General features: G+C 34.9%; 13 protein-coding genes and 1 long non-coding RNA gene across 16 annotated transcripts; 5 read left to right on the top strand and 9 right to left on the bottom strand.

The window, feature by feature from the left end:
* Positions 1–38,970: 38,970 nt before the first annotated feature.
* Positions 38,971–49,375, bottom strand: LOC106143274 (uncharacterized). The gene is made up of 4 exons (XM_060954706.1): positions 48,890–49,375; positions 48,478–48,745; positions 45,463–48,099; positions 38,971–39,080 (listed from the first exon to the last, which is right to left on the bottom strand). The coding sequence occupies exons 1-4, from the start codon at positions 49,373–49,375 to the stop codon at positions 38,971–38,973; spliced, it is 3,501 nt and encodes a 1,166-aa protein (XP_060810689.1).
* A 9,793-nt stretch (positions 49,376–59,168) lies between these two features.
* LOC106129356 (ZZ-type zinc finger-containing protein 3) lies at positions 59,169–60,669 on the bottom strand. The gene is made up of 2 exons (XM_013327890.2): positions 60,566–60,669; positions 59,169–60,226 (listed from the first exon to the last, which is right to left on the bottom strand). The coding sequence occupies exon 2, from the start codon at positions 60,216–60,218 to the stop codon at positions 59,235–59,237; it is 984 nt and encodes a 327-aa protein (XP_013183344.1). The 5' UTR covers positions 60,219–60,226; positions 60,566–60,669; the 3' UTR covers positions 59,169–59,234.
* A 14,633-nt stretch (positions 60,670–75,302) lies between these two features.
* LOC106129439 (GTPase-activating Rap/Ran-GAP domain-like protein 3) lies at positions 75,303–143,720 on the top strand. Its single transcript, XM_013327998.2, has 24 exons — positions 75,303–75,892; positions 106,495–106,564; positions 115,204–115,296; positions 117,100–117,181; positions 126,574–126,680; positions 127,134–127,265; positions 128,694–128,820; positions 129,112–129,210; positions 129,905–130,008; positions 132,447–132,552; positions 133,064–133,206; positions 133,874–133,996; positions 135,368–135,527; positions 135,871–136,011; positions 136,421–136,687; positions 136,965–137,074; positions 137,156–137,269; positions 138,092–138,203; positions 138,347–138,436; positions 138,679–138,800; positions 139,243–139,391; positions 139,876–140,015; positions 140,145–140,271; positions 140,640–143,720. Exons 1-24 carry the CDS (start codon positions 75,717–75,719, stop codon positions 140,719–140,721), a joined length of 2,976 nt encoding a protein of 991 aa, XP_013183452.2. The 5' UTR covers positions 75,303–75,716; the 3' UTR covers positions 140,722–143,720.
* LOC106129438 (uncharacterized) lies at positions 143,714–147,281 on the bottom strand. The gene is made up of 5 exons (XM_013327997.2): positions 145,613–147,281; positions 145,434–145,494; positions 144,865–144,989; positions 144,280–144,503; positions 143,714–143,900 (listed from the first exon to the last, which is right to left on the bottom strand). The coding sequence occupies exons 1-5, from the start codon at positions 147,103–147,105 to the stop codon at positions 143,812–143,814; spliced, it is 1,992 nt and encodes a 663-aa protein (XP_013183451.2). The 5' UTR covers positions 147,106–147,281; the 3' UTR covers positions 143,714–143,811.
* A 211-nt stretch (positions 147,282–147,492) lies between these two features.
* On the top strand, positions 147,493–148,671 carry LOC106129344 (large ribosomal subunit protein uL30m). Its single transcript, XM_013327877.2, has 3 exons — positions 147,493–147,714; positions 147,938–148,067; positions 148,317–148,671. The coding sequence occupies exons 1-3, from the start codon at positions 147,602–147,604 to the stop codon at positions 148,611–148,613; spliced, it is 540 nt and encodes a 179-aa protein (XP_013183331.2). The 5' UTR covers positions 147,493–147,601; the 3' UTR covers positions 148,614–148,671.
* Positions 148,672–149,104: 433 nt separating this feature from the next.
* Positions 149,105–149,962, bottom strand: LOC106129343 (uncharacterized). Its single transcript, XM_013327876.2, has one exon. The coding sequence runs from the start codon at positions 149,800–149,802 to the stop codon at positions 149,149–149,151; it is 654 nt and encodes a 217-aa protein (XP_013183330.1). The 5' UTR covers positions 149,803–149,962; the 3' UTR covers positions 149,105–149,148.
* A 2,159-nt stretch (positions 149,963–152,121) lies between these two features.
* Positions 152,122–159,069, bottom strand: LOC106129464 (cyclic AMP-dependent transcription factor ATF-6 alpha). Its single transcript, XM_013328033.2, has 13 exons — positions 158,892–159,069; positions 157,857–158,046; positions 157,439–157,563; positions 157,037–157,125; positions 156,599–156,677; positions 155,701–155,972; positions 155,312–155,511; positions 154,622–154,772; positions 154,216–154,313; positions 153,877–153,971; positions 153,471–153,665; positions 152,910–153,278; positions 152,122–152,820 (listed from the first exon to the last, which is right to left on the bottom strand). Exons 1-13 carry the CDS (start codon positions 158,932–158,934, stop codon positions 152,432–152,434), a joined length of 2,295 nt encoding a protein of 764 aa, XP_013183487.2. The 5' UTR covers positions 158,935–159,069; the 3' UTR covers positions 152,122–152,431.
* Positions 159,070–162,585: 3,516 nt separating this feature from the next.
* On the top strand, positions 162,586–164,374 carry LOC106137112 (putative nuclease HARBI1). The gene is made up of 4 exons (XM_060954571.1): positions 162,586–163,167; positions 163,562–163,694; positions 163,860–163,995; positions 164,238–164,374. The coding sequence occupies exons 1-4, from the start codon at positions 163,025–163,027 to the stop codon at positions 164,363–164,365; spliced, it is 540 nt and encodes a 179-aa protein (XP_060810554.1). The 5' UTR covers positions 162,586–163,024; the 3' UTR covers positions 164,366–164,374.
* Positions 164,354–167,302, bottom strand: LOC132904367 (uncharacterized). Of its 2 annotated transcripts, none has more exons than XM_060954572.1 (5): positions 166,629–167,302; positions 166,185–166,367; positions 165,998–166,087; positions 165,280–165,602; positions 164,354–164,674 (listed from the first exon to the last, which is right to left on the bottom strand). In XM_060954572.1, exons 2-5 carry the CDS (start codon positions 166,218–166,220, stop codon positions 164,629–164,631), a joined length of 495 nt encoding a protein of 164 aa, XP_060810555.1. In that variant the 5' UTR covers positions 166,221–166,367; positions 166,629–167,302; the 3' UTR covers positions 164,354–164,628. The 2 variants fall into 2 exon arrangements, with proteins under 2 accessions (XP_060810555.1, XP_060810556.1); XM_060954573.1 differs by having other exon boundaries at positions 166,661–167,302.
* A 314-nt stretch (positions 167,303–167,616) lies between these two features.
* On the top strand, positions 167,617–210,629 carry LOC106129369 (probable E3 ubiquitin-protein ligase HERC2). Its single transcript, XM_013327905.2, has 89 exons — positions 167,617–168,067; positions 168,252–168,426; positions 168,879–169,023; positions 169,347–169,511; positions 169,685–169,942; positions 170,186–170,341; positions 170,579–170,707; positions 170,789–170,909; positions 171,046–171,214; positions 171,621–171,831; positions 171,911–172,056; positions 172,274–172,433; positions 172,725–172,822; positions 172,905–173,060; positions 173,430–173,535; positions 173,621–173,726; positions 173,977–174,208; positions 174,714–174,858; positions 174,982–175,064; positions 175,193–175,266; positions 175,347–175,489; positions 176,261–176,457; positions 177,047–177,263; positions 177,559–177,796; positions 177,959–178,129; positions 178,209–178,427; positions 178,750–178,912; positions 179,221–179,339; positions 179,481–179,653; positions 179,816–180,402; positions 180,614–180,738; positions 180,813–181,180; positions 181,405–181,568; positions 181,676–181,815; positions 182,057–182,240; positions 182,628–182,882; positions 183,102–183,220; positions 183,376–183,562; positions 184,048–184,199; positions 185,448–185,541; positions 185,791–185,942; positions 186,336–186,477; positions 186,928–187,053; positions 187,231–187,392; positions 187,505–187,606; positions 187,688–187,789; positions 188,054–188,286; positions 188,416–188,484; positions 188,568–188,739; positions 188,914–189,009; positions 189,342–189,496; positions 189,701–189,928; positions 190,374–190,493; positions 190,589–190,690; positions 190,902–191,057; positions 191,297–191,458; positions 191,820–192,050; positions 192,327–192,450; positions 192,961–193,079; positions 193,358–193,513; positions 193,905–194,139; positions 194,527–194,666; positions 195,003–195,155; positions 196,395–196,514; positions 196,760–196,895; positions 197,305–197,457; positions 197,761–197,928; positions 198,245–198,342; positions 198,457–198,613; positions 199,066–199,256; positions 199,407–199,696; positions 199,948–200,168; positions 200,602–200,696; positions 200,896–201,002; positions 201,090–201,267; positions 201,587–201,710; positions 202,002–202,131; positions 202,236–202,342; positions 202,681–202,808; positions 203,251–203,400; positions 203,568–203,690; positions 203,804–204,014; positions 204,690–204,884; positions 205,348–205,520; positions 205,779–205,909; positions 206,474–206,637; positions 206,966–207,120; positions 207,260–207,372; positions 207,520–210,629. The coding sequence occupies exons 1-89, from the start codon at positions 167,831–167,833 to the stop codon at positions 207,692–207,694; spliced, it is 14,517 nt and encodes a 4,838-aa protein (XP_013183359.2). The 5' UTR covers positions 167,617–167,830; the 3' UTR covers positions 207,695–210,629.
* An 811-nt stretch (positions 210,630–211,440) lies between these two features.
* On the bottom strand, positions 211,441–212,507 carry LOC106129370 (ATP synthase membrane subunit K, mitochondrial). The gene is made up of 3 exons (XM_013327906.2): positions 212,349–212,507; positions 212,138–212,222; positions 211,441–211,620 (listed from the first exon to the last, which is right to left on the bottom strand). The coding sequence occupies exons 2-3, from the start codon at positions 212,219–212,221 to the stop codon at positions 211,549–211,551; spliced, it is 156 nt and encodes a 51-aa protein (XP_013183360.1). The 5' UTR covers position 212,222; positions 212,349–212,507; the 3' UTR covers positions 211,441–211,548.
* A 2,693-nt stretch (positions 212,508–215,200) lies between these two features.
* Positions 215,201–222,842, bottom strand: LOC106129449 (leucine-rich repeat-containing protein 40). 2 transcript variants are annotated; one of them, XM_013328012.2, is made up of 4 exons: positions 222,306–222,842; positions 217,120–217,263; positions 216,627–216,794; positions 215,201–216,220 (listed from the first exon to the last, which is right to left on the bottom strand). In XM_013328012.2, exons 1-4 carry the CDS (start codon positions 222,469–222,471, stop codon positions 216,054–216,056), a joined length of 645 nt encoding a protein of 214 aa, XP_013183466.1. In that variant the 5' UTR covers positions 222,472–222,842; the 3' UTR covers positions 215,201–216,053. The 2 variants fall into 2 exon arrangements, with proteins under 2 accessions (XP_013183466.1, XP_013183467.1); XM_013328013.2 differs by lacking the exon at positions 222,306–222,842 and adding an exon at positions 217,703–218,196.
* LOC132904350 (uncharacterized) lies at positions 218,452–227,145 on the top strand. Its single transcript, XR_009657559.1, has 3 exons — positions 218,452–218,590; positions 218,690–218,817; positions 227,007–227,145. It is a non-coding gene; the product is annotated as an uncharacterized LOC132904350 (long non-coding RNA).
* Positions 225,720–238,302, bottom strand: LOC106129351 (PDZ domain-containing protein 8). Its single transcript, XM_060954402.1, has 14 exons — positions 238,150–238,302; positions 234,789–234,971; positions 234,347–234,539; positions 233,795–234,005; positions 233,325–233,490; positions 232,862–233,062; positions 232,307–232,534; positions 231,566–232,200; positions 231,141–231,363; positions 230,746–230,854; positions 228,998–229,114; positions 227,019–227,142; positions 226,297–226,489; positions 225,720–225,899 (listed from the first exon to the last, which is right to left on the bottom strand). The coding sequence occupies exons 1-14, from the start codon at positions 238,300–238,302 to the stop codon at positions 225,747–225,749; spliced, it is 2,889 nt and encodes a 962-aa protein (XP_060810385.1). The 3' UTR covers positions 225,720–225,746.
* Positions 238,303–239,661: the final 1,359 nt, after the last annotated feature.

The following is a 239,661-nucleotide window of genomic DNA, read 5'->3' as shown; positions in this document are numbered from 1 at the left end:
GTAATTTACCTATATTTTTTTAAGAAGCATACATTCATATTTCGTCAAGAGATTCGAAGGGAATTGGTGAGATAACGAAATAAATTTGTAATTTTCTTCGATAACGGAATAAGTTGGCAATCTTCTTTGTTATTAAAATTGTCTGGATTTCTGTTTTGGCTAAATAATGCTTTGTTTTAATAATATTGTGACTTGTTAGAAGTTACTATATTTTAGAGTGTTAGTAAATTAATTAAAACATCATGCCTCATGGGTATAATTCGTAGTAGCGACCTCGGTGTAGTAGGAATTATTCCATATTCGTAGTAGACAATTCCACAAAATTAATTTGAAATTAGAAAGATAAATACTAAAAGTTTGGCATGTGTCATAGATTTAAAAATATTTTTAATGCTGAGGGCACAAAATTCCTTTTTATTTGATTATATAATTCTCGTGACTTAATTCCACCAGCTTCAACAGGGAAATATTAATTATAAACCGTCTTTAAGGGCGCTATTTTATTTGGTAAAATGATATACATAGGCATATCCTGTATGTGATTATTTCATATAATATGTGTACATGTTTTTATTCACATAATATATGACATAATCCTAATATCTAAGGTAATATGAAAAAAGTAAGAGGTTGTAGACGTTGTAAAATTTTTGATAAGTGTTTTTCAGAAGTGTCAAACCATATGCTTCTTGAGCTTTTCCTGAAATACATTAGACTTTCAGGTACAAATCCCACTAAGGAACAAAAAATTCAAGATTTTATATTTGAAGTTGTGTGGGCGGAGCTGCGGGCGTAATAGCTCGTATTTCATTTAAGTACAGTAATTTCAAAAGTATCTTTAAAATAAAACATTCTTCAATCCAATGTTTCTCCAAAATTATATCCGGGAAACGTAAATATTTTAGTAATTTAACTCACTTGTTAGCTTGATTGCGTGGAGCTTAGAAGCAGGCCTGGCGTAATGACTGCGGATATTTCCTACGTAATCACAGCTTTGCTCAGATTAAGATCTTTGAAATAGCAATAAGATTGCTACTATTCACATCAAATTGTAGTTATTAAAATCAATGGATCAATGGCACTTGCTTTTTTAAAGATTATTTTACCTTTAACAATACATTAAGCATTTTATACAGTTTCCCTCATTTTAGTCGTCATGCAAAGTGCTAAATGTAGTTATGCGTATACATATTCCCAGTTGCATCCTTAATCGTTCAAAATTTTAATTGCAAGTTGATATCATTTCGTTTGCCCTAATTTTCTACAGCACGTAATCATTGTACTTGAATGACCAAAACACACTGAATTAAATTTGAATTTTGATTTTTTTTTAATTTTCATTTATAACTGCACAAAAGTTGCTAAACAGGTTATTTATGAGGTAAAACTAAACTAAACAGGTATGATAAATTCGTGTAAAGCTTCGTCAATCGGTGCAAAGCAGACCAACTTCAAATATTTAGCACAACTACGACTGAGTAGTGTTACATTACTCATAAGCTAAAACTTTTACCAGCTTTTGGAATGCACTCTGTGCTCATGTAGATTGAGTTTATTAGTTATGATTAAATGCATAAAAGATGCTTACACTTAATACCTTTAATAATTTTCAAGCTATCTCATTATCGTTAGAAATATTAGATCAGTTGGACTTGCACTTCGTGTGCCATGTAAGATAGAAAATAACAAAGAAGAGGTTCCTCATTAATAGTGACTAAATAATGATATTTATAAAACTGATTGCAGTAAGACAATATCGATGAACCGTTTTCATACCATATGGTCGAAGTGCCGGCACACATTCGCCACCGATCGTTAGCCTCAAAGGAAGAGCACTTTTAGACGATAATTGGTTCTAACTCGGCTTTGCCTAATTTACATGTAAATTGAATGCGGTCAATATTAGGTTATTTGATTCAGCAGACCGAAAATCAGAAGATAACATTGGGATTGATGATTTTTACACCCTATGCTCTAATCAAGGCCAACTCATATTTATTTTTACAAGCATATTTACTTTTTTTTACTTATCTAAATAAGAAATATATAACCAAAATATATATTTAAAGTAACGAATTTTTTAACAGTATATCAAGACGGAGCCTGTCATTCAAAATATAGGTTAATTACCGTTAGTGACAGAAATCGGAATAATAAATGACTATCCTATATCTGTGGTGACAGCGCAGCACATGTGGTGTTATATTTACTTCAGAATAAAACAATCTTTAAGCAATTTAAAATAAGAATGCTTTGGATGGACGCTATCTGGTAACAATTATTTAAAAAACTCCAATGTTATGGCCATTGACAAAGGCGTAAACAAAACCTTACGCCCCGGGTGTAGTATCTGGAGGCTATTCATGAACTTAGTAAGGCACATATCTTCTCTCTTTATCTAAAGAAAGAAATAGTTGAAAAGTTTTATAAAGAAACAGATCTTGTTGTATTATGCCATTTATTATAATGCTAAGGTGTGCTCGGTTTTATTGCTATAATGGATAAGTGCTGTCCAGTATAAGTGCACTGTAATCAACGTAATTCTTATTCTTGTTGGTGACTTCTAAAATATCAAAGAGCCATCTACACGGTATTTATCTTATGTATTTTTTATGACATCCTTTAAAGCCAGAATTTATAACAGCGAAATTATAAAATAAAATTTTGTACAAGGGTCACAGTCAATGAAAGTGTTTTTATATGTACAAACTTATTGGTGAAAAAGACAACTGATTTTCAAATACTTAGTTACAAATCAACAGAAAATAGTAAAATGATTACTTAATGGTATGTATATATTTTTTTTCATTATCTATTATTTGGTATTGATTGATATATCTTTATTTGGTATAAATATATTGGTTAGGTAAGGTTATAAATATTAATGGTGATTAAAATAGCAAAGATTTAAAAAATATGAAAGTGATATATATTATCTACACCCATACCTATACACATATGATAAACATGCGATTTTTGGTACCTACCTATGCTTGAAAGGGAACAATATTGAGGCGAGGGTGCCGAAAATGAAAGGGACCAGGATGAGAGCAAACATCACATCGCTTTTGTACCCACTGACCCAAATTACCCCACTTTAAATGCAAATCATCCATAACGATCGTTTTTAGATTAAGCTTAAATTTATTTTACTTACCTCTCTATTTACAGTACATTACATGCGGTATAATGCAAAACAGCGCATTTTAATCACAGTTTATTCTATCCGTAAATGTGTAGGATTAAAGGTCGAAAATATCATTACATCCGTACATAAAATCACATAAAATAGCCTCTTTCTCGAATTGATAGGCAGTCACTATATCTTTCCAATTGCTACTTTCCCTGTTTATTCCTTCCGCTTCATCCGTATTTATAAATTCTCTTCATGAAATTCAGCGATTTTGGGGACACTTGATTTGATTTCGCCAGGACGTCCCTGATTTCATGAAGGTGGTTAGATGGTTTGACCACGTGAAAATTATGAAATTCTCCTTACTCACACTATTTCTAAGTTCAACTGTTACATACACTGGTTGAACAACAAGTCTGTCAAAATATTTGCTAGTATCATAAATCACAATTGAGAAATATCAAGGAATAGATATTTTCCGAAGTCCCAAAAGACCTTCGCTAGACATTGATTAAGGATTTGTCACTCACAAAGAGCTAATCCATCAACTGAGCAATCAAAACAAGAATAAAGATCTACATATACGATGTAAGTCTTTTTATTTTACGAGGTAAACAGGGCTACAAGATTTGAGTGCCACGTTCAGCTGGCTAAGGTAGGCCTCACATAAAAAAAAATTCGAAATAGAAAAATAGATGTCTTTTAAGAAACTGCAATACCTGTGTGATATCGGTTGATTTAAAATTTAGTTGATTAAACGAAGGCCATTTTTTTTAATAATAATACATACATACATACATATGGTCACGTCTATATCCTATACCTAAAAGAAGAATCCCAAGTTTATAAGCCTATCCCTTAGTCGCCTTTTACGACATCCATGGGAAAGAGATGGAGTAGTCCTATTCTTTTTTGTATTGGTGCCGGGAACCACACGGCACTATTTACTATTTAATAATAATGAAGTGATGAATTAAATTAAATTTTTAAATCATTTTGCCTAAGCTTGTCGCTTTGGTATTCCGAGAACTTTCTTCAAGAATTCTAGCAATTATTGTATTTGAAGCTTATTTTCCTAAAATTATTTATCCATTCTTATAATTTAAATGAAAATATTATATTTCTTTTGCGAGATGTTTGACGGTATCGGTTACCAAGCTACCAATTTTGAGAGACACTTCGCATTTTTATAAGTTATCCTTTATTTAAATATATATCCAACCATTCTCCATTTTCTTTATTGACAAGTACTTAATTAAATACTCATAATCTTTGTCTAGAATGTTCCTGATTTCATCAAGGTACCTATGTATGTTCGTCTAGGCCTTCGCGACTAATGGAACTCTTATATTGAATTGCTGAATTTTTATCTAGTTTTTTAGCTTTACTAAGAAATCTGCTTACTGCCGCCAAGCTGAAGTATTCACACATGTGTATTTAAAATGTTAACCTGCTCCGTATTAAGATGAAGCTAAGAAATACCCAGTTCTTAATTTATCTTAAAGAGTTTCACATAGTACAGCTTTAAGAAATGCGGGTTCGCTAAGCTACGCTGCGGTCGTTCAAGATAAAGCTGCTAAGTTTTTTACAGGCGACTAACAAGAATTTATAGCACGCTGGTATTATGAATTTACTACGTTACTTTGTTAAGATAATAAATTTATTCGGTCTATTTTTTTTTACAGAAAATTAACTTTTGCTTTTAGATTTTTTGTATTGGATGGGTAACTTTTTAAGTAAGTAGGTATCTATTAAAAATTAACTTTGCGTTAGTATCCCATAACACAAGTCTCGTTCTCTCGTTAAATTGAAATACACAAACCTTTAATTCTACTTCTGTTTAGAAGGTCGTGTAAATATAGATCACACAGTAATTTAACTGACAAGAAAATAAACATTTTGATTGACACGGCACTATTTCAACTACCTCCCGGTGTGAATAACTACTGAATAATATTGATCGCATACCTGTCGGGCTATTCATAAATTATGGTATAGTTTGTTTTATCAGGACTCTTCATTGGAACTATATTGGAACTGATGACATAGAGAGGTAAAGGTAAGACATTTGCTTTATCAAAGTTTATGAATTCCCTTTTTAAACAGTATATTCTTCAGTTTTGCAAAGCGATATCGCAAGAAATTACTACTTTTGCTACGGCGCTAGACCTCAATTTAAATACAGTATTAGAAAGCTTTTGTCTGTTTGGAAAACAAATACCTATCTACAATAAAAACTTGTTATGCGGAGAATTCAATTTGAAGAAATTGCTTGAATGTTTAAATTAAAAATATTGGTGTTTTATCCAGCTTACCTACATAATTTACCTTCGTTGGGTACCTGTTCCTAAAATTAAAAGGCAACCCTTTTTTAGAGTGGAAAAGACGAGCAAAAACAACATTAACGTAAAACGTCCTAAAAAATAAAACGAAATGGTTCAGTCTGTAATTGTTTTAGTCAAATAACGAGTTCAAGCAAATAACTAATATTATTTGACCAATCTAAATAAAAAATATATAGAGACCTATGAAACGATGTTGTTTACATTAATTCAGATGGGTGTATATATTTACTTACCTACAATTTTATGAATTCGATTGATCCACGAATCCACGAGGTGTCGTTCAGACACCTAAACAATCTTTGGGTAATGTAGACGTAGGCAAATATTTGATCCATTTGAATATCAATTCAAAGATTCGATTAATTTTGATTATTTTTCACTGAAAAACTTATAAGTATATAAATACTGACCATTAGGTATATCTCTTTCTCTAATAATTGCGTGTTCAAGTTACACCCTCAACCGCCAATGCTTTGAGTACTTAGTAATATAGTATCAGTCCTTAATCTTTGAAAGGTTTTCGGTAGTGTAGGATATTTCCTAAATAGCTGCTGATATATAAGTAGATATAAATGATAGATGTTGGTCAAATTAAAATAAACGGTATTATTGATATTTAATTTAGGCTAAAAATGAATATTAGTCAGAAAAAAATAGACAAGGTGGGCGGCGATGTTATGGTATTGAATCATGAAAGTAAAAAGTTTGATTTTCCGTAAGTAGTTATACAAAAAAGTGCCTTGTGGTTCCCTACACCATTAAAAAAATAGGAGCACTCCATCTCTCATCTCGTTCCCATGTATGTCGTAAAAGGCGACTGAGATAGGCTTCTAAACTTAGGATTCTTCTTTTAGGCGATGGGCTAGCAATTTGTTACTATTTGAACACTATGAGTTTTACTGCAAATGTCGGGATTTTCGTTTTTCTGTAATAAGAATTTTTATTAACTTAGTTACTCGGTATCGGGTTGCGCATACATTGTTTTACTTCCTCATATTAGTACGTACAATGTTTGTTGTAGGACTTGTTTGTTTGTATGGCCCCATGTGGATTGTTTCCACTATACAATATACATTCTACATACTTCTCCACCGAGGCACGAGTTATGTCTTAAAGCAATAGTATTTTAAGTAAGAAATTCCCCCTCCTATTGGCATAAAAGCTGTTGTAATAGTTTGTTACTAATAATAGGTAGAAATATCAGTGTGGACTTGTCCACCTATAATTTGATTATGTTTATAACCCATATTAGTCGCAGATCGATAACGATAAGATATGACGAGTAGCTTTGGGGTTATCAAACGAGCATTTTTATGCAGCTTTTGTTTTTATGATAAGGAACAACAGTTTTTGAACATATGGCACGAGTGAACAAAGTAAATAGCTCCGTATTGTTCATAGTATTAAAAATCTATCAGTCAGAAAAACAATAGAAAAACAGAAGAGCATATAGAAAACATAATAAACTCTCACTGTCGAGCGAGAATTTTACACGCTTAAAAACGTTTTGTCCATATTTAGAACACAGTTTAAATTTTTACTTTTTTTCAAAAGCATCGAATTTAAAATGGCATACAAAAAGAGCGTGTAAAGAGATAGAAGGTAATATGTGGGCCGAAGTTTTTCGATCATAAATCACTTTCGTTATTGCACATACAAAAACATTAACAAGCAAATGTAGAAAAGTTGGGATTTCTTCCATTCAACCAATTAATATTGAGAAGTACTATTTGGTATTGTATTTGTTTGGAAATATCTTACTCTCTTTGTTAGACCCGTATGGGGTACTAATGACAGCAAACACGCAATTAATCACAAGTTTCTCAGGAGCTGTGAAAATAACACGAACATGGTAGTAATCGATAATCTAACCAATATTTCAAAGATACACTACAGTTGGCTGTAGATGTACTTACATATTAGTTTAATTTATTTAGGAACTAGGTGTATTACGCGGCTCCGCCCGCGTGTAGATCGTTATTCGCGTAATTTGTGGATGCTAAAATCCAGACAAAATTTTTATATCAAGTAAATCAGCGCCATCTATTGAGATTGTACGTTACTAAATTATACCCCCACATCTAATACTTTATATTAGACTAGAGGCCGCCCGCGACTTCGTCCGCATGGAAACCCTATCAATCCCGCGGGAACTCTGGGATAAAAAGTAGCCTATGTGTTATTCTGGGTCTTCAGCTACCTACATACCAAATTTCATGGTAATCGGTTCAGTAGTTTTTGCGTGAAAGAGTAACAAACATCCATACAAACTTTCGCCTTTATAATAGTAGTAGGATATTTAAATTCAATAGAAACTGCAGTGTGATTTTATCTCTTGAGCTTTGAAGCAGAGCAGTTTCATCTTCCTCCTTAACCGATTTTGACGAAACAGAGTTTTGACCATTTAATAATTATACTGTGCAATCCGCGCTTAAATCTTTGAGTAGTTTGGAAGTTATAATTAAAACGTACCAGACAAAAAGAAAAAAATTGAAAGAAAAAGTATTTTTTTTTTGGTTTTTTTCACTTCTTTAATCGCCGCCTATAAGTGTTTGAAAAAATATTTAATGTACAGCCACTAGATTTTTACTGACTATTTTATTAAAAGAAATTAATTATACACACTCATTTTCAATTATCTTTTAAAATAAAGTAGATTTTTACTGACCTTATTATGTGTATTGATCTGTTGTTTTTGAATCTTAATTTATTAATGAAAGGGTAAGTGATGGAGATAAAAGAAATGCCTTGTTAAAGTTCGTGAAAAAGGAGACTGATAGCTCGCTAGCCTTCACTAAGGTCAGTATTTTCAAGACTATGGACTTTAACACTTACCTAAAGAGTGTAAGGACGTGAGAGAAAAGTATGTAGAAATCTGAACAATCTACTTAAATATGGAACGACATTTTCTTATCTGTATATATGTGTTGAATGCATTTGATAAATGGTTGAGTGACAATCATGCGGGTGGCGAAATCGATATAAACGCCATTAGCCCTCACTTCTATTGCAGACTACGTTTGTACAAATGAGTGCTAAAATATAATTATCATTACGCATATTTTTCAGTGAGATAGGCAGATATATTCGTAAGTTATAAGGAAAGTAGTTTAAGTAAATAAAATATAGGCCTGTAATTTATAGGGTCCATTCACGAACGTTGATAAGACATACATATGTCTTATCTCCCCTCTTTCTCTGTGGTTAATCGCAAAGATCGCATGAGAGGAAAGTTAAGTCATATGAGTTGTCAACGTTCGTAAATAAGGGGATTGATCAACTTGGAAACACGCAGACTTCAAAATTCTATAGAATACTAGCTGTCCCGGCAAACGTTGTTTTGCCATATAAAGTAATTCCTAGTTAAAAAAATTTTAAGGGTGGACAACCCTTAACACTTAGGGGTATGAAAAATAGATGTTAGCCGATTCTCAGACCTACTGAATATGCATGTAAAATTTGGTTAAAATCGGTAAAGCCGTTTTGGAGGAGTACGGAGACAAACATTGTGACACGAGAATTTTATATATATAAAGATATTATTGCAGATAATTGCAACAAATACATTAAAATTTTCGTAATTTTTTTGGCATGATGCATTTTGGAAGTTAGCGTTTTTGGACATAGCTCTTCATTTCGTATCTTTTTTATTTTGTTTGACATTTTATTTTGTTTAAAAAATTAAATAAAAAAATATTTCACATCACATACATATATAAATATAAAGTTGCACACACATATACAATATCATGTCTGTTGTTATATCATAATAGAAGAATTAGAAATATATTTTCTAATAATCGACAATACGCGTGGAAAGAAAAACAGCTGATGCACAATGATTTTTCTTTCTTGAACTAGCCTGCAAAATATTACATTATTACACATAAAAAAGAAAATCATTCCATTAATTAAATAACTCGTGGCATAATTCTGCAACCGTCTTGTCACCCTTTATTACTCGTACTATAATAACAAAACTGTTCTTACTCCGATGCATTTTAATTTCCCGAGAGGAATGAGGCAAGTTCCGTTTTTCTTTTGTTTTGTCATTACCACCGCGACCACAGAAATGATAAAACGGCGACCGAGAGCTGTTTCATATTATTGTGAAAAACTGTTTTACAACTAGGTACAACATTTAAGCCGTTGAATATCTAAATTAAAAACTCTTTGTACATGCCTGCATGAATGTTAGTCGCGTCGAGATAAAAGCTGCAAAAGGTTTTACTGGATTCTTAAAAGCTTTACTTACTGATAATATTATCCCGTGGTTTCAATTTCGTAATTTGAATTATTTTATGGATGGTTTTCCTGGTGAATAGACGTGTTATTTATTTTGAAATTGTACTTGGTGTGTTTTACAGTTTAACATAATAATCCATATTGGATTATGGTGACATATCCAACTGGATATGTCCTGTACAATCAGGCAACTGCCTGATTGTACAGGTTTCGGTGACCTAAACCGTTCGACCATCGACGCTCTTAATATACATCGAATGAAGCATTTTCTTATAAAGCGTTTAACTGTACCTACCGGACGCCAGCGTCCGGCCCGCCGCTGGTTGTATGCTCGTCGGACGTGTTGTCTTGTAATCTTTTTTTTTTACATACTATTGCACCAGAGTGAAGAATAGCTACTTACTAGTGCAGGTCTGTTTAGACAGTAGGGATGATGTGACGTGTTATAAAAACTTTTGTTTTTTGTTTGTAACCATGTAAAAATTTATAATTTATGATGAATGAGCAAGGCATTGTCTGTCTCTACTCTACGTTTAACTCTACGTACCGGACGCTGGTATCCGGCGCGTCAAACACCGGACACGGGAAACATCCCGCCGCGGGTTGTATGCTCACCGGACGTGTTGTCACGTAATATTTTATGAACATGGGGATTCTGTGTTCGTTTGAAACATCCCTTTAAATTATATGTTTTGCATCCTAGTATTTCTGGTCGACTTTTAACACAAAACAAATGACAAGATATTTTTTTTTGACGTCTTACGCTTGGCTGCCTACCAGATTAATGGAATTAACTTTCTCCGAAAGTTACTTGTTAATCAGCCAGTAAGTATCCCTTTTTACATCATCTATGTTCGAAAAAGTGGATATTTATTCCAAGTTCAAAGGAATTTACTCACTTGAAAACTGACATCCGGTGCGTAGAGTACCGGACACTGAAACGGCCGTGGGTTTGCGTGCAAATGCTCCGGACGTGACGTCACGTCAAAACATGTGAAAGTCATCAGAGAATAAACATGTGAAGCCTTTTTGACCCACTTCCTTGAGCTTTCTTATTCGTTCATGTTTATAGGACTTTCTTCACTCTAGGTTATATTACAAAATTAACGAAGAAGTTGTGCTCTATTCCGGGAATGCTAGCTGCTTGAGGTTGGAAGCTTCCATGCTGGTCTGATAACTAAAAAAACATAGTGTGTGCCAGCTGCTTCTCTTCCCGTGCAGATTGTAAAACTCAATCAAGGCTGATTAACTTGGCATTAACCACTTAGGCGATGGGCAAGCAACGTGTCGCTATCTAAATTTCAATACAGCTGAACAAGGCCTTTCAGTCTTCCGAGACTGATATATGTAGGTATATATGCATATTTTGTGACTTAAAGCTGAAAGAGAAAGACAAATTTTGTAATTATTTCTTAGTAAAAATTATTAATTTCAGGATCTACTTATTCCACTTCTATCAAAGGACAACTGAAACTATTATTTAACAACTTTAACTATTTCCTTGAAGTTTGAAGTAGGTACTCTAAAAGAAAATCTTAATTATACATCGTGGCTAATGATACTTAGTTTTTTTTATCAATCCAATCTTTCGAATGCAGCGAATCTAAGTTTTTTGCAATGATTAAATAAGTTTATGTATGCACAAATATATCAATTTGCAGCAATCAATAACAGCGGGAAACGGGCAATGATTGCGACGACAGAGACGTTAGAGGTGCTTTATTCACTGACTAAAGAGTCAAATAACAGCTCAAGCCTGAGTGGAAGTTGTCGGCTATCCATTGTGTCCACGAGTCAAGTTTTCCGTCCATTGTCCGCCATTGTACCGCGGTCAATGGAGAATTTTATGAACGCTTATATAAACCTAGGAACCGCTATGATTTAAATTATTAACATTTTTTACCAGGGACTTCCGCTCTTTATTTCAGTTTCAGCCAAAAATCGTGTTATTTTTTAAATAAACAACACAATTTTGTTTTTTCGGCTAAGATTTGGAATAGCTAGAAAATTTACCCAACGCGGACGTTTGGTAACGGAATATAAGGCGTCTCAGTCAGTTACAAGTGTCTTGTAAACTCAATAGCGCCCTTTGTGCCACATGGATAATTGTTGTGCGTAATTCAGTTTACGTCAATTTTAAAAAGCAGAACTATCAAAAATGCCGTTTGGTTCACAACACCAATAAAAAAAGAATAGAACCACTCCGTCTCATTCTTATATATATCTTAAAAGGCGACTAAGGAATAGGCTTATAAACTTGGGATTCTTCTTTTAGACGATGGGCAAGCAAACTGTCATTTTTTTCAGTCTTTCCAATACTGTTGGCTCTGCCTACCTCGCAAGGTATATAGATGTGATTATATGTATTTAACGATTAAAAAAAAAGGTTTTCATATGGTCCTATAGCAAAACATATGTAGTAAGAATCAGTCGCATTTCTTCCAAAAAATATTATAAAACTTAATTGAGGGAAACCCTTGGAATTATTCAGGCGTGGGAATATAGCAACATCTGACTACATCTGAATGTCATATTCATCATTGGAAGAGTCAGCTGAACTTGGCCTTTGTATCTACAAACGACTATTGGCTCTACCTCTTCTACCCTTTTAGAGGTAAAACATGATACGAGTGTGTAAAGGTATGCTTTTAAGTAGGTGGTCGCATATAAGTAATCACATAATAATCCTTCATTCAATCAACCTTTTTCTTATTTTGTTTCAGTGTATATGGGCAAAATTTGTGTATCTACTTTTATATTATGTGTAATGCTTTGTATTACAACTTTAATTTAATACCTGGTAGCCCCTGTTTCCGAGGAAGATGAGCGTATGCGCGCTGAATAAATGAAGCGCGTAAATGAACGCGACCGTTTCAGCGAACGGGACGATCTGCTTAAAAATTAATTTGGCTAAAATGTTTTCAATGCCGGATCTGAATGCGTAATGTGCTTTGTTGCTGTTGTTGTTTACACAGAGATATAGTCTTTCCCACATTGTTGGTCCAGCGACCTGCATGTTGGCTCTATCGCTTTGAGGTTACAGCTTCGATTCCTAACTACCTAACCTTTTTTGGTTTTTGAACAAACCAAAATCCACCAAAAACTACTTTGATCCCATTTGAAACAGTTAACAAAAATCACTGACCGTCTGGTCGGTCAAGGCACTTCTCTTTAGATTTCATGAACGCTGACATTGTCATCACAATCCTGGCGGATTTCCGTCCCGGTTGCATAATTCCTTGGGGTCAAGCCTGTAAAACAATAATGTGCTAATAGGGAGTCTCAGTGGAATGATTCTTAAATAAATAAAAAATAGATAAAATTCATAGTATATCGATATTAATTCACATTAAAACATTTTATTGTGTTAGTATACAGTAAGTACACTTTACTCTCAAATTTTAACGGTACACATACATTCAATAACATTATCAGTGTCTGCCATACATGTATATGTATATGCCGTCAAAAGATTTGACAATGTTAACTCTCGCACTAGAATAGGACCATTTCACAATAATCTCCAGTCTGATACTACTCAAACAGACTTTGATCTAGTTAATTAACCCAGAACTTTGTAGAAATCCAAGTTACGTGCACTTTGCTTTTGACTATGAGCTTTGTATTTGAGAGCACGCGAATTAAGGTTTTAGTTTACGCCCGTCAGTTTCTTGCCAAATGTGTCTCGTTGTTTATCTCGTGTATTTCTCCGTATTTTGTAAGACTAGCAATTTTATTGGCGTGGAATGTAGGTACGTATATTGAGTATTTTATGTTCTAATATGTTGATTTGAACATAAAATACTCAATTATGATTAAAAATTCATCAGTTTTCAGCAATTTTGTCGCAAAAATAGTATCAAATTTCGTTTCTTATTTCAAAAGTGCTTATTATAAACATACCTTGTGATAGACAAAATTCTAGAAATAGTTATAGTATTAAGTCTTATAAGTCCTACAAATCCCAACTAATTATTTGTTTGTTACCTCTTCACATGTTATCTTCTGAATTAATCTTCTTGAAATATACACGTATATATAATTAAGAGTCTGGAGGAGGACATAGAGTTCCTTGCATCCCGGTCAAAACTATAGTTCCCACGGGATTTGTGAAAAACCTGTATTTTTTTACAGGTGGCGTTCGTCGCTTTTTGTAGGTGGTGCTAATTGCGTTGCTTTCTTATATACATATAGTATATGGCGCTAAATTCACGTAGGTGAAGCTAGTATAAGTAAAGATGTGAAAATGTGGGAGTGCTTATACACGTTGACATGTTATGTAAGCTATTCAAAGTAGGTAAGAACATACTCGTATAGGATTTAAGAGGATATATTTCCTTTGATAATAATTTGCACTGAAATGTTGATGTAATAATATTAACATGTAATAATATATCCAACCTACGCCTCCGAGAACTTATACCGTTCTTTTATTTTTTTTGTTGGAATTTATACACCGTACATAGTTTACAAGATTTTATCCGCAACTTTGCCCGCGTGAATCCATCTACAAAAAATCGACTACATAAGCACCATCTCATGATTTTATGCAAATCACACCGGAACTATAGTTTTTACCGGGATGAAAGGTACCCTATGTCCTTCTCCGTCCTCCACACTATATTTATGGAAAATTTCATGCAGATCGGTAACTGTGAAGTTTTCAATAAAAAACAAACAAACAAACCCACTTTTACATTTATAATATTACTGTGTATGGAAACCCGATCAGTTACAATAAAGGAAATATAAGTTCCAAACAGTTGTTTCGGCACATTCTATCAAACAGGCCAAACTTGTTGCTCGCCGTATCATCAAATATGTACCAGGAAACTGGCTCAAGTAAACTAGAGGTTAAGTCAATCCATTAATCTACTGAATTCATTGAATGTTGTTCAGAATAAATAATACATACTATATTTATTTCATAATTTTGTACCTCTCCAGGGTTATATTTCCCTGTTAGTTGAGTCACGCAGGTCAGACAAAAGTTATTATGTGTAACTGACCAACTTACTTAATATAATATCTTTCACTGTGGGCCGCCTACCCACTACTTCCCACTTTAGAAACTAACATTTTAAATCTTCTTTAGCATGTACTGCAAAACGATTTATTTAAGTATAACATATTCAATGTTTAAGAAAACTTGAAACATACAATTAACATCCAAGTTATCTGAATGATGCAATATTAAAAGAAGGACCATATGACATACAAAATTAATGAATGAATATTTATTTAAAAACCAGGTACATAGTGTACGATACATACATATAAAAACCTTTACATGGTTTTGAATAGGGAATACGTACTGAATACTAAATTAAATGATGACATTTGTTGCTCGTATTGTGCTGATTAAACAGCAGCTTAACAATCCAAAATTACAATCCCGAAAAAGTAAATCAAGTAAATTAATTTCTAATTTTGTAGATTAGACAAAGAGTCTGTTTAATTTGGAGGGAATCCCAATTGACTTCTAAATATAATTGGACACAGGTCTTGAAAATCAAAAGAATTAATGAATTAAGTTTGGAAATGATTCGTATGTAATATCAATTTAATTAAACTGTTTTAATTTTTAATTTAATATAAGCTTGTTATAACTAAATGTTGATCTTTAAGGTACAATCAATGTTTTAATATGGATGTTTTAGTAACCTTAGCAGTTAATATTCTGCAGCTTGTTATTGTAAGTGATGTTTTAATAATTTGACTAGCTTACGCCCACGCCTCGGCACGCAAAAAGCATCCTATATCCTTCTGCGTACACCACACTGTATGCATGCAAAATTTCATGGAGATCAGTTAAGTGGTTTTAACGTGAAACACACAAATACATTACAATATTAGTACGGATTTTTTTGTCATGTGTTTCGCAGACTGTTCAGAATATTCTAATATATAAGTTTATGTTACATTAATAAAGTAGTCTACCCTTATTCGAAGAAATTTTGTTTACGAGAATTCTAATCGTAGCCTTGCTACGAATAATGTTACGGCTCGTAGCATTCCCTCCTACGAATACTGCTACGACTCGTAGCACTTATTGATCTTGTGTCACATTGGTGAGTACTTATTTTATTATATACTAGCGATACAATAATACAATACAATAAGAGATTTAGATTTTATGTTGTTAATTCAATTTAAATAATTAATTCCTTTAAACATTTGTTTACCTTATTTACCTTTAACATGGATAAATAAAGTCCTGAGGAAGAACGGAATTAAAGTATCTATAGCTATTACTTGACCTTTCTTCGATAAATAACTGTGAATGCCTGTGAAGTCTCGGTTATTCAAACATTATATATTTCACGCACTATAATCTAAAACTAAACATACAAACTCTCCAAGCAACTATGGCGTAATGGCGACATTAAAGTTTCAAGAGGAATGCACGGAGTAGTTTGTAAACACGACAGTTGCCAACTTCAAGATGCATTTATTGCTCGTGAATTTGCCTGAACTGGTCTCAGATTCGACTTCAGTTTTCAACAAGTTTTATTCTAAGTTTGAAATGCTTGCCAACGATTTTGTTTAAAATATTAGGGGCGGTTACATTAAAATATATATAAAGTTGTTTTATGAATTATCAAAATATTTTAAATTTTAACTACATTGTGCATTTAAGTAAAAATGATCCTTTCTATCCTATACCGACTAAATAAATATAAGAATATCTTTGAAAATTATTTCGTAGTTTAGGGTCTTTTTCTTATAACATTTAACCATTTTAAATCAGTAGACTCAAAAATTTAGTTTGTTCAATACTTACATATGTAACCCATAATTTTAGAATATGTGCAATTGAATAACTAATGGAATTCGGATCAGCGATAACCTTTCCCTATACTTTGTTTTTATGCTATCAGATTAGCATGCATGGTTCAAATCTATACTTATAATAAATCTGTAGAGAGGTCAATTCTGTACATGGAATATTTTTTCAAAATAACTATCAGGGGGTGATTAGTGATCGATACTGATGCCAAAAATGCAATCAGTAAAATTTTTGTCTGTCTGTCTGTCTGTCTGTCTGTATGTTCTTTATAGAAACAAAAACTACTTGACAGATTTTAACGAAACTTGGTGCAGTTATACTTCATACTCCTGAGCAGGTTATAGTATACTTTTCATTACGCTACAATCAATAGGAGCAGAGCAGTGAAAGGAAATGTTGGGAGAACGGGAGAAATTACTTGATTTTTTAAGCTTCCGTCGCGTGTGCAGCCTTAGTGGTTAAAGAAACAGCAAAACCAGGTACAACGGAAACATTCTACATAAAATTATTAAAAAAATATCCCAAGACAGCATAAGTCTATCTTTTATGGTTGACTCACAATAACACGTGTAATTCCTAATAGCTTAGCAGTTCGGAGATTTCTGCTTATATTTCTTTACTCTGATGTTTATAATACCAATAACACTCACACTCATTCGTAATTCTTATAAATTAATGTAAAGAAAACTTATAGGTATTCTTTATGTAATGTATGCAATTTAAATTTTGCCGCGTTAATTAGTTGAGGTCGCTGGCAGCTTAAACGTCAAGGAGATGTCAAGTGTGATTATTGAGGTTAGAAATATTTTGTGTAGGTAGTGTAACAGATATTTTATTGTAAGAATCTTGCCTGTGAAATTATTAAAATAGACCCGAAATAAGGGCTTTAAATGTTGTTTCTTTTGTTCACAGGTGAGTAAATGTTTAGTTTATAAGCTTATGTCATTATCAAAGTGTTAAAAAACTTTTGTAAATAAATAAATCTTTTGTTCACAGAAACGCAATTACGTCTTTATTTCTAAATAAACAGGCATATTGATAATTCATTATAAAACAACATTTTTGCACATATTTTGAGAGAATTATGGATAAATTAAGATTTGATTTTGCTGTGAAGACAGCATCTGATGGAAAAACAAACATTTTATGTTTAACCTCAATTGCCACGCCTAGCGGGCAGGTCTATGAAATACCATCCGATTATCAATCAATTACTCAACATCAAGCAATTACAAGTACTCCAAACTATGCCAAAATAAAAAAAACATTACAAAGAAGACACCAAGTAAGGAAAATCTGGATAACTTTGACAGATAAGATTTCAGAAGTGTATTTGGATAAAGAACAAAATTTGCAATTTAATGATATGTATCTAGAAGAAATAATAGAAACTAAAAGTGATCCAGAGACTATGTCTAGTTCTAGCAGCTCTAACTACACTTTGGAAAAATTGTTAGAAAAATTACTTGAAGAAAAAGAGAAAAAATCAGAAATTCAAAATCTAGGCAAGGTTGCTAAAGATTTTATGATACAAAAATTCACAACTAAAACCACAAATGCTTACCAGTGGATTAAAGATTTTAATAAGGAATGTGAACGTTTCAAAATTAACGAAGACAGAAAAAAAATAGAAATTTTGAAAAATTTTATGGAATCTTCGAGTCTACATTGGTATGATTGTATGTTAATAAAACACACGGTGGAATCAGAGTGGAACCAATGGGAGAAATCATTTTGTGAGACATTTACAAATAAAGGTTGGTCACCCATAAGATATGCTCTTGCCTTTAAATATCAAGCAGGTTCGTTACTTGAATATGCCCTAAAGAAAGAAAAATTATTATTAGAAGTTAGGAAGGAAATAGATACTGGAATTCTTATTGATCTTATAGCATTCGGCTTGCCAAATTTTGTTGCTGATAAAATTGACAGAGAAGCTTTGCAAGAAACAGAAGATCTATATAATGAAATAGGAAAATTGGAACACCTTGTCATAAAAAATAAGTATGAAAAAAAAGTATTTACAAATTCCGACAATAAACAAAAAAAAATAGAAGAAAAACAGCCATGCCAAATTTGTATCAATGAAAAAAAAGGGAAACGTTATCATCCAGAGGAGAATTGTTGGTTTAAAGATAGAACTCGGAAATCAATAGTGAAATCAGTAAATAACTCTGAAATAGAAACAGATTTAAATAACAAAGATCCAAAAAACTAGAGGTACCGCCATTAATAAAAATAAATTTGCTATTGAATGATGCCATAGAAATAACTGGAATTTATGATTCGGGTTCAAATGTATCGTTGATAAACGCAAAATTGTTAAACTTAAAGAATAAAGAAAAATCTACAACGAATACACAAATAGTAAATTTAAAGACTATTAATGGTGAGAAAAAAACAAAAGGTATTGTGACATTAAAAATTAAAATATATGATATAGAACAAAACATGGATATTTTCGTCATAGACAAAGAAAACTTTAATTATGATTTTTTAATTGGATTAGATTGTATTAAAAAATTCAGACTTATCCAAAATGAAGACCTAAAGATCATACAAAAAGCTAATCAAAAAGAAGATGTCAATACAAAAAGCAATAGAAATGTCAACATTCCTGATGCACTAGGAGACAAAACTGAGCCAAGTTTATTAAGTCCTAAAACGGAGAAAGTGAAACAAGAAATAAATTTCAATGAACACATTGAAACTGATAAATTTAAAAAGATTGCTAATCATCTAGATAAGCAGCAACAATTAGAGATTGACAAGCTCATAGAAAAATTTAAAACTGTATTTGCCAAGGATAAATATGATATTGGCACCGTACGAGATTATGAAGCACATATTGACCTCATAATGGATAAATACTGCTGCAAACGACCATATAGATGCACAGTTGAAGATAGAAGAGAAATAGAAGAACAAATATCGAAACTATTAAAAAAAAATTTGATTGAGGAATCATATAGCCCGTTTGCCGCCCCAGTAACTCTGGCTTACAAAAAAGAAGATGAACGTAAAACAAGACTATGTATAGATTTCAGAGAATTAAACAAAATAATCGTCCCACAATCACAGCCATTCCCATTAATTGAGGATTTAATGATAAAAACAGTGAACTCTAAATATTTCTCAACATTTGACATTAATTCAGCATTTTGGTCTATTCCTTTGAAAATACAAGATAGATATAAAACTGCCTTTGTTACTCAGGAAGGACATTTCCAGTGGACATGCTTACCATTTGGATTAAAAACGGCTCCAGCCATTTTTCAGAGAATAATGAGTAACATAATAAGAAAAAATAAGCTTTCTAATTTTGCAGTAAACTTTATAGACGATATACTCATTTTTTCGAAAACCTTTGAAGAACATATATCACATATTACAAAATTTCTGGAGGCAATAGAAATGGAGGGGCTTAGATTAAAATTTACCAAGTGTATATTTGCAAACAATTATGCCAAGTATTTAGGCCATATAATAGAAAACAATACAGTGAGACCTCTAAAGGATTATTTAGCAGCAGTAAAAGACTTTCCAATACCAGAAACAAGGAAAAATATACGGCAATTTCTAGGAAAGGTAAATTTTCACCATAAGTTTATACCACACAGTGCAATCATCCTGGAACCATTACATAACTTATTAAGGAAAGATGTGAAATTCATATGGAGCGAAGAATGTCAAAAATCTTTTAATGAAATAAAAACATTACTATGCTCCGAACCAATTTTGAAAATTTATGATCCAGGATTACCAATAAACATTTACACGGACGCAAGTATAAAAGGAATAGGAGCAGTGTTAAAACAGACTGATAAAAATGGAAACAATAAGCCAGTTGCTTATTTCTCAAAAAAATTATCAGAAGCACAAAAAAAGAAAAAGGCAATATACCTAGAATGCCTGTCAATAAAAGAAGCTGTAAAATATTGGCAGCACTGGCTCATGGGAAAGGAGTTCACGGTGTATTCCGATCATAAACCCCTAGAAAACATGAATATTAGATCAAGAACTGATGAGGAACTCGGTGACCTAACATATTATTTATCTCAATACAATTTTAAAATTAAATATAATCCTGGAAAAACAAATCAAGAGGCAGACTGCTTAAGCAGAAATCCTGTTCTAGATGAAACTGAAAATACTGATGATGCATTGAAAGTGGTAAACTTAATAACTATAGAACAGATAAAAAGTGATCAAAACGCAAATGAAGAAATACAAAAAAGGATAAACAAATTAATACTGAAAGATGAAATATACTATAAAAAAAATAAAGGAAGAGACAAAATTATATTATCAGAAGAACTAAGCAAAACACTGATAAAAAATGTACACATTACTTATTGCCACCTAGGAAGCACACAAATGATAAATAAATTAACCCCATTCTACTCAGCAAAGAATATAATCACAAAGATAAAACAAACTTGCGAAGAATGTGAAATATGTATAAAAAACAAAACAAGGAGAAAGCCAAAATATGGTCTAATGTCACATTTAGGACCAGCAAGATATCCATTTGAAATTGTATCAATTGATACAATTGGCGGTTTTGGAGGATCACGGTCGACAAAAAAGTATCTACATCTTTTAGTTGACCATTTCACTAGGTATGCTTATATTTTAACGTCAAAGAACCAAAGCTCTAACAATTTTATTAAACTTATTCGGGAAGTGACACAAAGTCATAAAATTGATATGATATTATCAGACCAATATCCCGGCATAAACTCCAAAGAATTTAAAGAATTTCTGAAAGATAATAATATAAGAATAATTTTTACTGCTGTGGATACTCCTTTTTCTAATGGTCTTAATGAAAGGCTAAACCAAACTTTGGTTAATAAGATACGATGCAAAATAAATGAAAGAGGAAAGAAAATTGCATGGACAACTATCGCACAGAATTGTGTAAAAAAATATAATGAGACTGAACATACTGTTACCAAATTTGCACCTAAATACCTACTAGAAGGAGAAGATGTAAACATTCTACCACCAGAATTAAAAACAAAATGTTCAAATGAAGACCTAAGAAGTGATAGAAAATTGGCATATAAAAATACCATAAAATCTCATGATTATAATAAGAAAAAATATGACTTGCTTAGGAGGGAACATGATTTTAAAGAGGGAGATAGAGTTTATGTGGAGAATGGTAATCGTTTAAATAGGAAGAAAACTGATGAATTACGAATTGGACCCTACGAGATTTTGAGAAAAATATCTAATACAATTTATGAAGTAGATGCTGGTCACAAAAAGGAAGAATCAAATTTGTTCCATGTTACAAAACTCACTCCATTGCCAGTTGATACACAAACAACTACATACTTGTAATTGTTTTTCTCCGGGAGGGGAAATGTAAAGAAAACTTATAGGTATTCTTTATGTAATGTATGCAATTTAAATTTTGCCGCGTTAATTAGTTGAGGTCGCTGGCAGCTTAAACGTCAAGGAGATGTCAAGTGTGATTATTGAGGTTAGAAATATTTTGTGTAGGTAGTGTAACAGATATTTTATTGTAAGAATCTTGCCTGTGAAATTATTAAAATAGACCCGAAATAAGGGCTTTAAATGTTGTTTCTTTTGTTCACAGGTGAGTAAATGTTTAGTTTATAAGCTTATGTCATTATCAAAGTGTTAAAAAACTTTTGTAAATAAATAAATCTTTTGTTCACAGAAACGCAATTACGTCTTTATTTCTAAATAAACAGGCATATTGATAATTCATTATATTAATATTACTTTTCAATAAAAAAAGAATCATCGAAATCGGTATAGAAACACCAAACTTACACGTGAAATAAAATACCCTAACAAGCCATCGCGCGTAACTACTGAATCATGATATAAGGATTATTTTTGCGTAACGGTTGCCGCCCTCGACGCGGCTAGCGGCGGCAGGGTATAAAAGAGGCAGAAGGCGAGCGCAAGCTTCATGACCAAGGCAGCCAGGGGGAGACTTCACGCAGTTCTCTCCTCCAGCCTCGCCCTGAGGACGAAGCTCGGGATCTACCAAACGTACGTCAGATCCCGCATTCTGCTCTGAGACCAACAGGAGAAGACTCAGAGCCCAAGAGAACCAAAGTCTCAGAGCAGTCGTCGGAGCCCCGCGCTACGTGAGGAACTCGACGATTCTCAGGGACCTGAAGTGGGAGAACCTAGATATTCGAGAGGGCGGACGCGTCATCACACAGCCACCTGCGTGGCATCGCGCCGCTTCGCGCCCGCCCTCCGGGTCGTCGGGTGAAACCCTCCCCTCGCTGCCTTGCGGCAGACGTCGTCGACCAGTGACGACGCCGCCGCCGATGGGAACTCCCAGTGTATGAAGACGTGAAGACCCAGGCCGTCACGGCCGCCCCATCGACCTGCCTACAGTCGTAGGCAACGATGATGCCATTTAAGAGGGCCAAAAGCCCTGACCAATCTACTCCTTTTTCTTTTGTAAGTTGTAGGTTCATATTTCTGGTTATAATTCTATTAAAATATTATTTTTAGTTTAAATAGGCACTTAGATTTATCTATACTAATATTATAAAACTGAAGAGTTTGTTTGAATGTGCTAATCTTAAGAACTACTGGTTCGATTTGAAAGATTTATTTTTGTGTTGAATAGACCATTTATCGAGGAAGGCTTTAGGCTATATAACGTCTAGGTGCAACTATTAGGAGCGAAGAAATAATGGAAAATGTGAAAAAAATCGGGGAAGGAGCATCCTTGAGGGCTTCAATGATGCCCAAAATAACTATTCCACGCGGACGAAGTCGCAGGCACAGCTAGTATTCAATAAATATATCAATACCCACATACATTAGCAAGTAAAGTATCAATATCTCTTTGTGGCACAATATTCAAAGAGAAATTGTTCATTTAATGTGTTTATATTCCTCCAACTGCGCTCGCCTTTGACAATGAAAGTGTTTTTCCAGAGCGCTGGAGATTGCAATATTATGTTTAAGTGATGAGGAAAGTAATAAAATAAAATAAAAGCACTTCATAAAGTGTTTTTCATTTCATTAAATACATTAATTAGTATTAGGATTGGTAAATTTGTGCAATATGTTATCTTTTTGTATTCCCAATAAAATATGATTTAATCTAAATTAATATTATTCGTATTAACTTAAAAACTTTAAAATAAAAGAACTCCATATATTTGGATGGAAGCAGGCTACAGAACCAGAACAGGCTCCAGAACTAATGGATGTCGTCAAAAGCGACTAAGGAGTTAGCTTATAAACTTTGGATTCCTCTTGTGATGAGCGATGGGCTAGTAACCTGTCACTATTTAAATCTCAATTCCATCAAAAGGCCATACAGCTAAATGTGGCCTTTAGTCTTTTTAAGACTGTTGGCCCTGTCTATCTCGCAGGTCATAAAGACGTGACTATATGTGAAAAAGATTGCGCGCACTGAAAAAAAATGTTTTGATCCCTAATAAATATCTTATTTACAACAGAGTAATTTTTGTTGAAATCTTTGTACCTAACGAAATAATGAGCGAACTTACGATATAATTCTACGTTGACACGGGTTCCGCGACAGTGTAACATAAATCAGTTTTATTGTGTGTTAAAATATTTACGTGATACGAGCCGCTGGATGGCATTCGTTAGGATTTCTATGATCAAAATTTTTCCAGCGCTAAAATCGCAATGCTGCTAACACGCAATATACAATTTCTCTGTTAAACAGAACCTCAATTTCAAATATGGTCTTCGAGCCATGCGATCATTAGTTTTGTCTATCTCGTAAGGGACGAAAGTGATATGTGTGTATAAATTTATTATTCACGAGGGGTGTCCACAAATAATTTACTTTACCTTAATTCGGGCGTTTGTTAGAAAATTTGCATGACATTATGGATTGTACATATTTTTGTCAATCCTTTTTCCAGTTACCAGTCAGTAAACAAGTAACACTTCACGATGATTATGATTTGATAGTGATCTATCAATGCGATTGAGGTTAGCTTCTTTCAACAGTAATAGGATCTCTTGAGTCTTTCGCTTCATCAGTATTTATAAATTTCAGATTATTGTTTTAACACAGAATCTATTTTTTTTTATTTTGTGGATTATATTCAACTAGCTTCTAGTTTGTCAAAAGTTTGTAGCATATTATTTCTGTGTTTATTTAATGTTCCAAATCGGTACTGTACGTATTCGTACATATATATATATATATGTACATACGTACGTGCAAATTACGTACGTAAAAAGTACGTATTATAATACACACGTACATATATATTATTATATATATATATATATATCTTCAAAGATTATATATATATATATATATATATAATCTTTGAAGACCTAAGAAGTTTTTGTATTGCAAATTTTGTTGTTTGTTTTTCTTGTATAAATAACTTGCAAATTGGACTTGCATTCAGTTTCGTAAATTAGCAGGTGCTCTTGTAAACCGTGGTTCAGCGGGATGTTGTGTTGGCTTTGTTCCAGCCCGTTAGTGCTATCTGAACGATTCGTTTTAACTTACATTTTGCCCAAAACTAGGGTTACTACATAATCGATACATGTTTCAGCTAAAATCAGTAAGCATGAAGGAAAATTTAAACAATCATGTTGTTTCTGATAGCTGAATAGATTAGAACTATACAATTTCTTTGTGTGGATATTAAAAGGGATAAATCGCCCAAAATATTTTACAGTTTGCAGGTTTGTATCACTTTTATGCTAATTTAACGGATACTTGCTGCAGTTAGTAATGGATGAAATACATAATGTTAAGAGACAGGGTCTTGAAAAGACTGAAAGGCCACGATAAGTTGTAGGGCTTAATAATGGAATTGAGATTCAAATAGTGACAGGTTGCTAGCCCATAGCCTACAAGAAGAATCCCAAGCTTAATTTCGTACAAGTCACAAGCTAATAATTTGTTTTTCATTTCTTTGTCATGAGGAAAATTTAGGCCACCAATATCTTATCGCAAATGACGGTTCTTTATAGTCGATTACATGTGCTTACTTGCAAATTTCTTTCTCTATAGACTATACCATCCCTATTCAGCAACAAAGCAGGCCCGTTCGTTTAGAAAAAAGGTACGTGACTGGGGTTTTACTTTTTCAGTTAAATCAATAGCAACTAACGTTTTAAGCTCCTGGAAGTACGCGAGAATGATTTATAGTTTCAAGTTTATACCGGTTCTAGCTTAGAAAAGGTTATTCGTATACGAAGTGGAATTTTTATATAAGTAATTAATTTCTTCATGTGCTATGAACAATTTAATCCTGAAAATATAAGCAGAAATCGATCGAGCCTCCGACTAATTAATTAATTTTAGGATTTTTTTAACGTACTCAATCTTTCATTTCACTTAAGTTCTCGATACATAATATATTTTTGAGAGCGTCTGTGGGCGAATCAGTTAGGTGCGCGGTTAAAATGCTTAACGCGTAAAAGGCACATATGGTGGTCTCCAGAATGGTGAGGATGCAACCGAGACTAAAGCCAGGAGGAAGAAGAACATAATATATTTTTACCAAATTATCATCTTCATTTAATAACTTCCTCTCGAAACAAATAACTAATGGAGCCACATAGCCAAAGTGGCAAAACCATTTTGGAGAGAAACCGCACAGCATTGTAATAGGTAGAGTGCTATTATGTGGTCGGATTAGGCTAAAGAAGATACTGCTGTGTGGTTGCGACAAATGGAGGTTAGATGTGCATTTATAAACAAAACTGATTTACGGATTATCATGATTGGATTATTTTAATGTTTAAAGGTAAATAACAAGTACCCAGATAAGCATTCATAGGTTACTAATATTTTAAAAATATAAGGATACAAATCCACATAAACCAATTTTAATGAAGTAGCATATACATTTATAGATATAAATTTAATCTTTAATATCAAATACCAACACTGTGGCGTCTCATATTTTTGTCCGCGAACGAAAAGTTCGATAGCTAAATCGAATCTTGAATTGGAAATATTTCTTTTTCATATTTTGTGGATTCTCATAAGGTAAACATACATTTGTTGGAATTTTTAAAACTTTTGTTCGTGAAAATTCAAACTTTATAAACTTAACTATCATTGCAATTTGAATCAATAACTAATTCATTCATGATTCATTTCGCAAAGTTATCACCCGTTTTTGATGCAAGTCACGTACATTTGTTTACGTTTTAATTTTGATATTTATTCAATAGAAGCATCTACGGAGCACATTGAAAAAAAGCTCCGTTTTGATGGATCTGGTTGGTAAAAAGCAGACAGGTTAGCACTTTTCAAACTAAATATTTAAGAAAGTGGTCAAGTAAAACATACTATATTTAAAATCACTGTAAATATGTATATATATAATTGGAATAGTAAAGGAATCTAAAGAAAGGATTCTCTTTAAGATGCTACTTAGCTTTGTTGACAAATCAATATTATAGATAAAACATAACTGTCTCACTTTTGAACGTAAAATTAATTTATAAATTTGTGTATTTACATGGTAGGCTTTCACTTCATACCTAAAAAAGGATAAATAGCTCCCAAAGCAGACATAACGCCGATATGGTCCTCGCATCGTTGTCACTACGTTCCCCTTGCCTATATGACAAGGGTCCTACTGTTGTCACTTTCGAAAAAGGATTGTATATACAGGAACAGGCTTGATAAATATGTATAGATGAAGGTATGGGAAAGTGAAAGCATTTTTTTGAGCTGGTTACATAAATTGTATCAGGTATGAAATATTTATATAAATATGCTCCTACCTGCGGCATACTGACAGCTGTAGAAGAATGCCTTTTGCTTTGAAATTTTGTTGGCCTAGTTTCTTTGAGAATGTTTGAATGAATACTGCAGCGTGTGTGTGCAGTATACTCATTGTCTTGTGGCGTTTGTCGTGTGTACCCACTTCTTTTATTATTTCTAGTTTAGTCAGCAGGAGTTTTCACGAAAATTGATAAGGCATATCTTATATTTCCTGTCTTGGTTAACCCTAAGGTAAACCAAACAGATAGAAAGAGAATAGATAAAACGCGCTTTTACACACAGAGCCGCTTGATATATCTGGTTCAAAACTGAATGTTTCTAACTCTTGAAAAAAATTTGATTTTTATAACTACTTACCTACTATGTGAAAGTAGGCAAAGAGAAAGTCGCAATCGCAATCAAGAAGTAACAAAGTGTTGATTGAGGATTTCCCTGTGCGCGTCTGGGCTTGAGGATTTAAAAGGAAATACTTTCCTTTATAAAGATATGAATTTACCCAAAGCTCTTTGCAAATATTGTTTGTTTAGCATTCAATTAAACATTTGGTAAAATTAAATTCAACCTTCTTTTTTTTCTTTCAGATAATACCAACTATAAATACTAACATTTAATGTACTTAGTTGTTAGTCATTGAATATTAATATACACAATGTCTCTCTCTATCTATCGCACAAACATGTTTATATATTCCGCCATGATTCGCCTTTCAGCACAACGCCTTGGCGTATAAATATCATAACAAAGTGATAAAATGGAAATATCGTATTTGCCACAACAGCATCTGTAACACTACGTACGTGAGCAGTCAACAGTTCTCGAAAATTCCAATGGGTGTTACGTGGCTGAAATAACAATTATTTGAATCTTCCACATGGTAGCGCAAGTAAGTCCGCAAGATTTAGAAAATTAATGCAATTGGATTGCTGTAAAAGGTCTTTCTACTAAAAATAAAAGAAAATCCGCATGTAGATAAATATAGACTCTCTCCCGGACTATACAATTACGGACTGACTATACAGCAAATTCACATGTATGTAAAATATCGCAGCAAAAGGCAACCTCATAACTAAAAGCGATGGTCATAGACAAACCAAAAAAAGACAAAAATAATAGCGAGGGTCCTTCCTAAGGAGTTTGGAGGACCCAGCAATCAACAGTTATAAGTACACTTGAGAATTTATAAGCTTTCAATCATGAATCAACTATAAGCTAAGTATTTCAAATATCTTGAACAATCTTAATCTTCTCAAAGGATGAACAACAATCTTAATCTTCTCAATGGAAGCTTTATAGATAAATATGATATGCAATGTAATGGACAGGGTATAATCTGGAACTTCCTATCTTGTCAAGAAGTTTTATCAAGATAAGTGTAGGGTTACTTAGTAAGAGAACCGTTTAGCTAAGAGATTTTAGATATACATACACGAGTAGATTGAAATTATATAATTCAGGTGCTAAAGTTAAATTATTGTTTACACGTAATATAACTAAACGTAATGTTGTTAAAATAAACAAGCAAGAAAAACTTATCTTTACTCTTTTTTAACAATATTATTAATTCAGTTAACGCTTTTAATAATTTTTTGTAAGGGTTTTTTCAAATGAATGTAATATATAATAATAATGTTAAAAAAGTAAGTAAACTCGAATACTTTGCCCTTATAATTTGATTAAAAACTGTATTTGTTCATTTGAGCGACTTAATTACTATATCGCATGATTGGTACTTATGTAACCAGTATATTTTTGGTTTTTAATTTACATTCGATGAGCTTACTTCCTTTACATTAAATTTAATACCTAAAGTTTTTATAGAATTAACTATAATGAAACACTGGCTTTGTGGTACTTCTGCCTATAGCCCGTGACTTTCGACGTATTACGACCTTTTTCCTCTTAGTGCTTATTTAAACATAACTACATTTTCTACGGCCTCTACCTAGTTCTCGGTTTTATAAAGATTCAAAATGGAGAATTCATATGAATGAATATGTAATATTTTTGGAAGATACTTAGTGTATTTTACATTGACATTTACATAATACTTAGTCGTTACTATACTTTTATGTTGAAATATATATAATATCATATGTAAGAAAACTTTTATTGAAACTATTTTTCAAAACCAATTGGAATACTGCAGATTGCGCAATAGAAATACTGTTGCACGTAGTTCGTACTGAACAAGCAGGCGTTCGAAAGTTTATTGTGTTAGTTGCTACTTTTGTTGGTTTAAAACTACTGCCAGTTCTTCCACTTACTGTTACAGAAACAATTAAAGTACGATTGTACTTAAAACGTACTTGTCGTTTTTCTGTTTCATTTATAATTTTCAATGAAAAGGTTATGCATGTGAAGGACGATAACAAATATCACGTTTATTATGGACATGAAATTATTATTCAACATGATATCGCATTATCATATTTTGATGAAATCACTATAACAGTTTTAAGAAAACGTTAATGAAAAATTAAAAGTTATAAAAATGAGTCAAGTACATATAGGTCATAAGGATAAAAATTACTTAGAGCATTAATCCTTTCAGCAAAGGCTTGATCCCAAACGAAATGAGATACGGGTTAGAAAAGAAGATAACTCTATTATCATGCAATTAAGACGAGGATAAAGGGTTTCAGAGTACAATGGAAAGATTATAATAATCTTAGCCAGTGGTTATGACATATAAAACTGCATATACTGAAATTTTAAGTGTTAAACGAAAAAATTGGTAAAATGACGTAGGGTCTTGGGAGCCAAAGAGTACAAAGCCGTAGAGTCAAAGCCTTGGAGAAATCTCTCTTTGCATCTTCTACGACACTGTTTCTGACACTCCTCAGTCCGGTTTTTAATGATTAGATTAGAATTAGAAATGTTACGCTTTCACTTTAAATCTTTTGATTTATTCATAACTAGCTTTCCGCCCACGGCTTCGCCCACGTGTAATTCGGTTATATATAGCGTTTTTTAATGATCTCGACAGGGCTTTTTCTTCCACAGGCTGAAATCTTGTTACAACTGGAATTAAATATAGCCTGTGTTACTCAGGGATGATGTAGCTTTCTAATGGTGAATGTTTGAAATCGATTCAGTAGTTTCGGAGTTTATCGATTACATGTGTAAACAAATATAGTCTGATAGTCATCATCCCATGTGAATGAGCTGATGATGGAAGGTACAACTCCTCAACGGTTAGGAGTTGAAAGAAAATTCTTACGAAGTTATACGTACATGTGAGGCTATTAGGTTGACCTGATAATAAAAAGTAAATCTCATTAACGTTAAGAATTAAGGTGAAAATGGATGCGGACAAATTTCGTCTCTTCACTTGTTTCCTTTTAGCTGTTTGTAGTGTTAACACAAAATAGGGATTTAAAGGCGTGATGTTATTAATGTTATGCATGTATGTACATAATTATGTATGTTATTATGTATGTTGAAGAGACGACTGAAAGTTGTCATACAAAGTCTTTTTTTTTAAGGATGGGAAATCATCAAATGACCTCTCCCGCTCTGGGTGGAACGGAAGGGAGTGTCAGACTTTTACTGACTAAAACCCACCTCGTTCCTTCAGTTGCCCTTTGCGTTCCGGGGCCACGGTATCTCGTTAGAACTTTCCCGCAGCCCCGGCTCAGTTTATCCCGTTTCCCCCCCTTGGGGGTTGACATTTCAAAAATCACTTCTTAGTGCTCACTTATGTTACTAAAGGAACCTCTGTTCAAAATCTCAGACTCCTATACCGAGCGGTTTCGGCTGTGCGTTAATAAATCAGTCACCCAATCGCACCCCCTAAATCACGATTGGAGGGTAGTTTGAAAAAACTTATAATGTCAAACATATTTACTTGCCTATGTACGTGTTCGTGCCAAGTTTCAAGTTTATAAACCCAAGGAATAAGATTTTTTATAGAAACGTTTTTACCCCTTTTCCCCCCCTTGGGGGTTGAATTTCCAAAAATCCTTTCTTAGTGCTCCCCTACATATCCCAAGGAACCTACATTCCAAATTTCAGCTGTCTACGACCAGTAGTTTCGACTGTGCGTTGTCTGTCAGTCAGTCACTCAGTAACGGAAGAGTTTTATATATATAGATAATCTGAATTCATCTAAATCTGTGCAGTAATTTATACATCAGAATAACATATTGGCTACAATTTAAACATGCGTGCATTCGAAGGCGGACCTTAATACTGTTTATAAGAATGATCACAACATAAATAAGAAATAACGGGCACTCAGCAATCCATGTTTGTAACAATAACACTGATATTCTGTTGTTTTCCTTCACAATTTATATAATGAATAGAACAATGTTTTTCTGCTCAGTAAAGCCGAGTTATTATTTTATGAAGCCGGTAAAATGCGAAGTAGATCACAATAGAACGGTACTGTTGGTAGAAAAAATTTATAAGCTATTCTTGAACATAGTTACAAAAATATAGTATTTTGATCCAATACAATTAAATAAGTCATCCTGAGCCACATTCTAAGCAATAAGTAAAAGAGTAATTTTCAATGGTTCTTGTTCAATTAAAATTTATTATGTCTCAGTACCCTACGGAGACAATATAGTAGTTATAAATTATGCTCAGGGGTGATACTGAATACTAATAATACTGAAATGGATTAGTTCTAGTTTCCATTTACTGTGAAAGTTATTGCCCTATAAATTTATTCATACAATATTTATCCATTAAATGTTCATCCATAATATTATGAAGGAAATCGCGCTATGAATAAGATTAAAATTTCGCAGGTAAAAGGTTAACTGAGTCGAAAAAAAAATAAAAAACGACAGGTATTCTAGTATCTGTTTTTTAAACTAAAAACTACTTCTTGAGCAATCTTACTACTTAAATATCATATAATAAATTATTTCAATTTGAAAGAAATGCGACCATGATATATAAAAAATTCTAGGTATAAATTATATAGGTACATACCTTTTCTCTGTTTTCAATTCAAAGCAGTTCGTAATCTATTTTACGGAACCCAGCTTATACACTTTGTTATTTTTCGAGATAGCTATCCGATATCTTTACCAGTCTTTCGGTTACAGGAGGATAAAATTATGTAAACATTTTATAAGTCAAATATATTAAAAACAAGAGTAAGGTAAATATGCTCGCATATGTATCTACGAATATGATACGTTACAAATTAAAATACTGAATTAAAAATAACGAGATGTGCGACCGTTTCAAACACTTTTTCTCTTTGTTATTAGCGTCATTTGGATAAAACCAGCATTTGATTTTTATATAATAAAAAAGAGAATGAAGTATATTTCATAATCTGTGGTTTATGAGAAACAACGGATACGACATCTTTTGTATTTACTACCAGACCAGTATAAAAGCTTTTAATGTGATCTTTACATTTTATTAAATTAAAAGTTTCATACTCCATATAAGCTTACATGTTCTAGAAATAATTTACCACAACACTACAACTTTGGTTAAAATCCATTGAACCAGTATAACTAGATTAAACTACAAACATCGGATCCACAAACTCTCGCTAGTCTAATTGCTTCACATTAATTAATTATGTGAACTCCTCAAATTCAGCTAACTTGTTTCAAATCATCACTAACTGTAGGCTAATGGGAAAAAGCTACATTTGCCATACTTCTTCTCTTTTCTCTCACTCTCTTTAACAGCCTGTTAATTTCCTGTTGTAGAGTGGAATCGGTAAGGTGCCCGGTTAAAATGCGTGACGCGTAGAACGGCACAGGTTCGAATCCCACCTCGGCCATGTACCAACGACTATTTTCGAAGTTATGTACATTAGTTTTAATACGATGATCTTACGATGAGAGTTCCAAATATATAATGTTTTATAGAGAAAAAAAGAGTAAAGAGTAGCAACTTAATCACAAATATCATAGTCCTTACCTCAGTGGGAGAATCGTGATGATATTTATATATGTTTGTATGTATGTATCAGATTATTGTCGCAAGGTTCCTCGCACTTTAGAATGACCATGTGTATGTATGTATATGTATATATGTATGTGTCAGATTCCATAAACTTCTTTGTCCGATTGCTTTACATAAATTGCTTTGTACGTTCTAAATTCTGCTTATTTAAAATAAAATTACCGCTTACCAACGAGCCATTTGGGAAATAGTATCATACATCTAACAGCTTCGAGAGCTATCGAGCTTGAAAGCCGAAAACTCAATTAGTGGTAAAATTGGGAGCACGTTTTGCTCACGGTTCGAAAGTGCCATATTACACTGGGCGTCAATTCTATAGTGGAACTGGTAATTTTTTTACATCAAATACTTGATACCTTACTAATAATGTATAACTACTATTTTTGTCTTAAATATTAATCTTATTTAATTCAGATTGGGATACATGGGTAAAGAACAATCTTATTAATATATCTTCATCGGTAATGATGGGTATTATAAAGATATTACTTATTTGGCTGTAATTTTAATCACATGTAATGAATGAACTCAGAAACTACTACACCGATTTCAATGAAATTTGGCATAGAAACAAAAATACGGATTTTTAGATTAAAATATGTTACATGTTTTCCTGGAAAAAACTACAGGTTCAAAGACAGGCAAGAACTAGTATAAAAGATTTGTCAATTACTAAACAAGACAGCAGGGGTATTGTTTATTTTTCATTTCAGACTTCTAACGCAGCTTACATCAGAGAGGTACTTTTAGCTCAAATGGCTGCCAAATCTCAGACAAATAAAAGAAATAAATACAAAACTTTTAATATACGCACTCAGAATTATAAAAAATGCATTGAAACACACAAAATAAAAATACAGATTCGGAATCCCTATGAAAGATTGACTTTTGAACACCAATAAATAACAGGTCAAGGATTAGGTTGCGTTCGTATAGGTACGTGTAAATCGTCACGCTGAGAGGCGCACAAAGCAAAGGGCGCCGGTCCGTCCCAGCCCGGATGCCGGATGGGAAGTGTTTAGTATACAACCACGACAATCTAGTGTAGTGAAAGGAAGAAAAAAGAAAGAACACTTTATTTTATATTTACCTTTAGTACATACATTCATATGGTCGCGTCTATATCCCTTGCGGGTTAGACAGAGCCAACAGTCTTGAATAGACTGAATGGCCACGTTCAGCTATTTGGCTTAATGATAGAATTGAGATTCAAATGACAGGTTGCTAGCCCATTGCCTAAAGAAGAATCCCAAGTTTGTAAGCCTATCCTTAGTCGCCTTTTACGACATCCATGGGAAAGAGATGGAGTGGACCTATTCTTTTTTTTCAATGGTGCCAGGAACCACACGGCACTTTTCTGGTCTCATAAATATACTTCTATACATTCACATATCACGTCTCTGCCTCTTTGTAGTGATAGAAACAATAGTCACGAGATGAGATTGTAAATTTGCACTGGGTGGATAGCTTAGTGATGATATTGAGATAATAACAGGTTACTTGCCCATCACCTGAAATTCCAGCACGGAAACAAATTGTGAAGTCCCTTTACGATTTGCAGCACTAATAGTAACAGTAGGTCAAGGATTATGTTACGCTCGTGTCAAAGCTTACAAGCCGCCGCCGGTAGTCCGTCTCATAAAGGGAAGTGTTTAGTGTAGGACCACGACAATTTACTAAAGTGGTCTTCTCCTCATGAATGTGTATGCATAAATAAACTTCCTCATTGAACAGTTATAATTTGGAAATATTTTTCTTACCTAAAACTTTTTTAATTTTCCAATTAGTGGAGATTCTCTTACACCCCGGATGTCGTAATTCGGTTTCCAGTTACATTGAAAAAATCGCCTTTACTAGTTCAATGATTTATAGAATTAACTTTGGACGAAATAATATCTGCACATCGGTGCAAGTAGTAATTGTAAATGAAGTAGCAGTAAAAATAGTGAACATTAATAGCTTCGCTAAAATAGATTATTATATTATTAAACCTTCATTATCCTTACTGAATTTAAGAAAGTGTTTTTCATTGAAAACATGCTTTCGTATCAATCGGTACTTTTCGCAGTTCAGTGTTTTGAAATACAACGTTTTCCTGTCATAAAATACGGTGGAGGTGAGATAAAATATGTTATCCGTGCAAGCAGAAGATTCACATAGTAAAAATATACGAACCCTTACCTATCGTGTGGAAAAATGAGAGTGCTTATAGTTAATGTTAAGTAAAAAAGAGTGGATGTAGTTTTTACCCTTTTTTGTGTATCAAGATCGTTTGTCTAGGATGAAAAGGGAGTGTTTTACTGTGAATGTTTATTTAGGCACTTTCCTGTCTTCAATATTTGCATCTGCCTATAACTTTTTGGGTGTTATGAGCACGTCTTTACGAGTCAGATAGGTCATCTAAACCAATATACCACCGATTTTCAATTGTTTCATATGACTACCATTTTCCTCTCACTTTCATCTTTGTTTCCGATTGTATCTGGTGTTTGCTTATCATTTTCCTGAATAAAGTAAATCGCAACCCAAGATTTTTTCATATACCTTAACAATGATACCACCGACGAAACAAAATACAAGATTTTAGTGCGAATTTAGACAACCGACAATTATTTCGTTCTACACTTGAATTTTTAGCAAGATTCTAATGAGGCCATTGTTTCAGGAACCTCTCCATCTTGGGAGCAGTTCGTGAGGGAGTCATTAGTCCAGGCCGCCTGGCCCGTGGCCCTCGTGGCGCCCCCCCGCCGGGCCCTCACCGTGGATCATCAGTGAGTACTTGGCATACTTAACTATTTTTATTTCTACTCAATCCCAAAACGTGGGTAATAATGGCATCTTTTCCATTATTTCTCATACATACGTTTAATCATGTTTTTATCCTTACGGGGTAGACTGAGCCGAACAGTCTCATAAAGACTTAAAGGCCACTTTCAGCTGTATATGAATATGAGTTACAAAAAATATGCCTCACAATAACAGTCATAGAAATCTTAATAAATTACGATTTCTGTGGATCTGAACTAGGTATTCTTAAGTATGAAAGCCACTTAGGAATAAGTTGTGTCTAAGTAATCTAATAAATATAAAAAAATATCATACAGTTATAGAACAATTGACAAAGTAGTTATACTTAAAACAAGGAGTAGTCTAAAAATATTTCACCTTTTTTTATTCAGCAAAATAGCTATTTTCAGAGACGTCCGTGATTATTATGAGAGAATGTTGACAGTCCAAATGATTCCGTGTGCTCATTCATCTCTTATATTGTGTTTCATGTCAAAAATAATTTCCATAAGTTGTATGGGAAAATAATTAACGTTATTAAAGTATTTTTCTGCACTCAAACAGCAACGAATTCATATTTATTGTCTGCGACTGTTCGGTTAGAAAATCCGGGAAATGCTTTGACAATATATATAAAATTCATTTATATATTATCTAAGATGTGAAGCGATATAGCAAAGATTTACGAGTTTTAATAAGATTTACACTAAGGCCACATTTTCATTTTTATTCAATCGTCACGTCTATATCCCTTGCGAGGTAGACAGTGCCAACAGTCTTGAGGAGACTGAAAGGCCACGCTCAGCTCTTTGGCTTTATGATAGAATTGAGATTTAAAATAGTGACAGGTTGTTAGCCCATCACCTAAAATAAGAATCCCAAGTTTATAAGCCTATCCCTTAATCGCCTCTTACGACATCCATGGGAAATGAGATGGAGTGGTCCTATTCTTTTTTATATTGGTGCCGGGAACCAAACGGCACGGCTACATTTTCATACAGGTATATATCTACAATGAATGACGCATTATTTTTAAAGAAGGTATATGATCGCGACGCTAGATAATATTGGGTTGTAAGTAAACAAATAGTTATGAATAAACATTGATCAAAATAAAAGATAATCTACAATTTTTTTTCAAAAATATGCAAATAATGATAAATTCACAATAAATATACAGCCATGTCACGTTTCTGATATCAAAAATATATCTAAATATTCTGGCAAAGCAGAACACAAATCAACTTTGAAGCTCATGTTTAATTCCAATGATTTTCTATCCAGGGCTAAAGAATGTTTGACATTAAGGATTTGAGTCAGCATTTTTCACATTACATTGTTTTTTCATGACACTCATTCAACGACCAATAAAATGTAGCTTTGTCTCACAATCTGAGACAAATGGAACGCTTTCCAACATCAAATAAGCAAAGCATTTAAAAATAAGTAACGATTAGCGATTACTTTATTTTTTTTTATTATAAGTATAAAATGCCAATTGTAAGAAAAAATTAGCTGATTGACTGATGTCAACGAACTGCATAAAACGCTCTATCTATAAATTTGAATGTTGCGATGTAGATTCCTTGTGTGATCTAGGGGGGTACTACGAGAGGTTTTCCCGAAATTTGCGCGGGCGGGCCTTGTCTAGTATTTGTGTATTTATTTCCTTACTAGCTTTTACCCGATGTGTCGCCCGCGCTATCTTCGCGCCACCTTCACGCGCTATATTAATTCCACCTACAAAGGAATACAGGTTTTTCGCTGATTCCACGGACACCTTAGTTTTTATCGGGATGAAAAGAACCAAACAAATTAACTTTCTTACGCATTCATAATATTAGTTGGCATAGGTACATCAAATTGAATCTAAAGTATTCGTGGTGGACTTTATAGAAATTATCGAATTAGGACACTTAAGTTAATTTTTTATAAATATTGTTTTGAGATGTCTTGTAATACTTAGGTGAACTCTTGTAAAAAAATGCTTTACAAGATCTGGGTTACTTTTAAATGTGCTGCGGTCATGGGTCCTTCATTGAGACAGTTTCACCGAAAGGAGGACGGATAAAGTTTGATGACTGAAGTGAATATTTATATTCGTCTCACTGACAGTGATGCTATTGAAAGAAGGCTTGAAATGAGGAAAGAGGAAAGTTTAAATTGTACGGCCGAATCGCCGATGCTATAATACTTAGGAAATTGATTCATTAATTACTTCTGACTTCTATTTTTAAGGGGTCGTTACATTTAGACTCGCACGATAGAGATAACTGTAACTTTCTGGGATTTTTAAATTTATTTTTGTTAAACGATTGAATTCACCTATTTCTCATACAAATAAGGTTTATTTTTTGGCATTTACTAAACAATATATATGATCTTTATAACCCATAAAATAACAATACCAACATGGTAACTTATGCTAAAACATACTTTTTTTGAAGACAGTGCTGGGGTGCTTGCAGGCGTTGAAAACAAAAAGAAATTCTGACCCATTGATATAGCAATTCAAAATGGTACAAAGTAATAATAAGCCGCAATTACACCGGTTCCGAAACAACACATGTTACCAACAATTGTACCAACAATAACACAAAACTAAAACCTCACACTGAGCAGTAAATAGGAAAAGCAATATCAAACATATATTCAATAAATATGAATAATATAAACTGTAAGAAACAACACTTAATAACTTATTACAGGAAATCACAGATGACACAAAAATACAAATATATACAAACAGGAAAAAAACAAATAATATAACTCAACGATAAAAAAGCAACAATTTCTCAGATAAAAATATAGTAAAAATTTTATTAAATGAAAATAGTTAAAATTTAAAACTAACGGCCAAGGTCTGTGCCCGGAACGGAAAAATATAGGCTCTAGGGAAATTGAATTCCTGGAATAAAAAAAAATTATTAATAAGGCGGAAAAAAATAATAAGAAATATTTAAAAGGTTCAAGCAGGCCCTTGAGGCATAAAGAAACTCAAAGTAACTTTTATACCTTCAGTGCTTTCGCTAAGAACCATACCAAAATGCTTAGCTTTTGATAAAAGTTTGATCAGTTCTAAAAAGAATATATTATACAAAGTATGTTACATTTCATAGACCTGCCTACAAGTACAAAGGAAAATTGAAATTGTCGTTATTGATATTCTTGTGTCAATGCAAACTCAATTCCGTATTCAATAGAGGCAATATAGACACGGGCTGGTTCTAGAATGCAATGTGTGTATGATTTTGTATACTGTGATGCGGACAGCGCGGAAATTAGATAGATGTACCTACTACCAACCACGCGATCGGAACGCCCGCGGGCGCCCATATTTGGGCACATATGAGGTAATGTATGCGGGAATGCCGGCAAAATGAGGTATTTAATCAATATGTTGGTAAATTCCTAAGGTAAGTTTTGTTTTCATGTCTATATTTTTAATTTGGAATTATGAGAAAACTAACAGCTATGTTCCCTATCAAGAACACTATGTTTGGTAATATAAAAAATAAGTACCAGTGTAACGACCTATTTACGTTTATCTCGAAGATAGTCACTCCAGTTACTACAAGAAAAAAAAAGGACAAGCAACAAAATAATATGAAATCTAATCCGGTATTTCAAATTTCCTCCTTTAAATAAACCCATAGTTACCAAGCCCAAAACCTCCGCAGTACATTTTGTTAGCTAAAATCATAGCAAGTATTACGAAAACCACAAACCACGCCGACCACGGCCGGCTTATCCGCACCCTCATTTTTGTAATGTTAATTTCAAATTGTTCACAAGCGTTGTTTTAAAAAATTTAACACATTTTATTTTAGAAGTGAATACGACGAATATGGTGATTATAAAAACACAAAATATATTTCGAGAGCAGCAATGTGAAGCCATTAGTGACATATCGAACTAATAATAATTTCATATGGAATAAAATATATGTAGGTATGTATTATTTAACGGCCTCTGTGGTACAGCGGTAGTACGCTTGTCTGTGACACCGGAGGTCCCGGGTTCGAATCCCAGCCAGGGCATGATGAGAAAAGAACTTTTTCTGATTGGCCTGGGTCTTGGATGTTTATCTATATAAGTATTCATTATAAAATATAGTATCGTTGAGTTAGTATCTCGTAACACAAGTCTCGAACTTACATTGAGGCTAACTCAATCTATGTAATTTGTCCCGTATATATTTTCAAATTCAAATTCAAATTCAAAATTTTTATTCATTATTATAGGATATTATTATATCGCTTAATAATTGTCGTATGGTTTAACAACTTGGTTGACGTCAAATAAATTACTTAAAAACTAAGTTTACTGCCGCTTCCAAGGCGTCAGTGCAGAAGAAGCGGTAACAAACTGCACTGCAGCATTTTCATCAACAACGTCAACTTCACAATATTAAATTATACTTAGAATAGAATGTGGACGGGAGAATACATTGTTCACGGGAGATTTATATATTTATGAGATTTAATATTGAAAAAAGAAAAATATATATATATATATATATATTATGGATTGCCAATTTTAAAAAGATTTATGTACAGAGTGTACTGAAATTTTGATTTAAGTTCAAAAATTTATATTTTATATTGTTGAGCTCATCTGACAAAATATTAGGGATATTTCTTCAAGCTTCTTCCGAAGCGTCTAGTCTAATAAAGAGCTAAATGAACCTAAAAAAGTTTGAACAGATTTACCATTGCATAAAAATAACACTGAATAAATAAATCTTTGAAAATACTTAGAACGCGAGTTATCCCAGGCTCGAGTTGAAACCATGCTTCGCAATTCAGCCTCCTTGACCATGACCCATGCAGTGTGGAATACGAATAAACATAATTCACTTCCATTAAATATGCGGAACATGCCAAAGGACCTCTCTTTGCAGGCTAAACATCTTATAGAGAATTTCATCAATGTTTAAGCAGCCTTCCGCTGTGACTGTTATTTCTCATTTTATGGGTGTTATTTATGAGAATTGTATACCGACGTAATAAACTTAGGTGAAACCGAACCGGGTCGCTAGTATAAAATGAATATTAAAGTCGCACTGTAATAAATGAAGACTCGGTTTTCAGTTGTACACAACTGACAGAATCGTCTCAAGTTCTAAATAGTTAAATGGGACCACGGTCTCGCCAGATACTGGTAACATAGAGCGCAGGCTATATCCCAAAGAGAATAAATATTACCATGAAAAAAATATTTTAAGTAATATTATTCTCTTTAGGATTATATTTTTGATGGTGGGATAATTTTCAAACCACGTTAACATTCATACGCATACACTCAGAATTTCCAGATATCCTCTCTAAAGTGCCCTCTACTACCTAATATCACCTTTCTAGTAGTTTGGTTCCCGGTAGTTTGGTTTGGTTGCCGTGTGGTTCCCGGCACCAATACAAAAAAGAATTGGACCACTCCATCTCTTTCCCATGGATGTCATAAAAGGCGAATAAGGGATAGGCTTACAAACTTGGGTTCTTTTCTAAGCGATGGGCTAGCAACCTGTCACTATTTGAACATCAATTCTATTATTAAGCCAAATAGCTGAACGTGGCCATTCAGTCTTTCCAAGACTGTTGGCTCTGTCTACCCCGCAAGGGATCAGCAACATCTTTTTTGTTTTGATTTTAATAAAAGAGTAGGAATTAAATGATTTCATTTAATATCATCAGTCTCACGGCGCATTACCAGAGGTCATGCATCATAATGTAACACCTTTATAAGTGCAGTTTTCTGAGAAAAACTAAGTGCACTGGAAAGCTTTTATCTCTGTCACAGAAAACGTGACAGTGAATAGTAGGATGCAATAATACCTCCATTATGTTACATATCTCTGAACAAACAGTTCCACCAAATACGTTCTCATTAATAACATCACAGATTTGCACCATTTTTCATCTTCAGGGATTGGGGAAACTTTATAACCATTGCTAGTTAGGTACGTATTTAGCGCTTATGTATATGCGTTTACCTAAACTGACTTGAAGTGACCTTTAATTTAATAAAGAAAATTAGTAAGTTGATTTAAATAAATTATGTCATTTAAAATTCAACAAATAAATATTTTTTAGTTTTCGTCATTTCGTCATGCTTTATACAGAGCATATTAAAGAACTGTTTTATTACTTTGTTAATATTCGAATGCTTTTATCGCGTTAAGAAAGACCTTCAATTTTAATCTTCATTTCAAAAGCTTAGAGTTTTAAATGGCTCTCGTTCTGTATCTCCCTGACATTATTATTTTAGTAGTAGTGCTTTAAAGATGCAGTACGAGTACTAAGTATTTTTAAAGTTCTATTACGTGTAGAGTTGGTGTAGCTATTTAGGTGGATTACTACTTCTTACAAAGCTCTTTGTTCTAGTATATGGTTATTGAGTACTTAGATTCTTTTCAGGGAGCATACTTGGCTCAAAATCTTGACGGATTTTGGTAACAAAGTGAAATGACAAATAAAACTGAAATTCTAAAAACAGAAAGGTAGTTTTAAGTTTTTCCAGACATGATCTCATCAGCGTTTGTATTTTTATAGCATTCTTGTCTAGGTATTGGGCATATATTGTGTATAATATGTATAAATATTTTTAAACACTAGTCCACGTCCCGGACCTCGGATCGGCTATAGGGGATGTTATTATAAGAGTTCCTATTTTACGTACGTGGGTATCTATAAACATACATACATAAACTCACGCCTCTTTCCCGGAGGGGTAGGCAGAGACTACCTCTTTCCACTTGCCACGATCCCTGCATACTTCCTTTGCTACGCAATGTTTATTACGTCGGTATCTATAAACCTTCAGTAAAAATCTATCAAAATCCCTTGTGTGGTTTAAAAGAAGAAAGACTATAAACTGAGAGAACCGTTGATTGATTTCAGTGATTTTGTTTATATTATGTAACATTATAATAATCTTCATTCATGGACTTCGTAAGCAGCAGTTAAATAAGATGATAACACTTTATTTCTTATTTAATGTTAAAATTATTGTGAAACTCCGAGTTATAATGGCGTCAGATCACCGACTGTCCCTCATTCAAAGGCATTAGCGGCATCCGCCGACAGTCGTAAACGTCTTTAATTGAGGTCCCCGTGGGAACGATTAACTTGATGTTTTATTATTCTGAATACCTTATATATAACCAACATCTCTAATAATTTAACAAACTAGCTTCTACCCTGGCCGCAGTGGATTAAACATTTAAACTAACTTAGTTATGATTAGGTACCTATGTACTTAAATAAATTCTATTTAATCTGTAGATTGTATCGTAGATTCATGAAATATTAAACCTGGTAGAAAATATTTTTCCTTTTATTTGCAGAAATACTATGAAAAATAAATAACTTGAAACTAATTCTGCTCCGAGTTAGTACCTACATATTTATAAAGCGACCTAACCTCTTCGCTTTATAAAACTTCAGCCTTGGCTGGACAAGAACAGTTTTCCAGCCACAGAATAGGATTAAGTTTCTTTTGAACAAATATTAGTGGCTCAGATTTGCAAGGGTTGACACTGCAAAATTAAATACATAGATACATACATACATATAGTCACGTCTATATCCCATTACGGGGTAGACAGAGCCAATTAGACCCGAAAAGACTGAATGGCCACATTCAGCTGCTCGGCTTAATGATGGAATTCAGATCCAAACAGTTACAGGTTGCTAGGCCATCGCCTAAAAAAAGAATCACAAGTATGTAAGTATATCCCTTAGTCGCCTTTTACGATATCCATGGGAAAGGAATGGAGTGGTCCTATTCTTTTTTGTATTAGTGCCAGGAACCGCACGGCAAAATTAAATATTGTAAGAAATTAAAATTGTTTAAGACTAAGCTTCTATATCTTCTGTTCGCGACTTCGCTTGCGTTACAACGATCGTCGATTATCGAAAATTTTACGGAAACAGTGTTTTCTTCCCTGATAAAAAATACCTAATACCATTATCAGTAGTCATGGCTCTAGGCGCGCTTTATATATCTAGCTTTTGCTCGCGACCATCATGCACCATTGTGCAGCAAATTAGAAAAGTACTTGAGTCGCCTTTTACGACATCCATGGGAAAGAAATTAAGTGGTCCTATTCATTTATCTATTGATCCAAGGAACCACACAGCACCCCATGTAAAACCTGAAGGAATATTGTAAGTCTGTGCTAAATTTCGTCAAAATCGGTTCGGTATTATTTGAGATTATTCGTTATAAACAAAAATAGTGTCTTGTAACGTCTTCAAGGTTATCTTAATAATATAAAGATTTTTTTGGAAATCATTTTATGTTTGTAATTTTTTACTCACTATGTTGGCATCCCTATTTTTCAAACTTACTTCTAGTGTCCTAGTTTTAGATAGTTTTAAGTACAAATGAACTTAAAGTCTTGTGTGTTTAATATAGAATTAAATTTAAAGCTTCTGACCAATGGCTAAATCAGAACAAAGGCGGACTATCCGAGCTGAAAATCCCGTTGCGTACAAAGTTTTGGTACTTTCTTTGGTTTTGCTTGACAAGGATAAATTACAAAGCGTTGTAAACGATGTTACTCCTCCAGTTTAATACCGTTTATGGAATTTATATAAACGTATACCTTCATATTATACATTAGCTGCTAGCCCGCGGCTCTCCCCCTGTGTAGGTCGCTTTTCGCGTAAACTGTGAAAACTTCAATTAAACAGATATAATTGGACATATAGTTAATTCTATGGTATCTTCCCGAGCGTATTTATTAGAGCCATTACATTGCTCGATAACAAACTGAAAATAATAACATAAGTAAAAACCGACATATATCAATATTGTTTTATTAATAACATAAGTATTTTAAGTCATCACGTAACATTTAAGTAGTGGACTGTAAACACTATGTAGCACTTGGCAAAAAATAATAATTCATTTTAACGTACATGAGAAAGGAAACCAAACAATATACTTGATAAAAATGTAAAATACAAATTTCTAAAGACAAATTTACAAATCATGTTCAGCATTAACTGGTAAAGGGCAAAGTTTTGAAATTGGACGTTGAATAAGAGAATTTTTATAACGCAATGTAACTACTCTTGTTAAATTATCTTTACCAGGATGCACATCTTCGATCTTGCCGTATAACCATTTGGTAGGTGGCAATTTATCTTCACACACTAATACTATGTCACCTGACCTCAGTTGTAGAGATCTAGTTTTCCATTTATATATTTGTAGAAATCATACATATACTCTTTAGAACAATACTTAGTACGAATATGGTTACAGATTAACTGTTGTCTTTCATGAAATGGTTTATGATGGGCATCGGCTACTAAGAGTTTAGCCAAATGTGATTCGCCTGATACTATAAACGGGTGTTTGCTACAATCAGGTAAGTCAGATTTTTCTATTCTTCCTCCAACCCTTAATAATCCATTTTTACCTATGTACGAATTAAATGTAGATAATTTACTTTTCATACTATCATTTTTATTTTTCAGAAGCATACTGATTTCATCGGCAAACCAACGACGTTGATGCTGAAGTATGCAACAGGTAAGTGATTCCTGGATCTCCTTGGCGGTAAGATAAGGTAAGTGTTTAGATTCTTCAGAAGTGGTATTTTTTAGATGTAGAAATCTCCTGCAATAAGCTATTACCCTTATTAGTTTCCGTAAGCTTGAAAATCTAGAACAAATATCCTCTATTTCTTCAAAGTTTTTGACACAAGTAGTATGTGCTTTAAGTTGACGCTTCTCTAACTCTGTCTTGGTGCAAATGGAACGTGGTTTGACATAATCAATTTCGCTATTTTGTAACCAGCTTGGACCATTCTTCCACAGCGAGTTCTCTAGAAACTCTGACGGTGACATACCACGTGACGCACAATCGGCAGGATTTTCCTTTGTCGAAACATACGACCACTGCGTAGCATTAATTAAGGTAAGTATTTCTGAAGTCCTGTTGGCGACAAAACTCTTCCAACGACTTGGATGGTCGGACAACCAAGCTAACACGATCGTAGAGTCCGTCCAAGCATGTATATCTGACTTATTGATGTTCAGTGTTTCAGATACTTCCAGAAGTAGTTTAGTAACTAGAACAGCAGCGCACAACTCAAGTCGCGGGATGGATATCTGCTTGATGGGTGCTACTTTCGTCTTAGCGGTTACCAGGTGAGTATAAACTTCATTTTCCATAGTAACGCAACGAATATAAATCACAGCAGCATAGCCTGCATTAGAAGCGTCACTAAACCTGTGTAACTCCACTTTGATATCACTTTTCTTCTTGCGGACCCATCTCGGAATATGAAATAATTCTAGCTTCGGTAATTCCTTGCGATATTGTGACCACTCTTGTATCAGCTCCTCTGGCAATTTATCATCCCAGCCCAGTCCAGCAATCCATAGCTTCTGGATAAAGATCTTTGCTATAATAACGTACGGAGCTATCCACCCGAGTGGATCATATAGTCGACAGATTTCACTAATCACTTTGCGTTTTGTTTCAGGAGCAGGGGCATCAGAAGAAATCTTGATGTTATAACCAAACTCATCTGTGCGGCGATTCCAAGCAATACCTACAATTTTAGTAACATCATCCTCTTTAAACTCTCTTTCAGTATCTGTTTCTGTACCACCTAGTACTCCTATTTTATTACATGTCCACTTCTGCAATTGAAATCCACCTTTATTTAGCAATTCATTCATTTCTTTATAAATCTTAACCGCTTCTTCTTCATTTTCAGCGCCGGTGAGAAGATCGTCCATGTAGAAATCTGATAGAACTCTACTTGCCGCGTGCGGGAAATTACGACCTTCATCTACAGCTACTTGTTGCATTGCTTTAACAGCTAAATAAGGAGCGCATGAAGTGCCGAAAGTGACAGTCAGAAGACGATAGTCACGTATAATACCCTCTTCAGATCGCCATACAATCCGCTGAAAATCGGTATGTTTTGCAGCTACGTTCACTTGTCGATACATTTTTATGATATCAGCAGTGATACATATGGGGTGTGAACGCCAACGCATTATCAAGTGGCGTAATTCCATTTGTAAGGTTGGACCAACCATCAATGTATCATTTAAGGATAATCCATTAGCGCTTCTATCAGCGGCATTAAAAACCACTCTGGTTTTTGTTGTTGTTCTATCCATACGAACAACCGCATGATGTGGTAACCATACCTTACCTTCCATATTTGATGACTCATCATCAACAATCTCCATATGACCAAGTTTTAAATATTCATCTATGACCTCAGAATAATTCTTCTTTAATGTGCAATTCTTATCCAATCTCTTTTCTAGACCAAACAAACGTTTCACAGTGACGGACCTTGTATCACCGTAGTCTCGACGAACATTTGGACGAAACGGCAACTCCACCACATAACGACCAGTCTCATCTCTGCAAGTTGTAGCTTTGAAATGATCTTCACAATCCTGTTCTTCTTGAGTTAATATCTTTTTGTTTGGACTAGGTTCAGATTCGATTTCCCAAAATTTCTTGATTAGTTCATTCTCTTCTAACTGGATATGAAAGCTCATTATAATGTTGTGACATGTAGATTCTTCATTATCATAGCCGTCAACCTGACCCGACAACACCCATCCAAGGTAAGTATCCTGTGCAATAATCAAATCATTAGGACTTTTAATCAATCCCTTTTTCAGGATAGCGCAATACACCTCGGAGCCTAAGAGAACATCAATTCTATTAGGCGAATTATACTGCGGATCAGCCAAACTGATGCGGCCAAGTTCAGTCCATCTGGGTGGAGTGAACTTCCTTTGTGGTAACACTGTAGTCACCGTTTGAAGGACGTGAGCCTTCACTTGCAACTTAAAGGTTGGGTCACAGAGTGACTGAATCGTGACCTTAACCACATATTTTGAGGTTAAGCCACTCTGACCACCACCTAATCCTGAAATACTAGTTTTCTCAGCAACTTTATTCAACCGTAATAACTGTACGGCTGCTTCCGATATAAAAGATGCTTGTGATCCTTGATCCAGCAGAGCTCTTAATATCAGAGGAGAACCATTTCTTGACTCAGCCTTTACCAAGGCTGTAGCTAATAAGGTTTGGCTTGAAACCTTTCCTGTCACAAAATGGCTTGTAATGCTTGTGGTCTGGTTCATGTCAATAGACGGTTCCGGTTGACTTTGTTCAGTCTCTGCCTGCTCGGTAGCTACCGCTACTGTTGGTGAGTTGTTTCCATGAAGAAGTGTGTGGTGCTTTCTCTTGCAGATCCGACATCTCGTAGAACCACGACAGGTTTTCGCTGAGTGGCCACTGCCGAGACAATTGAAACAAAGTTGAAGATTTTTAACAATATTCTGACGGCTAGGGATTTCTTCGGTAATAAACTTACTACATGAATAAATCTTATGATTATCATTACAATGAGGGCAGGTAGACATTGAAATAGTGTGCAAGACTTTAGGTTGTGTATGATTAGGACATGACTTAGACTTACTTTTAGTGGGCTCAACAAACTCTAACGCGCGGTAACGTGATTCTATGAAATCTTTGAATAAACAATAGGAAGGTAAATCTACACTACAATTATTAATATGGATTTCCCATTGTTTTCTAGTATCAGCGTCCAATTTCTGACTTACAATATAAATTATAATTACATCCCATGTATCGACTTTAATATCTAAGTTAGTCAGCTCATGAATACAATCGGAAGTTGTATCTAACAAATCTTTCAACCCTTGAGCCGACTCGCAACTCATGGACTTTTGGTTAAACAAACGCTTTAGAATACAATTAGATAAATACCTCTTATTATCATATCTACTTTGTAACAAATCCCAACACTTTTTATAGTTATCATGCGTAATTGGAATGTGTTTAATTAACTGTTCAGCTTCACCTCTTACTTGCGTCTTCAGATAATGTAGTCGCTGAACGTCGTCGAGTGCACAGTTGTTATGGATGAGAGACGTAAACAAATCCTTGAAAGACGACCATTCGGTATACTTGCCACTGAAAACTGGTATAGTAATCTTCGGTAATCTTACAAGTGATTCTTTATTCTTGTCTGAATTCTCTTTCAAACTCGATGACGCGGTAGACACATTCGGTGATAAGGCTTTCAGTGCAGATTTCAACTCGGTTTTATAACTCAAATACATTTCATAGCCTATATTGTATATGTCACTTTCTATATAACCTTCAGTATCTTCATATGTAGCTATAATGTATTCATGCTTGTCAGAGAATTTATCTATAATTGTTTCCAAACTTTCTAATCGCGTCAAAACATAAGATTCAGTAATTCTTTCTTTCGGAGCCTTCTTAAAATTACTTCTTCCCTTTTCTATTTGACTGAATAATTGTTTCACTACTCTTATACAGCCCTCCATGATTGACAGATGTAATTATAAATGTCACCAATTATTTTTTCAAAATTTGTCTATGTTCTGTTTTTTATTGATCAAAATTTTCTAAGTGTTTGGACTTTTTTGTCACCGCTATGAAATCGGGCATAGATTCCTCGTCTCGTCACTTTTTACCGAATTATTCTAAGTCCCAGAATCTACACTATGAAATTTTACAAGTCCCACTACTTCTATCTTGAAATTTTTCTAAGTCTTTACACAGATAAAAGTACTTACAGTTTTTCTTGCTCACTTACTGCACTTCACTGTACTAGCCGACAGATGGCGCTGCATGCACCTGATCTTCTTTGGACTGGTTCCACACCACTAGCTTCACTCTATACTTAGGAAACTGCCAAATGCTTCACATTCTTCAAAATATATCCGGCTCGAAGGACCCTTGTACAAGAGTATATCGAGCCAAGGCAGCTTGAATGAAACTCAGACTCCCGGAACGAAGACATTTATTCAAAAATCACCTTTCTATTTATTTTTGTATCAAAACAAAACCATATCGCGTTTCAAAACGGGATAACGCCATCTATTATTATAAAATTAAACTTAACTTATACATATATTAAAACCAAAATTAGACACATACTATCACATCATTTATACGAGTACTATTACAAAGCTGTTAGGAGCTAAAAGCCACTCCTAAGACTTTCATACTATTTACGCGTTACATATAGCTTTTTTGTTGTTAACTTTAAAACACAGCAAGTTAAATTACAAATGTTGTCAAATGATACAAGAAAGATTTTAGCTCAATCATCAGTTCCTTTTTCGGAACATTTAAGGTCATTGATAATATTGTACAATTTCAGTATATAACTTATTAATGTCACAGACATACACTACACCAGAGACTCGAAGGCCACGTCAACGTTTACACTAGAAAATTTTCTATTCTCATGTAAATAATTTCGATAAAAGTAAATTAAATACAAAGTGAACAATGGAAAGGTTCATCACTTACTTAATAAATGTTCACAATAACAGGTTTCGACGAACTGATGAATATTTCACAGTGAAAGAAACTCATAAATAAGGCAACGTTACAGGGCAGCGACGAAACGAAATGTCGAGTCCCGGATAATAACGTATTTAGTTGGCGCGAGAGGAGGCCAGGCATTCCTATTTGAAAATTTTGTTTCCATAGTACCGTTTATCCAAATAATTCGAAAACATGTTAGACACAAAAAATAAATAAATGATTTAAATGCGATTCAAATAATGACAGGCTGCTAGCTAATCGTCTACAAGAGGAATCAAAAGATTATTAGCCTTTATATTATATATTTAGGTACTTAAATATCCCAAAAAATCTAGTTTTTCCCCGTTCCCGTAAGAATTTTGCCATATAATCTCAAACCTTAATTTCTCCAGGAACATAAGTGCCAAATTTCGGTGTGGTTTCCGGCATTAACAATAAGACCACTGTATCTTTTTCTCGTGGATGTAGTAATAGGGAAAAGGGACAAAACAGTCATCTTTCTATCGCCTATCTTACTGAACCAAGATGTGAATTCATAAATGCCTATTTAGCAATAGATTCAGCACAAAATTTTATTAGATGCGAAAATCTGAGTCCACTTTCATCGAGGTCCATTCCGTGGTTAATTAAGTCTATCACGGGTAGCGTCTGCGGCAGCCAATTTCCTCTTTTTGTACGTTTGCTGTGTACTTATACCTAATTGAATTTACGGATAATGAAATTAAGGTGAAATCTAACATTTCTTGTGGATTCGTGCCGGTACCTTGATCAATAAACTTCACCAAATTCCACCAGATTTGTCTGAAAAATCTGTACAGATTTGAAGATTATTTTTGAATTCGAATGAATATGTTGAGTAAATGACATGCGATAGATATCACTTGTAGCTTTTCAATTTAGAAGAAATCCACAGAAAATTAATATAAAAGAATAATAGGTATTTATCAAACACTTCACTATTAATAAAATTTATCAAATAATAGTCTGGTTCAGATCAGTGATTCAAATACAATTTATTAAAAAGAAGGTTTTGAAATAGCTATAACGAATAAGCAATGAAAGCAGTCAGTTTAGTATTTTAATAGGGAAAAGCTAATGAACATGGGATTATTTTTTTATGCTGGCTCTGTAGTTATTATTTTCGTTAGTAGGCTAGCTACCTTTATCACTACTCGTATTTGAATCTCAATTCTATCATTAGGTCATACAGATGAACGTGACCTTTTACTCTTTTCGAGACTTGGCTCTGTCAACCACATGAGAGATAAACACGTTACTTTTTTGTACGTTTTTATTTTAACTTAGTTAAACTGCCCTTAAGTTATTTTCAAAGTAACTATTACAAAAAATGGGAATACCAAAAATTATATTGTAGCCAGGATATTGATTTTTCATTTAACAAACCTTAATGGAATTATGGCAAGGAGTAATTATACCGTATTTATAATTCATAGCATGTCGATTTTTCATTTACTTCAGAAGCAACTGAAGTGATATTAAATGTCGATCCTGGGGAAAAATTTTGTATGCTAGCTTTTTCTTGTGTACATTTTTCAAAAAATTACTAAGTACTTAGCCGGCGTGTAACCTACACGCTTTTCGCGTAACATGTGGAAATTGCAAATATCCAGACTATTATTGGACCTTATAGTTCATTCTATAGTAGGTATCTTATCTTATTCCTGTGCGCATTTTATATAGCCATTACATTGCTAGATAACAAACTGAAAATAATGTAGGTAGTAGTAGTTTGCCTATCAGTTGTAGATAAAAGCTGAACAATCTATAAAGAGCAAATGTGAAGATACTCCTAACGTGTTATTCTGTTGAGAAATTATTCTATTGGTAAGTAAGTGAGAAATATCAATAACCGTGTGTAATAAACAATGTGGTTACGAACCCTCCATATTGTATCATCCACCCTCCATAGTTGATCCAGAATAGCAAGGTCGTATTCCGCAAAATATTGAACGTGAAGTGATACACCTAGAAGGTTCCATCCCGACCGGATAATAAGATAAGTTCGCTTTCAATCTCGCAACTAGGACGTGTAAATCTGCCCCCGTCGACTGTTGGCGAAATTCTAATGCTGGGGCTACATTAGACTGATGAAGATATATAAAAAGGACTAAGGCGAATATTTGTTTGTTTGTAGTTTCGCTTCAAAGTCATTCATGGATGACACTGTAATACAGCACTATTATGCCGATATGTCGCCACTATGCGAAAATTATCGCGACATACCCCTTTGACGAGTTTGTCGCAGAAGCCCGTTAATGTAACCTCAGCAGTACGAAATATTACCCTGTTTTTTGTTTACCGTAAATTTTCGCATAACTTGCGCCGTAGGTATGATGGAGAATGAACAAACATTGTAATCTTTTGATCTTGGTAAAACTTTTCTACGAGAGCCGTTTGACTTTCAGTGAAGAAGTGGCTAAGTTAAATTATATTTTTGAAATTCCAATCAATGGAACAATTCAGTGATAAGTTTTTACAATAATATTTTCATGACATGAAAATAATTAACATCAGAGTTCTCCCAGGGCTTCGACCCATGATGATTCTCATCCCAGATATAATTTTTTGAATTACTTGTCTATCTTTGTGCCTAAGATTAAAAGATTATCTAATATATTTGTTGAAAACTAAAATACCAATATATTAAAATCATTACATAATAATTGTTGTTAATATTGGCTACACTATACACCCATATATACATGCATATAATCACGTCTATATCCCTTGCGGGGTAGACAGAGCCAACAGTCTTAAAAGACTGATAGGCCACGTTCAGCTGGCAGCAGGCTACACTATATTATAATATCAATATATTTTCCAAAAATATTAGTATTTATATAGAAATACGGGTTACTCAATCGTTTTTCTCTCTTTACTCAAGATTTTTTAAATATATACACAGTTTCTAGCTTATCCCAGACTCCAAAGCATAGCGGTGGAGGATGTATCGTGAAACACTGAAAGAGACAAAGAGGGAATTAATAAACTTTGAGATATTCTGTATCATTTAGAAAATACGCCCTAGAAAACCACTTTTTATGATTAAGAATGTATGTAAAATTTCAGGTAAATGTACGGTTCAGTAATTTATGACATGAAAGATTACACATTCATCACATAACATTTTCAAATTTATAATAGGCACAAGTAGGTTAAAGTTCGGGTTACTTCACCATTCCCGACGATACACCATACATAAACAAGTAAACGACAGCACACTTACGCCTCATTTACCCTTCAGCCCTTTTGTACAAACTAATTATTTAAGAACCGATTCAATTAATTACAAATTGAGTCAAAAACATTTTTCCAAATTTACGTTGGTTAGTTATTGCTTCAGTCAAATTTTTTGGGGCATGGGCGTAACTTTGGCGTTGTCGCTAAAACTAGTTAGAAAATGCAACTTTATTCAAAACTAATCGTTTCCCGCAGCTCCGCGCTCGCTTATAAGTCGCTTTTCGCGTAACCTGAGAATAACTATATCTAATTTGAATATCGTTAAAATAAAGCAGAATTTCTAGGTTTCTTTTTGGTTTGTGTTACTCTTCTTCAATCGAACCATTTAAATTTTTTTGGAAAAATATTTTATGTACAGACACTCGATTTTTACTGTCCTATTATCCTATTATATGTATTGATATTTATACTCAATTAAACCGATCCTTACATAATAAAGATACTATGTTAAGCCCAGATTAATTGCTATACGAGTTGGCGCATGTTCAACACGGCTTTAACGAGGTTTCGTCATAATACTTTTAAAGTACAAACAGGATGGGATGAGTACGGTCGATTAACAAACTTTATTGTAATCATGGAGAAAATGAGCGACAAAGGCTTTTGTTTTATCCAGTTTGGTACAAAATACCAGTTTCGGCCGCGTCTCTGCTTGCGTACTCAATCGTTTATCTTAATCGTATTTGAACATCATTTTTATTGAGATATAATATAAAGGATGAGAATGGTTGACTGACAAATCGATGCACAGTACAGTCCAAACCAGCGGATGGGGATTTGGTATGTAGGTTCCTATGTGGTCTTCAGATGCACTAAGAGAAGATTTTTATGTATAAAGATAAGGATTAACATATAGTTAATAACACATAGGATACAAAGAAAGTTGAAAATATAAAAAGATGTGAAAACTCAATTTATTATAGGAAGTACGACCCCAAAGAGAAGGTTGTTGACTCAAGACATTTCTCGAATTACCGCGGCGGTGGCGAGCGTAACCATTTGTAAACAACAGACGCCAAGAATACCTACGTAACGAGGTGTCCGCAAACAGAATGTCTAATTAAATCAAAAAGAACATTAAATCGCAGTCTCTTCTCAAGTAATTTACAACCTGCTGATGAAATATGTAAACTAGTGAAGAGGAGGAGCGGTTCGTGGAATAATTTTTAATAATTTTCAGAGTTCAGACTGTAGGTACTTTCATACGTAAGCTTTGAACTTAATTTCACTTTTCTTCCTTCCTAGTACGAAAGTTAGGAAGTCAAGGTTGTAACCTGGAACATAGTAGGGATGAGAGAGAGAAATATATTGTTGTACTTATACTTTACATATGTAGGTACATAAATACATATATATAATTACGCATTATCCCATATAAAAAAGTAGGTTATTTGATTTTGCTGTGCTAGCACATTCTGACAATAGAAACTAAAACTGATTTTAAAACACCTTCAGACAGAAGGCGAACCATCGACCTAAGATTAGATAAATCGCATCCAGCCAATCTCTGACAGATAAAACGAATTTAGGTACCTGTAATTTATGGTACCGGAGAGGGACGGTGACGAATATCCTTGGACTTTCCCTAACTCTCATGGACAATTTACCTGATTTGATTAAGTAAATTGGCTATTTTTAGGACGAAACGTTCTGCGAAAATATCATAATATAAATATACCAACTCACCTGGTTGGTTTAAAGATATTTTCAATTTGTAAAAGTGCTTTACGGTATAGTCAGCCTGCGGCAAGTTCCCAAATCAAAGGTTTCTAAACCTATGACATCTCAGATATCCCTTTCTATCACAGCTTTATACGTACTTATATGATTGTAGGTATATATTGTACAAAAAATAAGCAAACAGTGGGCTACGTAACAATTGTCTGAAACCGATATACCTACCCAATATCTTCATCATTCATTGTTCAGGCAGGGCCAAGACAATACCGCGGCCCGCAACAGTGTTCGCAATCATTGTAATCGTGAAACAGATGCTCGTCGAATACCATCGGAATATTTTCATTACCAGTTGAGCATGTAGTTGCTCTAATTAATTGGTTTTACCTATTCATTTATTTAGAAATTGACATATATATCCCTTATGGGGTAGCCAGCCATCAATCTCGAAGACTGGAAGGCCACGTGCAGTACGAATGTTATCAACCAAAAAAGAATTAAAGCACATTCGCACAAAACATGGTAAAGACTTACAATTACAAACTGGTTAAAGACTCAGTGATGCTCCTTTCAATGATTTAAATGAAAATGCAAGAAAATAGGTACATAGATACCCTAAAAAACAAATGAATATTTCGAAGTTCCGTACGAATCCGATTGCTCCAAGCAAGATTTATGTATGTCATATGTACTCGTATGTATGTTATATCTATGTAAGATATTATGTATATCAACATAGGTTCTTATGTTTTTAGTCGGCGGTAAAAAAGGGTTTGTTATTGTTCGTCGCATTGCGATATCTATGAACGTTTATTTATAGAAATATGTTTCGGAATATCAACATCTAAAAACCTTCCTCTGGATATTTGGAAAGCAATAACTGAAGCGAAATAAACAAAATTTTGCTAGCGAACCGAACGTAACGTAACGATAGATTTAAATATAATAGGAGAATTTAAGTAATTAAATATGGACATATTTATACTATATCATTTCGCTAAGTATATTTAAAGTTATGAAAATTTTTCATTATTTTCAGTGAATCAATTCAAAAGTGGACATAGGTGAGTTATTTGGATCGTAGTGTGCAATGCAATTAGATGCCACCGTGATGCAGCTTTTAGATATAAATCAGATTTTGTACTCCGTGTGACGCGTGAATAATAATACAGATAGTACATTATTCTGTTTTGCAACGCTGTACAAATACACTGTGTGTTTATTTAGATTATTGTTTTAGTAACACTTCACAAAGCAAAGAGCACGTTTTAAAAAAGAATAACATGGATATATTCATTAATGCCTTCCATGGTAAATTATAAACATATTGTCTTATCGTACCTATAAAATACCTACAAAAATACTTTCTCCCTCTGGCTTTAGTCCTGGTTGCATCCTCACCACTTTAGAGGGGAACCCGGGGTAAGCCCTTGACCATGGATCCTGGATGAGGTGAGTCATGTTTTTACACGAAGCGACTCCCGTTTGGCTTCCGCAACCTTTGCATGGAAACCTAACCGGTATTGGATCCATGGTTACACATCCAGTAGTCTGAATATGCAGGTTTCCTCACGATGTTTTCCCTCACCGTAGCGTATTTCTACAAAAATTCTCCCATTACAAAAATATGAAGTATTGTATATATAATAGAAAACGTATGAAGTACAAGGGAAAATAAAATTAAGTAGACACCAATGCACGATGTAGGTACCTAAAAAACTTACTTCTTAAATCGTCTATTTTGATTATTCATTATCATCTATACTGAAAAAATGTTACTTATAATTACAAAAGACCGCCGACGCGATTTTACCGAACCATTGACTTATATACATATATTACTAAATTGTTTAAAGCATTATTATTACCTATATTTAAAGTGTGTATCTAATAATTCTTTATTTTCTTTCAAATAACACTCAGTTGAACTAATATAATAAGGCTTTATATATGAAGACATACCTTTGTAACCATAAATTGTTTGTCTATGAAAGAATTCAACATAAACTAGGTACATATACCTAATAAATAGAGAGCGAAGCTTCTTCGGCTGTGTTTGTTTGTACACGATCCTACGCTTAGCTTAGCAAGACTGGATTGATTGCATGCATAGTTAATAGAGCAATTGCCCTGAATACGGGCCTTGGTTATGTAGTCAGTGAGAAGGTGTTATCCGTGATTCAATCGGATTATATTAAAGTTTGATTAGTCTGCTTCTACGTTCTAGCGTTAATCCCAGTTACATCCTTATGTAGAATCCCAGTTATATCAAGAGGGAATAATATGGAAGTCAGGTTTTTACACGGAGCAACTCCCGTCTAATCTCCGTAACCTTTGCTTACTTAACTCACGCCAAACCATTGTGGTTGAATCACTTTCTTGCCCTTGTTACTACCAATCTTACTACCAGCACTAGATAAATGTTCTTCATCCATTGAAAAGAGATATAGGTAGCCCCGTTTTCTATTCTGACAAATTTTTCATATGTGTAAAAAAGGGGTAAAGTCTCTGTGAAGGGGCGTAATCTTTATTATTATTATTGTGAAAGAATAGGACCGCTCCATCTCTTACCCATGGATGTAGTAAAAGGCGACTAAGGGATAGGCTGATGAAATAAGGATAGACAGGTTGCTAGCACATCGCCTTATAGAATAAGGCGAAGTACTAGCAACCTGTTAATATTTTAATCTCAATTTTATCATTGGGCCAACAAGCTGAACGTGGCCTACCAGTCTTGGCAAGACTGTTAGCTCTGTCTAGCCCGCACGGGATATAGACGTAATTATGTGTATGTATGATTAAAGCGTGTTTTGTTTAATTAGAAACAATGTCAACTGTTATATGATTTCCACGAGACTAACATCCACCAGTAAGGCTATTCACGAACTTTGGTAAAACATTCATATCACATTAGCATGCTCAATTATCACCACCCGGTAGCTCTCATTTCGGACTTCCAGCGACCTATGTTGCCTATCAATGGCCCTTGATGACAATATATTTAAAGAAAACCTTCGCCCAAAGTGACAATCTATAGAATGAAAAATATACATATACGGAACATTATTACCGCTTTTAATATATCGAGATCAAACACACCCCCAATCACTATAGCGCATCTAGTTAATAGGGTATACCAGTAGGTGCCGGCCGTGTTCAATGTTCCATGCCAGTGGGCCCAGCACTCGCCGCGGGGATGCTGACTGAAAGCAATGCCTTATCCATTTATTTATAGCTTATTGGATTAGATTGAAGTGCTAAGAGGGCCGGAGCAGACGCATGTATACTTTTAGAAGCGCTGTTGTGCTAATTTCAGGAAAGTCATTCGCCCTTACTGTGGACCGTTCACAAGTTTCAGTGTCAGTGCTGGTGTTCAAAATGTGTTTCGTGGCGACGACAATGATTAAAAAAATTGTGTATTAAACTTTTGTGATGTGTAAATATAAAACATAATCCTTCCCAATTCCCATCCCAAAGAGGTAACAGAGAACAAACATTTTATTGAAAAAATATACAAATTATCAGTAATTTGTATATGACATTTTTAAACTGATTTCACATTCACTTTGTGGAATCTCTCAAAATATGAATTCTTTGTATCTATTTAAACCTAGAATCATGTTCTAACTGAAACTATTTAATTTTATCGGTGATATGAGTGGTACCGCAAGGTAAATCCAAACAAACCATATGTTTGTATGGTTTGTTTGGATTTAGTTTGTAGAAACAGCATATCAATAAAAACAATACCTTTCTTGAATCTTCACAAAAACTACAATGTTAATAACAGAATATTTCACTTATCTCTCAAACATTTCTAGCCATAAATAAATAATCTAACAATACATAGCAATTAGAGTTTATTCAAGTATAAATAATTAGAGCAGCAGTATGCGCTATGAACAATAATTAATAAGATATTTCCCTAACAGGGATTAATCTCTCAGCAGGTAGGAGTTTCACAACACAATCTGTACAATAATCTGTTCCGGCATTATCTGTCCACCTGGCCCCAAGAAATCCAGTCTTTTGACAACCCACACACATGGTCTTAGTCTGATATACTGGTGTAGTTTCATCTAATATTCTTTGCTCTTTTGCAGACTTGAGCAACTCACACTTAAACTTAATACTATTTTTATTATCTATAGGAGCGTAACTCTCTTGAGTGTCATTGCTATCTATGTCCTCCATTTTGACTGGAACATGCAACTGTGGGAAAAATGTAGACTTTTTGTAAAATATTGACTTATTTTTGTCCCGAGAGACCCGTTTTGGTGCTCGTCCTGGGATTGGTAACCCGGCTTTGGCTAGTTTTGCAAAATACTTCTGAATTCTACACATTACTTGGATCGGAGTCCTGGTACCTAAGTCTCTTGCTATTTTCTTATACCTTCTTGCCTCTATGGGCTCTTCTGGGTAAATCTCTAGCAATTCTTCCAATCTCTTTTGTTCCTCACATGACCATAATTGATTAAATGTTTCAGGTTTGTTGTCTGTAAACTTTCTACCTCTTACTTTTATGGTATCCAAGTCATCTGTATTGGGCTTAGTATCCATAAGCCCATCATTATCAAACATAGATGGATCAATACCATATTGACTCCAATCTATATTTGGAATGTCAGAAATTGTTTGCCGGGGTGGGAAACTAGCTTTACCAGATTTTAAATCTTCAAGGAATTTTAATGGGTCAGCTAATGCCTTACTTTGTGCCTCAGCTAATTGCTCAATATCTTTTAAAGCATGCACTTTCTGAGCCTCCAGCTTGACAATGTACTTGAGTAATTCACAATAGTCCTTATTCCCTCGCAACACTAGGTGGTCAGTTTCAAATGCAAATTCTCCATCTGACTCTGTACTTTCAGCCTCTGTTACCTCTATATTCTCCATACTTAAGTCTGAAATATACAAAGGATACATTAATATATAACTGACTTCAGTCCATATTATGCTGGTTTGAGGAGAAGCAATATGATGTCCAGTGTCAAAATTCCAAGCAGCCCTAAACGTTTGAGTATAAAAATTAAGAATAAACTTAGTAATGTTCATCACAAGAAATGTAAACCAGAGTATCGAAGCAGTTCGCTTGAAGGATGGACTGGCCGGTAAGTATGTAATTGTAGTCAATTGATATTAAAGTATTTAAAAAAAAGGAATAGCTTTGTATTTATTTGTGTAATCACATGTTTTAAGTGTTATGCGATAAATATTGAATTTCATGGGTTATAAGTACTCACCAAAATTATTTCAATTATTTCAAGGGTCATTTATGTTGTGCGAAGAAAAGGAAATGTAAATAAAACATTGGTTAATTACACACTACATGACATTGACAGTAACAGCTGACTTTTGTCAACTGTTGCCAACCACCCCTGATGAAATGGCGCTACCCTAAGGACTAAAAACTAAAAGCACCTGATTGTCAAGATTAAAATTTATAAAAGCACGAAGCCTTTTTATTCCATAAAGCAACTTAGCGAGCAAAAAAGAATCCATCGAGTTTTAGTTTTTAGTACTTTTTTAAGTTATTATCTTATTTTTAAGTAGTATTTATACCTAAATGGCGATCCCAATCAAAATGGTCTACTATAAAAGAGAGACAAATAAACATAAAAAAAAAATTTTCTTATTACCTTAATTTTTAAATTTATTTTGTTGAAATATCGCCTTTTTCCTTAAAATGGGCATTAAGCGTTACGATTCCGAATTTTAGGTGCTGCTGCTGTCGTTACCTTAAAAGCGCTACAATGCTGAGAGTGCTATGTTGGTAATACTGTTTTCGTTAGGTCGGGCATGCGCACTAAACTAATCAATAATGAAGTAGGTAACGCCCTCTATACTCGACGGTGCACAACGCTAGTACAGTGCTTTTTTGTCAAGTGTGTAGTATGGTTTAAGCGCTAAGGAGGTGCTTTTTTGTAAAATTGTTATTAAGAACAAAAGTGGAAAGCACTGTAAAAGTACCGTGACATCTAACTAGCCTGAAGCAAAATAACAATTTTTACTGTATTTACAGCACTTCCACTTTTTTACCCAGATTGGTAATTCAGATACCTAACTGCAGTTTACATCGAGAAAAAATCTTATTAAACTAAATAAGGCTTACACGACTTGCCTCCACTTAACCGAATTTATTAAAAAAAAGAAGTTCCTTTTGGAATTTTATTTATCACTTTTGAACTTAGTACAACAAATAGGCATGTTTCTTAATACTTTATTTATTTGGCTCGCTGGCTAAAAGCGACCGTTGTACCTACTTGTATCTACACACTTGGGTTGGTACTCCTTCTTGAATAGAGGCTTGTGTTTTAATTCTTACGACGCTGGCTTTTACGAAGAGGCAATGGCGTCAAAGCACTTTTACCTATTTTTTGCAGTTTAACCCTCAATTGTTGTAGGCAAGGTAAATATTTATATGGTTAACTTTTTATTTCGGGCATAGTCACTCGAGTTATATAGTTATATACCTATGTGCAGATTGGTTGAAATTCATCATAAAATATTATTTCCCTGATTCAATTATAACTTGGTTCAGAGCCTGTCACGACCACAAGAAGGGTTCCGTTCCAATTTCAATTCATAGAAACTTGCCCTCTGCAACTAACTTGAGAAATTCCTTATTTCCAATCGAAAATTGTAGTTTAATTTGATTAAAAATTGCCTAGAATTAAAGAAGCTTACAATTTATGAAAAGTTTAAGAACGATACCTACATGTAAAAACTAAAAATGTCGTTTAATTTTCTACTTGCTTGGAAAGAAATAAAAAAAGGTTTTTTTTTAAATTGTGATTTTTTAAGTTTAAATCGCTTAAGTTTTGTAACTTGGAAACTCGAATATAATTTGAAAATTTCGTTACGCGACAGGTGAAAATATTTTGGAGAACCAATTTAAAATTTCCTATTTTCAGTTCAGCAATTCATATGGATTCGATAAGATCTTATGCAATTTTAGAGGCGAGTGCTTTGTGCAGCTTGGACAGCTGCCAGGGCCAGGTCTCATTGCAGTCATGTCAACTAAGTAAGTTCTACTTGCTTTTTAGTTTAATCAATAATTAAAAATTGAATGAGCAATGTACCATTATTGTGAATTGATAATGGTTTGAGCATAAAAGGTTCGTGATATATATAGTCACTATGCCTAAGCTGGCTAAGATGACGTGTGATATGGTCAAGAGAAAAAACACACACACACCACACATCAGAACCTCGTTATAAAGCAAGCTGTATGAACAAAGAGCATATAATTATTATGATTTATAAATCATGTCACAGTCTATAGACTGTTCATTTAAAAATCTGTCGGATTTCTGTTGAACCATAAAAATATGTTTTGTTCTATTTTGATCAAAGAAAACTTAACAAATATTCAAAATAAGATGGAATCAACTAAGCAAGTACTCATAGAAATCCTATTACGATTTCATAAAATTTATGTTAAGAATTGCGTAGCAATCACACAAGTCGTTAAAAAGGTTGGCCACAATATATACAAGGGAAACAGTATGTAATCCACCGATGTAAACCGACTTTGCGTTTCGCTCTTATTTATAATTTATAATTTATAATAGAAGATATAGAATCATAACATTTTTAATAATAAGTAGACAGTTAAGTTCTGTAATGGTCACCTTTGAAAGCTCCTAAATTATTTATTTTTTACTTATTGCCTCACTTCCATAAAATTAACTTTAAGTATAATTACTTATTTATTATTTTTTTAAAAAAATTATAACAAAATTGCTTATACCCGCAACTTCGTCCGCGCGAATTTAGCGCCACCTATAAAAGAATACAAGTTTTTCGCAAATCCCACGGGAACGAAATGTAAACTCTTTTCTCGAAATATACTCATATATTATTATATTATATACTTTGTCATTTATTTTATTGTTTATTTATGCAAGTAGTAGCATGTATGTTTAGTTAAATATTTTAACTTTTTTTATGCACACGCCATATCGCTTCAAAATTCATTTCTCCTTTCATGGGTGTATTGAAAGAGATTTCTATTAAACAGTAATTCTAGTACTTATTTCTATAAGTAGCACCTTTGTATTAGAATTACTTCTATAAGTAGCACCTTTGTACTAGAATTACTGTATTAAAAGCTCCTGTATATATTTTGTGTACATTAAAAAATAAAGTACTTTTTGTCTTTCTCCAGACTCTAAATTTATATATAAGCAAAATTTCAAGAAGATTGGTTCAGAATATAATGCATGAAGAGACAACAAACAACAAATAAACTTACTTTCGCATTTTTGTTGTTAATAGAAATATTTCACCTATAGATACATACCTGCCTACCCCTCCGGGAAAGAGGCGTGAGTTTATGTATGTATGTATAGATACATACCTACCAGATGGCTAAGCGCACAATTTCACTGGAACAAAACCACGATAAATTTAACTTCTGTGTTGTTTGTATTGTGGTATAGCTAGCACTCAATTAGGAAAATTACCTCGAACCTACACCCACGCCCGTTAATTGCGTAAACGTTTATGTCACTATGATGTAAATGTGTCCATGTGACGTGTGTAGGTACCTACCTTAAAACGTTATATGTTTCAGCACATCATCATTGTAAGCACAAATTAAAGAAGAACGTTGTTAATAAGATTGTTAAAATTGTATAATTCTATTCGTCATATCTTTTTTAACTGTTTTTTCACATCATCATCCTTTTGGCGTTTATAAAAATGGCCGAGCTGCAATTGTCATCGAAATTCGTTTAGTTCACTAGAATTTACGTAGATGCGTAGCAATCGTAGAGTTCGTAGCACGCGGCGTAGTAGGTACTACATACTCGTAGCAAATCTTCTGCGCTACGATAACCTTCTTTGGCGACAACTGAATTATTTCTGGCAATATTGGTTATTTTCTACAAGAAGAAACAAAAGCGTTTCCCAGTAAATTAATCATTGTAGCATAAATTTTTATTTACTGTAGGTATTTGTTATTTTAACGGTAATGATTTCTTAGCCCTAGTCGTAATTATGCCATGCCCGAGGCCATGGCGGGAGGAACATTTTTATTTTAGAAAGCGAAACATAAAAAGGTTTTTAATGAAGTTGTCATTAAATGATACGGATTGAAATATTGCCCTTGGCAATTTATCAGTGCACAGTTCGTCAAATCATTAGACAGTTTAAATGTGCCTTATATAATTATTTAAGCTGTAAAGAATAACAGATCTAGAGTTCTGAAGCATATCATATATACCTAAGTATATTGGAGATATTGAGAGATTTTGCTTAGTTAGAAGAAGTTTTTTTTGTGTGTTCACACACACACGTTCAGATAGAGTTATAATTTTCTTTTTACTATTATTTTACTCCTATTGCTTAATCGATTGCAATAAGTATATATTTTTGAAATATATTAAATGCCCATAAATATTTTCCAACATACATACATATAGCCATGTACACATATCCCTTGCGGGGTAGCTTTTTGGCTCGATGATAGAATTGAGATTCAAATAGTGACAGGTTGCTAGCCCATCGCCTAATAGAAGAATCCCAATTTTATCAGCCTATCCCTTAGTCGCCTTTTACGACATCCATGGTAACGAGATGGAGTGGTCCTATTCTTTTTTATTGGTGCCGGGAACTTTTTCCAACATGTTTCAATTATTTGTTATTCGAATTCGAAATTTTTTCTATGCTACCGATTAATGGTGGTCAGATAAGTGTGATGCTTACAGTACTTACATGAGATCGATACATCGTAACACTTTCACGTGATCACGTCTTTTTCCGAATGCAAAGTACTCGTAAATCCATCCTAAGCCCGGATTCAAAGGAATTTCCCAAATAAACTAAACACAATCCGTAAGGCTTTGTGTTACACAATGAACGATCGATAGCCTAAACTTTCTTTGCTGGTACAACGCAAGCCTTTTTTAATCCTCTAACGGACTTGCCACACTTTAATTTAAGGATTCTTTCTTTAAAATAAAACATATCTTTAAAAATATAACATAATATTTTTAACAGAGATATAATAATGATGGAATTATATAAAATGTCATATAAATCTCTGAAACATGGTTGAACGGCATTTATATGATTAAAAATTATTAAGTACATACATTAAAAATCATTGTACCTTCTATAATAATACCAAAATGGTAATTTTAAATTTAGAAAACCCATTTTGCTTTGTATGGATTGGATTATGTAATGCCGTAAAGAGCTAACTAACTGCCTCATGCATGCGATTCACTGTTTTTTTTTTAATTGCTTCCCCTGGATGTTAATAACTTCAGAGACTTTAACTCAGCGCTTTTGAATGTGTGTTGAAGAATAAGTCCAATTACCTTTTCCATCCAAATTTTTTGAAGAGAAAATATTTGTATTTTCATTATTGATATTTTGAATTACGAATAAACTCAAAGACAAGGCAAACTGGAGTAAGATAGGCCACATTCTACGGGAATTAACGGGAAATTGGTACTTCTCGCAATAAACTAGTAAAGTAGGTACTTAGTATATTATAAATACAAGTTCAAAAGGTTGAACCTGTTAATAGGCCGACATAACGTGCCTATGAGTGGGCGCCGTGACGCAGCCCTGATCATGATCATCCGTTTGAGTAAGCCCACGTGGGAAAAACCTTTATATCCTTAGCAACATTCGCACGGTTGGCCTAGGACAGTTCAAACTTTATTTTTAATTGAAAGGTGAACAATGACAAAATTTAACAGTGAAGTGGGTTGTTGACAGTGCAAAGGTCAGGTCAGGTCAATAATGAACCATTGGAAGGTTAAATGGTTTACTCACAAGGTCTTTTGCGCTATGCTATGGAACGTATTTGTGAATGTTTTTCTAATGTGAACTCTTTGATGGTCAACTTTAAGTGGTTATGTAAGTATATAGCTACAGGAATATATAAATAATGCATGTTTGTATAGCATGTTAATGTTATGTAACTAACATAAACACTGCAGAAACCTATATTTGTTCAATTAATAATTGTAGACAAACATAACCAGTCCTAGTTATATAAACAAAGGTGATTACATAATACGTACTAGTTTTGCCCGGGTCTTAGAATGTTGATATGAAATTTCACACAGTTTTTTAAAGCCATAATATATTACTGTTTAACAAGAGACATGAAGTCTTGCCTAGTCCGATAAATGTCCAGTTTAAAATGATCTCTGTTTAGCCAATTTATGATATAAGATGTAAACTCATCTTTCGTTGGGTTTTTTAAATCATAAAAATTATCCTTTTCATTTTGTTTTAGTAATATTCCCAAAAAGCACTTTTCTTTTCAAATCAAGTTTCCTTTTATTTACCTAACTTTGTGACATCTTTTTTATACAGATCGACTGATTTTTTTTTTTATTAGAAGGTAAGGGAAGTTTGCTACAACATATTACTGAAAACACATTCACTAGTTTTTTTTTTGTGTTTAGTGGGGTGAACGCAGTGTTTAAGGAATGTAAAATAATTTCAAATAAACTCGGACAAAATATTACTGATTAATCATTATCATATTAACCATTAACGTTGAAAATTACTCTGCATTTTCATGGCCGTGATTATAACTGTTCAAAACCTATGTTTATCGATTATATCAAAGAGATACGCATATTAATTTACCCATTAACATAAATCGGTTTGTAATTATCAGACGCATAATTTTCAATTAAAAATAAACGTGAATATTTTAATAACTTATTGCAAATCATGATTAATTATATAAAGATAATACCTACCTACTTACTTTGCCTATCGTCAAACTATCCTCATCCATCCTCTTGACATGTTCAAACCACATTAAGATACAATGATTGAAAATATTTTACAATGATTGAACATTACTTTTACTTATATCTTTTAATTGAAATAAGCTGTGCCCGGTTTGACTTTTATCCTTAATGGACGCTACGCTGCGTAACTATCAAAGTGTAAAGTTTGCTCCTTTTTAATATTTTGTTACCTTTAAAGTAAGTTTAAAGGATATATTTCTAATAATTGTTTAAAATTTATCTATTCTTCTGTAAATCAAGTTATATTGGTGCAATAAAGAGTCTTTATTATAATAACCGGAAATTAAAGATCTATTTTTGAAAGCAGCAATCGTGCACGCAATAAAAGCTACCCTGATCTGATACCTTTTGTTACAATCAGACAAGATGGATGACTGACAAGGGCGTATGATTAGAAGAACGATAGCGACCGGTAGAGCACGAGGTGCGACTTTGTAACTGTTTGATGCCAAAAAAAAAAACATTTAACAATAATATGATTCAATGGCAATTTAGTTATCTCATCGGGATTTTGGTTGCCCATTGACCTATAGCGTCAGGGGTAAAGTCACATTGTGTCAATAATCTGAAACTATAGGCCATTGTTTGTGTGTAGAATTAATCAATTATCAACAGTGAGTGAGCTGCTCCCGCGTCAGTTCAATGATATAAGTAAATGCTTTGTATACGGGACTCAAATTCAACAATGTATATTAATTAATATGACTAGCTTTGCCCCGTTAAACTAAAATTGTTATTGTGTTTCCGTAGAGTGAACCAAAAAATTACCTTAGTCTTTTTTCAAGGTCTAAAGTCTAAACAATATGTGTGATAAGTTTCATTGTCGGTCAATGGTTTAAGTTCAGTGTGAAGACAAACTTATAATATTACACACATCACATCACATATAATCACGTCTATGTCCCTTGCGGGGTAGACAGAGCCAACAGTCTTGAAAAGACTGATAGGCCACGTTCAGCTGTTTGGGTTAATGATAGAATTTAGGTTCAAATAGTGACAGGTTGCTAGCCCATCGCTTAAAAGAAGAATCCCAAGTTTATAAGCCTACCCCTTAGTCGCCTTTTACGACATCCATGGGAGAGAGATGGAGTGGTCCTATTCTTTTTTCTGTTGGTGCCGGGAACCACACGGCTTATAATATTAATTGGGAAAATATGAATTTTCCCATTATAATTATGTAGCTTTTGACCTGTAGTTCCACTCGAGTTTAGCTAAAACCGTCATAAAAACGAAGCCTTTGTCGTTTTCCAAGGTCTAAACATAGAAACTAACATGCTATTGCCTGTATGCAGGTAAAAGGTCCGAAAAGACTGAAAGGCCACGTTTATATGTAAAGTTGTATTGCAGGCTTTTTATGAGAAATCAAATGTTGCCCATAAAGCTTGTCTAGCGGTGCATAGAGGCGTGTTAATCCCAACACTCATGTATCGGAGTAAAAGTTGGGTATAGCAGAAATGGCATGTAAGTAGAATAAACGCGGTATACATGTAATAAATGACATCAAGGGTATGAACGGTACAAAATTGAGTGAGAGTATGAAGAACAACATTTATATATGGGAATATTGTTACATGAATGAAGATATAGTAGCAGATACAGAAAAAGGAATGCTTAGATAGTTTGTTAGAAAAAAAAGTGATTACACAAGGCGAGTGTAAATAGAAATGTTAAAAGGGGAAGGCCTAGACAAACATGCCCTAATCAAACCGGGGACGTTCTGGTTAAATGCCAGGTCAAGAGTAGGTACACTAAATCGTCGAGCTGGCATCAAAATTTTGATGTATATGCCTAAATTAGAACAGTAGAAGTGTGAAAAGATGTAGTTATGTGTCCATTTCTCATAAACCGGACTATGAAGAATAATGTACGAATATCTGTTCATAAATTTTTTCAACCTGTCATTTTTTTCCAAGATAAAACAAACAAATTATTTCGATCCCAGCAATATTTTCATTTGTATATTCATCAAGGCTATTGAAATTAAAAGCAATGACCTGCTTACTTGAGGCTCGTGTGGCTGGAACACGTGGCGGTTTCACATGGAAGCATTATGTTTTGTATACAATACAAAAACTGTTACTAAGAAATACGGCAGAAATTTAAAATTGATTTAAACTAAACGGCTCAAAAATTTTTTATCGCCAAAAATAAAATGTATTGTATTTGCTATTAGTATTGGACACTAAAAGCAATCAATAAGTCATTACAACGCTAACTTCATAAAACATCTAGGAAAGTAAATCAAGTTTGTTTCGTTTCTTAAACGTACTTTTTACAAACATATGTATAATCTATGAAATTAAAGCAATAAAACAATACCTACCATATCAGCTCTGCTCTTGTAGATTATAATCTATAGGTATGTTCTGCTTTACGTGTCAATACAACATTAGTACCTACGTAAACAATAGAAAATAACGTCTATGGTTTGTGAAAATTTGAGAAAGTTTGTTGTTTTCTGGTTTACTTTCAAAGTTTTAGAACTAAGACACTCAAGTGCTCCGTTGCTGGAGTTGCTAGAATAAATGGAATGAACAAATTCCACATTTTCTTTGTTAAGTAGGTACTTTATGTTATACATTTACGCTATATTTTCGGACTCCCCGGAACATATTGAAAAGTTGCTCGAAACTAAACAGAAAACATTTTTGGCAAACATTTAAGGCGACACAAACACAACAGCCAGAGTTCATTGACCTGGCCTGTTTCTGGCAACGCTCATGGGGACATCTGCAACATTCGTTTACAATTACATACGCATCGTAAATATTATCACGTCTTTATCCCTTGCGGAGTAGACAGAGTTTATAGTCTTGAAAAGACCGAATGGCCACATTTATATTTATTTATTTATTTATTTATTTATTAATGGAAGTCTAACAGTCTAATTTATATGATATATAAGTAGTAATAATATATTGCGATTGCTAATTACAAGACTTCACAAGTAGAATTGCAACCATGGAAAGATTTACAAAAACTGCGTCATGACGTATGTACAAAGATAAATATATAAATGAACATAAAGTAAAGGAACAGATAAAAGCAACATTCTTATTAAATATCATTGATATAATGATTATTAGTATTATTTATAAAATTCCATCAATGGGAAAGACACGGAGTGGTCATATTCTTAATTTATTCTTATAAATTCATCTTACTCAGGCAAATACTCATTCATATTTTCATATATTTGACTGAAAACTGACAAAGAATATTCCTATCTATTTCTAAGTCTTCATGCGGTTTTATGATAGATCTACCTTTCAAAGAGTATAATAGATCAATTCATCATAACATTGTATTCTCTCGTCCACAATTCTATACAAATTCTAAATTTGAAAACCTAACTGTGAAGTTAGGTGAAACATCACTGCAGATTTTTTTTATAACGTTATTAAAAAAAATTATATCGTGATGTTTATTACCGCTTCTTCTGCCTTTGAAAGCGTCAGTAAACTTAGTTTTAGGGTAAGTCCGGGGTAGTTGGCCATAGTTTTTTCTTAGCTCTACTAGAAATCAAATACTAATATTTTTATAATTATATTTATTTTTTATTAAAATTTAAAGAATCAACTTTGATATTACAAACATAAAAGTAACAACTTCTAATGAGAACACCTTACTAATTAAAGTTTTTTTAAAATCACAAGTGGCCATCTCTCCCGAGGTGTCCGGGTGTGATGGCCAAGGCATTAGAGGTAAGATGGCCATAACTTAATTCTAGGCTTATAATTACTTTTTGGTCTAATTTTTACTTTAAAGTCTTCTTTTCTCTTCGCCACATCTGGAGCACTTCAGTTGTGGCGGTTTCAAATGCAGTACAGTGTTCGTGAACCCAAAACTGGTACACTGTACATTGAAGCCAGTCTTCGATGAGAAGTGTTTCGTAGTAGTTCTCACCACATCCACGACAGTTGTCTTTTTTGTCTCCTCCTTTTCCTTCTTTATTTTGACACATTTTCTTACGTTTTCCTTTTTATGACTTTTTTCTGTAGCATTTTTTCTAGTTTTGATGTGTTCTTCAGATGTCAATAGTGTTCCAACTTGCTTTGCTCGTTTACGCACTTCAATCAATTTTTGTGGAATAGGTGACATATCCTGTAAAATTCGAGATGGGGTGTAATCTGGATCTTTACTGGATGAAACCTCTTTCGGAGTGCTCGGATGTGAAAGATTAGACGTCTTGGCAGTTCTTACGGAGATTTTTGATCTTTGAGAACTGATTACAGGGCTATGGTATGTTTCACTTCTTGATTCATTGGGAAAGCTCTTGTGTAGCAGAAGTATTCGTTGAGTCACTAGATTCTTGAATAAATGCGTAATCTGGCACCGCTTCTGGGTTGAGAGGATACACTCCAGTTGATAAACATCATTTCTGTACCATGGCAATAGTGCTAATTGCAGTCGGTACATGATGGCCATATGGCTATCATACACCGATTAGGGGAGAGTGGGGGAATTGGAGCTATGTAAGGAAAAGTAAAAAAAAAAAACAGTTTCTGTTATAATCATAGATATTTATAGACACTAATCAGTCTTTAAGTTATTCGTCTTTCAATAATTGCCAAGTAACATTTGAAAAATATATCCTTAGATATGTAAAATCACCTTTTTTATAAATCTTACTTTCGCTCCCATTACCCCACGCATCGGGTAACGAGAGCCAAAAAGCCTTGATATGTGAAATGAGAGCCATGAAATAATTCTTAACAAAATTTAAACCATTTTTTACCCATTTAACAGGAATTAAACAATCGAAAGCTTAAAAGTAATCAACAAACTATAAACTAAAACAAACATATTCAATAAAAAAAATGCAAAAGGTATTTTAAGGATCTAAACAAAAATTGCAAATATAATCCTCAGAGGGTGATCGTAACCTGAACACTCAGAATGGGCCCATTTGCCACAAGCTCTACAACGATACCATAATTCTTCATTTTTACCAACATCGTTACATATCATGCATACATTTTCCTCCTCAGAGTATTCAGAATCATCATCACAAATATTTTTTTCATTCATTGATGATTCATCAGTAGTGCTGTCTTGGAACAAATTTCTAGTTACTCTGTGTATATTTTTTTGAGATAATTTATTCTTAAACTGTATCTTATTCTTAGATTTACTTATTTGTATTTTCTTTGGTTTATTTATTTTCTTCTCTCTTTTATTCTTTTTCTCCTTCTTCTCCTCAAAAACTTCTTTCAAAGGAGTGCTAGTCAAAACTTCTGAATGTTGCTTGTTTCTACTACTTTTTCTTGGTTTTGTTAACATATTTGGAGGAGGACTTACAATATTTAAGATATGGGCAAAACTTGTAGATGGTTGTGGAGAATCTCTTCTCTGTACATCATGTTGTGATGATTGGTCCCTGTAATGTCGTTGAGGGGAGGTGGACACCTGCAGCGGCTTCTGAGCGGAAGTCGCTGTTTGGGAAGTAACTGTAGCAATTGTTTGCGAAAGTCTACTGGGATTTGCTACGTTAGTTGTGATGTCATTATTTTCATTCTGATCAAGAGGAAAAAAATATTCATCAGAAAATACAGATGGGTCCATAGGAAATATTCCAGTAGTTTTAAAGCCAGATATTCCTTTGTCTAGAGATGCTATCTTTGAGTAAGCTTTATTGAATAAGCCAGCTATTTCGTATGGAGTTATTTTAATCATAAATAAATATAAATATATACGGGACAAATTACACTGATTGAGTTAGCCTCGAAGTAAGTTCGAGACTTGTGTTACGAGATACTAACTCAACGATACTATATTTTATTATAAATACTTATATAGATAAACATCCAAGACCCAGGCCAATCGGAGAAAGTTCGTTTCTCATCATGCCCTGGCCGGGATTTGAACCCGGGACCCCCGATGTCACAGACAAGCACACTACCGCTGCGCCACAGAGGCCGTCAAAAAATCATGTTTCTAGATTTAATAATCTAAAAAACGAGTGACTTCAGTCTTATTAAAGCCCAAAATTCTATTAATACTGGTCGCTTCTGGCTTTCTTATACTAAGTTCTGGATGTCGATTCATGAATCCGTACAACCAATCTTTCCCAGCACTTTTTTTTCAGTATTAAATCTATTTTCGAGACCGTAGTTCACAGCCATATTGTAGCATATTTTTCGCAGTTGAATGCTTGTTAAACCGTAAAATATGTTAGACATATCGAGTATATGCTTAACAAGTATCTGTTTCTGTTCACTAGTGAACACAGGTTTCCTACCGAGCGTCGGAGAACGACTGTAAGAACTGTCATCAGTAATTGCTAACCTGTACCGTTTCTTCAGTGTGCTGTAAGGTATTTGATATTGTTGTGCCGCTTTATTAACCGATATTCCTTCATTTCTTATAGTGTTTATTGCAGACTCCAACGTAACCGATGTCCAACTAGCCTTTGATGTCGTCCGCTTTCTACTTCTTGGCATCTAAAAAAATAAATAAACAATATTATTACATTTGAATTTTGCCACTTGTAAGGGGTAATAAGAGCCATGGCGGGGTAATGGGAGCGAGCCTAGCTCCCAATACCCGGAGGTTGACCATCTCAAAATAACGTAAATAATCTAAAAAACTTACCTAAATAAATTTAACCTTTAATCTTATCATAAAATTGATTAAATAATGCATAATATAGATGTAAAATACGACAGAATAATTGAAGGTTAGGTACTCACTTCGTTTGACAGATTTCGCTGTTTTTTGTAACGAGATCACTCCAAACACACTTCCTCTTGCCACCGCTATGCGCGTGCTACTGAGCAGGCCGGCGGCGATCACGTGATATGACCGAACGTTCTCGAAGCCATTCCTGTCAATTTCGCGCGACTTCCACGTTCCTGTCTGTGTAAATTTTAGTGGCTCTCACTACCCGCTAGCTCCCATTCCCCCACTCTCCCCTACAATTGGCCATCTCTCCTTCTTTTCCGTGCAAGATGGCCACAACTAAAACTAAAACAATTCATGACACGAAACAAATAATTTTGAGGTACCTAATAACTTAGCATTGTTTGTATACTTTGCAACAAATACAAATATCACCATTATTTTCAGAAACTGAAACCACAGTTGTATAAAACAATTGACATCAAAATAATATTCACAGTAGTCGAAAGAAAAAACAAAGGATTTACTTACTTTTTCTTTTTTTTTTCGCCAAATCTTTTGCCATACTGTTGCTCTCACGGACGACGCGCGGCGAACTAAACGATTAACAGTGACATCTAGTCAACGAGTCCCTGAAATATTTCCATAGGCCATCTCTCCCCTATGGCCATCTACCCCGGACTTACCTAAGTAATTTTCGACAATAATCAATGTTGTGAAATAAAAAGATATGATAATTATTAAGTAATGTTTGAAATGTCGCATAATAATGTATTTATTTTTTTTAATTTTAATTGAATTTCTATTACTTCATTCTATTTTCAATAGATTTCGGTTATTTAACTTGGGACGAAATTCAAACTATGTAATTGAAACAAATTTATATAAATTTAAAAGTATTAATCAATTAAATTGTTTACTTCTATCTGCTTTAATTTCTTAATGAGACCACGAAAAGTGTAACCAACATATTTTTGTGACAAAAAATAATTAAAATTCTCCAAAGAAGACAGTTTTAAAGACGATTTTAAAATGTTCACATAATTGAAGTCTGGTAAAAAGAACGATCGACGAATCAGTAAGAAGGCACGTATTTCATTTGCAGCAGTCTCGCAGCTAACATTGCAGAAGTCTCATTGTGTACTTACGATTGCAAATGTTATTGAAGAAGAATGTTAGTGAAATGCAGTACAAACAAATGTACTCCTTTTGGAAAGGCACATAATGGGGTTTCATGGATCAAGATCCTTATAAATAATCTTAAGAAAAATATAAAAAGTTTTATTTTAATACAAGGAAATATATAGAGGGAGCCTATAAGAAATAACAGGTAAGGATTAAATAGATGAGAGAGTAACTTGCCTAGTAAAATAAATAAAAACATTTTAATAAATAGTGTTATACTCCTGGCAGTATCATGTTATTTCAATCATAGCAATTAATCGCTTAAAGTTTCCCTAGTTCTTCGCGCATATGCGCCGTGGTAGGGGTTGAACGATGTCATAAGGCTAAGGCGGGTAACGTTGCTGCCATCAGCTCGGCCGCCTCAGTTACGTAGAGACGGCCGAGCGCGATGCGTCTCGCTTCCCCGAGCAGCCCGAGCGGCGCAGCGCGAACGATACATGAACTTCATAATAACAACAAACTTGCTTTAAATATCTTGAAAATTTTACTAGGCCAATTTCCTCAAAGCTAAGTGAGTTATGTAGTCCCAGATGCCGTTGAACTGCGTTCGCGTGATGTAACCAGTTTGGCCCCATTTACTAATGCGATTGTTTCTCACCGAGTCTAACGTATCGCCAACTGTCTGGAACGTGATAGCCGGCACGTGATCATCATGAGTCAGTGTAAACTATGTAAACAACCAGGTTCTGAAGTGTGAAGGCTTGAAAGGCTTTTGATAAAACTTCGAAATAAAAGTTTTTTATGAAAGACATGTCAGATTGTTTTTAAGTGGACGGTTTAAGGGTTGTGTCACACGTCAATGGTGTGCGATGGTTCAGCGATGCTGTGCTTGGAGTCGTTGATGGCGCGGTGGCGCGAGCGCGGGGAGCGAGCGGACCGGGAGGAGCAGAGGCGGGCTCGCTCGCGCAGCCTCTGCTCCTCGGCAGCGGAAGGTAGCTTGCTGCAGCTTTTGCATAGGAGGGCTAGCAGTGCTATGTGAGTAATAATCATTTAGTAGAAAGACAAACCGATCAAGTGGCAACAGTGATCGGTCATCTACGGGCCTACCTATAAAGAATTAAATCTACAAAAAAAATATACTTGGAATTAAAAAAAGGAATTCGCAGCTTTAGACGATTGTCTTGGTTTATAACTTTAGGTATTGGTTATTTCATTTGTTTTCCGGTATGTGCTTTCCTCGTCAGTTTCCATTTCCTTTTAAAGTTCAAAAGTTCAAAGCTATCTTTTTCAGAAAGATAGCTTTGAACTTCTGTATTATTTCAAAATTGTCTTTCACATCGGATGTTTACGTAATTATAAACTATCAAATTACAGGTTTATGCAATGCATATTATCACGTCCTTATCCCTGACGGGAATCAACAGTTCCAAAAAGACTGAAAGACCACGTTCATGTGTAAAGTTGTAGTTCAGGTATCTATATAAAATGATATCAGCTTAATGTTACTAAATATGAGCTACCCAGTATTTTTGAATAAAAGTATACCGTCAGACTTCTGTGACAGGTATTTATATTTGCTACTGGATTATAGTATTTCAATGTCACGAAACCACTCCCTTGGTGCAATTTATCAGTGTTTCTTAACGCCAATTTATAAGTTCGCTATCAGCCCAAGTCACGGCGAATAAAATATTACCGCCATAACCGCTCAGATAACGTTTGGGTGCTCCAAGTTAACAAAAGTAGCTAAAAATAAAATGTTTCTTTTCCCAATAATATTTAATATTTCGCATGTAGCAAATATCACGGATTTTTTAAATTTTTTAATTTCCTATATGAAATGTGTGTACATAAAAAAATTAAATAATAATAAAAATAAAATCTGTGATTAATCAGCGTCTGTGATCAAGTGCTAAGCATCTTTTATCTAGGCATATATTTGTTTAATTTGAGTACAAACAAACAAGCTGGTTGTAAGAGCTGAAATAACAGAACTTTAACCCTCTCCCATCTAAAAGTCTCGCGATTTTAGAAGTACTATTTATACTGTCTCTTACAACATCATCACAAGGTATGGCAGAAAGCACGCTACTTATAACTCTTGAAACTATGTCCCATAATTTGCCTTTTGACCGCCACTAGCCACACGACTACCATGAGTTGTGAATAGTGATTTGCAACTATGCCGCCCTACTTTTTGTCAGTTCAAATTAGGTCACAACGGAGGGGAGATTGGCAATAAGATGCAACGATCCGAAGTTCCGGTGCCTAGTAGAAATAAAATGTGAATACGTGAGTGTTTTCTGTAATGATTTTATTTGCTTGTTTGTTTTGTAAGACTACGTGATATCATTTGATAGCCGATACGGTAACTCAATGTACTGTACGTCTTCTACAAGTTTGACGATGCGAATTTCTCGAACTTTATGACGTCAGCGTCAGCAGAACAGGCCGTTATGCAAATTAAATTTAAATTAGCAACGTAAAGCTCTTTTGCCGATATTCGTATCTGTAAATTTTAAAGTTTCGCTGCAACTAAAACCCCTAAACCAGCAATGAAATCCTTGTAGTTTCAACTTGGACTAAATTAATTAATTGGATTGGAAGATATATATTAGGCGATCTTCAAGAAAAAGGTAAATTTTCTTCCAACACTTAAAATTGTATAAGTATAAGGAAAATATAACCCTTACATAGCGTAATATTATTATAAGCTGAATGACAATATTTGGGTCAAGTTTTTGCTATGTAGTTATTGTAATGAAAGGTTTATTTTTATGGGCGAGTAATTTGATGACATGAGGGGTCTAGTCATCACTGGATTGACGTTTCTATTTTCTCGTATGTTTTTCTGAAAGATTAACCCGATTCTTTCATTCAAACGAAGTAAATCTATGGCAAAATTAAGCATCACTTAGCTTACCCTCTCCTATTGTTATATAGTTCTGGGTGCAGTTTCAGTATTAAACATCAAAACTCATGTTAACCAAGGAAAAGATGGAAGTGATACTCATACAAGTCACATTTATATTACTTACAGATAAAGCTAAGTCAGAAGACTTAAATTCTAGTAAAAAAACTTAATAAACATAATAGCTTGCCGGACGGCTGATTCCCTGATACCAACTCGTCCTAGTAATTTTGATGCATTAGTCTTTAGTGCTTCATTTAACCTTACATCATTTAAATTTGCAATTAGATGCAGTTCTTCTGTATAAAACTACACCGACAACGTTATATGACCTAGTGGTTACTAAAAATCAAAAAGAACATGCATTCTTAAAAAAAAATATGATGTACCTAATAATATTTTTTAGTCTGGTAGTCTTGGGTCTGATTTTAATTTATTACTCGTGTTTTCTGTTACATCGCCATTTGTCAGATGTCGGAAGGCCGCGCAAGCACGATTGATTTAGCATCACCGTTCATGCTCACTGCACCAAACTTTATTACCTGGGCAATTGGGCATGCCGTGATATTACGTTATGGTTATTTATAATTCCGGGATGCTAGTATAGCCACTATGCTGTTATACAATCGTATACACCTACAACTTTTAACTAAACAATTTTAAATTTAAATACGTCCCTATTCCTTACGGGGTAGACACAACCAACAGTCTTGAAAAGACACAAAAGTCACGTTCAGCTGTAATGAAATAGAGATTCAAACAGTAACAAGTTGCTAGCCCATCGCCTTAAAGAGGAATCTCAAATGTATAAGCCTTTCCCTTGATTGACTTTTACTCTGCTGCACAGGAAAAGAAGCAGCTGGCATACTATGTTTTTTCTTCACCACCAGACCAGCATAAAAAGAACCTAGAATATACCCATAAGATTAAATAAATTTAATATTTTCATACAAATAACTTTGTTAATGTAATATGGGAATGGGTCAGCCTCAGCTGTTATGTAACTTAGTTAAATCAAACCAGAAAGGAATATGAGCTAAGCTACTGATTGTTATTCTAATATCTAATCATTCGAAAACAAATCCTAATTTTATGTATAGCTATATACTAGCTTTAACCGCAGCTTCGACCGTGGGAATTTAGACAAAAGAGCAACTACAAAAGAGTACTGGTTTTTTTTTTGCAAATGCCACGGTAACTATAGTTTTTACTGGGATGAAAGTACCTTATATCCTTCTCCAGACTCTAAATTATATATAAGCAAAATTTCAGAAAGATTGATACAGTAGATAACACGTGAAGTGACAATAAACAAATTAACTTACTTTCGCATTTATAAGTAGGGATTTTCTAGCATTTCAACTAAGTAGTTGACTTCTCACAAAGACAGTTACTACAGTGGCTTTTTTCAATTCAAATAGGATGCCATCCAGGATAAGTGAACCGTACTGATTTCCTGGCATGCCAGCCGCTTGTAGATTAAACAGGATTACGGTGCGAGACAGCGACCAGTAAAACGAACCGTTTTACTCCGCTTCCTAAACAAATATCAATTTGACGCAGAATTGACCTGTTTAGTATCTTTGGGTTAGCCTTTTAGCACACAGTATTTAATAGGATATACTTATCTAGTAGCAATTGTTGTGTGCCGTATAGTTCCAGATGGGACCACTCCATTTCTTTTCCATGGATGTCTTAAAGACGGCTTAGAGAATCGACATAATTATCTATATAATTTCTATACTTCTTCTTAATCCCGTTAATTAACGCTAATGTAGGAAGAAGTAGAAAATTCTGTTTAAATAGTAAAAAACAATAATATTTATGCATTTGACATCAAATATTTCTGTAAGCTAATTATAGTTCCAAATGATGTTCAACAATTGTTTATTGTCAAAATGAATAAGAGTTGGTAATTTACAACTTTACAGCCCCGGTATTAACGTAGAACGACAAGATATAATACCGTAATCATGTAGGTGAATGTTGTTTACTAGTGAAGTTAGTATTTCCTGGGCGTAACTCTGATTGCTATCATAATGGATGTTTAGAAACACTTTCAATAGGAACGGAACAAAAACAAGCATTATATACATTTGTCTAGAAATACAATATTACGGGGAAACGTTTATGATTATCTATTACTATATATACTAGCAACTTGATCTGACTTTGCACGGTTTCCTTGTAAAATGTTAACGTCAATTGTAAGACTACATCAAAAACCATTGCGTGGTATAAGAGAATTCTATTATAAACAAACAGAGGCTTTATACTATGAACTGATTGACTTGTATTTTTCTGGACTTTAGAATAGAATCATTTTGGATTGGCTTATAAACTTGGAATTCCTCTTATGGGCGATGGGTTAGCAATTTGTCACTATTTGAATCTCAATTCCAAAGCCATATTAGATATAGCTTAACGTCTGGTCTTAAGTCTTTCAATACTGTTGGTTCTATCTACCCCGTAAAGGATATAGTTGTCACTATATGTAGTGACTGCTTTCATTATAAAATTAATGGAAAAACATAATTAAATCTTTTTGCTATATTACAAAGACCAATGCAATGCTAATTATTGTCAATTTAATCAGACTTAAGCTCGAAAATTCTTTTAAATAAGTATAATTTCCTTTCCATTCCGACTGCCCGAAGGTCTTATAAAGGGCTATTTAAGAGGAAATTAATGAATTACTTTTGAATTACTTCCCAGCGTCTAATTTGAAGTAGCGGTGAGTTCTTTAATAAATCCTTCTTGGCCGCAAAGTGATTACTTTGCGGTCGAAGACGTTGGACGTTTATCTGATGATATATCTTGTTTCCTCGGGCTTCAAACGCATTTACATATGTATGTATAATACATATACATAGTCACGTTTAAATCCCTTGTGGGGTAGACAGAGCAAAATTCTACAAAAGACTGATAGGCCACGTTCAGCTTTTTGCCTTGATGATAGAATTGAGATTCAAATTGTGACAGGTTGCTAGCCCACCGCCTTAAAGAAGAATCCAAAGTTAATAAGCCTATCTCTTAGTTGCCTTTTACGACATCCATGGGAAAGACAAGGAGTGATCCTACTCTTTTTTTTATTGGTGCCGGGAACCATACATATGTAAGTATATGTATAAAACTCTTATTAATGGGTGAAAGACAATGCACAGGCCAAATTGTTGGGTCTAAACATTTGAAATTTGGCATGTAAGATCTCTATATGGTCTAGAAGTGCATTAAGAGAGGATTTCCCAAAATTCCCACGGGAACAAAAATAAACCTTTTACGGAGCCGCGGACACCCTCATAAATAAAATTAAAGTAGGTAGTAATATGAATAACTATTAACGACGATTTTTCGGCTATATACTATTATACGGTAAATTCAATTACTACATATGCCATCGAACTGAACGACGCTTTTAGTCTTTTCGATTGGCGGTTTTGTCAACCCCGTAAAAGTCGTGATATACATACATATGTATGTACGAAGGATGCGGTAGTCGCTAAAATAACACACAAGTTTATTTTGTTATGTTATTTATAATGGCGCCATTTCACAAGTATCCACTATTACGGTAATGGTATATACGGCTGGGATAAAAAGGAAAATTTCTTGAGGTAAATGTAGTCTTCGCCAGATTTTCACATACACGTTACTCCAATCCATTGTTTCTTTTGGGACGCGGTGACCAGACAAACAAACAAATGCAATCCACCATTTATATGGGTGTCTGTTCGCTAACCACAAGAACTCGATGTGTCATTTTGTAACAATGAAATTTTTCCTTTTATATTTTTAGACTTTTTTGATGTCATCCAGTTTGACGTGGCCTAGAATCTTATGACTACTGGCCCTGTCTACCCCGTAAGCAATAAAGACGTGATATTCAGATTTGGCTTTATGTTTACAAACATATATAGTATTTAAAATCGATTAATATTGAGTATGTAATTTTCTACTATCTCCTACTGATTTTTAATATTGAGAAAAAAATCTTTAAACTATCTCCTACCTACGGGTTATTACTCAACAGCACGGCAATACTCGTGATAACCCGAACCGACTCAACCGTCTTGTAGCTACCGCTTCTTTCTTCTCTACGAAATTCGCACATAGTTTTGCTTGTTTTACCGGACTCTTTTTATACAACAAGGCTCACTTAAAATTAGCTTTGGTAACACTTTCTACGTTCTCTTGTAAAAAATCTATCCTTATATATTTGTTTTCCCTTAATTACGACGAAACTGAAAATCTCCTACATCCTCTCATCTGATTCGTTATTTATTTTTGTTGGTACGTATCTTATATTCACATGACTTATTTATTTTATATTAAATATTATTGTAGATCTATGCAATGTTTACTAACTTTTATCCCTCACTCCAAATGACGTGTTACACGTCACTCTATATAATTTAGCTCGTAAGTTCGTACTAAACACCCTTTAAAATGGTAATCCTTCTGAAAAATTGTTCTACTTATGAATTGTATGTACTTCTTCTTCAACCGCTGTGAGAGCATGGCGTACTGTTACACAGGCTTGAGTCTTTAACAGACGCCAGTCTCCACCAATGTTTTGTACATTTTTTGTAATTTTTCTGTACCTACGGAGACGAAATAAATACTTTTTTACTTTACTTTTACTTTTTACTCCTACTGATTTATAACATTGAAAAAAAATAACGTATTTCGTGAAACGACTATAAATTAATTAGAAGAGATGTGAAGAAAGAACTTAAAAACTTTTTATAACAAATTATTTTAACTAGTGAATATTTTCATCTGAACTTATAAAAGCTAAGATTTTGTGAAGAACCCTAAACTAATGAGCCACTAAGCTTTTCCTTTATATAATAAAGACTGACAATGAAGAACAATATAATTATGCAGGGATTATCGTGATTACATTTTTCTAAGGCATGTTGTACATCTACATTGTACTTCTGAATGTTTAATTATTTATTTTTATAAAGAAAAAAATACGTTAGACCAACATTATTATCATCATAAACGTAGGTGACAGCAAGAGACCGGCCTTCGCACCTGCAATTTCTCCTGAGGCAAGCTGTATGAATATTTATGTACTGCAATGGTAGTGATGCGGCAAATGTGTTGGTTTCATGTACTCCGATATTGTTCGCCTCAAAAATTTTTACTGTTCTATAAAGTATAGAATATATAGAACCAATAATAATAATTCAATGATTAAAGAATGTTTAGAACAATTAATAATTCTGTTATACTTATAGTAGTGAGTGCTGCGGCTCATGGATAGTTGGAATTACAAATATTTACTTTTCCATTCGTCTTCTTCCTCCTGGCTTTAGACCCGGTTGCATCCTCACCTCTCTGGAGACCGGGGTAAGCCCTTGACTGTGGATCCTGGATTGAATGAGTCAGGTTTTTACACGAAGCGATTCGCGTCTGACCTCCGCAACCTTTGCAGGAGAACCTAACCTGTATTGGAACGATCATGTTACACATCCAGTTGCCTGAATGTGTAGGTTTCCTCACTATGTTTTCCCTCACCATAAGAGCATCAGTAAGTTATGTAGATAAAAATCGGTTAAAGAAATTCGAAAATAGTCATACGTACATGGGCGAGGTGGGATTCGAACCTGTGCCCTATTTGCACCACATGCATTTACCTTACCAATTCGACGACCGAAGCTCATACTTTTCCATTCATCTTTTCATTTTATGTATAGTATGAATAATACATACATACATATGGTCACGTCTATATCCCTTGCGGGGTAGACAGAGCCAACAGTCTTGAAAAGACTGAATGGCCACGTTCAGCTATTTAGCTTAATGATAGAATTGAGATTCAAATAGTGACAGGTTGCTAGCCCATCGCCTAAAAGAAGAAATCCAAGTTTTTAAGCCTATGAATAATATATGTATGGATAATAAAAATACTTGTATTTAAACAAACATATCCAATAAGATATTACTGTGAATCTATGAAAACATATTAAATAAGATTTGCTGAAGAAGATTTAACTGAGATATATCATCAAATAGATGGTCATTCGATCACTATTGTTTTTGCTCTGTCATCATCATTTATCAAGACTTAGCATTTGTGTCCGTCCAATACGCGTGGCCTAATTATTATTGATATATCATTTGATAAATCGTATAGATTAGTACCTATTACTACCATAGTAACAGCAGTATGCTGTCTTTTAAAGTTTGTAGTCATTTGGAAGAAGATACAATAATATTTTTATGAGTTAAAGTAATACTTTTTTATTTTTCACACTTTTTTATGAACAGAGCTACGACTATATTTTTATAAGTTTTTAGTCACATTTTCTTTACCAAATATAATATCTCTATAGCCTTAAAATATATAAAATCAGTTAATGTATACGGGGAAAAAATTTAGTTTTTCCATAGGCGTGTGTATATTTTAACTGATTTTTAGCATTCCCCTAACATTATAAATAAAACAGGTATTAGACGCGCACGTAACGTAGATACCTTTATTTTTTTAATGTATTTTTGTGATTCAAAACGAAAACAAAATAAAGTTACGTTACTTGTATTATTGATAAAAATGTGTGATATTTATATAATTTAAATGTTGAAGATGAACAATTACACAATCTGAATCAAAGAAACATTTCCCCAAGGCATATTTTGTGATTTTTGGCAGCACTCCACGTGGCGTTAAATATGAAAACGTATTTGCAATCACGAATAAAATAAAAAAATATTCAGACACTTTTTATGTGGAAACCGGCTTTATTTTAATTTTAAGCTAAATTTTATCCTTTTTAGAAGATTTAAAATCTTCTTTTTTGTACTTCTACTTTTGAATATCACATGTTTATTTCCTACGGGAGCATAGCTTGGTGCAACTGCTAGTACAGACTAAGTTCTAACAAATTTAAGCAATCAGCAGCTACCTCATAATTTATTAAACAATCGCATCATACTTTAGGAGCAGTGATGTAAATAAATTAATTTTCACTGACCTAAAATGCAAATAGCCTTGGGGTGACTATTTTGTGATGCAAATGTGACGTTTTAGCGTTCGAGGAGGAAAAAAAATCGTGGCACGATAATGAACGTACTCGTAGCCAAACTGTAGTCTCGTAGCACCGTAGCTTGTCTACGAGATTATTATGAAGGGTCACACTTTAAATGGGTCCTCATTATCTAATTCATTTTTTTTAATAATTTCTCCTTATGGCCATTGTAAACTATATTGTTGTGTTCCTTGATCACTGTGTTAAGTCTATGAGGTATTCAGAGCTAAGAAAGTCTCTAGTCTTGTCTGACGATGTAAGAGACCTGTGGCCAGACCAGACGTGTATCTTTTAACATATTATTTAATTATTCTAATAGATACAAAAATATTCGATACACACAATAAAAGTTATGTGAAGCTGTCGTAGTGCCTTTTAACATACACTATATTACGTATCTATCGAGTTCAACATAAGACTTAAAAAGTTCACGATAGCGTCGCAAGCAGGGGTGATGACGTCACAGATACCAATCAGGTGGACGCCCGCTGCTGTTACGACCTTCACGGCCTCTATTTGGATTTCTTTCCATCTAGTTCTAGATTTGGAATTTTGTTGATGATTGTGAAATAAAGCCTCTACTTTTAATATTTAATATGACCATGATCCGAAACGCACTTAAGTCTCCAGCAAAGTCGCATCATATAAAAATTTAATATACCTCCTTCCGAGTTGAAGATATAACCGGTAACAAGGACAGGAGAATGATAACCCTATGTTGAAATAAACGATTGCCAGGAGCCAGAAGCAACAGCTAGTATTGGATATATCCTCGGATTAACGTCCAACGTCCTCGACCGCAAAGTAATCACTTTGCGGCCAAGAAGGATTTATTTAAGAACTCTACTTCAAATTAAAAACTGGGAAGTCATTCAAAAGGTATTCATATAAATATTCCTTTAGGCCAGAACGGTGGGAATAACATATCATAGTGGGTATTCGGCTGTCCAAATTATTTTCCTGATTTAAATTCATAAAGATAATTATTTGTTTCGGAAAAATGTTGGCGTAAGTCTTTTGTTTATTGTGATTGTGAGACTGCTTTTTTTATTGTCATCGGATATCGTGTAAATACGACGCAGATCGTAAATTTAACTTATTGGTCCAAACCGTTGAATCTCACATGGCTTTTATTCGTAATTTTTTGTCGCTACGAATACGCCTGAATAATCACCTACTTTTATAATAAAGTACGACATCGATGACGAAAGAATGGTAATTTGAATTATATTTTAAACAGAGTCTTTAAACCGAAAAAAGCTTTCTGTAACACATAGCTTTGCCCGCGTAAAACAAACTTTTTGATTTTCCGTCCCCGTGAGAATTTCAAGAAGTAATTATACATGCTTAATGTAAATTTTTTATAGCCAGTATTTTCAACTGCACATTGTCTGACAGACACTAGGTAACGCAAATGTTATACTTTAATTTATTGGTTCACGGTCGCTCACAGTATTGAAGTAGAATTGGTAGACGAATTATCCGTTTTTATGAAATACACGATTCAACATGAACATATTCGGTATAAACTGAAAATTTATCTATGCTCATCACCACAACCTACGTTAAAAGATTTTCTTTTCGTTATTCATAATGTGGTAAAATTAAAAGAAACACTTATTATAAACATTAATTAGTACACCAGAAAAATTAAAATTACGTTTATAATTAAGGCAAATAAATCCCTGGCTGGAGTATAAGAACTTAATACCACGGCTTAAAAACAGGTATAAATGTAAAATGTAGAGTATAAGGTCAATTACAAACAACGTGTATGTAGATACTGTTGTATACTGAATGTCATTTATGGTGGTTGTTAACTTCAAAAGTTCAATGATACACCGTAAGGAACATTAGGAAATAATTGAACAAAAAATGCAAATTGTGTTGCGACTTATCAGATTTTTTATGACCTGTGAAAGAGAAACACTTCCCCGTTTAAATTTTTATGAAAGTTAGTTAACAAATTACATCTCAACCTAAATGCGACGAGCTTTCATGAGGTAAGATGAATTTGGAACAAGCAAAAGAAGTAAAAAGGGATAATGGCAAATGAAAAGACGTAGTCTCTTGATAAAAAGGCGCTATTATATGTGTATTAAAAAACATGCAATATTGCTTGGCTTCCCAAAGATAACATGTTCTCATATATTTTGCTGAGCTGTGTAATAACCATTGCTTAGCCACATGAATGGAGATTACATTAGTGCCAAGTAATTTGTGGCGCAGAAATTACTTACCTACCGCTTTATCTTCGCGGATGACTTTACGGAAATTAAACATTAATAAAAACTTCTATAATGGGTAATGACAGTATAAAAAGCAGCCACACGACAGATTAAAATCGGTGGATACTAGCCTATATTCTTGGATACTAGCCCTTATGCTTTCACGTAGGTAAATGACAATTAATGCATGTTTTAGATATGAATTCCAGTCAAAATTATAATCATACGTTTTTCTATAAGTTATGGTTATCATAATATATAAAAGACAATACTGGCTGACTGACGTACATATCAACGCACAGCCTTATCCGTTGAATCTAGGGATTTGAAATTTGGTTTGTATTGTAGGGGTACTAAAGACGCGGAAAAGAAAATTAGATTATAGAGATTTTTATTTAACGTGAGTGGAGTTGCATCCGTACTTAGTGTCGTTACATAACATTCCAAATGTTAAGGCGAGTTAATACAGATGTCACATAAAGGGAGTGGTCTCCAAAACTAGCGCTATAAATTACGACTATTAACATCAGGACTGGATCTACTCTAAACACTCGCTTGGGAACACATAGGATTAGGTACAATTTAAGGGTCTTTGTTTTAGTTTATGTACCTGGATAGTACAAACAATTTACTAATACTCCTTAAGATACATGAGCATTTACTACCCATTAACTACATAGTTAATTCAAGAACATTAAACAATAACATTCTTGTTGTCATTTCACCAACAACCACCAAGTTTCTTTGAGATTTGCTATTTGACAAGCCGAACACGGACTTGGCAGATCAGTATTAATAGACTGAACCATATCCCATTTTTCCAGTATTAGTTCTTCATCGCTGTCGACACCGCTTTTGTCAACAACTGCTGATGCAAGCTCCTGGGACATTGACTACCTAGTCAAGATTCCACCACCTTATTTGGCGATGGCAGGGTCAACGACCTTTGTGTGTATCTATGATAATGAGGCAGTGCTACTCGGTGAGACTGGTTAAAATTATGATTGTACTCACAGAAATATAAATAATAAGCACAAATACCGATAGATTGAAAATCTATGAATCGATTCATAACATTACCTTTCTTGCCCTATGATATTCGGGCGCTCGCTCGTGTGTAAAATTGGCCTCGATTTATTTGATATCAGGCGATGTGTAAGTGTGACAAATATATTAACATTTATTACGATTTAGGTCACCTCAAACATATTTTTTGATACAAATTAATTAGGAGTTTATTTGTTGTTAACAGAACGTGCCGTGCCCTTACATAACAGATCGCTTTCTTCTAGTGTAATAAATTAATTAACAAATTTTTATGTTCCTTATGTAACTTACAATATACCATTTAGATATACTACAAAGGACTTGTTACCCCGAGGCAGGTGAAAATTATGGAATATCATATCGATCGGCAATTTTATAAAATTTTAGGAAGTCAAAAAATATTGGGGAAATATAAGAAAAATATCAATGATTAACATTATATTATATTTTCTTTTATTTCCTAAGGTTTAAAATAACGAATATTTATCTATTGTTAGTAATGAATTTGGATTTTTTTAAATAATAACCTTCTAGTTTTCAGATTTACGAGTTTATAGGCTTAAAGAGTTTTCTTTATTTTTTGAAGATATATGATGTCATTAGGCTGTCTTATTGTTATTACTCGTAAGATAAAAAAACTTCTTGTTTACATTTAAATTGAAAGACAATGACATAGATTTTATTAAAAGAATTCCTCAATATCAACATAAGGCACTGACTTTCATACTCCAAGATTTCTATAACTTTCGATCCACACCTAACAAGTTAAACCTAAAGTTATCCAAGATTGATCACCTTGTGCGTATTAAATTATGCTACGGTGACCTTACAAAAATCCTTGAGAACAAATATTACTCGAAAAATTTAGTTATGTTAGACTTTTTAACTTAGAAAGCAATTTTTGAAGCAGCAGACATTTGTAATTTGTTACCTCTTCTTCTGCACTGACGACTTGGAAGCGGCGGCGGAATTTATTTGACGTCAGCCAATGTTGTGAAACCAAAAGATTTGACAATTATTAAGCGATATGATAGTATCCTATAATAATGAATAAAAATTTTGAATTTGAATTTGATCTTTTAACGAAAAGGACCACAATATCTTTTTTTCCACGGATTTCGCAAAAGACGTCGAAGGGAATTCTCGCTCATTTATCTATTGCAAGCATCCGTGCTGGCATGTAAGCGAAGGAAAAACTTAGTGTTTACCAGCTGTTTCTCTTGCTTTCTAAGGCGAAGGACTATAAAGCAACCTATGACTATTAGAGACTCAATCCTGTCATCAAGCCATACTGCTGAATGAGATTTCTCAGTCTCTTTGACACTGTTAGCTCTGGTTATTTCTTAAGGGATAAAAATATGATTTATGCATGTATGTTAACAGTGGATTTAGTAAAAAAAATAGGGCGTTTTTTTTTTTGCAAAATTCAACCGAACATTGTGTTCATAAAAGTTGTAGTAAAATCCTCTATTTCAAACAATACTTTCCTTATATAATGACTATCATATTTATTGTTATCTAAGAATCGAAAATTATCTAAAGACCTGAAAATTTTATATTTTTTTAAGGCTTTATTAAACTTTCAAATGTAGATATCTGGAGTGATTTTATCCTTGTAAAAGCTATTTAGTTAAGTTTGTTATATAATTCAAATTACAAAAAAAAATATTATGATGTTTGCTTATTAAATAGTAAAAACAATAAACAAATACACCTAAACATTTCAATATGCTTGACCATTTAGACTATTACACCTATAGTGGATAATAGGGACATATCAAATTACAACTACACTTACTTATTTCGCGGAAAATCCCTACTAAAATAAAAACGCAAAGTTTTTTAGGATATGTAGTACAGCTATGTGAATTTGTATGTGTTTGTTACTCTTACACGCAAAAACTACGATTGTCATGAAATTTTACGATAATATAGCTTAGACAGTGAGTAACATTCTCATATAACTCGAACAAAGTCGCGGGCAACAGTAATATTAAATACATAGTTTTTAATAATCAGTTAATACAATAACTTGAATTTTTTTTTTTGTTTGACTTTTATAAAATCGAGCTTCTTGGAATTAATCTTTGTTTCTATTTATACAAATGTTGGGGTAACTTAAATGCTGAACCGATGTTCAACTTATTCAGTACTGTGTAAGGCAGTAATTAGATGTGTTTGTTTCTCGCCGAAATTACTGATACAGCTGATCTAGATCTCGTCCCGACGTAGCACTTATATATGGAATGCAATTTCCCGCAAGTTATGACTGGTGTCACAAAATGAGAATGAATAATATTAGCGCAGTAGCGGTAGTAAGCATATGTTCTTTTTACACTTATTACATTTGATTAACAATATAAAAAAATATTATTTTTATCGGAATCTTATTTCTGTATAGTAAAAATAATTTTGAAAATTATAGATTTCGGTAACATCTTATAAGAACGTATTAAACTTTCAATTAAATAATTCTTCAAGAGATTCGTCTTGTACAAGTAGGCGATGGGCTTGTTATCTGTCAATATTGCAATCTCATTTCCATCATTAAGCCATGCAGCTGAACGTGGCCTCACAGACTTTTCAATATATTCGCGTCCGTTTTCCTTATATGGGATACGTGATTAAATATATGTAAAATCTTAACAATTACGTAAATTGCATGCAACAAACCTTTGTAAATATTTTTGAAAATAAAAAAAACCTTTATTTTCTACTGAATCACCCTGAATTCCAGTTACCTAAAGTAACGTATTATTGCCAGGATCAGGTCAGGTCACTTCGCGACCTGATTCTGGGACGTTTAACAGACTGAAAAATTAAAAAGAATACAGAACAACCCCTTCATTAATTGTTAATCACACAAATTCAATGGTTATTCCAAAAAAAATTATTTTTTAATTTAGGTATTATCAACGGACATTCTAAAGAAATTTACTTTTTAAAAACTTTAGCACAAAGTGACAGGTATCTCCCTTTCCGTCTTAACAAGAGGCAAGAGCATCTTCATCTTGTGCCTCAACCATACATGATCTATGCCGACTATCCGATCAAACAGGACATAAGTGAGAGTCGCTTGGTGTAGTTTATCGATACCTACACATGGATCGTGTAAACCTGATCGCAGGTTGCAACTGGTGCAACCGCCAAAAGAATACATACATATTGTCACGTCTCTATCCCTTGTGGGGTAGACAGAGCCACAGTCTTGAAAAGACTGAATGGCCACGTTCAGCTATTTGGCTTAATGATAGAATTGAGATTCAAATAGTGACAGGTTGCTAGCGCATCGCCTAAAAAGAATCGCAAGTTTGTTAGCCTATCCCTTACCGTCGCCTTTTACGACATCCATGGGAAAGAGATGGGAGTGGTCCTATTATTTTTGTATTGGTGCCGGGAACCACACGGCACAACCAAACGAATAAATGGCCAAAATAATGGTAGTGTGCAAATATTCACTTAAAACCGAGTGATCCATCTGTAATTTCAATATATTACATCAGAACCACGCCTTATTCTTGTTCGCAGACGTCATCCTAATTGCTCTAGTAGTTTCATACGTATACGATTGATAAAATTTTATTTGAAAAATTGAGATAATTGGATAGTTGCCGGATGGCCGGATTCATCTATTAAAATATTGTTCAAATACCACGTCATTATCCCTTACCGAGAAGACAGAGCTATATTATATGACACAAAGTCTTTTAAGAGATAGAAAAGATTTTAAACTGGATGACATATTAATTTTGATTACGAATACATAGAAATTTTGATTTAGAGTAGTGATAAAGTGCTAACTCGCCTGAAGGAAGCAACTCAAGTGAAGTCTTTCCCATGAATCTCCTTCACAATTGGAAGCAAAAAAAAAAGTTGCAGATATTATTGCACTTAATGAAACTAATACCTACTGTTAAATATATTTATTACCTACCGACCTATTCGTAGAACAGAAACTATAAAAAGACAGCATCTCAGTCAGTGAACTAAGTTATTTCAGCGCGGGTCGAATCGTTTCATTGAGTATCAGCTTAGTTGCTATCAATAGAAAACTATCATTACAACCAGGCTGTAATATTGCATATTTGTAACCGACTTGGTTTATTTGTCGTGTATGTAGGTGACCATCACTGGTGTCAGCTATTTTGGTAATCAGGTAAGTATGTTTGTATATTTTTATTCCGTTCGCGATTTTCAGCCAGGCAGTAATCCACTTAAAATGATTACTTGCCAAAGATAAAGATATACCTACATAAACATTAATTAATTAATTAATTCAGTCCTATAATCACGTCTGTATTCCTTGTAGGTAGACAGAGCTAGCACTCTTAAAAGACTGTTAGGCCTCGTTCAGCTGTTAGGCTTAATGATAGAATTGAGATTAAAATAGTGACAGGTTGCTAGCCCATCGACACAAGAGGAATACCAAGTTTATAAGCCTCCCCCTTAGTCGCCTTTTATGACATTCATGTGAAGTAGATGGAGTAAGAACCATCATAGAAAATAAAAAAAAATACCTACAAAAAAAATCTTGATAGCTCAAACCAAAATCTGCCCCAATAATAAAAAAACACGAAGATGTCCCTTACTGGGTAGACAGGTCCCCAAAAGTCTGAAATTCTCTATTCAGCTGTATGTATATATTGAGTTTGATAAATTGATTATTTCACTTAAAACCGCATGCCGGAGAAGAGCAAGAGCGAGAAGATATACATCTTTTCATGAATTATTTATCAGAATGTATCTACTACTAGGTTAGTTAAGTGGTCATATTTCTTATTATTCCCTATAGCTACTGAAAAAAGCGCCGCACGTCTCGCGGAGCGATTTGATCGGTTGCTTTTGGCCGACTCAACTCGTGGAATAAGTGATTTAATAATGCCTTAGATTTTCGAAATGTTGTAAGCAGAATATGGAACAAGTTATAAAAATTAACATGTCAGTCATGAATTTCGAAGAAATTATTTCGTACAGGTATCGTCTTACTTATAGTCTGAAAATCACAGCCCACATTTAAGCTATTTCTATAGTTTTACTAGTGTAATTATGTTATTTCATCTGCTATAATGCAAAATAAGGGGTATGAAATAAAAATGACACCTAAAACAACAGGACGTTTGCAATATAGTAATTGGGTACATCTGGAACCAAATTGGCTTCACTGTTGGCAGTCACGAACGCCTACGATAATCTGACGCTGAATAAAAAAATTGTAACAACGTTTATTTGATTTATTTTACAGCTACCGCTGGAGTGGCCGCGTGGGAACACTTGAGAATTATGATACCTACCAGGTCCTGACCGCATATTACCGTATCAACCGTTTATTTAATCACGCAGAACGATTATAAAGCTCACACTTACTTTAGGATTAGGGCTTTAGTACATCCGCCTGTACCTACTATATATTTTATATATTTTTTCTTAAAAACCTCACTATGTGCCAGCTGCTTTTATTAATAACTAAAGATTAACACAGATTATAAATGTAAATTGAGGGAAGGCCTTATAAATTTAAGAATCTTTTTTAGGGTAATGGGCAAGAAACCTATTACTTTTTCTAAATCTGAATGATATTATAAAGTCATCCAGCTAAGCATGGCCTTCCAGTCTTATGACTGTCGACTCCTATAAGTAGGTGTTTTGTGTACCTATTTCGTTTTTTAAATATACAAATAGTTTATTTTAAAAACGAAAAGTTTTTAGTGGGCAGTTTTTTGTTTGTTTTGTCTTTGTTTGTTTACCAAATTCATGAAATCTCGCTCACACATATCAGTACTGAAAATAAAAATGTCAGATCCTTAGAACATAGATAAAAGAAAACAGTTCACCTAAAATTTTTAAAGACAAATTTCATAAAATTACACTAATGCAAAACAATTCAAGGTTTTCACGATAACTTTTGCCGACATAAGCCTCTAGTAATGGAGCTTTTGAGCTGAATCAGCACATAAAAATACGATTCTCGATAAATTGAATTCTTATAACATCTCGAGAATTCGCGCACCGCCCGCTTCTCATACTCAATGACATCAGATATCAAAGGCTTTAGATGTTATTCGTTCACAAGTATTTATATTTAGTTTTGTTAAAAACTATGTAACAATTGTAATAGCTAAAGGATTAAAAATACTAACACGAGTTCATCAAAAATCGCAACCGCCCGGTAAATAAATTATTCCCGAAAATTCGGTTGCTGCCCTTTTTTACACTCACATACATATACTCGTATAACTGTATAACCAAATAGTTGTTAGGTATTATTTTGGCATTCAGTCCAACAATTTTTAAAGTCAAATTAATTATGGGTAAATATAATACTGATCGAAGTACGAGTACTATGACAAACTCAGATGTGTATAACTAAAGTTAATTCTTAATATAATTATTACAAAACTTCACCGAATCCTTTTACAAAATTTAAAGTATCACTTACACGCTGCCTTTATCTCGAGACCTCAATAAGTGTAAAATTTATTAATTTATGTGCATAAATCCATCCATCCATATAATCACGTCTATATCGCTTGTAGAGTGGACAGAGCCAGCAGTCTTGAAAGGCTAATAGGCGTTCGGCGACGTTCAGCTGTTAGGCTTAATTGAGTTTATATAGTACATAAAAAGTGCGAAAAAAAGTAGTCCTGTAGACATCGTAGATGCCAACATTTATTTCCTACTCATATATGACAGAATTCCTGTTAACGAAAAATGTAGCTTCAAAGTGGAAGGTTTCTCCAAGTATTTGTTTATTTCTATTGATCGACATGAAAGGATTCCTTTACATTATTTGTTCACCTTTATATTTGCCAGGGGAAGAAATTACTCGAGTGAAGAAATGGCAACACCGTTCAATTTATGTCAAAATGTGTTGCAGGAAAATATGCGTTGTTTCTTATTTTCTTTTCAGGAACTTTAATATTTGGTTTTAAGTTCTTATATAATAGTTAGCTAGTTTGAAAATGTATGTAATTTGTAAGAATGTACCTATGTATACATATCGATAATAACTTTGATTCCAAAGGTAATTCGATATACAAAACAATGTTTTACTGTTACTGCTTCTCTACTATGTTAAGACAGAGAGAAGATTTTAAATTAAATCAACCCTTTAGTAATATAGCCTTTAAAGACACTAGAGTAAAGGGATGACCAATTCTATTCTGCCAAAATATCAATAGATTAAGTAGGTAAATTTTTGTTTGAATTGAATATAAGGAAAAAATATATTTTGATTTTGATATTTTTATATAGTTATTTTGTTCCCAAACGAAACAGATGAACGCCTAAATAAATCACATCGTTGGTCGAATAAACGGAAATGTCCGAACCAGGAAATTAGCTCTCCCACGGCCGTCAAGTTTTATTTGTTGTGGGAATTGAGTTATGAAGTGTCGCGTATGGATAGTTCCGGCATGTCCGGGACTTAGTTGAAATATGTCTAACTTCTGTCCAATATTTTAGATGATTCGTAATTTTTATAATAAATAAAATAGCGGTATATATATATTATGTCGTTTAAATTTTATATCAATAAAACTAGAAATTAATGCATACGATGATGATTCAACCAAGTTAAATGATTCAGCCGGAAGTTCTAAAAGCACACTCACAGAATTTAACATATAAAATTTTAAGTCTAATTTTTAAAATCTTGTTACAAATTCGACAATTTCAATCTCAAAATATTCTCAGTAATGGCTTTAATTTAAAAAATTTAAATTAAAGTAAAATTACTTTAATTAAAATAGTCGGGCAAGGCAGAATGGTTCACACGATACTTCTTATATTCTCTCTCACAAACTTTTATATTTACCTTAGTAAGAAAGGGAAGATAAAACATATTCATGCGTAATTATAGTTCGTGAATAATCCCGCTTAGTCGTATGAAATACAGTGTAGACCTGCAAATTAACTGCCAGATTATAATGCTGACAGCAACATACAATTACCTCGATTACACCGGCAATTCTATCTCCATTTCCTTGAATTAATGCCAAGTATATTCTTGTAAAATAACTAAATACCTTTACTTTTCTTTTTTAGAACAAAATCACGTAGGTAACACATTTATATGAAATAGCATTTTTCGTGACAGGTAACAGACGGCTGCGAAATAAGGGTGGAAAACTACCGCGCAACTACATTTTTTCTGTTTGTAAGTGGAAATATCTCAATTGTGTACCCGATATCATGTCTTGATGTCTAATAATGTGGATCCTTCCTTCCTTTCATTTCCACCCACCTTTTTCGATGATTGCTCGGACGCTAAACAAAGTCGAATGAAGAATTATACTATATTTTTACTTATTATAGACGTAACTAGATTTATAAAAACTGTTAATCTTCTGTTTCTAGATACATACATAAAATCCCGCCTCTTTCTCGGAGGGGTAGGCAGAGACTACCTCTTTCCACTTGCTACGATCTCTGCATACTAGTTTCTAGATTTCATCAGATATTCAGCCAAATAGATCGTCTTTAATTTACCTGTTATGTTATTGTTTACCTAAATGCATAATCAAATTTCAAACAATCCTACAGTGTGCAAACGAATAGAAAACTAAAGAAAAACTTCAAACGATCCAAATCTGTTTAAAGGTTTCCGTGATTAGCGCATACATACAGACAGAGAAAGTAGCGGGTCTTCACTTTATAATATTTATTTGGGAAACATAATCGTTATAACTCTGTAACAATATACACAGACTTTGATAATTTATGTGTAGTGATTCTTAATTTATAAACTATTTTTTTCTGTTGATGCCACAACTATATTGCCCGAAATCTAAATGGACATTAATCCATCTTGCGGTGAAAAAACTATCCAATCAAGATCCATATCTACGTAGCCGTTTGCAAGAAAAATTTATAGTAGACCGACTTTTATCGCAACTAGTCAGTTTTAATTGCTTGGCTTTGAATGGTGTCATCCACAGAAAACGGAACGTTGAACCGGATCTGCCGGGTGCAACGATCTGTGGGTATCATTTTTACTAAGTTTTTAATTTCCTTTAAAATCTATATCTAAATGTGTCTCATTAGCATCATCATCAGTCCAATGGTGTCTGGTTAGTGGGCCCAAATAAATATGTGAACCAATCGACTGAAACCTGACGACGCCTAAGACCGGAGAAAAATAATACAAAGAAAAGAAATAACATTTCTGGCACGTATTTTTCAAACAAAAACGTGACTACATAATATTTTCTTTCACATCTGCCTCCAACTATAGGTGCAACAACGCTGCATCTCAATTTGAAAATTTCCATTCGGACTAGCTTTTAATTGTGTAGATCACAATTCACAGCGAAGGACCAGAGACAAACAATAGCCAATCTACAAGCAAAATTGAGTTAACAATCAAAAACATACAAAAGTTGGTTCCAAACAAACCGCGGCCCGCCGGCGACACCACTCATAGCCGCGCAATTAAAAGCAACATTTTGCTATGAAACTTGTTCTGCATAAAATTTTATTTAAATTAAATTCCACGAAGCTGAACTACTCTACGGTTGAATGGATTAGTGTGGTTAATTTAAATATTATTTTACAGTAATTTAGTATGCCTTTGATTGAAATAAGGTTTTATAATGTATGTACCTAAAGTATTTATGGTATAGTTTTTAAAGATTTTAAAAGCTTTTTACTTGAATACGATTATATTGACAGATAAAATGATACGATAAAGATTACAACTGAAGTTGTAACACTCAAAATTTCTGTTTTAGCTCAGCAATCAATGAAGTTTTATCAATACCACTTCTCGCTACAAGTTTTGCTTATCAGCTTCAAACTTTATACCAAGTCGGAGTTGAACGGTTAGATATCTAGTTCTCACTGCCTCAGTTTTTGATTTATGATAATAATAATCAATCAAAATAATTAAGATTGTTACAACATCACAACCAAAACGGACGAGCTTGCATGAAAAGAGTATTTTATCTATATCTAAACCTAAAAACTTCTTAAGAATTGTGTTTATACAATGAGCTAGCAACCTGTCAATATCTCTGAATCTCAATTTTATAATTATCCATCCATCCAACTAAACATGTCATTTGTGAACGTTGTTAATATTGCATCTGTCTAAGCATTATGGACTCAAATACAGACATAAATTGATTTACCGCAAGAATTTATCTACCTTCGATACAATTGAGAAAACCGAACAGTAAGTGACAAGCTGACAAGTTGTTTCAGTATTCCGTACTGAGGCACTTGCCTTTATGCTAGGGTTAACTTCATAATCGATGAAAGCTTATTCCACTCGATATTATTCTCATACTATCTGGTAAATAATATATATCACGACTCGACGTGGCAAACTTCTTACTTTCAGTTAAGTTTGCAGTTTTATCGAGAAAAATAAAGTAGGAAAGGTCATACTTAGATCTAAAAGTCCACGAATGCCAATACCAGTATTATTTTCTTTAATATTCTTAAAATATAATAAAAATGAATTCTTAAAAAATAATTAACAATCTTTATAAAATTAAATTCTTGCCTTTTACCATATAGGCCAATGGGAGATGGGATCATTCGGTCTTACGGCACGTTATAATAAATTAGTTATATACAAATAGGTTATTTGCCAATGTTTAAAATACTTGTTATTTGTAATGTTTGATATTTAAATTTTTGATTTTTTTTTTACTGTTTTACTATCTAGACACAGTTAACGCAACAAATAATTTCGATTTGATTAGATTGCAGGTCCGCCTGTAACACCCATTCAGACTGAATGTGTTACTATGATTACGCTGCTACATGCTTGAAAAGGAACAAAAATGCATACCCACGCTTTTCTTAAATTGTGAATATATCGCGAATTATTTTTAAAACTGTTAACTATGAGACTTTTATGATAATCTACTTACGTTATCGCGCCAGACCATTTACTGAAGAGTGGGATATGAGAATATTTCTGAACTTATATTAGTACTTACTTAAAATTAATATTAGGTACTAAAGGTTCAAAAAAGAGGGTCTCCTGAAATTTTTCAGATAACGGGATTTAACAGGACTATTGTTTTCCCCGGACGCACCCGAGAGCTATTCCTAATGTACTACAGTTATATTTGCGAGCATGTTCAAATCCAAAAACTTTATGTTTTATGGGCTGCATTGTTGTCATTTATCAGCGCCACACAGAACACAGCACGTCCCCTATCCACACGCGACATGTAAATTCCGGCCGCTTGAACGTTTAAAATTGGCGCCGCATAGTGGACAATAAAACTGCCCGCATGTTTCATGTAAATTAGTAGTATCAGTGAACAATTCTTTTCGTTTATTATAAAACAACCAGAGTACGCCCACGATAACGAAAACTACTGCGTATTTTCTTTCCCGGGGGAATTTCGAGAAATCCATTCTTGTGTACCCGTAGAACACATTAAGGACAATAGCAAATTTCAAAAATTTAAACCCAGTCAGTCAGTTATAAAGACAGTCAGTTTGGGCTGCGCGAGTTTTATATAACAATCTGCACGCTACTGAGCCTTCTCATAGAATAAAACCGTCAAAGAAAACGAATAAAAGAAAAAATCTAAAACAAATGCTGCATCACAATTTACAAAGGAGTCAAAGAAAGAATTTATATATCCAGCAGTCAACCGACTGTAAAAGCCTTTGAAAAATTTTGGGCAGCTGAGAATGCGCTCTCAATTAATCAGAGTAAAACTCTACAATATAGTAAGTTACAGCTGCAATTGTTATTAAAAATAATTCCTACGTGATGATTAGTTCCATACCTAGTCTATTGTAAGGAAAACAACTTTTACAATTGTGTGTGACCACCAAACTCATCAACCAACCATTTTGACTAATTAAATGGCGCATGGCGATGACATATAAAATTTATCCACGGTAACGGATCGCCTGTGCAATTATGTAAATTTTATGTGCGTGAGTAAAATTAGTGACATAAATAAATCAACTTTAGGTTAGCGTTGCGCAAAATCGCATCCACATAATATGTTTTCTAAACTAGTTGAATAACTTTTTGAAGTTGTTTTATAAAGTAACTCGTATGTTGCAACCAACCTGTGTGTATCTTGATTATAATAATCTAATTTTATATTGTTAAAATGTTTACGTAAAAAACAAAAAATATCTTTAAATAATAATTAACTGAATTCTGCTAAAGCTGAAGGTTATGAAATCTTAAATGTTACAATGACAATGGCTTCAATAGGAGGGCTCTCACTAACAGGCGTTGACATAAATTCTCAGCGGACCTTTTGTTCTCAAATTTTCTACGCCAGTGATCTTAATAGGTGCCGCCCATACCGTCTTGAACCGAGCTTTATTTGCCTGCCTGTGTATTATGTAATTGGACCAAAGCGACCTTCAGAAAATTATATTTGTTGATTGTTTTAGTGATACTAAGTATTCTTAGAATACGTCAATTTGATCAATAGAATAATTAAAAAAACATAAAAGAGGTAAAAATATAAATACCACCCGACATATACTTCGTGATTGCTCGACTGCGAGCGCTCGTGACAAAACCTCTTTTTATTATTTCGATACGAGTGACCCAATTATAATATTCAATAATATGAAATTATACTTTCAGTCAGAGCAATAAATTTTATAAACATTTTACTAGACTCAGACTTGTTAAGTATCTATAAAAACTTATGTTTACTATAGTGAAGATTTTGGGTGATCTGTTTGTTATTAACAAAATACGAATGAAGGTGCAGTGGTACGTATTATCAAAATAAGCTTCGCGAACCTCTTGAAAAAAATTTATATTATACATCTTTCATACTAAATGTGGTTTCAAATAATATAAAACCCAAATATCATTTAAGAAAAGTATTAAAATATCTCCTGCAGATTTTAATAAGTATTGTAATAAAACGCTACAAGGAAAGTCTATTAAGAGCGTTGTTCAAGCCATCAAGCAAGTTTCCGTCGGTATCAAACTGTTTGTTGCATTTGTTTTAATAACGTATATCTTTAAGTAAAAAACCTACTTACTTCTAGCTACATTTATTATTAACCATTTTAAGCGTAAACTTAAACTTAATATAAAGTTTTTACGAGTATGTGACTCTGTCACCATTTTCATTTTGGCGTTTGTCACGGGCGTAGGAGCAGGTTGAAAAACGCCCACCAAAAGAGGTTTGTTTGCTCACCCTAGATTTAGAATGTTTTAATTTCTTAGAATTAATTAAGTAATTTAAGAAGCGCGTTCATAAAGTTTAGGACATTGAGTAAGTCTCACCATAGAGCAACTTTTTCTACCTTGGAGACTTTGTTACTGTAAACAGGGTCCCTCGTACTTATTCCTCATCCAGCTTCGATCCTCTCAGTCGGATCGGTTTCACTTGCACTTGCTTGAAACGTGCAGGTTACCTCACCATAGCAAGGAACCCGGGCATGGCATATCTGTAGCAGTGAATATCCTACGGCTGATATGATACTGATAGTATTAGTAAACTTCATCGACAAAAAATCTAAACTTAGTAATTCTACCCGCGTTGCTAAATATTTGCTTTCGTATTCGCAAAACAATATAACAATTCAAACCCGCATTCCTAATGTCCTTTATTGCTATTCTACTACAGACGCATGACATTTGTATGCTGTTTCATGTCACAGCAATGGTATTGTAAGGTCAAGGGTTGATTGACCGATTACAGCGTTTAATAGCATAAATATTGACTTTGTGTGTTATTACTCCCGCCACAATTCATAAGTACACTCATTAATGAATTGAAAATAGGTATTGTTTGTTTAAAATATTATTGAAGTGGTTCAAAACCCAGACATGCTAATTGCATTGTTCTAATTCACTATAATTAAAACATAATGCGATAATCAGAATAAGCGTAAAAAGGAAATACAAATAAAATCTCATAATTTGAAAGGACATCTATCGTTCTGTGAAGAAACCAAACGAATCATAATATACGAGTAACTACCTTTCGTCCATACTCTTACTACATACGTAGTTCTTTGAGCAAAACATGAACTTTTTGTACATGACTGAGCTATTAGTCTCGAAAACTTTGGAAGGAACGTTTTATATATAAAACAAACATCCAAAGTAACGTCAGAGTCGGTTACTTACCGAGTTAGGACTGTAATTAAAACAAATTATTATTATATTCTGCAATAAGTTATTATACCACTGACACTTTTCGGTAGCTAATGAACCTCTTGATCTTCTAAACTAAAATGGAAGAGCAAATTTGCATTAAAATCGAATTATTTAGGTAAATAACTTCGTAATTTTGTTTGGCTAAATAGATTTAACCCTTAAAATTTTAACCCTAATCAAACCCATAGCGGTTCGCAATAATAAGTTTCAAACTTTGCATAATTTATTACATGTATACAAAGGAATTGACCTGATCGTAACATTATACTAAGAGCTAGCTTTTAGTCCGTGGATTTACTATTAATCTTATTTAAAATTAAAATATAAATAAATTAAAAAACAATGTTAATGTTAAATACATGTTAACGTTTAGGCTCGAGTCTTTATTTGATATTTTTAAGGTTTTGAACCAAATACCAAAAACTGAACTTTTTTAGTTTCGTTATGTACATTTATCCGTTTCTTTAGAGTTATGCATATAGAATTTATCAAAACTTAAAACGAAAATTTATTTGAACACAATAGATCAAGTAGTTTTTCAGGAAACTTCTATAAAATCAAAACAGTACCTAATTCATTACAATGAAATCAATCACCTGGGAGTAATTACACCACAATCCAGATTACGTTTAGAAATAGATATTTACGTTAACTGCATTCACAAGGTCGCCGATAATCTTTAAAAATCCAATCATAGTGATGATTAAAAGTGAACTGGTGTTTTATAATTCTAGTATTCTCGGAATCTACTGCTACAACAATGGCGCATGTGTTCAGTCCTGATGCACCATTCTGTAAATAAACAATACGGTCGTTGTCTCAGAGCCCATATAAGCTGTCACAAGTTTTATATTGTTATTTTTTACGTGAACAGAATTTTAATTGAATTTTGATTTCCCATGGATGTTCCTAAAGGCGACTAAGGGAATAGGCATATGCATCTAGTGTAGCTTTTATCATGATGATAAAGGATTAGGTTTTCCTGCCAAGGTTGCGAAGCTCAGACGGGAGTCGCTTCGTGTAAAAGCCTGACTTATCCAGCTCAATCCATAATGATAGTCTAAAAGTGGAACCTAAGCTCCCCTCCCAAGTTAGGATGTTACCTGGATTAACGCTACTAGAAAGAAGAAAACGTGAATAGAATTTCATATTTCAATTTGAATCAACTAAAAAGCTCCCAACTTCGATCATACAGAAAACCAAAAGGGCCACCAAAATCATGGACGTGACCTATCTATTACATTAGTCGACCTATCTCGAGTACTACGAGAGCCATATTAAATTTGAGGACCAGCGCAGAGGGTCGTCGTCGAGAATCTCAGTAAGCGATATTTCGAAAGCTGTCCAAGAGGCCACCATGCTGCTCTCCAAATTATTGGAAATTTTATGGATAGAAAGTAGTTTAGATATATAAAAGATGAGAATGCAGACAGGAAATATCGTATTCGAAGTTTGCAAGTAGAAAATATGCATAAATTTTAAGGATCATAATTACTATAAAATGTTGTTCATAAAATTTTAACTATTTCAATAAATATGAAAGTCTAATAATATACGTGGGATTTTTTAGACGATGCTAGCGAATATCACTTTACTTTAATCCCAATTCCATACAACTGAACGTGGCCTTAAGTTTTTAAAACAATTGGCCCTGTTTACTTCGTAAGAGATGCATGTATTTCAATAAGGATCCACCTTTATTACATTCAATTTGATATCTAGAAAAACAACTTTATATTGGACTCTATAAACAAAGGTTCAAGACTCGATTAATGCGATAAATTGCTCGAGAAAAATGGAAATGTCCAGACGCCTTTCTATCGAATTGGATATGTATCCCCTTTCATTGTAATAAGAGTTTATGTTAATTATTGCACATATTTTAGATTTTATGAGGTTTCGGTATAGGTGTACCTACTTTAAGAAGAATACAAATTGTGGAAGGAAAATTGATTCAGGAATATGGACAAATTATTTGTAGACCATTACTTATTAAGAATAATCTAGTTTAATCCTTTCATGACAATATTATGATCAGTCCAGGGAGACATGATAATAAAAAACATTTTTTAAGTAATAATAATAATTAATCATGATTTATTATCTTAAAACCAAAAATAGCCAAAATTGACAAACGAACGACTCATTGAAAATGAAATTGCTCGCCTACACAATAAAATACGGTTAGCGTCAAATTATAGCAAAAAGCGAAAAAAAAAAACATTTATAAAGAAAAACAACCTTCAACTTTATGTCATCACCGATAAAATCAAAGGGACGGAAGTTCAATAAAGGACCGAATTTGACTATAATTAAGAGTTTATTGTAGGATTTGTTTCCAGCATTTTGTTTCCTTCAAGACGAATAATTTTTATTTTATATCCTCAAAGGAAAAGGAACGCAATTCCACGTAGAACAGGTGGAATATCGTCTGATACCAAGATTGCTTTTTGCTAAACGGAAAAACCTTTTCTAATGATTAGCCCGGGAGAATACTAAAGCGAGCGCTTGAAAAACTTCCATTAAAGCATATGTATATTATAAAATGTTTTAAAGATATCAGCTGAAACTAGTCAAAACATTTTAACTTTTAAAATAGCTTCCTTATTCAATTCATGTGTCGCACAATATTATATATTAGTTAAAGATTCCTTAAAAATCTAATTTAAAAAGATTAAACCGACTTCAATAAGGCTAAATACCCATATCAAACATTACTGAGTCAATTGTCATTGTTCTAGTTCGATTGATTTAACCTGATTATTGACATTATTTTTAATTTTGTGAAAAAAAATGCATTTCACGAAATCCAAAACACGTGTTAGGAAATTTGTATAAATAGATTGTCATTGTTAAAGTTGCACACCACTAAATTGTTGAAAACAGAAGTTTCCGCCGAAGTTGGATTATTCATTAGGTATTTGACCTTTTCATAAAATAGTTTGAGCGACAAATTATTTGAACTCCTGGATATAACTTCATCATAGACGTTTTGGTTTATAGATAAGACGTAATCCAAAGTTAAACGTAGGCAAAGTTGCAATTATTTTAACTCCAAATTGATAATTTTGTCCATCAGAGCAAATAACTAACCTGTATATAACAGCAATGTGTTTTAAACAAATTTTTAAATAAAATAAACCGTCTAGAACTCATCCGCCTGGAATTACTGTTATTTGAGAAGTACCTGCGGCAGATGAGAAATTCCAGGAGCATAGGAGCATACGCTCGCATGTATTATACTGAACGCGGTCCCAGAAAATCTCACTTGTCAAAACTTTGTCAATTTCCTCTTGTAGCACCGTGCGTACTTACAATTGAGTTGTTAAACTTTAATCCTGTACACATATTGTTTTAAAACACAGCTTATCACTTTGGTTCATATTTTAAAAATTTTAATAATATGAAGTTATGGGGTTGTGTCCCGCATTTAATTTACTACTTAGTGCTTTAACATACATAAATATAGTCAATAGAATACATGTTAAAAAGATAACAATCTAATATATGTAATATATTTATTAAATATGCATAAATAATAATATTTATATATAATATTATTAAATAATATTAAATTTGTTATTTAAAATAAAGTATTTACGAACATATAAATAAACAAAAACAAATGTATAACAAACAAACAATATTTCTAATATTTTGGTAAATATTCTAAAATATATCCAAAGTATTATATTGTTAAGTTTCCTTAGACCTAGACTTTCAATAAAGTTAGGAGATCAGACGTAACGGAAATCCCTTCGTGTAATTATGAAGAGACATAAGTCTCTTAGGTACTTATTTACTCTTTGGAAGTGCAAGCTAAAAGTACTCATTTATCCCATCACCCACCCCACCACCACATCACCATCGAATTACAGACTCATCTTGGATAATTTCCAACCATTTTACACCTCGTTAAATAAAGCTCAGAAATTCTCAAAGAAGCCACAAAATAAGTGGATAGCTTTTAAGAGGCTTCTGTTAGTGAGCTCCGAGACAGCGCTTTCCAAGACATTAAAATCAACAACAAACGTCGAAATAAAATAAATCTATTGCACAGATCTAAAGACTTTACATCCCGTAATAATATGATTATCTCCATCCATTCAATATTAAACACTCATTAATGAATGACACGCAGGAACAAATCCTACTGCTACCATGTTTTTTTTCTGAGCTATCCGAAAAATCAGTTTGATTGTTAACTATGTAAATATAATCATTAGGCCCAATTAACCCGGGAAGTTTTAGTGGCAAAAAGGACAACTTATTAAAAAAGTATTTCTTTTTGTTCACAGTTCATCGGCGAGCGAGCTCATCTCTCGCCGAGGAGTATTCTCCAGAAGGCAGTATGGATCAGTGGAACAGGTAAGTCAATGCATTCTCGACTCGTACAGTACGGTCCATATGCTGTTTTGATAGCTCTTATTGTATAAGGTCCCTCTAGTCATACGCTAAATCCATACTTGACAATGGATTTCAGTGGACTTACTGGAGTTCAGTAACACGAATCTCTCTCTTATTTGTATTGCCTACTAAGCTGCGCTTTAAAATGGGGAAGGCTTTGGCACCATAAATCATTTAAGAGATACTAGAGCCCATAAAAAAACTATTGGACAAGCCAGAGGGGTTAAATTAACAAATTGCAAGTATGTTGGGTAATTCTCACTGGAGCAAAGACTTGGGAAAAAACTAATGTTTACATTAGAAGTAGGGTTAGACTCGTGTTGTTCGTCCATTGAAATGGCTTGCAGCATCTTGTACATTTTATTGAATTTGTTACCTACCCCTGCCCTGGTGCATGTCAGACCTGCCTTGATTGCTTTAGTTCGACAGGCTAAATTGAATTCTGTTGTTACTTACACTTGTTCACATTTCGAGCGAGTAGAATTCTTTTATCCACTTGTACACTATCGAAGTGTATGTTATAAACATATGAAGTTTTTGCAATTACTACAATTTTTGATCCAAAAACCAATCAATTCAGATTACACCTTGAAACATATTCATATTTTTTAAACTGCATTTTCAACTTACATTTATAATATTTTCTTAACTATATATTCCGATATTGCAACTTCTTTGGGCAAATTGAAAGCGGGTGACGTCACGTTCAAAGGTCATTTCTTCGACAGACTAATGTCAAGAACCAAATGAAAGCTAATTTTATTTTAATTAACGTTTTGTCCCCAACAAAGCCCTAGCAAAATGTTTCTACAATTAATTAGCCTGTTATTGTTAGCAAAGTGAACCGAATTTTGAGCAGGTTCTACCATTATTTTTACAAAAACATCTCAAAAAGTCTAATGGGTGTGCTGCCCATTACATATATAAGCACAGTCCCTTTTTATAATGGGAACATTTATATTCGAAACTAATTGACGGTGGCATCCACTAAAAAGGTAACATATTTAGTACACGAGTGTACCATTGCGATAACAGAGTAATTTAAAAAAAAACATAAGGGATTATAATAAAGGGGGTCAATGGTATAACGATTCAGGGATCGGGTTCGTATCTTCGTATTTGTTCATCATTACTTAAAGAAAACTGATACTCTTAAAATGGCGATACTATCAGGCGAACCTCTAAAGGAAACCTATATACATATAGAGTTGGATTCAGTTCATGACCCTAGATTTGGCAATTCCCTGACCTTTCCTTTTAAACCGTAGTCTTCCTTAGGTATCGCTCATTAACACGATTTATTTGACAAGCTCCAGTAATTATTGAAGCATGTTCAATGTTCAAGTCATTTCTGCACCTTTAACTGAAAAGCTTAAGAGCTCGGCGTGCGCTTTTTTATTTCTCCGTCCGGTCTTTGGCGCCCCCAGTTATAAGTCTATTGGTTTGCATATCATCTTTCGCGACGTCTATAGCAAGTATTTGCCATAATAGCTTGTGACAGCAATAATGATATATGATCAACTATTCGTATCAATAATTTTATTTTCTATTGTATGATATAGCACGTCTCATCCAGAAAGGGGCAGCATAAAATCGATTTATCAGCCAAAACAGACAAGTAAACAATGGTCGATGAGTGTACGTGATAACTACCAAACAAAAGGCATTATGGCTATTGGCCGACCTCGATCAGTGTTAGTATCTCCGTTCATAATTACCCTTCCCCCCTCTCCACAACACATCAGATGTGGGCCGAAGATTGAAATGGAACCGGGAAATTGAAATAAAATGAATAGGCAATTTGATTTACATAATGGTCTAACTCATCCTGTTTTTTTTTCTCTTGTGCTTTTTATAGACTTGATTCTACACTTAAGAGTGCGTAGGCATACGCAAGCTTAATCATTCTGCCAATGCTGAACTTTTATTCTATCGATATTGGTTGGTTGGCATAATATTTTGGAAATTTTAAGGAAAAAACTCTTACAGTTCTTTAATAATACAGATTTTGATTTATAGAATGAAATAAACAATCTCTGCGCTGCTGATTAGAAAATTCGCATTTTAGTTTCCCAGTTCATAACCATCACTTTTTCAAAATTTCAATTCTGTCTCTTAAGTTTTGTCATCATTTTGTATCTATCTACACCTTTAAAGGGAACAAGTCAAGATTTGAGATTTGAATAGGTATGTAGGTATATTACAATCCGAGAAAGACTTACTTTATAAATAAGCATCATATATTATGTTTGTCAATATGGCTAAATTGCTTGCGACAGAACTCAAAATAAATAAAAAAAATCTTGCCTCATTTTCGGAGACATATTACTATTAAAACAACATATCTTGTGTTTTCCAAATAAACGATCGTCGCAATAAACTTGCACGTTATTTATTAAGAAGGCCTAAATAAATAGACTCCAGATCATGGTCTGTAAACGAAAACATGACCACACGTGCCTACTTACTGTTGTCTGGAAGTTCGAACTGTCTAAATTCTAGACAATATTTCGTTATAAACGTCGATGTTTGGGAAAATAAATTTTAAAGTAAATTATAATATAAATTACTATTTTAAAAGAGGACACTGACGGATTCACTGATATATTTCAATAATTATCATTAAAAAGTAACAATATATAAATTCTATCTATTGGCTTTCGGTGAAATTTTGCAGTAGTAGTATTAAAACTTCTTAAATTTTAATTAAAAAATATACATTAGTACATTTAGGCTAGGTTTGAGAATAACCACGGAGAAGCATTGTTATAAATGTTGTATATTTTTTCGCATCTTAAAACCAACAAATCTTGGGAATATAGGTAGATACCATCATACTCATAATGAGTACATTATCAATGAATATATTAACATTATCAACACTGAATATGCTAATGCCGTCGAAACAGTTTTCATGAAATAATAACAAGCTCTCGTTCGATCTCGTTATAAATTCGCCGAGTTTCACCAAGTTCACACAGTATACAAATCACGCCGAATCTAGCTTAATTTATTTGGCATGTGCCTATCTTGATGATATAACCAACAATTAGCATAAGTACCTCTAGATGATATAACAATTAGCAAAATAAAACATGCCTAATCTAACCTAATTAGCCTACCTTCATGTAAAATATTACTTTGAATCTGTCTTAAGAAATTGAAAAGTTAGATAATTTTCTTTTTCGGTTTTACAGTCCAATAGAAATTGCTTTCAGGGCCTTTCCTATCCTATTCCTTAATACTATTGACTAAGCCAATTGCATTCATAGTCAGTAAAAAAATATTCCCGCGTATTTTATCCTGATTTATTTTTATGATTTTAATTATAATAATAGTCACAGGTAATCTTGGAAATAATTTGTTTAGTGATTTTAAATGAGAAAGACATTTCAGGCTCTAACCTAAAGGAAGGTAACAGAATGCTTTGGAAAACACGTTAATTGGCACCGATCTGACTTGTACTTTGCACATGCATGCTGCAATCGCACTACCAACTTAAAGTTTTTCTGTTTGCTCAGCTGGTTGACTGGTAGAGAATGCCAAACGGCTTTAAGTCCGCCTGTTGTGCAATAAAGTTTTAAATAAATTAATAAATACATCTATATAAAGAAACTTTTCATGTAATCGAAACAGAAATGATTTGAAATTCCAATTCCGTCAACCCAACTTACATCAACCATATCCAGTCATGTATTGGCCTGTAGGTGACCGGTCGTGTGATAAATATGTATGACCACCGAATGTATACGAAATCAAATCCTTTAGATATTCGCTTGACGAAATGTCAGTGCGTGGGTGTCTAGTTTTGTTTTGGGTGCCTTGAGAAGTCGTATCCTAATTACAGTAATAATTACATTTGTTATTTAATAATTACTATTAACTACTGTTTATGATGTTTTTAAAGCTATAAGCAGAGTCTGCAGAAACATATTTATCGTTGTAGAAGACAGAGCCTGAAAATAAAGATAACTAACAGATAGATATTATAAAAAGTACCTCAAGCAAAAAAGTTAATGTATATTTATTGTTGGGCAAAGCTGTGTAGGCCCAAGGCCTGGCCGGAGCCCGTTTGTCACGGTTTCGAGCAGCGTTGCACAGACCAGACGTGACACGTTATACTTACGATACATAAATTACGATACACTGTTTCATACAAAATATATGTAACGTTTCAAATCCGTGCCTCGTCGTCGTTACGTACACGGCTCGCTCCTAATAAGGATCATGACTTATTGGCACTAGTTTACGACGACTAATGAGCAGTGACGTCAGGGTCGGGGTGCGGATAGCCCACGTGGCAATGGTTTGCATATACGGGCCAAGGTAAGCCACTAAACTTGCAAGCATAGTAGTAAAGATCTGCTGGTGTATCATGTGTAGATAGTTATGACCAGACAACAGAAAAATCAGAAGCGCAATAACCTCTGTAATATACTGAACACTTAGCTGATTTGATTGTATTCCTTGATAGCCTACTCGTATAATCCAGTTAATATAAAGTTGTTATTAAGAAACGTTAATGGGAAGATTATAGATATTATCCGGTAACTTATAATAGAGTTGATTACTTACACGAAATTATAACTACCCACTTGATATTACAGTATTATCAAATTACCTGGATAAGGAAATACGCTAAAATACCCGCCCTAATTAATAAACTTATCAAATTTAAATCATTTTAGCGACGCATTTCTTAATATTTAATTTAAACATGATTCCAATACTGCTAGCAACTGCGCAAATCTTACTTTTCTAACTGTCACATGATGGATGGTGTTGCATACAGCATTCTTCTAAAATAAACTGCTTGGAAGACCAGAGTTGTATTGTTGTATGCCAAGTCGACACATTTTTAATACCAAAACTCTATTTGAACAGCCTTGTGCACTATAGTCGTCGTACGGATAGTTGGTGGAAGCCTGAACGCACATAGGTTCGCCGTATAAAATCGTCTACAACATTCCTCATACATAAACTTGTGCCATTAAAGAACTTTGACAGCTTTGGGTTACTTTTCCCACGCTGAGAGCATGCACCAAGCCTTAGTCAAAATTAATCAACATGCCCTTTACTTACACGTCTATCAATGCCAGAGTAAATTTTCATGAATAATTTATAATTAGTTAAGAAATTAGGCGCATTCTCACACATCGCTAGCTCTGAGCAACAATCTGGCAGCTCGCAGTAATGGCGGTAATAAGTCTGGCTAATCCGCACCTTCATTAAAGCAGCTTAGTCCTCAATGTGCCGTAATTCAACATAATGAAGGCCGCATCTTTATGAAAGATCACGCATTTTTTGGTGTAGTTAATTCTTGGTAAATTTTCCTGGTAATTTTTTTATATAGGTAGGTATTATTACTCTTTATCATGCAAGATAAAAGTGGATTTTTCAATTTTACGTACAAACTGAAAATTATTTAAATTATGCTAACTTACTTATGTGTAAAAAGTTGGTACACATTCATACTTTTTCGCTCAACCAGTTTGAAGATACGCGCTCTATACACAACATGCCTTTTATTATAATACAAGCATATGAGAAGATGACAAATTTCATTTCTGGGGGTACGCTGTCACAGCTGATTGCACAATTTCTCATGCGATGGTGTAATATAAGACTCAAGACAAGAATATATATCGAAATATGTACATGTTTGTAATATTTATTGCACCACTTTGCTGTATATATACTACCTACCTGTGTACTTGCAATTTTCTTATAGTTAAACGCACTTTTACCTTCTTTGTCCGCGTGATAAGGATTGTTCTTCTCCGTACTCCAATATACGTACGCAAAATTTTAGGTAGATCATACATAGGTAGTGGTTTTGACGCAAAAGACGGACATATTCACATTTTTAAAATGAGTATACGGAAGTAGGGTATATTTATGCTTAGATATTAGATTATAAGTGGTTTTCTGTAAGTTTCGTGAAATAACTTCATGATATATGATGACATTATGATGTAAGGTAGGATAGGATTTTGGAAATTATTACGAGAGCAAGTATCAAATATTTAATTACTTTTTGAAACAGAACCAGAATCTCTAAATCCTTTCATTACTCAAACAAAAATAAACCGTCAACATTGATATTTAAAGGAAAAATACTTTGAAGATCAGGATTCACGAAGCCCACAAAGTTGTAATTTCTCTTGTTTCAAGGCGAATGACTTCGATTGGGAAACCAAGACGGAGACTCCAATATATTCAAATTCCAGGCACATTTGCTATTGGCAAAGTTTCGAATTTATTCTGAATGGTGTTTTTCCTTTCAGTTTCTTCGAATAAATTTGTTGAAAGTTGCTAAATTTAATTCTTTATTAGCAGAGGTCAATGTTCCTTTAATATTCCCTTTTTCACAAACTTTTATGAAAAGCCAACGAAGATTTGTTAAAATGTTTAGGTAGATGTGAGGTATGCATAGAATAAAAAATTTTCAGGTAGCTTTATACTAGAGAACCCTGGGTCCGCTATCTGAGGAACAGTAGACTAGATCAGTAATTATTTTTTATAACGACATTAAAGTACAAACATACATAAAATAACCACTCTTTCCGAAGGGATAGGCAGACTATCTTGACACATCCATCCCTCCACTGCCCATGACCCCCGCATACTTCTATCGCTAAATCCACATCCATAAATCTCTTCATGCAAGCTCGTCGGTTTAAAATAATAAAAGCAAACCAGTAAAAATCCTCAATAATTAATAGTGTTTGTTCTCATTAAAAATATTTATTCGCTCAATAAAGTCTAACTTAATGTTATTAACATGTCTGACGCTTACGTAGCAATTTTTCTAAACTGCTAATTTGTAAATACTCGCAACAGAGCGAAATGCATACAGCGTTTCGCTCGTGATACGAGTATGTTCAGTTTATTTATCTCATACTTCGTACGTAAGCTTAACGGAGCAAAGTTTATTTAAACGAGTTTGAAATGATTTAAATTATGTTTCCTCGCTTCGGAGTATAGAAGACATATGCTATTTTTAAAATACTTTTAATTTCTATGCTAATTGTATTTTAATCTTTCAGATTTTGGAAATCAAAGCACGTTTTAAAAAAGTTGTAATTGTTTATCTATTGATTAATCCAGCCTAACGCCCATCATATTAAGAACTTATCCATTGATTTTGTCTTTTAATCGCTTGCTTCAATTACTTCGGCCACAGTACCGACAGAGAGACGTTATTCCACTCCATAAATTCACGCAGCCCATTTACAATTTTAACGTTATACCTTTGAATTTGCAATTGTAAAGTTCTTAAACGCATGCCTATAAGAATAAATCCTATTATTTTGCGAACTGTACTCATTTATAATGAGATGAACTACACATACAGTCCTTCTTGTGAGCATTGCATTCCAATGTTTTCAACATTTTGCGGCTTCATTGTTTGGTTTAATTAGTTTCTTTGAGTTAAAGCAGCACAATAATTTAACGAAGTATATCACGGTTTACGAAATTCATCTTTAAATTTAAGAAAAGTGACCGACGTATACTTTGTATTCTTCGTTATAATAAAAATATAATAGAGAGGCACACACAATTTTCATTAAAATTCGGAAAAGTTTCTGAAGCAATATGTATGGTTTATTTTCTCCTCGGATATTTCAAGCGAGAGCGAAGCCCCGGTAAATAATCTAGTTTATTATAATCAAACCAAGCAAGAAGTTACCGTTTTTCTTTAAAATATGTCACAATAACTGTTTCTTTCGTACCAACAATAAGTTTAATTTCGCATTGTAAATTCTTGGAAATATTGTAGCGTGAAATGACAAAATGTACAAGGAAATGTCAAAGTGTAATTTCGAAAAACAAGGCGAATATTACTGACTACTCTGCCATTTATTATAATGTCGAAGTGTTTTCCAATTTGTAAATTAAATTAAGAAAACTTAATTTCTGTTTTCTGATTGAAGAATAACAAGATGAAAAACAATTAACACCATACGGGATTAAGCGATACCTTCACCCTTTCTTCCAAAAGTAGATGGATATGTTCTCAATATCATTAAGTAATCTCAATACGAGTATACCTTTTAAAATACATAAAAAGAGGACTCTGATCGAATGACACATCAACACACAGCCTAAATCGTGCGTAAAAGTTGCCATGTAGATTCCTTATATGGTCTAGGGATGTACTAAGGAAGAATATCTCAAAATTCCCGTGGGAATGGAAATCAGTAGTATTTTTCGTCGTAAGACCACTACAAAATAATAAACTTCAAATCGCAATCAAATATTCATAAGAACTTAGAGATATCCGATAAGTAGGGATTCCCAAAAGGGAAGCTAATGCAAATTACTGTAGACAATTGGAATTAATGGACGAAGTGTTGCTTTATTTTAAACTCTATAACGAAATAATAATGAAAGTTGTTTTTGGTGTATGACCGCAGTAAAGGAAAACAGAAAAGAGTCGGTGGTCGAACGGTTAAAAAAGTTTACAATACCTTTACGAAACAAATCTAATTTCATTCAGTATCTACTTACATCTTGCGTTACCGGGAAATACAGGACCCCAAAACACAAAGGCCGCTGTAATGAGGTATTTACATGTAAATATGGTTTTGTTACAGTTGTCTAGCAGCGAGGCAGCCGGCGGGCCCGTGGACGCGGTGGCGCGCCGGTACAGGCTCGAGAACGGGAATTCCCTTGGGGAAAAGGATGAGGTGAGAAAATTCATCATATGCATACATATTGACGTCTTTATGCCTTACGATGTAGACAGAGCCAACAGACTAAAAGGCCACGTTCAGCTGCAATACAGACAGAAAAATATTAAAACAATGCCTCTGAAACACATTTATTTTTTAATTTTATTTAACTTATTTAATCTGTTAACACATGGGTAAGTAAATGTAATTCGCTAAGGTTGTCATTGGTTATATGCGTTCCTATTACCAACTATCTAATAAATCATTTTACTTTGAGATGAGACGAGGTTTATAGTTGTTTTCTGAACTTTAATATTCTGAAAACGCAAGCACAGTCTCAAAAATATATGAAACAGATTCATTTCGATTTAGGATCCCAACAGTAATTCAATATCATTTTCAGATAGTATCAGAAAGAATTTATTACAGTCATCCCGAGGGTATCGGTTTACCCTTTTGATATTTGCATGTTTTTATGACTGTGCCTAACGAAATAAGTCTAACATCAAGGTTTATAGGTAATTGGAGAAAAAAAGGTTATTGTTCTCCAAAATATTTTGTAATTTTGTTCCTAAATTGGATAATTTTGCATCCAATTTACGCAGACGCGCTCTTGTAATCTTCCATATATAAAATCGACCTATAAAAATAAACATTTTAATAATGAACTATAAAATACCCTCATTATTGACAAAACCTATCTTTTCAGGTTAGATAAACAGATCCCAAGTACAACACACAAATCTTAAATTAATTCAGTTTAGTGCCTTGTGTCCCTTTAGCCATTGTTTTGACCCTAAAAGAAATCCCTCCTCGGTTCCCTGCAGATAAAGGACGTTGTTTTCCAAACCAACGAATGCGCTCAATTTCGTGAAATTATCTCCACTTGGAAATTCAAATCGTATTTCGTAGGAAGTATTTACTTGTCCTCTTTGATACTTTTGCCAAAAATAAAATACGTAACAGTCAAGTGGAATTTATTCTTTCAAGTAATCTCTGATCTTTGTATGAATCTTACTAACAAGGATAGATCAAAGCGAAAGGTACTCGACACCCGTGCTCAGCGAAGAAATTTAAAAGTACGGTGCACTTTTTGGAAATCAACAAAACTTCTGACGCTTTTGCTGCTGATGCTTCATTCTTTTGAAGTATCATATGAAAGAAGTTCAAGTATTACGACATTGCGGCTGGCGGCTCGTCTGAAAAAAGCATTTAATTTTTTTTACTATGGAATCTACGAAGATTGTGCTAGCCAAAGAAAACGCTTGTACCTCGTATGAAACTTGAAGTAAAATGACTATTTAGGTAATTATACGAACAAAACATTTCAATAAAAATATTCACCGTATTTATTAGATACTCATTGCTTTATACAGTTTTACATTCTTATTTGTAAACAGCTCATTAATTAAACCGTTTTAATTCAGCTAACTTTCATAGCATTTCATTTGAAGACAATTAATTCGTATAGGTAAATGTATTGTCTTGTATATGTTTAAACAATGATTTTTGCCCGCGACTATTAATTTTCTAACTTCATATATAGAATAAACGAAACATTATTAGTTAGCAATTGTCTGCACTAAACTGACTGAGCCTCAGACAAAGTTAGAACGAAGCAATTACGAAATAATCCCTAGACGAATGTTGGTACTACCGCAACACCAATACACCCACGGAGTAGAAAAGATAATTCTCAATTAGATCCATTGCTAAAAGTAGACTGAAATAACATTTATTTTTGTCATTTCTTCTACTTATGTATCTATCTTAGATAGTTTGTTAGTCAAAAATACGTAAATGTGATATATTTTTCAGTTGTTCGGGCCACCGAGCGCTCCCGTACTTGAAAATCCCGAATTCCAAACGAGGTGGTACTTCAAATATTTCCTGGGTAAAAGTAAGTACCTAATTGTTTACTCTATTTCTAAAATAAATAAATAGAACAAAGCTCACTTGTAGGATACAAAACTACGCTTTATTATTTAATATATATCCAGTTAATCATTAGAAAAAAATATAATACAAAGCTGCTTCAGACTGGCGGAAATCGCGAAACAATTCCCATTTCCCTTGCGTTTATGGTCCTCATAGCATTTTATTAGATCATTTTTCTCTTCGTAAGAAGCTCAAAGCACTTATATCTATTCTGAAAAGTATGTACTTAACTTTCAGAAAATAAAGTAGGTATTCATTTTAGACCTGATATATATTTGTCTTTGTTTTGCTCTATACATTATCGACGGAAAAAATATTTAGGTATCCTTTGTGAGAGAAATAGTTGGACTTAAAGATCAGTCAAACCTAAACGATTTCACAAATAAAACTTAATTGAATTGATTGATAAATTTATTCTCTTATTGCATATCATTGCTAAACCTGTTCACCACCGCTAATTCATAGCCAACTCATACCAGTTGCAAGCCATTAGATTATAAAATTCCTTTCCTGAATCAATAAGGATTCAACAGATTCGCATTTAATCAGCTGGTTCGCCAATTTCTGTGCAAACAAATTATTTCTCCTACATGTCATTCAAAATTATCATTCATCATGTATATTATCATACACTAGTTATCATACATTATGTTATGAACGTACATATATTTATTATTTAATATGTTACTCAATACTTTTAATATGTAGATTATTTTCATTTATTATTTTATTTTAAAATGTTATATATCTATCACTAATTGATCTTATATTTAACGACTCAAATTACAATCTCTTGGTCTAAAGGTTCGATTGGTTGAGAATGTTTCATGGCATTAAGTCCACCTACTGTACATTATTTTAGATGCATTAAAGTTTAAACAAATAAAATTAATATCATAATGTATCGTCTAGTACTCTCTCACTCTGCCAATTCATAACTCGCGTCTGTGAAGAAAACATACCACTTCCATGAAATCATGATAGAATAAACATAGCAAACAGAATGGGTAGAGACAAGATAGGGACGAGGAAGCCTTTCATGTAACATTTCCCAATAAATTCTAGAGGAGAAATTTATATTGAATTATATTTTATAGTTATACCAGGAATATCGGCTAGAATTTGAACGTTTGGTTGTATCATTAGGTTAAGGTTGAGAAATGTGTTAACTTGAAGTACTTGATGTATATTGCACATACGAACGTGTAGCGCACCTTAACTACATATATACTGAAGAGAAAAATTTATACGTGTGGATATGGGTATAAACTATTTTCTTCAAACCTTGTTACTAATTTATTACGGACTTAATATATGATTAAGAAACATAATATTATAATGGTTAAATTCTCAACATTTTTTTTGCTCGTATTCATTATAAGATATGAAAGAAGATCCTAATTTTCCATACATGAATATCCAATTTGCAGTTAGTTGAAAAGTTTTGATAGCTTTTGTTCAGTTGTTTGGAATAAAACTTGCACGAGAGAAAATCCAACAATTTTATTTTAGTCCATCCATTTCGGCATATGAGATGACAGACGAAAATGAAATACAATTTACAAAATACCGTTTTTTAACTGTTGGCAAAAATCTGGATTATTTTTACTAGCTTTGCAGCATCTTTGTATTTATGTATGACTAGCGACCCGCCCCGGCTTCGCACGGATGCACAGCCGATACTAAATATATCTCTATTAGTTTATAACTAAAGGACCGCCCGCAAAGCGGCTAAGTTTTGCTCACTTCGCAACGGGCTGTGCAGCAGAAATCGTAATATTTTAATTTCACCACAACTTCAAAACCAAACGTCCAATTTTAGTCATTCAAAGACCAAATATTATCTACATAAACTGTTCTTATTGATGAAATTATTTATTTTGATAAGGATTAATAGCATGAGTAAAAAAACGCGTTTAAATGTAGACCATAAAAATTCAAGATTTTTAAATAAAAATGTGGTTGTTGTGCCTCACTCGACATAGATAGGTATAGTGTGTCGCGGACTTTTTTGTAGATATTTATAAGAAACTTTTTGGTTGATTTTTTCAGTTTGTGTCCGAAAAATCCAAATATATTACGGAACCCTATTTTTTTCCAAAATAAAATATAGTATATGTTACTCGTGGATAATGTAGCTTTCGAATGGTGAAAGAATTTTTAAAATCGGTCCAGTAGTTTTTGAGCCTATTCATTACAACCAAACAAACAAACAAACAAAGTTTTCCTCTTTATAATATTAGTGTAGACTAGCACCTAACCACAGCTTAGCACATACATGGCCTTTAAACACCCGCAGATAATGTTTCCTTTTAACAGTAAAAGAATTTAAATAATAGTTTCAGTATTTAAGAAGGTTATAACCCTTAACAAACAATCAATCAAAGGTAAAAACTTTACAACTCTAAAGTATAAATAAAGTATAGATGATATTTTAGTTTGATTTACACTTTTGTTCGTTTTTTGTTTTGGAATATGAAACGCGTCTAACTTTAATTGGGCAATGGATATTAACTTATTTTTTTAATCAGTCTTTTAATACAAATATAACTACGAAATAACATACTATTTTTAATTTTGAATATATGAACAGACTTCACGTAAACCATATAGGGTTTATTTGGATTCTGGCGTGACGTAATAATGTTTATGTTGTATGTTTAACGGGCAACTGAGTAGAATCACATCTACTACTCTTTGAGTGCATGCCGTAAAATCTGATAGGTAGTTGGTGTCAGTTATGATGCCAGCTTTAATAACAACCAAATATTTGGATTTATTTATGCTCGACTTCGATCTAATTTGGAAACCACAAAAATGTATTTATGACACAGCATGCGTTGTCTGTTTGTCATAGAAGTGCAGGAAATGTGTATGCTTCATAAGTGGGTCGAGCCTTCATTCAATAAATATTAACACCTTTGGTCGACCTCATTAGGGGAACGCAGGTCACGAATTTGTGTTGTAGAATTTTATAACTCTGTTTTTTTACTATGCAGACTATATAGAATGTTTAACATTTTATATAAGGTACACATCAACAAAAAACAAGATGACATTAATTCAAAGCATTATTTAGCAAAACCTTGAAGATATCACGAGATATCTATTTTACTGATAACAAAATTAATGGTGACTAACACATCCATCAAAACTCGCAAACTCGCAAAACCATGGACAAAAAAAAATTCTCTAAATTTGACTTACAAATGCATACTTAGGTATATATGATTAAAGTAATTTGAAAAATATTAGAATAATACAGATACCATCAAAACAAACTTGCGTCGCAACATTGACCGTGAAATAAGAAATAATAAGCACTGAATTTAGTTAGAAATTATTTGAATAGTAATGAGATCTACAACAGAAACTAGTTTGCGTAAATGAATGAACTCTGTCCCAACAAGTTGAACAGCCTTCTGACTTTGGCCTCAATTCAGTAATATGAAGTTAATATTTAATTATTTTTATGTACCTTGTTTATTGATATAGATATTGTCATTTCATCATAATTTGCAGAAATTACATATTTGATTTGGTTTAGACATTAATGTCCGCTTCTTTTTTCCTTCCATACATCTCCACTCATCCAATGTCCTTTTAAGAGTAGTAGGAAGACTTAGAAATAGCATGCTCGTTCCAAGCTTCAGTGCAGGTTTAAGTCTACCATATACTTATGCTGTTCTGAGTTAAGTTATGGTCCCCTGCAAGATTGCGGAGATTAGATAGTCGCTTTGTTTACCTACATACCTGAGAATCCAACTCCAAGATAGTCACAGGTGAACCCCGAGCTCTTCATCTAAGGGGAAGACGAGACTGGGACTGCTTCAGAAGGTATGGTATGGTGATATAAAAACATCCGACAATTTTGTCCTTGGTCACCCTGCTGTTGTGCCACTTCCTGGATCTGGCTATGGTAATCCAACAAATTAACAATCCTTAATTTAAATTAAAGTTGCGCCGCATGAAATTTAAGAAAAGGAAAAGTAGGTAAATAAATTAAGAAATTCAATTTAACATAGTAAAGAAATTTGAGTGCGACACAAAAACAAATTTAAACATTTAAATTTATAACGGAAGATAATAAGTTTGAGATGATTTTCAAAATTTACAACAATATATCTCATTAAGTTGGTCTATTTCTAACTGTCATTTATGTTCCCAGCCCAGCTATACTCTTTTTTTCAAAGTAAATAAGACAATCGATTGACAACAATCACACAACCACTCGAATATTAAACTCTGTTCTCGAATGTTTTGGAACGGCGGAAATACACCTACGTCCTCACTTCTCTACACGGAGTGCGTCTTTTGAACATTATCCTGGATTAAGTGAGCCAGGTTTTAACACGAAGCGACGCCTATCTGACCTCCGCAATATTTGTCGGGAAACCTTACCCATATTGGATCATGCATGGTTACACATCCACTTGCCTGAATGTGTAGTTCTACTCACGATGTTTTCTTTTAACCATAAGAGCATCGGTTAGCACTTATACTAATGAACATAACTCAGGAAAGAATGATTGGGAAATGACCTAGGTCGTTCGTTGACACTAGTACCATGGTAGGTAGGATTTGAACTTGTGCCTCCATACCACAGAAAATCCACACGCATTATTGCGCATCCGTCATAATTCATACGAATTTTACTAAAATATAACTTGAAGTTTTTCTTTCTAATACTTTTGGGTAAAATTCAACCAAAAAAACGTTTAAATGGAAAAAAAATTTTAGACAGAGAGAGAAAACAAAACAAAATGTAATTTACACTTAAAAAGGTCCCCCTGAAGATCGGCTACTTCAATCGAAAGTGAGTTAACTCAGCATTGTTGTCAATAAAATAGAGACCTTTGGGAACTCCTTTGAGTTACATTTGTAGGCTGGAACATTCTACGTACGTACGTTAAATTAATGCAAATAGACTTGGAAACAAGAAGAGTTTAGCGGCCATCGTATTATATAGAGGCCTACGGGTATTTTTCATAATATTTACAACAATTTAGTGGCCTTGTTCCTATTTAATTTGAAGATCTTTTAAAAAGTATTTTGTATTTTAAAGTCTTGTACCAAAAAGTACCTTATTAATTATTGTAAATAAAGAAATTAATAGGATGTTATAAGTATTTGGAAGAAGGAATGTTGTTTTGGCACAATAAAAATCAAATTAATTATAGGCCATTGTTAAACTTTATAAAAATGTACCGATAGATACCCTAAAAATAGGTTTAGAAAGTTTAATTAGAAACTGGTATAATTTTATTACAAATATTTCTCACCCCACTATGGTTCCCGTAGTCAATTCCCAATCATATTAGTATGTAGTTATAGGTATACGAATGATAATATTGATTTATCAATTAGAATTCGATTAGTGAATGGGAAACGATACGACACTCTGGTCCACACTTTATTGATCTGTTATTATGTTATTACAAATAATACATTTTATTTTTTTATATTGAAAATCGAAACCACTTAAGTTCTTTCTTTATCTCATTTTTCATCATTCCTTGTGGATGGGAAAAGAAATATAAATTCATGTACGTGTGTTCATACTAGCTTTTTCCGGCAGCTTCTCCTCTTATAAATGCCGCAGAAATTTTGGAAAATCCTGTCTGCACTTCCTGAAAAATGTAACATATAATCTACATGCCAAACAGCTTTCTATGCCCTGTAAAACTTAAATTCAAAAGTTCTTCATATTAGTGATTGATCAGATATTTATATGAAATATTTAATTTATCACTAGGCAACTAGGTACTAATTGCAAAATACCAAACATCGTTAAAGTAGTTTAGCCATATTCAGATCCAACGCACTCAGCTTCGAAAACTAATCTGCCCGAACAAAGTTTGTTTACAAAGCTGGTTATTCAGGCTATTTATGCAGTAGATGAGGTAATGGATTTGTTATCGAGCTCGCGTCCCGCACAGATGTCGGACCATACAATGGCGCATAACAACCCGGTTACTACGACGGCCTATGATGGCCTCTGTGGCGCAGCGGTAGTACGCTTGTCTGTGACACCGGAGGTCCCGGGTTCGAATCCCGGCCAGGGCACGATGAGAAACGAACTTTTTCTGATTGGCCTGGATCTTGGATGTTTATCTATATAAGTATTTATTATAAAATATAGTATCGTTGAGTTAGTATCTCGTAACACAAGTCTCGAACTTACTTCGAGGCTAACTCAATCTGTGTAATTTGTCAAAAAAAAAAAAAAAAAAAAAAAAAAAAAAAAAAAAAAAAAAAAAAAAAAAAAAAAAAAAAAAAAAAAAAAAAACTACGCGAAATAGTTTTTATTATGAAACCAAACATTATTTTTATATAAAAACTAGCTGCGTCCTGGAGCTTCGCTCCCGTGGGAATTTCGGAAAAATGACCCAATATGTAATTCCAAGTTATATTTTTCCTTAATAGATTTAACGCGAAAGAGTAATACCTAAAAACACATGCTTACAAACTTTCGCTTAAATTTTTATTTAATGTCGAGTGAAAAATTCCCGCGCATGTCTTTATCTTACAGAAACATTGTTTTGATTATGAATTAAATACATACACAATTAGACGTAGAGGTAGACGTTCGTTTTAGGTAGTTACGTAGTAGTTTAGTAATACAAGTAAGAGTGTGCTTCGAATTTACATAATGTTTAACTCCAAAACTTTGAAATTTCTTGTTGGCAACAGCAAGGGCGCATGGCAACTACTCTTTCTATAATTTAAGAGCCATTCGTTGACAATATGCCGTGTAATTTATCAAAGTCATGACTTACGTGTTCACAGCGTAGGTAACTGTCGCAAACAGAAATCCTCGCGAATATCTTTAAGAACTTCCATTGTGACATTTGCTTTTTGGTTGATCAATAGATATACGAGTACATTAGATTTTTCAAACATTTCGTATACCTACTAGTCCTAGCATAGCAAAAAAGATGAAATAAACAAAAATTATTGCAAATATAATAACGAAATATATTTTTGGTTCTTTTCTTGTCATCATTGTAATCATTTTCATAGAAATCTTACTTTTAACTTACATCAAGTATAAGGAGTTTCTAATACAAAAAACGGTCTTGAACAATTTGAAAAGAAGTGCAAACTAGTCCGTCTGCAAAAGCTATTATTTCCTAGAGCGGTACCGGTGATTGTACCAGTTCAAACTTAATTAATTTTGAGCACTCTAGTCTCTCCGGAGTTTAAGTGCATTGTCTTCACAGCGCAATGCAAAGAAAGAGTCCCTTATTGAAAAATAAAACTTGCAATTATTTTAACAACCAAATAGAACAAGAGGTTTTCCCACAGCAACAAAATGGTAACTCCTGGTCCTGATAAGTCTCGAACTTACGTCGAGGCTAGCTTAACCAGTGTTATTCGACCCGTTTCCTGTAGCTATACATATTCAGTTATCTATTTATGGTTCCATATTAACGAGAATGATCCTTTTAAAATTACAAATTGAAATTGATGACCCTATTCATTATAAATCCGTTTACAAAAATGTCAAAAACTGTACCTATTTATCATTTTCAAACGGCAATCACGTAAATTACAACATTGGATAGTTTAAAAACGTTAACGACAATCAAAACAATGACCCAATGACACACGACAAAGGGGTCAATATAATTTCATATACTACACGACACGACAATGTAGCTTGAACTATTGCTGTTCATTTTACAGCCACTTGACGCCGTCACATAGTGTGGAAAATCGTTTGACGAACAAGCAATGGAGCTTTTGAACGGTGCAACTATAATTTCCCTGCTAGATCGAAAGTACTTAGGTAGTACTTGACAATTTAAATTGGTTGTGTTACCTAGTTGAACTATATAGAATTGTTCCTAATAAAACCAATGAATAACATTTGTTACAATATAGAAAGTGCCGTGTGGTTCCCGGCACCATTACAAAAAAAGAATAGGACCACTCCATCTCTTTCCCACGGATATCGTAAAAGGCGACTAACGGATAGGCTTATAAACTTGGGATTTCTCTTTTAGGCGGTGGGCTAGCAACCTGTCACTATTTGAATCTCAATTCTATCACAAAGCCAAACAGCTGAGCGTGGCCTATCAGTCTTTTCAAGACTGGTGGCTCTGTCTACCCCGCTAGGGATATAGACGTGATCATATGTATGTATGTAGAAAGTCCTTTATTTTTTATTTATATTAAAAAAGACGTCCATTTTTTTTATTTTGATACAAATTTATAAATTTTCTATAACGCATTCTAAAATCAGCGTATTCATTAACTTCACATCTCTTTATTTTTATTCTGGCAAAACATCATAAAACATGCCATACACCATTATGTCATATTTTTCCACTTCACTGAAATTACCTCTGAAAGCAATTTTGGAGGGTAGATATTTTTATGATATCGATATTCTATGCAAACCAATCGTTTTGATTCGTCAACGTTCGACGTACGGGACGTGTATTGGTTTCGAATGTCGATAAAATATAGGTCAACATCGTAACTTGTTTTGCTAAGCTGTTTACTGGTCTAGGTAAAGTTTACCCTCGTTATAGAAATTTGCGTCACTGACCAAGCGTTGCTAGCATCCGTACCAGACCTTTAACCCTTTAACAGTAAACGAGCTGAATGGATTTAAGCCGGTACATTAATTAAAACAAAATTCAATCTGTTTCAGATAAAAGTTATATATTCATTTTACTATCCAATGCTTAATTATTATTTTATGAAGACAAGTATTTTAAAAATATTTTCCACATTAACTATATCAATATGCGACGACTACAGATATAGTTTTATGTTTTTATCAAAACTATTTTTACATAGGTATGTGGTTTAAATCGTCGTGAGGAAACCTGCACATTCAGGAACTAGATGTGTATATGATCCAATATGGTTTATGTTCTCCAGTTGTTGTTGTTGCAGAGGTCAGACGTGAGTCGCTTCGTATAAAAACCTGACTCACTTAATTCAGGATCCATGGTCAAGGGCTTACCCCGGGCTCCTCTACAGAGTGGTAAGGATATATCGGTTGCATCCTTACCAATCTGGAGAGAGGCCATGGAGAAGAGAAGTGTTATAAATATTTTATTTTTATATACCTATTAATTAGCAGGTATAAATGTTAAAGACCATCAAAAAGAAATATAATAGGTACTGGCCACTTATAAAAAAAATATATACCTACTCAAAAAAAAAGTTTTTATTTTTGGCGGGAATTTCGGGAAAGCAAACAAAATTTATTGATGAACACAACACAAGTTATAGATTTTGTAAATTTGAGTTAAAATTTAGAGCAGTAGATTACTTATATCGGTAATAATATTTATATTTTTTTATACAAATAAAATAAAAACGAAATTGTTACAGTGCACCAGAATTACATAGGAGTAGATGGCATGAGAGAGCCGTACTTGCTCAGTGTAGTGCAGGAGGGCGGTGCGGGGCTTTTACGAGCTATCCTTTTCAACAAAATGGTAAGAACATCAGACCTACCTGGAATATATATAATTCATTTCACACGTCAGCTGCTTCGCATATAAACTTTATCACTTTGACCATAAAGATACTTTTATGTATTCTCACTTATACCTGAATCATTTTCTAATTTCATATCCTATACTATTGTCGTAAAGTTAATTTCACTCTAGTGAAACGGTATAAGGTTATGGTATAACAGGAAACGAAATAAAAAACTATTATAAACAATATCTAAATAATAATTAGATCACGCCTGTTCCTCAGAGACTACATCGTACCAAAGTTTCCACTTGCCAAGATCACTCCATACTTTTTTCTTCATCCGAATTCATAACTCTCCTGACCTGACTCCTGGCCTGACTTTTCGCTAAGACGTCCCTGATTTCATGGAGACACCTACGTTCTTTTAATGCCCAACTAAAACATTTAAAAAGTACATGACTTCGCAGGGTGCTCACAAAATATACCTGCCTCCAAGCGCGTGGAACACTGGAAGCAACCAAACTCCAAGCCGGCCTACTATCAAACAAATCCTGGCGCAGTTCCCTGCCATGGAGAGGGTAGACAAGGTTCCCAGAGAGGTAAGAACGAGATAGATAGGCAAAAGTCTTTAATCCCTACGGGTAGGCAGAAACAATACTTTGGTGATGGGATGGAGTTGCGATTCAGAGAAAATCATAAGTTGCTAGCCCATAGCCGGAATGGAGAATGCCAAGATTATCAGCATTGTCCTTAGTTGATATTTACAATCAACCCTAAAAAGGAGAATCTAGCACACACTTACACACTATGTTTGGCTACCTTACTTAACATTATTCCAAAACAATATAATTTTTTTATTTGGTAAATATAAGGCATATTTCCATACAATATCATTAAGTATCTATGAATGACGAGAAATTTGAATTGTAATATTAAATAGTAATTTGATGTTTGACAGTAATAACCACAGTTTTCCAATACTGTTATTCGAGAATATTAAATTTTGGAGCACAAAATCATTTACTGAACCGTAAGATCATGAAAAACTTCCAAAGATTTAATCCCATAAAAGCGGCACAAGCCTATAATAAGTTATGGTTAAAAGATACCATTATCTGTTTTACCGTCCATTTTACGTGGCCTAATTATTTCAGCAACCATGAAAATACCTCACCAGATGGAACATTAAATAATTCTGTGTGGAGTTCAGTAATTTTTTGAATGTAAGAAAGAAAGTTTGGGTTAGTTAAGCAAATGAAATTCAGACTCAGAGTGTAGGCATTTTTGTTATCTGTTTATAGGAAAACTATTCTAAGAAATTCTGGTCTCAGGACATTATTTTTATAGAAATATAAGAATAAATTGCGACTCAAGTTACGACAAAATTATTCGTATCACGTAATCATCGTGTTCAAATGTGAAGGTACCTATAGGGCGTCAAGTTATTGTCGCACTCAATACCTGCTTAGGAAACACGACGCTTTTCTAACGCAATAAGTTTTATATAGGTATGATAACTATGCAAAATGTTACGCGACTTTTAAAATATTTTTCGTGCATTTGCTTATAAATTATAAATGTTTCACCTATGTCGCTAACTGTCATTGTTTATGGCTGTCCTCATTCCTAGTCAAACAAGGCTACACTAAGCATAACCTTCATAAGCTGACCAAGCGACATTATTCTTCGAGCGTTCACATGGGACGATGTTTCAGATCCATAAAATTACTGATAATTTAACTTCTTAGCTGAATACTCTTCTTCCTCAAAAAGACTTGGCGAGGTTTCCCATAACCTACTGTAATGTATTTGATAGCCAAGAATTTTATTTTATTTGACTATATTTTGCAGAACCTAAAAACTTAATCAAGACCTGTCTATGACTTAATGTTCTAATAACTACCATTGGATCGCATATCATTACATCGCACATATATTCTTCATTATCCTATAGCGGGAAGACAGCCAAAAGTTTCAAAAAGACACAATCAGTCTGCCGACTGACATCAATAAGATTATTTTTTCAGATCACGTGCGCGGAGCTCCAAAAGGACATTCTGCTTCTGGAGGAGCAGGAAGGATCGGTGAACTTCAAAATAGGTGTTATGTTAATGAAGCCCGCGCAGAAGACAGACGACGAAATGCTCTCCAATGGTAAAATTTACACTAAAAATATGGAAAAATTTGAAATTGAATTATTCTGTTTCCTTCATTGAGCTCATGTCCATTTGTATTTTTACTTGTTTTTATATTTTCTATCTAATTATTGAAAGTATCTATCCAAGTAAGTACATAATATGTTTATAAAAAAGACACAACCCAACTTGACTATTTCATAACTTTTGATATCATGAAGTTTTTCTGTCGTTGGGTTACACGAGAATACCTGCCAGAACCATAATAAAATACGTCAAAGCGCCATTTAAACGTTTCAAAATATTTCAGAAAAGGGCGACGAAAAATGGGAGCGTTTTATATCGCTTTTGGGGGACAAAATTCGATTACGCGGCTGGAACAGATTCCGCGGCGGGCTCGACGTCAAAGGTAACTTTTGTTTCCAACTATCTACCCGATATTATTGAATTACTAGTTTTACCGGGGTTCCACGTAACGCAAAGATTTATGTCACAAAGTTGTTTCTGGTCATGTGCCTTTTGTTTTTAAAAGAAATGTCATTGATATCTTTTGAAAAATATACGAGTAAGCATGATTGGTAATTACGAAATAATCAAGCTTTCTATTAGATTACTATATTTTATGTCTTGAGAGATTAAGATTAAGATTAGATTATTGTCTTTTTATTCAAAAACTAAGGATAAGTAATTATTACTTCGATGTTTGTTAAAACTATTTTACCTCATCTGATAAGATACCTGGACGTACTACTACTAATTACTAAACTATAATACAAAAAAATATTTTTTATGCTACTTTCTTAAATTATTCATCTTGATACTTCCGTATATTCTCTAAAAGATGATGTGGATTCGCATATAAGCCACAATCTAATACAAGAGTGGAAAGATTAGGTGGTAACGTCTGCCGTCGCTTAAGAGGAGAATCTAACACACACAATATTTTAAATATTATCTAGATAATGCAGGGCTAAATTCAGCCTAACTCATGTATCATGTTCACAACTTTTAACTTCTCCTTTGCCTATATATAATCATTCCAACATACAATTTACAACGTACACTTCTTGGAATGCCGAGATACCAACCCAAGGTGTTTGCAGGTGACATGACTGGCAGCCATTCCATCTACACAATGCACCAGGGTCACGAGATAATGTTCCACGTCTCCACTATGTTGCCCTTCTCCAAGGACAATAAGCAGCAGGTGAGCAATGAGATTATGTTATGTCTCAGCTAAGTGTAAACATAATTACGTAGTAACTTACATTGTTGTTAATTTAATTTAGTTACTAAGTTTCGCTCTTGTCTTGTTTTGTAAGTAGTATGCTGATATACTGGGAGAAATCATGATATTTAATAAAAAAAAAATATGATCATAAAATTTACATAACGTTTTAGTTGTACTGTTGTTTAAAAGACATTCGAATACGTATTTAAACATTAATGCAATGAATTTATCTTTGACAGACCAAATATATTTTATAATAATATAATAATATAGTCAAAAATAAGGTCTTTATCTTATTAAGAAACATAAATACATAAAAAATAGATACTATGACTAAGTACCACGTGCCAAAATTCTGTTTACGACCTTTTTAGTATTAAATGTAATAACAGTATGAAATAAATTAGAACATCAATTTTCGGAGCGTGAAATTTCAACTCATCTCTGGAAAACAATAGCGATCACTAAACTATAACAGCTAACTAACAGCTGTCAAATACAAATATTTGAGGTAGCAAATCTAGTATACGAAAGTTGTGAACTATTACAATAAATGTTAGCGAACTCCATTTTAATGAGAAAACCAGCAGAGTAACGCAAACTTTCCATTAATAAGGATATTCCAATTGTAGAACTCTAATGTAAATAGAAGGATTTAATTAAATATCTAGAAGTTTCGTCTTTAATCAAACTGGGCTTAATGAACCTGCTAGTTCTCTTTATATTAGATTTTACATTTTAGGGCGCTTCTTAACTAACGGCTTTTTTCACCAGTAAATCGAAATATTCGCTTCTTAAAATGTTAAAGACTAAATGAACATTGAAATCAGACTTATAGATATTATTCCGATTTCATTGAAGCTTATTAAGCAGTCTGAGATAAGTAAACCGTAATTAAATGAAAAACTTAGTGAACCACATTTTATATTACTAGTTTTTACAGAGCTAGCTAGCTAGCGTATAAAACAAAAAAACTCATTAATTCCTGTTCCCGTAAGAACTTTGCGAAATCATCTCTTAGTGCGCCGCTAGACCACACAAGGAGCTGCCTACATGCCAATATATATAAAACTCTTTCGTTTCTGAGTGACTAACGGACAACGCACAGCCCGAACCATTGAACAAACGAATACAACAACGAAATAAAACTAATAATAAAACATAGCATATAACAATAAAACGATGATAACATATAAGAAAAGCGAAGCAATGAAATGAAATGAAAAAAAAACATTGGTTACATAAATTTTACCATGCTAATAAATAAATATATTACATAATAGAAATTGTAAGGCTAAAAAATATCAGTAGAGGCCCCATCATCATCCCATTTTCATCAAAATCGCATATATACAACTTTTTCTGTGACGATGGGCCTCATTAAACCTTGCAGAGACCCTTGCGATCCCTCAAAGGTCAGATTTCACGGAACCGTAAAATCTGGTGGATTTCATTAAACTTACAGATGGAATGCGTATTTCTGTGAAAGGATTAACATTCTTTGGCAAACTTTGTCTTGTGATATCTTCAATTATGTTTCCTGACTAAATTGTTATTAATTTATAATTATATTGCATACATATATAATATAATAAATATTATAAATGCGAAAGTTAGTTTATTTTTTATATTCTCTTCACGCGTTATCTTGAATTTCGATTTAACCAATCTTCCACGAAGACCGTCTTTTTCGAAATAGACTAGAAGCGAAAACCAACCATTACGTTAGGGAGATTTTATGCCCATTTTCCATTTACATATTTATAACATTTTTCGAAACTTTTTTAAGTTATATCTACAGTGCTTTGGCCCTTTGAAAACAAACCAATTGCTTGAAATTAAATGTTTTGGACTTGAAAAGTTAAGAAATTAATAACGACAGGTCAGTAATTAATCTTTCTGAAATAATGTAATAACGAAGAGATTGAATTAGCCACGAAAGTTCTTGATAAAATTAAATCGAAATTTAAAACTTTAATATTTCGTTATTATTTATTAGACTACAGATTTTAAAGATAATGAATTAATTCTGTTTAATTATTAGGAAAAGAAAGGATCTTTTCTTCATTATTATCCATAATCATAACCCATTTATATATATATATATATTATACCATACCGTATATATATATATTATATACCATATAAACGGTAAAGTTGGTCCTTGGTTGGAGTCTGTCAAGACTATAACTGTAAATTCCTTTACCTTTTAAAAAAAACCTTCTACTTTATAGAGTTACTAGGTTCATATCTTTACTTTTTTTATCACCATATAAACTTATGGAATGCAATAAACGATTGAGTATTAAGTATAACGCCAGAATTTTATATATAAAAGCGAAAAACACTCACTTAGGAATCACGAAATCTCAAAATGTATATATATATATATAAATATATAACTTTTTTTATAGTTGGAAAGAAAACGACACATCGGCAACGATATAGTCAACATCGTGTTCACAGATGACTCCGTTCACAACACTTTTAATCCTCAATGTGTGAAGAGCCATTTCACTCGTATCCTTTACTAATCTGTTTATATGTATTAGTAGCCCTGTATATAGTTTTTAATTAACGGTCAAGTCAGAAGAATAATAATCGACTGTGCATGTCTTTTGTTCAGTTAACTTTCTTGCCTTTGAGGTCCTTGGTTTACTCTCAGATCAAGTCTTACATTGTTTTTTAAAAAGAGAGCATTGGTTTGATAAACAAAGCAACATTGCCATAGTACGGACCTGTAAATATTTTCCAGTTCACACAGTAGTCTTTATCATTGTAAAACTATCAACATCGCTCCAAGTTGTGAAGCTACGAGAACTCGTAGCTGCTCTACGACAAATCGTAGCAAGTCTACAAAAACATATTTACATTGTATAAAAGCGTTAAAATTTTTATTTATTACAACTAGATACTGATTATAGATGATATGTACATACCTGTTATGATTATTTCTAAGATCTAAATATAGTATTTTCTCGTGTATTTAAAAAACTAATTCATTATAATTTTTCCTGACAAATGCAACCAGATATTTTCGCAGTGGTGTCAGAAGCGGAGGGAGAGGGTTACAGGCTGAGTGTGTACAGCGACGACACAGTGCCGCCTTTCGGACCCTCATTACCGTGCCCTCCGGTGTTCAACGACCCGCAGCTCTTCCGGGAATTCTTATTGGTATAAATAGACACCTGAAAAATATGTGTAAAAGTTATAATATATATTTATTATAAAAATAAAAACACATTTTTTTCGTAAAAATTGTAACGCGATTACTTTCGAACCGTTGGTCTGATTTTAATGTTTGAAATGTATGCAGGATATGTTAATACATTTTTTTTAAATTTTAGAGATAATCACAATTTTGTAAAATTTCAAGTGTTGGCGAGGTATAAGTTCGCGGCGAACAATAAGTACAGCTACATTATGTTATTCTTGTTTTAAGTTCTTTGATTGCGACACATTATATATACGAACGATATTAAATAGGTACTTTATGATATGTGTTATTGAATGTTATCGTTGCAATTAACAGTTACATTATTGTTTTTATGAACAGTTCTCATAATCTAGATAGTAATGCACACACCAATAACAGATATAAACATTGAAGTTGTGTATAATAGAAAACTTTGGACAATAACCATATAGCTGAAATCTTATCAAATTTTTGGTACATACGTCTATTAATAAATTACTGTATTTTGTCCCTCGAAAAATATTGCTTTCACTTACTGTCGCAAAATATATCTAAATGTATACATCGCGAAGAAGATTCTTCCTTCCTTCGGTGACCTACATACATTTCTTCTTATCACAAAACTCACAATACCTAATGCTGCAGGTAAAACTGATGAACGGTGAAAAAGCAGCGTTCCAGACGCCCACGTTCGCGTTGAAGAGACAACGCACACTTGACACTCTCATTCGGGATATCTACGCTGAACACTGCTCCGATCACAAGGTGGTGAGTCTGGCAGACTATAACTGTAAATTAACCTTCTACTTTATAAAGTTACTAGGTTGATATCTTTACTTTAGTATAACGCCAGTTTACTCAACTGTTTCAATAATAAGCGTCTTAACTTTTTCTCTTAGACCCCTAGACACATGAAGAACCTACACGCCAAATTTCAAGTCTTTCCACCCAGCGATTTGGGCTGTGCATTGATATGTCAGTCACTCACTTTCTTCGTTTATATATTTAGATATACTAAATTATTCCCGCGGCTACGCCACAAAAAGCAAAAGATCCGTTAATTTTTTTCCTCAAGAATTCCGGGAAATTTAATGTTATCTAAAAAATACCTTTATATTAAAAACATAAACTGCTATTAGTTTTCCAATAGATTATCGATATTTCCTACACTATCTAATTTTAACCTGGGCATTACGAATTAATGGCTTTTGATGGTAGGCAATACCATATTGTATAATTAAACACACATTAACAAATTATAAAGTTGTATCGGAAACGTTGTAACTTGTTATAAGTTGGGAACAATTTAATAGATATAATTATTGTAGTTCGTGACATGTTGCTGCCAAATAGAAAGTTTCTAGTTTCGAAACCAACCTCGTTGCAACTTAGAATTAGTTCAATTAATTATTGTCTTCTATTCCGGCTTTGAAGTGTTTGCATTCAATTTAATCAATTACTTCTTGTTTCGTACTTTTGACGCCCTACATTATGTAACACTCCATTGTTTTTTAAATATAACATAGGTTTTCTCAATTTAGCAAAAAAATATACCTTTTTGTACCTACTCTTAAATGTCTCTTAATAACTCAATAATTGAATCCTTTATTTATTAAAATAAAAGATTCAATTGATAATAATATTCAATTGAAGATAATTGGTTCCCGGCACCAATTCAAAAAAGAATAGGACCACTCCATCTCTTTCCCATGGATGTCGTAAAAGGCGACTAAGGGATAGGCTTATAAACTTGGGATTCTTCTTTTAGGCGATGGGCTAGCAACCTGTCACTATTTGAATCTCAATTCTATCATTAAGCCAAATAGCTGAACGTGGCCATTTAGTCTTCAAGACTGTTGGCTCTGTCTACCCCGCATAGGATATGGACGTGACCATATGTATGTATGTATGTATGAAGGTAATTCAAACGCTTGCATGAAGAGAGTTATGAATGTGGATGAAGCGAAGGAAGTATGCAGAGATCGTGGCAAGTGGAAAGAGGTAGTCTCTGCCTACCCCTCCGGGAAAGAGGCGTGATTTTATGTGTGCATGAATGTATGTTTTATAATAAATTTATATGTTACGCTAAAAATTGTCTAAAGAGATCGCTATGTTCTACCCCAACTTTTTTCTGAACAGCCGATGCTGTCGCGGCGAGCTTTATCGGACGTGTGGTCGGGAGGTGCGGGGGCCGGGGGCGCAGGCGCAGCGAGGACCGAACGCTTCCTGCATGTGGGTCAGGCTCTCAAGCTGGATGCCGTTCTACGTGGCGACGCTCCCACCAGTTTAGTCTCGACTGGTATGGGTGATGTTATAGTAAACAGTCATTGTATGATGTGTGGTAAGGTGGTACGGGAGTTGGTGGCGTGGTCACAGTGAAGACCGAAAACTTCCTGCACATGGGACCGATTATATACCGACCGATTATAAGACACTATCTTGCTATCAAAATTTACAAAAAGGAACAATCAATCGTCGCTAAAAATCAGGATAAAATCAATTTCCTTCTGATGGGTTTATAGTACAAGGAATTTCTTTCCTTTTGAATTATTCCCAGTTTCCGAGACCCAAAACTTATGCTGAAATTCCATAATCCATAACAAACTGTATAAAACTACTACAATTTTTGAAAATCACTACAGGATCAGGAGGTTCCCGGCGCGCGCCCTGGGAAGGTAAAGTGTGGCGAGCGGCGCCGCTGCCGGCCACCCCGGTCTGTGCCGAGCAGATGTCGGAGGGGCGGCTTCTATTATCCACAACCTCCAACACATACATTTTAGAAGGTACTTTACATTTTAGAAGGTTTCTTTACAATAAAGCTTTTATGATACAGCAAATGTTTGATGCAGACTATCTGCATCAAGCATTAGAGATATCAATGTCAATACAGAAAGAAGAAATCTAAGATTTCAAGCCCAAAGAGCGCATGCGAACAAGGTCTTTCTTGCCAGAATCAATGTGTGCCAACATCTCACTATCCATTATCCTCTTTTTTACCACTAGAAAGCGAAACCACCCGTGTAGTAGGTATTACGCTGTGAAGGCTGCATGCGCGCTGCCCGAGTGAGCGAGCGGGACACCTATATTCCGCCAGGGTGCGCGGGCTGCGACCATAACCATCTTTTTCAAAATTATCAAAACCAATGCCAACTTATCACAAATTTACACATTAAGCCTATTTCTTTCCATCAGAAAGCGGAACCACCCGCGTAGTGTTACGCTGGGAAGGCTGCGTGCGCGCGGCCCGAGTGAGCGAGCGGGCGGGGATCTTCCGCGTGGGCGCGCGGGTGTGCGCGGGGGGCGGGTCCACGACGGGCGGCGCGGGCGGCGCGGGGCTGTACGCGGTGGCGGTGCCCGAGCTGTGCGCCGGCGCCTGGGCCATGCGCCCGCTGCAGGACTGCAAGCACGCGAGGTTGCCGCGCACGAAGACGGCGCACTATTTTGACTTATTAGAGTCGGGTGAGTAAAGCCGACTCTCCTTTCTGCCTTGGATTCGCACCCTGCTGATGAGGAAAAGTTACCTCATCATCAAATATGGTAAAAATGTATCTATTGAGAACAGATTACAGTGGTTTTCACAGACAAGATAGCGAATACTTTGTCTCACCTCATTACATATCCGTATTATCTCATACGGCTCAGCCATATTTTTTTAGTTTCACACCCTTTATTAATAACTCTGTAACTGTCTGTCCCGAATTATCTTCCAGGATAATTATTTCTATTCGTATTTTAGGAGAAAATGGAAAAGCGTTACTTGCTGTCGCAATTGGTAGAAGAGTGATGCTTATGGCTGAGGAAACAAAGACTGATAGTGAAATGGGTTTTGAATACACACATATCAAGGTAAGAAAACAGCAAATTGCTGAATATGCTTTTACTATATAAAAACCTACATCAAATCTTACAAGTTTTTCTTCGTCGCAGGATATACAACTAAGTGAATCGCCAATTTTAATAAAACTAATGGACGGAGAAGTAGCTACTATGGTAGTTGGTTACAAGCACCACTGGGAATTGTTGGAAACAGGAACTGGCCAAGTAAGTTACTGATTTACTCAACTTCCTATTTGCGATATTTAAATCATCAATTACTTAGATATCAGGTGGTCCGTATTCATATTCATATTTCATTTGCTTTAATCCCCTTTTTATTTGCGTATTTTACAGCGAAATCAGTCAAACCATTTCACGACTCGCATACAATAAAGCAATTAAAGTCAAAGTAACAAATTTAACGTTGGCTCCTCTAAATTTCCTGGAAACGAATCAAGGATCTTCCCGCCTTCTGACTTACCCCCATAACCTCGATACGCTTTGCCTCCCTGAACCCACACGTGTAGGTAATGTTGATGTCAGTTTACGTTTCAACTGAGTGTTTAACATACATAATGACATATCAAAATAAACGAAAAACATTTTGTATCTGACAGTCCGTTCAGCCAACTGACATAAAATGTTTGATAATTTGGACGTGATTTAGAGAAGGATGTTAAAAAGAGGACCGGTAAAACAATTTCAACATATTTAAACATTTTATGCAAAAGTATTTCTAATTTGGAATTAAATGGAAAATAAAAACTTTATGCCTTATTTCGAGGGCATTGAATATAAAAACAAAACACTGCAAAAGCAGACAACTACCTACTTAGTAATTAAAATTTTGACACAACAATCTGTCTCGAGAAGGACTAGAAAACCTTTCATTCATTTCTTTTCACTTCTCATGCCAACAAATGGTATTTTCATTAATTATGGGAATAGCACCCACTATTCCAGTTAAAAAAATCTGGGTTCTTATGTCCAGCCTGCAGCCGCCTATGTCAGCAGGTGATGATATAAAGTTGCAACACTTTTTTGCAGCCTATAAAACGAGCAGAAACGTCGGAAGACAGCACACCGCGGCGGGGAACTCTGGTAAATGCACTGAGGATTGGAGACGAGAGAGATGGCCAAATAGTTTTATGTTACAACCGTAAGTATTTTAGGACAATTCCTAATCGTACCTACAACTAGGTTGATCTTAAAAGTGACGAACATAATAACCACGAAACAATTTTCTATTGATATTTAGTAGAAGGTTGTATAAAATTAATATAATAAGAATCCCATTTCCAGATACATGCCACTTTGAAAGACTAACTACGAAGGGATTAGAAAGTGATAGCGAGTATGACTTCCACTGGACAACAGTGCCCGCTGCAGTTGGTAAGTTGTATTAATGTATAAATTACAGGAAATATTTGAATTATTGGTTCACATTAATATAACTGTCTATAACTGGTATCAATGGTACAGGAACCCCTGTATAAAACAACAAAAAAGTGATATAACACGCAGTTCGTTATTTCGCCAATATAAAACGGCCCATACATACATTAAATCAAGCCCCGGAAGGGTGAAATAGCCCTTACTGATGGCATTCATTTATATCATGGAAATTTTTCCAGTTTGCGCATTTCCGTACATAATGGCGTTCGCGGAGGACCTGCTGGAGATCCGGCTGGTGGCCAACGGGTCGCTGGTGCACGCCGCCTGCATCCCCGGCCTCAAGCTCATGTGCGGCCGACGAGTGAGTGAAAACTTGTTATTCTTCCAGTAATGTATCACTACTGCGGATTATCGGAACCCACTCTGGCGAACCAGATAATTCACAAAGGCGCCGGTACTATCTCGTTCAGGTTAAGGAAGAAAACGAAGGACTAACTATAGGAATAAGGCTAACTCGGGGACCAGATCTTGAAGTCAGATAGCCTTATTCCTAAGGTCGTCTGACCATTTGGTAAGCTAGAAACCTAGATTATTTTTTTAAAAGCAATCAGCATCTGAATGCTTTCATAAAATATGTCATTTGCAGATTTAATTGCCACTGATCATAGAAAGTCTACATGAATAAAATTTCCCTTTTGCATAATAATAATGCGATAACAGGGATAGTTACAGTATTAGTACTTCCTATATTTAACCACTTAACGAAATGCAATAGCCCTTGCAATGTGGTTTTCACTTTACAGGATATATTCTACGTAGCATGCGCCCCGGAATATGTTCCTCTGAGTAGAGAGATCGATCCCTGCCTCGGCATGCACGACTACGAGCTGGTCCGGCAGATGAGCAAGCAAGGCGGCCCTTACTCGCTCGACGAGGATGAAAACAATGACAAGTTAGTATATTTTCAAACATTACACGTGGACTCTCAATGTAAAAAGTTATCAGAATATTCAAAAGGCGACTCATAAATATTTAAATGTTTTCGAAATAACAAGTCGGTATGGCCTATTTAGGCAAAAAGTTTTGGCTTATTTTAATATTCACCAACTTTTTGTATTAATTCTGCAAAAACGTTATACATACATTCTTCTTACGCCTCAACGACTTCAATATATATTTACAAAGTTTCTTCTAGGTTTATCTCTTACCATAGCATATTCTCGAATGCATCTCGCATATTTTTTAGTCACTGATTATACTTATGATAGTCATAGGTGTTTAACCTACTTATAAAAGATTCAACATTCTGCTTCACACCAAATTGTCTTGGGAATTTTGATTTGGGTATACAAGTTTCTAGTGCCTTTTAATTGTCTCCTGGGACATCTACAGTAAGAAATGTTTTTAATCTTTTTTTTAATGTCACACTATTGCAGGGGCGAGGCGAACCAAAACAGTCGCACTTCAGAGAACAACTCCGCATCCAGTAGGAGCAGCTCAGTGTCCTCAGAACAGGAGAACATTCGGCCTCCGCTCACTCGCATGGCGCCCATCTCCCCTCCGAGCTCGCCGCAAGGTATTCCATTACTACTACTCTAGTATTGCGAAACGATCCAGTTTAAGACTTAAGGTTAAATTATTGTTTTTAGTGAAATATGACCAGCAAACTTTTATATATAAGAAGTATATTGTCTTATAATTATAGTACTGCCAGAAAACAGCGGTCGCTGCGTGCGCATCTACAAGATCCCGCAGAGCAACCTGAGCGCCGGCGCATACCAGCGGCAGTCGGTCTCCGCAGACCAAGTTCTCACTTCTTACTTTTCACATAGGTGAGCTGTCATTGAACTTTTTTTTCAAATTCACAATGAGTATACAAATAATGTGATATTTTAAATATGCACCATATACTTTGTTATTGTTGGATAAATTCAAAAACTATGAATCTCTTTCGTTAGTGTATTAAATTTGGGAAAATACTGTCTAGATAATGCTATTTTCCTCAAGAAAAAATACCTACCTACGTACATCTCAAATTTCAACTTTTTTTGCCCAGAAGTTACCAAGTCTGTGCTACAGCATTATTAATAGTACCTATGTATGCCTGCTATAAACCCATTAACTGAAATTTTATTCAAGAATGTCTGAGTTAAGCAAATGGAAAGTACCTACCTACGCTAAACTTTGGTAACGTTCCTAGGCCAAACAGCATAAGACAACGTTTAGCGGAACTGAGACTCGACAGCAAGTCGCGGGGTGGAGGCGACGAAGAAACCTTATAAAGTGAGAATGTTTCAGGGATGTTGGTGCACAATTTAAATTAAATCAAGTTATAAGTATTCAGTGTTGTTAAATTTTATTCGGTTGGTTCAGTGAGCTTAATTGAGCAGGCAACTACATTACTGATTTTTTTGCTTCAAAAATATAAATGAAATATATATTGTGGCAAACGTGTGTAGGTATTTGAAAAATATACCGAAATATACCTGTTTTGTCGCGGCAGCAGGCGCGTACTAGGTAACTGACATAATTTCAAGAACCTTTGTTATATAAAAATATATCATAAAAATGTTTAAGATAATTCCAAACTTTACGATGTTACATTGTAAACATGTTTGTAGATGTTTTGATAGATCGTAGAGAATGAGATTACAATTGTTGAAAATGTGATAATATGTGGGTGATGTGTAGCGGAGAAAATATATAACTATACTTACTAAGATCTGTTTTAGTTGTTGAAATTAAATTTTATTGTAGCTATATAGATAATATTTTACTTACTAACGGATGCAATGATCCCTTTAGGCGAAGGATGCCAATATGCTGTTAAGAACATTACTTTTAACATATATCAACGCACTCGCACTTACTTACACAGATTTTTAACAGGCAGAGACATCTGATAAGAATGAGTTTTAAAAAAGAAACTTACTTGGGATCAAAGCCAGAAAAAAAAGGTAATGCACAAATTTCGATGCTCAAGTCACTACATTTTGTTAAAAAAAAGAAAATATTTTAAAAGCAGTTTTGTAAAGCTGCATAAAATTGTCACTAAAATAAGTTATATTAACAAGAGTAAATTAAGAACAGTAAGTAACTGATGTCTATAAAATAATCTATTTTAAATTTATACTTCAGATATATCTGAATCTCGTAGTGGTGTTTTAGTCAAGGGCGCCATGTAAGACATAAAAGTGATGTTCTATAGTTCTCTAAAACATTATAGTTACATATCTACTGTGTCTATAATGTATTATGCCAAATCATTCCAATAATACTTAAATCAAAACAGATTCGGTTAAATATTTATTAAATCTTTTATAGATTTAAACTTGAAACAATCCACGTACGTACGTAAGTATGTACTTACCAAAGATAATATTAGCATGGTCATTTTTAGTCGGACCTTGTTTAAGAAAAGGAAATCATCAAAATACAGTTGTGTACCTACATATGTAATTTTCCCCGTTTTCTTATTAGGATGATTGATATTATTTGGTGTGTGTTTCTACCTTAATTCTATGTTGTCAGAGCACTAAAATCAGAATGATTTTGCATAATATTAAAATTATCTAACTGTTAAGTGTGTCAATGAGTCGTCGTTTACCTATCTTTGAATGTCTAATCGACAGCAAAAAAGAAGTGCCATCCAAGTTTGGTTATCTTTCTAGAGTTTAATATTAAACTGTAATATTTTGCGATGCAAGAGAATTGAAACTTATGAAGATGTTAATATTTATCTTCATTGTAAATAGTTAGCATTCTTAGTGTTGAACAATTATGATATTACCTATCTACTTAGGTACATACATGTTAACTGATGTTAAGTGTCTGAAGATAACTATGCTATATATAAACACTATATTATAAGGCAAAAAAAGGTTTTAAAAATTACAAAAGGTTAATATAAAGTCATCAAGTTATTTCCATCACTTAGTACTAAGTACCTACCTAACCTATATGTTACCATAAATTACACAAGTGTTATAAAAAGTAGTCTTAAGGCTTAAACTAAAGTATGAAAATTGAATCGAGGCGAAATATTTTGTGTGCGGGAGAGGTTACAAGCAAGGGTACCTATAGACAATTACATTATACCCCACGTCATTTTAATTATTGAGGATCTGAGTCAGTTCTTTTTATCCAGTGTGGCTACCATTAATCCTATTTCTTAATAGTCGCTCGCTAACGACAGTCGTCAATTATGGAAATCAACTAGGGCTCTTTGAAGAATTCCATACAAATTTATTCACTTCCGTCCCTTTCGACTAAAGCAAATAATATCGTGAGTAGGTAGTGTAGTGGTAGCCACACAGATCCGGGCTCTGGCAATAGTAAGGATATTTATGTGTAAGTACAAACTATGAAGGAAAGTTTCCTAGTGTACTGTACTGTTACCAAAGATGAATAGAACCAAACTGTTAAGTAAGTTTTGAATAAAAAAAAGAACTGTCGAGCGGCAAAGAGTCGATAGATGTTAATACGCGGGTAAAAAGGAGAGGAAGTCAAGATTTAAAAAACTACTTAAAATTGATCAGGGTCAATGAACGAGTCAAGCTACATGTGTTTGTATTTTAATTTTTATTTATATAAAGCGTATTTTATATGAACACATTGAAATGGGAATTGGCAATTGAAATGGGAGAGCGCGTTTTTGAGGTAACAAAACGTCGTTTCTAGAAATTCAAAAATATGATAATTATGAGATAATATAATAAGTTAGTGAAGTATGATATGAAATTATAATTACGTGTATTAAATAAAAAAATATAGATTTTAAGAAACAAGAGATTTTATAAAAATAATTTTAAGTAAATGAGATATAAAAAATAGGCACATGTATTAATTTCAAATAAAATTGTTATTATATGTCCGGAAGTATTATATAAATTATTATTTATTTTTTTAAACCAAAGTTTCAGTACAAGTATATTGTGAGAACCATTTGAAATACCTCTGTTAAAATAAAATTTAGAGTCTATGAAGTATGTATTAATATATTAGGATTGCAATCACAAATGTTGCAGAATTATTGATAGGGCCTACCAAATTGCACTTAATTGTCCTCATTTAAATAAAGATGTGATAAAGAAAATGAACACTGAAATAAATTAATCACAATTAAAGATAAATGTTATAATAGTATTATATTATTAATGTATATGTATTAATATAATAAATACAGAAAAATATGAATATTATAATCAAATCAACTGTTACAAAAACAGAATATACTTACGTAAAAGAAGTAAGGGATTTACTCTGTTATTTTCTCTGAGATTTAAAAATAAATGTCTGTTTAATATGGTCTACATTTTATTTCTAAAAATATACTTGAAATATGTATACAATTATACTAGTCAAAATAACATCTATAACAACTTAGGTTGTTGCTTCAAAGCAGTTATATCTAAAAACCTTGGTATCTCGGTGGGGGGCTCTTTGGGGAAGCCAGAAACACCTGAAAAGAAATAAAAAGTGGTTTATCAATGGGCATAAAATTTTTAAGATTACTAGCAGTGTTGCACATGTATACTTGCATAATCTTGTACTTATAAATCAATTTTCTAAAGGAAGAATTATAAAGCAATAAAAAGTTTGTGCCGTGTGGTTCCTGGCACTTTTGGACCACTACTTTTTTATCCCATAGGGCTCTTGTAGGCGATGAGCTAGCAGCCTGTCACTATTTGAATCTCAATTCTACACGTGACCTTGTGGTCAGAGACTGTTGTCTCTGTCTACCCCATAAGGGATATAGACGTGATTATATGAATAAATGAAAAAAATGTTTAAGATAAGATTGACAGAATTTACATTTTAATAAACGTCCACTAAGATACCTTGCAGTAACTTGTGCCTCTCCATATAATTCCTTGTGGCAAAGGACATGTCATTAGGCACGGAAGTTTTGGCGGCTACGGGCTGGGGCGCAGGAGCGGGCGAAGGCGCGGACGCACCTTTCAGATACTTGGCCGCAAGCTGATTCATCTTCATACTCGTATCAGTTGTGGCTGTATAGATGTGAGGCTGGTGAATCCCAAGGGGATCATCACCAAATTTTACTCTGAAGTAATTGGGAAAAAAAAGTTTCAGAAATGTATATAATAAAACCAATTGGCAGGGAAGTTTAAACAGATTAAAGAATAAAGTACAGTTAATGGCACAGAAACCTGCCCCCGGATAGATTTGGTATGTATGATTAGGGGTCATGTTGAACTTTTATTCTAGAAAAGTATATTCATTCATTTTTTATCAACATTCTATCATACAAGGCCAGCATCCCGCCCGCCCAGAGTGGTGGCTATGGGTAAAATCCTCCCATTTCTGGAGAGGCCTTAGTAGCGTTGGAATTTTAAAAGTTGTTAAGATATAAAAAGTTATCCCAAAAATGTTAACAGTGTAAATTTAAAAAAATAATATTTTACCTCTTAGTCACACTAAGATTGGTTTTATCAATTTGCATTTGTAGACACTGCTGACGCGTGTTCCGATACAAGGCACTCGCTGACGAGGGCATGTCGGAATCTTGTAGCATACCATTCACATGAGTCTGTCAACATAAGGCAAAATTTTAGTGGGGAGAAATAGGTTCATTTTCAAAATACAAGGTATCACTTAATGATGTCTACACAACTTATACATAATTAAATCTACTTCTGCTCCCAAAGCACAAGTGTAGAAGAAGTGGCAGAAGAAAGTGTACAAAAATCTATATATAATAGGAGTGCAGATAAAACCATTGTATAGGAAAGTCAACTTATTTACTTTGATCACATTAAGAACGTTCTGATGAAAGTTTTAAGAGTACCCTCATTGTTCAAATGAATAGAGCCGACGAAGTAAAGCAAGTATTGCAGTATGAATTAGTATTTAAATTAGACTTTAAATTAATAAACTCATTATGTCCAATAGAATGAAATTAAATAACCTAATGACCAAATGAATTTTCATTCATTTGCTTAAAAACTTTTCTCTACAATTTTTTTTTACTCACCATTACTTTATTGTAATAAGTCCATCCAATATTGGATTGGTCATCACTACCTGGATCAGATCTGCAAAATAACAAGTAATTTTTATGTTATAAGTACATTTATGTTTTACATATTTTTGTTCTTCAATAATAATAAATGTTGAGATAATAATAATAGTTTCATTTGAAGGTACACTTACTCACTGTAATCCCTCACATCCAAATATAAAGTCTGTTCAGGGGACATGAGTGGTGTGGTAGCATTGTCTACCTGAATATTATATAAGCTCATCTCATTCAATGTTTTCTCTTCATAATTTCCATTGATTATCTTATTCTTTAAATTATTCCCAACTGGTGCAATTCCATCCAGAAAATTCAAATTAACTGGGTTTTTAGACACAATTTCCTTGATACTAAGCTGAGACTTATTACATTGTATCTGAGAATTCTCTGTTTGTTGGACCACCTCTTTATTAATAACAGTGGATGTTCGCACCATTTCAAAACTAGTCATAACTCCAATGGATATTTTATGTTCTCTGTTTGTTTCCAATGCTACATGCTCCGTGGTATAACTTTGTATAGGAATGCTTGATGTTGGATTACTACTAGAAATAAACTTATCCACTTTCTCCTGAAGTAACTGAAGTTGCTCATTTTGTAGTTTTATTATCTTGAACAGGTCTGCTACAGTTGGTTCTCTCTTTTCCTTAATTCCACTTTGCTTTTGAACATTAGTACAGTTAGAATTATTACTTTTCTCATATTTCTCTATAGCCAATGTTTTCTTATCAATAGTATTCTTTGGAGTTGAGTCGTGACAACTACTTGGAATGCAGTGTGAATGGATGTGTTGATTAGCTTGATGAGATGGAATACATTGATCACAACTACAACTGGCTAGTATAGGCCTTGTACACTTACATAAATGACTAGTAGATGAGTTCTCAACATAACCAACATTTCTTTGCAAATTACAAGTTTGAACTACTCTCACACAATGATGACAGCTACAGTCATTGACATTATTTCTTGAATTAAACAAGATTGGGATTTTGTTGTCCGTATGAGTAATCACTTGCTTTCCCATTTTTATCATATCTGTCTTTTTACTTACAGGATTATTTTCTTTGTCTAAACTTAACCGTTGAAATTGCTGTTGCAAAGTGTTAAAATTTTTCATTTTAAATGAATTCAAATTTCCTTTTGTAATGAAAAAACTGTTGTCACTGTTCATCTTATTTGTTTGTTCATTAGTACTTCTGTTTTCAATAGTTGTCAGTACCTTCGGATAGGATTTTTGAAGAATATCGTCTTGCTGGCTTAGTTCCTTCTCTGTATTTACAGATGAAATGGGTAAAGCAGGTTGAAATATCATTGGAGTTGTGGGAGGTGTTCTAGGTTCATGGCATGTTGCATCAAGCATACTTAGCTCCAAATCACTTGAAGGACTCCATTTAGATACCGGAGTTATAGAATTATCTAAATTTGTTGGATTTACAAGTGGATAAGGCACACAGTTGCTAGTTTCAAACCTACGTAATGGATCCGTACAAAACGCTAGCGGTTTGGAATATTCGTAACAAGCAGGTGTATTTTCAACTTTCGTCTCAAGGAAAGGACGAGGAGAATGACATTCTGAATCATTCATATTGGGGATATCGCAAGCTTGGAACCGAACTTTCTTCATGAAGACTTTCTTATAGCATCAATTTTCAGTACAAAACATAAACATCGGTAAAATAGAAAAAAATAAAATTAGCACATGATTTTTTTACCTACAAAAGACTATTGAGGTGAATAAAATAATGCAGAAAAGCAACACAAAAAAAATCAAACGAAATATTTTTTACAAGAAGCGGCCAACAATCAACATTCAAATTGTATGAGTACCTATATTATATTTTACCCATCTGACATTGTTGACAGTGACAACCAATAGTGCATTATTATCCTTCGTCTGGACTTTAATCCCAAAAATCTTTGTCTGTCTTTGCTTCCCATCGACAACTTCCATACTAGATTAACCATTGTCAATCAACGTCATGATCAACGCCAAGGTGTCATACCATGGTATTGTAATTCAATTTCATTGTATTGTAATCTACCTAAAAAGTTCAATTTGGGTGGGTTGAGTTGAGGTTATTTTTAAAGAGAAATCCAAACAAAGTACACGTTTATAAAAAATGAATAGAAAAATATTGCATTTAATAAGCCCGTTTAGTGTACTTTCACGGTCGAAAGGTTATAAAGCCCCAGGTGGAATACGATATCCTGGAGGCATAGTTTATTATCCCAGGTGAGAAAATAGTAAAATATTCTATAATATATTATCTTCAATATTCCAGAAGTCAAACAGACTCTCTAACTTGTACACATATGTACACTCTAATCAAAATCTTATAAACTGTCTTTCCATCTTCTTTTTTGTAAACCAATGTTCTACTTACATTCATCATAATTAAACCCAATGTGATTGTGTTTCTTTGCCCAGTTAAACATTTTTAATTTATCAATTGTAGGAATCCTGAAACTCATTTGGACCCAGAGTATACCCCTACAAAATTATTTAGAGTAGAGAGAATCAAAAGTTCTAAACATTTTCCATGGTGGCAAAAGAAAATATTGCAAGATTTAATGATAAATGAAGAGGTAAGGAATTTTTTTTATAAATTTATATTGTATTTATTAAATTTATTTCGTATACCCTAACCAAATTTTTTTTTTATTGTAAAAAATAGAAATGGTAAATAACAGCTGTTTGTTTAGTTTTGTTGAGATTATAACTAAATATTTGTGTGAAATTAAGTATAAGATCTTGTCAAGTTGATTAGTTATAAATATTGTACTTATTTGAGTTATTTTCTAAGCCATTTAGTTTTGTACAATTTATTTTTTCAGGAAAGGGTAGCAATTGTAAAAAATATTCCTGAAAATAATATGCGGTTATGGAAAGTGAAACATCTAATTAAAGTAACACCAATAACCTTCCCATATGGGGAACCAACAGAAGAAGATATAAAATACACAGTTCTCAAGGAAAATGGGCAGTGCCTCGTTACCAAGACTTTGATGCCGCAGGAAAACTGTATAGAAGCATTAGATGAATTTGATATGGATGCTAAGAAGATGGACTCCACAACAATCAAAAGAGACTCAAGACACAAATGGAATAATGCATTTACTGGTGGATTTTAGTATTAAATGAAATTTTAGCGTGAAATAGGCGTTTAGAATAAATAACTCATATAATCAATCTTTTTATTTTAATACATATAATATCACACCTCGTCTCGAAAGGCAGGCAGAGATCATATCCTTCAACATGCCCCAATGCCGGCATACTTATTTCACTTTATTAATTTAGGAGATCAGTAACTGTCAAGTATGCAGGAAAACAGATACCAACTTTGAATTTTAGTGTGTGTACAGACGAAATCAAAAACCTACAATAATGTAACTTCTTGATACTTCTGTCACAAAAACATTTATCTCGGAACTATCAACATGTTTTCAGCTACATATCTCTGGTTGTTCAGTAATTAGTTCTGAAATGACCCTGGATATGCTTACTTTTACATATTATGTATCCATCATCTTGACACACATTAACTTAGTTAATTGGTTTTTAAACTAAAATTTTATTTAATATTAACCAATAGGAATTTTATATAGACAAACTAAATTAGTTTGAGGACAATTTAATTTATTTACATACTACAAAAATTTATATTTAATCTTCACTATATGGATTATTTTTATTATTTTTATACAATAGATAGTTAAAATGTTGAGGCGTTTTAAAATAATGCTCTAGAAGTATGCCATGTCTTTTGCCTAGACCAAATCGTGCGTCACCCCAAGTAACTACAAAAGTAGGATTCAATTTCTTGAACTCTTTTAAGTGAAATTGATGTTTCTTGATATTGTAGAAATTTCCGCTGTAAATAGCTAAATAATTATCACCATCTTGGTACAATCTTAAGACATACTTAGATAATAACACTTTGATTGCCACATGAAATAAAACAAAGGCTCCTAGATATGTACAACATTCCATGGCATTATTAGCTATTATAACGTCTTTTCCAATAACCACAGGGTCGTTCATAGTTTCTACATCAAAGACAAAAGCCGCATAGTAGGCAGAAGCGCATGCAATCGTAGTAGTAGAAAATGTGAGATACATAGTCAGATATTTAAGCCACTTTTCCATAGGAGCTTTGTAAATCAATTGCCATCTCTGAGAAACGTTATCCAGTTCTCTCCACCTGGCTTCTTTTTCCGAAAACTTAAGTGGAAGTTTGATATTCACGGAATATTTTGCAGTTTGAAGAAATGCGTACTGATATCGATGTACTGACTTAAATATTCGTATGGAATTCATTATACTATTTACGTGTCCCTCTTATTAAGTTTATTTTATTTGTTCTATAACAACTTCATTCCTGAATTCCACCCTTTTATACATTAACTTGCTTGTCTTGTATATTAAATAACCTCTACTCTATAGTTATTTTACATGACATTGTCAATGTCAATGTTGACTTAAGTGTTGCCGATTGATAGTCCACTATCGATATTTGAGTAAAAGCAATAGTATCGATTGACTATCCATTGTATCGATAACGTATAATCGATTCCATTTGCTGCTGACTATTGCAATATCGTTTATTGTTCTTGCCTATTGATAGTCAACTGGGTTCTTCCCTTCCTCCTCTTCCTTCCTTGAATCCCCTCCACCCTCTCCTTTCCCTCAATAATCGATATCGATAGTAAAACTAACGATAGTTCGAAAGTGCCGTGTGGTTCCCGGCACCAATAAAAAAAAGAATAGGACCACTCCATCTCGTTCCCATGGATGTCGTAAAAGGCGACTAAGAGATAGGCTTATAAACATGGGATTCTTCTTTTAGGCGATGGGCTAGCAACCTGTCACTATTTGAATTTCAATTCCATCATAAAGCCAAACAGCTGAACGTGGCCTATCAGTCTTTTCAAGACTGTTGGCTCTGTCTTCCCCGCAAGGGATATAGACGTGATTATATGTATGTATGTATGTATAGTTCGAAAGCGCTAGTTCAGTAGTTTTTTGGCCATGATGGACGTTACTTTCTACATCCATGTTTTTGGCAATATCTTTTATTTTATGTAGAAGGTACCTATATATAAATTAGATTACTGATATCCGTATGCCATACACATTTCAAAACGTTCTACGTCTAAAATTGTTTACGGTAAAAGAATGAAAAAGCAGTTTCTGTTCATTTTTCATTTATTTAGGTACAGTTAACATACTTTACGTAGAATGATAACAATTTTAACTTGTCTCCAAATTGATATTTGACACTGATTACCTACTTACATTGGAGAAAAAGAACATAATAAATCGATGTAAAAAAAGTAACAAAGAATAAAACTTTTACACAATTTTTGTAACAATACAATTTCAATTTTTTTTATAATACCTATTGAAGTTCTTACTAAAATTTACATTCATTGAATTGCAGGGAAATAATCATAAAGTGTGATTTCAATTAACGCATGATACTTTTAAAAAAAGTGTAGCATAGATACCTATATAATAAACTTATTATAAACATAGGTTACTTAATAAGTTGGCCTTATTTTATTAATGTGGCATTTGATAGAACTATATGCTTAAGAAAAAAAAACAATGCATTTTGTTGTATTTAATAACCATATACCATAAGTAATTCAGTTGCTTAAGACAGTGGAATGTTATAAAAATAAATAATTACCAAATACCTAGAAAGGAGTTAAAATAGCTGTTTAATTAAACAACTAGATTGAATGGAGGCGTTCAATAAAAATTCTGCTATTTTTATCACTTGGCTGTGCCAAAATATTTTTAAAAATTAAAGAGTAGGATTTAAAAATAAAATGTAAGAGTAAGAAAAGTATAATTAATAAAATAATTTTAAACATACGTATTTCATTTTTAAATATTTAGTGACAATAAGACTTAATCTGTTGAGATCTATTAGCATTCTTTTAAACCATAAACTAGCTGTCCCAGCAAACTTTGTTTTGCCATTTAATAATTTTTAAAACTATGTTAAGGTTGGACAACCCTGAGATGAGTTTGTAAAAATTTCTGTGGAATGGGTACCTTATTTTTATGATTATTATTTCTTTTTTAATTACATAATTATTAAATACTAGCGACCCGCCCCGGCACGGATGCACAGCCGTTACTAAATACATCTCTATTAGAACTAACTAAAGGACCGCCCGCAAAGCAGCTAACTAAGTCTTGCTCCCGGCAAAAGTGTCACTTCTACCTGCAGTCCCGGGCCGTGCAGCAAAAATCGTAATATTTTAATTTCACCACAACTTCAATTTTAATCATTCAAAGACCAAATATTATCTACATAAACTGTACTTATTGATGAAATTTATTTATTTTGATAAGGATTAATAGCATGAGTAAAAAAAACGCGTTTAAATGTAGACCAAAACAAATTCAAGATTTTTAAATAAAAATGTGGTTGTTGTGCCTCACTCGACATAGATAGGTACAGTGTGTCGCGGACTTTTTTGTAGATATTTATAAGATCTACAATTAATTAAAACATTTTATGGTTCTATCTTTTGTAGTTTAGGCAGCGTACGCAAAATAAGTAACTTTTTGGTTGATTTTTTTCAGTTTGTGTCCGAAAAATCAAAATATATTACGGAACCCTATTTTTTTCCAAAATAAAATATAGTCTATGTTACTCGTGGATAATGTAGCTTTCGAATGGTGAAAGAATTTTTAAAATCGGTCCAGTAGTTTTTGAGCCTATTCATTACAACCAAACAAACAAAGTTTTCCTCTTTATAATATTAGTGTAGAAATACAAAACTGAATGTGTGGATATGAATAACATTAATTCACAAAAAGAACACTTATATTTTATTATTGCTTGTGTATATTTAATACTTGTGATACAGTGATATAAACATATACACACACACCTCTATATATATATATACACAAACTGACTTCAGGCTCATAATACACCTGTATCATCACTTACGTATTTTTTCCCTTTATTGTTCAGAGAACCAACAATTTTAGACTTCTCATACTTAGAAAACAGATACTGAGCAAACAAATCATCTTTCTGTATGTCTACATCGTCGTTTTTCAATTTTGTTGCGTATTTTGAGATGTTACTAGAATTTTTCAAGTCATTTGGAAGGCTAGTTTCGAAATTCTCATCTCCGCTGCTTTCCTGTGTTTTAGTGCTTCTTCTACGCTTGTTTGAGTTTTTAACGGGGTGAACGTCCTTGTTTCGTACACTTTCAGGTAATGTATCAGATTTTAACTTGACCAGGGTCGTGTTGACAACAGAACATTCGATCTGCATTAACGTCACATGGTCAGTCGTGACAGAATCTGTAATGAAAAATATTGAGTTATATTTCTGAAGTCATAGACGTGATATTGAGAAACTTAAATATTGATTAGTAGGGCGGAAAATATACCATTGCCTCCCCTTGCAGGTAATATAAGCGCCATTTTTGGCGGCCGAGTAATGTTGTGGGTCACAGCTGGCAATAATAAGTGTTCTCCCTTTCCTACACCAACAACATAGAAAGTGTCGTCACGCCTTTGAAGAGCTTGTAGTAAATCATTCCATTCTCCAATGTCAAAATTATCCACTGATTTTCTCTTAGGCTCCCGGTATAATCTTTCATAGTCTATAACTGCGTGTTCTCCGAAGTCCAAGTCCTTACGCTTGAGACGTCGTAACCTTGATTTTTCTTTTTTGCCTCGTCTTGTATATGGTAACTCTATTAAATTGTTTTCTAAATTTAGTTTGTTGAATAATTTGTATGTGTCCAGTAAACCACCTGAAAAATAATGTGACAGGTGTTTTGGTCGATCAATTTTTTACCAGCAAGTTTTTCAACAATAAAGTAATTTGGTAAATAAAAAAATGTAGTTGTAGGTATCTCATTTTATATTAATATTTTCTTAGTAAATGACTGACTGAATGAATGACACAGCAAACATTTTAATATAAAACCGTGCACCATACTAACCACTGACACTTTCTCCGTTCATATAAGCTTTGTTTTTTCTCCTTGGCACATCATACGTCCAGTTCAACGTCTTTCCGCCACCGATCCATCTGTTGAGCTCGCCGGCTATCCTGATACTCTCTGTTTGATTAATGTTCGCAACTGTTGCGTTGTTGCAATCCGCGCCATAAGTACTGTTTAGTATTTGGTCACTAACTGCAATATAAAATATAAACTGGATGGGTCGTGGTTACCATAGTCACAACTTACAAGATATAAGGAAATGAAACATTACACACTATTTTGTTGTTTGTTATAAATAAACTCACAACTCCTTCACCCATTTTGAAGAGATATTGGGTACAGAGATAGAGTATACTTTCAGGAGCACCAAAAGGAATTCTCATAAAAAAAAGATGTCGCCTACCTCCAGACACTTCGGTGGAACTATCTTCTGACCATAATAAATGTCGAGTGCTTCTATGAGGGGATGTTGGACCGACCAAGGGCTTGGAGTTCCAGCTGAAAAAAGGAGTATGTTATTACCAAACACACTCTTGTCGTGACTTCGTGAGTCTTTTTAATCTAAACGCCAACAATCGATATAACAAAAAATCATAATCCCAACCCAACAGAAGAAGAAGCTTATAACAATTTCCCGTTATTCTCCAAAGTAGAACCAAAAACAAATTATTTTTTTCTCCATCTGTCTAAACAACGTACCATAGAATAATTTTGCAAAATAAACTTTTATTTTTATACTTACCCCAATACATTGAAATTCAAAGAGACCATAAAGACCATAGCGAAAATGACTGCAATGTTCTTTTTGGGAATCAACAGCGACGCATCGAGACGAGGTATCTGAAAAAATTTAAATCGATGGATTATGCACAAATTAATATATTATTGTGATCTGCCGTTTTAACTAACTTTTATATTGACGGGCGTCATTATTCATCAGACACACAGTTCATAATAGCTTTTGTTATTATATGGCGAGTAGCATCAAATCTACAAATGTATAGATACTTGGTCCAGTGCAAAATTAAAGTATTTTTGACGTGTCCTTCCGCTCTCAGTTCGGTTCTAGGGTTTGCTTCGACATTCATCTTTGCGAAGTTATAGGCTTTTTAGTATAGCACATTGGTTGCTCTCTTAAGATCACTTACCTTACGTCCTCTGCCGTTAGTATAAAGCTGGTCTTTGAGTCGCTTGTTCTCGAGCCTCAGTCGCGCGATCTCTTGCTGCGCCTCCAAGAGTTGTTGTTCTAGTGCCGTTACATATTCCTTCTTCTTTTGGCGCGACTGGCATGCCGATTCACTAAAATTAATACATTGATGTGGGACTACAAAATTGAATTGTGTGAAAGTGTTTGAAGTTAAAGGGGTTAGAGAGATGATATATTTTTAGATTATTGGTACATTTAATAGACTTGAAACTAACAGTGTAATTTTGTGGGAAAGCATATGCAATGCCAGTGCATTGACGCAATTTAACTTTTTCCTACTCCCGCTGCTTTGTACCTGCATTTAATTATGATAATGGCATATCTACAAATAGAATAGAATACATTTATATACAAAATTGAATACAAGGTATTACTCATTGCGTCACTTAACTTAAATCCAATTATATCTACTACCTCTTCCAAAGCGTAGAAGAAGCGGCAGAATAAAGTAAACAGCAGCACGTCAATTTACAAATATAGTGGTCAATTTACAAATACACAGGGTGTCTGATTCGTGCTGCCCGCGTTGAATTCCCACGCTTCTTTTTTATGTTGGATAAATAGGTAAAATTTTAAGACCCTATTTATTTATTATTTGTATGAATCAAATACTGAGAACTAAAAAACTAACCGGTTCTTGATCATCCTTTGCTGCTTCTTTATCGCTCTGATAATCTCCGTTTCAGTCATATTTGTGAGGTCAATACTTGGGACCTGTACGCCTTCTGAATCTATGGCAGGCAAACCATTCTGTACTGCAGTCGGTGGGGTGGATGGTTTTGACAACAGTGGCTTTGGATTTATCACAACGTTGCTTCTAGGTGGCGACATCTGAAATATAAAAAAAATAATATATACTTACTTAAAAAATAATGATAAATGCTCCAGTCATGGAGTTAGCAAACTGAATGCAGAGACTGTTTCTAAACTTCTTGATTGTATTAATTGCAATCAATGTTTAGTTTAAAGGCTCATCCTATCGGGTTAACTGTGAAAACTGTTGCTCAATCTTTAACTTACCTTAACTTGGTATCCATTACTGACATCCTTAACTTTAGTCTGTGGCAGAGGAGATATAGCTATTTTCCTTCCTTTTGAACATTCTGCTGGTATCACCATATTTGGCTTAGTATTTACTAATACTTGTGGCTTCTTTAGTATACTTGGTATCTTTTTCTGGTCAACAACTAATTTTAATTGGTCGTTTAGTAGTATTTGGCTGTTTTCCTTTATATTAGATATGGTATTTTCATTGACTACTTTGAAGTATGCATTTTGAAGGTAACTCTTTCCTGAAAAAAGTACACAAAATGACATGAACTGTAATAATTACGCAGCATACCTTTAATTTTATCTTCTCTCTCCTGACATAAGTCCTGGTTACATCCTCACCTTTCTGGAGAGGAGCAGGGATGCGCTTTTACGACCATGGCGATTAGAATTGGATTGGGTGAGTCAGGTTTTTACATGAAGTAACTCCCATCTGACCTCCGCAACCTTTGCAGGGGATCCTAATTTATAGTGGATCATGGTAGTGTAACCATGATCCACTATAAATTAGTTGCATGAATATGCAGGTTTCCACACTATGTTGTATTTTCGATGTTGTATTTTCTTTCACCGTAAGAGCAACAGTTAGCATTCAAACTAATGTACCTACATAACTCAGAAGAGTTTATTACTTATTTGCACAAGTTACTTTGTATATTTAATTGTTCAATGCATATCTTACTTATTAGTATTTTAAATCTTTTGTTGAAAATGTAAATATGATTTTTATGTCCTATCTTGAGAAATAAAGTAATAAGACGAACAGTTTCCCCTTTCCATAGTTTCGAGTCTTGTGACTATTGGCTACGCACTACTACTATAGAAACAGACGTCGTGTGTTTTATAGTGTTTTAAAATTTCTGTTTACCATTATGTACATTGGCTAAAAATGGCTTGCAAGTTGTTTCAACGGGAATATCACAGCCCTCATTCTCAGTTTTCACACCCTGAAAATAAGATTATTACATAAATACTAGCAATAACATAAACAAGAAACTAATTTTGGGCCACGTCTTTACAGCAATGGGAATTTTTTCCATCTCATACATCTAAATAAATTATTTGTATTCTATCGGTACTGGGGTCAATGAGCTTTTTGATTTACTTTCTAAGAGCCTGATCTAGGAATCCCATGTCCAGAAGGCTGGTTTTCTTAGGGCAAAGATTAAGGATTGCCATTCAAAGTGGAAATGCAACTAGTCTTCTGAGCACATTACCACAGGCAAACAATTTACTGGGAAGAAACGATTTAGTAATTTTTCTTTGCATTTATTTATTTTAATTAATTTCTCAATTTTAAATTTACCTTAATCACACCATATTCAATTGCCATAACAGGACCTTTTTTCTCAAATGTGTTTGGTTGATTCCCATCTTTCACTGGTTGCACTGGTGCTGCATAGAAACAATAAGAAAGATTTTAAGAAATCATTCACCAAATAGCATTATCATAAGGCGGAACAAGAATATTTTCAGAGCTATAATCCATTTCTTAAGGCACTGACTGAAAGGTAAACTAAAAAACAATGTCATAATATCTATTTGTTGAAAAATACTTTTTAAAAATAATTAATCGTCATGAAAAGAAAAAGCAAAATTAAAAGAAATATTCTCACCAAAAACATGTATCAAGGTTGTTTACCTTATTATTCACTTACTTATACAAATTGTTTATTAATATCAACAATCAAAATACTTTTATACATACGAGTTTTCTGTATGAATAATTCAACATCTTCGATCTTTAAATCACATGGTAATTCATCTTCAAAATTCGTCATCCAATCCAAGGGAGACTGTGATGATTGACGGGCTGATGTACAACTTGAACCACTAAAAATAAAATAAACTGATATTAATACCTACTCTTTTATCAAAAAATTTAAGTTTTGTGTAGACAATAAAAATGCCAGGGGGTGATTCAAAAACTTTACAAGGTCTTCCCTCTCACTTTTACTCTGCAGATAACCTTAACGAGAAAGGGAAGGTAAGACATGTAAGTGCTTGTCTGCTTTTTGATTGTGATAGGGTTCAGTTGGCTGGTCAACCAGACCAGAGAAAAATATTATATTATGTCAATATTTGTGAATCAACCCTTTGATCTTTTTAAAGCTTGATAACAGTACTTTTTAGAATCATCTTCACTCCCTGAATCAGAATTGCTGCTTTCATTTGGTGATGACTTGACACTCAGGAGAGGTGACAACGGAGGGTCGAGTGCTGCATCTGCCAAGATCTCACTGGGAGACGCATCAGTCGCATCCAATAATGATGACCACTGGTAGTCATTTGACAACTCATCTAACAGGTCTGTCCCTAAAATATAAATAATAAAATATATATAATATATTATGGTTATTGCAAATACTTGTGTATTATATGTCTACAATTGTACATATATCCCTTAGAGGATTGACAAACCAACATTCTTGAAAAGACTGAAAGGCCAGATTCAGCTGTATGGCTTGGAAGATGGAAATAAGATTCAAATAGAGATAAGTTGCTAGTTTTTCCCTTCCCAAGTTTTTAGCTTATCCCTTAGTCGCATTAAAATTCTTCTTTTAGGCAAAGGCCTAGCCTACCTATAAATATTTGAATCTCAATTGCATCTTTAAGCTGAATGTGGCTTTTCAGTCTTTATGAGACTATTGGCTGTCTTCCTTGTAAGGAATAGAGATGCTATTACATGAATGAATGAATGAATAAAAAGTTTAAAATTATATTGACTGAATTTACTTTTTAGTAAACATATTTGAAATGATGATATTCATGAATCGATTAGAAATCATCAGAAAAATGTAAATATGCATTAAAATATTACATTATGTATGTAGAAGCAGGGTATGTAAATTAACTCGTATAAATACATAAAAGTCGTAAATTTTGTATGGTATCAACCTCAATCATCAATAGGCATTTCCTTGCGCTACGTTTGATAAGCGCAGATAGTAAGTAGTTAAGTTTTACCGCTTCAGTGAAAAACAATAGTTCTTTGTATAGTACATATATAGTACATATATAGTACATAACACAGCTACATAAGAATATAAACAGAAAGTTTAATCAAGGACAAAACCAAACAAATGAGAGGTGAACAACACGTGTAAATGAGCAAGCACATTGTTGTTTTACCTAACCGGGGATAAGATTGTTGTATTTACCGTAAAGGCAATCTTTATTATCAATAAATATATCAACATCCATTTGACCAATTTTATACTTGATTTTTAATTATTTTAGTGACCATCGAACGTAAAAAACAAAGTTTTGAATGATACAGAACAAGATCACAAATAAATCCACAATTAATTAAAGCAAGATAAACATCACATACGAACTAGGAATGTGAAAAAAAAATCGATTATGGAAAAAATCGATTAAAAATCGATTTTTTTAAAGTAAAAATCGATTTTTATACGTGATTTTTTTAAAATTAATAATCGATTAAAAATCGATTTTTATAATCATACAATAAATGCACTCCGACATTACGTTTTTGTCTTCTGGCTTGGAGCCCGGAACGCGAACTGCCAAAGAATACTATCTTAGCTCCATAATATTACATTAACGCTATCTGTGCATTCTTTCTTTGCTCTTAAAACAGTTTAGATGATTAATTTAATCTAACATTCTCTAGATGGAATTAGTCGATGAATAGTATTTTACCGACATTCGGTTGATATTTTATTCATTATTCGTTGCTGAAACTTCATTTTTCAAACTTGATTGTTAAAAACTTTAATTTGTGTTGATTATATAAGAACTTGCTGTTTCTGTTGTTTATTTTTAATGTATAAATCTATTGATATAATGTTTATGGCGTTTATTTTGACATAAATTGAAAAATTAGGAAAAAATCTATCAATATAATAAAATCGATTATTTTCTTAAGAAAAATCGATTATTTGTTAATCGATTTTTCATACTTAAAAAATAAATCGATTATAAAAAAATCGATTTTTTATCAGCAATGTCACATCCCTAACCTGTCTTGTATGGCCGTTACAAACTGTTAGTCTCTCTCTTGACAATGACATTGACACTAATATGACACATTCCCTTTGGTGGCGGTCGAGCCGAATCATCGCTCCCGCTAGAATTCATTTATTGGATTTTGAAAATTGCATTCCTATAAGGGTGAAATAGGGGCGGTAAGTTTGTATGAAACTTTGTAATTTTTTATGTAGGACACAAGAAATGTTAGATTTGTTTAGTAAAAAATTCGAATACAATAGTAATAAGATTTTAAAAATTGCATTCCTATCGCGGCGAAATAGGGGTTGTAAATTTGTATGAAATTTCGTCAATTATAACGTTGGGCACATGAAATTTTAGAATTAATTTTTGGTTAGTATGAAATAATCATTAAACCATTGGATTTTGAAAACTGCATCTCAAGGGCGAAAAATAAGGGTTGGAAGTTTGTATGAAACTTCGTTTTTTGATGGGTGTCGATGTACGAGAAGTCTAAGATTGGTTAGTAAAAAATACTTATCAGTTGCGGAAAGCAGGATGGCACTAAATAGGATGGGATGGGACAGGATAGGACTGGACGGGGCAGGACGGGAGACAACAGGTTGGGACGGGACGGAACAGAACGAGAAGAGACGGGAGAAGCCATATGAATTGAAATCAAATATAAACTTAAAACAGTCCCGCACGATACGGGATAAAAAATGGGTGAAATTATATGACGTATCCTTATAATCTAAAATACATTTGCGCGGGCGAAGCCGCGGGCAAAAGCTAGTATTGAATAAATTTGAGATAAAATCGAGGTCATCAGTGTAAAGTAACCAATTATAAATGTTAGTATATAGTCTATGTCATCCGTTTGAGAGAATAGACAATTTTCATATATGTCATCTAAACCGCTCATTGTTTTATTTGCTTTCCTATTATTTTAATTAAATACTACGTTACATGGTGTCAGAATATGGTAATAGGTACACTAAAAAACCAGATTCTTTTGAAATTAATGAGAAGGTCAGACACAAAGTTGCCCACCGTCAATGGGAGGGGGCAAGGGTGTTAGAAAGGCCTGAAGGTTTACCAAGATCCGTTATCATCCAAACTGATCAAGGACAAATACTACGCAGAAACTTCAGTCATTTGCACAAGACTCAAGCAGACATAACCAGAAACAGAGTGGTAGTTCCTGATATTAAATATACAGATACAGAAGAACCAACAACACAACAGGTTCCAGAACAATCACCACAATCACCTGCTGCCCTGGACTCTCAACCGACATCAACAAGTTCATCACCAAGTAGTTCTAATCACATGCTGGAGTCAACACTCACTCAACCATCAACAGCACCTAGATCATCAAGATATGGTAGAATAATAAAACCAGTAAATAGACTTGATCTTTAATAACACTTAAATCAGTACCTATTAAAGTTGTGCTCAGTAAATTTACAATCATTTTATATTTTCTTGTGCAACATTAATTATTACATGAATAATGTTAGTTTACTATTCACATAATAGTAAGTCATTGTTTTGTTTTATAAAATTTATTATGTTCATTCATGTTAATTAAAGAATAATAAGTTAGTTTTAAAATGTAAGAAAACGTTTTTAAGTTTGTTTAGTTTATAAAGAAAGGGAGATGTAAAGTATCTATAGGCATCTGTCCTAAGCCATAAACCAATTATAAATGTTAGTATATAGTCTATGTCATCAGTTTGAGAGAATAGACAATTTTCATATATGTCATCTAAACCGCTCATTGTTTTATTTGCTTTCCTATTATTTTAATTAAATACTACGTTACAATCAGCTCCTACTTCGTGGTAGTTTCATGAGTTGCATGGTTCCAACATTATTATTATTAGTCATATTCAACTGCAAATGCTACTGGTGCTACAACAACAACCGCCTACGTCGACAGATTGCGTGCGATTGAGCAAGCGTTCGTTTTTCAGACTGGTGTAATAGCGACCAGTCTAGTTAGACTCTCAGAAAGTCTTAATATCGCTTGGTGAAAAAAGAATAGTTTTATAGGGATAGGTTTTAATAAGACCCCTCTTGTTACACTATTCGATAATCAGAGTTGTCGAGCCCGTTCTTACAGTCAGAGTTCAGAATCTAACTGTCTAATAGGAATGTGAAAAAAAAATCGATTATGGAAAAAATCGATTAAAAATCGATTTTTTTAAAGGAAAAATCGATTTTTATACATGATTTTTTAAAAATTAATAATCGATTAAAAATCGATTTTTATAATCATACAATAAATGCACTCCAACATTACGTTTTTTTCTTCTGGCTTGGAGCCCGGAACGCGAACTGCCAAAGAATACTATCATACCTCCATAATATTACATCAACGCCATCTGTGCATTCTTTCTGTGCTCTTAAAACAGTTTAGATAATTAATTTAATCAAACATTCTCTAGATGGAATTAGTCGATGAACAGTATTTTACCGACATTCGGTTGATATTTTATTCATTATTCGTTGCTGAAACTTCATTTTTCAAACTTGATTGTTAAAAACTTTAATTTGTGTTGATTTTTTAAGAACTTTCTATTTCTGTTGTTTATTTTTAATGAATAAATCTATTGATATAATGTAAATGGCGTTTATTTTGACATAAATTGAAAAATTAGGAAAAAATCTATCAATATAATAAAATCGATTATTTTCTTAAGAAAAATCGATTATTTGTTAATCGATTTTTCATACTTAAAAAATAAATCGATTATATAAAAATCGATTTTTTATCAGCAATGTCACATCCCTAATACGAACTCTGATACGAAGATCCACCATTCATTTTATTTGACAGATTTGATGTTGACGTTGACTAGAAAAAGATCACGCATTATTTAGCAAAGCCTGGAGGCTTACCACGACGTCTTATAGCAGGACCTAAATTGAACTGCACTGCTTTTTCGTACCATGACATCAATTATAAGCAGGCCTGCGGCAGGTCTGCTCAGTAAACCGTTCACCATTTTTTTTGTATAGAGTTTTCCTACCACAACGGCCACTTTTGACAGCAGGAATTGTTTCTTGCTCGTCGCAAATGTCAAATAAAGCGATTCTTAAAAAGTTACTTTCAGGTAGCTTCTTTGGACATTTTGGCGTTGTTTTGTAAGATATTCACCAAATGTTCCGTGTTTGTTTCCTAAGGATTTGTAGGATAAAGGGCATTAAAATACATGCAAAGCTATTGTTTAATAAGAATTTGATTAAATACCTATGAATTTTTCAAAAAAGTTAAATCTACAGAAGAGTAAGTTGTGTAAACATTAATAACACCCCTAACATTATTGCAAAGATGTGTGACGAGTATGAACTGTTTGAGTTTTTGGAAAGTGATTTCAACGAATCCAGAATGGCAAATAAAAAGAAACGTTTAAGGAACAGAGAAAATAATGATCCTTTTGACTTAGATGAAAATGCTTTCATCAAGGAGTACAGGTATGTAAATGTTCACATATCAACCGCCTTATGCTCTATTATAAAGAAAGATCTATCTCTCTCTTCTCAACAACATGATAACATAATTACTCGTATCTTACTTGTCTAGGTTAACCGCAGACTTGGTGCACAAACTTTGTGAAGAGCTGGAGCCAATAATGGCAAAAAGCTCTAAAAGAGCAACTGATTTAAGCATAGAAGCAAAGGTCAATCAAGTTCCATAAAGTACATTATTTTAATAGTAATCCTCTCTTATACAAATATATAAAATTCCCACAGACTTATGAAAGTCGTCAGTTAAAAAGATTAAGGCACGCTTATATTTACTTAGCTAATTTTATTTATATTATATCAATAATTAAGTTTGATAACAATATGCCTTTTTTGCCTGCAGATTTTTCAATAAATTTGGTATCCCTGGTGTGATTGGATGTATTGATTGTACCCATGTTCGCATAGTAAGGCCTAATGAGCATGAAGATAGATATTTCTGTAGAAAGAAATTCCATTCTCTAAATGTTCAGTTGGTAAATAAACTTTTATTTAATAGTTTTATAGCATAATATATAACACATACAAACATGATCACATCTATGTCCCTTGCGGGGTATTCAGAGCCAACAGTCTTACAATTTTTTTTTCCATTGAACCACTTTAGTAATTTCAAATTTTTCTTATTATTTTTTTTTCAGATTTGTGATGCGGATCAACAAATTCTAAGTGTTGATGCGAGTCATCCAGGGTCATTTCATGACTCATTTATATGGAGCTACCATCCTGTACGTTACCATTTGGAAAATTTAGGGCCTGAAGAAACATGGCTTTTAGGTAAGAAAACCTTTGTTGGTGAACTTATTATAGCAAATAATATGAACAATATTGTTGAAAAGATATATTTTTAACACACTTTCAATTAAAACTAGACCAATTAAAAACATGAAATAAAATTTTAAAAGTCAAAAATATTTGTAGGATACAATTTTAAAATAAAAATGTATCATTAAATTTATATAAAATATGAATGTTCAAATAAAATAAAAAAATAACAGAGTTATAATGTTTATTTCCAGGTGACTCTGGGTACTCACAACGAAGAACGATGATGACACCTATTTTGGATGCAGAACCGTCTGGTTATATGTGCTTCCGGTGTGTCTACACCGGAAGCATATTATACACAAAAGCATGTAAAGGCTAGGAATGTGATAGAAAGAACTATAGGTCTTCTCAAAGCACGTTTCCGGTGTCTCTTGTGCCACAGGGTGTTGCATTATCAACCACAGGTTGCTGGCTTCATTACAAATGCTTGTGTAATATTGCACAATATTTGTAATGAAAACAACTTGCCTGAAGTAAGGTTGACAGAAGAAGAGCAAGCAAGGGAAGTTGCACAACAACCACCAGTGGAAGCTCTTCATGAACCAGCTGGGCAACACAACATTGAGCTTCAACGTGGTATATCTACACGGCGGGATCTTGTGGCACGTCTCTGGGCTCTTCGCCGTACCTGAAAATCAAAAAATAGAATTTTATTGCAGATTTTTATTCAATAATATTTCGTTTTTAAGAGTAAGTTATAAGTAGCTATGCAGGTAGTTTATGAACAATAATCTTTTTCATTTAATATTCATCAAAGTAATATAGTTTTTTTGTTATTAAATTAAATTGAATACCAATATTTTTTATGTAAAAGCATAAAAGTACTTATTCAATAAGTAAATGTATATATATATATATAATAAGTAAATGTAAATGTTATGTTATGTTAAGTAAAAGAATTTTACATGAATAATTTAATTTGTAAATTTAATTTTGCTTAGTAATCATCTTTCTTTTTTCTTTTTTAAAAGTAGTAATTTTGCTCATTCCAAAATGACATATTTTAAAATAACTTAATAATTATAATAAAAATTAAATAAAACGTTTTTTTATTTTAAATATATACAAAACATTCTGTAAATTTGCAGAAAAGTGAATATCTCAAAGAAAACTTCAAGTTATTAATGGATTAGCTATACTAATATTATTAAGAGAAATGATTGACATTTTGAAATGGTTTACTGGACCAATTTTGATGAATTTGGCACATTGAATAAATTAATTATTGCTCACCTTCTTCTAATTATAGCCACTAATTCACGGAAGAGACAAATAGCTTCTTGAAGTATTAAACTATTTGCAGCTTCAGTAGCAGCCCTCTGTCGTGCAGCTTCAACTATTTGCACCCTTGCTTCTGCAGCTGTTAAATGAGCACGTCCGCACCGTCGCCTAAGTTGTGGCGGGGCTTCAGCCTGTACCACACTAGGTACTTCGACGCCGACAGCCTCATCAGAGACAGCTGCTGCGTGGCTTTGTGAAGGATCTGATGATGCAGTAGTAATTTCTACATCTGCAGGTAGAGAATCTGCCTCGATAGAACTAACAGTTTGAGATACCTGAAAATAACAATTGAAATATTCATTCATACAATCACATTCTTATACCATAGGAGTAGACAGAGCTTACAGTCTCAAGAAGACTTAAAGCATTGAATTATTCATTTATCTAATCACATTCTATGACCATAGGAGTAGACAGAGCCAACAGTCTCAAAAGGGCTAAGCCATGCTCAGCTGTATGGCTTTGTAATGTAATCAAATTGTTAAATTTATTATACAAAATACAATCAGTATGGTATATAATTCATCATCACTAGGCTACTATGATATAGTCTATTCACTTAGTTTTATGTACTAGGCGCCTATGACAACACATTTTGAGATCACGATGCCTTAGTCAATAAATATTAATGTTTTATCTCAATCTAGTAATAATGAAATTGAATACATACACTAGAAGGAACTTCTAACCATTCTTCTGTAATGGATTCGACTTCAATACCTCGAATGCCAGAGGGGCCAGCTTCAGGTCTCATAACATCCTAAAAATAAATGGTTTCATTAGTACATATATAACATAACATATATTTTTTGTATTAATTATAATTTGTAGGCTTTAATGTATTTAAGGGATCTTACCTGCAATGGGTTCACCTGCACCGCTGGTAAACCCATGCCATATTCCTCACCAAGGATACTTAAAAATTTTATGTCAATTTCTGTTAGCTCTTCCCCACTTGGCGGGCCCCCTCCTGTCCTGCTGATGCTCTCTCGAATTGTTTTATTTTTACGTTTTATTTTGGCCTTCAGGTCCACCCAGTACTAAAACAGTTAAAGAACATTTAGGTATAGTTTAAAACTGAGACAATGTAATTAAAAGAGAAAACTCATGGATTGAGTGCCTGTAGGTCAACACACCAGGTAAACTGGTAGGGCTAGAGATTTTAAATCTGCAGGTTTCACTAAATAAGGATTTCCGAAACTTACTGCAAAAGTGAAAATAAAGATTATTGATTTAAGCAGGTGAAGCTGGGAGTAGGATGAAGATGACTCTAAGAAATAAAGGAATCAATGTTTACATACCTTGGTATTATAAGTAAACACTTTCTACTTACGACATTATATAGTTTTCTTGTAAAATAAATAATAGCCTCAAAAGTTAAGAATATTAAAAATCACTGCGATCCGGCAAACTTCTAAAACTGTTGTGAGGTAAGGCGCGTCGACTTAAAAAGCCGTGACAAGTAAAAAAAGGATATTTCAAGTGGTTGCAGAACGGCTCTACACATTAAAAACATTATTTATGACTTAGGGACGAATTTAAAGTTATCGAAAACTTTCAAGTATCACTCAAGTACTTATTCTAGCAGGTACCTACCTACTTTAAATTTATGTGACAGGCCGATTCGTTCAAAACCAATTTAAACTAACATTTATTTAATTTATACAAATTAAAGTATTTTATAGCGTGCAACAATGCATTGCAATTCAGAAAAATTTAGGTTAACTTCATATTTAATTAAATTTATAAGTATTTGTTATCTTTAATTATATTATTATTGTATTATTATGGTATTATTATTTTTATTAGAGGTTTGAACGTTTCTTTATTGACATCCCCACATTGAGCCATAGACAAAATAACCGTTCATCATTCAGCTTAAACCGTTCACCTTATAAGACGTCATGGTAGGAGTTTTGAGCAGGCCTGCTAATAAACTGCCTTAATATTTGAACGGTTCTATAAAAGGTTGTGGTAAGCCTCCTGCTATGGGGTTGGAGTTGGAGCGTGCCAGTGCCAGTCTTATCACAGCTCGGCTAGCCAAGTGACTTTCGTTGAACGATAACGCGCGTAAAAACTTTACTATTTTAAATAGGCCTGAGTTTATTACAATGGCAAATTTTGGGACATAATTATATTATAGTTTTGGGTAAAAAAAAAAAACGACTGGCGAACCTTGACTTCGGCACGCTGCACATAGTTATTTATATTTTTATGAGGCAAGGCAAAAAAACGTTCCGCTTCTCGCACGCAGAATGTGCAAAAATTAAAAAAAAAAATCATAAAGAATGGAACGTCTGTGTTAGTTTTGACAGTTCAGTTTTCGGGTTTCCATCTATTTCATTTTCATTGATTGATTGATTTTCGTACAAATAATAAATATTTAATTCTCATACTTACAGAATGAAAAACAACAAGATTTCTTATTGAACCTCTGCTAAAATCTTTTAAATATTTCTGTGAAAATGATCTGATATGTGTGTTGCAAACGCCGGTTGCGAAAATGTCTGGCCCTGACGAACACGAAGATTTCATATTTCGTCCTCAACTTCATTTGGATGCTAAATGGTTAAATCCTGACTTACAGGATGCTCTACATAATCCTGATTCTTTATGTTCTTTATTTAATGGCCTAATACAGGACAGAGAAATATATTTTGACGCCGGAAATGGTCTTGTAAACTCGGCCGGAGTTACAGCAAAACTTGGGGACAGTGGAAAATATTACTGTGGACTTAGGGTGAGCTATTTACATAATGCACCTTATTCCCCTTCAATACTAGATCAGATGGGGTCTATGTCCTTTTCTAAATTCTTTTTTATTGTCACTCCAATATTCATATAATTTAAAGCAGCATATTTGTTTTCAATTTATTTAATATCTGCAGTAAATATAAATAATAATTTTTATATTATTATTAAAGATTTTGGCATGCACCTGTTGTGATGGGCTATGTGGACCACACTCTGGATGTGCCTGTTCCCCTTGCTCGCTTCTCTCAACAGAGGAGGAGCTCCGGCATAAAATTCACTCAAAACTCAATGCCCCACCACCATCCATTCAAGTAATAGATGACCTTAAGTGGAAACAAGATCCAGGTAATTTAAATAATGTAAATATATAAGTGTAGAGGGAAGAACTTGAAAAAAGTTCTACTTTTTTATTATTTTTTATTTTTGACAATTTTCTATTAATAAACATTGTACCTATTAACTTAATTATGAAATAAATATTATTTTATTATATGGTGTACAAAGCATTGTGGTGGTGGCATGGTGGCACCAATTGGGTGGTTATAAAGTTGGTTGATCAAGTGGAATAAAAAATATGATTGTTGTCAAATTTATTGCAAGAAAAAGATAATTGCTACATTGTTATGTTGTGTACATGATTAAAAGACATGTGAAAATATAACCCTCTGTTGAAATACAAATTATTTTTCCAAATTCTTAAAAAAATCCTAAATGTGTTGAAAACTATAATCTGCTCCGTTGTATACTTTTGCTTGGAACTCCATGTGTGTTTTTAAACACATTTATACTTACTGCAGGTCCAGATTGTCTACAAAATCTCATGGAATCTTTGATATGGGAGCAACGAGTTAGAGCCATCAACACAGCAGTCAGTTGTCCATTAATTTCTCAAATCCGTCGCTTGATAGTGCTGTGCTATAGACATCTTGTAGCTGTTATTAGGTATCATGGTTTTCTTTTATTTTCTTCTGAGTAAAAGCCCTTAAATAATTTTAGTTATAGTCCTTTGTATAATAAACTAAAGTTTCATTAATAGTTAAAAAAAAAAATGTTGAATCGATAACAATAGTTTGTTTGAAATCTCATATTTACATAGAAATAAAATAGCATGCTAGTTGAGATAAAAATATATGTATCCATACATATAGTAAATTAGTTATTAATAACTTTGACTGATATAATACAGTTTTAACTTCTTTATTTTTTTAAATATGTTTAATAGGTACATACAATTTATCAAAAAAATGAATTTATTTTTGTTGCAGAGATCAAAATACCCATAAGGAGGTCAAAAAGATCAAATTAGACAAAAAGCCTCCTCACGGCGTTAGCAATAGAGCCTTAAGCAATGTAGTGAATAGTCTGAACAAATCAGTCGAGATATCTGATATCCAAGATGATGTGGAGGAGCAAGCTGATGACTCAGAGAAGTATGTATTTTTTCCTTGCGCCTTGTTTATACAATATTTGTATTCCTGCTTATAAAACATCTACAATAACCTCACAGCACTTTAGAAGACATGTATTAGTCCTATAGGACCTTGTAACAGTATACTGTTCTACCAGAAACCATAAGCGATTTATGTAAATTAATTTGTTACAGTGCATTTGGGCTTGCTCGCGTTGGTGCAAGAGCAGCTCTTCGCCTAGCGTTATCTCTAGTGCGCAGAGCGTGGCGTTGCGGCGAAGATGCGGATGTGTGCTCTGCGCTACTTCGCGATGCTTTGGACGCGGTGCGAGCGTTGCCCGACGCGGCGTTGTTCGCCGGGGCCGGCACTGCGCAGCAAGCGCCACGCTCACAGAAAATATGGGCAGAAGTTGTGGATAGTGCTGCTAAATTCCTACATCAGGTTGTGGCTGGGTGAGCTTAATTTTTTTTATCGTTTCATATGTAATTGTATATGTATGTTAATAACTTTCACCTTATCTACTTTCTAAAAAATATATCCTCTCTTAAGAGAGGGCATTGTCCATTGTCCAAAAAATATTTGACCCCTTTTATCACATTCTTTTTAACTTAAATTATGTTTAAACTCTTACTTGGTGTTCTTCCCCGCATCATTAATTGAGTGTAACTAAACTTGCCTTCATGGATTGATTCCAGGGAAGTGGGGTGTAATGTTCCTTTGGGTGATTGGAGGACGTCACTGTGCGTCTGGGTGGAACTGTGTGCTCGTCGTGCCGAATTACCCGCCTTGTTAAAGGCTGCAGATGTATTAGTTACCCTCCCACCTAAACAGAAAAGACAGCCGGATAACAGGTACTCAGAAATTCTATTTATTCAGTTGAATTCCTTAACCCGCGGCGCATCCCAATTCCTGACTCAGGAACTAAGTTCTAGTTCCTGAGTGCGGGATTGGGACGCGCCATGGGTTAAAGTACAATGTGATATATAACATCTAGTAGATAAACAGATTCATTTAACTAAAGTGAGGTTCTTTCGGTTAAAAGAAAACATTACAAAAAAAATTATAAAGAAATAATTATATTGTTTTAGAATAACTCTTGAAGAATGTACTGCACCACTAGGACCTTTTCTAAGACGCATGGCTAAAGTGTCAGCTCCAAGTCCTATTGTGAACAATGAACCAACGACTGAAGTCAATCCTACAGAAACTTATCTTAAGTAAGTAGACATTCTTTTGTTTTATAAGGGTATAGGAGACTTTTGCATTTCTATGTTTCTAAACTTATCTGTGGTTTTCAGGGATCTAAATTTACCAAGTGGCGATGGATTGATGGAAGTGAGAAAAGCTGGTATTGCTTTGCTGTGCCACCTAGATAGACTGGGTGCCCCATTGTTACCACCTTTGAAGGGATTTGTCACTGTATGTTTCCAATTCCACTAAAAAAAAAACCATTTTATGAAATTACAACAATATTAAAAATCAATGAATATGTTTGCATTTTTTCTCCTTTTGTCAGTAACCAGTGTTAAATGTCAATATTTTTCTTATTCCATAGTGTACTGAATCAGCACAAGAAGTGGTCTCCGTAGGCTCTGGTAATATTAGTTTGGGAACTCTGAGAATCCAGCAGATTGCGTGTGCTGAAAAACTAGCGTTGTTGCTGACTCACGACGGTGCTGTGTACACTATGCCTTACGATACTATGTCACCAGATCTCGCACCAGGTAAAATGGTGTATTTGTTCATTTTTAAATAAAATATTTCAGTAGCTTTGCAATATACATAGTTTTAAGCTTTCTGATTTAGGTAGTATTATTTCATAGTAGTATTTCGTTTGTAGGAGCATCAAAATTCTGAATAACTGTTAAATAACGCCCAGTCCAGACTTATTATCAATACATCTTTTGAATGTTTCTGTTTAGCAAATTTTTATAGGCAACCATTAATAATGGGTCACCATTAAAAAGACTACATTTTACTACATTTCTATTTCTCAATTAACAGGGTCTGATAGGTGGTCTATCTATGTAATATCTTTTCTTTCCCACTAAGTAAGTTTTTAAGTGTAAAATAATAAAATAATTATCACATGACAAAAACCGATGACCTGAAAAACTTAAAAACTTTTAGGATTAGAAAACAAGACGATAATCCAAGTGGCTTGCCACTACAATGGCCGTCACTTCCTCTGCTGTTCATCTTGCGGCGGAGTGTGGTCGTGGGGCGCGGGCGAGGACGGGCGCCTGGGGCACGGCGACACCGCGCCTAGGGACGCCCCCGCCGCTGTACAACATCTAGCACATCATGAAGTCGTTAGAGTGGCTGCTGGGCCCGCCTGCAGGTATTGTTTAGTATGAGTAGGCTCTCTTGAAGCATGATGACTTAGGTGTGGTTTTCTATACGATTGAATATTTTTCCAGTGCTGCAATCACAACCCGAGGTGGTTTATATACGTGGGGCAAAGGTGTACAAGGTCGACTCGGCCTCGGCACGTTAGAAGTCAGTCTCACGCCGCAAGCGGTGTCCTTCAATGCTCATATTGAAAGAGTAATAGACGTGGCTTTAGGTACGTACTTAGTGAAGTTTCTCCCGATAGTCTAGCTTTTATCCGAGGCTAGAGTGGCGTTCGAATTACAAAAAGATGATAAAAACTACATTTAAAATTTTAGCGAAGTCAATTTATTTTACAGATTTAGTAAAATGATTTCGTTAAGGCAAAGTCGGCAGCTGATTAAGGTATGAAAATATTTGGTATTTGACTTTCATCAGGTAAATAATTTCAGGGTGGGGCGAAGGCCAAACACTTTGCTGCACTTGGGAAGGGGCAGTTCACGTGTTTGGGGACAGCGAGGGCGGAGGGCCCCGGGCTTTGACGTCGCTATCCGTGCTGAGGATCACCCGGGTATATACTGGGGAACATTGGCATGCTGCACTCACTGATGGGTAAACCAATTTAATTTTATTCCTGGAATTGTTTTGTGTTCTAGGTTAAGGTTAGTTACACATAAAAAATTTGGAAAAAGAAAAAGGATAATGCATTATCCTTCGTCTTATTCAGTTACGTCTACATTGCGACCCTGCCAGTCGATGTGCATTCATTTAGTACATTCAAAATACAATTAGCCAAAATGTATTACACATATGAACTCATATCAGTCGTCTAAGAATTTTCTACATTTTCAAATGTTTTTATAATGTGAGTTGGTTGTTAAAATTGTGTTCTTTTATTTTTAGAGGTCAAGTTTACACATGGGGTAAAGGTGACGGCTTCCGTCTGGGTCATGGAACTTCAGAAAGTACTAAAACGCCAAAGTTACTAGAAGCCCTCCAAGGTAAGATCACATCACATGAACCATTTTGGTTTTAAGTCCATGAGTTAAACTGTATTTTTACTAATGAATTTCTTTTCTCCAGGCATCAGAATCGTGGATCTATCACTAGGGGCGACCCATGGCGTGGCATTGTCAGCAGAAGGTGCTTTATACGCGTGGGGCACACACGAACGAACACAGTTTTCGAAACCGGTGCCAGAGTTGTTGCAAGTCCTAAACCCTTCCTTTAAAGCTAATGGTGAGTAACTATATGGATAAACACGACATATAGCTGCTGGCTATTACAAGGGTAGCGTGGAATGGTGAGAAAATAAGGGACAAAATAGGCCTAAAAGTGAGATACTAAAGTGACAATCGTAAGAACTAAGAGGGAATGATGAGAAACTAAAAAAAATGTACCAAACCAGGAAATTGTGAAGAGAAAAACTATTATTATTCACTATAAGCGCTTTTGTGTATGGGTAAATGGCGAAAGATAGTAATGCTTATGGTGAGAAACTTAAGATTAATAGTGAGAAATAATATAAATATAATGCAAATTTGATTATTCTTATATTTTGATCGATGACGAACTTTGTTTGCGATTGTAAACTGGTTAATATTTTAGGTGTGACGAGTGGGTCTACTCAAATCATAGTATGGAGCCAAGAGAGTCCTAGAGATCTTCCTTCTTCAATGCCGTTTGTAATTGATTTGTCAGACAGCACATTCAAGTACGTTACTAGATACTAATTTGACAACACCTATTTTATAAAGCAAAAAAGAAGTTACAGAAGTGAATGAGATATTTTTTTTTAGATTTTTAGAAAGACTTCTACGGATAGTAGTGGAGCAGAGTAATTCATCGCCAATCCAGGAAACCGAATGTATAGCCATTGCTTGTTTGAATCTGCTTAGACTACAGGTACATCTTAACCTTCTATAAAACTAATATTAAATATTATATACACGAAAATTACAAGACCAAAGCATTGACGTGCGTGTTATTTTGTAACAGAAAATAGAAAAAAATGTTTAGAAATTATATTGATGTAAAATCCAATGATTTTAGTCTGACTTAAAAAAATACCGAATGGCTATTTTGAATATTCATATTTACATTTGCGTTTTCTTTTTTATCTGACGAGTTTAAAAATCGGGTTTCTACGAAACAGGTGCACGCCTGGCAATGTTCCCGCGGAGAAGACGACGACGATATCACCTCTGGCAGTACCGACAAACGGTCATGGTGTGGCGGCGTGCACACTGCACTAGTGGCGTTAGTGGAGGGGAGAGCTGGACCAGCTGCAGCGGCTGCGGCGAGGCGGGCGTTAGCTGCAGCATGGCCGCTGTTGCTACCCACGCCACAGATACGGGCGCATCATCTTATTGCGCTGTTGCCGCAAGGTTTGTTATTATAGAAACATACAATACAATAACTCTTTATTGCACCTCAAAATATTACAGAAAATTCATACGTATTTAAAAACATTGCAACAAAAGGCGACCTTATCACTAAAAGCTATCTGTTCCTGAAGCATAGTCTCAGCCGTATGAAATTCTCCGTATATACAACGTTGGCTTTAGTGAAGGGGAGGGTAGGTCACCCAAGCCTGAAAGCCCAGATTCAGTTATTTGATGTTATATGAATTTCATGGTAATACCTTAAAAGTGGCTTAGCCGTAAGAAAGCAACCTGTATCTTGCTCGTCGTCTTGTCGTCTTCCTGCAAAATATTGGTAATAAGTTTGACAAAAATGTGACGCAGATTTCGCTCTACTCGCAATGATAGATCTACTACCTAGTAGATGGGTTTTCAACTTCACTGATCTTAGTGATGTAGGCCATCACTAATATCATGAACAATGGTGTTCTCTAACTAACTTGAAAACCTCAAAGGTATATTTTTTTAGTTTCAGTACCGGCTAGCGCAGGTGCGAGGTTCATGATAGAACTCCTGGTGTGGTCCCTTCTCGGCGGCGGCGGACTACGTGATGCTTTACGAAATGCTTTACAAGACAACGCCAACGACGCATACAATCACTTACAGTTGGATGTGTGAGTACTGATTATGAAGCATTGACTGCATTAATGTTTTCTTTTATTTTACGATTTAACTTAAAAATCTAAATGCAATTTTTTGATCTAATTTTTCTTTTTATTTGGTTTGTAACCTTTCAGAGATTATGATCAAGTAGACATTATAACTGGACAGATAGGTCAACATACAACAACATCCGGGGAGAATGGAGAAAATATTCCAGGTTTGTCAAGTAATAAATTATTAATGCTCTTGTTTACTTTTATTAAAAATATCAATTACTTGTTGATTAAATAATTTTTCTTGTAAATTTGTTGCTGTGTTTGGTGCACCATATATTTTATTTTACAGGATGTCCTGAAGAATATCAGCTGAGTAATGTCACATCTTCCGAAAAGGGCGCTTCAGTTCCTCTCATGCATTTGGTAGGCAAAAATTAAATCAGACGAGGTTGTTACAGCCTACAATAAGATTATTTAATATCATTGTTTTTTTTTATTTGTAGGTAAAGCATCTCATTCGTAATACAAGCTGTCAAACTCAGATGCATATCAGCGCAATAATGAACGGAGATACCAGCAAGACTGACGATCCTAAAGGACATGACACAGTTAGTCCTAGCTGCGACCTGCTTATAAGATTTCAAAGGTACTATCCTACTTATATTATAAATGTGAAAGTAACTCTGTCTGTTAAACTTTCACGCCTAAACCACTGAACAGATTTTGATGAAATGAGATTTGACCCTGAGGAAGAACAACATATTGTTTACTACTTTTTATTGCAAAAAAAGGGAGAGAATGGTTTTCTCACGGGCAAAGTTGCGGGCAAAAGCTAGTCTTATCTTTCTACTTTATCCTAAGAATAGGTTATCATTATGTATTTATGTGTATTTATATGTATTTGTAAAAATTTTTATATGTATTATATATAGGTAAATATTCTGTGTGCATTGTATTATGTTTAGACATTTATTTATTTCCTTCCACCCAAAGGTTAACTGGAAGAGATTGCATTAGCAGACAGACAGAGATGGTACAAAATCGGACTTATCGTCCGCCTTTGTACCATCTCTGTATGTTTTGTATGTTTTACTTATAGTGCAATAAAGAATTTTATCTATCTAGGATTTATATTAGACACCGTAGCGTCTACTTCGAATGCAGTTATGAGGAAGAGAAAAATTTATTTATATTTCATAGTTTCATCTAATCCATCATCCTTGCGCCGATTATATTTGAATTCTATCTGGAGAGGATCTTGGAGCCAGCCTGTGATTTCGATCGAGCATTACGTTAGGAAATTCCATAACTGAAATCTGATTTTAACAGGGAACCTTACCCATCTTGTATAATGGTATTTGCACTAGATGAATGTGTTTAATTTTTTATTTAAAACTTATTATTAATTTGTTTTTAGATTGTTATTTTGCGAAGCCATGTGTTATAGAGGTGGGCGTAGCACCCGCGCCGGTGTAAGAGCCCTACTCACTGAATACACGACCTTATTGTCCGAACATGTTCAATCCACTCTCTCTTCGTTTAAGAGATCAGTTCATAGAGCTGATGATTCACAGTTGGTGGCGTTATGCGACTTAATCTCTGCTGATATTGTGGGTGAGTAAAACATTTTTATGTTATCCTTTTTTTGTTTAGTTTAGTTTTTTGTTTCTTTTCGGGGCCGAGAAAGAGATGGAGTGGTCCTTTTCTTTTTTGTATTGGCGACGGGAACCACACGATACAGTGCCGTATCCCTTTTCTAAAACCAAAAAGCCTCTTTAAGACCTAAGGAGCGGATGAAATCGCCCTGTGTTTTGCATTTATGATAATCTAACTTATTAAACACTGGATGAGTTTTTAAACGATAGAAGTATTGACATTCGAATTATTTTTTAATTATTATATAATAATTTTATCAATTCAATATATTTTATAAATTACATTTATTTATTTTAAATTGCTTATTAGTATTAACTCCCAAATATAATGCGACATTTTTTATTATTGTTATATTCAACATAATAGCCGACATAAACCTGCCCACCGCTCCATATTATTTTGAAATTGCGATGCCCAACAGGGTTCATATTGTACCTAATTTATAAGCAGTAACTGTAATTCAACTATTGTACTTTATGATATGCAATGAAGATTTTGAATTTGAATTCTATTGTGTAATCGTCTTCATTGACTATTCCGCTTGTAGGTCGCGTTGTAAGCGAACTAGGTGCTTGGGTAAACGCGTGCGCATCCCGATCGCCCGTTGCTTTAGCCGACTTGACAAGTTCTCTTGTAAAGATAGCAAGGGCGTGCGATGATGCAGCAAAAGTATTGCCTTCAGCGGCCAGGCTTGACGCGGATTTGTTGGGCTGGCCCGGATTGGTGGCCAAGGCGCAGCAACTGAGTAATAGAGTGATACGCAAGTAAGTTTTCATTAATTTCATTTTAATTCATCTGTGAACGAACTGCTAGAACAAATCCAAGTCTTTTTTTCAATGCAATATTATTATTGTTGCCGACATTGCATTCCTTCCCTTTTCATTAAGTTCTTATACATTGGTTGACCTCCATAGTTTTTTAGTGAATATAGCTAAAGCTTGTTTTTCTTAATGATTAGTCATACCTAATTATTAAAGGTAATTTCCTTACTAATGTCTCACGACAGACCTTCAAATGTTACATCTAAAATCACTCTATTCCAAACATGCCTTTTTACAGATGTGACATCCAAAATCACACAAAAGAAGGCGGCTCATGGATAATAGTCGCCGGCTACGTATACAATGTCGACCGTTTCGAATGTGACAACGCGAGCACAGTAGAGCTTGTACGAAAGCTTCGAGGGTGCGACGCGACCGCGGCGTTGAGCGTAGAACCGCACGCGGCGTACCTCTCGCGCATTACCGAGAAATGTGTCGGAGTGTACGCCTGTCAGATGTATACGCATCAGTGTAATGTTAGTGGTACTTTTTATTTTATTGATTAAAACTATAGTGCATCATTTTAGGCAAATTTAAAAGAATATTTAATGTTGTGTTAGGGACTTAAAATAAAATTTTAAGTTTTAAATACAAAAGTTTAAGTTTGTTGTCATAATAAGCTTGTTATATTTGTTCAGGAAAGTGCGTCCAGCCTACGAGCCCATCACGTGCTATCGTCATGTGCGTTTAACATATCTTTGGGTGTCAGTCAATGTGGCGTAAGATTGGCTCGATCTCTTCCCATACAACAAGTTGAAAGAGACGCGGCCCCGTATGCTGCTGCTATGTTCTTGCGAGGGGGCTTACAGGTACGTAGCATGAGTGTACTGGACTAGCGTTAGGTTTTAAATTTCATGCTTTCATATATGCAATATTTCGCCATCGCAGGTTTCTCAACTAACGAACCCGTTCGAAGAAGAGAAAGCCGAGGCCCGCAGTGGGTCATCCACTGGAGGTAACAGCCCCGCCAGCGAAGCTCCGCCCCCGCGCGCCCGCCCCCCGCCCCGCATTCACGCCAACGCTAGTAACGCGCCGCTCAACACTAGCGCGGTGACCGATCAGCGCGCTGATCAGTTGCTGTTCGCTCTCGCTGAGTCGAAGTTGCATGTAAGTGAGAAGACTCATGTAAAGTGCAGCTTGACTGATTCATCGTCAACAGGAAGAAGGTACATGATTTGTGTACGTTTTTCCCCCTAGCTACTCCTTAAAGGGACTAACGCGGTCACATTTTCACCTTTCTGTAACTTTGGTTAGCCTTGTTACCATATTTATAAGCTCATCATAAAATCTTCCATCAATAATATTGAAGTGATTGAAAAGAAAAACTAAAAGCTTCCTATAGCTACATTTTAAAGTATTTCTTTGTCCAACTGGTTCAACTTCTTAATTAATAACTGGGCCACTGTACATATAATTATAATTTCTTTAGGACCCCCTAGCCCTACATCTCTGGTGGGCTTGCGAAAGACGAGAAGGTTGCGCGCCCCACTTCCCGCCGGAACATCCGTTGGAAGAGTTGCGACGTGCAATGTTAGCAGCACTTCTGTTCCACGCTGGCCTCAAGGAACACGCTTTGGCTACTGCTACCGCTGGTAAGAATATATTCTGCTAACAGAGGGCACTAATGGACCCGACTTTTGGAACAATCTTGAACGTTAATGTAAGAAGTAACTGTTAAATTTAATTCACAATTTTAGAAGTTAGACATATATTAGTTAGGTGCGCGAAATAAAATAACGATCACATTTTCCCAATAAACGAAATATGTTGATATACTCAACATATTTCGTTTATTGGGAAAATGTGTGGTGTATCGAATACCATCCTCATTATCTCAATTAACAAATGTGCAGCGAAAAGTTCCCAAAGTAATAGTGACGTAACAAATCTTTTCTTTTAGAAATGGATAAGGGTGAAGTAAAGCTGTCGCCTGCTATGTCGGAAATAGTAAAAGCAGTACAACAGAGCAAATGGACGCTGATGAGAACCAGGCAACAGTTGTCACGAGGCTACAAAGAGGTAAGTTCTAATTATTCTATTTAATGTTTCAATAGTCTCGAACCTTCTTTTAGGCTAGGTCTAACTAGATTTGTTACGCTTTAATTTCATTCTTAATAAATGTTATTTAAGTAATAATTCAAAGTCAATTCGCAATGTCAGGTGTGTGCGGCGCCACTAGAACGTGCCCGTTTCCTGCTCCACGAGGTTCGGGCCGCGGTGTCGCCGGCAGTTTCAGCGTTACGGTCCCGTCCTCCGTCGAGAAGGCCGCCCACCGCTAAGAGAATATTCCAGAAGGTTATGCGAGCGGCCAAGACACCCAGCTTTAATAAATGGTAAAAATATAACTTAAGTCAAGTTCACATTTCTGTGCCTATTATGTAGATCTATTCTGTTCTTAATGAGTTCCTTATTAAGATGTTCAGAGTTAAAATTTCCAATGAGTGTATTTCCCTCTAACTACAAATATTCAGGTATTTTCTCTTATATTATTTTAGCTTTGAAACTACGAAAGATCTGAGAAATAGACAAAACAGTCTGAGTAAAAGCATGTTTAAAGCAACAAGCAGTCTATTACAAGGAGATGCGTTGTTGATAAAATCATCAATTGCAAACTCATCAAGTAAAACCCCTGAAGACATTCCACCCATAATCGTAGAACATCACAAAAACCACCCAAATATAGAAACCGCTAGTGATTCTAAGGAGCTGGCTAATCAACAAACCAAACTAATGATGAAAATAAAAGACAAACCGTTGGAAAAAGATCTGAAGAACGCATCGAATTATGATGACATGAGAAACGAGGGTCGAAGTGACTTGAAGCTTACAGAGAGGGAAGATATATTAGACAAAGACCACGACGACAAAACGCCTACCAACGAGATATCAATTAGTTCAATAAACGATATGACTGATAACTCGATTCTCAAAGAATCGATGGAAAGCGAGAAACAGATGATGTTGCTCGCCGATGATCTCAAAACTGATCTCATTATGGCTGATGAGGAGAAGGATGATGATAACTCCGAGAGGAATAAGTTTGTGAATGCTTGGGTGTCGAGACTTGCGTGTCAAGAAAAAGGTAATTTGACGTCTGTTTTCACAATATGCGAATTAATTTGGGATAAATTGTTATGTCAAATTTAAATTTTAATAAGACCAGCTTACATCTACTTGTTTATCATTTGAAAGTCTCATGCTGGAAATAAATTTAAATTATCTTGTTTTATCTTTGAGGTTTGAGTGTATTGCTCTCGAGTACAAATACTCAATTTTTTTTTTCTTTCACTTAGATTTGTACTGGCTTTTGGAAGAAGTAACACCAGAGCAGCAAAGTTTGACAACAGCTGTCATAGACTTTATCATGACTGAAGATCCCTGTGATATTGATATTCTCAGGCGAGCTTTGTATTGCCAGGTATTTGTCTATTTTGTTTAATTTATGAATTAAATGATTAATCATTTCGAATTGTAATTAACGTATTTTTTCAGGTGCAAAGGGCTGAGATGAGACGAAATGGATATAGCATGATAAATGCTATATTACATTCATCTCAGACAATGTCTGAAAGTGTGAAGTATGCAGCTTTGACGGGTGTGTTAGGTTTATCATTAGCCGACTCAGTGCCTCATGTTCCTGTCAAACCTACTATTCCATTGACTCCGCCTTTGAATGGTATTGAATCTGTGATACCGTACTCTAAATACATGGTGCTTTTAGAACGTTCCAAACTGATGGACTTCGTACTGATAGAATTAAAAGCTAGGGTATTGGAAGGGGAACAAACTCAAGCACTGCCATTAAAGATGAGTGCTAATTGCGGAGCGCATGCTCTGTTAAATCGTCCTGCTAGGGCAAGGTATGTTGTTTTCGATATTAAATTTCAAAACTTAATCGACTTAAATACGATTTGAATTATGAAAAATAGGTCGTGGAAAAAAAATGCTTTTGCTTCCTTGATGATTGAAAAATTGAAGATGATTGTAATAAGTGACAAATGATAATCTGGCAAATGGACGTTCATGAATTTTGTCGAAAATGGTTTTCCAAACTTTGATAAAGAGTTTGTTAAAATATTTGCAGGTTTCTTATCACTTTATTATCTCTTTTAACGGAGGGATGTCAAGGCCCGGAACTAGAACAACTCATAAACGGAGGAGGTTTGAGCTCGTGTCTTACGTTACTAAAACAAATTGGCGGGGACACACTGCAACATTCCTACATTTTTCATGGACTGAGATCCAAATGTAAGTTTATTTTCAATTTTTTAAACCAACGTTTTAAATTTATGCAATGAACTTTAAAAGAAAGTCTCTACTAGTCTTATGTTTTGTAATATGTTCGTTTTTTATAGCGGATTGTTTAATAATTTACGAAGATGAAAGATTGGGTGCGCGCGCAAGAGGCGCTTCTCTGTCAGGACCTGAACTTGCGTCCCTGATGAAGATAGGTACTAGAGTAGTAAGAGGAAAAGACTGGAAATGGGGCGATCAGGTAAGCGCTTATATACCTACATTATATCCTATGTCGGCCATGTTTCAATTTCTCAAATAACTCAGTACGTATGTATTTCGTCGAGTGTTATCCGACGCTCTTATGTTGATAACATCCAACATGCGTTAGGTTCCCCTGTTGTATGCCATATGGGATTAATACTATGGTTGATAAACAAATTCTTGTTTTTGCATTTTATCGTTGCAAATACCTACCTCCTACACAAACCATGAATGTCCAGGATGGTGTGCCCGGAGGCGAAGGCCGTGTCATTGGGGAGTTAGGGGAGGATGGATGGGTGCGGGTTGCGTGGGACGCTGGTGGTACCAACTCTTACCGAATGGGTAAAGAGGGGAAATACGATCTAAAGCTTGCGCGGTCGCCGTCCCCTCCGCCATCTGTTGACGAAACTATGCATGGTACAGGTGAGTTAAATTGATTTGAAATAAAAGTAATTTTTATTGAAATGGGTAAAGAAATAATTGAAATGATTCCTGACTCAGTAAGAACACGTCAAATATTCCCTTGCAAGCGTCCATTAGAATGTATTCTTACGACTAAGTTTTATACATTTTAATACTCTGGGGTCTATGCTACAATAGATTCTGTTAAGGTTTTAGATGTGATATTCATATTTTGATTATGTCTTTTCAATTGATTATTCTTGGTAAACCTATTAAATATTTCATAATATTTGCATGTACCAGTATGTTTTTAGGCTGACACGAAATTCTACATTCTATTTGCTTGAATGTGTGACTGCAACGACGACTGAAAGAAAATTTAACAAAAAACTTTTAACACTTACCCAGTTGTAGAAAACAACGTAGAATGGTGGCCAGTGAGCGAGGTCCGGGCCGCTTGTACTGGCGCAATCAGAGCCATGTGTGGGGCGGCCGGGGCTGCGGCGGGGACTTCTCTAGCGCCCCACTCCCCGCTTGGGGCGGTGGCGAGGAGGAACGTGGCTGCCTTACAGAGGCGATTGTTGACTCTTGCGCATGCGCACGCGGCGCCGCCTCCTACAGCCTTCGCGGCGCATAGTCATACGGCGCTTGCCTTATTGCGAGGTGAGATTTTAAATTCTATTTATCCAGTTAATTGACCAATTCCTAGATTAAAATAATTTGATACACCAATTTTAAGGAAAAATAATAAGAAGGGTGTTTTGTTTATATATTATACAGGCGTACGGAGACCACAGGGTCAAAAGTCTCGTTATCAAACGAATGATGTTCAAATAATGACCGCATTAAACTTATTAAATTCACGATGTTTTTCTATTTCAGCAAGCGCCCAAAGCCCAGAGATGAGGATATCTCTTTGTACGGATTCTTGGTTCGAGCTGTGTTATAGTATTATTTCCGCTTCTGATAAACCCATCACGCAAGACTTAATTTATTTACAAGTAAGTCGCTCCATACCTTTCTTGCACAGTTTGCAGATAACCTTACCCCCATGGTTTCGGTTTGTATCTTTGCCATTGACTCCAAATCAATCTAAGTGAAATGAATTTATATATTGAAGATTGCGCGAAGTTTTTATTATGATTATGATTTCCAGATCCAATCATTATGGCTTTTACGAAGAGTATTAGTAGAACACAGTGGACCAGTTGAATGGCGCCGCACTGTAGGCGCACAATTGTTAGCTCTCATTGGACGATTGTGGTTAGAAACACACTCATCAGACCCGGCGCTTCGTCCAAATCACTTGGTTGTTACGCCACATACGGATGAAGAAGAAGTCGGTAAGTTTTCCAGTTTTATCAAAGGTGTTCTTCTTTTTCGTCCCCCCATTCTGCACTCGCTTTGAGTAAAATATCATATTAGCAGAATATAATCAATTTAACGGAAAATATATCATAACTAAGAAGGCTTTAGAACCAGTTTTGGTTTTATTTACTTTTGGAAAATGAGATGTCCACAGCTTCTATATAACTCAATAACGGTACAAAAATACTTCCATATGTCATCAATCTAGCTTTTTTATTAGTTTCGCAATGTGATCCGTTAAATCATTATCATCCTCCTTCTCTGAAGAGGAGCCCCGGGTGAAGCCCAATGGTGCAAGAGTCCCCTGTGATTACACTGATTCTAAGATTGGTGCACCAGTGCAATCACGGACATGGATTAGGTGAGTCACGTTTTTACACAGAGAATCTCCCATTTAACCTTTTGCAGGGAAATGTAACCCATATCGGCTCATGAATTTGAAAAAAGGTTTTTTTTTCAGACAACAGATGGCGTGCTCCAGCGACCGCTAGCTATACGGGCGGCACTTGCAGCGCATTAGTACAACTAGTGCGGCAACTGCACGCCGCGCCGCAATGGCATACTCCGATCAATGCGCTGTTGTTAGATAAACTACAGCTTGCCGCGCAAATGGTAATGAAGTGAAAACTATAAATACTGGAAAAAAGCGGTTTAACTCTGCAATATACTGGCTGGTAAACAGCTATTATTTTTCTGCGAGAGAAGATGAGGCATATGCCTTGTCAATGTTAGTGAATTTTGTTTTTGTTGACGTTAACGGACCCATAGTTTTAAAGGAGTATAGACAAACGGCCTTACTAGGGAACTGAATAGAACCTTGCAATTTACGAAGTTCAAATTTATGTACTTTAGGGAGCGTTCAAGTATTACGTAACGCAATTTTTGAAGATTTTTGACCCCTCCTCCCCCCCTTGTAACGCACCGTAACGTTTTTCTGTATCCCTCCCCCCCCCCCCCCCCCTCTAAACGTTACGTAACACTCAAGTGACCATTTTTACCCTAAAGTTGCAAAAAGTTATGTTATCCTAGTACCTATTTAGTTTGTTTGCAAATCGAAAAAAGTTAAAATTCATAAAATTGTATATAAAAAATGATCATTTCAATGGTCTTAACAACATTCTGAAGTCAATGTAGGTATATCGTCCCGTGTTGTATATAATACTTATGTCATTATTACATTTTAGCAGTAAACTTACCTGTGTAAAATAAGTAAGCATTTTTGCTTTCTCCTTCGTGGCCTTCACCTTCAACTCTCGTATAACATCATTTATATGTTCTATAAACTTTTCTTTATTTTTTAGTTTTTCTTTAGCCGTTTTCCAAATTGCGTTGGCATTTTTTTGACACAGTTGCGCTGGCAAGGCAGCATTAGAGCCTTTATAGGCCAAGAACAACTGATGATACAACTCTCCCTCTTTTGACGACATTACAGTATGAACACTATGAACTCACTTTAATAACACCGACTACAGCAATGTGCTTCTGCATAAACACTAACAAATACTGACAACGAAAACAACATTAAATGCCGTACAATACAATCTAGGGATTCCCCGTGAAATATAAACGAAAAGGTTTGCCAACTTGCGAGAACAAAGTAAAATTGACGACCAGAATATACAATCGAGGGATTCCCCGTAAAACGTAAATGGGTTGCCAACTTGGGAGTTTTAATTCCCTAATTTTTTATTTAAGAAAAACAATGTTACGTAACGTGTTGTAAGAAAGACCCTCCCGCCCTTGTAACGCATCGTAACGTTTCACGAGACCCCCCCCTCCCCCCAAATTGCGTTACGTAATACTTGAACGCTCCCTTACTACCATTTGTAGCAAATTTATTATCGACATTTTTTATTACAGATAACCAGCGAGTGGCATTGGTGGCCTCACGCTAGTCAAGATTTAACTCAAACAATCAAACCGACGCCACCTACATTAGAAACCTGTTTAATCGGTAATTGAATGTTTTGAAATTATTTGAGATAATTAGACATTTTGCTGTTCGGCAATATTTTTTATTGCCACGTGAAAACATCTTCGTCTGTACACTTAGGTCAAGGTTTTTATGTTCTGAAATTATGTCGTACGTAACTAAACTGTATGTTAGTTGTTAAAACAATGCTCTATCCAAACTGATAACAACTTGACATAGTATCTTTACCAGACCAAACGATCATTTTTTATTATGTACTTTTGTATACAGCGGGTGCGTTAGGAGTGGTCGGCGGTGTAGAGTGGCGGATACGACTCGGCCAGCGAGTGGCCGCAGGTTCGCCGCCCAAAAACGCGATAGTTACGCAACTGTCGCCGAGGGCTAAGATCACGTTGGTTCATGATGACAATTCTGTAACTAAGGTACGTGACACATGAAACTTTATATCCTGTTTTAGAGTTCAAAGTCTACAATTGACTGATTGTCTATAATCACTACTTTGGAGCGAGTCTACCGCAAGAAATCTTTAAGAAACAATAGATTCTACTTTCAGTTTAATATTCTGGTGCACATAAATAAGTTTAATGTTCTAGTTTCCTCTCAAAGAAAATGATCATGTCAAAATTTTTAAATTTAAGACTAAACACATGGAGCTTTATTATGTATGAATCACGATTCCATCATCATATCATATTATTAATATTAAGCAAAACGTGGTCTTTGGCTATTAGTTTTGTCTACTACGGTGCGTTGAAAATGTACCGAAAAATATTCTTAATAAATGATACATGTAAATTTGTATCATTTCCATTCAGATCGAGCTTAGCGGAATACAGAGTATAGAACCGGAGCGACTGATACAATCTCTCGGCGGCGGAGAGAGCGGGCTGCGAGTGTGCGCCGCGTTGCTGGGCGCCGGCCCGCAAGCCAAGCCTATGCATCCACATCATCTGCCCGGTACGTCGTACTAAATGTTCATGGATATAATTAAATTATGTATTTCATACTGCATGGTAATGCTCTTCTGACAGATATAAAAGCGCAGCAGGCTTTATTATCTGACAGAAGACCAGTGAAAAACCATAGTCACAAGTTAACTTATAACTATGGTTTTCCACGTATCAATAAACAACCCCTGTAGCATGGTATGAGCGGCGTCGTTTTTATTGTGCGGAAAACTTGCTGTCTCGTTTCAAGTCATAATAAAAAGCGAAATAGCAATTGCTTATCGCGTGATAAAAGGGGCGTCGCGCGTGCTATGCTACGGGGGCTGGAAACCGCAGGTACTTTATTGCCATGTTCAGATAAACATTTATTAACCTAAGTTTAAATATGGTAACCACATTTTCCATTAATATGTTTCGGAATCTGTACAATTCGAAACTAATACAATCATATATTTTTCAGCGGATGTAGACGTATATGGGCTGAGAAAACAACAGATGGAGCTATTGACCTTATACGCAGTTCGAGGGTTACTTACAACTCGCACTCGTTTGAGGAAGGTTCTCATGCAACCACCTGATAATGCTAGTAAGTTTTATTTACTTTTACAAAATTATTATATATTGATTAATTTATTTATTATTTACAAGGTTACATTGTGATGGTTTGCTTTTCTCAACATTTTTCATAGTTAGAATTCGTTTCTCACTACTGAGAAACGAAAAATAAGAGATGTTACCTATTATTTATAAGTTTTCTCCATAGGCACCTTGGAACGTGGAAGTAGTCTCGGGACAGATGGAACACTGCTTCGACGATTACTCGCCTTAGCCACTCGGCCAAGTCCACTCGCCGCTTCACACACTCCCCGAGAGCTGGCAGCGGCTGCCATTACTGTTATTCAGCAGTTAGCTGCACATGTCAATGGTAAGAATATAAATCTAGAGAACCATATAAACAAGTTCATTCTTAATAAGTCTTATTTTGGTTGTTGGCATATTCTGACGTAATAACTCCTGATATTTCTTGTTTCGTGCAGGCGATGAAAAGGAGCACGAATCTCAACCAGACTTGCCTATAATAGACAAGAGTAATGTCATGCAGCTTTCTCTAGGACCTTCGACAAGCACAGCTTCCTTATGTAAGTTCGGAAAACACACTTAACTGCCACCCAAAAGTTTCTCCTTTTTTTTTGTCTTCAATCTAATCTGTATCGTTACAGCTCGTAAAGATCTGAACACTTGGGCGAACTCATCGCAAGTACAACAAGTTATTGAAATGGGATTTTCCAGACACTCGGTGTACACAGCTATACAAGCTATAGGTAAGTATTCACATGTACAGATACGCTCGTTTTACCTGTAGTAGAACTTAGGGGCTGTATAATGCACTAGAGTACGCGGCCTTGGCGGAATTTTGGAAAACCCTTCCTTGCACACCCAGACCACAATAACGAAGCTACATGCCGATTTTCGAATGCCCAGACCCAGAAGTTTGTGCTGTTCGTTGTCTGTGATTCAGTCACTTAGTAACATTAACTTATTAAGTGATTTTTTATATAAATTGAATTAAAAATTATGACTTACAGGAGGCACTAGCTTACCATCAGTGGAATCATTAGTCGCCTACTTACTAGAACTGCCGCAACAAGGCATGGAGGATACTTTGTTCGAAATCAAACCTCTTTCGTCGAAAATCGAGAAAAAGCCGACGCCCTACAGATGGCGCAGTTGTTTCGCATCAGAAGACGAATATGCGCAATATGTATCTGATGTTGTTACTCCAGGGATGACTGTGCGATGCTGTAAAGCGTTTGAATGCGTGAGTTAATTTAATTTTGAGTTTAACATATGTACCATTAGTAGATTATTCCATCATTAAGCTTTTTCCATCACTTTGCATATTAGTACTTGAGATAACTAATGATTGCATATATCAAACTGTTTTCAGGTGGCCCTTGGTGATGTCGGGCAAGTCCAGAAGGTTGAGAGGGACATAAAACAAAATGTGTTTCTTCATGTAAGTTAAATTACAGATACTTTATATGAAATGTTTAAATGAAAGTTTATAGCTTGTTAAAACTTGTTTTTTTTTTTCCCTAGGTGGAATGGCGAGGGCTCGGTCGCGTGTTCGGCGTCCGTGCTATACACGCTGAGGTAGTATCGGGCGGACCCCCGTTCGCGCCCGGGGACCGCGTCAGAGTGCGGGCCGCCGTCACCCAGCCGCGGTACAAGTGGGGCTGCATCGACCACACCAGCGTGGGAACTGTTACTGGCAAGTTTTTTTTGTTTATTTCTTTATATGGAGTATAGGACGCTATTCAAGGTGGCTAATGGTGTCATACACCTCACATACATGCTCCGTCACCAGTAAAAACGTTCTTGCTTCCTATTGTACAAATATACCACACAAATTATAACATTTGACAATAACACACTTTTTTTACAGCAATATCAACAAATGGACGTGATTTGACTGTGGATTTCCCTCAACAACCGGGTTGGACGGGACAAGTCAGCGAAATGGAACTGGTCACTGATCAATGTAAGTTCTGGGGAAAACAACCTGACATACGTAGAGCAACGTAAGATTGACGTTTGTGGCACAATTTGGCGCAAAACTTTCCATCTCATGTCTTGCTTGTATGGTAAAGCTGTTGATAGAGATATATAACTAAAATTAGTATGCCATCTGTAATTATGATTTTACTTATAACTAATCGTTCTGAACTCTAGGGCTATGACAATACGAGCGTCAAAATCATACGCTTTAGCGGAGAATTCTTGAGGAAAGTTAATGATGAAAACTCGAAAAATTAAGACTAATGAACCATCATTTTTATCAACTTTACTTTATTTTTCAATTTAATTCTATAGCGGAATGGGGCGAGAGTGCCGGAGGTACTGCGGTAGGGTGGCGAGGTGCAGTACGCGCGGTCAGAGTGTCGTCTTGCAGGCCGGCCGCCGGCGCTCGTAGACTGCTGGACTCGCAGCCACACACCTACTGGCAGAGCTCCAGCGGTAATGGCCAGGTGAGGCTATACTGACATACAGTGGCTTGGTGAGCAGACTATGAGTTTACTAGATCTCTGAGTTTGTTTTAATTACACTTGGAGACTATATGTATAGGGCGTAAACTAGACACCAGATCACCATTGGAGTCGGCGATCTCCCTCCGATTTTACAATGTACGTAATTGTTAATTGCCTTGTATTAAATTAATGTCAATTTTCCAGCACTGGATCCGCGTAGAAATGCGTTACGGCGTGCGCATACGTCGTCTCGGCCTAGGAGTGGCGGGGGGCATCCACGGGGCGGCGGCCCTAGCGGTCAGAGCGGGCGCCAGTTTCGAGGACGCGGCCCTCGCGCCCCTGGCCGCCGTGCCGTGCACTCCGGCGCCGGCGCATTGCAGGGACAGGCCGGCTCACTTGGCACAGATACAGCTACTGGCGGACTGCAAGCAGGTGTGTATTTAGTTTTTTCATAGTTATAAAAAGAGCAGGTATATGCTAAACTTTTTTGCAGTCAGTGTGGGTTATATATTTGCGAAGACAACTAAACGATGCTCTTACGGTAAGGGGAAAAATTGCGAGGAAACCTGCACTGGATGTAACTGGCAAAAATTCAGGCAACTGGATGTGTAACCATGATCGATCCAACATGGGTCAAGTTTGTCTACATGAGAGTCACTTCGTGTAAAAATTCAGGATCCATGGTCAAAGGCATACCCTGGGTTCCTCTCCTGACTGATGAGGATGTAACAGGTACTAGAGCCAGGAGAAAGAAGAACAATCCGTGTTCCCAGGACTTAAGTGTTGCTGTTATTTTTTATTTAACTTTGGTAATAAAATTCAGTATTGTAGTACTCTTTTTGGTTTTCTCTCCCTTATATAAACTGGTTTGTTTCAGTATTATCCATGCATAGAGATTGGTATAAAACAAAATCGCAGTGTAAACGCAGATTGCAGAGTTCATGGTCTTTACATTACCGGCTTCAGACCGAATCCTCTCTATAACGATATACTCATGGTAAGTTCTTGTACGAAGGAACATTCTTTCATATTTAAGTTATTACTTTTTGCTAGTTTTGTGAAACATTAACCAATTTTTTTAAATGTTTTTAGAGTATGAATTTCGTAGCAGAAGATTGGATGGAAAAAGACAATCCGACAGGAGCTGTTTCCGCTGATAATAATCCGCCTTCCTTGCCAAATGATTGTCCAAAGGTTATTTATTATATTATCTCTATAACATTTTGATGGTAATTGATAGATTGAAAAACACATTGTACACGACAGTGACTATAAAATCAGAATTTATACAAAATATTTATTGACTTGAAAGGTTATGACTGATTGCAGAACGAACACTAGTTAGTCGCTCGATACAAATACAAAATCAGCTTAAGTCTTAACAATTTCACTTTCTGTTTTCCAGGTTTTTGTATGGGGTCTAAATGATAAAGACCAGCTAGGTGGCGTAAAGGGATCGAAAGTAAAAGTCCCCGTATTTTCCCCCAGTCTTAGTGCACTAAGGCCTGTACATATTGCTGGTGGATCTAAAACACTATTCATCGTATCTCATGATGGAAAAGTAAGCAATTATTGTTATTAAAAATAATATCAGAGTGCTTATTAATTTATTTTGTATCCGAATTGTGCGTTTGATTTTAGTTGCCTTTATAACCAAGATTCACGGAAGCCTATGTTTGGCATTCAATCGACATAGCACAGTCGGTAGCATGATTTTATTTCTTTTGTTAATGTTAATTATTGGAATAGTTTTGGCGAAAATGTATAAAATATTTCTTTTAAAATAAATAAACTTTTCAGCTATACGCCTGTGGCGAAGGCACCAACGGCCGACTCGGGCTTGGGCACAGCAACAACGTATCAAGTCCCCGCGCGAATCCATATTTGTCGCACGTTTTAGTGCGTCGCGTCGCCGTACATTCCGGAGGCAAGCACGCATTGGCTCTCACTGCTGATGGAAAGGTATATTTACGGCTATTTCTACGTAAATATTTGTCTCAAAATGTCACAACATTCAACGAAAGTAATTATTTCTCCCTTTAAAATATTGATCAAATACTTTTTAATGTCTCGCTGAAGTTATAAAACGATATTTTGAAGAATAAAACACTTAAAAATCTGTGATGTGACAGATGTAAAATTTATGGTCTGTCTTTTTCGCAACTACGTCATAGTTATCGTTCCAACCAAATTCTTATAGTCTGACTTGCTTTTGAAGAAATAAACCTGCATTAAAAAAATACGGAATACCAAAAATATGAATTATGCGGAATCTAACATCGCTAGATGTCTCGATAAATAGTTTCTAATGAACTTTTTTTAGGTTTATTCATGGGGCGAAGGCGAAGACGGCAAGCTTGGCCACGGTAACCGACTCACCCTGGAAACGCCGCGTCTCATAGAGTCTCTGTCCGCCGAGCGAGTGGTGGGGATAGCGTGCGGATCGGCGCACAGCGCATGCGTCACCGCGAGAGGACATCTCTACACGTGGGGAATGGGCGAATATGGCCGATTGGGACATGGCGATGATACCACGCAGTTGTTACCGAAGATGGTAATTAAAATAAGATAAATACTTTACTGTCTCAGTCAAAGAGAAAAATATAAATATAATTAACTATCCACCACTGAATCGAATTAACCTATATCTTAAATGGTTAACACTTAATTAAAGATTTTAAAAAGTAGAGATGATTTCTAAATTTAAGGCCATATATTTACTAAAAAAAAAAAACAAATAATTTATTGTTTTACACAAAGATACACTCATACATAATGGATCGAAAATTTTGTGGCAGGTATTTTTAGAAGTTTATTTGTTTGTGTGCAGGTGGAAGCTTTATCTAGTTTGCGAGTAATTCAAGTGGCGTGTGGATCGCGTGATGCGCAGACGTTGGCTCTCACTGCATGCGGAAAGGTCTTTTCATGGGGCGATGGGGACTTCGGGAAATTAGGTAAATATATTTAACATTAGTCATAAAATGTTTACTCGGCTAAACATTTTTTAATAATTAATAATTTTTATTGTTCATTTGCCTTTCTTGCAAGTCAAGATTTGATAGCTGCAGATTACACAATTTGTCCCTTTCGCTTTAAGGTTCATATGTTTTGGTGTCTAATACGACTACTTATAACGACCGCGCGACTTCGACCCTACCACTTTCCCACGGATGTCGAAAAAGGAGACTCAGGGAATAGGCGCAGTAACTAGTCCAGATTTCACCATAATCGATTATGGGGTTGCTATTGTGCTATTGTTAATCGATATTGGCATTGTGCAAAAACCCGAGTTATCCAATCCAGAATCATGGTTGAAAGGCGTAACCTTGCGTACCGTCTTAAAGGGAACTCCAAGAGGCGAGGTTGGAAACGGGATTAACTAAAGTAAGAAGACAATTGCTTAAAATAACCATACTGTAGTGAACTATGTCATATTATATCTTTAAAATTTATATCATTTGGAGGTCGTGGTGGATCTGACGGTTGCGCCGTGCCAATGAACATCGAGAGGTTGAACACGCTCGGTGTTGTTCAAGTGGAATGTGGAGCTCAGTTTAGTTTGGCCTTGACTAGGGACGGAGAGGTATGTGTGAATTTCATATTTATTATGTCAGCAAATTGTATGCAGAGTAATGGTGAATTTTATTAAACGAAAAGTCATGTAAAATAATAACATAGATAAAGCGTAATAAATAAATGAGTAGTTTTTTCAATCAGTTTTAATATAAAAGTATTGTTAGATATTGTTTTTTTTATAGTACACCATGATCAGTCAACTATATGTTCTAATGGAACTGTTGTATACGTTAACAACTTAGGGTTTTTTTGTTCCATATTAATATTTTAGTATGTAATTCACAGGTGTGGACTTGGGGCAAAGGCGACTACTTCCGCCTGGGGCACGGGTGTGACGCGCACGTCCGGAGGCCTACGCTAGTGGAGGCTTTGCGAGGACGACGAGTCATTCACGTGGCAGTCGGTGCACTGCATTGCTTGGCCGTAACTAGTGACAATCAGGTACATACAATTCCGTAAATGGTTCCCGGTTAAATCCACCGATTGTTGGGTTTTAGTACAATGCATTTAAATAAGTAACTTAGACAGACCCTTGCTTGAAATGAAAATATATTTATCATAAATTTTTGGGACGGTTGGGTTTTCACTATTTCTTTAATTTCCTTAACAATAATAACGTGTTATTTTGTGGTGAGATAACACGCAGACAAATGTTCAAAAAATCTTACAATCAATGAAGCATAATTCACCCACTGTGTTCCATTGACATTGACAAATTGAAATTTCAGTCTTAACGTCCGGCCCTGGCAATTCGTGGTGCTTTAAGGTATTTCAGATAAAACACGTGGATCAGTTCTTTATATTTTAACTAATTTCTCACACGCTTCTCTAGGTGTGGGCATGGGGCGACAACGACCACGGCCAACAAGGCAACGGAACAACTTGCGTGAACCGTCGTCCCGCTCTCGTGGCCGGAGTGGAGGGGGTACAAAGAGCGGCCGCGGGGTCATCGCACTCGGCCGCTTGGTCGCTCAAGCCGTCCATGTTGCAAAGCGACACGAGAACGCCGCATATAACTCCGTTCGCCTTCCCCGTGATGAAAGATCCGCTTGGCGCCCAAAGTTTAGGTAAAATGCATAGGATGAATATATGAAATAATTACCTATTAAACAAATAGGTTATTATTCTTTTCTTTATCAATCTACGCTCAAATGTTTTGTTTTGTTCGACTAATGGGCTTCTTATTTCTCTTCCGGATAAATATTTTTTCAGCGTCTACATAATACACTTGTATATTGTGGAGACAAAGCACGGTACACAAAAATGTTGCACTCCCGATTCATGGGAGAGTTCTATCTGGATAGAGGTCTGAAATAAATGAGTAAATTGTAATCTGTCTACAATTACAAAAATAACTGCAGTTCGAAAATATCACTGTTTGTTAGCTTTTGAGTAACTGCCTGTCTATTATAAATAAAAAATAAAATAATGATTGTTTTTGTTTTAACCTATAGGTCTATACTCAGAGGATCCAGTGGTAGAAGAGCCGCAGAGCCCGCGTCCGTCGCTGGCGGCCGCGGCGCTCGCACTGGAGCCCCCCGTGGCCGTGCAACACGCACTCTCGCTTATTTTACTAGCACTTCATATAGCTCAAGTAAGTTCTTAGAATAATTCTCATAGGATTATACCAAGGAATACTTTACTGTCTACAGCAGAAAAGATATAAAGACATTCAAAATAAAAAACAACTCTTTTTACCGACTATAAGGCGCTGACTTAGTTCGCGTCCGCGATGGTCGCACAATTAGGTCTCAAAATTATTCTACGAGCTTATTTCAACTTTAGCGTTGTGAACTACGATTAATTACCCTATAACAGACTCCACAGCTGATATAATTAATGAATAGTGCTATTCGCTACCGCTTTGTACCGACCTCGAGGCAGCGATGTAAGTAAAGAAAAGTCTTACAATTTCTTTTGTTTTCACCAGGCTCGCAGTTTACTGGTAGAGTCTTTGCGGGCACATGAAGCTAGTTCTGCCGCGGCTCCCGTGGCCGCGGCTTTGGACACAGAGGACGAGGATGCCGAAGGAGACGCCCGTACTGGTGGGGGCGAAGCACCGGCCGACAGGGCCACCTTGCCGGTAACGTTTGTTTATATTTCTAGCTACCCATTCTGTTTTGTTTTTTTTTAATGTAAAATGAGACAAAGAGAAAAGATTTTTAATTTGTATCTATTAAGATCAAAAACTACTAACTGCTTATAATGGAAATGAAAGGAATAAAGACGAAATTGACCGCAGGAGGAAGACTTTAGAAAACCTGCTTTGATTGTTAATTATAACAACAATTTAATAACATGTTCATCAAAAAATTGCAGTTCAGACTATTCTTGTAGATCTTAAACTAAGTAAAGCAATTTAAAGCCACGTCTGATAGATCTTTTCTATCATTAAACATACATACATAAAATCACGCCTCTTTCCCGGAGGGGTAGGCAGAGACTACCTCTTTCCACTTGCCACGATCTCTGCATACTTCTTTCGCTTCGTCCACATTCATAACTCTCTTCATACAAGCTCGGCGGTTTCGGGTACTTTTGACCTGACCCTTTACCAGGACGTCCTTAATTTGATCAAGATACGTTCGTCTAGGTCTTCCCACTCCGACCTTTCCCTCCACACTCTCCTTGTATATCTGCTTAGTCAACCTGCTTTCATTCATCCTCTCCACATGACCGAACCATCTTAACATACCCTTTTCTATTCCTGTAACTACATCTTCTTTCACATCACAACATTCCCTTATCACGCTGTTCCTTATCCTGTTACTCAATTTCACACCCATCATACTCCTTAACGCTCTCATTTCCACTGCATTTATTCTGCTTTCATGCTTCTTTTGCCATACCCAACTTTCACTCCCATACATTAATGTCGGGACCAACACGCCCCTGTGCACAGCCAGTCGAGCCTTTTTGGATAGTTTCTGACTGCTCATAAAGGCATGCAAAGCTCCATTCACCATGTTCCCCGCGTTCACTCTCCTTTCAATATCACTATCATACTTGCCATCTGATGTAAACTTTGATCCTAGATATACAAACTCTTTCACTTGCTCCACTTTTTCTCCTCCAATCAAAATATTACATGCTGTCATTTCTTTCTCCATTTCAAAAACCAGTGTTTTAGTTTTACTTACGTTCACTTTCATTCCTTTCTCTTTTAAAGCTTCATGCATACAGTTTACCATCTCCTGTAACTCCTCCGCTGATGACGCCAGTATAACCTGATCGTCGGCATAGAGCAGACATTTGACGAGTAACTCATTCATCCTTAATCCACTTTTAGACTCTTTCAAAAAACAATTCTTTTTTATCACAGAGTGGAGCAAGCAGTCCTCTTAGCGGTTCAGTGTCGTCTCGACATTCAGCCGTCATGTCGTCGAGTGCTGTATCGGTGGCGGCTGCTACTATGACGGTGCAACAAGCGGAAGCTCCTAAAGTAAGAACTTTAACACAATCATTCAACTTGTTAAAAAGTAACGTCAAGAATCTGCGATTACCTCTAACCGACTTGTCAGATTCCTTATAATATAAGAACCAAAAACCGGGCACAAGTCCAAGGGTAAGAGACCCGGGTTCAAAAGTAGCTAATAAAATTACCCAATTTGGTAAGACGATACAAATTTTGGGTCAGGGTAGGAGTGAAGTTTTATAAGTGTGATAATCTTTTCTATTTATTTGCAGATGGCATTAGATGACTTCACGTCTCAGCTAGGAGAATCGGATGCGAGAGCGTTGGTTGATCTTCTTAAATTAGCCGCTGCGGGGAGAATTCCCGATGCGAACAATGCGGTCAAGACAATCACTGATGTTTTGATGGGTAAGTACCTTCATGAACTACATACAACTGTCTTTATTATTATATATTTCTTTTTGTTACAGTCTCAAAACCGAAAGTTCTCTAATCACGTTCTAGGATGATTGCACCATACGCGTACCTACGGGAATACCAAAAGATAAATTGTCATTCGGTTTGTTTAAATTGACCTATATATTATAAATTATAATGCGCTAATATTACGGCCGCAACAAACAGGCTTATGATCAGGTTCTCACATCTCCGTATCTGTGAGAACTTACGCTGAAGCAGCTGTTTTGGTCACTGATTCGGAATAAGATACTTGAGAAGAGAAACAAGAGTTGCTTATGAACTTCACTTTGAAGTTAAAAAACGCAATTAAATTGCCATCCCAGTTTTATAAACGTTATAATTAATAATGCATTTGCAGCTCTATGTGCCAGCAAGCAAGCCGTGGCTGACATGGTTGTGGAAGTATGCGTGTGCGAGTTAGAAGAAGCTGCGGCCGGCGCCGGAAGACCTCCGCCTAATCCAGTCACGGTGGACAGCCCGCATCCGTACGCTGACGACACGGATATATCAGGTACTAGCGAATTCTTACTATGTAGCCTTCAAACAATCTCAAAAGTGCTTCTTATTTCTTGATGACTCGTGAAGAAAGAAAACTTGACATGAGAAGGTAGTTTAGGAATCATATACGTCTCACATTGGACCTCTATTGTGAAGTATAACAAGGCATAAAAACAATGTTGTATGTTATTTACCATGTTTTCGACTACAATAGTTACTTTATATGGCTTTCACATGATCAACTCGACCATTACGATTTTATTTACTTGCAGTACTTGGCATTATTAGCAATTATTAGCAATCCTTTGTTCATCAGGCGTGGTAAAAATTCCCGGCGCAACGTCACTACGCGTGGTTTTCGAACAGGGCTGTTCTACTGAGAAACGGAATGACCCCCTAACAATATCCGATCCCTCGGGACGAATATTAGCCACTCGCTCGGGTAGGGAGCCCTCCGATTGGGCACAGGAGATTATTGTACAGGGTAAGAATTATTTGATAATTGTATTATAACCGCATGAAATTTCCGTTAGAGTAGATTTTTTATATTTTTTTATTTTTGATGCTACCGGAAGCGGCTTAGTGGAACGCTTAATGTAATAATTAGTGCTTAGCATTCAGCAAAGAATGTCCGTAATTTTAAATTTGATGCGAGGTTTGTTTGAGCCTATGTTTTGGTTATATATAAGACCTTGAATAGGAAAAGCAGTATTTTTTGAGTGAAATAACAAAATTTTTTTTGAACATGCTAAATCCAGATTTCTTTAAGTTTTGCTTAAATAAGTACCTTTATTCACCAGGTGACGAGCTTCGTTGGAGATTCCTAAGCGATGGCTCTGTTAACGGATGGGGCTGGAAATTCACGGTACATCCCGTTATGCCGACCTACCTTATCGCTGTAAGCATTTTACGTCAACCTTTTTTTAGCTATACATAAAATTTATATTTTATTTATTTGTTAAGAACATATTAAAGTCTGTTTATATTCTAAGCATGATTATTTTTATTATAGGAGAGTGGTTCAGATCGCTACGTGTTGTCGTGCCCGTCTGTGGAGCTAGCATGGCGCCTTCTTGACGGCCCACTGCTGGCAGCTATATCGAACGACCACCAACTTGCGCCAAGGTTGGCTCAAGCGTTGGCGATATGTGCGCAAATGCCTACTTTGTGTAAGTATTCCTTACGTGGAGTTAACATAGCGATTACTTGACTGCCCACTGTTGACCGCCTTACCCAACTTGCAAAAAAATTGGCCTAACAAACAGAAAAGGTGATATATGCTATTTTTTATTAAGATATTTGTATCTAATATTCCAAAATCTTGTGACAGATCTGTGTTAAATGTGAATTTTACTTAATCTCATTAACTTGTTATTTACATCCTGCACAAAGTAAAAAACAAGTTTCGTAATAGTTATTTTTCTTACATTTTTCAAGGATTAAATATGCCAAATTTCAGTAAATAAAGTGAAAGATATTATATCTTGTTACCACTGCAGGAAACAGGCCTTATCTTTGTCCGTCAATTTCAGCTTCCTACACGAAGGACATGCGTTTTCTTTCGCTCACTCAGAAAGGGACGTTCTTGGTCATAAACAACTACATAATAATAAACCCACAGCGTGGCGCGGCCGTGTCTGGTGCGTGCGTCGTTTGCGGGGCGTCGTGTGCGGGCGCGGCGGCAGCGGGGACGCTGGTATCGGGCCTCCTCCAGCCTTACATCATCTGCCGCAACTGTTACTGGCGCAGTATGAACACGAGGAACCATTGTTGAGGACAGGAACACACCTTATGCACACGCATTACCTCAAGGTGAACAATGTCACTAACAAAGATGGGGAACCTGATTGGAAATACTAACATGAACTTCTGTATTTCGACTGGCTTCATAGATATGCATTCCTTTGCATTTTGTTTTTACTGATTTGGGACACGTATTAAATGCCATTTTCCATCACACAGGAACTGGCTTGGCTTGCGTGTGGTCTTCGCATGGACACGCGGGTATGCAATGGTCCAGAAGCGGGCCGTTGGGCGTGGTTCAAGAAATACTGCCTTTGTATCCGCACGGCCGACGCTCTCATTCGACGAGTTCCGATGCCCATTATGTTTCTAGCCGATGTGAGGAAAAGATTGTCCGATTTGGGAGTCTACAATGTGGACGAGAATAGCACAGACGCGCAGTATCCGTGGGAAGATAACACCAAATTTACAAGGCAGCATGATGAACAGTTACTGCATTGGGTTAACAAGTAAGTAAAGAAACTCAGATTTTTCTATATATTGTTATAAATGTGATTCAAGCTTACACTTAGATCTTTTTCCAGGAAAAGATAAACTATTACCAAGGAATAAATAGAAGATACAATTCTACATTGACTACTTATTTTGATTAATTTTAAAACACATTCCATTTTTCCCAACTTTTAAATGCAATTTATGGCAAACATACAAAATAAACTTATCTGTTGTCTCGGTTATATTCATTGTAAAATCTGAACAGACGTCCCGAAGACTGGAACGGATGGTGGAGTGGGAGTTCCCGAGGGTGTGCCGTGTACGGTTGGGGACATAATCATCGAGGACAGCTAGGCGGGGTGGAGGGGGCAAAAGTGAGAAATCCGATGCCTTGCCACGCCCTCGCCGCGTTGAATCCTGCGCAACTTGTAGGCGGAGAACAGACGTTATTCGCTGTAACTCCAGACGGAAAGGTGTATGCTACTGGTAAGTATTACTTGAAGTGACATACAATGGATAGCTTTAGAATTTTATATTGCAATAAGATTGTGGAGTCACTACCATCGCGGACTATTAGGCCGGGGTAGAGGGGGCTAAATTGAGAAACCCGAAGCTTTACCTCACTCTTGCTGCGTTGTCCTGCGCAAATAGTGGGGACAGAGACTTTATTTGCTGTCGGCCCGGCGGGAAGGTGTGCCACTGGTAAGAATTGATTGAATGGGAATGCATTTATCGATAAAAAATGATCTGTACTACGGTATCATCTTTCATTGACATACACATACGGACCGTAACATTACCTGGAATTGATTTGATACTACATAGGCCAAGTTACCTTCTATACTTAGTAAAATGGATGACATTGGTTTTTTATTGTTGTTTACCACTTATGAGAGAGAAAAAAAAATATTTTTTTTAGGTTACGGTGCTGGTGGGCGCCTCGGAATAGGTGGGATAGATTCAGTGTCCCAACCGACTTTATTAGCTTCTATTCAACATGTATGCATAACCAAGGTATGTTTTTACGCATTATAAAACTGCTATTTTAGCTACTCTTTTCTCTTTTACCTAGAAAATTTGCTTATGAGTGTAAGAATAAGAAAAAAAAAGATAACACAATATTATTCAATTTTTTATTATTAAAGATCACCAAACCTATTCAACCTCCTAAATTGTTAACTTTTTAAGCGAAATAAACCAAATTATTTTGCAGGTGGCTTGTAATTCAGGCGGTAAACACTGCCTGGCATTGTCGTCTGAAGGCGATGTATATAGTTGGGGTGAGGGAGAAGACGGCAAACTGGGTCACGGGAATAGAGTGTAAGTTATTTTTATGCACCTTTATAACATTGAAAACATTTGTAATTTCTGTACTGTTGTACGATATTCAATTTCATGTGTTATCAGGAGCTACGATCGTCCTAAGCTCATAACAGCCTTATCTGGCATGGAAATTGTGGCCATAGCTTGTGGTGGGGCACATTCAGCGTGTCTGACGTCACGGGGACGAATTTACACGTGGGGTAAAGGACGCTATGGGCGTTTGGGACACGGAGACTCGGAGGACCAATTAGTTCCTAAGCTGGTAAGATTTTTATTTAATAACGAGAATACTCATATTCAAATACGCCAATGGCCAATGACTTTTGCGGTGAGAAACAACATCGTGAACATCGTATTAAAAAAAAAGGAATATGTAACCATCTGTGGTAACCATGATTCGAACTGATCATATCTCCATTCACGAAAGCGACACAGTCATTCCAATTCCATTTCCTGATTTTTCAACTTCCCGATTATGATCATAAACTAGTTGTGACGATGAACAAATTACCTTAAATGCTGTCCTCACTTAAATGAGGATTTGTTTAGCCATTTCTTTTGAATTTGTACCTTTTTTATAGGTGGAAGCCCTTGCGATGTACAGAGTAATAGATGTGGCGTGCGGATCCGGTGACGCTCAAACACTTTGCATCACCGATGACGACAATGTTTGGTCTTGGGGTGATGGTGATTATGGGAAACTTGGTAAATATATTAATATCTCCAGTATATTATCCAGATTTCTATCTACCATAATAAAACCTCTTTGGTTTTGTTAAGTCGTGTTCCTTACAAATATTTCTCTTTCAAGCAGCTTTCTGTTCAAAAGTATCTACCCATCTTACACTCAGTAGGTAATAGGGAAATAGTATTTAAAACTCATTCAAAGCTTATCGTCGCCACTAAAAGTTAAGAATGTAGCTGTCATCGCATTTTTAATTAATTCAATTGTCCTTCGCTTAGCAATCAACATAAGTTTTATGTTTTTCATTTTAGGTCGCGGTGGTTCGGAAGGATGTAAGCTGCCGATGCGAATAGACTGCCTAAAAGGTTTACGAGTAGTAAAAGTGGAATGCGGCTCACAATTTTCAGTCGCTTTATGTCAGTGTGGAAGCGTGTACACATGGTAAGAAACTAAACTAAATACTTATAAAAAAAAAAAAAAACATTCGCAATATTTTTGATGATCAATTAATTATGTTTATTCAATGTAATTTCTTTTTATTTTAGGGGGAAAGGAGACTATCATAGATTAGGGCACGGTAGTTATGAGCACGTACGAAGACCTATGCGTGTTACGGGAATGCAGGGTAAAACCATTGTATCAATAGCCACAGGTAAGATGCTCAATTCAAATGTTGCATTTTTGTCTTTCAGTCGCTTTTGTCACTTTTATATGAGAAGAGATAGCATGATAATATTCTTCACAACCAGAAATCTACCCCCGTTTTAGTGCCGTAGTACAAAAAGTATCGCTGTTCCGTTTTACGTCATGATAAAAAAGCGAAACAGCGGAAGTTTTTCGCACAATACATATGGCGTCGCGCGTGCCATTCTCCAGGGGCTGATAACTGTAGTAGCTTCTCTTTAAAAAGTTCCAAAGTTGTTAAGTTTTCCTGCTGTTTTTATTACTTAAAGTTTACTTGTAGGTTAAAGTTAAATGTTAACCTTTTAGGAAGTTTACATTGTGTTGCTTGCACGGACACCGGAGAAGTTTACACGTGGGGCGACAATGACGAGGGTCAACTTGGGGACGGCACGACTCTCGCCGCGCAGAGACCGAGACTGCTAATGGCTTTACAGGTATGATGGGATTTCTTTTTAGCCCTCAAATGTCCAAATCCACACATCCTTCTATTCCTCGTTGAATATTGCTTAAAAACCTCGATTCGAATCCTCATTTTTATGTAAAAATCTAAATACAATATAATCGACATCCGCTCAAATTTTTTCATGGAAACATTTTTATACCTCTATGCTTTTAACTTATTTTATTTATTTATTTATTTATGTACACGAAATTATAAACAGGAGCATTCAATACAGTTATTATAGTACAAAGGTGCTGCTTATTTCAAAAGAAATCTCTTCCAGTAGACCCATGAGAGGAGATATGAATTTTGGAGGCTTACTTACTGAGGGCAAGACAGATACTTTTCTTAATTATGTTGATAAAACGAATGTATAAATTATTTTATGCCTATTTACCATAAACAGCATTGTTATAAATTTAATTTGGTGACAGGGTAAACGTGTAACGCGAGTGGCTTGCGGTAGCGCTCACACTGTCGCGTTGTGTGTGGAGGCTGCGCGTGCGCCTCGCCCTCCCCCCACTCCGCCGCTAGAGTGCCATCTCCTGAGGGACCTGTCAACGCAACTTATCTGCAACCGACTGGTAAGTTATAGAACGATGCCCATGTCCCGGGGCTATTCATAAGGTTATAACTTTCCTATTAATCTATAACCACAGAGATTGAGGGAGAAGGAAGAACATTCGTGAATATTACCCCCGCTCGCCTATTCACGAACGTTGATAAGGTTAACTTTGAGGTTGATTTACAGGTATTGCTGCATCAGTTCTCCGAGTTGGTATGCCCGAGGTTGCCGCTTCTGATATTGGACGGGCATTTGGACCAGCTAAGATCTTTGCTGTTTTACAGTGTCAAAGAGGCCGCTTTCAGGAAGGTGAACACTTTTTTTGTTAATAAAAGTTATGTAATAAATTTCAGTTTTAGTATTTGAACTTCTAAACTTGCATGTACGGCTACCCCCCTGGTACAAACAAGCAATATTGTCAGGCAATAATGGCGACGATGGTCCGCGAGCGCCAACACGGGCCGGTGGTGGAGCTCTCCCGAGTGGCGGCGCGGCGGGCGCGGCGGGGCGGCGCGGGGCTGGCCGGCGCGGCGGGGATGCGCTCCGTGTTCGGCCAGATGGTGGCGCGGCTGCCGGCCCTCACGCAAGACGCGCTGGCGCTGCCGCATCGCGTGTGGAAGGTCAAGTTTGTTGGTGAGTGCTCGCTGTATAGTGTGTCTGTAGGGACAGCCAGGCGGGATGCGCTCCGTGTTCGGCCAGATGGTGGCGCGGCTGCCGGCCCTCACGCAAGACGCGCTGGCGCTGCCGCATCGCGTGTGGAAGGTCAAGTTTGTTGGTGAGTGCTCGCTGTATAGTGTGTCTGTAGGGACAGCCAGGCGGGATGCGCTCCGTGTTCGGCCAGATGGTGGCGCGGCTGCCGGCCCTCACGCAAGACGCGCTGGCGCTGCCGCATCGCGTGTGGAAGGTCAAGTTTGTTGGTGAGTGCTCGCTGTATAGTGTGTCTGTAGGGACAGCCAGGCGGGATGCGCTCCGTGTTCGGCCAGATGGTGGCGCGGCTGCCGGCCCTCACGCAAGACGCGCTGGCGCTGCCGCATCGCGTGTGGAAGGTCAAGTTTGTTGGTGAGTGCTCGCTGTATAGTGTGTCTGTAGGGACAGCCAGGCGGGATGCGCTTTGTGCTCGGTCAGATGGTGGTGGCGCGACTGTCGCATCGCGTGTGGAAGGTCAAGTTTGTTGGTGAGTGATTCAGTGAGAGCCAATGAACAGAGTTTGAGAAGCCGAATTTATATTCGGCCATCGCTTACTCCGCTTGTTTTCACACTTTATAGATTATTTTGATATTATCAAAGATATTTATTTTATTTTTTCAGGTGAAAGCGTGGACGACTGCGGAGGTGGCTACAGTGAGAGTATAGCCGAGATGTGTGAGGAACTTCAGAACGGTTCCTTACCACTGCTTATGGCAACGCCTAATGGGCGCGGCGACGCTGGGGCTTCGAGAGACGCGTTCCTTCTGAATCCGACGGCTAACACTCCGCTGCATCTCAACTGTTTCCGATTCCTAGGTAAGATTTCGTCATGCTATGCGCATTGCTCACGTCAGCCGAAGTTCTTTTGCTAGAGCTATAATGCTATGAAATAAAAGTTAACGAAGCCAGGCACTGAGGAATATGGAGGTAGAATCTGAGACCCGACGAGAGTGAAATTTGTCACATACACTGATGAGTGAGTGTTTGCCGTATTGTTCCTGACACTTAAAAATTAGACCACCTCATCTCGTAAAAGACCACCAAAGAAATGGGCACATTTAGTGTCGCTTTCACCATGGTCTAATATGTGTTGGGTTCGTGTAAAGACCTTACTTACCCAATCGGGCATCATGGTCATAAGGCGCCCCCCGGGTCCCTTACAGAGAGGTAAGGATGTAACCAGTATACACCAGGAAGGAATAGACGTCTGGTAGTATTGGTTCATTTTCAAGTCCACTAGAGTTCAGTAGAATAGCAGTTCAATAATTATTGCCCGCAGGTGTGCTAATGGGCATAGCGATCCGAACGGGTTCTCCACTTTCCCTATCGCTGGCCGAAGGCGTATGGAGACAACTAGCTGGTCAGCCGCTCAGACCGCAAGACTTGGCAGAAGTAGACAAGGACTTCTTGCCAGCGCTGCTGTGTATCAGAGACATGACGCCTAATAACAAGGTAGGTAGCCTAGTAACAAGTAACTTCAGCTGAAGATAATTGTGAGTGGTCCAAGACCCCTAGATCCCAGTCCAGTAGATGTTACCCAAAAATCCATTACAGGCGATAAATTTGTCTTTCACAATTATTTTTAATTTTTATTCACAAATAGCAATACTGTTTACTTATTTCTGTGCCTACTTTTGGTTTAGTGTATTGTTTTGTTTTTTCCTTCGGGGTGTTAATATTTGTCATTTGAACCTATGTTAACTTTTAAAGGAGCTACAAAACCTAGAACTGCCGTTTTCAATACCTTCGGCGGCCGGCCACGAGGTGCCGCTGTCGACGCGACACAGACGGGTTACGCCTGAAAATAAGGACGAATATGTGCAGTTGGCGTTACATTACAGGTACTGATTAAAATTTTATCAATACCATTAAAGTAATTTTTTTAACACAGGCTAATAATTGTCGTGGTACATTCAAAAGCATATCAAGCTACCCAAATTTACTGCAAATTCGCATCAATTACCACCACATAGAATAGATTTCAGGGTAACTTGATATGCGTTAACTATTCAACCAGTAGTAGCAAGTAGCAGATATCTTGTTGCTATTAACTAATTTTGTATAAATAATGACTTACAGTTCTATGTTTTCGCATTGATTTTCTGTGATCAAATTGGTACTTAACATCTACTTGGATACTCTTTCACTCAGGGTAAGACCCCTTGTTAATATACGTGTTGCTCGCCGTCAGTAAATAAAACGTGATGAGAAAAAGTCATTTTTGCATTGTACATTAAACTCGCCGTACGAATAAAAGTGTTAATAAGGGGATAGTGATCTATACAAACGTGATAACCGTTAAACCGTATGATTATAATGCGCGCGTGTACATTAGGCCACATAGAAAACCTTCGTATCGTGGACGTAGCAAAGGTTTTTTTTTATACATTGGTGTTGTGTGCTAGATTGCACGAGTTCGACGAGCAAGTGCGCGCGGTCCGCGACGGCATGTCTCGCGTGATCCCCGCGCCGCTCGTCGCCCTGTTCCACGCGGCGGAGCTGGAGACGCTAGTCTGCGGCTCGCCTGATATCCCCGTGCAAGCTCTCAGGGCCTCCGCTACTTATAAAGGTTTGTATACTGTGTATGTATCATAATAATGAAGAATAGTGGTTCGTTGATAAGAATAGAAGATGGGTTATAGAGATGTAGCAAGTTTGCACCGTCCGAGACGCTCACGCCGTTCGTCGATGTGTTAAAAGCGCAGCAAACATGGAACTCAAGAATAAAATAATGTTATTGCTGTCTTAAGCCAAGACAAAGTTATATGTGCATACTGTGCCGCATGCGTCTAGTGGGACCCCGTCCGAAAACCTTGCAAACCATATAATTATTGAATGGTCTTAAAATTTCCAATCCGTTTAGCAAATGAGACTTATTATATTCCAATGAATTACAGGAATAGATCCAAACGCGCCGCTAGTGCAGTGGTTCTGGGAGGTGATGGAGGAGTTGTCTGGCAGCGAGCGCGCGCTGTTCCTGCGGTTCGTGTGGGGCCGGACGAGGCTCCCGCGGGCGCCACAGGACCCTAGGCAGCGGGACTTTGTATTGCAGGTGAGGTTTACCACTTTACCATAAATATAATAGATCTCAAGGCCAACATCAAGCGGCTCAAAGAATACGCGCATTGTTTCTAGCCTTTACGAATCATAATCTATCTAATACGAATTCTAATGGATATTTTTAATTTTAGGTTTTGGACAAATACCATCCACCGGACCATTTCTTGCCTGAGAGTTATACCTGTTTCTTCCTACTCAAGATGCCACGATATTCTTGCAAAGCAGTATTACGGGAGAAATTGAGGTGAGCCTATTTTTATTTTCCACTCATTTTAAGTCTTGACAAATGCCTTTACACGCCTTTGCGTTGAATTATTTTTGTAACTAGGTAATCATCCTACTAGATTATACTATAAAAAGTTTAAAGTCGTTTTAAATACACATGTTCCAGATACGCTATTCACTTCTGCAAAAGCATAGACACAGACGAGTACGCTCGCGTAGCTCTAAGTGCCGCGGAACGAGTCTCTTCAGAGGAATCCGATTCGGAGGCAGACGCGGCGCCCCCCACCCCCGCCGTGCAACCATCGATTTATGCCCTTGCGAGGCCGCCGACGTGGCTATAACGCGTCGCTGTTAGAAACATGTTCGTGTGAAAAAAAACAAGAACACGCCAAGCGTATGGCATGTTCAACATCAGAAAAAAAAGGAACCCGCCAGGCGTGTAATCATGTTCAACTGTAGAAAAATAAACCCATTTAGGGATATAACAGAAAAAATAGTTGTTAAACGGAAATTTGTAAGATCATTGCTTTTAACTCGTTTTTACCTTTATTTTTTAAGTTCAGTGGCGTTAAAAGAAGTTTGTAATATGTTCAATTAGGAAATTGCTATTGTCGTGGTTGTTGAAAAATATAATCGAAATTAATAATTACGATAAGGACGCTATACAGTAATTCTGTAGCAGTCTGCAGTAATAAATCCAACACAAGGTTTTACCACTTACAAAATTCAACGGATGAATTTGTATTTTTTGATATTATGAAATTTTTGTCATATATACGCCATATTTAATAACGGAATACTCTTATTGTTGTACTCTTATTTTAACAATTGGTAAGGGCTTAAAATTTCTTATATTGTGAAATCAATATAAGTAAACCTTAATCTGTCAATTTGTAGCTTGATTTTTTATAGCATTCCATCCATAGTTTATCGATGTTTGGAGGAAAAATTTACGGTGATTAAACCTTTTTTTTAAGCGTAGGTTCTCTTTTGGTGAATATGGCCCATACTCGTAGCTACCACTACTTTCAATAGAATTTAGATACTACGCTACTTTAGATCAACTAGCCACTGCTTCGTTTTACTAAACTTTTTTTAGAAACCGTTAGCATTGACGTAAATATAGTAAGCTCACTCTTGATATTGTATGATATTTTGGAAGTATTACCTAAGTAATAATTAAAATGAACAACGAGAAGGCAATACTGCCATCATTCCACTGCTGTCGGATTATTATAAATTTCCACGGTATAAAATAGATATAAGAGTCTACTTATTTACTAGTAGAAATCGCCATAATTGGATTGTCATGTTGAAAAAAATAATAATTTCATGAACAACATACAACAGTCAAACATATTTTTTCTTGTGACAAGTAGACGGATAAAATCTACGAGTACCGCCTACTTGAATCGTAACCGTAGATACATCCAAACTAAAATAAGAACGTATTCGTGCTTTGTTGATCCCTATAGCGTAAATAATATATTGATTGTTACGAAATTTATATTCGATGGTAAAGTGAGAGCTTGAAGTGACTGTGATTGTTAAGATTGGAGTTCGAGGCACTGCGTGGGTGCATTGCATACTGGGCGCGTTCACTATAAGATGTTTGGCTTTATCCATGTAAAGCGTAAGAATTTCCGTCAATAATGTAATACAAGTTCGCGTCGTGTCTTTACAAAAATCCGCAAGATTTAAAGCATATGGTGCATTTATTATCTTGTCGTTAAATTCGTTTAACTTTTTGTTAGGGTTCGTAAATCCCGCATGCATGTAGATGCATTACAAAAGGATTTAACAATTCATAGAGCCTTCAACGACATTTAATTTAAATAATAAGTGATAAACAGATATAACTGACGGACTTTGCGCAGGTAACATTTATTGTTATATTTTATATGGGCGTGATTTAGAAACGTAACGTTAGATAGGTTTTGGGAATGAAGGAGAGATTTTGCAGAACAAATCAAGAACTAGTCATGTTGATGTTTCAGAATGCTGGTAGGTGTATATGATCGGTAATTAAGAATAATATTATTTTAATGTTTAATCGAAAAGTACTATGAATATAATGTTATTGTTAGCAAATAATGCGCCTACTTTATCAAGTGACTCGCATGTTTCAATAAATTACGGTTGACAAAAATAAATTAGGACCTTGGCGCATTTTTTGCAAGTACTCCACGAATAGATCTCGCTTTGCTGCTATCATAATTTTGGTGCTAGTGCTTCACGACTAGAAATAAATTTTGTACTGGAAATTAGTGGTAAAGCACAACAAATAATCGTTGTCACTTAGTAGGTACTACGCAATTTTATTATATTTGCCTCATTTTTATATAAATAGAAGTTAGAATTAATCTAGTTTTATGCAAACTCTTTGTTACATGTACCGTACCGTAATTAAGTTGCGTGACCTAAACATCCACAGTCAAGTGCAAAAAATAACAAACATTTCTTCTTTATTGAAACTTTCAATTCTTTAAATTACGCATATTTATTTTCTTTTCTCGTACATTATACGACATGTGCTCACGTGAGAGAGAGTGCAGAAGCACTTGACCGTACTACCTATCACTTCATTCATAAAAAAAAAGTTAATATTAAAATTTTCTTCTGCAAACTATATTGTAGACATAAAGTACTGCATAAATTACCGTATTAATTTTTCACTTTTTCATTACATTGGCGTTGGTCTTGTGTATAGTCTAGAATGTAATTGTGCCGTAACTAGCATTCATGCACTCAGTGCGTCTATAAATATGCCCTTGCAACTTTTACATGACAATACCCGGTAAAATACTGATGTTGTATTTTAGATTTACCCTTGATCAAACCTCTTACTGGTTACTTGGCAGTTGAGACATCCACCACCCTAGTTACGGCACAAAGTAAGTGAGTAACTGTAAACTTTGAACCTATATTTTTCCTAAATAACATATTCTTGTAACACCAAAGAGTAAACAGTTAAGAAAAAAACAATTATTTTCTTACAATTTTTGTCTTGCAATGATCTGAATCTTTCTGTGTATATGTTCAATGCAGCATTATTTTATTTTATACAAGCATATTAAATAATTAATATTTATTTCAAAGTGTGCATTTTAATAATTACCCTATAACTGCGTGCTTACTACATCTAGAAGATTTGCCTTAAAAACTAGACATTTATAAATTGTAAAAAATATCTTACATTACCTATACACTGATTGTCTGGTAAATTGCGTTACATACAAAGATACATAAATCACGCCTCTTTCCCGGTCGGGTAGGCAGAGACCACATTCTTCCACTTGCCACAATCCCTACATACTTCTTTCGCTTCGTTTTCGAGTATTCTTGACCTTACCTTTTGCTAGAACGTCTCCGATTTGATCAAGGTAGGTACATTCGTTTAGGCTTTTCCACTCCAACAGTCCCATTCACACTACCTTTGTATATTATCATAGTCAACCTGCTTTCATTCATCCTCTCGACATGATCAAATCTAAGCATTCGCTTTTCTATTCCTGTCACTACATCTTCTTTTACATCACAACTTTTTCTTATCACACTGTTCCTTATAATGTCACTCAATTTTAAATGTATCACAGTCCTAAACGCTCTCATTTCCACCGCGTTTATTCTACTTTCGTGCTTTTTCTGTCAGACCCATAAATTAGTGTTGTAAAAAACACCCTTATGCACCGCCAAGCGAGCCATTTTGAACAACTTCTAACTGCTCATAAGGGCATGCAAAGTTCTGTTCACCATGTTCCCAGCATTTACTCTTCTTTCAATATCACTTATCACACTTTTCATCTGCTGTAAACTTTGAACCTAGGTATACAAACTTTTTCACTTGTTCCACTTTTTCTCCTCCTATCAAAATTTTACATTCTGTCATATTCTCCCCTAAAAATCATTGTTTTTGATTTACTTTTGTTCACTATCATTTCTTTCTTATTCGAAGATTCATTAATACAGTTAACAAGAAATAAAATAAAAGCAAATTTTAAACTTAACAATTGTTTATTAGTTACTACTATTTGTTAGTAATCTGCCTACATTTTAAAGGAAAATCGAATAAATTAAAAATATGTGAAACAGTTTTACATGATTTTTATTAACTAAATGTACACTGCCCTTATTGAAATAAATATCATAAGGCTAAAAATAAAATTTACAGTAGGTTTATGAAATCTGTCAATTTTTACTTCTTGGAGGGTTTCAGGGTGAAGTACAATATCAACGCACCGAAGAATGCATATGTGGCCTTTGCGGTCTGCAAAGAAATTAAATAATTTTAATGTGGTCCATGTCCATTTAAATTTTTTCTTCTTATAACGAAGTCTCCAAATCTGACTACCTACTGTATACCGCAGCCTTAATAGTTATTGTTCAGAATACAAAATCAAGCATCTGTTTAGTTTCATTATATGTAGATATACATAAAACCACACCTCAATCACGGAGAGATAAACAGAGGCTATATTAGTTAAATTAATTGTGAATCTGAATAGTTAAGGAAAGGATTGACATGTATTTTTGAATAATCACACAGTTGAACTGTCATTTGGTCAATCTCCTTTAGAACTTATTTATCTACCTAATTATATTTGTCTTCTTATATTTTGTAGATGTAGTATACGTTAATATCCTACAGACTAAGTAGTCTAAATCTGTACTTTTGGACGTAGAAAAGTTTATATGGATTTAATGGACTAAGTAGTATATAACCTTAAAACACTGAAGGTTACAGAAGATATTTAACTGTTTTAAGTAAAATTGAAGATTCTTACATTTGCTCTGCCTCTGTTGGTTTGGCTGTTGAAGTATTTCGACAAGCCTTTAAGCTGGGATTCGTCGACTGAGTCTCCGGCCATTCTGAAAATCACAATATTTTTAAATAACAATGCAATAATAGAACCACGATATTAATGTTAAGAATTCATAAATATAAAGTGACTAATTCATTCGTATAGTTAAATAATTGAATAAAGTAAGATTTACCTGGAATTTGATTTATTTAGCCTTATGTAATTTTTACATACGACACAGTAGGTACCTGTTAGAGACGTGACGTTCTTGACAATTGCAAATTGAATTTCGTATCGATATCGATAATATAATTTCCCACTTACTTTTATGTGTCTATATTTTACTTATTTACTCAAACACATACTACGTATTATCCATTACAGAGTAGACAGAGTCATTGTCTCTAAAAGCATCAAGTAATAACGTCAAACCTCGTCAAAACAGCAAATAAAAGTTCAAAACCACGGTACAATGTCGATATTAAAATTAACAATGATTGTGTATCACTATGGTAAGGCATTTGTGTGGTGTCAATCTAAACTGTCAAGCAAGTGCGTTTAGTTTATCTTATAAATTCACCTGATACAAAATTTCATATGCCTTTCTTACCCGGTCCACACTCTCATCCTCGCGAAAAAAACACAAGAAGCGTGAATGTGGAACTGATTCACGGATGTACTCTTATATATCTGAGAGATATAGGTATCGTCGCTTTTTTTTGGCGCGAGACAGGATCATGCATTATTACTTAAAAGTACCTCGAAAAGCTTAACATAAAAAAAATATTAACATCTGTTACTTATAAGTAACAGATGTTAATATTTTTTTATTATTAAAATCAAATAAATGAACTGATCATAATTTAATTCGAAATAAGCAAGTAAACTCTTAAAATAAATGTGATCAAAAACATTAATTTTGTTCCTGTCCTTGTTCCATTCGTCCATTTTCATTTTTTCATCCATCATCGCTGGAGTTGAATTGAATGAGTAAATTGGAAGAAGACATACCCATTAAAATGTGATGGTTCTATAGTTTTTACGTAGACACATAATGCATGAATGAACGTAAAAATACTTTAGCATGCCATTTATTTTAATAAATGGTCAATTTCTTAGCATTGATTTCCATATCTGAAAAACATAAGTATCACAGAATACATTTCATATTTAAGACACATAGATAAGTTACTGTTTTTTGTAGTTTACGCAAGTTCTAATCGCCACACCACTAAAATCAGAATAGGTATTATAAAACATTTACTTATTATTATGATATCACTAGCGCCAGACAAATACCCTAAAGACATCAGTCAGCCCATGCACATCTCACCGCAAGTGACCGCAAGTGCGTAACCACGATTTTAAATAGATGAGATATATATATAAAATTTCTAGTAATGGTCGCTCGCAGTGGCGGCGTCGGGTTTGTCGGTCTTGTCGCGACAAGGGCCTGGCGACAAAGCCCAAAAAATTATTATAAAACGAACACGACAACAAGTTTTTTTTATAAGAAAATACTTATGATATTTATCCGCACTATTTCTATCCCTGCTAATATGAAAGTAAACTCTGTCTGTTTGTTACGCTTTCACGCCTAAACCCACCCACACCACTGAACCGATTATGATAAAATTTGGTACAAAGATAGAGTTGATCCTGAGGAAAACAAAGGCATATACCTACTTTTTTTGTGAAAAAAGAAACCACGCAGACGAAGTTTCGCGGGCAAAAGCTAGTACTATGTATAAACCCTTCTTTTTACATCATCAGAGGGGCCTCGCCATAGATAGGTGGTACCTTGTCCACATTTAGTTTAAGCCTTGCGCCGCCAATGCATTAACTACAGCCTCATAAATTTCATCCAGCTGCGCTCTATCTCTAGTTGAAGGGTCCCTCGAGCGTTAAGATCTATAGTTTGTGATGTGAAGCAATGATGACCTGCGACCTTAAGGCTATGGCATGGACCTAGTGATGCGGTATAGTACCTACATATTGCATCTCACTCATGTATTCTACTTTATGTTACCAACAATAGTGGGCACATAAAGGATGAAGTTGAGAGATCAGATCTCACGGTATTTTGTTTACTTTCATATCACCCTAAGAGTAAGTTTATTTTTCACTTTCATCCATTATAGCTGGGAACTTATTTAGGTAGTTTTTGTTATACCTAAATAGGTACTTACTTATGTACTTTTGCATCTGAATCTATGACGACTTTTATACATTTTATTATTTATAACACTTATTTCTTCTTTTTTGACTTGAACAATTTACTATAAACGTAGTATGTAGCTATGCATGCACATGTTACTTTAGCTGTCTGTAACAAAAAGTTGGAATTTCCAAAAGCAGAAAAATAGCTGGATTAGAACGCCTGGTGCCAATGGAAGGAATCTCTCAACTTTGCGTCTATTGAATAGAAATCAACATTGTCGATTACAAGGTTAGGTACATGTTTATTTGATTTACCCCTTCTACACGCCCTAGCCCCTTTCACAACAAGACTGACCACAACAGACTTTAGGTAATATGTTTATGTTGTAAGTTGGTCTCGTGACATAAGATAAGGCGAGATCCAACGAAAGGCACTGCTATAGTGCAAAGTACGAGCTTGCCACTAGTCTTCTTGGCTGAGCACGAGTTACGAATAAATTATTAATTCTCATATAATGAGTTAAACCATGAAGATCAGTTGACTTACATTAGCCCTGCCTCTATTAGTTTGACTGTTGAAATATCGACTGATGCCTTTTAGGCTCGGGTCGTCTTCCACACCATGTCCTGCCATACTTATATTTTGCTTTTAGATTTATTTTATTTAACCAAACGACACGCTAGACCTTCAGGTTTTTCTGACGTGTGAATGACATGATGATTTTTTTTTGTTGGATTGATGAAGTAACCAGTACCGAACAATTAAAAAAAGTAGGAACTATTTAGCTTATACCGTTAAGTTTGAAAGCATCGTTCTTTAAACCTAACTTGTAGGTAAGCGCCAAGGTTAAAAATAATTTACATTCACAAAATAATAAAATCGTATTAAATGTAGTTTTCAAATTTTAATCAATTTCATAAGTAAATTTTCTTATAAAACACATCACAAAATCTTATTTCTACGCTTAGTGATACAAATTCTATGAAATGTACTTATGATTATAAAAGTAGTCATGTTCGACGACTCGAACGTCAGTCACATTTGTGTTTTTTGGGCAACTAAAATAAAATAGCAAGTAAAAACTTAATTTACATTATTTTTCATAAATCAATAAGAATATTTTTTTTATTATTAAGCAAAATATTTTTGCTTTAAGTTATTCAGAAAAATTAACGCCAAGAATTTCATTAAGTATCATTTCAAGTAGAAAAATCAAGATAACACCAAATTACCTCATTTGTTGCCCCCATATTATAACTATCTTAATAAATTCCTCTTATTGGAACTTCTAAAAGCATTGCACTTAAGTGATGGACTAGTAATCAATAGAGTGAGATGTATCAACAGCATCCATCCAAACATTGTCATTCTTATATAATTGATACTAAATTTTTATTCTATTCATACTTTCAGTAATATTGAATCCAATAAAATGATAAAATAGAACCTCATTAAAAAGTAATAATTTCATTAAGCTTATTAAGTACGCATTTTGAGCACACATTGTGAAACATTTATTCACAGTTTGCACAATCATCAAATTCACTACACACTTGTGTTGATATTGTCCTCAATTCACAGAGATAAATCACAGCTGAGTTAGGACCAGTTTTTTTGTAACATTGTTAGGCTGACATACTGCCTCACATTTAGGCCAGCCATTGTGTTTAAGGCTATACCGAATGTCCTCCTATACTGGCCCTGAATGCAAAGATTAGGTAAAAATAGCTTGTTCTTCTATATCATGAGGTCTTCTTCCCAGTCTTCTTTTTGTCTCTCCGAGACGGAGACTGAGGGTCGCGACAGTTGCTTCAGTTGGTCGTGTGTCCGGGGAGGAATGGGGTTATCACTGAGGTCTACATACTCAAGGGCGCGAGATCTTTCTAATCTCTCGACGTCCACCTCTGAAACAATAATTGTAAATTTCTTAATAGTTTTTTGCATAAGACTGGTAGGCTTCATGTTATGAATAGTATTTATGTAACATTACATAAATCAAAGTCCTCCATAATCTTCTCATCCACCTTTGAACCATGCAATGAATTTTGATACATTTGTCTCTATTATTTAGACAATTTGTTTCTACATGTTGTCCCTTATACAAAATATTCTTCATGGGACACAATTATGTAGCAAGACTGGGTAAAGTCTGATTTCATAAAGATAGATATTATTATATCTATATTCCTGGTGTAGAAGACAGAGCCAACAGTCTTGATAAGCCATGTTTAGCTTACATATGTAGTATGGCTTAATGATGGTTTGAGATTCAAATAGTGACAGGTTGCTAGTTCTAAAACAAAAATGTACCTATAATCTGGTTGTGATGTGCCAGTAAGGTGTGCAAGCTGGGACACTGGCAGGCAATGCCGGGCAGGGCCACAAATGTGTTGTGGGAGATGTCTAGCCGCTCGAGACACGCGAGGGTGCACAGCTCATCGGGCAGCCTCGCCATCTGGTTGTTTGATAAGTTCAACTCTGAAAATTTATAAATATTTGTATAATTTGCTACCATTTAACCTTTTTTATTACGTTTCTTAACCATAAATAATCTATACTAATATTATAAAGCTGAAGAGTTTGTTTGTTTGAACGCGCTTATCTCAGGAACTACTGGTAAAGTAAATCAAGATGCACTAAAAGAGAGCTTAAGATGGCCTCGTATAAAGGGGTTTCATTCACCAAATTTTTTTTATTCATTACATAATTTATATTGGAAAATATAATCTTTACACATCATATACTGACAATATAGGTACTAAAATAATAGAAACAATGCATAGATATGTTTATGTATATGTACCTGTAATTAAACTAAATTTGACAGCAAACTTTGGTGGAATTTTTGTGATGACATTCCCACTGAGATCACAGCTCTTGAGTTCCGTGTGTCGCATCAGGTGATATACTGCATCAGGTACTTGCATCAGTTGGCATTCTGATAAGTCTGCAAAAAAAGAAGAAGAGTTTGAGGTTAGGTATTTTGTTTAATTTCATTGTTATCATTCTAAATAGAAAAAAAATATTTTCACAATTGGATACATGGTAAATACTTATTGACATCACATAACTTTAATCTAATGTTTACTTCTCCTTCCAAAGCGCATGTGTAGAAGAAGCGGCGGAACAAACTACACTGCACTACATGTGAGAAAGCATGAGTGAAAATTTAGAGATTTTCAATCAAATTATAACATAAAAGCAAAATGATGAACCCATTCTTAGACAATATTGGAGCAGTACTTTGTAATAGAAACTGGGAATTCAAAACAATTATTAATAGAACCTAGACACGAAAATGTGATTACGTCATAGCTCGTCTTTTTAGTGATTTGTTACGTTGGTCTATTATTACTTGACAGTAATAGCTTTTAAAATTGACATACCCAGTGCTTGAGATTCCTGTGCTTCTTCACATCGAAGAACTACGCGAGTTACGGCCAAAGCCATCGTTTGTACGCTTTAAAGTTTTTGTTCCGACTGGAAACATACTCAAGAGCTGGCGCTGGCACATGAGTTATTTTTAAATTCATTTAGAAAGCCAGCAGCTAAACATCACTCGTACCTAAACTTTTACGCTTTTTATAGCTTTACAGTTACAAAATTAGTTCGTAATTATTCAGATTATATCGTATACTATATTATTGGAGGGACATTGTAAATATTTGTGAATTTCAACATCAAATCAAACATTTGTTTTGTGTTGGTTTGATGTGTGGTTCGTCATCAATAGAAAAAAGAATAGAATAAATCTTTCAAGACTATTGGCTTGTCTACCTCGCAAGACGTTTTTTGTTTTGAATATGAATGTCTGTATGTGTTTTGGTTTGCGCCTTTGCGCAGTTTGCGCCTACAGCGAAGGCGCCTGTCTGCCATTTTGTCATTCTAAGTTTGACATTGACAATCAGCTGAGTACAACTGTCACGCCGTTTAGTTTTTAAAATGTGTTTATGGTTCTAGATGCTACTGACTCAGTCTTCACGAACTTTTTCAAAAATCACAATTTTTATTTTCTCAAATTCTAACATATTCAATCATTGAAAAGCAAGTTCATTACTTCATTCTATTATTTTTAGGAGCCATTCAACTGGCAACATCGCCCATCCATCCCATCGCCCTTAAAAACCCTATAAAACCTAGCCTTTCTCTTGTTTATTTTTTGCAATATATGTACATGAGAACAAAAGGAACCGGCACACACTATATTTTTTCTTCGCTTCCAGACTAGCATGGACACAAGCACAATAAATTGACCATTACAGAAACACATCTCAGTAGGTACTTTTTAAAAATAATAATTGTATTCTGTAACAGTATACTGATGAGTAAAAGCTGCAGCATGCTGATAACTAAGTAGCTAATAACATTTTCAGCAAGTTTCTTCAAGTATGGCATTTTATTTGACCCTATTATGAGTATTCCAATAAGAACGTATTTGAATCACTGTCTCCAAGTTTCAAGGAAGTAACTAAGTATAACAAGTGCCTACTACGTCGAACAAGTAAGTGACCTCTGTTTTCATACCATGTATGGATAAACTGTACAGTTAAGGTCGGCTTGTGTTCAACCGATTTATAAATCTTACAATAGATATTCTACCCGTATAAGCTAACTACTAAACAACAAAGTCATTGTCTGCGAAAACACGGTAATGTAGCACAAACGTACCTAATGATTGCTCGTTCGTCTTCCGCATGTCAGCGAGTTCGTTGTAATCACCTACTTCTGGTGATATACACAAGTCGTTTGCAATTGACTATTGTAATCTTCCGTGGCTACTTATGGATTCCGAGGAAAAGTCTTTGAAATAAATCTATTGATTGATTTACTCACTATATCTTGTACTTTGAGTTACCTACAAGTATTTTACACTACCTTTAAATGTAGGTTACCTACTCTGAAAATAGTTAGTTGTCGAGTTATCTATGATTTTATGATCCAAACAACCTTGTTAAAACGACTCGTGAATATTTGATTACACGCAATAGAAACTTTGATCAGTATACATTTGTGTTTGTTTAGTTCTAAACGGATAAAATTAGGTTGGTCCGAGTTGATTGAACTGCGCAAAAAGGTTTCCTTCCAAAACATGTCGTCTAATTTTGGGAATTGCGCCTTACTTCGGGTCGAGATATTAAAGCGGTTCGGTCAATGACGGAATCTCACGAGATAATTTTCCGGGAATGGTCTTTATATTTAGAAACTATGAAGGTTGAAAACTTCATTAGTTTTCTAAAATGAAACTTATTCGGAACGGATAGCTTTAAACTATTCCTAGTTACTACTACGTAAAAATGTATGTTTGTTAGGATTACGTTGGGTAGGCCATCAAGCAATAATTCATCAATGCACTATTTTTGTGTAGGTACAGAGTCATTTAAATAAAACTTTAATAGTTACAAATGCTAAATATCCGCATTCATTAACAAAGAATTAATTATAACACATAAATTTGATCCCCGTAACAAAGGCCAGCAATACTCCAGTAAGCCGACCTCGGCACGTTTCTCAACTTTTGCGATATCTTCGTTTACGAAAGGTAACAAAACAGAACACTCATTTAAAACTCCGGCGTTGCGTAAATGAGGCATATTTCCCTCAAGATTATCTTTCCAATGATGCGACAGTTATATTACAAATCTCACTACTCTACAAGGCCACACTGGTAATATTTCTTAACAAAGTTAAAAGTAAACATTGCTCAACATATGAAATTACTAAAAGTGATCCTAACTTGACTTTAAAGTCCCAAAAATCAAGGAAATGAAGGGGATAATTTTTTTTAGTGAAATTAAGTCACGATGCGTCTTAACAAGACTTGCACAACGTTGCTTTGCGGTATCTCAATGAGATCAACCGTAACAAGGCGTAATGCGACAAAAAGTTCTACAGAAAGTCGTTTCGAGTGTTTGTTGGTAGATTATTATAATGACTTTACTCGGCGATTTATCGTCGCAGTGGAATTCATTTAGTAGATTTTAACTACCTTTTTATTGCGACAGACGGGATTATATGCCGATACGACTTAAAAGAAATAAAAAATATAGCTTCTGTAGCAAACGCAACGTCCATTATATATGTGCGTGTATTATAAATGAGGAAATCACGAAGTCCATAACTCACGTAACGCTTGTTGAAACTAATGATATGATATATTTCGATAATAGCCGTGAACTGGAATCTGGGCTAGTGGTTGCGGTGAGTGGAATGGTCTGCAATAATTAAGAAACTGAATGAGCAGAGATGATAGTTTGCTGTCACTAATATAACTAAAGAATCTTAGTACTTACAGTAGAGAACGTTAATTTTAGGTAGTTAGGTAGTACTTTAAATGTATTAGTTATAATTATTGTGGCCTTATAGACTTTTCAAGGCTGTTGGCTCTGTCTACCCTGTAAGGAACAAATACGTAATTATATGTAGGAATGTTTAGAAATATGTGTACCTGGCAACGTAATTTAACCCAAATCTCTAAATACTCAAACGGCATAGTCGGTAAAACTTGTTTTTAATTTCGATTATTCACGCCTTAATGTGTTAAGTTAATCCAGTATTGGGTCCAGTATAGGTATTCAAAAACATGTTTAATTTGAACGCAACATCACAATCAAACACACACAATCTTAAATTTGGAAAGTTACTTGTTTAATAAACTACATAGCCTATGCTCGCGGCTTCACTCACGCATAATTAATCGTTTATCACAAAGCTTTTTCGCAGGAGGCATACGCATGTATGTAAATTATTTATAAAAATTTTTGTAGTTCAACAAGACAGTAGACTAACAATATCTTTAGCTTAAAATAAGTAAATGTATATTTTGTTATTAATAAACAATAAATAATTTGTCGATGGATGTCGACTACCGACATAATACGGACAAGATTCAAGTACCTTTATCAAATCTAAGATCTAGGTAATGCATAAATTAAGTGCGACATATGGTTATCTTTTTAACAGGTGCTTATAAAATCTTATCAGAGCCTCAAAACGTAATAATATGTTTGGTAAAGTAACGTTGTTATTAACAAAAGAGTTGTAATATACATTTCACGAAACAGAATTATATAAAAACACTTTATTTAAGTAATTGCTAATAATTTGTAAGTTTTTTGATTTAATTAACTGTTTAACTAGATAATCAAGTTTTCTTTCGTAATTTTGTTAAATGCTTTTTTGAATGGTAATGTCAGCGACGCGCTCACTTCAGTTTTCCTTTCATTTATTACAAGTTAGTATAATTTTGTTGTATCGGTATTCAAAGTTTGGTTATTGTTTATGGTGACGTACCTATTCTCGCGCCAATTTTAAGTGCCTAGATAATCTACTTATTTTGGTTTCTTTTTAGTTCAGCAGGTACAGAAATTTCACTGGTGTTTTTAATTTTTTTAGTTTCTACTTTTTTAAATAAAGTATATATTTACTGCTTAATTTGATAAATTACGGTAAAATTAGTAATTTTACCCAATTATTAGGTACTCTTGTTATTCGTCTGACCGATAAGATAAACCAAACAATTGGCGTAGACAGATTACATATCGAAATAACAAAACAATGTTTCTAGGATACCTAGTTCCTAAGACTGTAGAAAACCGGTACATTTTGTGATTAATTGGTCCCAATTAGTTAGTTAGGTTCCGTCTAATTAGAAGCAACTTCATTATGTGTTCATTTAAGGTAATAATCGCTAAATTTTTTTTGCGGCAAGAACGATGTCATGCACGGAAACAGTTAATTTTGCGGATTTTCTTTTGTCGGTTATTGGATCACGATGCAAGTGACCGACATATTTTGGCAAGTTCTGCTATGACGTTACAGATTAAATTATAATTAACTAGATGAACTAAGTACTAACTCGCTTCAAATATTATTATCGTAATCTTTAGGAATTTTTAAGAAAGATATTGGCGACTAGTCCGTATGAAATTAACGTTGCTAGTTTATTAACAAACCAATGCTAACAAAGCATTGCTTGATTTAAATAATTACCAAGTTGACTATTTTCTTGAGCATCTTCACATCTCCCTACAACTCTGATGATAGCTCGGCCAGCCAGTCTTGCACAGATCATCATCGCCGGCGCCCGGGCATCCACGGGCTCCTCCGCCTCGGCCGGCACGCGAGCGCCACCATCGTATTCCGTCGGGGGTCTCATCACTGCACTTCAATATCACCAACAGTCACTGCACAATTCCTCGATCCTTGAGTTCACGGTAAGGTCGGGTTCACAGTGAAATACTTTCACAAGTTGAAAGAATCGCGTATGCTTAGGTCATCTACCACCGTTCCGAAACGCAAATGCGCCTAGGCGTACGGCAGCACTCTGTTAAATTCGAGCGCCGCGTTCAAGACCAGCCTTTATATCGTACCAAACAAAGAAGCGTGGTGCGGGAGAGAGAACACAACAACAACAAATGATCTTCTCGCTCGCTCCGTCTGCTACGCAATTATCTTGGCTCGCGAAAACCCGGAAAATGCATTGAGATCAACATCATGTCCTGCGACAAAGGGACGTTTTGCGCTCGAATAAACAATTCCAGCTGGTTTCCAGTTGACCGCGCGTCAATTTTTTCAATAAGGGCATTGTGATTTGCGATGTCAAAAGTGTTATCTGATCGGCTTTGTTTGCCATATTTAATCAATTGAATGAGTAATTGTTGATCCGCTCAATGTGAAAGGACGGGTTGGGGCCATGTTAAATTTTCCAGCCTAATTCACTGAGCCATCGCCGTACCTACCTAGTGAGCATGTATCGCAATTTATTGCGACTCGCTCGATGCGCACCCGATTGCAGCAATTTAAAAATGTTTTCGTTCTAATGCACGGTGCATGATAATATTGGACTTTCTCCAACTATCATTATGTAATTTTAGTTCATTGATATCGAACTTTTCACAGTCTATTTGTGGGTTAAGTTCAAAAACACATTTTTATTTGAAAATAGAACGAAGATTAAAAGATAAGAAATTCGACAAACAAAAGTTATCTACCTATACTACTTACATTTAAGGAGTTAGAAAGAATTAGTCTCGTTTTACAGATTTTTTTTAATAAGTAGGTAAAAGACTTCAACTCACCTTTAAAGACTTCTTTCTTTTCAATGCTTTCCCAATGTCTTATTTTTAATAACTCTCTCAGAAACTCTGCTTCATAAGTATTAACAGCCTTGTTAAACTCAACTGGCTGGCATAGTATTTCGCAAGAAATAAAATCAGGAAAGTAGAGTTTCATGGCCCGAGTCACTGTTATCATTTTTATTTTGTTTTATTGTTGACCGTAACGACGCAGCTGAATCAGCTGTTGGGTCTATTTTACCTGCTGAGTGCGTTGTCTACAAAAGTTTTTTATAATATCTATCTATTGCATTTTAAAATATTTACGATTTTTAACATCCACAAGGAAATAAATAATCTTTCATAAAGGGATATTCCGGATAGCATCAGGATAAAATTCATCATCCATGAAAATTCATTGACTTGGATTTCGTAGATAAATGAAGCATCAGTAGTATTTGATCATTGTCGCCCATTCAAAACGGAGAACTTTGAACTTGCCCTATGTCTCTCGCTTAGCGGTGATTAGGTATGTGCCTTTTTAATCCTCACGTGGTGATAGAAGTTCAAGGCCCAACTCTTCGTTGGGCAACAGTACGTGACACCTGAGATTGCGTCAATTAGGCCGTTGACGTCCTCAGTGCGTCCGTTCAACGCACTTTTCTGTCCTATTTGCCAAACTAAGACGTAGAATTTCGTTTGTCCCAACCTTGAATTCCTGCCAAAAGTTTATTCCTATGTCTCGTGGCCCGATTAATATCTATTCATTTTGAATGGAAATAAACTTATAATACGGTGTACTACGCAATTTATGATTTCGAAGAAAATGGAAAGCGAACGTATCTTTAAAACAACTTGTTGTGATCGTGTTCATTTGGCGAATAGATGTAAACATTCACTGCAGAATTAATAAAATCCGACTGTTGTTTATATTTATCTTTTCTTTATAATGTTTATACCGGAAAACATGCGAGCAGATTTACAAATATGTTATGACTACAGGTGGAAAGAAAGCAAGTTAAAAATACTTCTTCCCAAATAAATATCTTTTCTAAAATTGCAACATGTCTATTTAGCAGAACAAAAATGTTACTTTCTACTGTTTTTAGTCAATTTGCTGTGTGTTTGCTTGTTTTGCTATGTCTGCTCATCATTCTAGCTGATATTGCCCGCAGACCTTGCGTCTGTCGGTTTTATAATTTGACCTCGTTTCCCGAACATCTGCTTCTTGTTAAGAAATTTATTGCATTACATCCACGAATAGAAGTGTGCTTACGGCTTAGGAAAAGTACGCTCCATTTACCTATTTCCTATTTTATAAATTTAGGAACTAGCTGTTGTAGCTGTATTTTAAAAAAGTGATGAGCACTTTGTTTTCTCACTTGTGTTGGACGTTATAATAATAACATACATATCAAACATTCACTACAGATTATATAAAAATAATAACTTAAACTGCCTACCTAGGTAACTTATCTTGGGAAATGTTGAGTCAAGGTAAATCATTTAGCTATCTTATATTTTATACTAATTTCTGCCGAAAATATTATTAAAAAAACAGCTATAAAATAACAATGTAAGGACATAGAACGTACAAATCATGCGCACGCGGCCACGCGGTGCGTGTGACGCATTAAATTTTCCACGAGCGACCGCTGACATTTCGCAGAAGTTTTTCGCGAAAGTTGAGGTCGATCCTTTGTGCTATTTCAGGAAAAGCTGGACTCGAGCCAGTTCCTACCACACGGATACGACGCAGTACTGTACGTTCTTTGAACCCAAAACTTTGCCGATCTAAAATATGTTCTCCAACTACAGAATAAGAACCACATTTCCGAGCAGCAATTTTTTTTTTTACCACTGTTTTCAATTCTGTGTTCGAATCTTTCTTTGTTTAGTATTTAGATGAGAGTATTGCCATCGCCACATGTTTTGGGAAAATAACTTTATTTTTAGTTAAGGTGTTTATAGCAATGTTAAGGTCACTAGACGAAAACGTGGCAAAAACTGATTGAAATTTTCTGCGCACTCTAAATTGTCGACGTCAAATTGATCAAACTTTAAATCTTTGGAGACATAATGTAATATTAGTGGATTTTCATAACAGAAAAAGAATGTTAAAACCTAGCGATGCAAGCAAAAATTACAGTCAACCAAATAGTTATTACGAACATATATAATTTTCTTGCTACAGAAAAATTACGGAATAGTAATGCGGCGAAGAAAGAGACTACCTACAACTAAAAGCATCTCAGAGTTGCAAGAAAATCTCCACAAAACATTACAATTTACTACTTGTTCTTAAAAGCTCTCTTGCTCTCAAACCAAGGGGCTAAATAAAAGACAAAGGTTGACATTGAACAGTAATTTAATAACATCAAGTGGGTGCGGCATCCGCTCGCTGCTGGGCGAGCTGTGCCGCAGCGCAGCAGTGCAGCATGAGGGCTGTCAGTGCGCATGCACGGCTCTCACCGGCTTCTTCGCCTGCGCACGCGTCCTCCGCGGATAGTTCCTCACGAACTGCTTGGAGCTGTAAGAAAGATTGATTGGAATAAACACTGTCTTCTTGTCGCTACGTTTATGATAACATATGGATGAGATAAATTCATACATTCCATTTAATGGAAGAGCAATCTATTATTTAGATTTCTTCTGGAATTTTATAGATGCTAGTGGAAGAAATAGTTGGGTTTCTTTGTTAACGGGGTTACGGAGGAGGTCGAACGGTAGTTGTTATGTGTCCTGATTTACCTGCTACTACGTCCTTAACCATTTCCTAGGAGCATCTACAGCATACATACCTACTCGAACAGCATGAGGGGGTAATATATAATATTATTAACCAAAACAAGAATATCACTAATGGAATATCCATAGTTCATTCAATATGCAATGCGTAGTGGTAGAATAGTGTATTCAAAACTTACCATTTCGTGTATTTGTTGGGCTGACAGCCTAGCCGCGAGTTCAGGAGCGGAGTCCCTGGCGGCAGCCAGCAGCGCGTCCGGTGGCAGCGCGCTCCGCAGCGCCGGCTGCAGCATAGCGCTCACGTTTCCCTTCTGCAGCCACGTCGCGCCGCACGCGCCGAACGGGTTGCCCACTGGTTCGAGAGACTGCTTCCTTTGCGTTACAAGGACTAATCGTGAAAAGTGTTGCCGTCTCTTTAACTAGGGACTGTTTGTGTGCTCTAGATAAATGTTGAAATTTGGGACGGATTACCGTCTATTTTAAAATGAGGTGAAGCAGATTTTGTAGTCTTAGAATACCTACTGATATAAATACAACATACAAAATAAAACTAGATTACCTATATAAGTATAACAACCTTTCCTGAATTTTACACTTTATCACTACGACTAACTACTACCTACTACTTCTTATTTTATCTCTACGAGATTGGTTGATTCACCTAATCAAATACCTGAACTATGTGTATTTTAGGAAAAGCTGATCTTAATTGGCATAGTTTTTTAATCAGCAGATTATTCATGATATAATATTATACAATTTATTTAAAGTGGTGATAAACGGAAAAACAATTTTTAATAGAATGAACAATCAAAATAGTTAATTTCATACTCAGTCGTATTTGAGTACCAAATAAACGATTTAAATATATCAAAATAGTTTATTTCAGAGCAATAACTACCTGGGTGTATGACTGGGTGAAGGAGGCAGAGACCGCGATGAGGCACAAGTCTTTGGCGCCGACAGCGAATGTGCTGAGCCAGCGCGCCGTAGACCTGCCACCAGGGCACTCATCGCACCACCGCCTGTCACCGAAGAGACTATTTTAGCATAACACGTAAACAAAGCAAAATCATGAAGGGTAGGAGACATTTAATGAAGTTTACAATTCACTGTAATCTTCCGTTGGTCCACATGTAATGTAGAGCACGTGTTTTATGTGAAAGAAAGTGGTCAAGTTCTTATCTTTGTGCTGTGGTATTGTCTTTTAGACATGAATTATTGCTAATAATTTTAAGTATCATCTCTTCAAAAGTCTTATTACAATAGATATTCTAACAAGTTTGCAAAAGTTCGCAGCGCCGGCTGCAGTATAGCGCTCACGTTTCCTTCTGCAGCCAGCCGCGCCGCATGCGCCAATAACATCCCAACTTATATTATGTACTTATTCTTTTGTAGCTGGTGCTGAATTTTGTGGGTGAAGCTGTGGGTTTAAACTAGTGTAGTGTAATCAAGAGATTACATTTATTGTATGCCAGATAAGAGTAAGGTAAGTAAGTAGAGAACAAATGTTTGTTGTGTCGAAACAATACATACAAATCCATGCGATGTTGTTTCGTGTTTTTAACGTTTGTATAAGTTTTATGGTATTTGATTTTTACACAACTACTTTAATCCATTACTTTAATATTGCGTATCCGCTTGACACCTCTCGGAATGTGCGCTACATTTGAGAACTAGTTAGTTGTAAGACATGTTTCATTGTTTTGGAAATTCCTAATTAAAATACTGGCCACTCGCAATCCTTGGCGTTAAGCAGAGCGTTAAAGGACAAGAGCAATAAAAAAATCGTTGGCTAACTAGGAACTCATACCTGTAGCTAATTGGGAAAAAATATTTAACGAGACAATCTTTCTCTAGAGATTAATAGTAGGTAGTATTATCAACTACATTATTGAATAATATTCATATGACACTAATTTACTTCTTAGAGACTCTCTCCACTTTTGAGACTTGGTTGACCAAGTCGTTGGCGAACAATCATATCATCAAAGTGTTTTTCAAAAGTGGTTTTCTATCGAAAACGAAAGTATTTAGTAGAAAATTGTTGTTGTTCATACATATATATGGTCACGTCTATATCCCTTGTGGGTTCAGAGCCAACAGTCTTGAAAAGACTGATAGGCCACGTCCAGCTATTTTTCTTAATGATAGAATTGAGATTCAAATAGTGACAGGTTGCTAAAAAAAGAATCCCAAGTTTGTAAGCCTATCCCTTAGTCGCCTTTTACGTCATCCATGGGAGAGGGATGGAGTCGTCCTATTCTTTTTTTGTACTGGTGCCGGGAACCACACGGTTTGTTTGTTTTGTTTGGTTTGTTGTTCATTATTTAATTTATTTAACAAGATCACAGGCAGTGAGTTAGTGATAGGTGGAAGACGTTGAATGGAATCTAGCACAAATCACAAGACAAGACTATTGAAGGGTCACTAGAGATGGAAATGTTTCACATCAAATACTGGATTTGAAAGGCCATTGGAAGTTTGAGACAATCAATTGGACATTTATAGACCTGAACATATCTATGTGGATAGTCGTTGGGAGTGTCCGATGTTAATTATGTGTCTGCCTTCGTCAGCATTCGAACAATTCGTCTGTGCACAAAAGAAACACAAAGAAAGTAAGTATTTAATTTTAACTAAAAAATAAAAAATTGAATATATACGTCATTTTGACAGAAAAATGATTGCTACTACAATGTGTGAGCTAAAAACCAATAGAAATAAAAATATTAAAAATTAATTTTCACTAAAAAACTAAAAGATACTTGAAATGTTAGGCACTAGTTAGGTATTACATGTAATAAATTACAATGGCGCCTATACTTTCGTTAAATAAAAGATCAATTTATTATCAATATGGCATTAAGTATTTAGTACCTTCCTCGTGAACATCCAAGGAATCCTTCCTCTCTGGTTCATCTTCGGAGTCGGGGTCCACAGCATCTGCTTCGGTCATTATAAGCTCGGGTGGAGGACAATTGAGCCCTGTTGAATCTGTTTAAAGATTTGATATTTAATAAGTTAGAATTTTCGTCTGATTTTAAAAATCTAAATCTATATTTCATTACACCCCATAACATTAAAAAATCATTACATAAGATCACGCAGCTTTCCGAAAATTGCAACGAATTATTTATCTAAATTATTACTATTAATAATTAACCTAACTAATGATGCAACGACGCGGATACTAATAAAATAAGAGAAAAAAAAATGCAATGTCACTATGTAGTGTACTTTATAAACTCGTTAGCAATAAAAATGCGAAGTGGAGCATTCTTGCAGTCTTCCGCGTTTGGACGACGCAATCACGCAATCGTCATAGACTTCATTTTGACCTCACACGACTCTAACTCGATTGCTAGAACGACTGTAACACATTGCACTTGATATATTGTAAGCATTATGATATATTTGGAAATTTACTGTTTCATCATGAGTTTTATTTCAGTAAGTAGCATTATGCATAAAAAATATTATAATGTCTTTATACCAAGATTAGATCGAGTAAAACATACTTATCTAACAGTATCTTATTTTCGGATAGCTACATAAACTACACATTAATTTGTCTCATTTACTAGAATATTCTTTTATCAAAACCGAAATGCGTTTAATTTTCTTTCTCTCGATGAGTTCTGGTTGTTCTTAAGTTTCGGAGACTGCATTACTTTTAATTTTTGTCTAGTTGAAGGAGTTTTGCGACTTAAATAACTTTTTAATTGAAAAATACATTGGCATATTTAAACAAGGTTATTGCCCTTGGTCGTTTACATTATTAGTTACGGATAAAGATATTTGGCGAGTTTTCAAACAGTTCAACACCGCGGCACGTTCGTAAATTTAATTCCTTTTGAAGAGAAAATCGAATTGAAATTTTCAGAAATATACATGTTTTAATTTCGTTGGATGCTTTACTAAACATATTTTCAAGTACATAAAGGAAATTTATGCACAATTTACCAAAAGTATTTACAACAAAGAAGTGATTCATTTACTGGACTGCTCATACAAAACATTGAGTAAACCAACCCAAATAAACCTTGTTTTCAGCAGATTTGTAAGACGGTCGAGCAAACAATTAGCTGCAATAGATAATTCTTAGAATTCTGATTCACTAGTATTTTATGAAAGCTCGAGTAACTAACTTTATACAAGTTCAGAAGATTTTTCGACTGTTCCTTTTTTATCATCATTATTCACCTGTTACATTTCAAACATTTGTGCTTGAATTGAAAGGTTCATTTGGAAATAAAGTGCCCAGTTTGACTGATAGTGTAACAAATATTTCAAGATTTTATTAAAAAAAAACAGTAAAAAGGAAATGCGTTCATATTCAAATATTAAAAACGCAGACTTCTGAATATTTTTCTCTGTTGTCGGTGTTGGAAATTTTACGAGGTGTCGGTTTAAAGATGATGTTATGAGACGTAGAGATATTTTTTTTTTCTTTATTTTTGGTTGTTAGGTACTTGGATAAACACGATCTCATTCGTCTTTTTCTTTGCAAAAAATAAAGAAACATCTATTCTACTCCATTTGAAAAGTAAGGAGCTCTAATTTTATGTCATTGAAGGAGCAGAAGTATTCATGTATTTTAAATATTATATGTACTGGTTTAATACCTTGATCCTGTTTAGGGACGCAAGGAGACGACTCTTGGCACTTGACGACGCACTTTTTGTGACAGCAGAGGCCGCAGTTTCGACATTGCATTGCATCTTTCAGCCAAATCTAGATAAAAACAGTTACGAATTAATTGGGTTCTACTATAAAAATATTGACACTATGTAGAGGTGTATTTATTTAATAAAACTTTATTGCACAAAAAAATGTGCAAAAGGCGGACTTAAATATAGGTATAAATCTGCGCAGGCCACGTATTCGCTTTTCTTAAAAAAAAATACGTATCTATCGATGTAAGAAAAACCAGCCGTAGCATGCATTATTTTTAACTTAATTAATAGCTATAACAGGTTATGTAATTTCTATTACTTTTAAAAGGTTTTTCTAAAATTACCTTTTTATTACAAAAGTCACATTGTGTGGACCTATGAAAGTGCGTTCGGACGAAGTCATGCGCGGTGCGCGATGGTTTCGGAGGTTTAGGCGCGGCAGGTTCCTTGGCCGAGCGGCTCGCCGAGCGATGGATGCCAGCGCCTTCCCACTCCCACCACACGAGGGCATCGCCGAAGCAGAGGCAAGGTTCGAAGCCGGGGTGAGATGATAATTTGTGACTTTTGCTGAAATGCAATAAATGAATAAATCTTCCTTTATGGTTCACTTAAATACCTTCTAAAATGATGAAACCGTTTCGAAGGTTCAGGACGAATGGAAGCGTTTTTTTGCATTTACAGATGCACAGAAAATTTTATTAAAAAGCGTATGTAGCAAATGAAGATGCCATCATTATAAAAGTCAATTTAAGCGGAGTTCTTGTCTTACCTAAATTTAATATCCACGTCAGGTGGTAAAAATTGATATCTCTTCATATGATGTGGTACAGTTGAATCTTGACATTCAGCTAGAAGAGATGCTAGTGGTATATTCAGATATCCTAGTAACACTTCGTCTTTCTCGCCAGGTACAGCAGCCCAAATATTTATATTTAAATATTTATGGTTCTCATTTAGTTTAAACTCTGTTTCTTCATCAAAAGGTATAATGGGTTTTAACTGTATACTTTTCGTCCAGAACATTTGGCATATTTCTACGTGTTCACTCTGTCTCGGACCTCCGGTTTCAAAAAGCTGATCTTCTTCATCTAATGCTTCAACCTTCTCCGTTACCTTGCATTCTGAGGAATCTGTTCTAATTATGGGTATATCCGGATGTTTGACTGTTTTGTTTATAACAGTGGCTTGTCTGAGAGGTGTGCTCGCCCCGGAAGCTGGTGGCGTACTGCCGGCGGAGCTGTCGGAAGACTTGTTTTCTACTGAGCATCTTCTTTTTCTCAAGCCGAAGTTCCCAGGGCCTGGCTCGGGCCCCTTCGAGTGCTGTCGAACAGGTTCAGCCTTTTGTTTTGTTTGGGAATCAGTCTCGTTTTGTGTTTCCAAAGACTTTGAAGGAGATTCTGATTCCTGGAAACGAAAAGGTGCCGTGAACAGAATACTTTCCTTTACAAAAGTAAAAATAAAAGTTTTAAAGTTGGATTACCAAAATTCGAATTAGGTTAGTTGTACATACTTGCAGATTGGCTTTTGAAGCCGTAGCCCGCATGCCCTGTAGCCGCACCCCCTCCATCACCTCCGAGACCCTTCTGAACGTGAAGTTGGTCCGCATCCCCCGCTTGGTCTCCCCGGCCGCCCCCGCACTCAGGCTGTCTTCTCTTCTCATACCGCCAGCAGTAGTACCGCCACGACGCACTCGAACTGTGACAGCGCGCCGTTCTACGCATTTTAGTAGTTTTCCCACCTATGGATGATGATATAAGAAATGAGAACTTGCTATTCCTAGGGAAGGGGCTGTACTTCTTAGTATTTAACACAATTTGTATGTTGAAATAGCTTTTACCTTCTGGCTTTAGTCCCGGTTCCATCTTCATCACTCTGAAGAGGAGCCCGGGGTATGCCTTTGATCATAGACCCTGAATTGGGTGAGTCATGTTTTTTACGAAGCGCCTTCCGTCTTACCTCTGCAATCTTTGTAGGTAAACCAAACCCGTATTGGATCCATCATGGTTACTCAGTTTTATGACAGCTATATAATATCCATACAGCAATAACAAAAGAAAGTACAAACCTGGGCGACGTTGTTCACTGGTTTGTTGTCAATTGCTAATACCACATCATCTCTTCTCAAATCAGCTCTATATGCCGGTGACATTGGTACCACAGTATCTACCAAGACCACTCCGACTCCCTGACAGCAGACCAGTCCTAGAGGTCCCGATACTGCTGGTAAAACTATGTCTAACACTAGAACTCCACGACGAAGTGACACCTGGAATCAGAGATAATAAGAAGCGTTTGAATTTTATCCATAAATGAGGTGGCCCTTCAAAATAAACTTATATCAAATTATAGTATTTGACACATTGATTATATTGATAACTTGTAAGACGTTTAAAAGGACTAGTTTATTATTTAGATAAGTCTGACCGCCAGATCTCCCTGAATTCGATTCTTCTTTAGGAGATACCTCTTATTGTGACATTCAACTTGGCTGTTATTAATGACACAAGATAGGAATATGGTGAACTCACCCAGCCATGCGAGTCCACAGCTAAGGCAGCTCTAACGGTCCCAATCCCGCCAGACCATTGGAGCCGCGTTACTTCCACCAGTCTGACCGTCAGACGACCCTGTGGAGTTGGCCCATCTTCAGTCTCGGCACTTCCTGGCTCTGATTTCGGGAAGAATGGCTTGTATCTGGAAATTTGATTAATGTGTAGATTAAGTTTGTTTGTTTTAATTAAACCATGTAGGACTGTATGAAAATGAATGAATGAAATCTTATATCTACCCAAAATTATCTCTTTATTAAATTAAAATTTCGTTAATTGGGGATGTCTCGGCCAATAGCCCGACTATTGGCCTTAAGACTACTACCCTTAATCGATGAACTTGTATGAAGAGACCGTACGTGGATGAAGCGAAAGAATTGGCAAGTGAAAGCTATAGTTTCTGCCTACTGCTTCGAAAAAGACACTTAATTTTATGTAATGAATGTAACCTTATCTTATAATTCGGCAGGGTATGCCTCTGCGCCACCGCCCGCCTGATATGTGCAGCCACGAGCGACGCCAGCCGCGGCTTGAGCTGACGCCCCTGGAACCGGCCGCGGACCCTCAAGTCCAGCTTCGGCTGGGTCTCGAAGGCCAGCGCCCAGTGGGTGTAAGGCGTCCGGCGAAACATCACTCGCACTTTCCCGCTTATACTCTCCACTTGAAATTTAAAAAATAATGGACATAACTTGCCAGGTTTTACAAAAGTTTGAACTAGATGCTAAATAGTGTTATGCAACAAAGGTTGCAACATCTAATTAAATAGATCGCGTAATATATTTATTAAAAAATGTTTGAGCGACACAAATTAATTCGATGAAGAAATAAACACATTTCATAAATATGTAACTCTGGATATGCACAGGCTATTTACTGTGTGTGTATGACGACTTGACGAGTATGCGTAAAAATATGCAGCGCACCTAAGTTTTGTTTTCTTTTCAAAGCTTAAATTAAATGTTGGGCAAAAGAAAGAAAAAATTAAGTACAATATCCTTTACCAGTGATTGAAATATTAGCTATCTTTCCCAGCAGCATGACAGCGTCGACGTCGATCCTGAAGTTTCCATCGTACGCCAGGTCGAAATTCAGGTCAAGAGACCGGAGCCTCGCTCCATCATCTTCCATCTCTCCGTTGAGAAGCCGCATGTTAGTGATAATGGGGAACTCTGTGCCAACTTCCAGTGAACGAAGCTGTAAGGTCAAGGTGACATGGATTTAAATTTAAAATGAAAAGCAGAAAAATATAAAAAGAAACATGAAATTGCCACTGTGGCACGGCAAAATACTCGTATGTTTCGTTTAATAATTAGCACAGTTTCATTAATAATAAGTCAACAGTCAAAACAAGATCTTTTGGCTGTAGCCATTATTGCTCTAAGTCAAAATGCTTAGATGAGAACAATACAGTCTATGTTGTGCGAACGAAAAATAATTACTTACCGTTAAAGATTCGAAGATCTTCCCCGATGATGTCTTGGCCAGTAGCTCGGCCAGTTCTGTGGCCATTCTTCTGCGCAGCCAGCGGGTGTCTGCTGTGCTCTGTTGGAAGATGAACTGCAGCATCGCGTTGAGTGCACCCTCGGGAGTGCAGCCGGCCCCTCGTGTCAGCTCGTTCAATATCTCCTAGCCAATACAAAATTTGTGAATGAAATAAAAAGAGAATGCAGTGAAAAGATTTAGTGTCCGCCTACCCTTCCAGGAAAGACGCGTGATCGTGATTTATGATTGTATTTACTCAGGTATCAAATAAAGATCCTACATGGTTTGTTTGAGATATGTAGTGAAAGTGCCGTTAGATTCGTTTCTTTAGTAAAATAAATGTTGTAGGTATCTATAAAACTTCTTAAATGCTAAACTGACAGTTACACGAAAATATTGTTTTTGTTTTTCATAAATACCTAACCCTTTCTTGTCCAGAAGATATCTTACGTACAGAGTTGAATTGTACCGCAAATGATATTGCGAACTGGTTCAATAATGTAATTTGCTTCATAAACGAAATTTTACAGCGACCCAAATTGTGGAAAATGTCAGCACAGCTACGGTTTGATTACATGGTTTATAAGGGTGAAGCGAGTTCTAATTAAAAGGGCTCTATTAAGGTCGACCCATTCTAACTGCTGCGTTTTTAGGAGTCGTCATCATTATTCGCCAATTTTGTTACCTCTACTTAAAGTTTATTACTGTGAATATATTCAATTACATTAGTAACTAGGACACTAGACATTATTGGCCTTAACGCTTAAGAATATGCATTATTAAACCGCTAAAAGGTAAAGTAAGATAAAACTTCACATTCAGTTCAATTACCTACTTTAATTTTTAATTTCACGAAAATTTTCGTATTCCTTCGCGTAAATTAAAAAAAAAAAAAACAAATTTTTTTATTCATTATTATAGGATATTATTATATCGCTTAATAATTGTCGTATGGTTTAACAACTTGGTTGACGTCAAATGAATTACTTAAAAACTAAGTTTACTGCCGCTTCCAAGGCGTCAGTGCAGAAGAAGCGGTAACAAACTGCACTGCAGCATTTTCTTCATCTTCTTCACATTCAATTCACATCCTCACTAATAAATTATAAAGAGTAAAGATTTATATTTAAACGAATGAACTCAAGAACTAGAATGGCACAAAACAGACTTTTGGGAGTGTCGTACAGAGTCCTGTCCTGTCGAGACAGAACGATAGGCATTGACATGTCTATCTACTGATGAAATAACGGGGAAAAACAACTTGGATCTATAAATAACAACGAAGATAATAGCTTTTATATCGATAAATTGAAAATGGAAACGCACATTTCCGTTCCGATAGATCCAGCGATATATGTACTTTACTTAGATACTATTATGAGTATTATACCCTACACACAATGGGTTAACGTTATTGTTTTAAAGTCTATTTCTGTAATGTCTCTTACTAATGAGAAATACGTATTACACCATAGGTAGGTACATTTAGGTAGTAAACAATTTTAATTCTCCTGCCATTAACTATGCCTATTAACTATTTTCAAAGTTATGCACATTAGTTTGAATACTTAACGATGCTCTCACTATGTGGGAAAACATTTCGTTTCTCGGCACATTCAGGCAACTGGATGTGTAACCATATTTTTTGACCATTTACTGCAAGGTTCAGTCAGTATGCTTTTGACGAGATTATAAGAGGGCCAGACGAAATTACTTATCCGCTGTGGAAATTGGGGTAATTACATGGGTAAAATCTTAAAGTTAAAATTTCGTACCTGTTTTGCTCATCGTAGTAAACTAGGTCAACCGGCAACCATGTAGGTAGTAAATGCACTATCATAAAGCACTTGCAAATTTAGTTATAAGTTATTTTTTTATGTATATAGAAAAGACTCTATCACTTTACCTCCACCAATAAATGTAGCAATAAATAATGAGACAGCAGAAACATGAACAACATAGTGCATGAAATTTGGCATGCTTTTAAAATTATTAGCCCTTTAGAAAATTTATTAGTAATTTTATTATTAGAGGGTATTAATATATAAGATTCAAACCGGGAATATTAGTAATGTTTAAACAATACTATAAGAAAAATAAAGTTAAGCACCTACAATACTATTTTTTTTCTTAAAACCAGTTTTGTATCAAACAACACCACATTAGGTATTCCTGGCGCGCTGCATGCTGACCTCGTCATCCGCTAAGGAAGTAACAAGTTCAAAACCTTGTTTCTTTCCGGGTCACCTATTAAATAATGAACGATCACAGCGGCAGTATCTTTAAGATCGTTCTGGATTTTTTCTTTCTTTTATAAATACACAATTTAATATCTTTATATTTCTTATCTCATATTTTAATTATAAACTGGTTTAAACAAAAAATATATAGGTATATCATCGTTATATTTCTAATAAAAAATTAATAAAACCAATGTGAATGATTATATATATTTTGTACATTTTAACATATGCACATTGTAAGTTGAGATCTAATGATCTAGAGTTGAGATTTTTTTAAAGCAGAACATCTCCGCACAGAATAATACAAAACGCCGCCGGCGAGCATGATCAATGATCATGAAATGAAACTGCCCGCGTTTATTTTACACGTCGTTGAAGTCTCTCGGGACGACGGGGCTCATTTCAAATTCATTTAATGTTATGTTTATAGAGATATTATGGCATTGATGTCATCTGAGAACCCACAAAATCTAATTTGGCCCATTTTGGTCATAACGTTGCTCGTGATAAGAATTACGAATTTTATGTTAGATATAAAACAGACTTGAGACAGTCGAGCGATGTAAAAAAATAAAGGTAACTTATGAGGATACAATAAATAAGTATTTAAAGTGATACAAGATAAATGAAACTCTTTAAAATTTTGGCATAGTTCGCAAAACACTTGGTACCTCGGATTTTTATTACATATTTTTTATGGCTTTTTATTATGTACTTTTCATACTACTTATTAAGCTGTTAGTTTTCCATACAATAAAAAAAGCGTAACCGCTTGAAAGGCCATTCAACTATAAATATAATTAATTTGGCATGTTTGTTCCTTAGACAGTATAGGGAGCGCTCAGAAAATTTGTCGAAGTTCTCACAGGAACTTGAAATTGTCTGGGTTCCAATTCACGGGCAAAAATTGTATAAACCACGACTAGAGCCATAATGAGTGCCGATAAAGACCTTAAGGTCCCTTTCATCCCAGAAAAAAGACTGTTCGTTCCTGTAGGATTTGCGATAAACAACAATGTGCCCGAGCAAAGTCGCAGGCTTAACCTAGTATTTAAATGAATACACAAAGAGTCACTTACCGGTGGTAATGTGACAGGCAAGCTGTACTGCGCCTCCATTGGCGCTTTCTTCTCAAAAGGACGCAAAAAGTAAATCAGAATGGCCAGCGGCACCGCCAGCGCCGAAACAGCGCCGAACACCGCAGCCAACAACAACCAGGTCCAGTCCGGCATGGTTCTCTTAGCTGAAAAGAAGAAAAGTTTCACTAAGAGTCTTTCATTTTGACAACGGGATGGAGCAAAAATGGTTATTAGTCAACGGCGGAGAAACGACTCATGTTTATACGAACCAAAACCATAGAAAGAGTCAAGTTCCCTGCAAGTGACTGTACCTACACAAATGTAGGCCATCCGGCACAAATGAAAATGATATTGGCACAGTGTGTTGATTTGGTGTGTTCGAGTCCAATACAAAATCACTGAGTACCTACAGATGAAAGAAATATTTCCCTCTTGTGTTTAAGTTCCCAGTAGTATCAGCTGTTGCGCTTCACATCGCGTGACCTGGGGTCCGCTTTCTCATATTTCTCTCGACTTTTTTTTTACTTCTATATACCTACAAGATGTTTATATCTCCCTTTTGTCAACAAGACGACCAGTCGTCATGTTCCTCTCCACGTGAATGGGACCAATTTCAGAAAGATGTTGATGACAAACAGCCTGTTAACTTAGCAGAGAAACACAACGATCAAGTTAAATGTTATTTATTTTGAAATATTCACACATAACACTATTCTGCTTTTCTGAACGAAATTAAATTTCGTAAGTATATTCCAGGACGTATTTAATAGCGGCGGATAATATTGCCGCGGCTCCAGATGAAGCGGGCACGTAGCATTCTGTCACTTGTTGCCGTTCTTGGTTGCCTCGGTCCATACTCCATCGAGACGAAGGTATGAATTTGGGCAAAGGCGTCTGGTAATCCCGTATTATTTCGTCAGAGAAACAGCCGTATGGGGTTTGTAAAGCCATGATATAATTAATCCATGGCGCGTGTAGAAATTCCAAATTACCATTCAAACTGCAGAGGGATACTGAAATAACGGTAATAAAATTTAAAAAATTTTAGTTCTAAAAATTTTAAATGTTCCCTAGAAAACAGAGTGATGCAGTTAAACGTCTTGCAGATCTCGTCGTGATGTTTTTCTATCTTTATTTGCCTTGAAAAAAAAATTTGTTGATATCGCCCCAAAATCGTTTATTATTAAAGTAAAAAATGCTTTCTACTTTCGATTATGTAAAAATGTAATAAATGTGCGTTTGATTAATACAAATTAGGTTTTAGATGTTATAATTTAATTTATTGTACTCACTTTGATCTATCATTAACATAACAGGATCAAAATTGTACAAGCTTATAAACGTGGCTTCTCTGTAACATCTCGAACATAAATTGTCAGCAATTTTTTTGTCTTCCTTCTCGTTGAGCACTCCACAATGTTTCCCAAATCGAGCGAGCATTAAAATTAATAATCTGGAAATATATCATCATCCTCTGGGCGCAATGGTAGTACGCTTTCTTGTGCATTTGGA

The sequence above is a fragment of the Amyelois transitella genome, chromosome 4, assembly GCF_032362555.1.
Source record: "Amyelois transitella isolate CPQ chromosome 4, ilAmyTran1.1, whole genome shotgun sequence".
Classification (NCBI taxonomy): domain Eukaryota; kingdom Metazoa; phylum Arthropoda; class Insecta; order Lepidoptera; family Pyralidae; genus Amyelois; species Amyelois transitella.
This window is presented reverse-complemented; position numbering and strand designations above follow the sequence as displayed.

Excerpts from the sequence above, each read along its gene's own strand:
- LOC106143274 (XM_060954706.1), bottom strand. The coding sequence starts at position 49,375 with ATGGAGGGCTGTATAAGAGTAGTGAAACAATTATTCAGTCAAATAGAA. Across the intron at positions 48,746-48,889 it reads TACATTATCTGAAGACGCAA|TCCATGAGTTGCGAGTCGGC; the intron begins GTAAGAGGTGAA and ends TTTAACCAAAAG. Across the intron at positions 39,081-45,462 it reads TAAAAATGATAGTATGAAAA|AACTGATCAAACTTTTATCA; the intron begins GTAAATTATCTA and ends TATTCTTTTTAG.
- LOC106129356 (XM_013327890.2), bottom strand. The coding sequence starts at position 60,218 with ATGGAGAATATAGAGGTAACAGAGGCTGAAAGTACAGAGTCAGATGGA.
- LOC106129439 (XM_013327998.2), top strand. The coding sequence starts at position 75,717 with ATGGTGTGCGATGGTTCAGCGATGCTGTGCTTGGAGTCGTTGATGGCG. Across the intron at positions 75,893-106,494 it reads AGGAGGGCTAGCAGTGCTAT|TTCATCGGCGAGCGAGCTCA; the intron begins GTGAGTAATAAT and ends TTTTGTTCACAG. Across the intron at positions 129,211-129,904 it reads CGGCGGGCTCGACGTCAAAG|GTGACATGACTGGCAGCCAT; the intron begins GTAACTTTTGTT and ends AGGTGTTTGCAG.
- LOC106129438 (XM_013327997.2), bottom strand. The coding sequence starts at position 147,105 with ATGAAGAAAGTTCGGTTCCAAGCTTGCGATATCCCCAATATGAATGAT. Across the intron at positions 144,990-145,433 it reads CTTATTACAATAAAGTAATG|ACTCATGTGAATGGTATGCT; the intron begins GTGAGTAAAAAA and ends TTATGTTGACAG. Across the intron at positions 144,504-144,864 it reads AATCTTAGTGTGACTAAGAG|AGTAAAATTTGGTGATGATC; the intron begins GTAAAATATTAT and ends CAATTACTTCAG.
- LOC106129344 (XM_013327877.2), top strand. The coding sequence starts at position 147,602 with ATGAATAGAAAAATATTGCATTTAATAAGCCCGTTTAGTGTACTTTCA. Across the intron at positions 147,715-147,937 it reads GGCATAGTTTATTATCCCAG|GAATCCTGAAACTCATTTGG; the intron begins GTGAGAAAATAG and ends TATCAATTGTAG. Across the intron at positions 148,068-148,316 it reads ATTTAATGATAAATGAAGAG|GAAAGGGTAGCAATTGTAAA; the intron begins GTAAGGAATTTT and ends TTATTTTTTCAG.
- LOC106129343 (XM_013327876.2), bottom strand. The coding sequence starts at position 149,802 with ATGAATTCCATACGAATATTTAAGTCAGTACATCGATATCAGTACGCA.
- LOC106129464 (XM_013328033.2), bottom strand. The coding sequence starts at position 158,934 with ATGGATGTTGATATATTTATTGATAATAAAGATTGCCTTTACG. Across the intron at positions 155,973-156,598 it reads TTTAGCCAATGTACATAATG|GAAAGAGTTACCTTCAAAAT; the intron begins GTAAACAGAAAT and ends TACTTTTTTCAG. Across the intron at positions 153,279-153,470 it reads GAACGGAGAAAGTGTCAGTG|GTGGTTTACTGGACACATAC; the intron begins GTTAGTATGGTG and ends ATTATTTTTCAG.
- LOC106137112 (XM_060954571.1), top strand. The coding sequence starts at position 163,025 with ATGTGTGACGAGTATGAACTGTTTGAGTTTTTGGAAAGTGATTTCAAC. Across the intron at positions 163,695-163,859 it reads ATTCTCTAAATGTTCAGTTG|ATTTGTGATGCGGATCAACA; the intron begins GTAAATAAACTT and ends TTTTTTTTTCAG. Across the intron at positions 163,996-164,237 it reads TGAAGAAACATGGCTTTTAG|GTGACTCTGGGTACTCACAA; the intron begins GTAAGAAAACCT and ends GTTTATTTCCAG.
- LOC132904367 (XM_060954572.1), bottom strand. The coding sequence starts at position 166,220 with ATGGGTTTACCAGCGGTGCAGGTGAACCCATTGCAG. Across the intron at positions 166,088-166,184 it reads TGCAGGTGAACCCATTGCAG|GATGTTATGAGACCTGAAGC; the intron begins GTAAGATCCCTT and ends ATTTATTTTTAG. Across the intron at positions 164,675-165,279 it reads GTGGCTATAATTAGAAGAAG|GTACGGCGAAGAGCCCAGAG; the intron begins GTGAGCAATAAT and ends TTTGATTTTCAG.
- LOC106129369 (XM_013327905.2), top strand. The coding sequence starts at position 167,831 with ATGTCTGGCCCTGACGAACACGAAGATTTCATATTTCGTCCTCAACTT. Across the intron at positions 183,563-184,047 it reads TACGGATGAAGAAGAAGTCG|ACAACAGATGGCGTGCTCCA; the intron begins GTAAGTTTTCCA and ends TTTTTTTTTCAG. Across the intron at positions 184,200-185,447 it reads TACAGCTTGCCGCGCAAATG|ATAACCAGCGAGTGGCATTG; the intron begins GTAATGAAGTGA and ends TTTTTATTACAG.
- LOC106129370 (XM_013327906.2), bottom strand. The coding sequence starts at position 212,221 with ATGGCCGGAGACTCAGTCGACGAATCCCAGCTTAAAGGCTTGTCGAAA. Across the intron at positions 211,621-212,137 it reads CCAACAGAGGCAGAGCAAAT|ACCGCAAAGGCCACATATGC; the intron begins GTAAGAATCTTC and ends ATTTCTTTGCAG.
- LOC106129449 (XM_013328012.2), bottom strand. The coding sequence starts at position 222,471 with ATGAGACCCCCGACGGAATACGATGGTGGCGCTCGCGTGCCGGCCGAG. Across the intron at positions 216,795-217,119 it reads CAAATTTAGTTTAATTACAG|AGTTGAACTTATCAAACAAC; the intron begins GTACATATACAT and ends ATAAATTTTCAG. Across the intron at positions 216,221-216,626 it reads ACATCACAACCAGATTATAG|AGGTGGACGTCGAGAGATTA; the intron begins GTACATTTTTGT and ends TTATTGTTTCAG.
- LOC106129351 (XM_060954402.1), bottom strand. The coding sequence starts at position 238,302 with ATGCCGGACTGGACCTGGTTGTTGTTGGCTGCGGTGTTCGGCGCTGTT. Across the intron at positions 233,491-233,794 it reads CTGCCGAATTATAAGATAAG|ATACAAGCCATTCTTCCCGA; the intron begins GTTACATTCATT and ends TCAAATTTCCAG. Across the intron at positions 232,201-232,306 it reads CTTCAAAAGCCAATCTGCAA|GAATCAGAATCTCCTTCAAA; the intron begins GTATGTACAACT and ends TTTCGTTTCCAG.